The 287,700-nt window shown below is 45.1% G+C and overlaps 5 protein-coding genes across 15 annotated transcripts; 2 read left to right on the top strand and 3 right to left on the bottom strand.

Annotated features, from left to right (window-relative positions):
- Window positions 1-18,982: 18,982 nt before the first annotated feature.
- EXOC5 (exocyst complex component 5) lies at window positions 18,983-45,820 on the bottom strand. Of its 2 annotated transcripts, XM_038138316.1 has the most exons (19): window positions 45,658-45,820; window positions 41,009-41,100; window positions 38,557-38,704; window positions 38,006-38,200; window positions 33,783-33,847; window positions 33,310-33,338; window positions 33,054-33,163; window positions 32,523-32,567; window positions 32,275-32,415; window positions 31,067-31,149; window positions 30,410-30,619; window positions 30,123-30,158; window positions 29,082-29,229; window positions 26,828-26,936; window positions 26,029-26,149; window positions 25,551-25,637; window positions 23,215-23,323; window positions 22,065-22,280; window positions 18,983-21,344 (listed from the first exon to the last, which is right to left on the bottom strand). In XM_038138316.1, exons 1-19 carry the CDS (start codon window positions 45,682-45,684, stop codon window positions 21,156-21,158), a joined length of 2,160 nt encoding a protein of 719 aa, XP_037994244.1. In that variant the 5' UTR covers window positions 45,685-45,820; the 3' UTR covers window positions 18,983-21,155. The 2 variants fall into 2 exon arrangements, with proteins under 2 accessions (XP_037994244.1, XP_037994246.1); XM_038138318.1 differs by lacking the exon at window positions 30,123-30,158.
- Window positions 45,821-45,828: 8 nt separating this feature from the next.
- Window positions 45,829-56,941, top strand: AP5M1 (adaptor related protein complex 5 subunit mu 1). 2 transcript variants are annotated; one of them, XM_038138320.1, is made up of 8 exons: window positions 45,861-45,992; window positions 51,633-52,278; window positions 53,589-53,816; window positions 54,280-54,419; window positions 55,129-55,214; window positions 55,292-55,407; window positions 55,650-55,746; window positions 56,766-56,941. In XM_038138320.1, exons 1-8 carry the CDS (start codon window positions 45,925-45,927, stop codon window positions 56,846-56,848), a joined length of 1,464 nt encoding a protein of 487 aa, XP_037994248.1. In that variant the 5' UTR covers window positions 45,861-45,924; the 3' UTR covers window positions 56,849-56,941. The 2 variants fall into 2 exon arrangements, with proteins under 2 accessions (XP_037994247.1, XP_037994248.1); XM_038138319.1 differs by lacking the exon at window positions 56,766-56,941 and having other exon boundaries at window positions 45,829-45,992; window positions 55,297-55,407.
- Window positions 56,942-94,522: 37,581 nt separating this feature from the next.
- On the top strand, window positions 94,523-114,271 carry NAA30 (N-alpha-acetyltransferase 30, NatC catalytic subunit). Of its 5 annotated transcripts, XM_038138644.1 has the most exons (6): window positions 94,581-94,610; window positions 94,917-94,975; window positions 95,027-95,852; window positions 103,161-103,284; window positions 105,303-105,358; window positions 112,149-114,271. In XM_038138644.1, exons 2-6 carry the CDS (start codon window positions 94,920-94,922, stop codon window positions 112,284-112,286), a joined length of 1,200 nt encoding a protein of 399 aa, XP_037994572.1. In that variant the 5' UTR covers window positions 94,581-94,610; window positions 94,917-94,919; the 3' UTR covers window positions 112,287-114,271. The 5 variants fall into 5 exon arrangements, with proteins under 5 accessions (XP_037994569.1, XP_037994572.1, XP_037994570.1 ...); XM_038138641.1 differs by having other exon boundaries at window positions 94,523-94,610; window positions 94,917-95,852; XM_038138642.1 differs by lacking the exon at window positions 94,581-94,610 and having other exon boundaries at window positions 94,817-94,975; window positions 95,024-95,852.
- Window positions 114,272-132,242: 17,971 nt separating this feature from the next.
- Window positions 132,243-143,074, bottom strand: CCDC198 (coiled-coil domain containing 198). 2 transcript variants are annotated; one of them, XM_038138875.1, is made up of 6 exons: window positions 142,773-143,069; window positions 139,144-139,220; window positions 135,270-135,356; window positions 134,140-134,238; window positions 133,590-133,755; window positions 132,243-132,897 (listed from the first exon to the last, which is right to left on the bottom strand). In XM_038138875.1, the coding sequence occupies exons 1-6, from the start codon at window positions 142,954-142,956 to the stop codon at window positions 132,665-132,667; spliced, it is 846 nt and encodes a 281-aa protein (XP_037994803.1). In that variant the 5' UTR covers window positions 142,957-143,069; the 3' UTR covers window positions 132,243-132,664. The 2 variants fall into 2 exon arrangements, with proteins under 2 accessions (XP_037994803.1, XP_037994804.1); XM_038138876.1 differs by having other exon boundaries at window positions 132,755-133,338; window positions 142,773-143,074.
- Window positions 143,075-149,257: 6,183 nt separating this feature from the next.
- Window positions 149,258-264,065, bottom strand: SLC35F4 (solute carrier family 35 member F4). 4 transcript variants are annotated; one of them, XM_038138871.1, is made up of 8 exons: window positions 263,827-263,929; window positions 172,015-172,203; window positions 167,778-168,075; window positions 160,575-160,794; window positions 154,001-154,126; window positions 152,580-152,772; window positions 151,191-151,280; window positions 149,258-149,710 (listed from the first exon to the last, which is right to left on the bottom strand). In XM_038138871.1, the coding sequence occupies exons 1-8, from the start codon at window positions 263,927-263,929 to the stop codon at window positions 149,469-149,471; spliced, it is 1,461 nt and encodes a 486-aa protein (XP_037994799.1). In that variant the 3' UTR covers window positions 149,258-149,468. The 4 variants fall into 4 exon arrangements, with proteins under 4 accessions (XP_037994799.1, XP_037994802.1, XP_037994800.1 ...); XM_038138872.1 differs by lacking the exon at window positions 263,827-263,929 and adding an exon at window positions 183,521-183,605 and having other exon boundaries at window positions 149,469-149,710; XM_038138873.1 differs by lacking the exon at window positions 172,015-172,203 and having other exon boundaries at window positions 149,469-149,710; window positions 263,827-264,065.
- Window positions 264,066-287,700: the final 23,635 nt, after the last annotated feature.

The raw sequence follows: 287,700 nt of genomic DNA, 5'->3' as shown, positions 1-287,700 counted from the left end.
TCTTAACCCAGCTTCCTTCTTCAGAGACCTTAATATGATCTCTTTATGTAACTGTTTGCCAATTAATTCAAAATATAATGCAAGCTGCAATTTCGCTTAGAGACATGCATTCATTAGGGTTGGGGAAAGTATATAGTTTTCAGGCTTTGATTGATTTTTTAAATCTCATTGAGACGTACAGAACAAGACATCTTTTAAAGACATCAATTGTCCAAACAGCCACGGTTTATATCTACAAATTTACAAGAAACAGATGGTTTGCACATGGGTGGAAAACAGAGTTATCCTAGAAGAATGGCAGCAGTGTTTAATCTGAGAGCGATGACAAGTCCTGCTCAAGTTATGACCTACATTTGGAGAAAACAGCAGCTCACCATCACAGAGTTTGCCTTTCCCAACACAGAGATCAGATTCCTGAACGGGGAAGATCATAACCTGTAAAAGCTGCTCTGGACACTCACGTTATCACTTCCACCCCATGGAAGATGCCCTGGCACTGCACCTATGGCATGAGGATATGTGGCTTTTCAGGCAGACAAATCCCGAAAACCAGCCCAAATTCAATTAGGAAAGTTTGGGGTTTTTTTCCCCCCACCCACCAATTCAGCTTGAGAAATACACATCTTGAGGAGACAGTGGCTGCAGGGACAGAGGTTTCACAGCTTTCCTGATTTCACACCTAAACAGTGCTGCTACCCCAACACTGTCCATCTGATCCTTGCTGGCATTCTCTGGGATACAAGGAAAGACATAAAAAGCTACAAGCTGTGGAATATGTTCTTGAGGTTCACTGGCATGTGTTCCAGGTACCCAGAGCACTCATTAAACAAGAAAAGGTTTAACTGAGCTCTACAGATTTAATTGTCAAGGATTCCTGAGTGGAATCAGGAGTCCAAACCTCGATGCCTTTCAGATCTCTCCACTCCTGACTTACCGAGAGTGATTTGCAGTCCCTGCCCTGCTTTGCCTCCAACTGCAGCACTGATACAGAACAATGATGCTGCAGCATTCAGCTGCAGATGCAGCCCAAGATCTCATAAAAAAAATGAAGTCCCTGCCTAGAAAAAGAGTTGCAGATATCTAAGTCCTGGTATAAGCCAAAGTATTCCCTGCATTTTTCACATGTAAGTGAACTGAAACATCAAAACTCCTACCCAGACATTTTGGGCACATCAAGTAAGTCCATTAGTGTCAAGAAAACGGAAGGTAAAATAAATGCCTCTTTGAGCTTTATCACCCACAGGATTTGTTTGGAGACCACACCAGCTCAGCAGGCATAAGAACAACCTTCAGACCCTACCATGGTTCTGAAATATGTGACGAAATATGCTAGAAAGGTACAGTGATGCTTCTGGTGACAGAGCTCTCTGAGTGTGGCAGGATTCAAACTCCTTGTGCCACCAGACCTCAGGTGAAACAAGCCAGGTGGGAAAAGAAAATCTGAGCAGCAGATGGGTGAAAGAAGTGGATTGCCCACGAGAGAGGGATGCAAAGCAAACACAAAGAAGAGAAAGGAAAGCACATGGCTGTTGGGTGAAGGGGTGAACAGCTGGCTCATGAGGAGGGAGAGCAGCACGGGGCAGCAGCACAGCACTGCAAGAGTATCAGACACCAGATGATAATTTCAGGGTGCAGGAGCCTGCTCTGAGCTTCCCACTCAATGCAGAAAACTATCAGGGAGGTGATCTTAGCATAGCAATGATTGGATGCCAGAAAACAACCTGTTTCATCACAGAGTGCCCTGTGCTGGCCCAAATCTGACACCGTTAGAGGCTCTGTGAAAATAAAAGAAAGAATTGTAAAAATCAACTAAACTAGTAAAAAGATGACAATATAGATGGGTTCCTGAAGGGTCACAGACAATCAGGATCCCAGCCCTGTCCTCTTTGCTCAGACAAAACTACTGAAGGGAGGAATTTGCTCTGTGACAGGGCGTGCTGGAAGCATGCCCAGGCCCACCACGGCTCCATCCCAGTAGTTCAGCGTGGAGCCCCCGGTGCTATTCACAATCAAGAGAGTGAATTCTATAGCCCCCTGCTCCCCCTGCCCCTCTGGCAGCCAAATTCCTACACTGGCCTTATGCAAATCCAGCCCAGCCCCCCTGCTCCCCACTCCTGTGCCCTGTGCAATATTTTATTGAGCTATTGTTTCTCCAGGACAGTACAGAAAACATCACGTATTTTTCTCTGCTGACAGTCTCAAACCACAAAGGAAAATATCCCTGCCCTCACAGAGGAGGTCTGCAAGCACACAGCACGTGCAGCTCGAGCTGTGTCAAGGGAAATACAGGTTGGATATTAGGAAAAAGTTTTTTTCAGAAGGGTGATAAAGTTCTGGAATGGTCTGCCAGGGAGGTGGTGGAGTCACCATCCCTGGGTGTGTTTAACAAAAGACAGGACATGGCATTTAGTGCCAGGGTTGAGTTGAGGTGTTATGGGTTGGACTCAATGATCTTTAAGGTCTCTTCCAACCCAGTGATTCTGTGAATTCTGTGAATTCTTAGGGCCCATTCCTCGTGCCACAGTCCCACGAGGTCTGGCACACCAGTCACCGCCCAGGGCAGCCTGTTTGCCCAGCTGGTGCCACCCCAGGCATTGTCCCAACAGTGGGATCCCCTTCCCAGCTGGCTGTCAGCTTCCCCAGCACCCAAAGGACAAAACTTTGCACCCAACCCCATCCAGCCATGGGCCTGTCGTGTTTTCCAGGCAGCTGTGCTCCCTGCAGACCCGGCGTTCTGTCCCTGGGGTTCTGAAATTTCACGTGGGAAGGCTCTGCAGTGGGGCTCTGTCCCTGGGGTTCAGACGCTCCTCATGGGAAGGCTCTGCAGAGGGATCTGCACAGGCTGGATCCATGGGCTGAGCCCAGTGGTGTGAGGTTTAACAAGGCCCAGGGCTGGGTCCTGCCCATGGGTCACAACCACCCCTGCAGCTCCAGGCTGGGGGAAAAGTGGCTGAAAACTGCCCAGAGGGAAAGACCTTGAGGTGCTGGTGACTGCAGCTGAAGGTGAGCCCAGGCATGGCCAGATGGCCAAGAGGCCAATGGCACCTGGCCTGGACCAGGAACAGAGTGTCCAGCAGGACCAGGGCAGTGACCATTCCCTGGGCTGGACACTGGCATGGCCACACCTCCAATCCTGGGGTCAGCTTTTTGCTTCTCACAAAAGAAAGATGCTGAGGGGATGTAGTGTGTCCAGAGAAGGGGATGGAGCTGGGGGAGGGACTGGAGCTGTGGGGGCTCAGCCTGGAGAAAAGGAGGCTCAGGGGGGACCTTGTGGCTCTGCACAACTCCTGACAGGAAGAAACAGCCAGGGGTGGGCACTGGGCTCTGCTCCCAGGGAACAGGGACAGGACAAGGTGAAATAGCTTCAAGTTGCACCAGAGGAGGTTTAGATTCGACGGTAAGAAAAATTTCTTCACCAAAAGAGTTGTCCAGCCTTGGACAGGCTGCCCCGGGCAGTGATGGGGTCCCCATCCCTGGAGGGACTTTAAAACTTTGTAGATGTGGCACCTGGGGACACAGGTTAGTGGTGGCTTGGCAGTGCTGGGTTAACATTTGGATTCAATGACCTCAAAGGCCATTTCCAATCTAAATGAATAAATTATTCCCATGGCATCTGACTCTTCTGGGATCCTCTGCCAACTCCAGGAGCTGGCAAGTGTGGCCAAAGCCATCTCAGATCTGTGCCTGCCGAGGCAGTTCCCTGGTCTAGCAACATCTTTTCTCCCACATGACAAAATAAAAAGCAGGAGAGAATTATTCGTCAGCTCAATCCCTGTGTTAATCTAGTTGCAAGTATAATGTGATTTCCCTCCTGCCCCGGTAGTAGGTATTGCAACACCTTACATATGGATCATTTTAATCTAATATAATCTGGCTGGCTAGAAAGAAGGTTTCCCTCCATCACAGCTGCTTTTGATTAATGCTAAACATACATGCAAAGCTTCAATCAGCAAGAGTGTGCATCTTAGCTGCTCTGCATTTGGTAAATCAACAGTAAACCCTAGAAAATGCAGAAGATGCTGCAAAGCTTTACATGCTTAAGTTATATCCAGCTTTTTTTCCCCCCCAGATGTTTCCTCTCTTTGCCATTTCTAATGTATCATGATTTATTACTACTTTTCTTGAAGCAGAATTGATTTAAAAGCTGCTGATCACAGGATAAGAAGTGTCAGCTCACCTTTACAAAAAACAAGCCCTGGGCAAATACTCATTAACTGTTTTGTCCTCTTCATTTTACATTCACTTGCTGCAAACTTCAGCAAGAGGAGAAGCATTTCTGCTGGAGCTGAGATCAGGCACATATGTTATAATAAAAACACAAAGCCAATAAATGATAGCTTTTTTATCACTCTTAAATACAAACATGTATTCTTATTTTACTATAATTATCAAACTAGGATTAATATAATCTTGTATATTGCTTCCCTTCACGGTGAATTAAATTATGTAAAAAGTCTCCCACCAGTATTCTTACCCAGCAAGAAACATTTTAATTGTAAATTTGCCTTTTGGAGTCTTTAAATGACACACACACACATGCATTAAAAAAGGCCACGACTATGGAAGCTGTGTATCCACTAATCTGTAAATAGACTCCCAGTCCAGGACTCATCTCTGAAATGTGGCATCAATTGCACAGGCTCCCATTTAGTTTGAGTTGAATAAAGCCATACTAGATACGCAAATAACATCAAACTTGCCGGATTAGAAAGGGGCACCTCATACTCTAAATCATGATTGTCAATCATCGCCCAGGATTAAGGGATATAGTTTAAAAACCTAAAAGCAAGCACTTCCTTTTAACTTCTGCCTACTGTGCATTTTGGATTATCGCCCAGAAGCAGCATTACTTGAAACAAGGCTGCCTCCCTTCTGCCACCTCCGGGAAGTGCATCCCTGCCATCCCCTCACCTCTGCTTGGGGAAAAAAAACCTCTCAGCAAAGCGTGCAATTTAGATTTGAGATCTACTGCTGGCTGTGATTATATTTATAACTCGCTTTTCACAGAAGAATGGGGGGTTATTTTTGGCTTAATAAGTGCTTTCTGAACACAGTCCCCATTCTTACCACAAAGATGTAAGGCAGTTAAAAACCAGAGCAGCTGCTCTGTTCTTCCACAGAGCTGGCAGCCTCCCTGAACCACCGACTTCCTGGTGAAGGGTTTTGAGGGAATTACCTGGAATGCATTTCATTGTGCTCCTGAAAGCAGAGCAGCATCCCTTGGATAACTCACCTGCCCTGCTGGGCAGTCACACTCAGCCCCCAGGCCCTGTCCCCCACCTCTCCCTCCATCACTTTTCCCACCTTCCCCTGGTTGAGCTACAAGATGTGCAAAGTGAGAGTTGCAACTTGGAAAGTCTCTCCTTGGCTGTCAGAAAAGACCACGGGGTAGGGAGATTTGGTCAACAAACACTTACATTGATTGTGTGTGTGAGCTCAGTGAGCCAAGCTCAGGATTGGGACATAAACCAGGAATAATTTATGGGAATAGTTAAGAGAAGTGGCTGCTGTTTGGGCCTTGACTCATGATTGGTGACCTGATTTTCCAGGTTTGTGGTTTTCCTTATCTGATGCAAATTCAGGTCATTTTTGGGCTTTTGGTTGTTTCTGCCCAACTAGTGTGGTGCCAACTGGTGTACTGGACATGCAGGTTCTGTTGGAGAGCTGGACATGGATGAAGAAGAGCAAGCACACAAGGAATGGGGCAGAGAGGGAGAACCTGCACAAACATGGACCTGTTTGCTCTGTATGAAGGCAATTCCAGCCAGCATTCTGTGTTTGCTGCTACCAGAGACAACACACATCCCATCCTGTTCCATAAAAATAGGATTAAGTCATCTTGCACAGCTAATTGAAGCCTTTTTCAAAATCAGTATTTTTGGAACACCTTTATAATTGAGATGGTCACCAGAACCTGGGGACAAGGGTCACACTCTCATTGATGTGAATTCACAGCTGCACTGACTCCAACTTCACTTCCAAAATCAGGAGTCAAAGATGTTGCCCCTAAGGTGCATTTTATGGCTGCAAACTGATTAAAGAAAATATACACTGGTTCTTTAAGCAAGAAGGGGAAAAAACTCAGCTAAGGCTAATCTTATCAACATATAACCTTTTAATCAGATTATTGAAACAACATGTTAATTTATGAAAAGTTCAGCATTCTATTAAATTGCAAACAACCTAGTGAATTGCAACCCAACAGGCTGCTTCATTGAATTCATGCAGCCACTCCTGGCAAAGGCATTCCAAATTTGAACTTAATTAATATTCCTACTCCTGGTTTCCATAGTTTCTTTTTAAACATGAGTACCAGCAGAAACTGGCAGTAACTTTACCCATATTCTCAATAATAACCCCCCTCTGGCTGTCAATATGTATGAAAGGAAAAATTTTTTGCATACCCCAAACAGCCTGTCATTTTCCTGTCTTTTGTCAAAAATATGTTGGCAACTTTTTCCCCCCCTCTTTTTTTTTTTTGCTTACACAGCTTAAGATGCTTAACTGTTTCTCTGCTTGGGTTGTGAGTGAGGCACCTTCCCTCCTTGGAGCATTGACCTCAAATGACAGCCACATTGCAAAAAAACCCCAAATTTCACAGAGATATGGGGGTGAAGGGTAAAAGCTTTCCTTGGAGAATCAAGAATATAAGTGGCCAAAATGCTTGGAGAAGTATTTAACATTTTTCGTCCTTGCTTAGGAACTTAAAAAATTACTTGTCTCCCTCATGGAATGAGAACATATTACTCAAAATGTGATTTAAAGCTATTTTCTATTCCTATACAAGCTGAGTGTCAGAAAGACAGACCAAGAAAGCCTCACTCACCAAGTGGACAGAAAGCAGGAGAGAGGCACGGCACTGAATCCCACCTGGGCATGGAAAAGGAGGAAAGGGACATTCCTAGCAGTGCCCTGCTTCCACAGGGATCTTTCCAGAGGGCAAAGCCCCTCTGCAGCTCCACAACACTTCCCTTTCTGCATGATGTGGTCCCCAAGACCATCTTCCACTGTTCACCAAAGGAACCCCTCGTTCATGGTATCCTTTGACTTGTAGGGAGTATTCTTTGTGTTTTGTGTTGGTACAAGAGGAACATAAATGTCATTTGGGAGGGCTCCCATGAAGAATTTCAGGCAAATCCACCCTGAGCTCTGTGCTGCTGCAGGACACTGTAATAAAGATTAATCCCTCAAGCTTTGGGACCAGTGACTTCAGATTTATGCCTTTGGACTTCTGCACAGGAATAACCCTGGATTACTTTCCATGGGGAGCTCAGTGTCTCTGTTTCATCTGGCCAAGCAAACCCCGAGTATCTCAGACAGTGTCTGACTGAACCTCTCTTAGAAGCAGAGTTGAGCTTTAAACCAGGTGAGATGTCAGTGACAGCAGGTAGAAAGTGACCTCACAATTCCCTAAATGAGGGACTAAACCTAAAGCTTTTTCCTAAACTGAAGCCAGTAGGTGAGCTCAGGATCTTGCCATGGATATATTCAAACTGATTCTTCTCTCTGATTTATTGGGAGAGTGGTGAGGCCCTGGCACAGGTTGCTCAGGGAGCTTGTGGCTGCCCCATCCATGGCAGTGTTCCAGGCCAGGTTGGATGGGGCTTGGAGCAACCTGGGATAGTGGAAGGTGTCCCTGCCCATGGCAGGGGGTTGGAACAAGATGGTCTTCAAGGACCCTTCCAACCCAAACCATTCTAGGTTTCTATTAATTTCTCAGGTTTGGAACATTAGTTCCATTTTAACCAAAAGTGGCCAAGGCACAGATTAAAAAAAAAAAAAAAAAATTCTCCAATAAATTTCATGCAAAAAGTTCAATGCAAAGATCAGAAGTACAAATCAGTGCATCACCAAAGGCAGGCTGCAGAGTGAGCTCAGCAGCAGTTTGTTGTTTATCCCATCTGTTGACCAGCTGAAATGTGTGAACTGGTGTCCAGCTAGAGCATATGTTAATATACAGGAGATGTGCCAGATGCTGTGTATCTCACAAGGATCCACAGCACACAGCCACGCATCCACCTGTGGGACAGCACAGAGGGTGTCCAGAAGGATTTAAAGGAGAGGGATTTCAAAGGAGAAGGTCCAGAGGAGGGCAACGAGGCTGGTGAGGGGCTGGGAACACAAACCCTGTGAGGAATGACTGAGGGAGCTGGGGGTGCTCAGCCTGGAGAGAAGGAGACTCAGGGCTGCCCTCATCACTCTCACAGCTCCTGAAAGGTGCCTGTGCTCAGGGGGGGTTGGGCTCTCTCCAGGCAGCACTGACAGAAGCAGAGGACACAGTCTCAAGCTGCACCAAGGGAAATACAGGTTGGATATTAGGAAGAAGTCTTTTATAGGTGATGAATGGCTGCCCAGGGAGGTGGTGCAGTCACCATCCCTGGGTGTGTTTAACAAAGCCTGGATGTGGCACTGGGTGCCAGGGTTGAGTTGAGCTGTTGGGGCTGGGTTGCACTGGATGATCTTGAAGATCTCTCCCAACCCAGTGATTCTGTGAGTTCAGCATCACAGAGTCATTTAGGGTGGCAAAGACCTCTCAGATCACTGAGCAGAGGGAGGAACCTGTTGGGCATCATTCCCCAGGAAACCAGGCTTGGTTTACTCCAGTGTTAAATACAAAAAAATTAATTAACACCTTCCCTGACAAAACAAGGTTAGGATGCACAAAGTCAGTAAATCAGGTTCTGCACCTCTTTTGGAGCTGTTGAATGTAGTGTTCTTCATAACCTGAATTCACTGCTGATCCTGCTTTAAAAGTGGGGGTAGGAGGACCAGGTGAGGTGCCTTTCAATCTGATTTATCCCATGTCCATCCTCATCTGGGAGCACAAACAGCTCAGTACAGCCATAGGTGAATTTTCCACCTGCAAAGGCTACACTAAAAAAAAAATAAATCCATATGAGCAAAGATTAAACTCCCAGATTCTAAACCGACACAGTGAGTCTACATCACACCCTCAACAGGTACAGGAGCAGACAGTGATGCCAAAACCCAACTAATCAAACGCTGAACATAACAAGGCAACCTTGGGCTGGTCGTGGCACCTATTTCATTCCATCAAGGCTGATGTCAACCACAATTTCCAGGATTCTGCAGGATAAGAAGCCTGCCTTCAGGGTACCACAGTGCAAAAAGGTGATGTGTCATGCAGTCATTCCAAATTCTGCTGTTACATTGAGTTCAATCATCCAGGCTCTGCTAGCTGTCGCCTCCTGTGTTGCCAGACGGGGAAACTCAAAGCCACCTGCAAGTCAGGAGGGGACAAGATGACAAGCAACTGTTTGACTGGTGAAGATCCTATTCTTGGAATAGTTCCTGCCTGTCCTGCCAAAAATGCCTTGGCTGAGGAGTGTGTGGCGGCTTGGGAGGAGGGATGAAGAGAGGGGAGGGAGTGCTGAGGATCAGAACTGCCTCCAGGTAAGGTAGACCCGAGGCAGAGTTGAAAGAGAATGGCAGGTCAGATGGAAGCACCCTGGAAGAGATGGGCATTCAGGAGGATGTCCAGCCAAACCCAGGATTTTCTTCAGAAGGAGATAAATAATTTCTCCTTGATGTTGATGCTGGCCTTCAGCTTTAGAGACTCTCCAACTCAAGAACTGTTTTTAGAAAAAAAAATAAACAGATCAGGAAGCCCAAGTGATCCTTTGATGGGGCAAAAAGATGTTTTGAGGTTCACAACACAGAGAAGGGCAGATAGGATGGTTGGAAATAACCTTCCATGCTGCACAGGGGAAAAAAAAAATCTCTTAATACTTCAGCTGCACTGGGAAGGGCAACAGACATTATTTCTGTTATGGTCTGATAAGCCTTAGCTAGAAATGGATCCTGGAAAACAAAAGGGTGAAAGCAGTGAGGACATATGAGGGCAGGTCACAAACAGAGTCTTGCAAGAAAGCAGGCAGGCATGAGGTGCACCCCAACACTGCCTGAGCAGCTCTGAAATACCGAAAAGCCTGAGAAACCACTCAGACCCAGCATTGCAAAACTCCACCTAGGAAGGGAAGTTCACCATGGAAAAAGAACCAGGATAGAGTGTGGTATTTTCAGGGTCCCCGGATGGAGGAATGAATCTGACTCCATGTTCTTAGAATTCAAATTTATTATTATATTATATTATAATAGAATACTATACTAAAACTATACTAAAGAATAGAGAAAGGATACAGACAGAAGGCTAAAAGATAATAATGAAAAACTCGTGACTCTCGCCAGAGTCCCAACACAGCTGGACCATGATTGGTCATTAAGTTAAAACAATTCACATGAAACCAATAAAACAATGACCAGTTGGTAAACAATGTCCAAACCACATTCCAGAGCAGCAAACAGGGAGAAGCAATCAGAGAATTATTGTTTTCATTTTTCTCTGAGGCTTCTCAGCTTCCCAGGAGAAGAAATCCCGGAGAAGGGATTTTTCCGAAAATATGACTGTGACAATAGAGACTTGCAAGGAGAAGAGGAGACAGGCCATTGCTCCCAGAAGCCAGGGATGGAACAGATGGATGGCATCTGTAGATGGTCTGAGTTGCAGCACAGCTGAGGGAGCAAACGGTCAGACAGCAGCTGCCACTCAGGCAGGCAGAGCACAGGGACAGGGGCCTGTTCTGCTCTGCCAAGGACCAGCAGGTGTGCAGGGAGAGAGATGCCAAGCAGAAGGGAACCAAGCTAGAAGAAAACTCATTTTGTTTGAAGTTAGCCAGTGTCAGATTAAAGAAATCAAAGACTTGTTTAGGGTAAAGCAAGGAGAAATAAAGGAAGCGTTTTTCAGATTTCAGGCCAAGCCTTTTGTCCAGTTTAACCTCTTTCCTCTCACTCCTCCATTTGCTTGTTTTCTTCATCAGTCACAACTGAATGGCTCCTCCAGAAGAGGCTCATCCCTTGGCCTTGTGATCACCAGAGAGACCAAGATCAAAGCAATTCAGGAAGCAGTTTTCATGCCTGCATCCCCCTAATGTGCTCCTTCACACAGCACTGCCATGGGAGATAAACCCCAGAGCAGTGCCACGGCAGCCAGAGGGGCTGTGCAGTTTTCCTAAAGACAACTCCTGCACACAGAGAGGAATATTTGCCTGCTATCAAATTCTCAGCTCTCCAAGCTACCACCAGACTTAGCAGGGATGCAAAGTCACCTCGAGGTTCTTCCTCTTAACAGGGAAGATGAAATCCAGTGAGCCACACGAGCTGAATTCATTACAGATGGGTTTCAAGGGTCAAATTAACAAGTAGCCATGGCTTTCTTGGCCTCTGCAAGTAGGTGAGGTTATCTTAGGTACTCATTTTACTCATTTACTCATTAGGCATCTCATTTTCACTGGTTTAAACGAGTGGCTTGCATCCCTTCAGAACTGATGAAGCAACTGAGACTCTTCTAGGAAGCAAATCATCTGTCCTACTTTAGTTCCATGCCAGGATGAATCAGACTTTGAAACAGATCCCTTCTCTCTCAGTCCATGATACAGAGAGCCTGCACAATGAGCACAGTGCCTATTTAAACTCACAGAATGGGAATTTGGTGATCAGTCCCCCACCAAGTTACCATGCCTGGGGAACTGCTCCACTTTTGCTTCTTTTGGCTCCAGTTCTGTCTTGTGTGGCACTGCAGAGTAGCTGTGTTGTCTTCTGCAATCTTGTTCCATCACAGAACTGGCTCTCTTCCATTTCCCCTTGGAATCCACACAGTTCAACATCCAAAAAATAACTACCCACTGAATTAAAACAAAAACATTTAAAATGTTATGTCACTCTCCCATAGCTTTCTCAGCACATCTAGTTCTTTCTGGGTCTATTTTGTACGGGGAATGCTCAAGAAGGAGAACTATTCCTTGTCTTTTTTGGCATGAAGCAAGTTTTTGGCACTGACAATTAAAAGCAAGTACACTCCAACTCAAAGCTGGAGACAAGTGCAAGAGTGTGTGTGACAGCACAATTGACACTCGTGCCTTTTTTTTAAAAATCAAGTTGACAGACTGTTAGGAATTTCTAAGAGCAGACATTTCCTGAGCCTGATTAGGACCTTAGTGAGTCCTGGAAATAAAACCCCAGGATGAACTCTCTTCTTTAGCTGACATTCCTGTTGATTTCTGCCCTCGCCACGTGACTGAACACTCGGCGCTACCATTGAATCGTTACTTCCCGCCTTCTCTTTTTCTGCTTGGCCCCTCGTGTTGCTATATGTGCCATTTTTTTCATGAAACAAAGCAGAAAACTGCCCACCTTCCTGTTTCTCACCTCACATGGTGGGTCTGAATGGAAAACACCAACATGGAGAGAATCCCACGTTGTACAAAGAACGGCTCCGGCTTTCTCGATGGAAACAAACCCCGCTTTGGATCACACCACTGCTGCACGAGGAACTGTCCCTCCAGTGGCCTGATCTGAGGGGCCCTTCTGGAATAATGTCCTACAGGGAAGCTGACAGCTCTTCTTGCCCTCCCCCTCCTCCCTTCACGCAACCAGCAGCATTGTTTTTACAGGATTGTTGTTTGTAAAGACCAAATAAAGCCATTTCCTTTAAAGCAAAGCGTCTTCACAGTGCAAAGGCTTCAAAGAGACCTTTGCCCATCATTGCAGGGACTACGACCACCTTGAACCTCTGTGGTTTTGTTTCCTGAAAGTCACTTCAACCTATTTTTCAATTTGTAGAAAAGAGGAGTCTCTCCTTGCTAACAAAAGCACCACCTTAGCACCTCTCTCATCAAAAAATTAAGTGCTATTAGCTAAAGACACTCTACTGTCTGCTCTGAGTTATACACCAGTCATGGTAGGTTTTAATTTGATTAGTGATTGGGCTAAAAGCAGCTAAATAAAAATTATAATGCCCAAGAGCCACTTAGACTTGTTCAGACTCTTTAAATACCAAATCCCTTCAGCAACATAACATTATCTTTATAGACAAAACTGAGTTTAAAAGTACAAATCTAATTGATCTCAAGTGCATTGGAATTACTATATTTAGGCATTGGATTATGTACTACAGAAAGCCTCATGCTATGCAGGCAACAAAACTAATTGTGGGAAGACAAAGGTATGTGTCTAACGTGCTTATGGACTTTTAAAAATTCATATTTCCATTGAAGCTGGCAAAATTACAGCTGCTCACACCAGCAGTGGATTTGGCACTGTGCCCTATATGTTGAGCAAACACAAGCCAGCTATTTCTGGTCTCCTTCAGAAGACCTGGACTTCAAGCTCTGCCTCAAAATTACTATTTAAGGCTTTTGCTGTTGCAGGAAGGAAAAAAGTAAATAAAAAAGCAGCAAGTTGACTCTCAACAGCTAAGCAAGACTTTTCTTCTCTTTAGTCTCAACTGGGGGCTCAGTTCACACAGACGTTTATGGCAGATGCTCTGACACTGAAGAAAGATGTCTTTCCACATTTAAAGAAGCTTTTCAAATGTAAGGTGCTATTTCAGAATAAAGGAGTTGCCTAGACAAGAGGAAGGAGCAATCCATCCCCACAGCCACTTCGGAGATTGATATATATCAGCATATATACAAAAAACACCCCCACACACACAAAACAAAGGGTACACAAATGGAGAGATTCACTAGCCCAGCTGAACTTGTGTCTGGCTGGTCAGGAACATTCTTTTAAAGCCTTCAGATGGATGCAGGGATTCTGGCTGCTTTGAACTGCTGCTGCTTGCAATTTAGTTGCCTCCCTGCAGACAGATTTCCCCGTGAGGAAAAAAAGCAGCAAAAATCCATTTTTTTCCCCCCGCCAAATACAACCCCAGATCTGCATGTCAGAACAAAACAATTGTGAAGAAACACTGGCAGACAACATGATCCAAGATTACAGAATTATTTTAGTTGGAAGTGACTTAAAAAATCATCTCATTTCACCCTCTGCCATGGCAGGGACACCTTCCACTATCCCAGGTTGCTCCAAGCTCCATCCAACCTGGCCTGGAACACTTCCAGGTATCCTGGGGCATCCTCAGCTTCTCTGGGCACCCTGTGCCAGGGCCTCCCCACCTTCACAGGAGTGAATTTCTTGCTAATATTGAACCTAACTCTGCCCTCTGACAGTTTAAGATATTCCTCTAAGCTTAGTGGCTCATCGCTGTGCAGCATTTCCTGCTTATCCCAGAATGTCTCCTCTTGGTTCTTCTCTATGAAAGAAGATGCATTCACTGGTTAAACACACTAACTTTACCCACAGAGGCTTCCAAAAATGCAATAAGAAGGGAAAACAACAAGCAACAGAGCAGAAGACAAAATAGGTCTTAAAAATAGGAAAAAAACCAAAACACCTGAGCTTCATTTAATTCAGAAAAATCCACAGAAGGAATCCACCTACTACAAGGGGCTGGGCTGGGTCTTGGAGATCTTATTTCAAGCTTTTCCCTGACAGGCTGGAGGTAGAAGGAAAGGATTTGGAAAAGAAATTCCATGGAAGAGCAAGAATCTTTCTGGGTTGAAAGGAGTTTTGTTTTTTCTCATTTTTTTGTTAATGAGAAATTAAAACCACACATGCTGGGAAACAAAGTTAAGTTAAATCTAGCCCAGCTTTACACATTTTAACAATTCACTGTGCCGTCTGTAAAACACAGCAATATAAATATTGCTATCTCTGTTAAAATGAATTATTGACAATTTTAATACATGTTGCACAGTACATATTAATATAGAAAAATACATGTTATCAGCAGTGCAATGTTGACCATGTACTAATCCATTCCACCTGCTCAAATATTAGTGCAAATAATTATATATTTGTAATGCATCATTGCTGTCTAGTTTGAATCTCTGCCTCCAGAATAAATGTCTCTTCTCTGAAGTTGTTTGCTATTATGAGTAAAATGTTATATATTCATACTCAAATTGACTTTGGGTGGATAAGTAAAATGAGCAACCTTCAAAAATCTACTTGCCTAAGACTTAGCAAGTCATTTTAATGAATTGTTTACAGTAAAATGGATGTTATAAAAATGTTTCAAATGCAAGCTCGTGTCTACTGGCTTCTCCACCATGCTCAAACATCAGTTAAATATCAGTGGAGGGCTCACAATGACCATCTGCCACCCAGGTGAACCTGAACTGTTTATCCTAACACCTGGAGCTTGGAATTGGTTCTGGACACATCTTCTCTCCACAGTCTCTTTAGAAGCAAAGAGGGGCCCTTGATGAGGCTGAACCTCTGATGGAACAGTAGCTCTGTCCCCAGCAGATTGATGCTGTAGCATTCACATTTTCTCTGAAAAATCCCTTCGCCCAGGATTCTTCTCCTGGGAAGCTGAGAAGCCTCAGAGAAAAAGGAAAACAAAAATTATCTGATTTGCTTCTCCTGTGTTTTGCTGATGTGGAATGTGTTGGAGATTGTTTACCCACAGGTGATTGTTTCATTGGATTCTGCTGTGAATTTTTTTGATTCAATGGCCAATCAGGGCCAGCCAAGCTGTGTCAGGACTCTGGAAAGAGTCACGAGTTTTCATTATTATCTTTTTCCCCTTCTGTCTGTATCCTTTCTGTATTCTTTAGTATAGTACAGTTTAGTATTCTTTAATATAATATAGTATCATAAAATAATCAATTAGCCTTCTGAGAACATGGAGTCACATTCATCATTCCTCCCTGCCATGGGGCACCCCACAAATACAATATGATGCCACCATGGAAAAGCAGCTGCACATCCAAGAACTGCCAGGGCTCCTTTGTGCCAGGATAAACCCTTGGGATGGGGCTGGGAAGGGCCAGGGCAGCCCTGAGGACAGATCAGCTGGCGTTCAGGTGAATCATTTCAAGGGAAGTGTGTGGCACAAACAGCCTCCTTTGGGGAGGAGAAACAGCCCCAAAACTTACAGAGCCCCACTGTGCACACAAAAGGGACAAATGGAAAGGGCCAACAGCTCTCAGTCTGTTCTCTCCTCTGTCCTTGCTAAATCCAGTTCTGAGAACAACGAAGCACAGCACGAGGGGCTTTCAGCAGCACCACTGCTGCAATGCTGGGATCCTGAGCCAGCACTTCTTCCTTCACACTCTGGACTCAGCAGCCTTGCAGATAATTTTGGGGTTCAGTGAGAGAAAGGAGGTTTAACACTTCAAGAAGAAAAATTTTAAAATTTCAGCTTTGAAAGAATGTTGCACATTGGAAGATCAGCAGAACAAGGCAGCACCGACAGCTGTGGCTCTCTTGAGATGGTCACACAAGAACTAAAATTACATCAGTGGGGTGGAACAACTCTGACCCCACAGGGAGACTGGATACTAGGAAAAGGTTTCTCACTGAAGGGATGGCTGGTCAGGGCAGGCAGAGAATATGGGGGCTGGCCCCTCACAGCAGGGATGAGGACAGGCAAGGCAAGGCATGGCAAGGGTGGGAATTGCCACAGCCTGTGGCTCAGCCGTGTTCCAGCCTCAGCTCCAAGGTCTCCTCACTCCACAGAGGAAAAACAGCAGTGCAGATAAGCAGGATTTGGGACTGCTACAAGCAAGCCTCAGATTTAGTTTCATCCCATATCAGGATGAACTGAAGTTACAAATAAATAAATTACTAAGAAAACGACAATCAAGTATGAAAATAAGTAATTTTGATTTAAGTTGATACTCTTCAGAAATGGCTCAACTTTGCATTTCATGTTACTTTGCTGGCACATTAACTAAAGATTAAAGCTGAGATATCTGAGTTTTCCCCCCATGGCTGGCCCCTTACATGAAGTTTCAATATAATTTACAGGTCAGGGGGAAAGAGATGGAAACAGAGACCTGCAGAGATGAGAGAATTTGGGGAAGGTAGAGGGATGAAGGGGTAGAGAGCTACACTTCTCCCACCAGGCTCCACATGGATGAAGAAGCACCAGATAATAAGTAAAGGTCTCCAAGAAGCCACACTGCGAAGTTAAAGATTTTTCCCTCTCGGGCAAAGTGGAACAGAGGGGAAGGGATAGTGCAGTCCTGAGAGCTGAAAGGAAAACAGGGCACACGGACATAAAGCTAAGAGAATAAAAGTAGAAACCAAGGTTTCCATACACACTGAGGGCTGTATTGACACAGGGCTGTGCCCCACACAAGAGAAAAGACGACAGGCAAACACAGCTGCTTCCCCACTGCAAGATAAGCAGAAGATGTGGTAGAGAAACCTCCCACCACCACAAGAAATTGGAATTGAGGAGAAAAAAGACAAGCAAAGCACTGAATGTAACTGGGCAGGAGATCTGCCTCCCTCCCCTCCTTAAAACAGGTGTAGAAACACCAGGAAAGAAAAAAAAACGCCTACAACACACCAGCCTTGATGCAGAAGCAAAACAGAAATCTGTCTCCATTTACAGCTACAACAGAGAAGGTGGTGGGGTGGAAATAATGCCCAGAAGCCAAAATCCAGCAGAACATGAGGACAAGAAAGGTGCTCCTACCTTTCTGCTGTCCTCTAGAAAAAGAGCTGGTGGCTGGCTTGTTGTCCCTGCTGCTCCTCGGAGAGGAAGGGCAAAGGGTAAGGGGCAGCTACCTGCATTTAAAGTTAGACAAGCAATTGTTTAGATATCTGCTTCCTTTGCACAGAAAAAAAAATCATAGCCTCAAACTATGAGTGGCTCAACTCAAGTGCTAATCTGAATTAAGACAGTTATTGCCATGAAAACTTAATCCAAAGAGCCACCTCCTGCTCTGGAGTGTGTCATGACATCCAGAACTGAGAAGGTTTACTGCCAGACACACACTGGACTGAGAAACCTGGAACTTTGTGTTTTGAAGGACAGGACAAGGTGTACCCAGCCCAGGAAGGGACCCAAGGGGCCTCACCCTCACCAAGGCACTTTGCAAGGCACAAAATCTCCCCCAGAAACAGAGCAGTCAATTCAGGCAACACTCCATCACAACACCCATGAATTCAAATGACTTTGTGAAGAGGAAAATCAAACCAAACCCCAAACCTAACCCAAGTCCTCTCACCATAGCAAGGATAGCCTGAATTTCCCTCGGTCTACACTTGCCACCCTCAAATCCAGCAGTCACTCACCTTCCTCCAGCTCATTGTGGTCCTCAAAGAGAATCACGAGTGCAGCTCTGTGGTTCTGGGCACAAATGAAGGCAAATTCTCCTTCCTGATGCATTTCCACTCCTTGCAGACTCCCACATCACCACCTGTCCTTCACAGCAGACACACACTGCGTTTGGATTCTCCTCCTGTTGAATCCATCTCTCCAGATGAATTAACAGCTCCACAGCCAAGTATTTCAGCCAGCCCTCTTCTCTGGAGGCTGATTTCATTTCAGGGTGGGACACAGCTGTGGAAATTCAATGCCAATCCTGCTTTTTCTCCCAGGTTGATGTGTGTGTCAGGTTTCCATCATTCCTATTATTTTAACCTCCTCCTTTAATGTGCTTCTTCCTTTAAAACTGCTCCTTCTCCATATCCTTTTTTAGTTCATATCTTCTTCACTTCTTACCCTCTATTTCTCAATCTTGTATTTCCCAGCACTGCTGTTTTCCCTTTTTTTTTTTTTGCATTATTTCTGAAGGATTGTTACAGAATTCCTTCCTGCCCTCTGTGCACACACAAACAGAACAAAATAGCAAGTGACCTTGATAAATTACAGGACTTGAAAACAACCCACAGCTTCTTTTCCAGCCTACAACAGTTTACTGCAAAGCCATTTTCACCAATTGTAGACAACATAATTACACACACACACACTCTCCCCCTCCCAGGTTTGGCTGCCAGCCTGATAAATAAATGCCTATGTTGTAGGAGGGAACATTAGACAGGCAATACTTTAACTCATTATATGAACATTAAAAGGCATATTTGTATTTTAGATACTATTTTATTGCATTCATAACCCACTGGAAATATTTTTCTAAATTATATGCTGTAAGAGCTCTCTAAAGTTAAAAATGTGTGAAAATTATAGTTCCCCCCACCCCATCCCAATCCAACTTGTATTATAAAATAAACTTACTGACAATGCAGCCTTCTCCAGAAATAGAAACTTCCAGTGTTTGCATGGGGAGGTTTCTTAAAGGAAGGAGAAAGCTCACACCAGTGATAAATTTGGTCAGTAAAATTACTTTTATTCTTTTTTTTTTTTTTAAATAGAAGGGCTTATACAATTGAGTATAAATATTTTCGAGGAACGTGGAAATGAAATGAAAAAAGTATCTGGAAGGAATTTTTTTATTGAGGAAGAGTTTACATATCTAAGTGTTCACCTACTTTTTGCTGCCTCCTGTTAACAGGCAAAATGGAAATATTGCACTGAGCATATGCATGGAAAACACAGCTAATAAAGCAAGGAAAATGGTAAATACATTTCATACAACCTTAAAAAAAATTCAAACAGTCATACAACAAATTCTGAAGCACTTCTGTGATCTGCAATCTCAAGATGATGTTCACTGTTCTGAGGTGTTAGCAAATTGACACTTTTTTTTTTTTGTAGAAAGATTTTGTATTGGTTCATGAAACCACAGCCTTAAAATTGTTGGCTTTCAGTTACAGAGGTAACAGAGAGGTATCATCTGAATTCACATCAGAGCTTTTAAAACAAAAATGGCAGCAGTACAAGCAGGTGCCTCCTCCAGTGTCCAAACCCCTCTGTGGCTTTGCCATGGCCAAGGAACAGAGCAGGGCAGCCCAGCAGAGCAGCCAGACTCCCTGGATGCTGTGAGCCAGGCTGGCATCCGTCCCCTTGTTTACTGACAGAATGCTCCCCTAAATCCAAAATGAAGCAGGAGAACCCCAGCTAAGCAAAAGAAGTTCCAACAAGTCTTGTCAATATTGACCCCACCTGGGAATTCTTTAACAGAAGAGGAAAATCCAATTCTTTGACCAACCCATAAAGTGAATGGATAGAAATGCTGCTCTGGAGATGGGAGACAAAGAAGTTTCCATCATGTGCTGAGCCCACAGTAGAAGGAACGTGTTAGAAAGGATTTGTTCCACTGCAGTTCCAACCTGGTTTCCACAAGAGCCCACTCTGAAAAAAAAGGTCTATTTACAACAATTTCCAGCTGCTTGTGGACCCCAGAGGTTTCAAACATCACTGCTGCTTCAGTTCACTGTGTGCACACTGTGGGTTCACATCAGGAACTCCTGAATTAACCCTGGAGCACAACAGATGCAGAGTGGCCTCTGTCCAATATCAAAGTTATGATCAGTGGAGGAGCAGCTTTCACACACTTCAACATTTTATATTGCTCAGGCACTGAGGATCAATTCTCTTCAGCATGAGAATTTGCCACTCTAGGTTTTTGCTGGAGCCATTCCTGCCACATAGCAAAAACTGGGCTACATTTTATCCTTTCACTTCATTAGAATTTTAATTTATTTACATACAAAATAAGACAGGAGAAAAAGTTCTTTTACAGTAACCCAACAATGGGCACCTTCCCTTGCAATAAGGATGCCTTAGGCAAGGCAGCTGCATTTATTTCAGGAGCATATATAAAATTCAGTGTGCTGGTATCAAACAGAAATAATAATGTCAGATCATACAATGCCAGTACATTCCACTGGGCCCTTGACTATTAGGTAAAAAAAAACCAAAACAAAGCCAAAGAACCAAAAATAAAATTTAAAAAAAAATCCAAAACTTTTCACCACTTTAGTTCTGTTTAGAATGCTACACAATGAATAAATTACGTCTTTTTGGGATAGTGTTTTACTCCTACATCTCAAAGAAATTCCAAGCTAATTAATTAGAGCAAGAAATTACATTGAGCAGGATAACGTTTTAAATGAAAGAAATGACTTAGAAACACCAATCAAAGATAATTTGATTATGATTAGCTGTGCTGAAGTCTAAGTCATTAAAATTGATGAAGAATGTTTTTACACTGGTCTATTCTATGTAATCCATTACCTACGCTATGCTCTGTAGTTCAAGTCTAACAAATGGTATCTGATAATTCAATATTGAAGACTAAAACACTTTCAATGCACCATTTGCTCTCCTACACCAACATGTTTCCAATTAAAAAAAAAAAATCAGTAGCAAGTAGATTTGTGAAATTCTTCACTGGGAGAACTTGAGCTAACATGAAACATCATCCAGATTTTTACCCGCTCGCCTTCCACATGGCCAGGTTTAAATATGGCTGCTGCTTTATCCTGAACAGTCACTGTCCCACAAAAGTTACACCCATGGTTGGTAAGAAATAATTCCCTGTGCTTTCTAACAACTGAGGCTGCCCAGAGGTGCAAGGTTTCCTGCCATGCTCTCAGCTGAAGTGGCGAGCCAGACGAGCAGACCTGTAGTCGACACGCAGCTGGACAAAGGAGTGAAGGATGTTCTTGTCCAGGTTAGCAAGTTGTTCTCCTGAGCAAACCTGCTTCAAATTATCCGGGGCTACAACCAGAAGGTTGCAAAGTGCATGCAGGGTGTCAAAGAGCTGTAAGACCAGCGCAATCTGTGGGCAAGAGGAAACAAAGGGAAAACCAGAAATAATTAGAGTTGCTTGAAGTCTTGTAACAGAATATCCACCTACATCTATCGCTGGCCGGGGTCTGTGTACAAATCACAAACGGGATGGGACTGCTAGGAACGTGCCCCGAGCTGTTTTTATTTTCCAGCATCAGTCTCACTGCATGGTTTTGACAATGGGAAGATGCCATCAGCTCACATCCCAGGCAGCAGACCAAGAACTTAATGCTACAACTTCTGAAGTACGTTGTTTGACCAATCACACAAAGCAAAAGCACATTGACAGTAGTTCCATCCAAGCACTGTAAGCACACGTCCCTTTGGTTAAACAATGCTGGCTTATTTCAAATACAATACCTGCTTGTTGGCCTTAAAACACAGTGCACAGAGCTCCATTACTAAGCTTAGAACTTCCTAATATCTCACTAGATATACTTTTCTGCAGCTTAGGTAGTTATTCTAGACAAGCTTTATACCATTCAGAACCATTGTTCTCTTTGTCCTTACATTTCTACTTCTTACATAATTTTTCTGCTGATCAACCTCATGGCTACTGCTTAGCTCCAATCACAGTTCTGCTGTCTCTGACGCCTGCCTTTTGCAGCTCTCCCAAAACCCTCTGATTTTAAGGATTCCCACAATATCTTCAAAAGATGAGGAGAGAGAGGATTTACCAGCATCACTCCCTCCTGATAGACAGGCTCACCTTGAAGTCTTTGGCACACTTCCTGTACTCAGCCACGTCACAGATGGCCAGCATTCCCCCCATGCAGCTGTAGGAATATTGCTGTAGGTGTTCGTAGATGAGGCGATGGAAACGAACCCCGAGCTCCATCAGAACCGTGTCCACATTCTTGCCATCCATGGAGTTCCTGATCTTTTCCACCTGTTTCCTAACATACCCACACACTTTAACACAAGCCTAGATTAAAAAATAAGAAGAAGTAAGAATTAGGTAATCTACTTTCTTCCACATCATAAGTTGAACATCAGTTACTAACTTTGATTAATCTCAATGATGTGTTATAAGAGTTTATTCTTCAATTAATAATTTTCCACATTTCTTTTTATTTGCTACACAAAGATGCAAAAATGCAAGTAGAAAATTCAATTATTCAAATAAGTTATAGCTCATATTAGTTCAGAATAGAACATTTTAATCTGGATTTTTAATTTAGTGATCCACCAAAGGGGTGTGTGATTAAAAACCTCTTGTGAGTCACAAGCATAAATCCAAATTACCAGCCATACAGGGATTTTCACCCTTTCCACAGAGTACCACAGCCTATGTCCTACTGCTGCACTTCTCCCACTCCCACCTGGCTGCAGGCATTTAGGGAATGCTCTCACTTCTTCCCACTGAGTTTTTTCCCTACTCCTCCCTGCCTTTTTCCCTAATGTGAGCCACCCCAGCAGCCCCTAGGCTGGGATTCAGACACACTCACTGGAGAGAGAACACTGCAGCAAAATGTTCATACTGTACCTGTGATGCTTTGCCACGTTGCTGCCATTCTGAGAGGAAAAAGCACCCAGCAACTGGAGAGTACCTGATAATTGATTTTCTGAAACTGATAGCTAAAAGCTAATTATCAGCTAAAAGCCTCGTTCCAAATTTGGGCCTCTTGGGAGGGGAAAGAATGTGCCAGTTCCTCCAGCACCCACTGATTTGTGTCTGACACTAGATAAAAACTACTCATGCTCCTTTTCAGCTTGAGAAAACAGTCCACAACAGAGTTTGGAGGTGCTTGGTGCAAGATGGAAGTAAATTAAGTAAATACACATGTTGTCTAATGGGAGTTTGGTAAGGAGCATCTTGTGCCTGATAACACTCCTGAGCTGAGACTTTGGTTACTTACATTTGTATATTGAATCAAAACATTGTTTTCATCTTCTGGTTTGAAATCTGTCTTCTTTTGCTCTGCAGCCAAGATGTGCTTCATCTGTCCAATCATACAATTCAGTGTCCTTTAAAGTTACAAATACAGATTGGGTTTTGAAGGGAACTTTTTCATTTCCTTGACTTTCATATTTATATATACTGACACAATTCTGGACAAAACTAAGCAGCATGAAGCAATGAGAGAAAAAAAAAAATTTCTATAGAGAAGATCTGCTTGATTTTATGAAAGCAGTTAGGAAAAGGAGCACCAGCCAAAAAAAAAAACCCTAAAAACTCTTTCCTCCAAGTTCAGTGTCTTGGAGCAGAGCCTGCAGCCTGCTGCTTTTAAAGGGGACACATGAATTGTGAGGTAATCCATTCAAATCCAGCTCTTCAGAGAAATTGGATAGCATCCTTCAGAGAGAATCAGAAGGAAGCATTCCAAGGAGTTTAGCAGAATTAGATCACATTGCATATTAGTCAGAAGCAAGCCTCAGAAAACACTTGGAAAATGAAGGAAGGGTGAGGGGGAAGAAGAAACTTCTTCCTTTGCCAGAGCTTGGTATTTCTCTTGCTCCCAGAAATCTAATGGAGTTTTACAGCATCAATTATTTCTCCTTTATAGGATTTATCTGTTCAGAACATTATCTAAGGTCAAGGCTCTGCTTTCCTTCGAGTCCAAAGCAAAGGGCAAACAGCAAAGCAGGCTACAGAGGCTGCAAACCTCTCCCAGTAGCCACCTTGGCCAGGAACATCGCTCTGGCTCTCTTCTCTTCCTCTCCCCTGTCCTTCACCCCCCTCATCTCCCCAACCTTCCCAAACAAAACTGTCAGGGACATTCCAGGCCTTGAAGGACTCATGCTGGGGTGGGGTGGAGAAGAATACATACAACCAGAGAGGGGAAAAAACTCCTTTTTTTCCTATGCATGGAGCTCAGGCTTGTATTCCAGATTTACTTTGTTCCAAGTCCACATACTAACAGAAATTTAAAGAAATAGTATCTTGCATTCTCCTCAATTTCCATTTGGAATAAATACTCCCAGAAGGCTGTTTAGACAAAATACATACTGAGAGAAAACCAGTTGAACTATTTCTGTTTGGCTAATAAATCACTCTTACTGAGGTAGATAATTGCTGTGAATGATTTTCAAGAAGCTGCACTTGGACTTTTCCAGATTAGATAAAGCTGAAACCATCAACGTTTCAAAAATTTGCTTTATTTTTTAAACTCATTCCTTCAAGCAGGACAATCAATTCCCAACAGCATCAGTGGACACCACAAAGCAGCACAAAACAGCCCCACGAGCACATTCTACATGCAATGTTCATCTCAAAACTAATCTCTCTTTTTTATGTGCTGAAACACATTTTTTTAAATTCCTGATCAACAAACCTTTGATTATACTATCTTCTGACAAGAACTTGTTCTTCTAAATCTTTGAGAAATTAATTATTCAACACAAACAGATACAAACCACTGTAACACTGATGACTGACCTGTATCTATCTAGATCTAAGCTTGTGGCCTCAGTGCTTCAAGTGCTTCCAACTTCATGTTTAAACCTCTAAGGTCACCTGCAGCAGGAGCAGCTAAAATCTCAATTGCCACCTTACCTCTCCTATTTCCACCTTCTCCTTGCACTTGCAGAAAATAATACACCAAACCAGAAGTAGGGCATCACACAACAGCTCCATTTCCTAATGTTAAGCTCGTTAGTTTATTATTTTCCTCTGCTGCAAAACAGCTGTGATTTTAATTTGCAATTTTTATAGCTATCCCCTCATTTTTATTCTGAGAAATAGAAAAAAGATTAAATGAGTCACAACCTCAAAGCAAGTCAATGTCAGAATCAAAATTATTCCAGGTCTCCAGACTTGCACATCTCGGTCTAATCCATAGCACTGCACAGATCCCAGCAAATCATTTAACCTATTTTTGTCAAACCTTGCTCCTAATGGAAATCCTGCAAGTGCTTAACCTATTTCAATCATCATTTCCCCCTCTTTTCAAAGTAGAAAAACACCAGTTTGAGACAATAAAGTAACAGTGAATTACTGCACTCTTTCAACATAAGCAAAATCCTTTAACATCCTTCCAGAAGCATTTTTGGGTCAGAAATCTGCCATGGAAAACATGACCCTCTAACCACACAAAATCTAAATTTCTTATGCACAATAGTATAAGTTTATATGTTTAAAAAAATTAAAATATCAATTTTGAGTTGAGGAATAATTCATGCTTAAAAGGCCAGTTAACATATAAGACAAAGGTGTGGTTTAAAGGATTAAGAGAAAGTTTCAATCTCTACTTGCCTATCAATGCCCATATCCAGCTTCACTTCCATTTGTTCTATGATATCCTTTTTCTTCTGAAGGCATTCAGATAATTTAGGAGAAGAACTGCAACAGTAGAGAAGATATGTGACAGTATTAAAATATCAAAACTAATTTGTCTGCTGGATTTGCTGCTTCCAACACGATCTAGTGAAGATTTCCCACCCCAGCAGGAAAAGGGCACAGCCACAAACCCCCTTGAGTCCCACCTGGAATGCAGCAGCAAAATCTCCATGGAGCAACTTGTCTTTCCTTCCTATCAGTACTCCTGGAGCTCACCCTCTCCCATTTGTTTCCAAAGGAATCAGTTTGTTTAAACCTCCCTTCTTCCCCCTTCCACAATATCAAGTTGAATTACTCCAAGCATAAACTCTTCTTAATAGAGAAATGAAAAAAAATTGTTTTCTCCACCAAAAAAAAAAAAGACCAGAGGAAATGTTAATCAAAACTAAGGTACCTGATCAGTGGCATCAGATGATCATTGAACTGCTTGTCAAACAAATGGAAAATAGTATTGGCCTGGTGGACAACATCCAAGAAATAAAGATTTGCGTTCTTTGAATCAGAAGAGGGAATGCCTGAAGCAAAGGAGGTTTCATTAGAATTGTAACGATATGCAGTTCTTATAATTAGCATGATGACTTTTTAAATATGCAGATTTTTTTCCATGAATGCTTAAATCACAGGCTTAAAGTTTCAAAAATTTACCACGGTGCCATATATAGAATTCTTCTCGTAGCTATATTGGTAACAAGCATAAGAAATACCTAACTGGTAATAATTCTGAAAGCAAAACAGAGCAGTCAATGTAAGAACTCCTTCAGAATGTGAGTTTGATGCTGCCTCACAAGACAGGTTCTCACTGTCAAGATTTTAACTTCTTTAAACAAGCAGTTTTCTTATTTACTGTCACTCTAAGCACAGAAATATACAAACAAGAAAGGAATTCCTATAAACATTAAGATTTAATACAAAAATATTCTCCTGTCGTGACACAGAATACAGAGGTAGGGAATGCTGATGTCCCGATTTCTATGATAAAAATGTTTCTAAAGACAAAAGCATGTTTCCATCGGTGTATGAACTCCCCAAATGAAAGTTACACTTTAGAAGCCATTAAATGTCAACCCCCAAACACACAAAACAGATTTAATTTAACCAACACGTCCTGAACAAGGCCAATCAATAAGGCACAGCAAAGATCATCTGCACAGAAAGGCCAAGGAGATGAAATGCTCAGGAAATACTGTACTCACCAGCAAGGCCTGTTTCTAATGCATAATCGATGTGTTCAGTGCATAAGAACTCTACAAGCATAGAAAAAATTCTGAAAGCATTCTTGGGTAAGTCAGAGGGATCAGAGAGCTTTAAAGGAAAAGAAAAAAAATATCCTAAAGGTCAGTTCTACATAGGTTTGAAAGTTTATTGGATATTGCATAGGGGATTAGCTTAAAATGTAACAAGTATTCCAGAATAATTGGAATTTTACTCAAAATGAAAAGTATCCATACAGAGAATTATTCAGGAACAGCCTATAATATCAACAAACCCCTCAGTGTTTACAAGTAAACCGAAGCTGCCACAGGATGCTACAAATAAAAGCATTAACAGTTTCTAATAATCATTATGAGGGTAATAATAAAAGAAGATATTAATTAATAGTCCTCACAACATTTTTCCAGATGCAGTCTCAGGAACTGCCTAACCTGCACGCCTCTGGATGCTGGGAAAATGCATACAGAAGAGATTACTCTATACATGCCCAGTATTTTTATTCGTTTAACACTCTCCTGGCAGTGGGCACGGTGAGAAGCAGGACACTGGGTTAGCTGGAGCTCCAGGTCGTGTTCTTTTAGCACTGCAGCAAAAATAATGCAGCTGAACCTGGGCTACGTTTAGCACAGTTCAGCTGGAGTCAATGGAGCATGAACACTTTTATTAAGTGCAGCAATGGCCACATTTACACTCAGCATCTGGACTTTGATGAGCTGTAAGCAACAAGGGATTTCGGACAGCAACCTGTCAGTAAATCCCTTTTCTAAAGAAAAACGTGACAGGGCTTTTGTACCTAGGAAAAACAGCTTTGGTTCCTAAGGAATTAGGTGAAGACTTTTATAAAGCTTCAAGGAAGAAAGATTACTACTGCAACTGAAGGTAATTTACACAACACTCACGGATGTTTCTGTTGTATTTCCCCCCAAAAACCTCAAAAACCCAACAAGAGAGATCTCCAAACAATGAAATGTTTCAATATATGGCTACATCAAAATTACCAATTTATTTTTCCTAAAGCAGTCACAGCTGGCAGAACCCTGCACACATCTGCTATGTGACATAAATACCACAATTAGTTAGCCAGGGACTAACTCATCTTTTGCACAGTGAGTTGCTTTGACCACAAACCCCTAAATTCTAAAATCCTAACTCTAGAAATCTCTTTACGTGCTAAGATCCATTGGGGTTTCCACTCAAATACAATTCTTCTAAAATAATTTATATTAAACCTGATCCCAACAGAAAGGCAGAAACAAAAGGTTGTGCACATGTGGAAAAAAACCAGTTTATGTCATGAATTTAACAACTGCTTCTAGCAACTATGACATTGAGAAAAATAATGATCCACCTGCTTGCCCTACAGGCACTGATTCTCATCCTGAGGAAGGTGGTGATGCCAAGGGTGTGCAGGTAAAATTCTTGTGTCTGTACCTTGTTCTGTCTTTGGCCCCACTCAGTTTAGAAAATATTAAAATATCTAAATATCTAAAGTTTTTCTGCCATAAGCTCATTGAGAATGTTAAAGGAATTAAAATTTCCTAGAAATCAGCGTGTTTAGCTAATAAAAAAAAATCACATTTAAGTCTGCAATTAAATTTCAAGGGTTTTCATTTACACCAAGTGCCAGACAAATATGATTGACAGGCAGTAAAACCAGCAATTTAATCAGAAGTAAAATACCTTTTTCATGTTAGACTGAAGCATTTAAAGAATTGTAGAGGGTTGCCAAGGTAAATAATATTTAGGACTATTCCTCTCAGCATTTTATTGGTGATCATTCACTAATGTAAGAAGAAATTACACTTGAGGCAGGAAAACAACTGTTGAACAGTGTATTTTTAGAGCAGGGAAATAAAACCACACTAAAGGTTTCTCAGGTTTTGGGTCTAATTTAGTAAGAAAAGCAATGCAGCCAGCAGGTTTAACCATCCCCACTTCTTCCAAAAACAGCCAGCATTAATACTCACAAATTACAACTAGATCCACATGGAAAAACAAACCCTCAGCTTCCACTGTGGCTCCACTTCCATGAAAAACACAAAAGACAATTTGAAACGTCCTTTCCTTTCCACATTTACAACAACCAAAAAATTGCAAATTTTTACAAATTTACAAATCTTCCTTTCCAAATTCACAACAACCTTCCTATCACACCTCCACCGAAAACTTAAGCTCAAAACTTAATCTCACACACAAAATGATACCACTATGGGAGGGGACAGGAAGCAAACTTACCCTGTGACATCTTTCAAAAGCTTGCTTGGTTTCTTGCAAAAGGTTAACCACCACTTCTTGTGACAGGAAGGTTTCCCCATGTGTGTCAATGCTTGGCCCCAGGGGTAAGTTTGTTCGTTGCCTTAGTCTCTCTTTGAGGTCTTGAATACTGGAACAAAGACAGACCCCAAGAAGATTTCACCAGATGGAAATTTTGGCACTCAAACTCAACAACAATTCAGGATCTTTTAGTTGTTAACTCAAAAAACAGGACCCGAGACACAGTTTAGGATGTGCAAGCATTAAGACAAGTCTTGCAAGCTTTAAAAACAAAAATTGGCAGTAAATGCAAAACTACCACCTCTGATTCCATGGTCAACTGTGTTCTGGAATGGCACGTTCACACATGGGAGCAGCTATTCATTCCCCTTGTGGGATGAGTGATTTCACTGGAATCCTACAGCACTTCTGCTCTCTGGACAGATTTAGCCTCCATCCTCTCTCTCACACTGCACTTTCCAAACACTAATGAGAGCTTCCTATCTCATCCACACCCACAAATCCTCTCATCCTCATCCATTATCTCAGCAGTTCTTTATTTAGTCAAGCATGCTTCGACACATTTCCATGCATAAAACAGCCCATACAGTTACGCACTACAATAAATTTAATTTTCCCCAAGAAAATTAAATTTTCATCTTGGCTTTTTTTTTAGAATTACTTCACTTGCTGCTTTTTCCACATCATTCCTCATTCCTGACACACTGAACCCAGCAGCTCTTTGAAAGGTGCAGTAGCCTGAGCACCTCTGCTTCACACAAGTTTTAATACTTCCTATCCCACTTCTCACTACTCCTTCATTAGTTTTTCTACCCTGAGGATAATGAAGTCTTGTTTTACCTTTCTCTAAGTCCATTGCATCTTCTGGGCTCACTAAGAGCTTTCTCACTGACATTGCTATGGTCTTTTCCCCTTCCTAGGTCTTGGGAGGGGACCACAAGACCTGGGCAGGTGAAAAAAAATGTATGCTTTTAGATACACACATATACATGCTTTAGGTACCTTAGTTTTGCTTCAGTCCTTTTGTGGATCTGGATCCTAAGTTGAAACATAGGTTTAACTGGTATTTTTCATTTCCAGTATGTACAAATACCATGCACTGAGTACATTTCACATGTACTGAGAGCAACACACTTTTGAGCAGAACATAAAGTGAAAGCAAATTATAAAAAAAAGCTGTAGGTCTTTGGCAGTTCATCACTGTGCATCTGACATGGCAAACAGAGCCTTTCTCCCCTCACCACCTCCCTTCCACTTCAAAATTATCAAACTTCCCAAAAGGAACTTACCCTCCAGTGCCAATGGACCTCTTCTGGTGGTTTTTGGAATCATAATAGCGCTGCAGAATCATAGCACTCCTACTTTTCAAATAGCCAATTTCCACCTCAATGTAATTCTCCAAGTAGGAAATGAAAATGGCCTTGATAAGCTTAGACAAGAAAGTCTGCTTATCAGTACCCAAGTTAAATTCCATCAATTTGCTTGACAGATTAGTGGTTCTTTATGCAAAAGAAACAAAGAAGGGAAGGGGAGGAAAAGGTTGAATGTGGATGAATTACAGCATTACATGTTTGTAAAGTACACAGCACAACAGAACCCTGATGGTGATTAAGACTTGGAGCAGTTTCACATTTAAGTAAAGAATTTCACATAATTCATGTTTAATTACACACAGCACCACTGCAATCAAGTTGCCAGTGAGATGGGGAGGACTGGCTTTTGCACAGTTTTAAAATTACTCTTGAAGATCACAATAATACCCATTGAAAATAACAATGGCCATTTTAAATTTTCCTTAGGAAACCCATCATTGTAAAGGTTAATAGACATAAAAAATTCACAGCTTTTATGAGAAGTTTACATTTTTGGCTTCTTTTTCTTGACAATAAATCTGTTTATTTTCCCATAGCTTCGATCCAATAATTTCATCATTGATATGTACATACCTTGTATATAGATCATAGAGATTTTTAAGATACTGTTCTGCATCTGATTTCCTGTGTTCTTCCAGCTGGTCCTTCACATAACTCTGCAAAATTTGGTACATCTGTTAGAAGATCAACTGGCAACCACAGGTCATACTCACTACTTCCTAGATTATATGGAATTTCCTGCAAGTGTAGACCTTACTTAAAGGAAATTCATCTTTCCTTGGTTTTACATCTCTAATTTACACTTCCTGCATTATCCACAGAGGGGGTTAAGCACACTTGTAGAAGAAAGTGATTTAACAATACAAAACAGTAATATGTGAAGCAAAGACAAAAGACAGATGGCTTTGAAAATATGTCTGATCTGACCAACTAACACAAAATCCCCTCACTTTAACAATCAAAAGCACCAGAGGCCTCAGAGCATTTCTGCAGCTGACAAGGCAGAAGAGATGGTTACACATTTGCTTATCATAATACATACACAAAGTAGACACAAGCTTGGAGCCTTCTTATCATTGAATATTTGGACAAAAGTATTATTCATCATAAAATACTAATTCAAAACTGGCACACAAAATTGGGGGTGAAACACAAGCTCAATCTCTACACTAAGAGAACATCTAGAGGGAAATTGCTTTTTCCAAGGAAAGTCATGCTGTTGGCTTTAAGAACTTAAGTGGGTGTATTTGCAGGATGAAAAACTTAGTATGTTCAAATATTCTAGATTTTCATAAATATTGCATTAGCTGCAAGACAGTACTCACAACATAAATGATTTTCACTTATCAATGCCAACCTCACAAACGATACCCAAATCCAAGAATGAGCAAATTAAAGACATGAAATGTGGAAGTTCTTTTCCTGACATATTCTTGGTAGGGGGCATGGAGAAGAAATCAAACCCGTGTATGACATCTCATGAATTACCCAAAGAACACAGCAATTCCCCAACAATTTTACATATTGAGTTTGAGTATTTCCTCTGTATTCAGATTTATTTGATAAATCTGAATTCAGATTTATTTGATAAATACAAGGAGATTTATTTTATATGGACTTGATTATCTGTCCTAATTGTTACAGAGCAATGAGTTGATTCTACACCCTTATACAATGATTGCAAATACTGCAAATTCTCATTAATTGTTATTTCTAGATAAAGATATTTTTTTTATTAAGAGGTTTCTCAATGAACTTCAACATGGTAAAATTTAAAATACCTGAAGTTTAACTTCAAAGATATTTTGAATGAGTTTGGCTAGCACAGTCTCTGGATTGCTAAAGATTTCTCCAACTTGCTTATTTACTCTCTGGCAGAGAATGGCTGCATCTTCAAAGACATCATTCCTCAGGAATGCACCCTAGGGATTGAGAAGCACATTTAAAATATATTTCTAACAACCTATAGGACTAAATAAATCGATAATGTAATGTAAATAAAGAAATGATGTAAAACAAACTGCATTACCTCTTGACACTGTTTAATGTACACATCAACACAGTGGGAATAGCCCTGTGGAAGGAACAAAACAACTTAGTGTTAGAGCAGGGTGTTCATGTTTTCAGTACAAAAAAAATCAAGGAAATACAAAGGTTGTGAAAAATTTAATTAAAAAAAAAATCCAAACAGAATTCATTCAAAGCACAGACTTTTCCAAACCTATTTTTCTTACATATCTAACATAACTCCTCTTACCAGCACTCGACATGGATCTATACCTCAAGTTTCAACATTCTTTCTCAAGCATGAAAGTCAGGTCACACCCATGCAAGAAGAGATTATTTTAGGAAGTTCTCCACTGATGCTGCCCCCAATCCCCCTGATCTGCCTACTTTATTCCCCTGCACTTGATTTCAGATTGAACCCCTCAGTCCTGAAGTTACGCCCTATCTGACATGAGGGTTGTGCCCACACAAAAACCTTCACTCAAAACAGGCACTTATTGTGCTGTGCGTTGGTTTTATTCACATATTTAAATTAAGCCCCTCAGTTTTTTACCTTAAAGTGAAGCAAAACTGCTGCTACTTCTCTCATCCTGGAGATTTCTCCTCTGCGCTGAGCACTGGTAAACTCTTGAATTAACTGGCACTCTAAATCATGGTACTTACCTGGAGAGAAAAGGGGATAACAACAAAAACCCATCAGGATACGTAATTCAGACAAAAACTGTAATGCTGACAGTACTGCTTACTTCTTTAATCATCTTTAACAATTCAAATACAGCAACATGGATTGAACTGGATAGATAACTTACTTGCTATCTTTGATTTTACTTCAGAAAACCTGTTAACAACAAAAAAAAAAATAGCATGATTAAATTCAAATCCACATCACATGAGAAATCACAGGCATCCTGGATCATGAACAGCAGGCACTCTGCTTAAAAATGAAAACATGCAGCACAAAGACGACAGAAAAGTTCCCTGCTTTATATCCCTAAAAACCTACAAGCATCTAATTCAAATCTAGCATTAAGTCAGCAAAGCAAAATTATCCCATTAAAAGTCTGTTAAGCAGTTTAGGATGTGTATGTAAAGATGATCCTACAACATGAGCGCGTGAACACAAATTTGAGAATAGAGGAGAGAGAAATAAGCACACAATCCAGCTCAAAAGCTCCGCGAATCCCTAAGCACAGCACCAAAAGGGGAGACAAGGGAAGCAGCAGAAAAATCATAGCTGTGCAAAGATTTACTTTCTTAAAAAGATGTTCAGATAGGCTTTTACCTGTCAAAAGGCAGTTCCTGTGCAATCAAATGCAGTTTCTGAATAATATCAGCTGCCTCTTTAATCTGGTGAGAGGAAAACATGACAGTCATTAAAGAAGGTCTGATTTGGGGCTGTTCCTTTCCTCCCCCTGCACTGTCCAATTTTCATACACAAAGTTCCTATCTCTAAAGCTGGTTGAGTTGACATACCCGTGCAAGAGATCAACCCCTTCAAGTTCCCATATGTACTTTTAAGATGCTTAAGGTATTTTTCTTTAATATAAAGTAATATAGGTCAAAATATGATGAAAAGTCACACTACATGTTCCCACTCGGGATGTCTGTGGAGGGGTGTGAGCTATCTGGACAAACAGCTCATACCAAAAAAAAAGCCATGACTGTGTTTGGCAAGGAGAGGGGAGAAAGTGGAAAAAAGGGATCAAAGCAGAGCATTTTCCAGAAGAAGGCGAAATGTAAGATGGATTAGAAATTATAAACTCTGACGTCCAAAGCAAAAAATCAAGATGGAAGTCAGGTAATTACACAGCTACCAAATAAGAACAGCTGCATGAATGCAAAAGTTAATAAACAGGTAACACAGCATGCAAATCTGTGCTCTGCTCTGGGCAGCAGAACCTTTTATCAATTATTCTTCCACCATCAGTCAGCACAGGAAGTGCAATCTAAGTGGTGCTTAGGGACTGCTTCCTTAGGCTGAACAAAATGATGGAAAACACTAATTTCAAAGTGTAGGGAAGGCAGCTGGTGGCAACTGAACTTGAGTGGATTGAAGCAGTGCTGGCTGGGCCAAGCCTGACACAGCTGGAGCACATCTGGTGAGGAGCAGCTGAGGGAGCTGGGGGGCTCAGCCTGGAGAAAAGGAGGCTCAGGAGGGACCTTCTCACTCTCCACAACTCCCTGAGAGGAGGGAACAGCCACGGGAATTTGGCTCTGCTCCCACAGAACAAGGGACAGGACAAGAGGAAACAGCCTCAAGTTGTCCCATGGGAGGTTTAGATTCACATTAGGAAAAAATTCTTCATGGAAGGGGCTGTCACTGGCACAGCTGCCCAAGGCAGCAGTGGAGTGCCCATCCCTGGGGGATTTCAAAGCCATGTGGATGTGGCACTTGGGGACACGGGTTAGTGGTGGCCTTGGCAGTGCTGGGGGAAAGTTTGGGCTCGAGGGTCTCAGAGGTCTTTTGCAACCTGAATTATTTGATGACTAAAAGCTTTAGAAGCTGGCACAATGGAGAACATGCAGAATTTGCAGTTTATCTTGTTCTTCCAATTAGTGATGATCCAGGGAACTGAAGTGAGAGGGAAGGAAGTAATGAAATCCTATTCTGCCACCACTTAGAGCAGGCTGGATTAAAACTTTTCAAGAATAGAAGCAGACACACAGGTAAGAATAGAGAGCACAGGCATCACACCAGGCTGGTTGTTCAGCAAAAATAGGGGCACTCAAAGTGTATCCATTCTGATTATTAAGAGCAGCTTATGTTTTGAACTGTCAGCTTACAATAGCCTCTTAAGGCAGAAGCTGCTACACTCCTCAAATAAATCCAATGAAAGAGCAGTTATTTCTATTAGCTTGCAGCAACATTAATACCTAACAACTGGGATCTATGCAATTGTCCATATATTAGCAGTTATTCACCAAAGCTGCAAAATCAAAACAAACAAAAAAATAAACCAACCAAGAAATCCCACAAACACAACATTTTCTTTGTTTCCTCTTCACACAATAGCTGTTAACTAACTTAGATTTTATTGAATTCAGGACTTTTTCTATGCACAAGAGAAGCCATGACAAATCAATTCTCCACAGTTTCTGCTTAAACCCGGACATCTTTAATTTTTAATTGAATCAGGCTTCTGTAAACCTAAAAACCAAAACAAATATTGATTTTGTAAAATACAACTTAAGGGCTATAATGTATCTGGGAAAAAACTACTGAAAAATCATGGAGAAATAAAACACAAAACACAAGTGAAAAGGAAAAATGAAATAATATTAAGTACAGAACATAAACAGAGAGATGAACATAAGAATAATAGTAAATATATTAAGCAGGACAATGTTATTGCAGGATAAACAAGTGAGCTGCTGATCATTTTGATAGTTTAATTGTGTTGGAGTGATTTGCTCACTTCAAGAATCTTCAGTACAGGAGAAAGATTGGCTAGCTAGCAGCACAAGGGAAATTATAAAAATTCAGAGGGTGAAGACACAATGCACAGAAAGGGACAAGCCAGCAAGGAAAACCTTCACAGAGGTAAGTCAGAAATTGCTCAGCATGGCTGGGAGAAAGTGGGAAGCAACAAATGGAGCGTAGGGAAAGAAAGGAATCCAACAGATTTTAAGAACAGACACTATTGAGAAAAGAATCAATTAGAACATAACTGTACTATATTCTTCTTTGTGCCTCTCCTTTCACAGTGTCCCCTCAATGTCTCAAAGAAAAGCCCACACTTGTGAGGGCTGGCACAGCACAAAAAAATCATAACATCCTCTAAAACATTATCTAAAACCCCCATCAGTGTGAAGATCAGAAGACACTGACAAAGCATTAAGGCTTCACATTTAAGAATATTTGTTACCATCTCATACTTCAGAAGTATTTTTAGTACAAAGATGCATTAAGATGTAACAGCTCCTGTCTGGGCAGGCTCTTTTACAAATACTTCTTCAAGTTATTGTTTAAATCAGGAGGGAAAAAGTTCAAGAATCCACCTGGTTGAAATTAGCTTCTGTAAGATAACATGTATCCAGAAATTCTTGTTTGTGCTCCCACACCCTTCTCCTGCAGACTGGCACAATACTTAAGGCCTTTACATTTGTCTTCCTCCAGATTTGATTAGTATCTTATTATTCTTTGGGGTGTAGAGATGTTCACTTATTTACAAATTTCCAGGTTCACCCTATTTATCTACCAAATTTTTCTGGTTCTCCAACAGGATGTGTCATGAAACTTTAATTCACAAATAAAGTGAAAGTTGAATTCTTTGAGCCTCTTGAGCTGACAACACATCATTCTCTAACTTATATTTTGTTATTCACCATGCTGCCATTAAATATTTGAAAAATGCCTGTTTTATTACTCCTTAGGAAAAAATTAAAGAAAAAATGTATGCAGCTCTGGGAAAGGCTGTCCATAGAAGAACTTCCCTTATGCTGAAACCTGTTTTCCTTGGAAATCAAGGAAGTTTTTCTCTGCTCTCTCTTGAATTAGGGCAAGCTATCAAGCAGTAATTACCATATATCCACAGACCATGAATCAAAAGGCACTGTGCAAGTGACTCCTTGGGAATACAACTTTATAAAATGATTAGCTTTTCATTTCCCTGAGAGACACCTCCAGCTCAGTGAGGAGGGGTGACTATTAACCTGTTCTCAGGTCTTCCATGAGCTGCACATTTCAAGCACATTTTTTTTTTTTTGCTGAATGTGCAAATCAAGTGTTTGCTGTTTCCACATATTATAATTTTTTCCTGACTACAACCATACCACTGCACAGAATTTAAGGAGGGAAGGAAGATTCTTCAGGATACACCACATTAAAAAAACCCAACAAACCCAAACCAACACTTTTATTTAAACTGCATTGGGAAATCCAATGTGTCCTTTTGCTTAGAGCTGGATTCTTTTCCTTCAGTTTATTTCTGTTTGTCACACCACTCAGATTGTATTTGCTTCATGAACATACTCTTGAAGCACAAGAAAAACAAAATGCATGAACATTTCTTTGAAGTTTTCCTGCCTGGTTCCTCTAAATTCCAAGGGTGGAGACATAACCACAGGACTACACAAAGCCAAAAGCATGCTGTGACAAAAAGGTATCCAAGGCCAGTGGACTGACCCAACAGAGCAAAGTTGCACAAAGAAGTTGCATTCAGAAATGTTCTGCTTTACAGGATGGATCTGAGGCAAAGGGTTCAAAGGAAACAGGCAGATATTGTATTGCACTCCAAAGTTGCCCTCCCAGCGTTTCCCAAATCTCCGATAATTTCATAAAATGAAAAACGCCAACATTGCCACATTAAGCATCCCTGAATACAAATGCTTTATCAGCAATCTGCAGCCCAGTGCTGTTAATTTACATTTCAGAACAATGAAACTTTAACAAGTCAGTCACTCAGTGGTTTGAAGTCTGACCATGGTAAGTCATGGTAGCAGCTTGTAATTAGGGCAGTCCCGCTTATTGCTTTGAACTGCTTTCATCCCGCTGACAGCTCTTACCTTTTCAGAGTTTGTAAAAACATCAGACTTCAGCTCTCCATCCAGAAACTCATTAAAGTATTTCATCAGCTTCTGAGCCTCCACAGCCCGTTGCCGTGGCGTGTTTACCCCCTCCAGCTGGTCGCCAAGGTGACAGACCTTAGTTGCTACATAGCTGATGTGCTCGTCCAGTTCTTGGAAATGTTGGAAGGCAACCTGGAGAACACAGACACTAAACTCATGATTTCCATGTCATGTACTCCAGGAAACACAAGAAGAAGCCCAGTGAATGCAGGTGCTGCATCTCAGAACTGCTAATTAATTAATTACACACAACCCAAATAAAGCTTAGTGTCATCCTTTAAATTATTGTGAAGACTCCCCACTTTCAGCATTGCTAACACTCCTTAATGGAACATGCAGATAAGCCTCCTCTGACAGGAGAAATTGTCACCAAACCCTCTTTATTCTTATCTCAAACAGCAACACCCTGCACCAAGAAAAGTTAAAGGAGCACAGGATGCTTTGAAAACTTTGCACAGCTTCCAACTGACTCTACCCTTTGGATTTACCTGGTTGCTTTTCTGCAGCTCTTGTACTTTCTTGGCAAATTCCTTTGCTTCCTTCTGGCACTGTTGTTCTAGTTTCTCCACCTTCCTCTGAATCCTTTCATCCATTACCTGTAATTCTTGGATATGATTTACAAATTCTTCCAATAATCTGATTTAGAATACAATATAGGAAAACAGACTTTAGATTGAAAGACACTGTCTTCTGAAGAGTTTAAAACACCTCAAAAAAAAAAAAAGCAACTTGCATACAAGGCTGATCTAACCATGTTCAACTTAGAAATGTTTCTAAATTGAAGATTTAAATAAATAAGTAAATTTAAATTTTAAATGTAAATATTTTAGTAATTATTATTATTAATTAAATATTTTAGAAAAATTCTGTTTCTAAAATTTTGTTTTAAACTACATCACTCTGGTTGTGTACCACTCTATGACAACATAAAAACTGTGAGCATGGTGGGCCACAGGAGAGAGGAACACTAAAATATTAATCCCTCAAAACATGGCTCTGCCACAGATACAGAAATCCCTACATCCCCATCTTCCCAAAATAAATCTCATATGGAAAAAGAAAGCTTAGGCCACTACATCCCTTTAGTTAAGGGATACAACAGGAAAATATTCTCTACTCTACATGTTACTGTAAAGTTGGAAATCAGCATTACGAGTAATTATTAATACGTAACTGATACAGCAATAAGTTCATAATGTCATTCTGACTGACTTCACCTCTTCCTATACCCATTTCAGGGGGTTTTTCTGCCCTAGTCCATCATTAACTTTCCTTTCAGACTCACATTTTATTCCTCCCAATCACAGTACATCTGAATGCATTCTTGAATTCCCTCTGTTCTTTTCATTCTGTTCTCAACATCTCTCTCATTTCTGTTTTTGTTCATTCCGTCCCATTTCAGTCATATTTTCAGCTCTTTTCTAAGTATCCCAACCACTGGTCAAGGAATGGATTACTCCCAGATCCTCCACAGCCATAAAACTTATGCTGAGAACTGAAAACATCTGAAAGATTTCAGAACTCTGCTGTCCAGGTTTAATGTCAGAAGATGCTTTTAGCCCAGTCAGTTACTTGAAGGCACAACTTCTTAAAGAAAACTGGACTGAGGCAGATGTTGGTGACTCCCCTCCTTCACTCCCAGCCTGCCAGAAGCCCAAGAGCAAGCACACTGCAGCAGATTTCACAGAAAACCACAAGGAACACATCTAAGTTTACAGAAGTATATTAAAAATCAACTTTAAACAACACTGACACAAAGCATTCTTTGCAACAAAAGCCTAGAGAAAGCCTAGGCAGTCTCTATTAATTTTAACAAACTGATTCAGGCTGGAGTTTGTTTTTTCAAACAGGTCTTGTGTCAACTCTGCACTTATTCACTGTCCAATATATTGAGAAAGGAAAGAAGCAGAAGAGGCAGCTGCTGCTCAGGTTTACAGATGAGAAATACAGACTCCAACACTCTTTCTAGCAAACAAAAGCAGCATCTTCTAAAAACAGAAAAGAAAAAAATAGGCACAAAACAATCTGTTTCTTTTTTAATATTAATTAATATAATTTTGGCTCTCTGCCCAATACTAGAAGATGCCACAAGAAAAATATTTGCTGTTGCAGGTTTTGCCTGCTTGTCCTGAAAAATATGGAAGTGCCTCCCAGAAGTTCACAATGCAAACCAGCAGAAATGCAGAAATTCTGTTAAACTACGTAGGAATTTGTACAAATCATGAACTACCCTAATATATACACTGGGCACAAGCACAGAGAAAGAGCTCCAGGGAACAATGCTGTGTGTTTCCAGGCTTCTTCCTGCTTCAATCACACCTAAAGCTCTGCATAGGATGCAGGCCTCAGACTGAATGTCAAGAGTTCAGAATCTTGCCAGAAATTCAACAATATCCTTTCTCTTCTCAGATGCCTCCAAAGAGCCAGAGTGCTCCAGAAGAAATGTCCTCTGACTGTGCCAGGTTAATTGGCTGACATTTTAGTAAGTCAGATTAGTTTATCACGAGATCTCATCCCCAGAGCTGCCTCTCTTGCTGTTCTACCTTTTTGTGCCTTTTATTTGCAAACTACTGTGTCTTAAAACAAGGCAGCTCAGGAAAATAAAGTAAGAAACTCATTAAATTGGCTTAGCTATCATAGCAGTGAAGCCTCATATCATGCTTGAATCCAGCAACTGTCTGACAAACACAAACAATTCTCCTTCATTCAAAAGGTCTCAATCAGAAAGTGACTTTCCCTACTCTTGTTACTGAATCATTAGTTCTGAATAATTGGCTCATGGTCACAAATGTTAGCAATTCTCCCACATGAAAACCTCCTTGGACACACAGCACCACTACACACAGGCTTGTGTGGAATAAATATATTGAATATATGTGGAATAACACAGTACAATTAGAGATACATCCACTTAGACCATTGTGCAATTTGATTTTTTACCTTTTGGGATCGAAAGCTTCTCCACCTCTGGAACCTCCCCCAGGTGTTCTCCATGCCAGTCGTTCAATGTATTCATCTGCCACAAAAGGCTCCTGGCCACAGAAGAAAAACCCTTTACAATGTGCCTCAGCAGGCTGTTCCTTCAGCAGGTGCTCACACCTCATTTTGAAAGTGTTTAGAAGCTTTACTATAATCAAAAGTACAGTGCTGGCAATTATTCCATCACCTCTTGGGCTTACATATTTATTGCTGAGAACACTGCTTTTAATATGATGAGTTGAAACATCAAGTTTAGATATTATCAGACTGCTTGCAAAGAACGTGCTGCAGGTCTGCGAAGAGCTGGCTCTAAATGACATTATTTGCAGCTGGGTTTGTGCCTTGTCATTCCAAAGTGCCTGAGCTCTGCAGCTGATTTGAGAGGTTACACCACCCTAGCCAGCCATCAGCAAAACACATCAGAGAATTCATCTGCCCACAAAAATTATGTGGCAAAATAAGGGGGTTTTACAGTTGTTCAATTCTCTGTCACACCACAGCATCACACACAGAACTGACCAAAAAACCCAGCCCGAAAAACCCAGCATGAGATGCCACTGGATGAGACCCAAGTGCAACTGCAGAAACAGAGCAGATAAAAATGAGGAAAAAAGGCATGAAATCAGAGGATGAATTTGATTTCTACGAGTAGAAAAAACAGGGCATGAGTGATACTAAAACTCAAGGTTACACAAGCTTCTTCCATAATATTTGCTGGTTCTTCTACAAAAACACCACTCAAGGGTAAAGAGCTAAGATTATTTCTCAGCCCAACAACATTTTCTGAAGGCAGAGGCCTCATTTATAAACCCAAGACCTCCTATTTTAGCTGGCCACTACTTCCAGCTCAAACATTTCATCACATAGTTAATACTAAATTACTTTAAACACAGTTCAGTTTCTATCACTAATGAAGATAATGTTTATCACTTCAGCAGCAGGGATTAGGTGCTAACATCAGCACTTCTAAGACAAGTACGAAAAGTATTCTCACAACCACCAGGATTTTATAGAAAGCTTTTGAATTATAAGAAACAACAGTTCTAGAAGTGTGAAACAACCCAAAACAGAGCTGGGAGTGGCTCTGGCTAATAGGAGTATTTGATGAAACAACTGAATATGCCACCACTGCTTTTGATAAAACTTGCTGAAAAAAATGAAAATAGTAAAAAAATAAACAGATCTCAACAGGTATTACATTGGTTACTCTATCAATACGTCTGAAACTTTGTCACAAGGAATAAGGAAGGAAAAAACAGCATTAGTTTTGAAAGTAAAACCAAGCGTTGAAAAGCAAATATTGCCTGTTCAAGGTCTGTCTCCTCAGAAACAAAGTGTGCCCTATCCAGTCAGGCCCAGCCACTAACCAGGAAGATAAAAGGTTTTTAAATATACTTTGTTACACGCTGAATCCTGATAGACATGGCAGAAATTTAATCACTCAGTAACTCCTCATCCACAGACTGACTCAAGTAACCGTGTTGTGCTCAGTCTCCTTGGCTAAACTTCAAAAATAACTGGTTGATAGCACATAAAAACAATTTCCCTGCAAGTCACTCATCTCTTTAACCAAGTCCTTCCTGACACACAACGTGAAGTTTCCTTTGCGAGAATCCTTTTCGTCTAAAGCCACAATGCCACGTTTCCATGCCAAGTGCAAATGCCCTCCTTATGCCACCTTGGTATCTAAGAGTGTGGAACACTTTTGTAATTTAATTATAGGTGAAATGAGTCATTCAGAGCAGTAACATTCCCTTCAGGAGAGGCCTCCAGCTTCCCAGCTACCTCAGGGCTCTTTGCAGGACTCCTCCTTTACACGAAAATCCTCATTTTTTCCTCTGAAGATCCTGCAATTCAGCTGAGGCACCACTCTGGTTAGAAGGACACTAAAGCCAAGTGTGGAAGCACCCTGAATAAAGGGTTTACTGACACTCTGTGTGTGCAGGTAACATCTTCTACATTTCTCCCTTCTAATTCACCTACACACATAGAATGGCTTTGAATATTTTTTCCATTTTTTTTTAAACAACACTCACAAAGTTTTTCTGCAAGCCTCTTCTCTTAAGGAAATCTGATATAGATGCCTCAGAAGCCCAAAAAATATTATAATGCCAATCTTACTCCACCCATCATGCCCCTATATACCTCTAAATATTCCTTGGGTGCACATGTACACAGACCACAGGAAGCTCCCTTCCTGGAAAATACCTGTTCTTCCAAGAACACTTACACTGGAGACCTGTCCTTCAGTTTTTTAATCATATAAATACTGTTCTATATTATTTAAGAAATATTAACTGGAGTGGATATTATGTGCAGGATATTGATCAAGAGAGAAATAAAATGAGCTTTTTCTTCCAATTTTCCACAGAGGATGTGCTAAAAATAATCTACTTGATTTATAAGGAATAAATGAAGTTCAACAGTGTCTTTCTAAGACATGATTTTCCAGGTTCCACTGCAGATCCAAAAGTTTTTAGTTTAGTTTGTACCTTCCATACACATTTGCTTTTTTAAATGCTATCTTGATAACAGGGTTACTCATAGCTGACAGCCTAGCTCCTATTTTAAGTCCCCTATCCTGTTCTGCAGAAATTGCTGAAAATCAGCTATTACAAATGTCATTTGCAAGTCCTTTGCCTGTTATCAGATGAGCCCCAACAGTCAATTTCTTCAGCTTTGAACTTCCCTCTGGCTCCAGATGAATTAACGTGATCCCATCCATTCAGCCAATACTCCTGATTTAATAAGAGATATGCCTGAAGTGGGTCATAACCTGGTTTGATCTGGTGTTTACAAATGAAACTACACTGGACACAGCCAGATTAAAAACCAGTTCAGACGTATCCACTGTTAAATGATGCTTTGAGTTACGTGAGGGAGAATTCAGTCCACGTTGTGCACATTTTCAGCACAGATCCCGCTACACAATTTCCCGTATCTGTACTGAAATTTACTTAAAACACACACTCATGAAAATATGGTAATCAAATTTCAAATTCCACCCTCAGCAGACAGCTAAGGGATACTCCCATAACAAGCACATGTTTTTGTTCTTATATAAGACAGAAATTTCAAGCTAACCAAGCAGGCAACATTAAATTAGTGGACATCAACAAAAGCTCTCTTGCCTTTGGAGTGAAAGGGAAGTGAAAGCAGGAGAGACAGAAATACTGGATTCCATGCTGGAAAACCATAATTTCTAGCCCCAATCTCCAGGCAAAAGTCTCACCTAATCTGCAATTTCATCTTTATTGCTGTTGCAAAATGGAAAAAGTTGTTGCACGACCCAAAGCAGCCAAAGCACACAGTTTTCTTTCCATACTCAAATTACCTCACACTCAACACCCCACAAAGAACAGAATGGCACTGTCATCACGTTGAGAAATCAAGGGGCTCCTAGACTGGTGCAGGGAGGGTACAAAACCTGGCATCCAGCTACAGGAACACAGTATTTGAGTCCTGCCATTTTTTAAAGCTGTGCAAACCAAAAGATGTGAGTCATAACACTCGTGTGCGATCAAAATGATTCATAAATACAAATGCACACAATGCATTTACATAAACCCCAGCTGTAGGATCTTCCAGAGAAACAAGAAGACCCTTTCCTGAAGGCTGGGCAAAGTAAGTCCCAGTGACAACCCACCAGAAGAACAACCAGCTCTTGAGTGACTTGGAGAGTAAATACAGGACACCTGGGGATGACACCATGTCCCTGTGAAGAGAAAGTGGGGACACCACACATTTTCTGTTTGTCACAGGTCACATCATGAGAGCTCATGGTCCAGGCCAGAAGCTGAAGCCACAGAATCACTGAAAGATTTGGGTTGGAAGAGACCTCAAAGATCATCTTGTTCCAACCCCTTGCCATGGGCAGAGACACCTTCCTCTGTCCCAGGTTGCTCCAAGCCCCATCCAGCCTGGCCTGGGACACTTCCAGGGACAGGGCAGCCACAGCTTCTCTGTGCCAGGGCCTCCCCACCCTCACAGTCGAGAGGGTGATATCATTCTTCCTAATATCTAACCTAAACCTGCTCTCTTTCAGTTTGAAGCCATTCCCCATGTCCTGTCACTACACATTCCTGTAAAAAGTCTCCTCTCCATCCCTCCTGCAGGCTCCCTTCAGGATGGAGATGATCCTCGTGCGCCTCTTCCAACTTAGGGCATTCTGTAATTCCACGGGAAGAATCTGACAGACCCCTGCTATTCCTGCCCTGCTCCTGCGTGGCCTTGGCTGAGCTATTCTCCTTCCGTGCCTCGCTTCCACCGCGGGTTAAACGGAAGGCAAACTCATTCCTTTATTCCATTCAGCCCCACTGCCACCACCGCGCCGGGGTCAGACCAGGGGGTGCCTTCGGCAGAAGGAGCGCGGGGCCGGGCCTGGCGTGGCCCTGTCACCCGCCCGCTGCCGGCACCCGGCAGCCGGCCGGGAGGGAGGCCCCGCAGCGGGGCAAGGAGGGCACCGCACCCCGCGGGGCGGCACCGGGGCTGTCCCGCTTCCCCAGCCGCACACACCGCCCGCCCTTCCCCAGGGAGAGGCCGCCGCATCCCCTCAGCCAGCCGGCCCGGCCAGCGCCGCCCGCCCCCCGGCCCGCGGGGCCCGCACCCACCTCGAAGAGCTCGGCCGTGGTGGCCATGGCCGCAGGGAGGGAGGGAAGGAGGGCGGCGGCCCCTCAGCGCCCCTTCGCCGCCGCCGCCCCGCCGCTGCCGCCCATTGTGTCCCCCGCCCCGGCAGCAGCAGCGGCGGCCGCGGCGCCGCCTCCGCCCGCCGGAAATGGGGCTGCGCCGGGCGGTCACGGCGCGGCCGCGGCTCCTCCCCGGCCGCCATCGGCACCCGCGGCATCTCCGCCACCGTCGCCACCATCGCCGCCGTCGGCATGGCCCTGCGGGCGCTGTGGCTCCTCAGGCACGACCCCGCGGCCGGCGGCGCCGTGCTCTTCTCCAGGTAGCGACGGTCACGGGGAGGGGGCGCGGGCACGGCGGGCTGGGCAGGTCTGACGGTCGGGCTGGGTGCCCTGGGGAGTCCCGGTGATGGATCTAGAGGGGATCCAGGTGCTCTGAGGGATCCGAGTGCCCTGGAGGGACCGGGTGTTCTTGGGGGGAGCGGATGCTCTTGGGGGTCCGGGTGCTGTGGAGGGAACCGGGCGCCCTGCGGAGAGCGGATGCCCTCAGGGGGCGCGGATGATCCTGAGGGGAGTTCGGGTGCTCTGGGGGTCTGGGTGTGCTGGAGGAAATCCTGGTGCCCTGGGGAATTCGGGTGTTCTGGGGGTCTGGGTGTCCTGGAGGAAATCCTGGTGCCCTGGGGAATTCGGGTGTTCTGGGGGTCTGGGTGTGCTGGAGCAAATCCTGGTGCCCTGGGGAATTCGGGTGTTCTGGGGGTCTGGATGCTCTGAAGGAAATCCTGGGGGTCTGGGTGTCCTGGAGGAAATCCTGGTGCCCTGGGGAATTCGGGTGTTCTGGGGGTCTGGGTGTGCTGGAGGAAATCCTGGTGCCCTGGGGGGATCGGGTGCTCTGGGGAGTCTGAGTGTCCTGAAGGAAATCCAGGTGCTCTGGGGGTCTGGATGCCCTGAAGGAAATCCTGGGAGTCTGGGTGTCCTGAAGGAAATCCTTGTGCTCTGAGGGGTTCGGGTGCTCTGGGGGTCTGAGTGTCCTGAGGGACACTGCTGCCCTGTGGGGCAGATGCAAAAACACCAAAACCATCTGCTGCTGAAGAAATGCCTCCTCTCGTCCCAGCGCCGCTGGATGCTGTGCGTTTCTGACTCCGATTTTCCAAAATTCAGAATCAGGGTCACGTAATGTGATTTTTAACTAAATATGGGAGCTTTTTCTCAGCTTCTGCATTTTGCACGTGAGTTTCCTTGCTCTGTTCCTCTTTCTTGTTTGTCACTGTAAAACATTTTCCCGGCTCTTCTCCTTCTTAACATGGTGAAGGACAAGGCAGTGATTGTGAAATACTGTCAGATTAACAAAATGGGCAAAGTAGAAAGCATGTATTATTGCTTGTTTTTACTTATATTCTCTTCATGTTGTTCTGTAGCTGTACATAAAATACTTTCAGACAGAAATCCAGCTTTCCATTTGATGCTAATTTTTGCATACAAATACATTTTTTAAGTTATTGGAGGACTTTTAAGTTATTGAACACTTAAGAGTCCTCCAAAGGAACAGTTTTTATTCAGAATTCTTGCAGGTATAAAGGAAGACTTTGGGCTAGACAGGTTACTTTTATTAGGCTGGCAAGATTTGTTACCCTTTTTTTTTTCTTCTGTGACTTCAGAGAAATCCAGACAATGAGAAGAAAAATAACTGGGGCTAGGGAAAGTTTGTTGGGAAAAAAAACAAAGACCTGGATAAAGTGACAGTCCCTACTCTGAATTCAGTAAAACCAAAGAGAGAACCTAGGAGTAAAAGAAAAAAACCAAGAAAAGAGTAAGTAGACTATCTTCCATCTTCAGGTGCAGACAGATCTCTCCATTGGACACTCCTCTGATTGTTTTAGGATTAGTATTATGGTCCTTGTATTACCTACAGGACTAGAGATGAGGCCTCCCCTCTACAAACACAGATAAAGAGAAAGCCTTGTCCCCAAAACCTCGGAGAGTGTAATCACCACGGAGCAGGGGGGCTGGTGACAGGGGTGTCTGAAGTGACTTGTCACACAGTGAGCGCCAGAGACAAGGAGTAGCACTCCTTTGAAAAGGGCAAACTATCCTCGCTGCTTCAAGTGATTTCCAGACTTAGATCTTTCAAGTTCCCAGAGGAAATAATAGGGCTGTGGAAGCCCCAAGTTTATCCTCCTAACTGACCTTAAATTCGACAAAGCACGCAGACAATATAAAGAATGCCCGGATCACATGGAAACTGTTGGTTTCAGGACTTAGGCACTCAGCTGGAGATACGTGAGCCCTGATCTTTGACCTCACAGAAGACATGGGGGACATCAAAGCATTCCCCTCCCCCCCCCCCTTTTTTTTTTTTGAGCTGATCATAACTTAATTCAGGCAACAAGGATGGTCTCTCTCTTGAGTCACCGAAGCTCATTCATCCCTGGAAACTTTCATCTCTTTTTTTAAAGTTTGCATCACTTTCTAGAAGGGAATACTGAAAAACAAAACTGGGATCTGAAGGGCTAACAAATGATCTAATGACTCAGATGGTGAAATTCATTGGGAGGAGGCTGCTGTTGTATAGGGACAGCTTCAGCAAATGGAGCAGAGAGACTGGGACTTGACTAAGACAAAACCAGACTGAAATATCTCCTCTTCCCTTGTTTTGGAAATGTTGGCCAAAAATAAGAGCTGCTCACCAAGGCTACACATAGCCTCTTATCAACACCCTGGCTCTGCAAAGGCTCATAAATTTTAGAGCTGTAAACCCACTTTGTTTCTTTGCCCTTCAGAATAAAATGTGAGACCACAGGGAGGTGTTCTGCTCTCATCTGTATCCTGTTTACGAGTTTTGTAGCTCTGGCTTTGCTCTGTCTATATTTGCCTTTCCCTTACCAAAAAAAAAAATAATTAAACAACCCCAAAAGCCTTTGATGCCTGATTAGGAATCAAAGAAAAAAAAGCACAGTCACTGAAAATAAGCCTGAGGAAGTGTAGCTGCCTGCAGCTACTCAGTTAAGAGAAGATGATGTAGGTGGGACTTAGAGGCAACAGGATAAGATCCATGGAAGTGCTCAGGAGCAGGAGGGAAGTGCTGCAGATGGAGGTCATAGATATAACAAAGTCCCACGTTGCTGGGGTTGCAAGTTCCATGGCAGTTTAGGAAATAGACTGTCAACGTGTCCTTAAAAAGGTGGTAAAAAAAGGACAACAAATGAGGGCCTTTATATATCTGTGCAGTTTTTTTTCCTCCCAAGGTGGCATGCAATCATGGCTCTGAGTGCAAACAAACATCTGAGAGCATCTGCTTCAAGATGATCCATAAAGTGATTTAATTTTGTGTGTGTGACCTGTGAGGGGCACTTTGAGGGTCTGTGGATTACTGCTGAGGGAATCCACAAAACAGAATGTAGGAAAGCCAGACTGTCAGCAAACTTCATGTAAGAGACACTCAGGGGAGTCTGCAGTTCCAAACCAGGGCAAAACCAGTGCATTCATGGAACTAATATTTTTTTCTTTTCTCAGCTATTTATTAAAAGACAACTCCTCAGTTCCTCTCAATGAATTTAGGTTACCTTGAAAAGAAATTCATCCCACTCTCCTTTAAGAAACAGTACTGTTGCAGGACAAAAACAATCCCAGATATAGTTTTAAACAGTTAATATGATATTCCTCGAATATTATCTCTAGAAAATTTGAAATTAAATATATGTATCAGTACAGCGTAGGAGTTCTAAATTGTACAAAACCTCTGTCCATGACATTATCATTCCATCTTAAATTCTTGATAAAATGAAATTATGAAGAAGTCATAAAAGCTTTAAGTCATATATATTACAGGTGCAGTTTGGAATTATTATTATTAGTAGTAGTAGTGTTATTATTAGTGTTAGTGTCATTGTTATTATTGTTATAGCAACAAAGCTGTAGCACTACTATACTCTATCTAGGCAAAAGCTGTTGTAGTTGCATTTTATTACTTAGAACATCCATTTTCTTAAATATCTGAGACCTTGTCTTCAGTGTGATCTCACCTCTTAGAAATATTTTGAAGTTCTGCACTGGTGGGAGTCATTCCTTACTGTCATCCAAAAATCCTGTACCTTTGTGTGACAGCCAGCATAGATGGACAGATTCACATTTTAGTTTAAAAAATAGATATTTACTCATGAGAATGTACTTACTCAAAGTTTACACTTGCTAGAAAGAATGCTAACTACTCATGGAATGGTTTTATTGACAGTGATTTCTGTTCTGATCCCACCACTGCTTCTATCAAGTTGCTGCAGGCTTCCATGTACATGAGGTTATTTTTAGGCCCAGTGGGTTTTGGGGAGTTGTTTGAACAATGAAGAGAAACCCAATATCAGTAATCCCAAGATTTTCATAATCCTTTTGCAGCCAGAGCAGGGCTTGGATGGTTCTGCCCCTGGACGCTCTGGTTTGGGGTGATATTTTGGGTGGCACAAAGGCACGTTATGGGTTTTGCCCCTCTCGTTGCGGGTTGGGCCCACAGGGGGCTCCCCTGATGGGGGAAACCCTCCTGTAACAGTTCTGTGCCAGGACAGAGAGACACACGGGACATTTTCAGTCTTCAGCTTGTTTTTTGTTATCAAAATTTCTGGCACGCCGTCTACACCAGACTCAGCACACAGGAAAGCACTGCAAAATGGCTACAGATGTACAGTTTCAAGGTCTTCTAAAGTTATTTCATCCAATTAACTCTTAAAACATGCTTTATTCCCACCTATCTACCAATAACTCATCCCTTGTCTGTCCACGTAACCTCTGCACTGCGGCTTTCCTCACCCAGTCATCCTGTGCCACCAACACTGCAGAAAATGGAGTCGATGAAGAAGAAGCAGCCTGAGACAACGCCCGAAATCCTCCATCTTGCTTCCTATCTACTTCCAGACTAAAAAACCCCAAAACCTAAATTTCTCACCCTGTGACAAACTACACTATTCTCTATTATCTATTTCACACTTTGGTAGACTCTAGTCTATCCCAAAGTCTTGGAAGTCCTCTCCATGGGCAAAGGTTAAAGGCCGTGCTTCTATGGGAGTCAGGAGCCCTCAGAGCACACAGAGGAATGTTCCCTGTGCCCTGGTGTCACTACAGGACACAAAATGACAACACACACACTGCTGCTCTCAAGGTGAAGAAAAGAAAGAAAAGGAGGTTTATTCTCTGACTCCAACATTTATAGTTTTCCAAAAGTGACAGTGGATTGGAGGCTGACAATGCCACCTCCCAAATGACACTGGACAGATTAACAGTCTATCAGATCTCTCCTCTTCCATGAAAGAATGCAAAACAATAAGTTATTTACAGAATTGTGTGAGAAAGTTTGTTACAATAATGCAAACTTCAGAAGGTTTAGCTAAATCTTAAAAAATCAGGGCGACACCCTGGGTTCCAACAGCACATGGCACTGAGAGGCAGTGCTTCTCTGGGAGTCAGGAGCCCTCAGAGCACACAGAGGAATATTCCCTGTGCCCTGGGATCCAGCAGCTCATGGCACTGAGAGGCAGTGCTTCTCTGGCAGTCAGGACCCCTCAGAGCACACAGAGGAATATTCCCTGTGCCCTGGCTTCCAGCAGCTCATGGCACTGAGAAGCATTGCTTCTCTGGGAGTCAGGAGCCCTCAGAGCAGACAGAGGAATATTTCCTGTGCCCTGGGATCCAGCAGCTCATGGCACTGAGAGGCAGTGCTTCTCTGGCAGTCAGGACCCCTCAGAGCAGACAGGAATATTCCCTGTGCCCTGGCTTCCAGCAGCTCATGGCACTGAGGGGCAGTGCTTGTCTGGGAGTCAGGACCCCTCAGAGCAGACAGGAATATTCCCTGTGCCCTGGCTTCCAGCAGCTCATGGCACTGAGGGGCAGTGCTTGTCTGGGAGTCAGGAGCCCTCAGAGCACACAGAGGAATATTCCCTGTGCCCTGGCTTCCAGCAGCCGCTCCAATTCCCTCCCTGCAGGCGCTTCCCCACGGTCGAGCTGCGCGCCGAGACCTTCAACGGCTCCACGCACGTCCCCATCCCCTCGGACAGCGCCTTCCTCAAGGCCCTGCTCTTCGAGCTGAGGCTGGTGGACGAGCACGTTTTCGTGGAGCAGCGGGACACCTGCGCCAGGATCAACCACTCCTGCGTGCATGCCGTGTCCACCGCCGCGGGGGAGCTCTGGCCCGTGCTGGCCTTCCACAAGAGCGGCCTCATCTACGCCTGCGTGCCGCTGGTGGAGGGGAGCCTGGAGCCGCGGCCGCCCCTCCTCACCGTCGGCGGGCTCTCGCAGGGACTGGCTCTCCTGTTGGGCATCATGGACTACGTCTCTCCCAGCTGCAAAAACGAGGCTGAGCTGAGCGCCAAGGTCGGGCAGCTCCGGAATCTGCTGATCCAGGCCTGTCCCCTGGGCACCCCCCTGAACACCAACATCTGCAGCCTGAACAGCTCCTTCGAGGACATCCAGGAGATGCCTGCGGATAAGGAGCAGCCAGCCTGGAGATCCGGCACCTACAAGGGCAAGCCCCAGGTTCATGTGTGCATCACTGAGAAGGTCAAGTGCATGCAGTATGACCAGAGGGATGTGGTGGACACGTGGCAAGTTTATGGAGCTGTGAACTGCAAGGTGAGAGCGTTTGATGTGCAAAGTAAATACTCATTTGATGTAAAATGATGTATTGAGTTGAAAATCTTCCTGATTTTTGTTGTCCGAGTCACATTCAGGAGTTACTGGTACCTTTGACTGCTTGGCCATACTGCCCTTACTGTAAAAGAACCAGTGAAATGCCTGAATTAGACAAAATATATCCAGCCTGAGATGTCTAAGTGTCTTTGCATGATCATTTTAAATTATTTTTGCTGCCAAATGAAAGTTTAATCTTCTGCTCTTCCTTATTCTACTACAATAACATTTTGATCCCACAAATGCTGGTGTTTCATGACATAACAGTCGATAAAGAACCTGGAGAGAGAAACTGGTTGTATAATTATTCTGGATGGTTTGTATGTGACAGTGGTTTTCATTGTAGAATTCCAGAATGGTTTGGGTTGGAAGGGGCCTTAGAGATCATCTCATTCCAACCCCCTGCCATGGGCAGGGACACCTTCCACTAGACCAGGGTGCTCCAAACCCTGTCCAACCAGGCCTTGAACACTTCCAAGGATGGGCTTCCCTGGGCATTGTTTAATATTAAAATATCTCATTGTTTAATATTGCAAACTGGGGACTGTTGACTAAATACATCCATAATAATTATGAAAGATATTAAAATTTGTTACAATAATTTGTACTGTCATTCATTCTCTGTTCTAAATTGTGCTTGGGAAGCACACAATATTATCTTGGCACACTGTATTTGTAACTGCCAGTGCTTTCCAAGGAGAGAGACCTGTTAATAAAGTGGTAATTTAATTATTTGCATGCAGTGGGAATCTCCTCTCCAAAGGAGGCCAGCCTAAATGCTGTACTTCCAAAGCCTGGGTCATTTCCCACCTGCCATGCTGGTAGGGATTGTGTGGGTGAGCAGCTTCCTGCTCTCAGGGGCACAATTCCCAGGCCATTTTGCAGGGTGGGTGGATGGTCTTACACAAGAAGGTGTGATCCTGGCCTGCTGGGGATGGGACAAGGGACACTGTGCTGTGACAGAGCCGGCATGGGACCACAGAGGCCATCCAGAACATGCTGGAATCCATTAAGTGGGTGTTGTAAAAACAACCTAATTAATTAAATTGTCAGCAAGTGTGTGAGACCAATGTCTTAGTACTGGTGGTTAGTACTAATGATCGAAGCCAACTGAAAATTGGTAGGGATTTTATTTATTTTTAATGCTAAAAATGTGGTTTATTTGTCAATAATCAAGTGGTTTATTTGTGAATAATCAAGTTGTGACTCAATTCAGGTACTTTAGAATAATGTCTTGACTTCCTTTTGCCAAGTGTGACATCGAGGGATCTGCGCCACACGTCACCCTCAGCCTGACGCTCCCGACGAACGCGCCCCCGCTGCAGGACATCGTGGTCCATCACTGTGTGACATCCGTGGACCCTGCCATGCTCACGTCCACCAGTGCTGAGCCCCTGCATGATTCTGTGTACAATGGACCTTACAAATTCCCTTTCATTCCTCCTTCAGATTCCTTCAACCTGTGCTACTACACTTCCCAGGTAACAGCACACTCCCAACTATTTCTGTTCGTGTTCCAACAGAAATGACAGCACCTGTGTGGGCATCAGCCCCCATGGGCATGCTGCAGTGAGTTTGAGCCTAATATAGATAATAAAACATTATATAAAATGGTTTTTATGTAATATACTGCTTGGAAGGCACTTAAGGACTTGAGTTGCCTGAGTCACCTTCAGGAGTTACTGATCTCTTTGCTTGGCAATGCTGCTCTTACTTTAAATCAGCCACTTAAATGCTTAAATTAGGGAAATGATATCCAGGCTGAGATGTCAAGTGCATGCCCCTGGAGTCTCTGTTATCCAGCAGCCTGAAGAGTTTAGCACAGTCACTAATTAATATGTGTTTGGGGTCTTTTTTAAAGTTCTTTATCAATGAAAACAGTGTATAACTGATCTTGTGGTGATGGTGTTAATATATCTTGAGAATGAATGTAGTTTTTTCTAGGTTCCTGTTCCACCAATTTTGGGATGTTACCAACTCGTTGAAGAGGGATCACAGATAAAAATAACAGTGAATTTAAAGCTGCATGAAAGCATAAAGAATTCTTTTGAGTACTGTGAAGCTCGTATACCTTTCTTCAACAGGTAAGAGTAAAGAAAGCCTAAATAAATTTCTTCCATTTCTCTGTTATCTTCCCAAAATGAGCTTGTCAGGAGTCTGTATAACAGATTATGCTCCCTCAGGGTGCTACCAGTGAACGCCAACTTTGGTGAAATGAGGTGGAATACAGAATTATACCAGAATATTTGGTGACATTCCAAACACTTATGTTGCTCATCCTGTTTCCCTGTGGTATCTTCTCGTGTGAAACACTGCCACAATCCCCCAGGTGGATTAAGCTGGAGATCACTTCCAAGCCAGGGTTACCTGTTCCTTAAGACTGCTAATCCTAGCTGCAGATCAGCTTATTAAAAATATAGTTATTTCAAATTAAAACGATAGTTTTCATCTAAGCCTCTCTGACAGCTGCCACGACCGTGCTGCCACCTAATTATCATGAAAATTCAAAGATGGAATGATACAAAGTTGCTGATCATAGTGTAAGTAAAACCCTATCAGTGCACTAAAACATCAACAGCTCCTTTCTGATTACTGGGCTGAGAGCACAGTGATTTCCTCCTGCTCTGTAATTTCTTCTCATAAATTAGCACTGTGCTCAGATAGGTGTGATTGGTCTGTGTGCACACAAATCATGTCTGTCAGCATTTCCTGGCTTTCTGTAACAACACTGGCATTAACAAATGCTGAATGATTGTAATTGCAGTGGTTTTATTTCTCCTCTCTCCCATGCAGGGGCCCCATTGCTCAGTTAGAGTACAAAGTTAGTTATGGCCAGCTGGATTTGTCCCGGGAGAAGAGCCTCCTGGTTTGGGTCATTGGTAAGGACCTCCCCCCTGTGACTGCCCTTCCTGGGCACAGCTGTGTGACATCTAACGGGTGCTGTCTCTGCCTTTAGGACAGAAGTTCCCCAAATCTTTGGAGGTTTCTCTGACTGGAACTGTGTCCTTTGGCACCGCAGGCAAAGAGCACCCGACTGATTATGTGTGCACTGGGAACACTGCTTATGTCAAAGTAAGTCACAGGCTCTGGGAAAAGAGGCCTTAGTAGCCACTTTTTTATTCTCTTCAATTGAAGATACAGTGATTTAAAATCTCACATTCTCAGCATGGACGTTTGTTTTCCTGCCCAGAGGATTTGACATCCTGTCACTTTGGAGTACCCTTGCACACACAGAGCATGTGACACAGATTGCCAGGATTTCACAGCAAGGGTGACAATGTGCATCTGATTGTGTTTTCTCTCTCTTTTTGTAGCTGTATTTTAGGATCCCAGACTTTACGCTTACTGGATGTTACGTAGACCAGCATTCTGTTCAGATCTTTGTTCCAGGGAAGCCCAAAATTACTGCATGTGAGTTGCTAAAATTGAATTGAAGTTAGGAACTGGGTATCAGTGACTAAAATTCCATAACTAAAGTTGGACTTTTCTACTCTGCTTTTGAGTTGGGGTTTTTTTGGGATGTTTAAAGCATCCCTGGAGTAGGGACAGGCTCTCCCTTTGAGATGAGAGCTCTTACAAAGTCAGCCTCTCTGGGGCTCTCTCTCCTCTGCCCTGTGCTGGTTCCTATGCTCTCCATAATGGCAGAACTTTTTTGGAGGACACAGGGAATGATCCTCCCTAATCTGGCCTCTTGTTTAGGACACCTCTGTCAGAGGCATTTTGGGTGGGTTGGCGGTACCTAGGTACAGAACTCAGCTCCTGCATGCAAGGTGACACTGCTGGTGTCAGTGTCACCACACCAGCACCTCTTGGTGGATGTGCCTCTACACAGAATGTGTGAAGCAGACCTCAAATCTGCTTTTTGGTAACACATGAGCACTGCCAAGCTTGCACCAAAAAGTACCCTAAACGGCCCACAGAAAGCACTCATTAAACCTGAGCAGCTCTGCCTGATGGAAGCATTTTTATTTGTAGCTGTCTCTCTGTTGCAACTTCTGCCAGTCATGGTAGTAGAACTCTGTAAATGCCTTTTGAAAAGCATGGTCTACACTGTTAATTTTGTGACAGGTCACACTCAGCCCTGAATTGTAACACAGAAAAAGCAGCATTTTCATGTTTTATATTGAGTGTGCAATTTATATTCATTGAACAAAATCCAAGCCATCCACCTGCTTTTGACTTAACCTCTGTTTGAATTTTAAGCTCATGACTGATACATTAGTAAAGGTAATTGAAGCTGAGACTTTAAATGTCTCATTATCAGAAACGATTTTCAAATAATAGTAAGAGTCTTACAGTTTAAAGAGGCCATTATACCTTTTCTGTAAACTGGTAAGAATGGATTAGTAGTCACTTAACTTGGATGAAGGAATGTCTGATTGTGAGGCACCCTGTAATGCTTATTTTTCTTGCCTGTTTTTTCCCTTTAGCCCGGGAATTGATTTCTTCTGATTACTACATCTGGAATTCCAAAGCACCAGCACCTATGGTGTACAAACCCTTACTTGACTAATGCACTTGGGAATAATTTTTATATTTAAACAAAGCACAGTGTTAATGAGATTCATGTCATGATACAGTAAAATAAATATTCTTCAGCACTTTTGCTTTCTTTGTGTTCTTAAAAATTTCTCTTGATGGAAACCAAGAGGTCACTAGTCTTAAAAACATGAGTTGGGTTTAAATGGTTGAGTTCTGCCTGACAGCCTAGAGAGGCCAATTTGAAATGTACTTGCTGTGGCTGATCTTACTTTCCTTTCTAACTTTACTGGTACAAAATATGTCCCTGGTGTTGCAGTTACACTGAGATTCCCAGTTACTTCACTGGTTTCCCATTGCAGGATGGGAAAGGTTTCAGCATCCTATTCCTGTCCTGAAGTCACAAGAATCTCGGCAAACTCCAGATTCAGAGAACAGTTCAAAGCAGAAGTTCTGTTATTTTTACAAGATGTGTACAGAATACACACCAGTCAGTAATTCACAAGGATTGTCAAGAGGAGGAATATGGCATGAGCAGCACTTCTGAAAGTGGAGGCAGTTTTACTGAAGGAATCTTTACTGCCTCTGCCAGCAGAAGTGGGGAGTTCCCTTGCACACGTGCCTGTGAGCTGCTTGCTCTGAAAGCAGAGGTGTGAGCTGGGTTTTCCAGCTCACAAGACTGGTCCTGAGTAGGCAAAATCAGCTAAGTTTGCTGGAGGTTCCAGAAACCATCACTGAGCTGTTTTTCCCGGAAAAGTAGGTGGAAAAAAAAAATCTCAATTTACAGATGCAAACCTCTAATTTTGAGATCTGCAGGAACACAGGAAATGGACTTTAGGAGAGTTACCAGGAAATGCAGATTCTGAAGGGCTGGTGAGGAGGTGCCAGAACCTCGAGAGCAGCACAAAAGCAGAGGATGCTGATTCCTAACAGAGCTGCTCCTGCCCTGTCTCATGTCTCACTGTGCTCCGTGGGGTAACTCAGATCAGGGATTGTGCAAGGAGGGAAGTTTTAAGCTATAATCTGAAAAAATACTTAGATTGATAGAGTAATCTGATGGGTTGGTTAAATGTTCTAGAGGGTGGATTCCTTCTTGTAAAACGCTGTTGAGCTGAAACTGCTGTGCAAACTTAAACAAATCTGAAACAGAGCTGTGCCCTGTTTCACACAGGTGATGTGTCTGTTTTATTCAGCAGCAAGGTGAGTTTGTGACTTTGCCCAGGACTTTGCTGGATTGTCCATGTCCCTGGAGACCACAGAGTGAGTGGGAAGGGGAGCTCTCTCTGCTAGAAGGGTTTAGAGCCTGCTCTGGACACCAGGCCGTGGAGTTTGCCTTCCACCCACCCATGAGAAATGTGGAAGCTCTGCTCTGCCCAGCAGCACTCTGCAGGGAATGGCTTTTCTTACTCAAACACTCCCCAGTAAATTCTGGGAAACAATGGCACTGCCTAAATTAGTGGTATTTTAGGAGACCCTTTGCACTTAATAGAAAGGGATTCTTCTAAATCCCGATCCTTTGTTTCCCTCTTGCCCATGACTCTGACTCTCATGCTTAGGGGGAGTTGAGGTGCTCAGGAATGGAGGGCTCTGCTTTGGTAAGCTAAAAACGCCATTGATTTCACAGAAGCTGTGAATGGAGAAGATGAACTGCTTTGCACACACTCAGTAGGGCAGGTGATGTTTCCCTCCTAGCCCTGAGCAGTTTTTCACAACCTCACATCAGCCGTCACCTGTTTTGATGTGTTATCAAGGTTTGCAATTTGTTACCAAAATTGCTTACAATTTGCACTGTAATTGCTGCAGTGCTCTGCCCAGGGACAGCTCAGTAGTGAGAAAGGTGGGGGAAGGAGCTCTGTCTGCCTGTGTAAGAGTGCAGAGATTCTGTGCAGATGTGAGTGTGCAGCACAACCAGTTCTTTGGGAAGCACCCGGAAAGGGAAAGGCAGCAAAACACAGCAGGTTAAAGGCACACAGCTTCAGCCAGCATTGTGCAACCCCTGTGGGACTCCCACACTGGGGAGAAGCCAGTGGGGGAGCTTCTCCTGGCCTTTGGGAAGGGCCCAAATGGATCCTTCATGCTTATGGACCTTCCCTAAACATTAATAGGGTAGGAAAGGAGTAAACTCAGCTTGATAAACTCACTAAGTTGGGAGACACTGGGTAGATAACATGGGAAGAGTTCAAGGAGTTACAGATGACTAAACCTTTCTGTGTTTCTCTGTTCCCTCTGTAGTTGCCCAGATATTTTCACTGTTTCTTTATTTGTTCTGACCCCTTGTCCTGTTTTATGAAAGGAGAAAAGCCCCTCAAACCCTGAATCAGGAAGATCTGATGTAGAGCTCGCATGAGGACTCCCAGGGCAGAGCTGGTACCTAACAGAGGTTCTGCTGGGCTCTAAAGGTCACCAAGTTCAGTGGCATTCCTTTAGCTCTTCAACAAAATAACCAAGTTTTTAATACAACAGTTTCTTTAAAAATGTATTAAAGGAAAAAAAAAAACCCAAAATTTTCTTTTGGTACGGAGTGCTCTTTCTTCTACCAGAGTGTTTGCTGCTTGCAGTGCTTCTATTTATAATTTTGTCACAGGCATAGATTAAATGAGATCTTTGTGAAGGTAACTTGGCACAAAGGCTTTCCAAAAGAATTGGCCAAGGGGTTCTCCAGACTTTGTATTTTGTTTTAGAGGTCCAGAAGAAAACTAAGATGCAAAGAAATGAAAACAATAAAGGTAAGGACTTCAATGATGGGTTGCAAACCTGACAATTCCCTCCCCACAAAAAAAAACAAAAAAGTATAAATATTAAGGAGTTAATATGGAATTCACCTCATTAGTGAAATTAATTTGTTTCATTTCATTAAAATTTGGAAGTAATGTAAGAAACAGTGATTAAAATTAATTTAAAGCAAATACACCCTGTCAAAGCTTTTGAGGTGAGACTGAACATTAGTTGGCAATGAGAATTGATGGAACAGACCTCTAAGAAATTAACATAATGCAAAATCCATGTATAACCCACTAAATGCAGCAAAAATGGCTTAGGTTTCCAAATCCAGTGGTGTTGGGAAGCCCTCATCAAGCATGTTTTATTCAACACTTGTGGAAGGTGTAGAGGGAATGGGGAATTTGCACTGAGGTGCCCAGAGGTTGAGAAGCTGCAATTCCTGTTCCTCTCGCCACAGAAGGGAATGAGTCCCCCTAACTCAGTTCCATGTTGTCAAATCTGTCACTGATCACTACTCAGTAATTTGATGGTTTTCCAATTTTCTGGAAGCCCTTTCCTCCCCTAAGGTATTTGGTGACAGCTCCAAGATGGTTTATGCCAGTTCCTCAAGAACTTTGGGGTAAATCTTGTTCCTTGAGATAATTTGGAAGTTGTCACTTTTTTTCATGTAATTCAGCCTTTCCCACCTCTGCATTTTTTTACTGTTTTTACCATTATTAATCGCTGTGGCCATTTGTTACAGTAAACCTGAAAAAAAACGAGGCATTAAACATTCCATGGCTGTCCCAGGAATTGGCCACACTTTGTCCTATTTGTACAAGCCCTGCTGAGATTTAAGCCAGAAGAGAGTTTGTAAATCCATGTTTGTCCCTCACTACTTCTGCTGACTCCCTCACCACCACCTCCCTGTTCTCTCATCCCTAGGGGACAGACAAAATAAAAGGTTTTTTTTATTTTTAACACCTTTCCAACACCTTTTATTTCCCCACTTTTACAGTGGGGAAAACCAAGCCCACACAAAGCTGAATGCATCCTGAGAGCACCATGGTGGGAAATCCCTGCAGCCCTCGACCCCAAATGAGACACTGGATGAGAATTTTGTGGATCCCAGTTTGGGAAGTGCAAGTTTCCCTGGAAAAGTGCTGGAGCTCTGTATGGCTGTCATTGGGAATCCCACAGGGGCACCTTGGGATCGTTCCTAAATTTCAGTCCCATGCCTGAATTCCCCTCTTGCTACCAAAATCTTGCCACACAAACCCAATACAACACTTCAGGTTCAGGGAACAGAGATTTAACTCTGACTGTGACTCCACTGGACATCCTGGGGACCCCCAGCATGGAGATAGGTGCCACTCATTGACCACCTAAAATTCCTCTTCCTAATTTCCCCAAATCCCCTGTTGCCCTAAGATGCACCAATCTGCTGATTTTTGCAGGAATGGGGTGGGAACTCAATAAGGTGATAATTCAGTAAGGTGATAATTCAATAAGGTGGTAATTCAATAAGGTGATAATTCAATAAGGTGGTAATTCCCCCTGCAGATGAGCAGGACCTGAGGGAAAAAAAGGGGCTCTCTTCCCCTAAAAATGGGGATTCTCTCTCTTGTGAGCAGGCTGGCATTAAAGCAGTGTCTCTCTCCACCCACACCCAGATCCAAAGGACTGTGGGGATGTTACTGCAGCCCTGCAGCAGGCAGGACACCCAGCCAGTATTCCCAAGAGGCTTTCCCAGGAAAAGCAGCATCCCTGGAACTGCAGTGCTGCATGTGAGGAGCACAGCAGTGCCACCACTCCACCCCAAATCAAGGGAGCCAGGGAAGAGCTGGAAAGGAGAGGAGCTGTGCTTCTCCCAAGGATTGGGATGGCCCATTGCTCCCCCAGCCAAACCTCACTGTCCTCAAAGGGCTGTTCCAAAGGCTTCCCATTAAAGATGCACCTGTGCCCCTGGATGCCACACCCTCAACAAGCCAAGCCAAATACTACAGGGAGATCTCAACCCTCAGGGATGCTTTTCTCCTAAGGACTCCTGACCCACAGTGCAACTGAAAATCAGATATTTTAAGCCACAGGCCTGCCTCCTTTTCTCCTTCTTGCTTTTATGAGGCCTCCAAGAAGCCTGGTCGAGCTCTAGATAATTTTTTGAAAGCCTGATGCCATTCGTAGAGACACGTAACAGCAGAGAGCTAAACCCAACCCATTTTCTCCCCAGTGAGATCAGCTGGTCACTTTTGATTTTTCTCTAGAAACCTATCTCTTCAGGACCTTTCTTTTTCCTTTTTCTTTATTTTTTTGAAGTCAAAGTCTGTTTCCCATTTGGTAGGTGACCTGTTTAATGTTTTCCCTGTGTCTGGGAACTCCTTAGTGTAATTAGCGACCTTTGAACTCCACAACTAATCCTGAGCTATTTTGTATTCCTTACTCATCTTTAAGGCTGGACCTTTCTTTTCTTTTGAGTCTGCTGCCACAATTAAAGAAGAAACAGCTGCATTTCAAAGGGATTCCAATTCCAGAAGCTTAATCGTGATTGACATGTTCTTATTCTAAGCTATAAGAAACTCTAAGAGTCCTTTCTTGGGTTAAAACTTCAATCATTTTCTAAAAAATTATCTCAATATGGATTTTATTCATTTTCTTTGATAACCATTCTTTGTGATTTTTTTTAACTTGAAAGATGCTTTGAGTTTGTGATGAATATGAACTGTGCCCACCGAAAGAATGAATGGTGTCGGGCTCGGGCTGGGTGCAGAAGTGCCTAAATTCCATTTATTGTCAAAATCTGATTATGAAACCTGACGTCCTCCGTGTAGCTTGACATCATTCCACATGCCCCAAAGGAAGGAGAGGTGGAAGCTCTTGCAAATGAGCCCCAGGAAGGATGGGGAGGGAGACGGCATAAAGCATTCTCCTGAAATAGATATATTTTTTAACAGCTTTTCCCAATTTTTATAGCACAGATTAAGAAGCCTCCCAGTGTTGGAAGGGCCTCTCTTCACTCTTGGAGAAACGAATTCCCCAGGAAAAGTCACTGCCAAAAGCAGCTGCCTTAAAACAGGGATAATTCTTGAGGTTTAAAATTATTGCCACAACCCCGCAACAAACCCTGAGCGAGGCTGTGGCGCTTAAATCTCCTCCAAGGGCTGATCCTAGAAAATGATGGGAGCCTATTGGGTCCTGTTATTTAATTATCTCCCTCTCGCTTACATTCGAATTCAGCATGACCTCAGAAAGCTGGGCTTGGAAAGGAAAAAAAAAAAAGAAAAAAAAAGGCAAAAAGCCTGAAAATCTGTTTGTGTGTTTGCCCAGATCCACCTGATCTTCGGCACACGGATCTGTGGGCATCACTTTTGGTCTAGACCTGCCCAAAATCATCCCAAAGAGCCCCAGGAACGGCAGCAGGCGAGACCTGCTGTTCCTAAGACAAAGGTCAAATAAAAAAAGGGTGTTAATAAACAGCCCTCCATTTAAAGGGACTTTTCTTCTTCTTCTTCTTCTTCTTCTTTTTTTTTTTTTTTTTTTTTAAGGATTACATCTTAAATTCCAACAAATCAGATTTAGGAGTTACTGAAAGTGAAATTGATCCATCCCTCAGCCAAACTTTGCAATACTTTCCTGTTCTGACATCATTTAGATAGTTAGCTGCATTATCAGATTAAAAACCATTGTACAGGGCCGCTGAAAGGAAAAGGAGCCAAAAAGCTAAACACTGCCTGAATTCTGAACCTTTTAACCTGGCTGAAGTACGGTGGGGTCCCTGTTATGCAAATACCTTCAATCCTCTGCTAAGTTCAGTGGAAATAATTTTCTTGAATGACAGGTTTATTCAGCAAGGATTCAGTTGGCGATTAATCCCCCTTTGATCTAAGGTATTTCACTTAACTACCAGTTACCTCGTCCTGACAAAGTGCAACTGAGATTAGGGAGATCACCAGAACGCGCCCGGGCCGCCGTTTATTCTCCCCAGCCGTTCAAAGGGAAGGGCCAGGAATGCAATCTATTCCCACTATTTGAAGATGGAAAGTCCTGTCTCCCGAGTTAGAAAGTCAATTGAATACCAAGTGGGGCTTGGTCCTGACCGAGCTCCCGACCCCAGATATTCCCACTCCTTGGGATATTTTTGTTCTGACCCCGCTCTCAGCCAGGTTTTCACTCCTCCTGAGCCGCCTGGTTATTGCAGATCAGCGCGTGGCACTGTGGAAAAGACCTTTGCTTTTGGGAAAAGAGGATAGTTCCCAATTTGGAGCTATTTCCCTATTTTTGAGCTATTTTTTTGTCAATTTTTTGCTAAAAAAAAAAATCCCGTTTGCAGTATATATATTTATTCATGTATAATAGAGTAAATACATATATAGTATATATACATTATATATATTATACTATATATATACTATATATACATATACTATATAATATATATTATCAATATAAATATATATTTATATTAATATGGATAAATATACTATAGCATATATATTTATATTTATATTTATATTTATAGTAAATATTTATATTTATATTTATATTTATAGTAAATATGTATACTTATATATTTATATATTTATTACTATATTAATAATATATACATATATAAATATATATGTCTATATTTATATAAGTATATATATTTACTATATGCAATAGATATATAGTATAGATATTTATTGATATATAATAGATACATAAATGAATATTACATGTATTATAAATGCATATATTTTAAAAACTGATACTAGAGCTAACCACCCAAATCACATCAGAATAAGAAATTTTGCTGAGGCGTGGATCAATCTCACTTTCAGTAACTCCTAAATCTGATTTGCTGGAATTTAAGATGTAATTCTTAAAAAAAAAAACCCAAAAAAAACAAAAAAACCAAAACAAAACAAAAAAAACCAACAAAACAAAACAAAAAAAACCCCAAACAAACAAAAAAAAACCTCCTTTATAATTGGAGGGCTGTTTATTAGCATCCTTTTTTTTATTTGACCTTGTCTTAGAAGCACCAGGTCTTGCCTGCTGCCATTCCCAGGGCTCTTTGGGATCATTTTGGGACAGGTTTGTATGGCTGGATACATATTTATACCTCCAGCAGGTGTGGTATAAAATTCTTATGCCAAAACCTATTTATAAAGGAAAATACATCACTAGAGATGACAGAATCCTCCCCTAAAATAAAAAAAAAAAATCAGGTAACTGCTCCGTGGCTGCCTGACATCTGAAACAAAGCATTTTTTACTCTGCTTATCCATTCACCGTCGTGTTTTCCCTTTTTGCTGAATTATGACATCATTTTGGAGCAGCATCAACTCCAAAAATGCTGCAGCAACCACGGGAGCACGGTCCTGATCTGGGGCTTAGCTGGGCCAGCCCGCGAGAAGCTGATTACAGGATTGGGCACAAAGCTGCATTTCCCTATCCCAGGGGAAACAAAATCATTTGTGGGATTCTCCCCGTGGTGAAAGTGGCTGCCTGGATTTCCACTCAGAACTTGCTGATTTTAAGGGGTTGTTTGTATGTAATAGGGCTGAGAGAGGGGAGGGAAATTATTTTATTCCACTTTTAGGACTTTACCCATCCTGAGATATCAGGCAGCTGCTTAAACAAATTCCTTGTCTGTAGAATCTGTTGAAATCAACCTCCTAAAGCAGAACTGTGCTTGCAAGTCCTTGCAGAATTGGGGCTGTGTTTGGGGATTTCTCCACCCCACGGGCAAGCTGTAAACCATCCTTCATCTGTGCTGTCATTTTTTTACTCCCTTATGTGAAATAATTGGAATTATGAAGCAGCTGCTCTGCAGGGTGAGCTCTTCCACACGAAGGGGCTGGAACCTGCCCTGGGGTCCCCCCCATTTCCAGCTGCATCCCCTCCTCATTTATCCCCATTTTATAGAATCACAGAATCCTGGAGTGGTTTTGGGTTGAAAGAGACCTCAAAGATCACCCAGTTCCAACCCCCCGCCAGCCACGGGCAGGGAAATTTTAACTTCCAATGAGAATTTCCTGGTGGGATTCCACAGGCTGGAAATCCCCCCCGAAGGCTCATCGAAGGCTCCCATCACACTTGATCAGGTCAATAATACACAAACTAAGAAGGATTTGCACTCGAGACAGTAACAGCTTCTCAAGAGCCATTACAGTGTAGTGGCTTTAAGAAAGAAATCCCTTTTAAGAAATGCCAGACTCTGGAGTAACGTGATAGTCCGTGAGGCTTTAGGGTCTTCCTAGCAAATATAATGTTACACGTGCTTTCCAAGGGAAGTTTACCCACTAACAAGCCAGGGAAAAAATAAGATGGGAGGGTTTTAAAATATTTTCTGTGTTTGCTTTATTGACTGTACGAACTCTGCAATGAGCCAGTGAGGGAGAGAAATTTATGTGCCAAAATAAGCCCAAATTGTTGTCTGCATAATAAATACAGGGGGACTGCAAGCAGTCAAAGCAAAGAGCCACAAACCTCATGCTGGTCTCTGTAGTGCCTCATCAGTGACAGATAATTGATGACTTGGTTTATCTAAATCAAACTATTTGGAAAATGATTTTAGTAAATTTGATTTACATCAGATTATTTAGAAATTTGGGTTGTATCTGTACGAGATTCAGAAAATGTTCACTCCTGTTTTGAGCAAAAAGAAATGTGGGGAGGGGGCGTTGCTGCTTTGTGATATTTGTGTGAGTCTGTGCTCATGTCTATACAATAAATGCATATATAAGTACATAAATAATATGGGAAATAGGGTAAAACGGAATGGTATTTATCAGTTTTGTTGGCTGTTTTTCCCAAATTGAGCAATAAAAAATTTTTCATCAAATAAATAATATAAGATGATATTCTATGCTGATTACATTAAAAACTATTTGCCAATTATTTATAGTAATCTGATGGTTAATTGCTTAATAAACAGGGTTTTGCTCAAAACCAGAAGGCATCTTCCAACACCACTGAAACATGAATAATTTCTATTTTTCAGCCCTCAGCAGTATTTCTAGAGGAGAAACACCCCAAACCACCTCTCAGAGCTCTGCTTTAAATGCAGTGTGCAGTAGGTCAACCCCCCAATTTCGATGAAGGGCAGGGATATTTTAATAAAGGCAGAACTTCCCTCGCGGCCGCCGCTTTCCGGGGAAGGCTGATGCTCTCCAAAGGCCGTTCCTGCCCCCCTGTGGTGGCACCAAACCAGCCTGCATGGGATGGAGCCGGGGTGACATTTATTCCTGTGGGCTCTGGGCTGTCTGAGGGTCACAGGGACACTTGATTTTGGGGAAAAGGACATTTTACAGATGTCATTTTATATTTTGCAGAGTGACAGGATAGGAGGGGATGGATGCAAAATGACAGAGGGAAGCTTAGATGGGATATGGGGAAGGAATTCTTTCCTGTGAGGGTGGTAAGGCACAGGGTGCCCACAGAAGCTGTGGCTGCCCCATCCCTGGAAGTGTTCCAGGCCAGGCTGGACAGGGCTTGGAGCAAGCTGGGATAGTGGAAGGTGTCCCTGCCATGGCAGAGGTTGGAACTGGATGAGCTTTAATGTCCCTTCCTGTGATTCTCTGCTTCACTGGTTTGCTGCAGCCTTCCTGGTGTGAGCACTGCAAACATCTTCACGCTGCTCTTTGAGCCACCCTCATCCTCACCCATTTTTATTTTATTCTGACATGTATTTCTCACCCAGGGAGACATTGCCTCAGAGTCTGGCTTATTTTTGGGGGATGGAAGAAGGTTGGGAATGACTTTGCTATCACAGCTTGGCCTTTGCAAGCATTTAGGGTGATTCTCAGACTCCTGCCACAGCAGCTCCTGTCCCCTCCGAGCCTGGAGCAGATCCAGCCTCATCCCAGGCCATGGCAGCTCCCTGGGATGGCCCCAGGTGAGCAGAGGTGCCTCACTCTGGGAAAACCTCTGGTGGCCAAAACAATCTGAGCAAAGCTTAGAGACAGACTCAGGATTATATTCACAAATTTCTCTGGAATCGCTTTGCCACTGGCAGGACTTCTCCAAGGTTTTGTCCAGTTTTCAGAAGAATTTTCCCACTTTCAAGACTCAGGAGTGCAATATTGTGCACCCCTAAACCTCACTAAAAGTGCAGTAGCAATCATGAACTGATTTTTTTGCTTCCATTTTTCTACTTCCTGGCAGGAAAGGTGTGGCCACACCTATCCCTGAGCTTTACTGAGTGCCAGCAGAACCACGGTCAGGCTGGTTGCATTTATTGACACCAGAGGGTGAGCTGGGATTGCAGACTGGGCAATTAGGAGAAATAACACTTTGCATTGCTAAAACAGACACATCTGGCTTGGAGCCACAGAGACAGCAAGCAGAATGAAGGGAATATCAGCCCATTCCTACAAAACCACTGCTCTCCTGTGGGATTCCCATTCTCTGAACCTGAGAGAAGCAGTGAGAGAAGCAGAGAAAAGAATGATCAGAACAATTCTTATCTCATTCGTTGCTCCTGTGTTTGTCCAAAGCAGATGCAATATGGAGACTGTTCACCCAGAGTGATGGTGTTTTGTTTCCTTGGCCTGTCAGGGCCAAGCTCGTGTCAGGACTGTCAGTCAGCCACGAGATTTTGGGCAGTGGAGTTGAGTTGGGTGCTTGTGCAGATTCAGTTTAGATGTAATATAATATAGTATAGAATAATACAGTATAATAAAGGAATTAATTAGCCTTCTGACATCCATGGAGTCAGATGCATCACTTTCTCCCCATCATCAGGGACACCCTGCTTTTGCTATACTCTCCCAATCCCTGCTCCAACGCATCCACCCTGCTCCTCAGCCTCCTCGGTGCTTGCCCAGGGATCTGGCTGGAGAAGCAACGATGCCAGACGAAGGGAGCTGTATTGTCTGACCAGTCTGAGAGCAGAACTGGGGGCTATTGCCACGGGAATAAATCATCTCCAGACATTTCTTCACCTCCTCACCAGGTGCCCGTATCCGTTTCTGCGGCCGGCGGGAGCCGCTTTTCCGACATGAAACCGAAGATCCGCCGGCCAGCGCCTGGTGGCACTTCCAATTCAATTAACTTACTCACTGGAACTCCCAGAGAAACTGAATATGACGAGAACAAGAGGGGAAGCTGGGCCAAATTAATAGGATGAGATCCTTTTACAGCCCAGGCCAGCAATCCTGAGCAGCAGCCCTGAAAAGCAAATTGGAACAAGCAAATTGCTGTTGAAAAATTCTTTCAGCACTCAGCTGTTGCTACTCAGCCGGTCACTGCTGGGAGTCAAAGGTTGAAAAATCCTGGGATGGTGCTGACAATGGAGGCATTCTTATGACAAACATTTACATTTTATTTATTGGGGTGTTGGAGGTAGATTAGTCTCATCTTCGGCCGCTCGGGATGGGCTGCGCCGTTTGGAGAGGAGAGTAGTGGGAACAAGCATTTTATTGTGGGGGAAAAAACCAATAAAATCATATTTCCTGCTCCCAGCCTAAGGAAAGGGTAGGAAAGGGTAGTCAGATTTTGAAGATTACTCTCAAGAGAAAGCTTTTGTCGCCAAGGACTGCTTTTAAGGAAAAAAAAAAGCACATTATGTGGCATTTTTTCTGATTCCAAATTAAGTTCTCTTCAAAAATAATGTCACTTTAGGTGTATGTCTGACTTGCCATGTGCTTCATGCAAAAGTCCTGCTGCTTTCCTTCATGGAGACCAGGGCACACAGCAAACAATTCATTCAAAGTTTCCAATCAATGCTTTGTACAGACGCAAACTTGTGTGTGAGCATTGTTTAATTGCGTGTGGTTGTGTAGCCCCACATTCATGGGAAACTCCTTAGTTTGTAAAAAGAATAATTCCAAGCTCCCAGGTGCAATTTCACTGAAACTTTTTGACTTTCAATGAGCTGTGGAGAGGGAGTGGAATCTCTGCTGGGGGAATGGGCACAAGCAGGAAATCATAAGCACATCGTGAGACATCCTCCTTCTGAATTATGCCCTGGACTTTATTTATAGATAATAAAGCGCCAATGTACCTGTAGGATAAAATGCTGGGGGAAAAAAAGGGAAAATGCCCTGCTGGGACCCAAGGGAATGGTTTGGACTGGAAGAACAATCACAGTGACCAAGCTCCTCATGGGGCAGTGCTGGTCCCATGGAGGCTCCCATATCTGGGGATGTCCCAGTGGGGCTCACCATCTCCAGGACTCTGCTCCAAAAACCTTGGGACAGCTGCTGCAAGGGGACAATCCCCTTTGGCACCCTCCTGCTTGGCACACAGCAGAGAGCAGAGCTGCTCTTGACACTTTCTGCACCTCAAGTCCAGCTCTGTCCCTGTAAATTATTTGGGAAAGCTAAGCCCCAAATCCCTTCACTCTCTCCTGCTGCTCGTGCCTGCTGACCCACTGACAAGAGCTGAGGGAGTGCTTGTTCACAGACAGAATTTGTCTGCTGTTCTGTGGTTTCCTTCTCCCCTTGGTGTGGAAGGAAAGACCAGAGAGACCATCAGCAAGGGGGGTGCTGGTCCCAGGGGTAGGATTTGTGTGCTGGCTGCTCTTGGCCACCTCTCTCTAGAAAGGCAAGGTGATGATCTTTTGGGGGATGATCTTTTGGGGGTGATCTTTGCCCTGTAGATCCCAACCTGGAGCATTCCATGGGCCACAAAATCTCTCCTGCCCCACACTCCAGAAGCAGCAGGAGAGTGAATCCCAAGGCAATGCAGCAAGGTGAGCCCTGCAGCAAACGCTGGGTGCTCACTCTGGCTCTTCCAGGGAGCAAAGAATGAGCCATAACAACTCCAGCCCATTCTGGGGGGTTGCTGCCACACTCAGCCAGCCCTTGGATGATGACCAAGGTCCATTTGATCTCCAAAGCTGCCCCAGCTTGAGTTACAATGAGACCACTGTGGCCAGCAAAGCTTCTGCTGCAAGACTCACATGCCTACAAGGAGATTTTCCTTTGTTTTCCTCCTGAAAGCCCAGAACTTCCATAAAACATCCTTTGTGTCATTTTCCTGCACGTTACCTCTCCCCCATCTTTGCTTTGTGTCTGGCACAACGCTGCCACCAAATTCCACAAAAGCCTCACCTTAAACAATTTTCTCAAGCAAAAATCTCCTCCTGTCCCTGCCCAGCTGCATTGGATTCTGCAGGAAAACGTGGAGCATCATCATGCACTAAGAAAAGATGGAGAGGAAAGGTGTCCCCTGGTTTTCCTTTATTCATGACCACGTATGGAACTAAATGAGCTCACTGGAGAGGGACTCTAGCCAGGAACGGTAGTGGTAGGACAAGGAGAAGTGGGTTAAGACTGAAAGAGGGGAAATTTAAGTCAGATATACAGAATAAATTGTTCCCTGTGAGGGTGGGGAGGCCCTGGCACAGGTTACCCAGAGAAGCTGTGGCTGCCCCATCCCTGGAAGTGCCCAAGGCCAAGTTGGATGGGGATTGGAGCACCCTGGGATAGTGGGGAAGGGTCCCTGTCCAAACCATTCTGTTATTCTACACCTGTTCAATTCTAGGTGGGATTTGCAATAAATCTCCCTTTATCCCCAGAGAGGGGCTGTAGGATCCCCTTACACACCCTTGTAAACCTAAAGCAACCCAGCACTGTGACTAGCTGGACTACTGACACCTGATCCAAAGAGCAAGGCCACTGTATTAAATACTTTGCCCCTTTTTCATTCCAGTGGCCTTATTTCAAGCATTCAATATTTTCTCTCATTTTTGACTCAACTTATTTTTAGCTTTTTTTTTTTCCACTGTCAAATGTATTGAAGCTGACATAATTATCGCTCTGCCTCCCCCAAAGGCATGTATTTACCTACTTGTTAAAAGGCTTTTTCCATGCTGCCATGCTGTTGCTGTGACAAGATGACTTTGAAGGCACAGTAGGTAAAATAATATTGTATATTGCACAGCAACCCCAACAACGAAATGTTAATTTAACCAATAAAGTAACCACATGGTAATTATAATAATCACTGTTCCTTATCTCTTAACAGGGCTAAAAGTGGAATTCAGATTTGCCATGTAGTGCGTGTCAGCTTGGAAATTACTACACAAATCACTCAGAGCAGGGAAGTTTTTAGCCCCACCACCTCCAACTCAAGCAAAGGATTCTCTGGAGAGTTCAACGTGGTCTCAGAGCCATCGTCTTCCTCCCCCAGCTCCCTCCTGCCCCAGCATCACTCTGGCAACAAATCATCCAGGGGCTGTGCTGGGACACCCTCTCTGAGCAGGTAATTAGGATTTAGCCATCATCCCTTTGTGCTTCCAAACCTCTCTGCTGGCTTTGAGACTCCCACCCTGCTTCTCATTCCCAGTGTCACACAAATAAATGGATGCCAAGTTCTCTTTGAGACTCAGAGACAAGTTACCAAAAATAAAGTAAATCTGTGGCAGTGATGGGCACCTCAGAAGGCAGAGAGCTCACAGAGGGAAAGAAAGGCAACGAGAGGCATGGAGAGCCTTTTTGTGTTTGTAGGCACGGCAAAAAAAACTGCTTTTTGCCCTTTTGCTGAGCAGCAAGTTAGGAAAAGTGTGGTGCAGTGCAGCTTAAGGGAGCATGATCCAAAGCTGTACGAGGGAATTAGCAGGGCTTAGCCCATGGCTGCTCCCCAAAATGGCAAGGCAGGAGCATCTCAGGCTGGGTACCTCTGCCCTGGAGAGGAAGAGGCTGGAGCTGCACATCCCAGTGCCTGGGTGGCACTGAAGGGACCCCAGCCTGGTCCCAGGGTCCCCCAGGGATTCTTCAGAGATCCAGGACTGCTTGGGAACCATGCCCAGCTCAAGCCCAAAGGGCTCCTTTTTCTGCCTTTACGACCCTTCCCATGGCAGAGGTGGGATAATCCAGCTGGGATAACCCTCCCAGCTTAAAAACCTCTGCTGGAAATGTGCCACAAACCCTCCTGGAACGTGGGGCAAGTGCACAGAAGGAACTGGGGCAGCTGCAGACAGAAAACCCCATAACCCCATAACGACACCATGGGTTAATTCCTGCTCCTGCTCCTGCTCCAGGATGTGGCTTCCAGAGCAAAGCTGCCTGGCCAGGAGCCCCTTGGTAAAGCAAGGTTGTTGTTGCCCTGAGGGAAGGATCTGTAAGTGATCCCAAGAAGGTCCTGACATCCCCTACAGAGGAGCTTTTTGAGGATAATTCTGTTACAGCCCGAGCAGTGTTGAGGTTCTCCAACACCACGAGTCTGTGTGAGGTCCGAAAACAGATTTTCCCCTTCTCACATTTTATGGGGTGTGGAAATAAAGCCAATTCCCATCCCAGGCCAAATCCCCCAGCCAGATGCCAATCTGGCTCCTGACTGTGATCCTCAAGCTGATATTAACTTGACACAGAGGCAAGAGCAGAAAAGAGGAATTTGAAGAGCAGGCCTGGCTCCGTGCTAGTGTGGGTTTGGAATTTTAGTCCAGAACTTTTGATCTGAAAATTGATCTGTGGCTTTGCAACACACCTCAGGAGCCACCATTAAACATCAGAATACCTAATGCTTGCTCTGGGCAGATTTTCAAGATATCAGTCTTTCTCTTCCCTTAAAAAGTCCTGGAAACAGCAATATTTCAGGGGAGCTTGGTAAATACTGGGCTGCACTGACCAAAGCACCCCAGGAGAATTGAAGCAGCTCTTGGCGTGGCCACTGGGCATTGTCAGCCAGGGCTCAGCTTGTCCTTTTGCCAGTATCAGCCCAACAAGATATTTCTTATATTTCCCATTTCAACCTAAAAGTTGATCTTTTTCCTTTTTTCTGCTCTGGGGTTATGGCAGGGGCTGGACACCAGAGAATTCCCCACAGTGACTCCATCCTTTCCCCGGGCTACTGAGGAAATGCAGCAGTAACTCTTTCCTCTGTGTTAAATAGAGGGGGTTTAAGCCATCCCCACACGGCTTCTCCTCACCCCAGCCCTCCCAAGGGCATTTTAACACCAAATCCACAGTACCTGTGGCACTTCCCAGGCCTCAGCGGTGACAAACCTTCATTGTCACCTGCAAATGCCACTTTGTGCCTTCTGGGGACTAACGGTGAGAAAATGTACCCGTGCCTCTTTTTAATTTTCTCATCAGATTAGAGGCATGCACGTGGCAGGGGTTAATTGCCAGCAACTTTAATTGTTACCCTATGACTCCTGCTTCCCTCGTGTGTTAGTGGCACACAGTCAGGGCTAATAGTGAGAAAATTTGACTGTAGCTCCAGCACTCTCTCTTCATTAGGCTAATGGAACATTTTCCTCTCATTTTCTCCCCGGGGTAGCTGTAGGAGTGCTACCTTATAATTGTTGCTCTTACTGTAATTGGCAGTAGTAGGAGGATGTATAATCTCATTGTCTTTCCTGTGCAGTGGTGGATTTATTTGTGACCTATTGACAATTCCCAGCCAGCAGCAGCAGCACAGTGAGGGCTGCATTAGCCTTCCCCCCCCAGCAAAGGGGAGACTGCACAAAGGCCGTGATTAACCAGAAAGAACAGGAGCCCAAGATGTCCCACAGGACAAATGTTAACACCAGGAACGGCAAACAAAGGCACTGCTGACCCTGATGGGACGTTGGTATCCAATTCCCAGGATTCACAACTACATTTGTGGGTACTCATGGCGCGTTCTCATCTCACTGGCAAACCACAAAGGGTTAAATTCATCTTCAGAGCTGCTTCAGCACATTGACACCAAAAGTGGTCCAGGCTGTCTTCTACCATAGCTGGGTGAGAAAATGAGGCTCCTCAAAGCCTGCAGGTGAGGGGGGATATTGCAGCCCCACTCAGCAAAGCACTTAAACCTGGGCTTAATTTTCAAGTTCTTGCTTTGGGGTTTTGCTTCACAGGGCCCTATACTGGTTTGGCAGCTGGTTTGGATGACTTCACTTCTCCATCATTGTTTGTGCCATCATTGAACATAATCACAGAGTCCCGGGATGGTTTGGGTTGGAAGGGACCTTAAAGCTCACCCAGTTCCAGCCCCTGCCATGGGCAGGGCCACCTTCCATAGGCCAGGCTGCTCCAAGCCCTGTCCAACCTGGCTTTGAACAAACCTGATCCTTCCTCCCAAATATGACTCTTGGATCCAGAAGCAGCTTGTAGGTCATGGCTGCTGTTGCCAGGTGGCTGAAAAAGAACAGTTTTTCCATGGATGACACCCTGCAGGCAAGTATTTCAATCAGAGGCTGGCAGAGACCTTATTTATGTCTCCATGTGTCTTCTACCTAGAAATTGCTGCTCCTTTTGTCCCCTGCTTGAGAGGAAAGCTCTTTGCTTTTAGTCACAGACCAGTGTTTTCATAGCAGCAGCCTCAGACTTTTAGGAAGTTGGGGTCAGGACAAGCCATGAAGCTCTCCAGGCTGGAGGAACTGTGAACAGGCATTTTTCCAGTGTTCCTAACAGAGCCAGGATCAGGCCCTGAGACCCTGAAATTGAAAATACTGAGTTATCCTGCTGCTCCTCAGGTGGAGAAAATAAATAGAGGTAGGTCAGGATCAGAGCTGGGATGAAGCTCATGCAGAATGCTCCCATCATGTTTTTCCAGTGGCTGAAATGATGCTCTTTTTTCCACCTCTCATCCTCAAGGCTGAATCAATCAAAGCAATGCTTGGAAAATCCCTGTGTCCCCAAAACAGGGAGCACGTGAAAAGCAAATCTCTGTTCTCTCTCACACTGTTAGCTTTACTTATTTATTTTCCCATTGTCTCGCTGTTAAAAAAAAAAAAAAAGTAAAGAAGAGAACAAATAAACAAACAAATAAAGAGGGAGGCAAAGATAAAAATACTGACCCAAATCCACTAGCAAAAAAAAAAAAAAAAAAAAAAAAGACAAAAGAAAGAGGGAGGGCACCATAAGATGCATCCTGGTTCTGTGCTCATGCTCAAATAAGGCTCCTGCTCACCTCCCAGCTGCTCAGCCAGGTCTGTCTGTCCTCCCACCTCTTCCCAGCCCAGGAAAAGCAGGTTTAGGGCATTCCACAGCAGGCAGGATTTTCCCTCACAAAGGAATTTGCCAGCTAGGCCCCAGAATGTGACCCAGGTAATGAGCTTTGTCATTTGCCAGTCGCGTGCGGGAGCTATTTTGGGAGCCAAACCAGCTTTTGTGCTCTGCTGAAATGCTTTGAACTCGGAGGGGCTGTCTCAGGGCTGCCTCTGACAGTGAGAGCCAGAACACCCACCCTGACACGTCTAGCACAGTCGGTGGGGGAAGCTTTCCCGGGAAAGGCTGGGATTTTCCAAGGGAACATCGATCTTTGGGTAGGAGGGGAGATCCAGGCTCTCCAGGGAAGTGCTCCAGGCACCAAGTCAGCTAGAGCTCAAGGAGGATTTGGACAATGCTCTCAGGCATAGGGTGGGATTCCTGGGGCTGTGCAGGGCCAGGAGTTGGACTGGATGCTCCTTATGGGTCCCTCCCAATCCAGGCTATTCTGTGATCCTCTGATCCTGCCCATCCAGAGGCAGAGATATTGGAGATGGGGCTGCCCGTGCTCAGCCTGGTGGGAAACACAAGCATGAAGATGCTCCGCAGGAGCAAGAGCCTGGATTGTCCCATGGGAGCAGCAACACTGGGAGGCCCCATGGTGGCCCTGGGGGTTTGTACCAGGAAAACAAAATGTTCCAAGAGAAACATTCATGGTTTACCCAGAGGAGATGGACACAGACGCCCTCCTGAGCCCTGCATATCCCAACACGTGGAACAACCTGACGCAGTTTTGGAATCCCACCACTGATCCCACTCCTTGCTCTTTGTCCATGTCCAGGCCCTGAGGCTGACTGCCTGTCCTTCCCAGCCCTGTAACGGGGTCAGGTCACAGAATCCCAGAATGGTTTTGGTTGGAAGGAACCTTCAAGATCACCCAGTTCCAGCCCCCTGCCAAGGGCAGGGACACCTTCCACGATCCCAGGGTGCTCCAAACCCCATCCAACCTGGCCTGGAACACCTCCAGGGATGGGGCAGCCACAGCTTTCCTGGTGACCTTTTCCAGGGCCTCCCAGTCTGGGCTTCACTGGGCGCCAGTGGAAGTTTTACTTCCATGAGAGGGAAAACCAGCCCTTATCAGCCCAGGATCAGCCCCTGCCCAGAGCAGCACACACGTGTTGATAGACAGGATGGATTTTTGTGTCAGAAGAGTGGTTTTGCTTATCTTCCACTGCACACAGATGAGCTTCTTAAAGCAAAGTAGGTCAGGCACATGATATAACAGTGTGATCTGTGTGAAAGGCACTGGGAGGTGTTCATTGTGCCGACACACTCCACTCCTGATGGATTTATTCCACTTCACACAAAAAGACTCGGCCAGAGCCAAATCCCCCCAACAAAGCCAGGAGCAAGCTCCCCACTAACTTCAGTGAGACCAAGATTTCAGCATCACTCCCTGCTTTCTGCAGAGAATATTTAAAGGACGCCACAAAAGGAATTACTACCTCTGGATTCTATGGAAAATAAAAAGGAGGCTAATAAAATTAAAAATACATAAAGGAGTACAGTGCTGACTTCAGGAGGAGGATGACTTTACTTCTCCAGGCTGTAACAATTTGTGCCATCATTGAACATAATCACAGAGTCCCAGGATGGTTTGGGTTGGAAGGGACCTTGAAGCTCACCCAGTTCCAGCTCCTGCCATGGGCAGGGCCACCTTCCATAGGCCAGGCTGCTCCAAGCCCTGTCCAACCTGGCTTTGAACACTTCTACCACACTTGCAGCTCTGCAGGAACACGAACAACACATCTGTGCCTTCATCCAGCTGAAAATTAACCAGGTTTTGTCCTCCCTCATCCCCAGTTTCCTTCTCTCCCTGAGCTGGCTGGCCACAGCACGGATGCTGAGACTGGCCTGAAGGTTGGACTCAGCCCAGGACTACATTTCACCTCCTAGACAGAAGATTATTCTCATTTAGGCATTAGCAAGCCCTGACTCCTCACTGGTGAGCAGCTGGAAGTGGTACCCCCTCCAAGAGGTGTCAGATCCAGCAGAAGATGCCTGCCCTGGGCTGGCAGAGATAATCTCTCCCTCCCTGGTGACAGGCACCATCCAACGTTATCAAATCCAGCTCGTGGCTCGTGCTCAATCAGCAGCTTATTTAGAAAAGTCAGTTTGCTAATTGAGAAAAGTTTAATGAATTTTTGGTGTGCAGGAAAAAAAAAAAAAGATTACTTTATATTACCGATGTGTTCATTTGAAAAATTCATTACATTTATGTATTGTGTTTTCATGTAAATACCTCAGCCAAAATGTATTAGCAAAGAATACAATATTATGGTTCATGGTTCATGTGGTATCTGAAAGGAATAATTGTATAACTAATCAGTGAAAACAAAGTAAATGTTCCTCTTGAGCTTGTACAATAAAAAACTGAATTAAAACTATTCAGGCTCAAAAATGCAAATATGCCATGTTTCCCATCAGCAAGAAAATAAAAAAAAATAATATTTAGAAACCCACCTGCAGTACTGGGTTCAGGTGTGAGGGCCCCAGCTTTGGAAGGATGTGGAGATGCTGGAGTGAGTCCAGAGGAGGCCACAAACATTCTCCAAGGGCTGGAGCCCCTCTGCTCTGGAGCCAGGCTGGGAGAGCTGGGGGTGTTCAGCTGGAGAGGAGAAACCTCCAGGGAGAGCTCAGAGCCCCTTGCAGGGCCTAAAGGGGCTCCAGGAGAGCTGGAGAAGGACTGGGGACAAGGGCATGGAATGACAGGACAAGAGGAAATGGCTTCAAACTGACAAAGACAGGGTTAGATGGGATATTGGGAAGAAACTCCTCCCCGTGAGGCCCTGGCACAGGATGCCCACAGAAGCTGTGGCTGCTCCATCCCTGGAAGTGCCCAAGGCCAGGTTGGATGAGGCTTGGAGCACCCTGGGATAGTGGAAGGTGTCTCTGCCCTTGGCAGGGATTGGAACTTGATGGACTTTAAGGTCCCTTTGCAACCCAAACCATTCTGGGGTTCTGGAATTCGTGGGTCCAGGGTCTCTGGGATTTTCTGACAGTCTCATCACAAGGCACTGCCCCAGTGTTTGTTCAAAACCTTGTCATTTCCCTGTCCTACAGCCCCACCAAACAGCTCAGGCCTGGACTTGGGTAGCTCAGTTTTGGGGGTGGCTTTTAAATGCAACTTTCTCAAATGATCCCTCCAGTGTACGGGCAGAATGGGAACAAGGTGATTAATGCACAGGAGCAACCCCAGGGTCTCCCAGAGAACAACCTGCTGTGTTTGAGTGCATCCAAAGCAGACCAGTAATGCTGGCATTTGTAATTCCACTTCAATCTCAGTGATTTCCTGTCCATTTCTCTCTTTTCATGTACGTATGTAGCTCAGACTGGCAGCACGAGACAGCTTTTCTCAGGGGTGTCTCAGGGATCCCTGTCCTTGCACAGCCTGCTCTGAAACCCACAGACCAGAGCTATACCGAGATGATTTTTGGGAGGCAGAGGGTCTGGATGAGCAGCACAGCCTGTGGAGTTGGTACAGCAGGGCCACAGCCTCCGTGCTTTCCAGAGGGCAGGGATATGCTGCAAGCAGGTGAGAAGGAGGGGGAAAAACCAAGGGGAATCCTCCTGACTCCGTTCACTCCCAAAAGCAGGGAAAAGGAGATTTAGTTCAGACTATAAAACACTCAATGGGGTCACAGATGCTGTGTCTCTGTTGGACCCCAGGACCTCAGACAATGCACAGTGGAGCCTCCTGGATGAGATCTGCATGTCCTGACAGCAAAGGAAAAATTTTTAAAAAAAGGGTAGGGAAAGGGAAAAAATCCACTTTCAGCACCACTTGATGACATTTTGATTTTCACAGCCAATTGCCAACAGCTTTTTCCTCACTCAGTACAAGCAGGGCTGATGAGCTTTCACCCGGGCTGCCATCAAGGAAGGGTTTTGCTGCTCCTTCAGCAAAACCCCAAAGAGCAGAGGCAGGGGAGATCCAGCACCTGCAGCACAGGGTGGAGATGGAGGATGGAGAACATCCAAAGCTGCTCACCTGGGCAGGATGAGGAGGCATTCCCAGGATAAATAAAGTCACACAGGATGCCCTGTGTGAGGTAACACGAATCCTGTCACTCTAAATGGACTGGGGACCCCAAACCCCACCCCCAGCCCAGCAGCTGGGTGTCTCTTTTCCCAGAACCAGGCTCATTCCCGAGGCACAGCGTTAATATCCGCAGTGCTAAATTATTCACTGCCTCAGGGCACACACCCTGCTCTGAGGGGGATGAAAGCACTCAGGGAGGCTCTCACAGCATCCCTGGGGGCTGCCACTGTATCCTGGGCCACGGTGGCTGGAGTGAAGGAGCCGGTGCCCTCTCGGCAGGGCAGGAGGAGCCGCCAGGTGCCCCGGGCTCCTGCGGGTGCAGAGCCGGCCCCGAGCAGCGTGCACTGGCTCTGTGCAGCCACAAGAGTGTGCCTGCACCTCGGCTTTGGGAAAATCAGCCGAGATGATGCTGAAAACTCTCCCCTGCAAGAGAAGGGTTCCGGCTCTGCCCTCCCACCGCACGGGATCCCCCTCTCTTTAAGGACCAGCCACGACTCCTGGCTGGAGGGAAAGGTTAGGATTTTGGAGCAGGCAGTCTGCCGGTTCTCAGCTGCTTTTTTCTGCCTCTGTCAAGGTCGGGATTGAAGAGCTCAAGACGATGTTTTGTGCTCAGACTCAGGTGTTTATTATTTCTTATCTATGTTACAGTCTCACTAGCAGTGAGCTCTGCAGTATTTCACTAGCAAGGTACAAAATGGCTCACTACCTTTCTTTACAAGGTCTTTTAAGGCTAAACTATCCAATTAAGAAATGACACCTCAATTATTTTCACTTTTAACCCAATAACTAATCACTCCAAGTCCGCAATGCAGACTTTTCTGCCCAATTACAAAATACCATCCAAACCCATGGAGAAGGAAGAAGGTGAAGAAGAACAACCAGCCACTGCCCTAAAACCTCAATCTTGCTTTATATTCATTACTATATTCTAAAACCTTAAACTCTAAGTTTTCCACCCAGTGATATTACACACTTCTAATCAAACTACACACCCATAATCCCAGTGCTATCAATCAATTTTGGAAGCCTTCTCCACGGCCTCAGGTCAAATACAGTATTTTCTTGAGGGTCTGTGCCCTTCAGCAGAAAGTTTTAAATTCTCAGCATCCAGGATTCCAACAGCATGTCTGAGTAGGCATTTTCTGCCTCAAGGGTGTTTTTATTTTCAGGCTCCTTAAAGCTGAAAACTGTAGAGATGGGTCCCTGCATCTGCAGGGTGAGGTTCTTCTCCCAGATCTTTAAGAGGCGTCCTGACTTCGTCCTTGCCAATGCTGCATTAATTGTTGGACTTGATGACCTTAGAGGTCTTTTTCTTTAATGATTTAATGCTTTAATGATTCTACATTTCCATGATCTGAGGTGGTTACTCAGGTTCTTTATTATGAATATGCATCCCTGGGGCAAGACCATCTGAACTTCACCCTGTGACTGCAGGATGAACACAGACCTCAGGATTAAAAAGTGTCTTTCAGTGCATGTAAAGGGTGTTTATTCCAGCTCTAGAGGTTGGTGCCTGTAGATATTGTGTTTGGCCCGCCAAACTGATCTAAAAACTCACTCCTGTTATCTGAGACCTGCTTTCACAGAATCACGAAATCATTAAAGTTGGAAAAAACCTACAAGATCATTGAGTCCAGCCTTTGACTGATCACCGCTTTGTCAACCAGACCAGAGCCCTGAGTGCCACATCCTGTCATTTCTTGAACACCTCCAGGGCTGGGGACCCCATCACTTCCCTGAACAGCCCATTCCAATGCTTGACAACTCTTCTATGAAGAAATTCCTCCTGATGACCAACATGAAGCTCCTTTGATGCAGCTTGGGGCCATTTCCTCTTGTCCTGTCTCTTGTTACTGAGAGAAGAGCCCAACCCCCTGGCTGTCCCCTCCTGTCAGGAGTTGTGCAGAGCCAGAGGGTCCCCTTGGAACCTCCTTTTCTCCAGGCTGAGCCCCTTTCCAGCTCCCTCAGCTGCTCCTGGTGCTCCAGACCCTTCCCCAGCTCCATTCCCTTCTCAGGACACACTCCAGCCCCTCAATGTCCTTCTTGTCCTGAGAGGCCCAAAAGTGGGCACAGCACTTGAGGTGTGACCTCAGCAGTGCCCAGCACAGGGGGACAGTCACTGCCCTGGTCCTGTGGCCACCCTATTCCCAATTCAAGCCAGGTGCCATTGGCCTCTTGCCCACCTGGGCACATCTGGACTCACGTGCCAGCAGCCCTGGGTGCTTTCCTGCTGGGCAGCTTTCCAGCCACTCTGCCCCAGCCTGGAGCTCCAGGGGCTGTTGCGACCCAAATGCAGGACCCAGCCCTTGGCCTTGTTGAACCTCACACTGTTGGTCTTGGCCCGTGGATCCAGCCCCTGCAGATCCCTCTCAGAACCCTCCTGCCCTCCAGCAGATCAGCTCACTGAGGGTGCAGGGAGTCCATGCAGTGAGTCCCTGAGCCCACGCAGTGACTCCATGAGTCCACACAGGACCATGGGCACCACTAACCTCCCTGGGAATGACTGCTCTGAGCATGGTTTGATGTCACATCCCTTCAGCATTGTGAAAAATGCATATTTTATGATTGGCTTTTCGCAAAGATTAAAATGAATATTATATGTGTTATGTTAGAAAGTTATGCTGTATTAATTTTCTCAAGTAGTGTGTTAAATATAGTTTTAGGTTATAACATAATGTTAAAATAGAAACTATGTGTCTGGGATATTTTTTTAAAGAAAGGAATGAGGTACTTGCACTAGACAGCAGCCACAGGACACCTAAATCTTTCAGAGAAAAAGAATTTATTGCTCCATTATCAGAAGAAACTAACTTCTTCCTGCCTTGCTCAGCCTTGAAGACACTGTTAAGATTAAGAGGAAGAAGTTGACACTGACCAGACAGAATCCTTTCCTTGAATGGAATTTATGCATCATGGATGAGGTGTATGAATATGCAACAGGCTGTTGCATTTAAGGGTTAATCCTTTGTTCACGTGTGTCCTTTTTCGGGCTTATTTTGCCCAGAAAAGGTACCTAGACCATCCATAACTCTTTGTTCTTATTGTCTTGTATTGTCCTAATCTCAATTGTTCAAATTTTTATTACTCTAATTATATTACTGTTTTTATCACCATTTTATTACTATTAAACTTTTAAAATCTTAAAAACAAGTGATTGGCATATATCACAAGCATCAACCCCCACCCCTCACTGCAAGTGCTCTGCTCTGCCAGGGTCCTCTGAGTCTGCTTGTGCTGGTTTCTGCCAAAAGTAGGAGGTGGTGGAGCAGTGAGTCAGTGCTGATGGCTTCTCCCTCGGCACAGATGGGCAGCCTTCTGCAGCCAGCACCAGCTGCAAGGCCCAACACGGAGGGGTTTGTGTGCAGGGGCTTGGGAGCAAAGCTCTGAGCCTTTAAATTCACATCCAGACCAACATCAGTGACTGCTGACCTCCACAGGGCTGGGAATTCCCACAGCACCCAGCTCCATCTGGAGGGCTCCCAGCGAGGAGCTGTGTGGCTGCATTTCTCTTTGCAGAGAAAAGCAAGGCACAACTTCCCAAGGATGTTTTCTGGGAATCGCAGCGAGGAACCTCAGAGAAAGAAGAAACAATTCTTATCTCATGTGCTGCTCCTGTGTTTGTGCCAAAGCAGATGCAATATGGAGATTGTTCACCCAAAGTGATGGTGCTTTGTTTCCCTGGCCTGTCAGGACCAAGCTCGTGTGCAGACTGTCACGAGATTCTGTTCAGTGGAGTTGAGTGCTTGTGCAGATTCAGTTTAGATGTAGTGTAAAACAGTATAGAATAATATAGAATAATAAAGGAATTAATTAGCCTTCCGATATCAATGGAGTCACATGCATCATTCCTCCCTTTGTTGGGGGTTGGTTTGAATCCTGTAGAGCCGAGGTCTGCTTTGGAGCTGAGCACTCCCGCATCCCTGGGAATTTGGACGGAGCTGTTTGGGAGCCACTGAAGGAACCAAACCAAGCTGCCAAGTCTTGGGCTTGGTGTGAAGCTGATCTCCCTCCCAGCACAGGTGATGGGGAAGATGGATCAGGGCTGGCAGCAGCTCCCTGTCACCTTCCATTTGTGAATGAAGACCTAACTCTGCCGGCAGCTGCCATCTGCACCAGCTTGGACACGGCCACGGCATCCAGGAAAAACAGGACAGCCAAGACAAACACTTGGTTCCAAAAGGGCTCACAGCTGACATTCTGCTCATCTGAAGGCCAAGGAACCTCCTGGTCACTGCTGAGTGCTCCAAAACAGGACCAGTGACCAGCCCTATCTCTCCATTGCTCTTGGCATCACATTTTCATGCACAAATGTGTGGGAGGTTGGAACACGTGAATGCTCATGCTATGAGGAGAATATGACAGCAGAGAACATTTTGGAAGCTACCTGGCTACTTAAAGTCTATTAATAATTCTGATGGTATTTTTAAAAAATAAATAAATTATTACGACATAGATTTTCCCTTCTCTGCCCAGTGGTTTATTTATCTTCTTGTATTTTGCAGGGAATGAAATTCTTGTCTCCATGGAGTTATCAATACTCCCACCCAGATTTCCTTCCTGAGCAGGTAATACCCACCAGAGTCTATGATTACATATATATGGTTAATTACTCTTTTTGTTTATTATTTGGAACTCACCAAGACAGAATTTCCCTGGAGTTTACCCTGCAGTCACTAGGAGTGGGGATCCATTCTCTTCCCTTGACTCAAACCTTTAGGTTAAACCATCCCACGTAATTGTGTGATCCCAGCAAGCTGTGGCACCTCAGAAATCCCCTTCTTTTCTGGTCAGTTCCTGAAGAGCTTATCTAGACCTTTAGGGGATCCTGCTCAATAACCCCTCTGCAGTGAAAAAATACATTTTTTCTGTATTTTCTCTCCTTTCTTTAAATAATTAGAAATCCCTGACAGGGCTTTTGTCTTACACCATAATAAAGTAATTTCTTTTAAAAATTATTGCAATAAAACTGCTAAAAATCTTTCTGCAGTGACTGATCTTCCAGAGTCTCCAGTATATCCAAGTATCCCAGGGGATCCCTGCCAGTTTGCCTCTACAGAAAGAAGAGCTGCCAAGCTGAGGTTTCCAGGGCACCTCCTGCCTCTCCCAGCTCTACAGCCACACTGATCCAGACTCATCCAACCCACACTCTCTTTTTGTCGTGTCTCCAGCACCAGCCAAAGTGAACATCCAGGAAAAGTACAGAAGCAGGATGAGCATAAAGTGATGTTTTCGCTGATAGTCTCTCAGACTCCAATAATTTTCCTCTTGGGAACTTCCTGAGCCAAGTACTTGCAGATAGTTGGAAACCCTCAGCTTCTGCTTCCCTCTGGCTCTCTTGAACACACATAAATTGTTGTCATTCCTAATTCCACCTTATCTACAGCCTTTTGCCACCTCCCTGTATGTATATATGTACATACACCCCCTCCACATCCATAAAGGAACCAGAACTGGGGGTACCCAAGAAGGATTTATGAGTTCTGGATTTCCATCATAACACAACAGTGTTAAAATCTGGTGCCGCATTTACCACTTTCCATTCCTCTGCTAAGTATCACCACATCCAGGAGATTTCTTGGTTACACTTCTGATGCTTATTTTCTTCTCTTCAAAAGATTCAAATTCAAGCAGTTTGACATTTTCTACCCTGAATGTTTCAGAGGATGCTGGAAAGCATCCAGTACTCATTTTATCACTTTACTTTTTGGCCAGATTTCAGTGTAGCCTTTTTTCTTTTGCACAGAATTAAAAGATCACACAACAGGTTAGTTTTCCATATGTTTCATTGTTTTAAATGATTAGCTTGATTTAGGCTCCTTTGGTGTTCTCCTTTCACAGACTTTGCAATCAACGTGTTTACTAGCAAGTGAAGACATCATGAATGTATGTGTGTATTAGAGGGTAAATGCAAAAATTACATTCTGAATTCACTGACACGAGCAGTCACCCCTACAACACGGTTTTGAGAGTTTAATCAAGAAACAAAAACTTGTGAGCCCAAACAAAACATCTTGACTTTCTCATTTCAATTGCTAAACACTCACCCGGGCTGCATGTGAATGAATTACCGACCCCGAAATTATGTGCATAAATTATTTGGCAAACAAGTCTGAGTAATGAACAAATGTGGGTGAATTGCTGTGTTGGGGAAGAGAAAGTGAGGCATGATTCATTCAATCACCCACTCGTTATGGCTGAGTCCCCAGGCTCAAATTAGGCAATAATCAAGGATCCTTCAGTGCAGGGGCTGGAGTGAGCTCAGCTGGGCTGTGAGCCTGCAGACACAGGATTTGGGAGTTCTGTGTGCTGGGGCCAGTGTCTGCAGCATCCAACACTCATCCATAGTGCTGAAGTGCCCAGCCAGTCCTGATGCAGCCACTTGGACAGTCCTCATGCATCAGGAAATTGCAATTCTTGATCTCACTGCAAAATCACACATCTCTGGGCCAAATAATGGCCAACCCATGGCCTAAGCCAGACTGACTGTTCTCATGTAGTGTAAGCAGGGCTCAGAATGGCAGAGAGTAATATTAGACTGGATATTAGGAAAGGAATTCTTGGCTGTGAAGGTGAGGAAGCCCTGGCACAAGATGCCCAGAGAAGCTGTGGCTGCCCCATCCCTGGAATTGTTCCAGGCCCGGCTGGATGGGGCTTGGAGCACCCTGGGATAGTGGAAGGTGTCCTTGTCCTTGGCAGGGGATTGGAACTGGATGGGCTTTAGGGTCCCTTCCAACCCAGGCCACTCTGTGGTTCACAGGCACAAGAAAAGCTCACCTTGTACCATCCCTGGTTTTCAGTACTTACACTGGCTACCACCACCTGAAAATGTGGGAACGATGCACAGACCGAACTGGATCCAAACCTGCACTCCCACTTGTAATTGTAAGAGAAGTTTGACTTCTCTGCCTCTTGAATTAGGCTGCCTTGTGACCAATTCTTCTTTTCCACTCACACTTATTACTTCTTTGGGTTTTGAGGTTTGCATGGGATATCTGGAAACCCTGTTCTTGATGAAGGATCTGACAAACTTGTGCCCAGTGTGACCAACATCCAACAGCTGCTGTCCATCCAAGCATGCCCTCAGCCCCACCTCCTGCCCTCTGAGCCAACAAAACACAAAGTTCACCTTCCCAACCTCCCAGCTGCCCTTTGCCCTCACCAGGCTCGTGTTCAGACCTCTGATGTTTTGGGCAGAAGCACTGCACTGCCTCTGCTAGGTGGTCACTCTGTGCATGCACAGAGCAAAACCAACACCCAGAGATCATCCAGGAACCAAGGATCAACAAAACATCCTCTGTCCTGAAGCTTTGTGGCTAAAACCTCCCCAGACAGACTTTTTAAAGAACAGGGTAAAAGCACTCAGAGCAAAAACTGCCTCGTTATTTTTCTTTGGCTTTGCTGAGCATAAAAACAAGTGCAAAGGTGACATCCCCAGGGAACTTTTATTCCAACCATCCTCCGTCAGCCACTCCTGATTTCCAGAGTATCACTAGCAGGTGGTGCAGAAGACACTGCCAAGGCTCACTTGCAGGATATTTTTGAAAGCATTAAAAAAATCCCTTGAACTATTCTGAGCACTGCAGGCAGCTCTTTTCTGCCTCAGAAGGGAGTGTGGAAACTCGGGTTTCCTCCCCAAAAGCAAAATACCTCTGCCTATCCCCGGCCCTGCATGAGCCAGCTGAACCTCTGTGTAGAACAGGCACCACGAGCTGGATTCCTCCCCTGGGAAAACCAGAGCTGAGTTATTGTTCAGTGGCATCAGGAATTGATTCAGTGTGAATGGGAGAATAAAAAAAAACAGGCAAAACTATGAGATCCCAGCCAGCAACACACTTAAACCCACATGAACAGTCATGGTCATGAACAGTCCCAAGTAAAACACCAGGACAGGATGTACTGGCCTTAAGTGCATAAAAATGGGTTTATACATGCACAGTGATAAATTTTAGCAAGGATGGTGTTTTAATTTGCCTAATTCCCTGCAGCACTTTGGAGTCTCTGTTTCTAGTTATCTCCAATATCGATGCCACGGTGAAGGGAGAGTGACAGGCCCAGCATTGGTGCGGCGTGGTGTGGAGCAAGCAGGAGTTTCACTTCCCAGGCCAGTTATTTTCCCTCTGCTCCCTGGGGGAATCCTGTTGAAAGGGGAATTTGTCCATGTAGTGCCATATAAGAAAGCAGCAGTTTTGTACAACACTTTACACTGGAACACTGATTAATACTCAGGTAATGTAACTTTTACTAAATTAGACTGGCAGTCACAAAATGCTTTGCTAATTCTGTTTTCAGTGCTCTGCCAGTGACATTAATGTGACTGATATGGCCTGAGCTTCCTCTTGTGATTCTGTGGTGTAAAATCCACTTCAGACAATCAAAGACTATTATATGGCTGGAGTTTTACTAGAAGCAGAGTACAAAAAGACCTCAAGAACCTTTTCTACACTGTTCCTGTGTAACAGGGCAGAATCAGCTGAGTGATTTTTGTTCCAGAAAGCTTTCCATGATAACCTCTCTAGGAGTTTATTACAGGGCTTCACTGTTCAAACAGGTCACATTTTACAGAATTCTCCTAGTCAGTACACATCTCTTACGCCTTCCTGGTGAATCTCTGAAACACTTTGCACTCAGCTCTTTATAACTCCACATTTACAATATTTCCTTGTCTTGTTTATGTCTTTCCCAACAAAAGTCTAACTAATGTCAAGACTCACAACTTGAATGCTTTCCCCTCTGTCCCAAAGCCTGTTACTCTGCCATGGAAGGAAATGAGGTTGATTGAAATGATTTGTTCTTGACAAATCCATGTTGACTGTCTCTAATCTCGTTGTCCTCTCTTACACGCTTACAAATTGTTTGATTATTTGTTGCAGGATTTCTCAGGAAATTGAAGGTAAACTGATGTGCCTGTAATTCCCTAATTCCTTTCAACCCTCACTTTTTTTTTTTACTAGATTTTCATCCTCACCTTCAGTTTTTTAAGGTACTTACTCATCAAATATTTCATACCTTAGAGAATCTACCAGAAAATCAGGAACTAGCAGAGGACATTCTAAAAAGATGCTCATAGTTTAATGACCTAAATTACTACATGGTATTTTAATCAGCTTTAGGCAGATTATTATGAGGTTTTGGGTTTGGTTTGCTTTTTTTCCAAAACACTACAGTTTGGGTCTGGCTCTATTGTACAGCTTTCAGCAAGCTCACTTACAGCAACACATGATTTTTTAACATGCTGTAACTGTTCTCCTAGACAGCTATAAAGCAACCCAGCCAAAGTGGCCAGACTGAGCCTGACACTGCTGATGGCTGTTACTACAAGAAAGAAGGCCTGCCTTTCCTGCCACTGTGCTCCTTTCACACCATGGAGTGGGACGGGTCACAGTGTGTGGGCGAGCAGTTCATGCAAGGAGATCAACATATTGGCTTGCCCAAGTGCAAATCCCTCCTTGTGCAATGCTGGGAGCAGGGAACAATGATGGATGAGAAAGGCAGACATGCCCAATTCTCACAGCACCCTCCCTGCTGTGCCAGGGCTGCTCCCAGGGCAGCTGGGTCCAGCTGGGATCAGCTGCCAGCATCAGCTTCGCAGCCATACACTGAGCTTTCCTGGAAGTCACACTTACACTTCCCCTAAACTCTTCCTTCTTTCCCCTTCTCAATTAAGGTTTGGGAGGAGGAGAGGTGTCTCCAGCTATCCACAGTGCACTGCATCATTTGAAATTAATCATTCCCATCATCAGCATCCCAGGCCAAACGCCAGGCACAGTGGAGTCAATCCTCTTCCATGAAATCATCTCTGAAGCAGCATCTCTGCTCTTAAGTGCATTTTCACTGGGTTTCTAAGCACACATCAAACCTGGGTTCAACAGAAAGAGATTTTCTCTGCTCTTTGCATTGTTTTTTCCAGTACTACTGAAGGGCACTGTGGTCTCAGGAGACAGGGTGAAGTAAAAGGAGTCTTGGCAGGGTAGCAGACAGTAAGGAACTCTTCCTGAAAAGCTTAAGAGCACCTTCTCAGAAAGAGAACGAGGTTATGGACACACCTTTTCCTCTTGCTGAGTCATGATTTCTTCCTGCCACTGACAGTAGACAGGGAAAAAGCAGCCAGCTCCCAGTCAGTGATCAAAGACTCACAGGATTTCACTTATAGGATGAAAAAAGAGGTAAGACCAAGAAATGAAATAAATATTGTCATGATTGACTCATCCTTCACACATCTCTGGTTTGTATTCCTTTTTTTTAACCTGTCAAACCTCTCACTGTCGTTTCACACTTGGTTTCAACACAGCTACAGAGGTGGAGATGGCAATTCTCCTGCTTATTGATCTTGACATGACAAATCCTTGTCTCACACGGAGAAAAATGTTACTGCTGTCAAAAGAGATGCAGGCGGTGACTTTTGCATCTTCCTCTGGTAAAATAAACTTGGATTGTGGCACGGGGTCAGTGCTGTGGGAATTGCAGATGCTGGAGTGCTGTACAACACTCCCCTCTTGTGATTTCTCTTGTTACAACACTTCCCAAACCGCAGCCTTTCCCCATTAACCTCTTTTCCATGGCAGATTCCCTCCCTGAGCACCAGCCCTGCCCTCAAACAGCCGCTCTCCTCAGTGGGAACTGAACAACACTGTTTGAAGCAGACACATACATTTTGGTTTTCCTGATTTCTTCCTTCCCTGTGTCTGTAACCCTGTGCTGTTTTTCATATTCTAAATTCTTAGAATTTAGAATAAATTAAATGTTATAATTTTAAATTATATTTTTGACGTTTTAAATTCTTTATTTGCTGCTTCAGGAACTTGGACAGACCTGGTATTCCCACCTCTGCCAGCACACGTTGCATTTCCTCTCTAAATGCAGAGTTCAGTGCAGAAATTTCAGACCTGCAGGTACATGTTTGCTATTCTCTTGTATTTATTGGAGCTGCAGAGGACCACAGCCAGGCTGCTTCAGTGGAATGACAGCATCTTTGCCCACACAGTGCCTGCCTCTAAATTTTGGAAACATCACCAAAAAAAAGGAATCGGTGCAGGATTCCTGCTCACCATGGCGAGGTGTGGGCTTGCTCTCAGGAAATGGCAGAGTTGGACACTGCTCCAGAAGGGAAGGGAAGCTGGGGACAAGCGTGGCAGTGAGATGGCAGCAAGTCCATGGGAAGCACAGGATGAAGCAGGAATGGTCATGCTGGACCTTGTGATACTTCGGGTTTTAGCCTTTCTGTTTTTCAGGTTCTGTGCTGCTTTAGTGTGTGGGTCTGGGCTTCATATCAGGGGATGGTGAGCTCTGCACAGAGCAGGGAGACAAAACAATTCCTGCTCCAGCTGGGCACCAAGGACAAATGATCCAAATCTCAGCCCAGGAGCACAAACAGCGTGGGCTGGAGAGAGAAAAACAAGCAGGATGGGACTGCATGGGCTAAAGCTGTAATTGGACAATTAACTCCAATATGCAAATGGAGCAGAACTGATCAAAGTGAGAGACCCCGTGACCAGTCGAGCATTTTGAGACCATTTTGGGTTCACCTGGGGTGCAGCCCTGGCTGGGCTCTTGTGCTGCCCAAGGTGGATCCATGGAGGCCTCCTAATAAATCCCTCCTTTATTTTTTAACTCTGTCTGGTCCCTGTTCTAGGTCAGCCTTCTCAAGGCATCAGTTTCAAAGCTGACTTTGACTCCAAATGGGCAAACCCCATTGGAAGGGTTTTGGGGAACCCTGGAAGGGGAAGACCCTCAGGGCCATAGCGCTGACAAGTCTCACAAAAAAGTTTTACTTGCCCAAATGAAAAAGCAGATTACAAAATATATTTTATTTTTTATCTGGACAGGAGGAAAGGAAAAATATACTTAATTAGTGTTCTGCTGGTGTGCTCAGAGCTCAAATAATGCAGTCACCATTAGGAGTAACTTTTTAAAAGAATTTTTGTTAATAAGTGAAGAACAACAGAAAACTTTTCAGTTCTACTTCCATGTCAAACTACTTCCTCTTCTTTGAGGAAAAAACCCAACAACCTCTTTATTGAGCACTGACCTGCTCCTATATTGTATTGCCCAGATTAAGCACAGCTCAGTATTTTGTCCCCAGCATCCTTTTCTCTGGTGCAGCTGGGGTGTCACTTTGTTACCACAGGGAACAAAGGCAAGTTTAAATGTCCATTTTCTACTATAATACCTTGAGAGCAACTGTGAAACTAAATCAAAGTGTAGGCACTTGCCTTAAGCACTGAAGAGAAGAGGAAGGCCACCAGCAGCTCCCTTTCTTTTCACAGATACTGGAACTAAGTTTCCAAAGTTTGCTAAGTTGCTGTTTTCTTCACAAATTAACCATGGACACCTCCAAGGTCACAGAGTTACTGAACAAAGAATGACAAACAGCAAGGTCTTTGTCTGAGCCCCATCCCTGGGTCAGAACATCTGGTTTGTGATGGGCAGTGTGCTCACAGCTGAGGGATGTTCAGAAAGCAGTGAGAGGAAAACCAAGGAGCAAAAATGTACCTAAAATTCGGGGGAAGAATAAAAAGGTGTGGCTTCAGGCTGAGAACATTCATTTTCAAAGCAGCTGTTTTCATACCAGAGAGGAGAATTAAGACAACCCTAAGCATAGTAGGAACTTAGACTGAGCATATCTCAGCAGTAGCAATAAAATCATAGAGCTGTGGAATGGTTTGGGTTGGAAGGAGCCCTAAAGATCTTTTTGTTCCAACCCCCATGCCATGGACAGGAACACCTTCCACTAGACCAGGCTTTCATGATCATTTAGATCATTTTCATCCTCTCTAACAAATTTTTCCTGGCCTGGATTGTCTTCTTCACACAGACATCACCCTAACACTGGCTCTGACTCTCCCAGTCCCATAGCAGCAACATGGCAAGTGAGAGCAGAATTTGGGCCAGTCCTGCACTGACAGTTGTCTGCTCTTTCTGTTTAAACAGTGAACTTGTGCCCAGCAATTCCATGGGGCCCACAAGGGTCCTTTGGTGCCTGATAACACTCACACAAAAATAAAAATGAAACCTTTGAGCACAGTTTTGTATGTGAACATCTCTGTGGAGCAGAGAGAGAGAAGTGTTTAAAGACAGACCTGCAGAGCACAAAGCCAACAGGGACAGAGATAATATGAATTAACCTTTCTGAATCACAGAATAATCACTGAATGGTTTGGGTTGCAAGGAACCTTAAAAATCATTTTGTTCCAACCCCCTGCCATTGACAGGGACACCTTCCACTAGAGCAGGCTGCTCCAAACCCCATCCAACCCGGTCTTGGACACTTCCAGGGATGGGGCAAAGAAGACTTGGAAAAGAATAAATAAATGTAAAAGGATTCAGATATCCATCTTTCTCAAAATTTCAGTATTTCCATAAGTAGTTACTTTGAATAAAAGCCTTTAATTCCCTCAATTGCCAACAGATCTTTTACTCTTTTCCCACTTTACTTCAGCATTAAGCAGTTAATAAACAGGAGGCTGTAACCCCACGCTGTTTATTCTTCCTAATTAAGGCATCCTGTTAGGACATGTAGAGCAGTTCCTGGGTTTTACTTTTAAGCCCAGACCTGTCACTTCCTTGAAAAATAACTGTATCAAATGAAAATGAGCAAGTCTTATGAGGGCCCTGAAATTTTCACGTGAGGAAAGCAAAAACCCCCACAATTTCTCTGCATTTTGAGGGGCCTTGTGTGCACATTAATATAATATTCACATCTACAGGACTTGTATGTTGCTGTGGTATCCAGTATAATTGTTAAAAGAATTTATTTGAGGCAGAAGAGAAGCAGAGATGGCTTGAGAGTCTTTCAGCCTTGCTGAATTTCCACTGTTACCAGTCACACAACGCAGCCCAAGGTTTATCCAGGCAGGAATGATGTCCCTCATGCAGCTTTTGGGAGGAAAAGCAACAACTCTGCGCTCTGATCTGCAACAGAGTGTCACCAAAACACCTCTGGCGCCTGTCCCCAGACTAAACACAGCTGGGAACATCCTTGTGGGCAGCGCCTGTGCCTGCTCAGGCTTGGGGTGAGCAAACAAAACCCAGAGCAGACAGCGACTGTCCCTTGTGCTGGGCACTGCTGGGGCCACGCTGCCAGCCCTGGGTCCCTCCATCCAGGATGACATTTAGGGATTGGAACATGTCCAGAGAAGGGAATGGAGCTGGGGAAGGGTCTGGAGCTCAAGTTTGATGAGGAGCAGCTGAGGGGGCTCAGCCTGGAGAAAAGGAGGCTCAGCGGGGACCTTGTGGCTCTGCACAGCTCCCTGACAGGAGGGGACAGCCGGGGGGATCAGGCTGTGTTCCCAGGGAACAGGGCGACAATAGGACATACTCCTAAGATGTGCCAGGGGAGGGTCAGGTTGGATGTCAGGAAGAATTTCTTCGCTGGAAGGGTGATGGACACTGGAATGGACTGCCCAGGGGGTGGTGGAGTCACCATCCGCAGAGGTGTTGAAAGAAAAGACACGGAGCTATTCCAGAGGATCCAGAGGAAGGGTCTGGAGGGGCCTCATGAGGGGCAGCTGAGGACACTTGGTCTGCCCAGCAGAGCAGAGGTCAGAGCTCAGAGCAGCCGAAGCTCCCTGAGGAGAGCAGGGCAGGGGCAGGGGGGGATCTGGCCACTCCGGGTGACAGGAGCCCAGGGGACAGCGGGAAGCTGAGGCACGGCAGGTTTAGGCTGGGTATCAGAGAAGGCTCTTCCCCCAGAGGGTGCTGGGCACTGAACGGGCTGAACACGGAACGGCCTCAGCCCCAAGTTTGACAGAATTCAGAACGCTCTCAGGCACAGGGTGGCATTGTTGGCGTGTCCTGTGCAGGGCTGGGCGTGCGACTCCATGATCCCCACGGGTCCTGCCCGCTCAGGACACTCCGACTCTATGAAAGACTGGATGTGTTCAGTCACGGGCTGGGCTCAAGGACCTCAGAGGGCTTTTCCAGCCCCGCTGGTTCCGTGGTTCTGTCACTGACTCCACACCCCCGTCCGCGTCCGGGCCCGCGCTCCCCGCACCGGGTCCCGTCTGAGGGCACCGGCCCCGCCCCGCCGTCGCCAGGCAGCGCCGCCAAGGGAGGAAGTGTCGTAAGGGCCGACAGGAACTGGCCGCGGGTTTTGCGGCCGCGGCGGCCGCGCTTGGCGGCGGCGGAGCGGGAGCTGCCCAGACGCGGCGGTGAGTGGCGGCGGCGGGGGGACCCCGGGCCCCGAGCGCTCCGGGATCGGCCCCGCCCGCGCCCGCGGGGGGAGCGGGGCAGCCGCCACAGGGCGCGGCGGGGCGGCGAGGCGCGGCCCGGGCACCGTGCGTGCCTTTGTTCGCGCCCCCCCCCCTCCGCTCCCCGCAGAGCGCGGCCCGTGAGGCCGCCGCGTCTCACCCCCCCCCCCCCCCCCCCCCCCCCCACCCTCCACCTTCCCGTCGCCCCCGTTGGGTTTGGCGCCCTCCTCCTCCTCCCCGGTGAGTTTGTGTCGGTCTCTCCCGTAGGATATGGCCGAGGTACCGCCGGGGCCTAGCAGCGTCCTGTCCCCGCAGGGGGACACGCTCTCCCCCTTCCCCGGAGGAGGAGGAGGAGGAGGGGGGGCTGCTTCCTCCTCCTCCTCCTCCGCCGCCTCCTATGCCGCCGCCGCCGCCGCTTGCACCGGCGCCCAGGACGAGGAGGCCGAAGAGGAGGAGGAGGAGGAAGAGGAGGGACCGGCGGGCGGACGGGAGCAGCAGCAGCGAGGAGGAGGAGGAGGAGGAAGCGACGGCGGCAAGGGGGGCCCGCAGCACCGCCACCACCACCGCCACCACCACCACCCCCCGCACCACAACCACCAGCTCAACGGCCTCATCAGCCCCGAGCTGCGGCACCTGCGGGCCTCCCTCAAGGGCAAGATCCTCGGCTCGGAGGCAGGGGCGGCCCCCGAGGGGCTGGAGAACAAGCGAGCCAGCAAAACAATGGGCTCCGGACAGCAGCAGTCGTCGCCCCCCACCGCAGCGCCCTGCTCGTCCCCCCACGCCAACCACCTCCCTCCCCAGGGAAGGACTGCACCCTCTCCTCCTCCTTCTCCCCCGGCCAAAGGGGACAGGAGCCAGCCTGCTGCCACAGCCGCGACTGCTGCTGCTAAGACTGCAGCCCGCAATGGGCTGGCAGGAGAGACTGGCTTGGAGGAGGAAGAGCAGGAGGAGGGGGATGAAGGAGGGGAGGAGGAGGAGGAGCCCCTGCAGCTACTCTCCGGGTCCTTAGCAGCAGCGTGCAGTTTGAAAGGCTCGGGAACGGACTGTCAGCCCGAGGAGGACCTAACGATACGATACGTCCAGTATGAGTCAGAGCTGCAGATGCCCGATATCATGAGACTGATCACCAAAGATCTGTCTGAACCCTACTCCATTTACACTTATAGGTATTTTATCCACAACTGGCCACAACTTTGCTTTTTGGTAAGTGCCGGAGGGAGCAGGGAGGGCAGGAGTTGGGAGTGGTTTGGGGCAGGGGAGGAGAGGATGGAAGGGTTGGCGTTCGTGGAAATACTTTTAATCATCTTTTTGTGGGTAAGGCCAAGCTTTTTTGGAAGCACCTGTCCCCTTGTGACCCGTGCAGGTACAAGGAAAGCACGTGCCCGAAGTTCTGCATCTGTTAACACAGGTTTTAAATGGTGGGGAAAGGGTTTGAGCACAGGGCTAGGATCCAGGAATTCAGGGCTTCTAATCTTGGTTTTGACATTGACTTTTGTGACCTTTGGTAGCTCATTTTATGATTCTGTCTCAGTTCCTGGGCTTGGATTTAAAAAAGAAAGTACTTAGTCCACTAATGCCTTGTAACTGCTTGCTAATTCTTGCACAATGGTTTTAAAACTGACTAAAGCAGGGCTGGCACATAAATGTTAAGTGATAGATGGAGAGGCACCGTGAAAGGTTTAGCAGACTTTTTGATCTGTGAGCTTACTTTGACAAAGACAAGTCCAACTGTGTTGCTTTTACAGGTGTGAGAGTGCTCGCAGCATGCAGGAATTCTCACCTTGGCTCCCTGCACTGCCGACGAATTTAGTGTTGTATTCTTCCTAGTGCATTGTTGAAAGGCTGCTTTAGCTGCCCCCCTGCCTTCCTAAATGTTTAGCACTTCTTGTGTCTCAGTTGCATGCTTTTAGGATGACAATGCATCCACAGGTAAATGATAGCGAGTAGAAGCTGGCCTGAGGAGCGTGTGAGCATAGCAAGAGCTTGATTTACTCCTAGGAACACTCCCAGCTGAAAAACAGAACGTGCAGGGGAGTTTGTGGCACTTCCTTGCTAAAGAAAATGATTGATTCTTGTCTCTTGATGTTTTAATTAAGGCTGGACACCCCTCTGGAAGGTCTGATTTAGCCAGAGCCACCCTTCAGTTCAGGGATATCTCTGGAATTTCGATAGACTGTGAGGACAGCAGGTGTGGCTAATGGGGTCCATCTGGCCTTCAGTTTCAGAGTGTTCCTGGGTTAGGATCTGCTGGAATTCATAGCAGGATTGGTAGGGTTCAGAGCAGGATTTTCAGAACTCTGCCTCTTAAAACCCTGCAGAGGGAATACAGTAGGATTACAGGAAGTTGAGCAAAGCAAGATGTTGACCTTCTGGAACAAAACAGAATATGAAAATATTGGAGAGCATTGTTGGATGCACAGTCATGTTTGCCATTAAAGGATGCTGATCAGAGCCCAGTGATGCTCAAACACTGAGCTCTGCCTGTGACTGATTTACCTCATCCTGAGAGTGAAATGCTCAAGAACTGCAAAAGTCCATCCTTTGAGCATCAGGTGTGGCCCTGATAATGCCAAGGCAATGTTGGACACTCTTAGATCACAATGCATTTGTTTAAACTTTCACTCATGGTTTTTTGGGTTTTTTTTTGTCAGGGAATAACTGGACAGTTTTGTTGTGAGAAGAGCAGTGACAAGTTGTTTGACAGAGAACTAAAACAGATGATTTCTAATAAGTGCATTTAAAGAGTAAGATATCACTCAAGGGAAAGAAAGCTTATTTTGTAGTGACAGCTTCATTTTTTGATAGCCCTGAAGAATCAACAAAACTTTTCTTGAACTCAATGTATTTGCCATTTTTTTTAGAAAGGTGAAACAATGTAAAGTACATAAAAGTGTAGAGAATAATATATGGCTGTCAATGTCTAAAGCCAGCAAATTGTTATCTGCTTAATAATTTGAAGGTTTTGCAGCATGCTGAGTCGAATTCATGTGGGGAGGGGTTTGGTTTATTATTTGGTTGTAATATTTTTGAGGTTTGTTGCTTAGAGGTTGTCTTGAAAACTTTCTGATCTATAAAATATAATTTGTTCCTGCAGTTAATGGACTCCTGAACTACTTCTCTCCAATAAATAGCTTTGAAATATTTATCTTCAGTCAGGGACTGCATATTTCAATTAGCAAGAAGTGTCAGGATGGTGAGCACGAAGCTTAGTGCCTGATCTCACAGAATCATTTGATTTAATGCATTGTGGCCCCACACCCTTCTGGTTCCAGGTTTTGGCTGGGTTTTGAGTGTTTTGGGAAGAGGGGTTAGCCTGTGATCTGATTGTATTTGGAAAAAGATCTGTAAGGGTTCAGGCAATTTACTGAATTTCACCATCACCATGTGAAAACTCTTCCAGAGCACGTTGACCTGTCTTCCCTGTGCTGTCAGGGCACCTTTCCTCTCCCTGTGAGGGGAAAAGACTGACACCCCTGAAATTGAAGATGGGATGTGTATTTTCCCGAAACAAACAGCACTTGTCTCTTTCTGGTGGTTTATTTGGTGAACCACCTGAAACGAAATTTCCCTCTTCTGACAATGCAAAGCTAACTTCTGGGCACATTATGAACTTTGCTGCATGGATTTGAAACTTGCTGAATTTTGGTTTGGCCTTCCCAAGCTGCCCAGTTGCTCTAAGGGCTGGTACAGCCCAGGCTGGTGCTTGTTTTTCCTTTCTCTTCAACTCCCTCTTCCTGCCTTGTGCCAGCCCCTGTGTTCCTGTGCTTTTGGGAGCCAAGATACCCCTCTGACCAGCTTTTACCTGTAAATGTGTGTATATTTAGCTGTTTTAGGGTGATGCTCTGTTGGTTTAGAGCTCCAAATCTCTTCCTGTAGGATGTCCCGGGCACTGGTGCAAGAGGAGAGGTGGGAGGGCAGAGACCAACCCTGACTGGGCAGTAGTGACCAGAGTTTTTCAGGCTCAGACAACTTCCTAACTCTACACTCGAAGAAGTTAATACTCCACTTTGAGAGGACCTGGAGATACTGGAAGTCTTAAAACCCTGTTAAATTCAGTATCTAATTTATCCATATAACTGCTATCCTGACCTTAGGGGTAGCAGCTTGGGAGTACTGCTCAGTGCTGAGGTGTCCCACTGGAAAGTGGCACGGTAATAACATTTTCCTCCATAAACTTCCAGTGGAAGGTGTCCCTGTCCATGGCAGGGGGTTGGAACTAGATGCTCTTTAAGGTCTTTTCCAACCCAAACCATTCTGGGATTCTGTAAAACTCCAGCTGTATGGTTCAACTCATGTTTTGCCTGTCTTCAGAAGAGCAGGTTTGCACTGTGTGTTAGGTGTGGGTGCCCAGTAAATGCCTGGTTTTTATTTATTCTCAGAAGCTCTGTCAGCCCAGTTTCTCCTCAAATACCCACTCCTCTGTCAAAGAAATGACAGGGGCAAGGGGCATCTTGTGTTTTCATGTGAAGTATTTTTAAGCAATGTTACATCTTTGTCCCCAGATGGATTGTAAATGCATTTTCAACGTTGTAGCTTTCTTTTAAAGTGGTTTTGAAGCTTCTAGTTCTTAGCAGTGCTAAAGTTCTGAAGCTTGCATTTCAGACTGATAAATTAAATATTTCAGAAAATTGTTTTCAAAATCCTTTAGCGTGGGAGAGGTGAGCTTAGGAAACCTTGCTCTGTGCCAGAGTTTGGATAAGACAGAATGTAATAAAAGGCTGAGTGTTGTAACCACTCCTGTAATTCACTGTACCACTCAGCTGCCTTTTAAGAAAAATCTAGAAAATCTATGCTTTTATTGGGTTCTTAACTTTGCCACTAGCTATAGCAGCATTCATAATTTAAACTTTCACAAGTTTAAAAATAACCCATTAATTCCATGTAAGTGGTTTTAAATGTGTTGTAAATCCTTAATGACTGCAGTTAAGTCTTGTTTCTATACTAATGCTTTGCATTTTTTTAAATTGGATTTGATTCAAAGAGTCTTGGTGTGTTGAAATTAAGACTTGTAAGACATCATCCCTGTTCTACAGTTGTGGAAAACCTGGGGCTTAAAGGAAGAACCAGAAAAGTCAGAGGGTTGTCTGAGAAGTCTTCCTGGCCTCGTGGCAGACGTAGGAAGAAGAAGTTTTGTAGGAGAATTTGCAAACTTTGCATTCCGGTTTGTTTTTAGGAGCAATCACACTTTCAGACAGTCTCTCACTGTCGGTGGCTCTGTGAAAACTGAAGTCCCTGCGGCACCTGAGCAGGTGACAGCAGCCAGGGCAGTTGTTCCAGGGGGTGTTCCTCTCACAGGAGGGAATTGCTGCTGTCCAGCTTCATGGAGGGAAGCAGAGGGAGGTGGTGATTTGCCAGGTACTGGGAGGAGCTGTGGCTGAAGTGGCAGAGTGAGGTTAAAAGCATTACCCCGAGTGTATCCTCTAATGGCATTTGGTAACATGATCCCTAAATGTGAGCCAGCTCCCACCCAGCTGTGCCTGGGATAGTTGGGATGGACTTTGGTGCAGGTGTGAAAGGAAAAGTGCAGTGCAGAAGTGCAGGTTCTGCTGTGTTTGAATTGCAAAATATTTCTCTTTTGGGTCTAGTTGGCTGTTTTAATCTCCTTTAAACAGAATTCACAGGATCTGGATATTAAATGCATACTCAGACTGTGGCTGACAAGCATAATGCCATCTTTGATAATGAAATTAATACAAATTGATTAATTCTATGAAAAGTAATGTTCTTGCTGATTTACAGACGTTTCTCTACAAGCTCTTCCAGTATATTAAAATCTGGTTTGTTTTAAGCATTTAAACTTACTCATAGGAACAAAGATGATGCAAATATTGGATTTGGATTCATGTATGTTAATCCTGCTACTAATAACCTACTATTGGAGTAAATCTTATAGTACTCTGTGGAGTTTGTAGTATATAATAGTGACTTAGGCTGAATTCTGTTTGTAGAAAATTGCATGTTTAGAGGTGCTCTCGTATACCTGAAAGGAAAATTTGGTCCATGATTATCTTTTCCTAAATGATGTTGTGTGGGAGCTACTTTTCTTCCCTCCTCACAACTCTCCCTATTTCAGTCTGGGGTTTTTTTATTCACGCAGTTTAACTTTCTCCAGGAAATTAAATTGTAAAGTTTCACGTCGTGGTTTAGGTTCATTTCCAGCTTTAGATAGGAGAGGAAAGGCAACAAAACCCCCTCTAAATGAGGTGGAAATGCAGCACTCCCTTTGTGAGTGGAACAGCTGTAGATTAACTGCCAGACTTACCTGCCTAAAGACAGAGAAATAGATTTAAGGGTTTGGAGACCTGGTAACAGAACCATTCCTTATTCAGCTCTCTGGCAGCAGTGGTAAAACCAGTGGTCCAGTGGTTATTTGCTTCTTTGATCACTGAAACAAAATTGTTTGCTGTTCATTTTAAATGTATGATTCATGAATACAGCTTTTCTGAAAAGTGCCCTGGACAAGAAAGAGTTCAGATATGAAGAGTCTAGATTGTCACTACTCCTGAATCATGTAAAAAAATAAAATATATATATATATCTTAAAAATTCTGCACATAACTCTTAGGATCAACAGTTTGCACGTGTTCACTCCAGGGCAAAGCACAACTATAACATGCTAATTTGTGGTGTGCTTCTTTTTTTTTTTTTTTTTAAGTGAGGTATAAGATTACATCTAGGTACTCTGCATAATTATAGCAATGTTCTGAGCAGTTTGTCTGATGATACTCTTTATTTAACTCCCTGCTTTTCTCAGGTCTGAGCTGAGATACAGAACTTGCCTTGAGCTGAGACTTTGCATACACTGTTCCTCTTTTCTGTGGAATAACCTGTGTTTTGGAACAAATGAAAGATTGCTTAGAGGCTCTGTGTTTCAGTCCAGTTTAGATCATGCTACAGTTTTTGTTTGTTATTTTAAAAACCACTCGTTAGATTGTTCGGGGTTGTTCTTGGATACTGCTGAAATGTGTTTTCCTGCCAAATAAAAACTTAGCAATAGTTATATTTGCTTCAGCTACATTAGCAATGGGGTTATAATCATGCTGCATCATAGGGCTTTGGAAATGCAGCTTGTACTTTTTTGGCTGCTTCATTTCACCTTTGCTGCAGCTCCTGGTTGACAGCTGACTTGGTTAATAACCCACATCCAGGTGGAGATGCTCAAAGGCTTGATTCTTTTTGGGGTGAAGAGACTGTGCCTGCAGTAAGACCTGCAGGAAGGAATCTTCTGTCCATGGAGCTTTACCCTCTAAGCTGTGCACGAGGGTTCAGGTGGTTGAGTTTATACCACAGACTTTGGAGCAGGGAGCTCTGGCTTCACAGGTGGCTGCTCTGAGGCCTGGCAGTGCTGGCTCTAGCAAGTCCTTTTCATTTGACATGTCTTAGAGTTGTAAATTTGGATTATCCACAGCTCTTGTGCCAGCACATGCTTGTGCCAATCATGTGCTGTAGTCCTGGTTTAGCTGCTGCACTTGAGCCCAAGGCTGGTCCTCCGTGCAGGTCTGTCAAAGGCTGTGGATCCACTCACATGCCCATATGTAAAATTAGGAGTTTCTTTTTATCTCTGCCCATCTTTCCTCAGTGCACAGGAATTTGTTTTCCCCTTGGATGCTGTCCCACTCTGCAGCATTACTCAGTTCTGCTGCTGCAGGTTATAATGTCATTAATCCCTTGCGCTGCCTAATCCTTCAGTTAACATGACTTAGTTTTCCTTTCTCTCATGGTAAAATTTTGGTGAAGACAGTGGTTGTGCAAGTGGTTTGCTGAGTGTTTGGGGAGGAGTTGGGTCCTTTTCTTTTTGGGGTTTTTCTTGTTAATATTTCAGGATGCTTAGGTCTCCTTGACCACGGTTACTGTGACAATGCCACTGGGATTAACTGCCAGTGCATAGCTCTGAAAACGAAATCCCCCAATAGTTAAAATGTGTGAAATTAACTGTGCTTTTTTGTTAGTTCTCCGGGTGTCATATGACTGAAAACGACAGTGTCTAAAGATTAAATGCAGCGACACTTCTCTCTGATCCTTTGTGGCCTTGACATTAAAACCAGACAAAAATTAAGCATGTTATCTAGCACAGCCCTTATACAGGAAAATTCAGATCACTATAAAACAGGAATGGACTTTTTCCTCTGCAGAAGATATGAAAGGGTAATTTATACCTTAACCTGGTATTTTATTTTATTTATTTTCCCTTTTATTTATTTATTTTCCCTTTTTAATCACACGTGCTCTTGCCTGTAGACTTTGTGAAATGATGATGTCGTTCTCTCCAGGAATAATTCATTGGTTGTTAATTGTCCTGAAACTTTATTGGAATGTAATAAAGCAATTAATTCTTTTAATCTTAGCAATACTTTTGGAGATGCTTTTAAAATTTACGTCGTTACCTTTTCATGCCTTTATACAAACAAACTTTATGTGGCTCTTTCACTTGGAAAATGCACTGGTTGACTGCTTTTGGTAGCAGTGTGGATCCCAAACTGAGAATTCCATCCGTGTATGTTTGTCTTTAAGGCCATGGTAGGTGAGGAGTGTGTAGGTGCCATCGTCTGCAAGCTGGATATGCACAAAAAGATGTTCCGCAGAGGTTATATAGCCATGTTAGCAGTGGATTCCAAATACAGAAGAAAAGGAATTGGTAAGAATAGCCTTTTTTTCTTCTTTCTTCCTTAAATCCTCTCTAGCTGGGATAACTGTAGCTGTCATAAAGATTTAAGCTGAACTGAACTTCAGGATGTGGTGCTTTGTGTGTCATCCTCGCCTTACTCAACCACGCCAGCTCCCCAGTGGCTTTTCTGATTTTGCTAAAATAACCTGAAATGCCCTGTGAGGTTCACACCTGGGATCTGATAAGGCTAAAAAGAAAGGCAGGCAGCAGCCCCTTACCTCTGCCTCTGCCAAATAACAGTGGGAACTGCTTTGTGGTTTTATGTGTGCCCTCATCGCTGCATTTCCATGTTGTGTTCAGGCTCCTTTTTTACAGTGAACTTATTTCCTAACTTCCCCCTATAAATTATGCATATATTACCCATCAGGGAGAATGTATGGAGCTCATTATTGTATTAATCAGGGAAGAAAAATAGCTGTGTATTGTTACTTGAATGATTGAAATGGAGATCTGTTCTGTTGGGAAGGTATGTGGTAAAGAAATCACTCTTGGCAGGGAGTTTGCCCTTTCTCATAAATCAGTTTTGCCCTGGTGAAGGGATTTTCATTCTAACTCCAGTTAGCCAAGTTGGCTTAATTAAATATCTCTTCTTATGGAACTTGATTTTTACATGCTGGTTATTGTGAAATTACATTATGTAAGGTATTTTTAACTAAACGTAGACATCGGCTCCAAAGCTTAGAACTGTGCTTCACCACTCATCCACACTGAACAGCTCATGCTTCTGTGATTAAGGACAGAAAATTACTTGCAATCAAAAAATACAGTGATCCATTGCAGAATGTATCATTGTGTTTGCTTTCTTCCAGAAAAAAACCCTCCAAAAAAACACATTACCACAACTGTTCAAGCATGTGCAGATTTTTTTCTTTCCCCAGCGCAATTCAAAAGCCATTGTTGGTTTCTGTAGTGGAGCAGAGGAAGAGGATACTGAGAAATCACTGTCTCTCCTTTCCTTTTAGCTGAGTCATGAAGGAGTCTGCCATAATTTAATTGCAGGTGCTTGGATTCAGAATTAAATAAGAGCTAATGCTGTTATTATGAAGATCACTGCAAGACTTTTCCCTCACTTCAGTCAGTTGGTTAAATTAGAAATACGTACATAGAATTTATCTTTAAAGCCTTGCTTACTTTAGCATTATATATGTTGGCTTTTTCCTACATTTGCCACCTTGCTGTTTCTCAAAGTGTGCTGTTAATCTGAAGATATGCTTTAAATGTAGAACAGTTTTATCATCACATTCAGTGAAACTCCTAATTGATTAAAGTTTTGAGAATATTTAAAAACATTCTGTAGATTCCTTGGGGTTTTTTTTTTCCCTTTTCCATAGCCTTCTTATGGAAGTGAGATTTATGCAATTTCACTGAACATCATTTTTTTCCACTAATAACTTTGAAATCAACTTTCAGTTTTACCCCAATTGTACAGACAGGTAGGGATATTACATTTGTAGAACTGTTGTGAAAGAGATGAAAAATGATGATTAAAAAATTAAACTAATGCTTGACTGAGGGGAAGGGATGGGCTTTGAGAATATTATTAGATGCTAGCAAACCCAAATGGGAGCGAGCCATAAAAACAGTGGTTTCATAAGTTCTGTTACTAATACAAGTATTTGTTTTAGTAAGAGGAAATTCCCATGGAAGATGAATGTCCTTCAAGTACATGCCAGCAGATTTTGACTTTAAATGCAACAAAAAGGAATGATTCACATCTTGGAAGGCTATATTTAACACCCTGTTGAGCAGCCAGTTTCTAATATCCTTGTGTTACAAGAATCTTGCACTTGAGCTGAGTCTCTGGATAACTTCACAGATTATTTTAGTGTTCAAACTTGAGACTGCAGCTTGACTGCAACTCCTTGTTTTTCTTTCCTCCCTGCTTTCCCCAGGTGTCATGTCATGTAGGTAGCACACATTAGTCATATATAAACTGGCATTTTTGTTTTGCATTGCAACTCTGACACTTACTGAAATCTGTGTTTCAGGTACAAACTTGGTTAAGAAAGCTATTTATGCTATGGTTGAAGGAGATTGTGATGAGGTAAGATTTTATAATCAAAACTTTCATAATGTAAATGGTTTGCACTCTTCTTGTATGTGGATTCATTTCACAGGTTTTTCTTCTCCAGGACTTTTTTTTTTAGGAGGGAAATAAGTTGGTAAGAAGCTCCTTCATAATAAAAGGGAAAACAACCTCAAAAAAAAAAAAGTATGGCACAAATAGCAGCTGAACTTTCTAAATTTGTCCTAAGTGCTGAAATTCAGCAATTTACATTGTGAAGCTGCCTCAGCCTTCACTCAGGCCCATTTTCCTGCAAGGTCCCCATCCCATTTGAGGTGCAGCTGAGCAGTGGGGTGCGCATGTCCTGTGTGGCCCTGCCATCCCTTCAGAGTACACCCAGGCACAGAACAGGGTGTGCTGTGCTGCTGCAGAATGTGGATTTATCACAGCACTCATCAGGCTGCTCTGACACTGCACAGAGCAGGGCTGCAGTGGGTTAGCACAGCAACACAGACGTGCAGGGAGAGTCACTGAACCACTGGCAGGCTTCCCTGTCCTACAAGTTGTTACTCTTTCACCAGATTACAGTTCCTGCTTTTTTTTTAAAAAATATAAATATATACATAAAGCAACTCTTTTGTTGTGTGCCTTAACTTGTGAGGAACTCTCCCTGCATCCATCCATCCTTCCTCCTTAACCAGGTTATCTGTCCCTTTAACTTCCAGCTCCTTGGCACAGTGCAGTTGTTCCTGATATGTGAGCACTGTCATTTCAGTGTGTCATAGTTGATGAGCCTTTGATCTCTCTGTTATCTCACTTCAGCTGCTCCCTCCATTGTCCCACTGCCCCGTGGGGAAGTTTCTTATGCAAAGCTACAATTGGTGTCACAGCACTTCTGGCACACACTCCAGTTTATTTTCCACTTGTTGTTTCTCTTCCTGCAGTGTCCCTGCCTGTGCTCTGGCTTCATTCATTGGGAGATTTATTCTTCCCCTCAGATCCCTTCATGCCTCTGCTTGCTGCTGTCTTCTTCCCCCTCACCTTCTAATTTATGTTGTAGTTGGGCAGTACAGTGCAGTCTGTAATTCTTTTAAGTTCTTTATTTTGGCTTCTTGCTTCTATCCTGGTTTCTAAAATGCTTTCCTCTAATCTCTTTTACTACTTATCTACACTGAACTAATCAAGGATAGGTTGGTTGGTTTGTTCTCCCTGTTGCTTTCCACTTTGGTCTTGAGTTGATTTCCCATTTCTAGACTAATCAAGATTTTTAAAAAATTGCAAAAGGCTTGAGGATCAGGGTTACAGTGTCCACACCACAGCTGCAGAAGTGAGATGCAGAGAAGGGAAGTGAATTGCCCACTGCTATTAGAGAGTCAGGAGTAGAACTGGATGTTTCTACTCAAGCTCTGAGTTGCAGTAATTACTGTATAATTTCTGAATGTCTGTGTGCCACACATGTAAATTCATTTCTAGATTGGACTGTCTAACAGGTGACCTCTAACAGTAACCTTTTTCTGTGTCTTTTTCATCTACCACTGTCATATTAATCCAAGATCCCTTCTTGCTGGCTTTTTATCTCCATAAACATGAAATTAATGTGATAAGGATTGCAGGTCTGCAGTGAGGTCTCATTAAGTCTTAGTCACAGATTTTCCTCTCTGGTGCTGTATAAATGCTTTGGACCAGGGGCAGAGGGCATTTCTCTTAATTCAAATGCACTACAATTCAGACTTCTTGAATTGTGTGCTGGATGGAGGCAGTATAAACTGCTGTTTATAGAATGATGATTCCAAACTCATCCTCTGATTTTGGGGGGCTTTTGCACCAGCTGAGTCTTGTGCTGGCACTAAATTTTGAACTGGGAGCCCTTTAGGGAGCATGGAATACAAGCACAGTATTTTACTGATTATTTTTCTGCACCATCAACTGAGGCACACCCACACTTACTTTTATTTATGTTGTTCTTTAACACATGTAGGTTATCCACAACCAAACAGCCAGTGTTTTCATGTTTGTTATTTTTTTCTTTGCCACCAAGTAGGCTTCTTCCACGTACCCAAAATGGTGTAAAATAAAGATGTTATGTGGTGGAGTGCTGAGTTTTCAGTCAGAAAAATCTAACTAGGCACCCATGAAAAGCTCTGCCCAACTCTTGGGTCTCACCAGTTTTCACAACAGTTGTCAGGAGATCAGTTTCTGATTAATTGATGCTTAAAGCTCATCAGACACAAAGTAGTGCATCACAATAATTTGTCTGTGTGAGGCATAGAAATAGTTTCATCATCCCTGCAGCTTTTAAGGTATTTTTCTACATCTTTTAATAAAATCAGAATCCTGATGAAAATAAAAAGATACTGCTTTTTTGAGATAAGATGGAGTGCAATTAAAAACAAAATGCTATTTTCTGAAACTTGCTTGGAATAGGATTAAAAACATGAATATGCAGCTGTGGGTGTCGTGAAAAATTTCCAAAGGCTGCTTGGAAACTCTTCCCTTCAATCTAATTATGGAATAGATGCAGTAAATAGACTTAATTTTAATAATTTGTGGCATATAATCTGATAAATGCCTTAATCAGTGTGTTGCTTTTCCAAGTATCGAAGCTTTGGCTTTGGAGGTACCAGTGTTGAGTCCTAAAAAACAAAGGATTTATACAACACCACAGCTGAAAATCTTGACAAATCACAGCTGATAGGTGGCATTTCAAAGCCTGCTGCAATGTTCTGGTGTTTAAGGACATTTTTTCCCCCCTGCAGGCTGTTTTAGTGGGAATAAACCAAGGCAGGCCTGTGGAATGAGTGGTTCACAGCGGTCAGCACCCTGCCTGAGAGGCAGAGTCTTCCTCAGGGGTGTGGAAGATTTTCTCTGGGAAAGCTGTGGAGTGAGTGAGGAGGGGAATCGACTGGAATGGAATCTGTGTGCAGGGGAGGAGCTGGCCATGGAGCTGGCCATGGCCTTCATTAGAATAGAAACCAGGGAAGTGATCTGCTGTTGGGGGTGGGTGCTTGAACCAGAAATAACCTTCAGGCCTGGAGAAAGTACTCACACAGCAGCTTCCAGCTGGAGTGTCTGCATATAACATTACAAAACTTAGGCATCTCTGAGATGTATTTTCTTTTACCTTCGTGACTTTCTCAAGTGTTTGATGTTCATGAATTCTGATATTTGCGGTAGTGAACTGTACTGGGCTGAGTTTCCAGCGGATCACAGTGATTTAGGATAACTCTGGGCTGGTTGCATAGAAAAGGTGAACTATGGAAATAAATCAGGTGAAGGTGAATAGTTCCACTTTCAGCTCCAAAGTTTTGGAAATATTTTTCTTCTAGTTTAAAAAAGAAAAGCATGTGCTGACTGCAGCAAGGTGGGTGTCTGGCTGCTTTGTGCACTGTTTTTGCTGGCAAGCAGTTTCCCACAACTGCACGGCTGAAGACCATCCTGTGGAACTGTTACATCCCTTAATTACAATTAGAAAGGAGGAGTTGTTCATATGCAGGTTTTCCATCTGTAACAAATGTCTGAGGAATCTGCATACAATCCATTCACTTCATATGACTGAAATAATACAATATTTCAGTCATATGAAGTGAGTGGATTGGTAACTAATGAAAATAAGACTCCAGTAAGTGGGACTTCAAAGACCCTTTTTAAACAAAAATGTAGAATATGAAAGGGAGCTGCAGATTCTCATGGGACTTCCCATTGGAACTTCAGGGTGATTTAGAGTGGGGGTTTTGACCACACTAGTAGGTGTGTCATTTTAATTCAGCACCACACTAGTAAAAATGAAATGTGTATTTTTATGGAATCTATTTGAAATCATTACATTGCTGATATTTTTAGTTTCTCCCTAATCTACAAAACATAAAAAGTATGAACTTTAGATTTCGGGCAGTGCTGGTCTTTAAAAGTTAAGGCAGTTAAATGGATTAAGGACACTGGACAAGCCCTCATAACTTGAGTCTGATGATCTGTCAGACTTAAAAGTAAGAATAGCAACCTCCTCTTGTGAGTGCTGAGAGGACTTTCTTAATTTGGCTGTATACATTCTATGGCTTGGGTTTTAAACTTGAGTTCCTTCAGAGTTTGAGCTGAAGCAGCAAGAAAGCTTGACCACTCCAGTTGGCTTCAGTTCAGGAAAAAATTAAAGGTGTGAAAATACAGCAACAAGGAACATTGCACTCCACTCTTAATATAGAAATCTTCTTGCTTCTAAACCCAGTTAATATTAGAGTTGAACTAAAATGTTTGGTCTATGAAATTTAAGATAAAAGAGAATGTCACAACCTTCAAAAAGTTGCAACTTGAGCAGAAAATGCTGTTAAATCTAATGAGAGCTTTGCTGCCCTTCATGGGGTGTTGCTGTGTTATCAGAGGATTTAACAGGCATATGTGTACAACAAAATCGACCCACAAGAGCAGAAATAAATGTAACAATTGAAGGTTTGGAGCTTGATTGAAAAGCTCACACAAGAAGAGATGCATTCTTCACCAAAGGAAGCTAATGAAATCTGAATAAAATATGCCTGTGTTTCCTTTTCAGATAACAGAAACATGTCTTCAGCTGCAGTATGTTGAGATCAGGGAATTACTTTTCATTGTGCTGAGACTTCCTTAGAAATACCAGAGCAAATCTCTTGCATTTGCTTTCAAGATGAGCATTCACTCAGGTAGTGGGATTCCAACAAACCTGTATTTCAACATTGAACCACTCCCTTCAGCCCAATCACCTGCCGTGCTGGAAGTGTTTTAGCAGTGCCAGGTGTTGGTGCTTGCAGTTGAATAGAGAGTTGTTACATCACTGTGCCAGGTTACTGAACCTTTGAGAGAGTGAATGCCCTTGGTAGCTGAGAGTTCAAATAAATAATCCTCTGCACAGGTCAGATTCCTCCTCTGGCTTCAGTGTTTTGTTTAAACTGGAGTTAAGGAGTTGTACAATGTGTAGAAAATAGCCTTCTCCAGCAAAATGATGGTGCTTCCATAATTTCTTACAGATGGATAGTTTCCCATTTTAATGGATGAAGGATGTTAGGAGTACTCCATCAGCCCACAGGACTTGCTAGTAATGTTCTGAGATGTGCCAAACAGAGAAATTCAATCTCTCATTCTTGTCACAAAATTAAGAATTGAATTAGATTGTCTTAAATGTGCAGCTGCAATGCTGCCCTGCTGTAATTTAAGAACTCTGATGATTAATATTTCAATGTGTGACTCTTAGTTCCTTTTTCTAAAACTAACTGTTTCCAAGTCTTATATTGTTCATTGGGTTGTTATTCTCAGCTTTATTGTTCTTTCAGCATGCCTTCACTGAGAAGCACAGGTGGAATGGTCCATTGGAATGTGGCAGCCAGTGGTTAGACTGGTCACCTCCAATAAGATTTAAAAATCCTTTTAATGTATATATTTGACTCAAGTTTCAGGCCACTCTAACCACTGGCTGCCTCCCCCTTTCACACTGGCCTAGCCACTCCTCAGACTGCAGAAAACAAACCCTGTGGAGAGAAAAAGGAAAGGTTTTCTGCCAGGTGGCTTTGGAAGGAGCTCAGGAACCAGCCTTGAGAGCTGGCAGGAGAGGCCAGGGAAAAGGGAGTGGGAATGTGTGCCTGAGGAAGGAAGGCCACAGAAGCCATAGAGTAGACGGACTTTAACTGCTCTACAAATCCAGGCTGATTTTGGTCCTGTATTTTCATTCCTTTTACAGCGACCATCAGCTGCTGTTTAATGTGTGGATGTTCACTATCAGGGCTGTGTGGAGCCCAGGCCTTGTCAGTTCAGCCCCTGCTCTTGCTAATAGCAGAGCCTTAAATAATTGAATTGGACACCAGTCAAGAGGCAGAATTAGTTTTTGTTACATGAAGGCAATGCAGGGCTTGTCAGTTATGGCAGAGCTCTGTTCAGTGCATGTGGAGAAAAGAGAGGGAGAAACAATTCTGAAAAATTCTGAAATTTTATGATTATTGTCTTGTTAAGGCCAGTGTAGTTTTTTGCCTGTGCTTGAGAATTCTGAGACAATTTTAAGTCTTAATTTGGACTACTCTTGGACTTGGGTTTGGTCTGAGTTATTTCTGACAGGTCTTTCTGCAACTGGGATCTTACCAACAGAGGGGGAAAAGTATGGAAAACTCTGCTTATTCTTCTGGTGTGCGCTGTAATTTGAGGTTAGGGTATTTGCTGGTACCCAAGTTGGATCAGGATTGGAGCAGCCTGGGATAGTGGAAGATGTTGGAACTGGATGATCTTGAAGGTGCCTTCCAACCCAGAGCACTGTGAGATTCTTGTGCTGAGCGCAAATATTCACTGCAAATGTTGGATCTGGCAGCTGGTGTCAATTCAGAGCTTTTATCTGCATCTAACTCCAAGGAATCAGGGGTCAAAGATATTAAATCATTAAATCTTCATGTGCCAAGTTCTTGTGACATGCAGAAGTTCAGCTACTCACTCAAAAGATGTTTTGGACCCTAACCTGTTTGGTAACTTGGGTTTTGGGGGAGGATGTTTGGGATTTGTTTGTTGATGTATTTTTGACCCTTGTCACAAGGGTCTGTGAACTGAAATACTATTTACAGCCAAGAACCAAAATCTTGAATGTTGTTTAGAACTACAGTTGTGGATGAACTGCTATATTATATTTTTTTTAACGCGGAAATGGATGCTTAATGTGGAAATATTGCTTAATTAAGTAAAGATAAGAAGAAATGACTTTCATTCATTGCTAACAACCATACCTTTAAATAAAACTTTTGGAATTGGCTCAGCAATCGTGTACTTGCAACCGCCGACTAACATTACACTCTTTTTTTTTCTTTCTTTTTCTTTCTTTTCTCCCTTCAAGGTTGTATTGGAAACAGAAATCACAAATAAGTCTGCTTTGAAACTTTATGAAAACCTTGGTTTTGTGCGAGACAAGAGGCTGTTCAGATACTATTTAAATGGAGTGGATGCACTGCGTCTGAAACTGTGGCTGCGTTAGGAGACCCCATCCCAGCCAGCAAGCGACGTCCCAGCAGCGCAGAGTTGTCCTTTGCATGCAATGCAATTTGTCCAAAAATTGCTTTGCAAGGTGGACTTTAGTACTTTCCATGCAGCTCTTAAACCTGTCAGTGTCCCATTGAGTGTCGCACACATTCGTTGCACTTTGGCATGGCGCATTTGTTCCGAATTAAAGCCGATTGTCTCAGACTCCGAGTCCTTTTGGTACCAGCCAGATGTGCCAGGTGATAGCCAAGATAATGTTCATTCATTTGCAAGTCTGCTGACTCTTTAGGACATCCACACAGTGAACGTTTTAGCAGAGAAAACCTGGATGGGAACGCCGCTTTTGGTTCCCGAAAATTCAAAATAAAGCCAATGTAGATTGTAAAATTCTATAAGTATACTAACATTTCATACAAAAATTGCCATAGTTTTCTGGGGAAGAAGAAGAAAAAGAAAAAAAAGGCTTCAATTTTAGGTTTTATTTTTCAATAATGAATTTTTCCATTCTTAAATATTGGTACCTCAGTGATTAGTGAATGAAAAAATGTATCGTAGGGTGGGGTGTGTGTTACAACGAGTAACCATTAAATTGCGTCTGCCAGTGCCTGTATAGATAAGTATATTTGTCTTCACCTCTAAGTTTGGAGTGCATGCTTTTATTCTTTTACTTTCTTCAGTTGTCTTTGCAAGGAAAAAAAAAATCTGCTTTTATTTAAATTCTGGATTTGATAATAAATTATTTCAGATTTTTATAATTCGGATACTTCTCCCAAACAAAGGTTTGGAAGGCCCTTCTTATAGCAAGAAGTGTAAGCTATTTTGAAAACCTTGAGTAGCTGCTAAAAGAACCTAGTGGCACCAGTGAATCTCTGCTGGGTTTGGATGCACTTTTGTCATTAAAAGAGTGAGGGACTTCTTTTAAAAGAAGATATAGAAAATTAATGTAAATTGGTATGATTTTTATTTAATCAAAATTATTGCTAGAAGCGCTGAGAAACAGCTATTTTAAGATAGTTGGAACAATTTTTTTTCCAGATTCAGATTGCTTTGCTTCAGTGTTCTAAAATGCTTCAGTCTTTGGTTCTTGGTCTTGGAAGTGAATTTCAAGGTGTATCATATTCATTTTCAGCTGCTCTCATTTTCTCAACTTACAGGAGCTAAATTATTGGGGGATTTTTTTTCCCCTCTAAAATCAAAGCAGCGGGGAAGGAATTCTGCCTCTCTTTCTTGCATTCACTCTTGCTCTGTTTTTCTTTTTTTTTTTTTCCTTTCTTTATTTGGGCTTACATAGGTTTTACCAATACCCATCAATTTTTTCAGTAATGACAGCGTCGAGGCTTTCTTGTTCCGTGTGATTCCACAGCCCAGGTCTATGAATCAGTTGGGTTGGGTTTTTTTGTGGGTTTGTTTTGTTTTGTTTTGTGGGGGGGGGGGGTCTCTATTTTGTTTTGGTTTATTGGGGGTTTTTGGTTTGGTTTTTTTTTTTTTTTTTTTTAGTTTTGAAAGACAAAAATAAAGGTATTAGGTGACTTGTGGAAGCACCTCTGTAATCAGAGATCTCAGAATATTCAAAGTTGGAAGGGACCCACCAGGATCAAGTCCAGCTCTGAGGTGAATGGTCCTTACAGGGATCAAAAGGATGAACTCTCAGTGAATCCACGTTCATGGAACCGAGCGAATTCTCCACAGATTTGCCTTACTACACTTTTTTTTTTTCCTTTTTAGGGTTTGATTTGAGTCGTGGGGTTGGTTTTGGGGGGGTTTTTTTGTTTGTTTGTTTTCATTTTTGCTAATTACTGTACACTAAAAACAAAACCAACAAAACCCCTACCTCCAGTATCATTTGGAAAAGATCCCTGTGCAGGAAAACTGGATTTGAGCAAAGCCGCCTTTTGCACAGACCAATCGCACATGGTGATGGACGTTTCTTACCATGTACAAATCATGAGTTGTATTTGGAAATAAAGATTTTTAATGGAAGTTGGCCCTGCTGAGTTTTCTGCTTGTAGAGACGCCATCTGTGCTGTCGAGGGGGGTCTGTTCCCCTCAGTAAAGAAAACTCATCTTTAAAAGGGTGCCCAAGACAAAGTGGTGTAAGTGGGGTCTGTTACTCCCAGGACATGCTGGAGCTCAGCCTAAAGCCTGCGTGTAGCCACTGCTGCCTTGTGACACCATAAAACCTCTTGTTACCCTGCTCCCTCAGGGCTGCCAGTTTTTCTGGGTGGCTTTTCAGCAGTTTTGATCAGTGTTAACACTTCAGTGTTGGTAGCCAACCCCTTGAGTCAGGTTTCCCTCAGCTGTGGTCCAGGATGTAGGGACTGCCCTGGAGCTGGATCAGGGAGGTTTCAGACCTTGCAAGCAGCTGCTGGGCTTGATTCACGAATTGCAAACTGGGCTGCCTTGTGTGTCTTGCTGGGGTTTCAGTCTGCAAAGCCAGCCAGGCAAGTTTTCTATTGGTTAATATTTAAGCCGTGGGTGTCTTCAGATTCAAAAGCCGACTGGCAAGTGAGCTGAAATCCCTCCTCGCTGCCAAAAACATCCCTCTGGAGCAAACTTCAAATGCAATTCCGGTTGGTTATTGTGAGAAGTGGTTGCTGCTGTGCCTGTGTTGAAAACACTGAGCAAAAAGGTGTAGATCTCTCTCGCTTTTTGTTTTTCAAAGGGCATGTGACCTGAAAGGTTCTGCCATGGCTGCTGTGTGACAGAGTTCACTGCAGGAGACACTGAGCTGCATGTGCTGGGTCCTGTCAAACAGATTTGTTCTCTGTGCTGCTTGGGATTAGGAAATCAAGTGGGAAGCCTTGAATTTGCATAGGTTTTCAAAAGGAATCTAGCAAGGAAAAGTTGGTTATTTCTCCTGTCTGTTGCTAACACAGTTCTCTCCCCCTCGCCTTTTTGCATTGACAAATCTAACTAAGGAGTTGATTGCTTTTATATTTAAATAATTTGCCCAAATGTTGCTACTGGCTGACATGTCAGTCTGGATGTTTGCATTCATTATGTTGTTTTTAAAGAAATGATCAGGTTCATCACCTTCAAGGCATCATCAGATTGGTGTTGCAGAGTATGTCACAAACTCTTTTTCAGGGCACTGCAAGACATTGCTACAACTCAGTGCTGTGCTGAAAAAACTTCAGGTCTTGTATAAACATTACAACCTATGTTGGAGTTCAGGTATCAGGTGGGCATCTATGAAAATAACAAGTGTATCTCAAAATACTGGACTGCTGTTTTGAGTGGATTATATTCTTCTGTCCCTTTATCCTTTTTGATGAGAACAAAACCAGTGGGGTTACGAAATGTACAAGTTGTCTAAATACAATGCAGTCAAATAAATGGTTACGTTGTTTATCTATTTCCTTTTCAACCGGGAATGTTCTAATGCTTGTTTTGCTTTGTCTGCAAAATACAAACACACACTTGCTCAAGGCCAGGCTGCATGGGGCTTGGAACAACCTAGGCCAGTGGAAGGTGCCCCTGCCCATGGCAAAGGGGGGGTCTTGAAGGTCCCTTCCAACCCAAACCATTCTGGGATTCTGTGACAGAGAAATGGTGGGAAGATTTTTACAAGAGAAAACTCTGTCGTGGCTTGATTTAAAAACTGCCATGCCTGTGTCGGGAGCACCTTGAACATCATTTATCTGAACAGTGTCACAGCTGAACTGAAATGGGTCCTTTTTTAATGGCTGTTAAGTCATGACTAACACACTCTGGATTTTTCTGGGAGGTAAGGAAGAGGGTTTGTTATTTTTCTTGCAAGTAAGGAAGAATTGAGAACTGCTTGCAGCCCTTGCAATGCTGAGAACTCTTTAAAGCATACAGAGGAGTCCTGTATGTACTTAGAAAAAAATGTACTTTTAAAATCCTCTCAAAGTACTTTCCATGTACTTTGAGCTTTATTCCCTCCACCATTTTGTCCATGCTCCTAAAACCCTGGGAATTTGCCAGCAGTTGTGGCTGTGTGTGGTGTGCAGGTGACTGAGGGCTGTAACCAACCTGCCAGGGGCTGCTGCTCATCTGCCAGGAGCTCCAAGGCTTTTCTCCTTCCAGTTTCTTTTGATTCCTTGCAGCTCCCAGTACTAAAAGAGGAACTTTTTTACAAGGGCATGGAGTGACAGGACGAGGGGGAATGGCTTCAAACTGATGCAGGGTGGATTTAGGTTGGAGATGAAGAAGAAATTCCTGACTCTGAGGGTGGTGAGACCCTGGCACAGGGTGCCCACAGAAGCTGTGGCTGCCCCTGGATCCCTGGAAGTGTCCAAGGCCAGGTTGGATGGGGCTTGGAGCACCTTGGGATCATGGAAAGAGATGGTTCCTTCTAAACCCTTCCATAATTCTGTTATTCCAGGGAATGATTCTCCAGCTGTCCACATGAACACACTCCTTTCCATAATTTAGAGTCATTTAGAGCACACAGTGGATTGAATACTCTGGTGTTGCCGCTGCTCCCTCCCAAGGGATGGAAAAGGCTCTTAGTCTAAATCAAAATTAGTCCTTAATATCAGCAAGAACAAACAAAGGAGCCCTTGGAGTTGGATGCATTTGATGAAAGGAGTTGATGTGTCACTCTGAGCTGGGCTAAGTGTGCCCCAGCCCCATTGACTCCGAGCAGGAGGCTTTGCTGGAGGAGATAATTACATGAAGAAGAGAACCAGCTGCTCTTCAGACAAATTAAGGATGTCCTTGTCCCTCATCTCCCCTCTCCATGCTGATCTGGGAGTCCTGCAGCTCTCCAGGAATGAAAAGCAGTTTCAGGTTCAGCCCTAATGAAGGGCTTGCACCATCCCTGGCTCCTGCTGCTGGTCAGTGATAGAATTCACCACAAAATGGGAATTTTTTAATTTTCTTTTCCACCCATTTTTTTACTCAGGTGGCTTGATCCAAAAGCCTCTTGTTGTCCCCAGGTCTGAAGTCTCTCCTGTGGCTGGCACAGGGCTGTGTTTCTGGCAGCAATAAACTGAGCTTGTTAGGGATGGGTGAGCTGGGCTGCCTGCAAATGTAAACAGCCTCAGAAAGTAAATAAATTGGGAAGTGGTTCAAGCCACAAATGGCAGTCAGAGCCTTTTCCTGCAAATAGGAGAGATTTTTATCTCACTATCTGAAAGTGACATTCAAAGAATTGCTCTCTTGGGATTGGAAAAGAAGTTCTTCATTACAGGAAACAGGTCTGGATTTGATTAAAAAGCTAAAGTGTTCTCCTTGGAGGTTTTTTTTGTTTTGTTTTATTGAAGGGAAATTGAAAATCTGGCAATCTCCAGGCTGTCAATGAAGCAGAGATTACTCCAGTGGCTCCATTTATAAACTGACAAATGGAATATGGAGCAGACATTTGCAGAGGTGCTGCCTTGCACTGGGCTCTGTAATCTCAGTATTCTCAGTCCCTCCTACTGTGTCAAAACAGGCCAAAAAATACATTTATTGAAATGTCAAACTTCAATGTTCTTTGTGGATAGAAAATAACTTTTCTATCTCTCCAGCAGGAATTTTGTAGTTCTCTGTGAGATTGTTTTGCAGTTTACTGTGTGTTCTTGGAAAGTGCTTTGGAAGAAGTGCTCTCGGAAAACTCTGAGCCTCAAAATCCCAGGAACATTTTGAACCTACAGAAAGAGCCTTTTTTTTTTTTTCTCACAGATCCTGAGCGTGACTTCTCCTGGTTTTTCCTCACCAGCTGAAGAGCTTAATCCAAGCGTGGAAATAAATATCAAATTCCAGAAAAACATTTCTAAATATCTTCTTCATGATCTTTTCCCAGCTTCATCCCTCTTGCCCTCCTGCTTGAGCTCTGCAAACTTTTTAGTTTCAAGCTGTTCTAACACTCAAAGGGTGGATTACTGTGGGTAAGTTTTCCTTGGTAAACAGTTTCCAGGGAGATTTAGATTTCTTTAAGCTGCAAATTTCTGCTCCTTGAAATGCAAAGATAATTTTCTGGGGTTTCTTTTGGTTGTATCCAGCCCCAAAACTCCTTTCTGTCAGGCTGCATTGGATGCATTGTCAGTCAGCTCTGGGCAAACTGGCTCAGGACGGGCTGGGGAGGAAGAAGGGGAAACTGAGGCAGGAGAGGCTGCGTGTGCTGGAATCCTTTGGATTCATGAATTCTGGAAATCAGAGCTGCTGCTTCTCCAGAGGCAAGTGCTGTCATCACGCCTTAGAGAACATGGATTGTCCCAACCTTGTACAGATGGGAGGCTGGGGATGTGCTGGAGGGGTGTCCTTAGATCCTCCACCCTTTTCTTCTCTCTCTGTGCAAACAAGAATGGCCTGAGCAAGCATTATCCTGCTTAAAACACCAGATCACATGGCAGGGGAAAGGCACAGGAAAGGGCACAGCGAGGATTTGGTGTGGGAGTTACCATTTGTCAGCACTGGGTTGTTACAGGAGCCCGAAATCATGGACTTGAGCCAAAGCAGGTTTTGCTGGGGACTTTCTGCAGCCACGGGGGTTAATCCTTAAAGCTGCTCCTGACACAGGATGGGGGCTCTGACTCCTGTGACTCAGATGAGGCTCCAGGCTTAGACAGCCTCGCTTCACCAAACAGAAACGGAATTTTTCCTTAAAATTAGGACTTGAGGGGGGAATGGTGAGCCACAGTAGGTGACAGCTAACAAAGCAGCAATAAAGCAAACCACCTCCTGAAACTGCAGCTACACCAGAAGCTATCTCAGCTGGGGCAGCTCTCTGAAACCTCTCAGCAGCAGGTGACAGCTTTTAATTGGCACTCCAAATCCCTGCTGCCCATCACAGCCATCCTGCCTTGGGACACTGCTCCCCTTCAGCGAGAGCAGAACAACCCCCTGGCCATGGAACTACAGCCACAGTCATGTCCCCACGTATCCTGGACTTTTCCCACATTTCTGCTCGTGTAGCAGCAAGAATTTCCCCCGTTTTTCTGCAGGCAGTGAAGGCATTGATGGGGTTGGCATCACTTTGGCTGTGAACACGTGGCTGGGGCCTTCGACTCCTCCTGGTCTCATCTCCCAGGGCACAAGGGACAGGAAAAGAGGAAATGGCCCCAAGTTGTGCCAGGGGAGGTTGGGATTGGACAGAGGGGAAAAGTTCTTCACTGAAAAGATTGTCAAGCCCAGGGAAGTGATGGAGTCCCCATCCCTGGAGGGATTTCAAAGCCACTTGGGGACATGGGTTTGTGGTGGCTTTGGCAGTGCTGGGAGAATTGGATGATCTTAGAGGGCTTTTCCAACCTAAATGATTCCATAATTCTCCACGTTGTTGCTCTGAGTACATGGTATTCACTCAAAAATCCCAAGATACAGATTCTACACAAAGGATTGGTCTTTTCAAGAGAAACCTTTCACCCAGAGCAGCCACTTTTTGCTCCATGTGATCACCTGGGCACCTTTGGAAGTCAAAATTTTACAGCAAGACTTTTCTCCTTCTGAAAGGTTCTGTAAAGCTTCCGGCTGCTTTTCCCATCCTCTGGCTCCTACAGCTGTGCCCCCATAAACAGTGCTCTTTATGTGGCTCAACAAGTATCACCAGGCTGCTTCCTGAAGATCTGGAGCAGCTGCATCCCACCTGGATTCTGCTGGGAGCCTGCTCCACCACTGCCTGGGTGATCCCACTCCTCTGTGTTGGGTGAATGATCTGCAGCAGCAGCAGCAGCAGCTCGGGCTTGCTGATAAGAGCTTTGCATAGAAATGAGGCAAGGGCAGGTTGGGATGCACAGGTCTCATCTCTGCACTTGGTTTTTAATAGGAAACATGGGGGGGAAGCAGGGAGGCAAGGCTGTGCTGATGGATGAAACTGGGCAGAGGGCACAGAACTCCCATGGTTTTATATTTGTATATTTAATATTTTAATATAATAATAATATTTACTATAATAATATAATAATAAAATAATAAATTACATCATAATATAATACTATAATAAAATATTTATATTTTTATATTTTATATTATCTTTATAACATAGTATAATATATAATATATAATATATAATGTATCATATGTAATATATAATATATAATGTATCATATGTAATATATAATATATCATATGTAATATATATCATGTCATATATACTATATTATTATATATTATATATTTTATATATTCATATATTTATATTTGCTTTACACACTCAAGACAAACCAAGCCTGGTGAAACAGATTCTTCCTTGATGATAAGTGCCTCAAATAGGGTGGGGTAACACAGGTGAGGAGAAAAAGGGGTGAGGGATAGGAGGAGAGGAAAGTGCCAGGGCTGGGAAATGAGAGCTGTGAAGCTCGTGAGCTGTCCCCAGTGTCTCCTGCATGCACAGAGATGGGCACTCTGGGAGGCTGGGAGGGGAATTTCACTGATAATTTGGGGCTGCAAAGCATGACAACAGCGTGGTGCCTCTAGCAGAGGGGTCAGGAGGGTCTGCTCTGAAAGGGCAGCGCCTCATTCAGCTGAGCAGCTCTGTGGCCAGGAGGAGATGCCTGAACAGGTTGAGAGGTGGTGAAAAGAATGATTCCTGGCTAGCAGAGCCCACAAGACAGAAACAGGGTGGAGGAGCAGCCCTTCTGCAGCCAGTGTGTGCCCATTGTGTCCCTCAGCAGAAATACACACCTGGTGATGTGTTTCTGCAGAGGTGGTAAACTGAGGCAGCTCCCAGAAAGGCTCACTAGCAGAGGAAAAGCTGGGAACAGGGGCAGGGAGAGCAGGACCTTGGTATTTTGGCTGTGAGAGCAGCTCAGCCACCATAAGTGACCTCTTCCAGCTCCCAGCTGAACCCTGGCAGGGCTGGCTGGCTGCCCTCCCTGGGTGTTCCCCCATTAGCAGCTCCCAACTCAGTTATAAAACAGCCCAGACTGAACCCTGCTCTTGTGTCCATCTCCTCACACAGGAGGAACACAAGGCCCTTCAGCCTCTGCCTTTCCAGCCCCCTCTGATCAATTTTTCTTCCTCCAGGCTGGTGTGGCAGCAAGGGCTCTCCCAGAGGAGCAGGAAAGCAGAGGGACTTCTCCAGAAGCTGCTCCCAGCTCCTGTGTCCACCAAACCCCTGATGCTTTGAGCTTTCATATTTTCCAGGTTCTGTACTGCCTTAGTGTGTGACTCTGAACTGAAGTGTTAGCAAGTTCTCCTCACAGTTCAGTCAGACAAAACAATCCTTTTCCAACCCCAGAACCAAGGACACCATTGCAGCTTCAGCCCCAAAAAGTGCAAACAACAGCAAATTGAGGAGAGCAAACTGGGAGGGACTGCAAAACCTGGAGCTGTAACTGGACAATTAACCCAAATATGTTATAAGTTATAAAAGTGAGAAAACTCATGACTTGAGGTCCATCTTGGGTCCATCTTGGGCAGAGCCACAGCCAGGCTCTTGTACTGCCCAAGGTGAATCCTTTGAAGGCCTTTTAATAAATACCTACCTTTAATAAATACCTTTAATAAATCCCTGCTTTATTCCTTTAACTCTGCCCAGCCTCTGTTCCAGGGAGCCTCTCCAGGCATCACCCCTGCCATGCATGGGGCCAGGGAAGGATCTTCTCCTCCTCCAGGGCTGCTCAGCAGCATTTTCTGGTGCTCTCAGGGACCTGAGCCACCCTTGGGATGGTGTAAGCAGGCAGATGAATGTTCTCATGTTTAAGAGCAGGGAATTAATCACATCTCCCAAGTCCATCTTGGTAAACAAGCTTAAGCTGTACCTGGGAAACCTGAAATGCTAAATCCCGCTTTTCCATTTGGGAACTCCGTTGTTTTCTTTCAGTTAAGCTTTCTATGTCCTTAGAAAGCTTTTGGGGTTATTGTCTGTTTCTAGCCAGACACTGAGAGGGGAACAAACTGAAAATTTGTGCAAAAGCCTTTTCTTCTGGAGGCTGGAGGTGTGGGCTGCATCCCTCTGAGCCAGGGGTGTCCAGCCAGCCGTGTCCACTCTGAAGGACACCAGGGAAATGGATGCTCAGGGGATCCCTCAGAGCCTTCACCATGGCCACAGCTTTACCTCATCCTGGAATTGAACCCCAATCCATGAACTTCTCTGACAAAACACTGGGGGAGAGATGAAGTGAAGGACCATGGGGCTCCAATCCATAAACCTTTGGGGAAAAGTTTCACTGCAGCAGGAGGTGTGGCGAGTTAGGAACCTGCTCAGGGCTGGTAAGGTCACCTCAGGGGATGGGAAGAGACCCCACGCTGTTCTCTCAGACCAGGCTCTGCTCTCCTGATCTCCCAGAGCATTTAACCCCAGGTCTGTGTCTGGGATGAGAGGCTGGGTTTCACGTGAACAGCCTTTAATTGTGTGAGCAATGTGCTGCTTCTCCAGGTGTTGGGTTACTGCCTGTCCTCTGAAAGCAGGGACATTTCCTCAAGGTCAGGGGCTTCGTGAGCATTTATTTGGTCACCAAAGTAACACCTTCCTTCTCCTGGCAGTGGGAAGGTGGTGGTGAGAAAAACCACCAGCAGAAAGCCTGAGCTGATGTTGCTCACACGTTTGGGGGTGGTTGTTTGCTTTGTTTTTTTTTTTTTTTGTCTGAGGTCTTTCTTTGTATTTTTTTTTTAATCATCTTTCTTGGGCTCTTTGAAACGTGCCAAGAGGATGATTAATTGCAGGAAGCATCCAGGCTCCGGGCGTGATTTGCGTGTTAATCAGTGCAATCAGCACCGCTGAGTCCTGTTACACCTGGCCAGCAAAGCAGGCCGGCAGGGAAGGGATGGAAGATGATAGCCATGGGGCTGGAGCTGGGGGGAGTGCAGGCAGCCCCGAGGGGAAAGGCTGTTTTACACCTTTTCATCATTTTACATCGATTTTACACCTGACTCATCGCTCTGGTCCATCAGGGATTCTGCTTATAGCTGGCAAAATCTGACACTGAAGGGAGGTGACTTCAGGGAAAACGTTGCCCTAAAAGCATTTCATTATTTCTCTCCTGACAGAAGCTGTCTGATGGGAAGTGCTTTGGGACATTGAGCCAAATTTTATGATGCTCTCACAGATCTTGTGAAACCTTTATTGCAGAAGAGCCATGCTTTCAAAAGCAGCCCTCAGTGACCACCAGCCACCAAAGGATCACAGGATGGTTTGGATTGGAAGGGATATTAAAGATCATCTCATTCCACACCCCTGCCATGGCAGGGACACCTTCCACTATCCCAGGTTGCTCCAAGCCCTGTCCAACCTGGTCTGGAACATTTCCAGGGATCCAGGGGCAGCCACAGCTTCTCTGGGCACCCTGTGCCAGGGCCTGCCCACCCTCACAGCCAAGAATTCCTTCCCAATCTGCCATCCATCCCTGCCCTCTGGCAGTAGGAGCCATTCCCTGTGTCCTGTCCCTCCAGGCCTTGTCCCCAGTCCCTCTCCAGCTCTCCTGGAGCCCCTTCAGGCCCTGCAAGGGGCTCTGAGCTCTCCCTGGAGCCTTCTCCTCTCCAGGTGAGCACCCCCAGCTCTCCCAGCCTGGCCCTAGCACCTTCTCTCAGCACACCAGACAGGCAGGGTGGCCCCAGGCAGGTCATTTTCCTGAAGCTGGACACATCTGGGCTGAGGGCAGTGGTTTTCTGTGCAGGTTTTTCTTGTCACAGGTTCACTCCCTGCTCCAGATCTCAGTGCCCCTCTCCAGTTCCTGGTGTGAGCACAAAGCCTGGTCTCATTGTGCTTAACGAGAACATCAGGTACAGCATCTGAGTACTCAAGAGCTGGGAAATGAAGAGGTAAGAACTCACTCATTTTAACTATTTCCACAGCATAACCACTTACATGACTTTTCTTGCTGAGGGAAAAAAAAAAGCCTTTTGCCTCTCTGCAGCTGCCTAATTCCAACTCAGATATTTCTCTGTATTTTTGTTGGGGTTTTAAAAATCTTTTTAGTGTTTTGTAATTATTTTTTTCTCCTCTTACACAGATGAAGACTGGACTTCTGTCATTTAAACACCTGGATCAGGAAACTCTTCAGTGTGTTGCATCCCAAGAGGAAAAAATTAGGGTTAACCTTGTATGATTTGCAGCTTAATATCTGTGTTCCCATGGTGGGAGAAGATTCCAGGGATGGGGCAGCCACAGCTTCTCTGGGCACCCTGTGCCAGGGCCTCACCATCTTCCCAGGGAAGAATTTCTTCCCAATATCCCATCTAAACCTGCCCTATGTCAATTTAAAGCCATTTCCCCTTGCCAAAAGTTCCCCTCTAACTCTTCTGGGGGCCCCTTTGGCTTCTGGAATGTGGCATTCACCTTTTCTGGAAAAATCCCTTTGCCAAGGATTTTTCTCCTGGGAAGCTGAAAAGCCTCAGATTAAAAAGAAAACAATTCTTATCTCATTTGCTTCTCCTGTGTTTTGCTCATGTGGAACGTGTTGGAGATTGTTTACCCACAGGTGATTGTTTCATTGGTTTAATGTGAATTATTTTGACTCTTTGGCCAATCAAGGCCAAGCTGTGTCAGGACTCTGGAAAGAGTCACGAGTTTTCATTATTACCTTTTTCACCTTCTGTCTGTATCCTTTCTGTATTCTTTAGTATAGTATAATTTAGCATTTTTTAATATAGTATAGTATCATGTAATAATCAATTAGCCTTCTGAGAACATGGAGTCAGGTTCATCATTCCTCCCTGCCACGGGGCACCCCACAAATACGATACTGGAAGGTGCTTTAGCCCAGCTGTGGATTCACTCCTGGATCTTTCCTGTCAGTTAGCTGAGAGGGAGGAAAACCTCAAGTTTTAAACACCAAAGATTGAGATCTCAGACAGCGGCTCTTGCCGTGGGATGGAAGAAAGGAAGAGTATTGTATTTGCTGGGAAAGGTCCCAATGAAGGCAGGAATGATGAATGTGACTCCATGTTCTCAGAAGGCTAATTGATTATTTTAAGAAACTATGTTACGATAAAGAATACTAAACTATACTAAAGAATACAGAAAGGATACTTTTAAAATGATAAAAAGATAATAATGAAAACTCGTGACTCTTTCCAGAGCCCTGACACAGCTTGGCCCTGATTGGCCAAAGAGTGAAAACAACTCACAGCAGAATCCAAGGAAACAATCACCTGTGGGTAAACAATCTCCAAACACATTCCACATCAGCAAAACACAGGAGAAGCAAATCAGATAAGAATTGTTTTCCTTTTCCTCTGAGGCTTCTCAGCTTCCCAGGAGAAAAAGTCCTGGGTGAAGGGATTTTTCAGAGAATGTGAATGTGACAGAAGAGAACAGGGCAGAGCTGGGAAAATAAGTCAGAGCAGTGACCATTGGCTGCTGAGGCAAAGCTGGCACTGACTCCAGCCCCATAAACCCCAATTTTTATCCCATCTGGCTGTGCAGGACTCCAGCACCAGCAGGACCAGGGCTTTAACTCCCAACCACACTCTTTCTCTAGGAGATGGATGATTTTGTTTATGCCTGAAGCCACCTCTGGATATAAATGGGGCTTAGCCAGGAGGAAATCACCTCAAGTTGCACCAGGGGAGGTTTATTAGGAGAATATTAGGGCAAATTGAAATAAAAGTTGAAAGCAAAAGTTGCTCCAGAGAGAAGGCCTTCTCTCTCTCTTTTTTTTTTCTTTTTTTTTTTTCCTTTTTCTTTTTTTTTTTTTTTTTTTTTTCCTTTTGTCCTTTAGCTTTAGCATTTTTGGCCATGTTTTTGTGATTACTTTCAGCAATATCTTGCCAGGTCATTGTCACAAATCATCTTTACAAAAATAGCAGCGGTAACTTGTTGTGGCTGAAAAGTGGGGATTTCAATAAATGAAAACCAGGGAAAAATCCCAAACAAAACCCCTGCTCTTAACCTCACAGGCTCTCTGTTTATTTGTTTTTCAAGAGTGGGAGATTCTTAGGGAAAAGCAGAATTTCTAAAATACATTTTGCAAAGACCTACAGACACATTTTGCAGGAAATTAAGTGTCTTATTTTATCAGTCCCCACCCCAGGGCAGCAGCAATGGCCTCACAGTCCCTGTGCAGTGCAATGTAGCCAAATGAAGATGCAGAAGCTTTTTCCTAAGAAGAACATTGGGGGGAAAAAAAATAAAATCAGCTCCAGCAGCTCTCAAAGGCATCTTTGTGTGGCAAAAAGCTGTATTTTTAGGTCAACTCGGCTAAAGTGAAGGAGGTGGTTTGTGTGTTAAGTAGAAGTAATGCCTGGTTTTTAAGCTCAGCCTGAATTTGTGGAAGTCCAAAGCTGTGCTGGTTGGTTTGGGTGCTGCTCGGAACTGGGGACAAGTGGCCACCAGTGAGAGACACCTGCTTGGTCCTCAGTATTTGATTAGAAATGTGTATCTGCAAGGGGCGGCTGCAAAGCTGTTCCTTTTCGTCCCTTTTTTCTCATGGAACAGTGGTTATTTAATATTTTAGCGGAGTAAAATGGATCGTTTTGGGTGTTAAATCACAGCTGCACAGACCAGCAGTTAATGCCAGGGTGGGTCAGGAGGAACAGGGGAATTTGGGGCTGGATCAGGAACACAGCAGGGTTTGCTCTGCCCCATCCCCGAGGGGGAGCATCAGCATTGATGGGAGTGAACAAAAAATATGGAGCAAAACATGGGAGAAGCTGTGGGCAGATGGAGGATCCCCAGATTTACAGCTTCCCTGGACTGGCACTGAGATCTCCTGTGGGGACACTTTGTAAAGCCTCATGCCACAGAATCCCAGGATGGTTTGGGTTGGAAGGGACCTTAAAATCATTTTGAGTTCCAACTTCCCAGGCAGGGACACCTCTCACCAAACCAGGTTGCTCCAAGCCCCGTCCAACCTGGCTAGAAAGGGAATTTAGGGGGAGAGAAAGGGGGAAAAAAAAATAAATGAACTGAGGCAAGATAGAAGGGGAAGAAAGCAAGGTTTGGTTTTGCCAGCAGGAATAATGATTTCTCACATGTTCCTCTTCTCTGGAATGATGAAATGAGATGCTCAAAGGCTGAGACAAAGAGGGAATTACAGCTAGAACATATCAAATACTGGGCCTAAGGATCTGCAGCTGTGTCAGTGGGGATTGGGTTGGATATTAGGAAAAAGTTCTTCACTCAGAGGGTGCTGGGCACTGCCCAGGCTCCCCAGGGAATGGGCACAGCCCCGAGGCTGCCAGAGCTCCAGGAGTGTTTGGACAATGCTCCCAGGCACAGGAGGGGATTGCTGGGTGTCTGTGCAGGGCCAGGAGCTCGATTTGATGATGCTTGAGGGTCCCTTCCAGGCCAGGATGTTGTAGGATTCTGTGGGATAAGTGTTGCTCTCACCAAGTGCCCTGTTCACTCCTGGGTTTATTTCCATGTCCCTCCCAGCCAGGGCTGGTGTGGCTGCATTTCTCTTCACAGAGAAAAGCAAGGCACAACTTCCCAAGGATATTTCTGGGATTCACATTCTCTGGACCTCAGAGAAAGAAAAAACAATTCTTATCTCAGTTGCTGCTCCTCTTGTTGTTCACAAGTGGAATGCACTGTGGAAGATTGTTTTCCTGAAGGGAATTGCTAACTGGATTCTGGTGTGAGTGTTTTGATTCCCGGGCCGGTTGGATCCAGGTGTGTGTGTCAGGATTGTCAGCTGACAGTCACCAGATTCTGAGCAGTTGAGTGCTTGGCAGATTCAGTGTCACATAGTCTAGAATAATATTGTATAATAAAGGAATTAATCAGCCTTCTGATATCAGTGGAGTCAGATATCAGTCATTTTCTCCCCACGGTTGGGGCTGCCTTGCTTTTACAATAGGCTGGGTGCCAGAGCCAGGGCAGGGCTGAGCCTTCCCGCAGAATTCCCTGGGTGAGCTGTTCCCACAACGTGTCAGTAGGTGGCAAAAAGCTCCAACCCTTGTGCTAAGCAAGAAATAAATATGTTTTCCTACCTCTTTCAAGAGCAGGAGGGCTCTGTGGGCAGCCCTGTGGCGGCAGTGGATTGTGCTCCCACTGGGACAGAGATCCCTGCAGCAGCACTCTGCCAGGGAGAGCCATCCCAGAATCCAGGAACAGGGCAGGTAAAGAGGCTCAGAGAAAAACAGGAGCTGCCTCTTCATTCACCAGAGGACCCTTGTGCCATCTCTTGACCTTACTCAGGAATTATTCAAAGGGAGCTGGGAGCTGTGACTAAGGGAAAAGAGCAGCTTTGGGGCTGTGCTGTGGCAGAGCAGTCTGAGGGTACCTGGTGAGGCAAACAAAAACCTGCCAGGCTTGGTATTTTCTCAAGCTGGTGATAAGGCTTTCATCTTGGTGTACAGCCTGAAAAGGAGCTGCTCGAGTCGCTGCTCCTGGGGCTTTTCTGTGCAGCTTTGTGCCAGCAGACTGCAGCAATCCCAGCCTGTCACACACCTTCCAGGGAGGCAGGGCACATAAAGGCTTTCCCAGGGTTGCTGATGTGTCCCAGTGGCTCAGTTGGTGGAGTTTTCCCTACTCTGGAATGCCTGTGTCCGCTGGGGAAGGAGGATGTGATGTGGTGCTGGAGACTCACATTCCTGAGGAGGCCAAATGCTCTGAGCACCAGGTGGGACTGAGCCCAGGGAGGTTGGAAAATCCCATTAATCCAGACTAGTCAGTGAGATCCAGTTACAGTGTGGCTTTGTTCAGCTTTATTTACCTAACACCTCTCTTTGCTAAGTAGAATTAATTTTTTTTCCTCAAGAACAGAGGTGTTACAGCAACCCCAGCTCCCTTTTTAAATACAGAAGAGCAGTTTCTTGACATTTCCTCTTATAAATTGTACATTTAATTGCTAATGATTTTGCCAGGCTGGTGCTGACTTCAGGCTGAGCGTTACCACTTTGATTTCACATTTCAGCAAAACCAGTTCAGCTAACCCTGAGCTGGAAGAACTTGGCTTGCTCTGGCCATGTTTGACAAAAACATTCTATAACCATTTCCCTGGGGAGATCCAGTGTCCTTTGGGGCAGGGATCTATCTCACCTACATCTCCTGTAGGGGCTGCACCATTTGCTGCTATCCACACCCACATCATGAACTGTGTAAAATCTCCATTCTTTGCTGTTTTGGTGAAAAATGAGAATCTGAATTCTCTGAAGGTGCTAAATTTGGGCTGAGCAGGTGCCCCAGCACAGCTCCTGTGTGGAGACTCCTCTAACCTGCAGGAAGGGTCCAGCCCAGCCTTAAAGCTTTGGGTAGTGTGGGATATCCACAAAAGCACGTTTTTAGCTTGGGGAGGCACTGGGGGGTGAGGGGCTCTGCTGAACACAGACTCTGGTTCCTGTGGGTGTGACTGGGGTTGAAGCTGTGTGAGCTCAGGTGTGGTGAGTGGCAAGCTGTGTCCTCTCCAGAGCTGCCTGTACGGGCTCAGCCTTCAGGTGATTCCAGCATTTGGAACTGGGAGCTGAGAGCCTCTCCCCAAAGTCTCCAGTGCTGAGCTGCAGAAACATTCTGGGAGCTTGGTTGGGGTTTTTTTTCCCCCATCTTCTGCAGTTTGCAGGAAAGTCTGTGTTTCACCTTTAGTCACAATGAAAATGTTTTCATTCCCAGTGTCTGGAAGGACGTTAGAAAACACGATCAGAGGATGAGATGCAGCCTGCCTCTCTACAGGTTGTGACGAATGGATACAATCAAGAACAGCACAGTCAAACAGTTTTGAGCACCAGAAGTATTTCACAGACTCACAGAACATTGTGGGTTGGAAGGGACCCTAAAGCTCACCCAGTTCCACCCCCTGCCATGGGCAGGGACACCTTCCACTGTCCCAGGCTGCTCCAAGCCCTGTCCAGCCTGGCTTTGGGCACTTCCAGGGATCCACAGCTTCTCTGGTCACCCTGTGCCAGGGCCTCACCACCCTCACAGTCAGGAATTCTTCCTAAATCCCATCTCCCCCTGCCCTCAGCCAGTGGGAAGCCATTCCCCTTCGATGGGAGCATCTTTGCTGATTTTACCCCTTTCTAAGAGCAGATTTTGCACACTGCAGATTGATAAATTAATGCTCAGAGAGTCTCCCTGCACAGGCTCTGATATGGATCGAGTGGTCCACAGACACTTCTCCGTGGGCAGCGCTCTTCCCCAAGGCTGGCAACACCATTATTGGAAAACTAATCAGCTCTATCTGAGATAAATTGCATTTCCACCAATTACAGCTTAATTGTTGACAGATGGGAACACAGAAGGACGATGTGTCACATCATTAAGAGAACAGGTGTATAGACAAGTGCCAGATTAATTGTTCCAGCCCATTAAATCATTGACCTTTTCAGCACACCCTCAGCACTGAGTTCGAAGCTCTCATGGTATTTCCAGCTCACACAGACTGACAGTGTTTATCAGCAAAGTTCTTGGGGCATTTTAAAACACACAGACTCCAGACATGGACTCATTAGCCATGAGCAGCTCTCCTTCTCATTAAAATAATTCCTCTTCTTCTTCCTTCCCTGTGCTGGGGTTTGTTTTTGTGTTTTTCTGGTGAAATCCCACATGGTGTGTGGGCTCTCTCCGAAGTGCAGTTTCCCCCATGGAGCGTGCAGACATTCTGTAATGGGCCATACATTTAGGGATGTCAAAAGCAGGTGAAATCAGGACACAGCAGCTCAGTCCTGGGCAGCTCGGCTGCAGGCTCCAGCTTGATTTAGGGCTTTGTGATTTCCAGCTCCTGCTCTGCCTGGGATTTTCAATAAAGATAAATACTGGCGAAAGTGAGTCAGCCATGGGTGTCTAGTTCCCTTAAATAAGTGTAAAAATGTGTCTCCTGCTCTTTTCCTGGCTGTGAAAATCAGGACTTGGAGGGTGCAGTGCAGACACACCACAACAGGTTTGGGACAGGGGTGCAGGACAAGCTTCATCTGTCCCGAGCTGCCCGAGCCCTGCTTGTGCTGGGTAACCCAGAACTGGCTCTAGACCTTGTTCTTCTGGCTTGAAAAATGAAAGGATCAGCTTTCCAGCTGGAAGTGCTGTGGTGGTAATGATACTTGTTACACCTGGAGCCCCTGCCCTGCAGCAGGGAGCTGATCTGGAGATGCTTTGACCCCCTGGTAGTTGTAGAAAGACCAGGTGGGAAGGGAGGGAGACAGGCAGGAGGCACAAGGGTTAATGCCCTTTGTCAGCTCAGCAAACAGAGGCAAAACTGGCGCTGGGATCAGAGCTGTCTGTTCCCCAGGGCTGCTGGTGGAATCTCTCCCTCCCTTGTGTTTCACCAGTCCCAGTTAAAATAACTGTGATATTTTATCCAATTAAAATAACAGTGATATTTCACTGAAATCTCCTTTTATGTAAAGTGCTGTGAATCCACAAACTTGGTGGTCTTTATGGACCTCCAGGAGCAGCCAGATAGGATACAGGGGAGTTGGGTGAAGTTCCCTCTCAGGTAACAAATTATTTCGTAAGGAAAATGAGATAATTTAATAAAAAAATTCAATTTATGTGAGATGGAAACTGCAAGAGCGTTTTTGATAGATCAGACACCTTCATATAATCATATTTTTCAATATGGTTGGAAATGTCAGATTGCAACAGGGCAGCTTGTTAAAATCCCTGGGAGGTCCTGCAGCCTTGATCAGCATCCCTGGGAGAGGGTCTGCAGGAAAAGAAGGAGATTTCTCCATTTCCATCAGTCACTACCCAGCACTGAACCCTGGACAGGGAAAAAAAGTGAACCAAAGCCAGATTTTTCAGATTATATATAAATCTGGAGGTTGGTTCTGAAGCAAGTACATATATTTCTGTCTGCAGGACAGGGAGGAGAGGAAATAATTAAAAAAAACCAAAAAATGAAAACTAACAAACAAACAAACAAAAAAAGAACCCACAAAAAAAAAAAAACAAAAAACCCCAAAAAAAACCAACCAAACAAACAAAAAAAAACCAAAAACAAAACAAAAAAACACCAAAAGCCACAAAAGTGAAAGAGGAATTTTAGAAATGCAAAAAAAAAAAAAAAAAATTAAAGAATTTCTAAATGAATCATTTAACCTTGCATTTTGAGCTGGGGTTTGTGGTTTAGAAAAGGCTAACCTCAATTTAAACAGAAAGATTGAATAACTCAAAGGCAAGAGAAACATTTTATTTCAGTTGAAATTTGATATTTGGGGTTAACCCAGAACTTTCCCCAGCCCCTTCAGCCACACATCCCAGAGGGTTTTTGTTCACCCCACATCAGTGAGCTCCTCATTTCCAGCTGTCCTTTCCACACTCACAGACATTCCACTTCCAACACTTACAGAGTTGGAATTAGATGATATTTAAGGTCCCTTCCAATGCAAACCATTCTATGATTCTATAATAAAAATCTTTCAGAAGCCACAATTACATCCCTGGTTTAGAAGTCAGGGGACTGTGGTCTAGAACAAGGATGGCATCTGGGACAAGTACAGAACTTAGATGCAATGTCCCCTTTAGCTTAAAATTGTATTTTTAAATTAGAAATGCCTGCCTTTTCCTGTCTTCCCCTCACTCCTCCACACTCACTGTCTCCAACCCCAGCCCATCCATCTGGGGGGATCCAGCCCCTCCAGAGCTGGGGCTCGTTTCTTTGGCACATGCCACTAGAAATCCCTGTCAAAGAAGTCATCAAAGAGGGAAACTCTCTCTGTCTTGGTCCTCACAAGCGTGGGTTTGTGGTGAATCCTCTCTTCCCTCTCCCACTCCTCTGAGCTTGTGCTGGAGGAGTCCCAGAACAGGTCCCTGCTCCGTGGCTCCCTGCAGAACCACAGGTCAACCTTCCCCCTCCTGTCTGGAGAGAGTTCAGCCCTGGAGAGTCCTCCACCCCACGTGTTTCCTGGGGGAGAGAAAAAAATAAAATACCATGGTTTTGCAGAGCTGCTCAGTCACCTGGAGCCGAGCTGGGAATGGCTGTGCACAGCTGGAGGCACCCAAGGAAAATCCTGAGAGCTCCCTGTAAGACCAGACCCCATGTCTGGGGCAGGGGGAGGTGCTGCCCACTCAGGATTATGTTTGGTGGAATTATAGAGTCTGGCAATATGGATTTATCCCCAAGGGGAAGAGAGTTGAGGTGAAGAACCACAAGGGAATGGGAAGCCAGGTTTGTTCCCCTTCCTGCTGGTGAAAGTTCACTTTCAGGTGAGTTTCTCACTGATTTAAGCACTTTCAGCCTCGGTGGAACATTCCCAGCCTTGCCAAAGGTTGTCACGTGCAGGCGAAGCAGGACAGGGCTCATGCCTTGGACAGGCCAGGAGGAAGAGGTGGCTGAGATCCATTTCTGTAGGGACAGTGGGGAAAAAACCCTAAACCTGAAAAGTGATCAGCCCCAGTGGGTGTCACATTTACCCCGGAGAGATCTCTGAACATTCCAATGCTTTGTCCCACAAACCCAGCCTTTTCCCCCCTGAACCTGCTTCTCATCACTGCAGGAGGTGGAGCAGTGGAAGAACCTTCCACAGGGAAACTTCTCTGATGACATTTAGGAGGGCTGGTGAGTTTCACAGCGCCTTGGAAAATTATTCCACCTACCAGGGTTGTCTTCAGGAAAACGCTGATTGTGCCCAGCAGGGATGGGGTCCGGGCTTCTGGTGCTGTCACCTCTCTGGGGAGTGTCAAGGACATCCTTGGGGCTGAATTCCTTGATGTTTTGCTTATTGATTTTCGCCTCCCTGTGGAGATTCCTCTTCAGCTCCGCCTGGGTTTGCAAATGAGTTGTCAACACAAGCAGCAGAGGCGCGGACGTGTTTTAATAGCACAGCATTAGGGGGCTGGCCCTGGAAATAATTGCACAGCCGAGTAGTTTAACCCGAGCAAATGGAATCTGCCAGACTGGGAACATGACAGAACATGACTGGGACAGGGATTTTTGGTTTCTCAGAGAGTCATGGCCAAATGAGGGCAAAGCGTTGGAAAAATCACAGGTAATTGCTGATCACAGGGGCCCTGGGGATGCTCCCCACCAGCCCTCTGCCTAAGACTCAGGGAAAGCTTCCTTTCCTCTTCCCAGCAAGAGGTCTGAAGCCTCCTGGTCTGTGGGAAAGACACCTCCATCCCCTCCCCAAATCCACCTTGGCGTTACCTCTCGTCGCTTGCGGGTCAAGTCCAGCATCTGGAGCTTGTGCAAGTGCTGCCTCCTGCCAGGGAGGGGATTCAGGCTTTGCCCCCTCTTCTCCAGCACCTACGAGGTATTTAAAGATGCAAACAAATACACCTGCACTTTCTGAAAGAGAAAGGAAGAGCCACCAGCTCACAAACCCCTCGGGCACTCCCAGATAAAGGCAGGGAGCATCTCCGGGTGTAGCCAGCTTGCAGGAATTCAGCATAGATTTCCACTGTGCTTGCAGTTTATCCCACAGCTCAGGGGCAGGAGGGGAAAAACTTCATTAAAACAATGTATTCGTGCTTCTGCCCCCCGAGGTGTTGCTGCTTTGAGTCGGTTCTCCAAGATAATCTCATGATCCAAAAGAAAGAACAGCTTTTGCATGTTTGGGGCTGCAGGGGCTGTTTGTGGCACACAGTGTTTGCAGCCTTTAAATCAGATTTATGGAATTGTTAAAGTTGGGAAAGATATCTAAGATCATGCAGTCCAGCTGTCTCCCCAGACTGCCAAGACCACCACTGACCCACGTCCCCAAGTGCCACATCCTCATGGCTTTGAAATCCCTCCAGGGATGGTGGCACCACCACTGCCCTGGGCAGCCTGTTCTAATGCCTGACACTGCTTTCAGTGAAGGAATTTCTCCTAAAATCCAATCTAAACCTCTCCTGGCACAAGCTGAGGCCACTCCCTTTCCCCCTGTCCCTTGTTCCCTGGGAGCAGAGCCTGAGCCCCACCTGGCTCCAGATTCCTGTCGGGAGAGCGAGGAGGTCTCTCCCTTCTCCCCACCAACTGCAAGGGATGGGTGCTCAAATAAGTCATTTAAAAAGGTGCCTCTCATACTTTCAGCCTCTAAAATATTCAATATCCTGGCGCAGCAGGTCCATCTCATGCACGGAACTGTCATGCTGGAGATCAGGAAGCTTTCCCCTTGTTTTGGATCCTCTCACCCACACGCCAGCGTTTCAGCTCCGTGTCCTGGGCTCAGCCAGGGACAGGAGCACAGCCAGTGGTTAAACACCAACTTCTGCCCTTCAGGGCGCCCAGAGTGGGAGGGAAAGGAGCCTGCAGCCAGGAACGGCTTGGGGAAGGGCACAAACTCATGCACTTACCTTTGGTTTTGGGCTTGCAGCCGCTTCTGGCTGATTCCAGGGCTTCCTAGGAGTGATTGTTTGTGGAAGGATGGCAGGTTCAAGCCTCTGCAAGTCCAGTATTTACAATATTTAGCATTGCTCATTCCACAGGATCATAAAACAGGATATGAAACTACCTTGACATTTCTCCAGCTCCAATTCCGGCCCAGCTGCTTGGGATACTCCAAGGAAACTCCAGGAAGGAATTTGTCATCTCAGAGAGATGAGCATCATTTGGTCCTTCAGGAGGGGGCAAAACTGGGGAAATCTTTTGCATTTCAGCACAGGCAGCAAAGTCCCAGTTTGACAGCAACTCCCCCCCTGCAGGTATTTCTCTCTGAGCCACAACAGCACCCAAAGCTCCATCCAAGGCCTGAGTGAAGCCAAACCACAGCTCAGATTGCCTCATGGCAAAGCTGAGTGTGTATAATTTAATCTTAGAGTCCTATCAGGTCATCAAAGGGGAGGTCCCAATTAGAGGAGACCTGGAGCACCATTCCCTCAGCCCAGCCAGTCTTTGTAAGACCTCTCTGCAAAACTGTGCATGGTACAAAGTTCCTTTTCTGGTGGCTGGTGGAAATAGGCAGAGACTTGCTCTAGGCTGCCCTGAGCATGGATTTTTATCTCAAGGAGCCTCCTTAAATCATGCCAAGCTCTGAGGTGCTGCTGGGCCATTCCATGGTTTGGTATCCATGGAATCACCAGGTTGGAAAAGACGCCCCAGACCATCAAGCCCGACCATTATCCCAGCACTGCCAGGTCCATCACTCAACCGTGTCCCCAAGTGCCACATCTACGCAATTTTGGGACATTTCCAGGGGTGGTGATTCCACCTGGAGTTCCCTTCTAGGAGGGGAGCTCACTACGGCTTAATAAAAATTAAAGGGGGCATCATAAAGGACTTTGTAACACCTGACTTGTATTTTATTTGGGACACCATGAACTCCTTGATTAGGAACAAGTGCCCAATAAATGGGGACACGTTGGGAGCCTGGTTACTGAGAATTTTAGATTTTCTGTGCTGACAGGCACTGACCCCCAAAAGAACGCTGCATTTGAGCTGAGGCTGTGGAGAAGACATCCAAAATTAAATAAATAACTAAGATTATGAGTATATAATTTAAATAAAAGTGTATAATACCACACAGTAGAAAACTTAGAGTTTAAAGTTTTAAAATAGACATTAAAATATTTATTAAAATAATATTTCTATATTATTCGATAGTTTATATTAAATTTACTATTTGATTTTTATTAATACATTATATTTACTATTTAATATTTCTATATTAAAGTATATAATTTAAAATAGATATAAAACAAGATTATATTTTTATAAAAAGAACTAGTCCTCCTTCTTTACCTTCTTCTTCATAAGTTTAAGTAATATTATATAATGAAATAAAAAGTCGACATTACAAACCACAAATAGTTATTAGGTTAAAAATAAAAATAATTTAACTGTCATTTCTTAATTAAAAAATTATCCTTAAAAAACATTATAAAAAGAGATACAGCTCCATTTTTTCTAATTTATTAAAATAAAATACTATAAAACTCACAATTTATAAAACTGTAATATAAATAAAAACTAATAGAAATCTAAATCCAGACAAAAAATACCATCTCACACATTTAATCCCCACCCTAACCAAAAAAAGTCAAGACAACAGGGCCATGCCTGCACTGAATTGCTGCTGAACCCTGAGCTGTCATTTTGGATCCTTGTAAAAATGCAGGAGGAAAATCAGTGTCATGTAAAGGGAGAATCCCCCACTAGTCCCCAACGCCAAGTGCTCGTCTCTTAGCATCAAAAAAAACCCCACAAAGCCAAATATGAAACTGGAAAATGGCACTAGATGGCAGCATGTGCCACCACAAGCTGTGCTCCAGCATCCTGGTGTCGCCCCAGCAAGGCACCGAGGCCACCAGCATGGGGTGGGTGAAGGCAGAATTCCTCCCACCCTCCAGCTCATCCCCCTGCCCTGCTGGGCCAGCGGAGCTCCAGGCTTCTGGGTACAGCTCTGTCCCAGGATGGAAAATTGACTTTTCCCTTTTGTTTTTGTGAACTTCACAGGTTTTTGGCTGGAGAGATTCTCTGACCAAGATCCTTAAAGTCCTTAAGAAGACCATGTCATCCTGCTCCTCTGCCTTTGAGACTATTCCCACAGGGAAAACTCTCAAGTTTTTGGTTTTTTTTTAATTCCCTTTTTATTCCCTTTTTAATTCAATTCCCTTTTGCTGGGGCTGTGAACACTCCCTAAGAGCAGCAGCAGCAGAACAGGGTAGGATTCACAGAGTCTGGATGGAAATAAAATCAATAATTAAAAATTCTGTGCTGGTCAGAGGTTTCCAAAGGAACCTGTGATTCCATGTGACAGTTTTCAGGGTGTAGGTGGGCTCAATTCAGATGCCACAGCTGCAGCATCCCGCCAAACCCAGGCAGAAGTTATTCCACAGCTGGTGGCCACCTCTGAGCTCTGAAGCCACCAGTGTCACCCAGAGCCACAGCCCTGAGGGGAGCAGGTTTGAGTGACCCCGTTTGGTGGTTCTTCTGTTCTTTGTTACATTTAAAAGATCATAACCACAGCAGGGAGGTCTCAAGCAAAGAATCCTTGCTCCAGTGGGTTTACAGTTCACAGAATCATGGAAACCTGACATTTTTTGGGTTGGGGACACCTTTCACTAGACCAGGCTGCTCCAAGCAAATTCAGGTTGGATATTAGGAAGAAATGCCCATGAATGAACACGGGTTTAGAGCTGTGGCCTCACCAGTAAGTACAGGGGGGAGAAATAAAGATTTGAGGCTATTTCTGAGCTTTAGTTATGTCAGGGTAGCCTTTGTGTGGAGGCAAATCTTGGCTGTTAGGTCAGGTAGAGCCATGGGGTTTGGATTTTGGGGAGGAATGGATCTGAGAAGTGCAAGATGGGGAAACTGAGGGAGTTTGGGCAGGTACAGAGCATGAGCAGCAATTCCTGAAACCCAGAATGATTGCTGTGTCTTTCACCATGCCCTGGTGCACAGCACGTCTGCCTGCCTCACCATCTCTGCTCCCTGAGGAGCCAAAACCAGCCCCACACGATGCAAGCTGGATCCTTTCTGCAAAGGGCTCTCTCTTGGCCACACTGTCCCCATGGGAGCAGCAGGGTTTGGCTGCAGGTACCCAGCCACCCCCAGGCACAGTGGGACATCCCCGCAGAGGTGGCCCTGTGTCCCACTCTGGGACGCGTGTCCTTGCTGGGTGTCTCCAGAGCACGCAAGCTCGTGATCACCCAAAAGCAGGACTTGCCCCTCGTGTTGCTGTAGGGTATTTGCTTCCCCCCATGGTGCTGTGACATGTGCCCCTGTCCCCAAAAAGCCCATGGGGAGGGGTCCATCAGAGCAGCTCCCATCCACACTCGGTGTAGGAATGTGCTCCCCGCTGACGGAGTGACAAAACTGTCCTTTGTCTCCTCAAGAAAGATAAAAGCCCCAAAGTTTCTCTCCTCAGCAAAAAAGACACCTTATAGGACCTGGGGGACTTCACCTCAAACTTAAGGACAGCCAATTGGACAGAAGTCAAAAAGTCTCACCTGAGCAATTTACTAGAAAAAGAAGAGAACAAAGGAACTAATCACTTTTGTGAGGTGTTTTACCAGGAGCAAGAACCTCTTGCACCTGGCTCGGTTTTTCTCTGTAAAGAGTTTCATTATTTTGCCTTTTATTAAAACTTTTTTATTTCCAACACTCCCACAGAAGCCATCCTGCTGATTTCATGCCTTCTAAGGTAGCTGAGCTCTCTGGGGTGTGAAACGGATCTCCAAGAGCTCGTGAGACCTGGCTGGAGGAGACCCTTATTTCAACTCTCCTTACTTGAGGCCTTCGAGGTGGGTGCTGCTTGATGATGCTGATCCCATCCTGTCCTGGCACGGTGTTCCAAGAGAGGGGCCCTTGAAGGTTAAAGAAATGGATAAAATTACTTTTGGGTGATCAGGTGCACTCAGCAATAGCTTTGTGCCCTGTGTATTCCAGTAACACATGGAATATCCTATTGGTGCAGGAGTAAAGTGGGTGTGCCTGTGATTTCTAACAAACACCTCTCCAGCTTCCCCCTACAGCCACTCATGCTTTAAATATGACCATCACCATCCTTGTGTCTCCTCTGGCCTCTCCCAGGCCCTGGGATTTGGGCGGGCAAGGGATTCTCCTCATCCCATTCCCTGTAACCATCAGCTGGCCAAGAAATCCCTGATCTCCACTTCCTGCCCTGTTAGGAGTCAGGCTCAGGCAGCAGTTTGAGGCTTTTGCTGCTGCTCAGCCCCTGACACTTGATTATTGTTATTTTTTTTTTGGTGGGACTGAGCAATGCCTCTGCTGATTTACTGCCTGTGGCAGAGCTGGGCTGCAGCAGCAGCAGGAGTGAAAGGACTGGGTGCACTCCCAGACCCTGGAAATCAGCCCAAAGGAGTGTGTCACACACCAGTGATCCCCTGTCAGTTACTAGGGCAGAGCTTTCTCTGAGGCCTGGGCAGGATCTGGGCTCGGGTCTGTTCTGTGCTGGTGCCCTCAGCTGGACACCACTGCCCCTTTTGTTCTTTTCTTGCACAAATAAATCCTTGCATGTGCAGGAAGTATTTCTTTCACACAACAGTTTATCTGTTTATGCCACCTTTTCAGCCCAACAGCCTGTCCTGGTGCATTGAAATGACATTTTACACATGGGTGTCGTGGTTTGAAAGGAAATGAGTTTTTGGGAGGTGGTGAGGTGTGGCTGAGCAGCTCCTGAGGGGGTAACTGGGGATAAAGTGCAGGAAGAACATTAGCTGATGTCAAATTTAATCACATTTTAGTCATATTTAACAAGAAAATCAGTATTTTGGAGGTCAGTTTATGGGGGACTTCCTTGAACCTCCTGGAAGATCACCAGGCTGGGCTCTTGGGGAAGAGAGAGAAGACAATCACAGAATCATGGAATGGTTTGGTTTGGAAGAGACCCTAAAGATATTTTTTTTTTCCACCCCTGCCATGGGCAGAGTCACTTTCCACTATCCCAAGTTTCTCCAAGCCCTGTCCCTGGAACACTTGGGCACTTCCAGGGATGGGACAGCCTCAGCTTCTCTGGGCACCCTGTGCCATTGTCCCACCACCCTCAGAGGGAGGAATTTCTTCCTCCTGTGAGGGTGCTGGGCTATGGGAGATGGTGACTCCTCCATCAGGTGAATGTTTTGCAGAGCCCTGGAAATGTTTAACCACCGAGTGAAGCTCTGGCTGCTCCACACATGCAGGAATGGGAGCCTGAGGGGAAAATTCCCAGCACAGGAGGCTCCTCTGGAGACAAAGCTCATCTGCAGGGAGCACTTGGTGGTACAGCAGCTTGTTAGAGCAAAAGGGGGTTGTGGAGTATTGCCTCTATCTGCAGGAAGGTGGGTGCACAGGGAATTTCTGAGGGGAAAGGAAAAGGGAAGGAGGTGACCCACGGAGATGGGAACAGGGGCGTGACACAGGGAGGTGGCTGTGACTTAGGAGAGGCTTCTCCAGGTGAAGGGTAGGGCTTTGAGGAAGTTATTTCTCCCTTATGAGGTTTGATGGCTTGTGTTTGGGGTTGTTTTGAATTTTTGCCTCCCATCCCATCCACGGCCTGTAGGACATTTGTCCTTATCCTCTGCAGATCCAGAACTGGGGGTGAGGGCTGGCTGTCCCCAGGTCACCAAGCCCCAGCTCAAGGCATCCTCGTGGCTCCTGTTCTCCTGTTTTTCACCCTTGCACTTCAGCAGCAGCAGATCCTCCCCTCTGGGGGAATCTGGATTTAAAATAAGCCAAGCTGAACCCTCATAAACCAAATAAAACCTATTCTCTGGGAGGCTTTGCTTATTTAGACAGCAGCTCGAGCTAATGCTTCACTCAAGTCCTCCTGAGCATACTCATCTTGTTTCTGAAAATGGAAACTAATGGAAGATTGCATTTATTAATTTTTTTACAGAAGACACTTTTTTTTTTTAAACAAGCATTTGTTAAATGCCCAGTGATAATTTCCCAGAACAGGAACATTTGGTTGTTCTTGCTCTCATGGAGTACATAAAACCTGCTTTTCTACAGCAAGGTCTGATTTGTATTCTCCCCAAAACCTCAGTTCTGGGAATGTCACTGCTCTCACTCCAGAGGTTTATTTGCTTTCACTGCTTCCTGATGCCACCTGATGAATGATCCTGGAGGAAATATCCAGCCTCTGGTGAAGCAGCAGTGCTTAACACTGCTTGGTGTGGGTCAGAAATTGATTTTTGGGACTGGAAAAGCAGGGAGGGGGGTGCTGGGGGTGCAGATCCTCCTCCCTCTGCCTCGCCCTTCCTCACACCCCCCTGGTTCTCACGGATGTTTCTCCCCACACTCCCCTGGGAAGCATTTGTCAGCGTCCAGTTCGTTGTGGAGAGCTGCACCTCCTCTTCCAGATGGATGCAGAGCTCTGGTAAGGATTCGGGGATGGCTGGAGTTTAGAGGCTGCTTGCAGGGAAGCACACCCTGCCAGGCTGCCTGCCTTCCTCTGCTCCTGGAAATTTGTCATTGATTCCAGTGCTGAGTTTTACCTGGCCAGGATCTGGCTCTGATTGGGGCAGAGATGTGCCTGGCAGGGCCAGGTGAGCAGGACAGGGCTGTGGTGGGGTCACAGGGGGGTTCCCTGGACACAGGTGGGTGCCAGGGTGGTGCTGGGCTGTTCCCAGGGGGTGCCCATTGAAGGCAAGGAGCTGGGCTCTGGTGAGTGGGACACTCCAAAACAGTGGAAGGGGGAAAATGAGTTTCCCCAAGGCTGAAACATCCTGGAAATGGCAAAAATGGCACAAAACTGCTGAGGCAGGACAGCACACCCCTGCACCCACCCCACAGTGCAGCCAGCAAACCCAGAGCCCCGGTGAGCCCAGGGTGACAGTGTCCCATCCCTGGTGAGCCCAGGGTGACAATGTCCCAGCCCCAGTGAGCCCAGGGTGACAGTGTCCCAGCCCCGGTGAGCCCAGGGTGACAGTGTCCCAGCCCCGGTGACCCCAGGGTGACAATGTCCCAGCCCCAGTGAGCCCAGGGTGACAATGTCCCAGCCCCAGTGACCCCAGGCTGACAGTGTCCCAGCCCCAGTGAGCCCAGGGTGACAATGTCCCAGCCCCGGTGACCCCAGGGTGACAGTGTCCCAGCCCCAGTGACCCCAGGGGGACAGTGTCCCAGCCCTGGTGATCTCAGGCTGACAGTGTCCCAGCCCCGGTGACCCCAGGCTGACAGTGTCCCAGCCCCAGTGACCCCAGGGGGACAGTGTCCCAGCCCTGGTGATCTCAGGCTGACAGTGTCCCAGCCCCGGTGACCCCAGGCTGACAGTGTCCCAGCCCAGGTGAGCCCAGGGTGACAAGGTCCCAGCCCCAGTGACCCCAGGGTGACAGTGTACCAGCCCCAGTGACCCCAGGGTGACAATGTCCCAGCCCCAGTGACCCCAGGGTGACAGTGTCCCAGCAGTGCCCCCTCACCTGCAGAGGCTCTCCCGTACCAGGTCTCCCTCAGAGGAGGCAGCTCCAGGTGGAAGATGGGCTTTCCCCAGGCTGAGGGCTGGCCTGGCTCCCTGGACAGTCCCTGCAGGGTCACATCCCCCTGGGATGGCACCGGGGCCACCCTGGTCACCCTGGGCTGTGCCTTGGAGGAGCTCAGGCCCATCCTGCAGAGCCAAGGCTCTGAGAGGAGCCGGAAAACCCCTCATGCACCATCCTCCCTGGACATGGAGAGGGATCTCTGTGAGCCAGCCAGAGCCCAGGCAGCTCCCTGCCAGCTCCCACACATGTCCTTCCCAGCTTGGTTAAACATTGACCCATCCCCAGCCATGGCCCCGCAGCGAGGGCAGAGGGGGAAGCAGCTCAGGAGCCAGTGCCAAGCCCTGGGGAAACTTTGGTTTTTAGCTACGAGTGATTTTCAGCCAGGGCCACCACCTCAGCTGGCCTGCAGGTTTCTTCAAGCAGCTTTTTTGCTAAATCTTCAGGTTTTGGAAGGAAATTCAATCCCTGGGGCTCCAGAGGGGTTAAAGTGTGTCCCATCCTGCATGGGAGAAGCAGGATGAAATAAATGGGAATAAAGCCTGGCTTGGGAATAAAGCCTGGCCTGGGAATAAAGTCTGGCCCAGGAGCTTCCCCCACCTTTGTTGCTGCTGCCTGAGGGCACTGCTGGAAAAAAATGCAACTTTAGGACAAAACTAACTGAGAATATTGGTAAAAGTGAGTTATATTTGGTAGTTCATAGAAGCATAGGATTGTAGAGGGTTTAGGTTGGAAAGGACATTAAAGATCTAGTTCCAGCCCCCTGCTGTGAGCAGAGACACTTTCCACTAGACCTGGTTGCCCTCAGAAGAAAATATCCATCCCTGGAAAATCCCAATCAGTTCATGTTTTCAGCCACAAAGCACCAACATCTGTCATGACTTTGCTTTTCCCAGGTCACACAAGGCACTAGGGAGCAGAGCAGCCTGGCCTGTATTTTTTTTTTCCTTCTTCTTTTCAAACAAAAATGTAAAATGAACACTCTGTTTCCCTCCCGTTCTCAATGCTCACTGTCTCTTTTTCCTTTTTATTTTAATTACCTTCCCCCAGCTGAGAGCAGGTCATTCCTGTTAAGCAGCTTGGGAAAATCATGAATTAAATGCAGGGATGGATGTGTGGGAGCAGTGGAAACCCACGTGGATGCTCAAGCCCATGGTGCTTTATCTGGTGTTTTACCCAGGTGCTGCCAAAATCCTCACAGGCTCCCCACACTCCCCAATCCCCTCTCCTGGCCGTGTTCCCTTCTCAGAGAGTTTTACTCTGTAAAGCAAAGAGCCCAAGAGCAGCAGCTGAAGGTTTGGGGTGAGGGGGAGCTGCAGGAGGATGCCCTTGCTGCAGGTCACTGGGGCCAGCCGAGATCCTGGTCAGGGATGCTCATCCTGCTCTTGAGCTGGAGGTTATTCAATGCAAAATGTTATTTTATTGTGTCTGTATGTGAAGTTCACTGAAATTCCTGAGTATTGTGCTGTGGAATCATGGGGCTGGAGGAGCTTTGGCCCCATACAGTGCCTTTAGGGACAGCCCACAGTCCCTGCCAGAAGATCTGGAATAATTTTATCCCTTTCTCCCATTTCATTTATGGCTTTAAAGTCTCTCCCAAATTCAGCTGGCACTTGTAAGTGATGATGACCCCGCCAGAATTGGATTTTTCAGCAGATTTACTGCAGTCAAAATGAAATAATAGACTGCTAGGGGCTCTGATGCCCTTGCTTTTAGGAAGATACTGGAAAAGCTCAAGGGCAGGGCAGTGCCATCACTTGGGGCAGTTTGTTACTCACCTTCACACAGGGCAAAGGTGAACCAAGGGGAACTGCAGCATTCACATTCTCTGGAAAAACCCCTTCACCCTGGATTTTTCTGCTGGGAAGCTGAGAAGCCTCAGAGAAAAAGGAAAACAATTCTTGTCTCATTTGCTTCTCCTGTGTTTTGCTCATGTGGAATGTGTTTGGAGATTGTTTACCCACAGGTGATTGTTTACTTGGATTCTGCTGGGAGTTGTTTTCACTCTTTGGCCAATCAGGGCCAAGCTGTGTCGGGACTCTGGAGAGAGTCACGAGTTTTCATTATTATCTTTTAGCATTCTGTCTGTATCCTTTCTGTATTCTTTATATACTATTCTTTAATACAATATAGTATTATAAAGTAATCAATTAGCCTTCTGAGAACATGGAGTCAGGTTCATCATTCCTGCCATCCTCGGGACATCCCCAGCAAATTCAATAGGGAACCACTCAAACTGCAGCAGGGGATCACCCCTGCCTCAAAGCTTCTCCTCAAAGAGGAATTTTAAATCACAAAAAAAAAACAAACCGTGGGCAAAGGAGGAGATGGAAAGTGGGAGGGATGGATTTTTGCCAAAATAACGCCTGGGCTTTTCTGCCAATCCCCGGTGAGTAAAGCAGAGACAACCCCAGCAGTGCAGGCTGTTGTTTATCCTGCTTGCAGCACGTTCAGGCAGCCACAGCGTGAGCAAATGGATCAGCAAAGAGAGGAAAACATCTCCTGGCTAGGACACAAACTGCTGGGGCTGATAGAGCTTGGTGTTACACATCTGTGAGCTCAAGAAACACGTCTCGTTCCTCCCTCTGCTGCTTTTGACAGGGGACATTGATCTTAGCTCAGCCCAGTGCTGATAACTCTGCCCAGAGAGGGCAGGCACTGCTGGGGATGCTCCAGAATGGAAAAACAGAAGGATCAGCCTTAAAGGATGTTGATAATGATCGTTTGTATTGTTACCTCTCATGTTTGCATAAGATTTTACAGCAGAGAAACCACAAATATTTTGTTTCACATATTAGAGCATGTTCTTAGCTTCCAGGATTCTTAGAGGAAGGAAATGCAAGAGCAGATAAATGAACAATGACCATTGAGAGTGTTTTGCCAAGCACCTTTGAGCAAGCAAAACTGAGTCATGCATTTTTCATCAAAAGCACTCACAGATGCTTGCCCTGACTGTCAGCTTGTCAGGGAGGGATTCCAAAGTGTGATGTGTTCTCTCAATGGTTGCTGTGGAATGCCAGAGGTGTGACAAACACCCCAATCCATTAAAAATGTGGCTCCTTTTCCCCTGTGCATGCTGAAACATTGTTTTTATATCTGGAGGCCCACCTAGTGAAGCAAATTCTTGCAAAAAGTGATGGCAAACACGCTTGGCTGTTTCTCCTGTATGCAAAGAGGCAAAAGCTGCACCTGAAAAGGTGTCTAGGGATACATGGATATGTGAATTTATCAAAAGATGGATATTTCATGATATCTACTTGCCATAATTGCAGGCTCTGCAATCCTCATGGATTGGCAGCTCCTGTGGATACAGGACGCTGGACAAGCTGACACGTTCTGTTCTCCTCCAGTGATAAGGAGAATCTGATAAGGCGGCTGCTGGATCAAAAGTGGACTTTTCCTTGGGAGACAGTGCCACAGAAATGGAGCCTCACATTTCTGGGGAGGGCAGAAGGGGCTGCCAGAGACACCCACAGCAGTGGAGGTGGTGATGTCCAACCCTTGAGAGGGGTGATTATTGGTTTGCTGATCACCAACAGCATCAGGCCAAAGACCCTCTGTCACAGTCAGATTTTCTGGAAAAATCCCTTCTCACAAGATTTTGCTCCTGGGAAGCTGAGAAGCTTCAGAGAAAAAGGAAAACAATAATTATCTCATTTGCTTCTCCTGTGTTTGCTGCTTTGGAATGTGTTTGGAGATTGTTTACCCAACAGGTGATTGTTCCATTGCTTTCATGTGAATTATTTTGACTCAATGGCCAATCAGGGCCAAGCTGTGTCAGGGCTCTGGAAAGAGTCACCAGTTTTCATTATTATCTTTTTAGCCTTCTGTCTGTATCCTTTCTGTATTCTTTAGTATAGTACAGTTTAGCATTCTTTAATATAATATAGTATCATGTAATAATCAATTAGCCTTCTGAGAACATGGAGTCAGGTTCATCATTCCTTCCTGCCACGGGGCACCCCGTGAATACAATAATCCTCTGTTTGTTGTCTGATTTCTTGGGTTTGGTGGGTTTTTTCCCAGCTGAAAGGCTGAGCTGCCCTCCAGGGAAAATCCTTATGTCCATGCTTAATGAGGAATTTGAACTGGAGGCTGGGGCAGAGGGTGAAGGAAGGGGTTTAAGGCACTGCTGAGGTGGATGAGCACCCCTGGAAGGCATCTGGGAGCAGACTGCCCACAGAAGCTGTGGCTGTGCCATCCCTGGCAGTGTTCCAGGACAGGTTGGATGGGGCTTGGAGCAACCTGGAATAATGGAAGGTGTCCCTGCCCATGGCAGAGGAATGGGACTGGAGAATCTTTAAGAACCATTCTGTTGAAACCCTGGATGCTGAGAATTTCAGACTTTCTGTGCTGACAGGCACTGACTCCCAAGAGAACACTGCATTGACCTGAGGCCATGGAGAAGCTTCCAAAACTGAATGACAGAACTGGGATTGTGGTGTGGAGTTTGAATAGAAGTGTGTGATATCACAGGGTGGAAAACTTTATAGAGTTTTAGAATATAGACTATATATAAAGCAAGATGGAGGTTTTAGGGAGGAGGCTGGTCCTTCTTCTTCACCTTCTTCTTGTCCATGGGTTTGGGTGGTTTTGTGTAATTGGATAAAAAAGTCCACATTGCAGCCATGGGTGGTTGGTTATTGGGTTAAAAGTAAAAATAATTGAGGTGTCACTTCTTAATTGGACAGTTTGTCCTTAAAAAGCCTTGTAGAGAGAGAGAGATGGGGCTCCATTTTTGGTTTCTTAGAGTGAAGTGCTGGAGAACTCAGGGTTTGTGAGACTGTAACAGAGATAAGAACTAACAAACATCTGAGTCCCAACAGGAAATAAATACCATCTCGAGCATTTAATCTCAACCCTGGCAAAAAGAAGCAAAGGATCCACACTATTCCAACCTGAATCATTCTGAGAACATCAAGCCAAAGCAGGGGTGCTCTGCTCAAGCCTTCCTTGCTGGGATCACAGTGTTTTTGACACGCTGTGCCCCTGGCCATGGAATGTGTCAAGCAGGGGAAAGCTGACTCAGACAATGGGATTTCACACAATTTTTCCCTGCAGAATTCTCCATGAGGTTCTTGAAGGATCCAGTCCTAGGCCTGAAGATGCTGCCACGAGGCTGCTTGCCAAAAAGTACTCATCAACGCATGCTGAAAGTTTTGTTTTCCCCATGTGTTCAGTTTGGCAGGAGCTAAAATTTCAGTAAAACACATCCCCACAACTATCTGGCAATGTAAATGAATGTATCAGCTCCCAAACTGCGGGGAGAGGCCAAGCTGCCACGTGCTGGGTGCTTTCAGCCCATCAGTATCTTTATAATTAACATTTCTGGAATATTTTTTGTCTGTCTCCTCTCAAAAGCAGCAGACCTGGAGCTGTAAGAGGCTTGTGTGTGCATGCAAACCTTACACCTCTGGGTTTAGGGCACAGGGGACACTTGGTTGGGTTGGTTTTTGCAGCCCTAATTCTGCAGCCATTTGATGAAACAGCCCAAGTTTGAGGTTTTTTTTTTTTTTAAATACACACAAGTATTTTTTCTGCTCTGCTGGCTGCAAGGAACAGTTTAGACATGAACATTAAAAAATTTTAAAAATATCCAATAGAAGAGTCAAATAAATTATTATCTACATTTTTTTCCCTGGCAGAAATACCATCAAAAATACCCCTAAACACTTTCCAGTTGGTTTTATTCTTCCTTTAAAAAAAAAAAAAAGTTTTTCTGCCTATCAAGTGCTCTCAAATAAAGACAGTCTTGAGTGGTCAATCCCAGGAATACTGCAAACCACCCTAAATAACAGAGCAGCAGGCCTAGGGAAGATAGTGGGAGGTTGGTTGGTTTGATTTGGCTTTTGAAAGACTTTTCCACAGTAGAGGTTAAGAAAAATGTTCATTTGTCCCAATGCTCTAGAAAATAGGAAATGGCATTTCCCAGGGACAGTGGCAATCCAGGGGGTTCCATCTCTCCTGAAACTCTTGTAGCTCAGCTGGGAGTGCAGCTTTTCTGGGGGAAAAAACATGTAAATAAAGCTATTTTTTGCTTTACTAAAGGCACTCCAATTCCAGCACCACTTCTAGAAAGGTGGTTTTGGAAGGAGGCACAGCTCAGTGTGGTCTGGGAGGAGAGGCCTCATGTTCTGCACATCATGGACTATTTATTCTGATAACAATTGGGAATATCAATGCGAAAATCAGAAATGAATTCTCCAAAATGTCAGGAGGGGTTTGCAATGCTTTTCCAGAACTGCTACCTCGTTGAAAGGGCACTTCATTGAAAGTAAGTCAAGATGTTAAATCTTGAGATTTAGCTGGAAATATCCAAGATTTGTATCCTCCAAAATGGCTCTACCTCTGCCAGCAAAGAGAGATAAAGGACGTAAAATGGATCCACATTTTAAACTCACCAGCTCAGAAAGACACAAACGAAAACATTTGTTTATTACAAAAGATTTTATTGCAGTTATTTACACCCGTTCCTCGTTAAGTGTATAAATGTAAACATTTATCATAGATGTACTTCTCTTATCTTACAGTTCATCCCCTGCTCAGGTTAGATGACATTTTTTGAAGCATACAGGTGGTGAGGAAAGTTAAGCTATATTCACAGAATATACATCTGCCTGCAGGGAGACTCCTCCAGCCCTACGCCAGCGGGATGGACACTGTCCCGTTGGCTCTGCTCCTGCTCCTCGTGTGCACGCTGGATTCCGTGATGTCCTCGGAGTGATCCTCGCTCTTCTTCTCCTTCAGGCTGTTGATGAACCTCAGGGTGATCTCGTCCCACTCCTCGGGCAGCAGCATGAGCAGGAACCCCATGCAGATGATGATGGTGGCCCCCAGCCGCACCACGCTGAAGATCATTTTGTGCTTCAACAGGTCCACGGCTGGGAGGAGAGGAAACAACCAGAGAATCAGAACAGCAGCAGGAGATGGATGACGGCACCAAGAGCAGCCTGGCACGTCCCTGTGTGCCTTTGTCACACTCTGGGTGTGACAGTGGCCGTGGGGCTCTCAGATCTCCCTGAGCTTTGATCTGACAGTGCAGCACTGGAGGTGCCACAGCTCCTCTGTCCCTCACTGCCTTGAGCAGGGTCTGAGGAAGCCTGGAGGGGTTGGATTAAGCCTCAAGAGTTCCATGGTGAACAGTCCATGAGGGACCTGAAGGGGCTCAGCCTGGAGAAAAGGAGGCTCAGAGGGGACCTTCTTGCTCTCTGCAAGAAGAGGGTGCAGCCAGGTGGTGTGGCATTCACATTCTCTGAAAAAATCCCGTCACCCAGGATTTTTCTCCTGGGAAGCTGAGAAGCCTCAAAGGAAAAAGAAAACAGTAATTATCTCATTTGCTTCTCCTGTGTTTTGCTGATGTGGAATGTGTTTGGAGATTGTTTACTCACAGGTGATTGTTTCATTAGTTTCAAGTGTGAGTGTTTTCACTCTTTGGCCAATCAGGGCCAAGCTGTGTCAGGGCTCTGGAAAGAGTCACGAGTTTTCATTATTATCTTTTTAGCCTTCTGTCTGTATCCTTTCTGTATTCTTTAGTATAGTTTATTTTAGTATTCTTTATCATTATATAGTATCTTAAAATAATCAATTAGCCTTCTGAGAACATGGAGTCAGGTTCATCATTCCTTCCTTCATCTGGTGGGAACCCAAATACAATAAGGTGGGGCTCAGGCTCTGCTCCCAGGGAATAAGGGACAGGACAAAGGGAAAAGACCCCAAGATGGGACAGAATGGATATTCAGAAAAAATTATTCTCTGAAAGACTGGTAAGGCACAGGCACAGGCTGCTCAGGGCAGTGGTGGAGTCACCATCCCTCAAAGTGTCCAAAAACTGAGTGGACATGGCACTTCATGGTTTAGTGAGCGCAGGGATATTTGGTTGAAGGTTGGACTTGATCACCTTGGAGGTCTTTTCCAGCCTTCATGACCCTGTGATTCTGTGATTTCTGAGACAGAAGGCACTTTATAGTAACTCTTTCTCCACAACAGGCTGCATCAGCAGAGAGCTCCCTCCGGCTGCAGGAACCAGGGATGGGGAAAGAGCAGCATGCGGGCCAGAGAGCTCCAGGTGCCTCCGGGCCCAGCCCCCCAGCTCCACAGCAGCCCCCACAGCCCACCTGAGCCCTCAGGCAGCCTCCCACAGGCATGGCTTCACAGCTGCATTCCCCAAAAGCAGATCTTTTCTGTGCTCAAACCCCCAAGAGTGATGAGGCTGAGACTGAAGAGCAGAGAGCTGTTCAAGAGCAGAGGGTGTTCAAGACAGGACTCTGGAGTAAATTTCCACCCAACAAATTATTTAAGCAATAAACTGCTTTCTGAGTTCCCAGGGGCTCATTTTGGCAGCAGCAGCTGGGGCACTGGTACCTGCATTTCCAGGGACGCTGAGCACGGTGCCGATGGAGATCAGGATGGGGTAGGTCAGCACCACCCCAACGTTAACCAGGATGTTGAAAGCTATGGAAAAACAGAGAAAATAACCCATGAAAATGGGGGGAAACACCAGAGTGAGACATTTCTCCTCCACCTAGACCCTACAGGTACAATATGTGGTATTAAGTATCCACACCACAATGAGGGAGTTGCCAGAAAGTGATTGATTTTTGGTTTTTTCTATATGAGCGTGAAATTAAAGGAAATTATTCACAAGGGAAAGGGGAGGGCTCAATGGCCTTTCACAAATCATAACTCTGAGGTTATCATATTCCATGGCTTTGCACAGGCTTCAAACAGGTACAAAAAAACCTGGTCTGTTGTTGTTTTGGGATTTTTTTGTCACGTGACAGCACTCCCAGAAAGCTCCAATTTCCTTTAAATATTAAAGAAAAACCCTTAAAGTTTGCTTAAGTTTCTTTAACTTTTCCTTGAAAGATTAAAAACAAGTTTTTGATCACCCACCACCCAGTCCTGCTGCTGAATCCCCTGCATGAGGCTGGGTTTATACACTTGGGTGACAAATTATCCCTAATTTTGGCTCTCTAGGAGCTCACAGGGCAGCTGCAGCTGTGGTTGGAGCAGCTCAAGGTGTTCCCAGCAGCTCAGCTGCCAGCCTGGCCACATCTCAGGACGGGATGGGCAATGACATTCTCTTTGCTTCCATTTAATAAACACGTAGTGAGACAAAAACCTCTTCAATTATAAAAGAGAATAAAAGAGACTTTACCAAAGGAAAGGATGTCATATGTGGAAACTAAAATGCCCCTGGGCTGAATCCAACAGATAATTTGCTGGCAATCCTGGCTCAGAAAGAGGGAGCCTTATGTGAGCCCTGCCCAGAGCCTGCAGCACCCCCAAAAAGGTGCCCCAGCACTGGGGGTGCTCCTGTCAGGGAACAAACATCCCCCAGGAGCTGACTGGGAACATGCAGCACCTTGAAATTGGACTTACAGCAGTCAAGCTGTGCCAGAGACAGGGGCATTGGTGTGGAACTCTGGTAGGGATGAAAAAATGGGCAATTAGTAGTGCTGCTTCATGTTTACTCCCTGCTATTACTGTTAATTATTAATTATTATTAATTATAACTATGCTTACCTATCAATTATTAATTGTATCTCAATTAATAGTAATGTTTCATGAAGTGTAATGAAAAATATGAATCATTTCTAAGGAGCACCAGTTTGCACTGGGACCAGAATTAATCTGTGAGAGAGCTCTGCTGCTTAAGGGGGAAACTGTTTGTGCTCGAGGCCAATTTTATAAAGGGTTGGAGGGATGACGACCTAGAAAAAGAAATAAATAAATAGTTTTATCACTTACCTAACCAGAGGCCAGCTACTCCACACAGGTAACCCCACGGCACAGCAGAGAAGGGGTACCAGTACTCCACTTTTGTGAAGTAGAGGATGATGGGGGTGATGGAGATGAAGATGAAGTTGAAGAAGCCAAGGGTGGACACGAAATGAGCTGCTTCCCCGAAGTTTGCACTCCCGAGAAACATTTTGAACAAAACCTGGAGAGGAGAGGAGAGGAGAGGAGAGGAGAGGAGAGGAGAGGAGAGGAGAGGAGAGGAGAGGAGAGGTTTAGATTCCATGCCTGTCATGGGAGCACTCCATCCCCCTTGGGGAGAGTGGAGCAAAGGCCAACTTGCCACAGCCCAGCCCTTTTCCTTCACTGGAGTCTTGCAAGGGGATCTTTTTGGTGGGATTTCTGCCCTTTCCCAGGTTTTAGCTCCATGCCCAGCCCTTTTCCTCCACAAGTCTTGCAAGGGGGTCTTTGGTGGGATTTCTGCCCTTCCCTGGGTTTTAGCTCCATGTCTTTACCACGGGGATGGCTGAGTCTGTATAACACAGCTTTACACAAAATGCCACGAGGAGCAAGTGTAGAAGAACCGAGGAAAAACCAAGAATAAACCAAGAACTCAAGGACACCCCATTCATGCAGTAAGTGTAGAGGATTTGGGCTGAGTGTGGCAATGCTGGGATTTGGGAGGAGGCTCCAGTGACTTCCACAGCATGACCCTGCTGTGAGAGGAAAACCAGCCTGGTAGGGCTCACTCTGTGAGAACCTGTCCTCTATGAGCCTCAATTCATGGACTTTGAGTGACTTTTGAAAGGCCACAACAAATTTTTTGAGTGAGATGAGTGAAGTCTAAAGCTGCAAGTGCAGCTTCTGATCCTGCCATAACCCACTCCAAACGTGACACACGCAGCTGAAAACAAACCCAGCCACGCTCAGCCCAACCTGCTCCTGAGACAGAATCCCTGCCTTTCCCAACCCTCACCCTCCAGAGCAGCCACTTCTTCCAAGCAGAAGGGTCTCTAATGAACAGCCTGTGCCAGGCTCACCCCAGTGCTCTGAGCTCAGCCTGTGCCAGGGGGCTGCAGGGCAGACCTGGGATGAGTTGTCCACCCTGGCTCTCCTCCCTGCTGCACATGGAAAGCCCCTTTGAAAAGTGTTGATCAACTCTTGTTGCCATGATTTAAAAATGATCTTAAACTCCTCCTGACGTGGCAGTGGAGATTTCATGAAAGGCTCATCAAGAAAAGCCATTCTGGGTAATTGGCAGATGACAACTAATTACCCTCAGGGCAGATTTCCTGACATTGTCACAACATGAGTGACGCAGGAGTGAGAAACAGAACAAAACATTTATTTTACAGCCATTCTCTTTGTATTTGTGTCTTTTTAGCAGCCAGTGTGAATGAATTTAGGAGTGCCAACAAACAGTTGTGACCTACCTTGTACAGTGCAGACGTGGAGGCTGATCCCACGGCGTAGGCCACCCCGATAATTGAATCACCCTGGAAACCATCTGCATATGCCATCATTACAATTCCTGTGATTGCCATTATTGCTGCCACTATCTGCACAGACAAAGCAAAGCGGTGTAAAGCTGAGATCATCACTGGGAGGGGCTTCTCATCAGCGTCATTACCCACTTGCTCTGACCTGGAGCTTTCTTGTTTTCCCTTAAATAGGAAAGATTGTGGGTGAGATGTAAAGCACAATGAAAGTGTGCGCACTGACAGGGATGGGGATCTACAGCACTGCAAATTCTGCTGGGGCCTACTGACAGAACATCCACCATTATGGATTTATTCAGCTAAACATCCACTTTGGCGAGGCAACTGCAAGATTAAGAAATTTTAAGGCCTCATGCTCTTCTGTACAACATAAGAAATATTTATCAAAGCTACCACTTTGACTTGAAATGCAAATATTAGATGGCCAAACAGCCTGGAAATTAGTCCAGGGGAATGAGCCCTGTATTCTGGAATACAAGGATACCACAGGGAGGTCTTCCAGCTGTTTTGGCTGTGCCCTAACAGGTTTTTTTGGACAGACATGACCAAATTTCTTCATGATGTTTACATCTGTGCTTAGGTTTTTGGCCTCATTTGAAAATCCTAGAGAGAGCATTTAAGGAGCTTCAAAAAAAAAAGAACAGGAATCATTAACTACACCACAGCTGAAATCCTGGGTCTTGACTCCAAGAAACTTAAGGAAGTGGTAGGGAGCCCACAGTGTTTTATTCTTTAAAAAATTCCCCCTCTCCACCTAATTGCCCTCAGCAGGTAACGTGAATTTCAAAGACACTGAATGCCCAGCTTGCACTGAGTGTTTCCCAAGCCAGTGCACGTCTCCTGAGCCAACACCAACACGACATGGGCACTTTGCCTCGTGAAAACCTCCATGAACTTCATTTAAGAAATATTTAGTCCTGGATAAAACTAAGCTTCAGCCCAGAGACTTCAAAGACTTCATCTCGATCCAAACACTTCTGTAAAACAGCCTTTCAGAGCTCACAGTTTTTCCAAGAGTCCCAGAAAATCACTGACACTCATCCCAGGCAGACGTGAGCCAGACTGAGGCAACAAGCATAAAAAAAATCCCACAAAACAACTTCAGCAGAGCCAGTCTGCAGAGCAAAACCATGCTTCAAGGGACACACAGGACAGAGACACACAACTGACTCAGGTGAAGCTGTTCCCTCACAGGGCACAATGGGGAACCGAGAATCACCTCCCAGGGCAGGGCCAATCTCTGAGACTCCAGGTAAAAATGTCAGTGCTCCTAAACCCCATAGGCATCCAGGCCATCATCTTCCCAGGAAAACTCATCTCCTGGGTGCAGCTTTGAGTCCTTCCCCCTCACCATCAGCCCTATTTCACCAGCCCTTGAGGCACACAGGTGCCCCCTCACATGGCAGTGGCTGTGCCAAAGCCACAAACCCCCCTGCAAGTCTGTGTCCCACCTTACTTCCATGTAAAACACCCCAACTCCAGCATACAGGTCAGCAAAACCTGAAAGTATCACTGCTACTCCAAATTCACCATGAAATGGAGCTGAAATCCAGATCCCCCAGTGCCCTGGTGTCTTAAGTTGGAAATAGGAGTATTCCATTCCCATCTGTCAGAGGTGGGGCAGTTATCTTCTGCTCATTGGGCAGTTTTTTCTTTATCTCTCCCACAGCCAATCCTCCCTCCAGGAGATCTCTGCTGTCCATGGCCACTGAGTGTCCCTGCATGGCTGATCAAATTCCATCATCCCATGGGAGATGCTCTGCCCAGGGGAGGAGCCAAGCATTCCTACCTGGATCCAATCTGAGCCTGGGAACAGCACAGCAGCCTTTGCCCCCTGCATTCCCAGAGGAGCAGCTTTCTCCTGCCCTGCATTCCCAGAGGGAGAGCGGGCCCATCTCCAGCAGCCCTGGAGCTTCAGAGGAAAACTCCAGCCTTGTGCAGGATCCCTGCTCCAGCAGAACCACAGCTGGCACTGCAGGAGGGCTGAGCCACCATGGAATGGCACTGCTGCCACCACCCTGACCCACATGGGGTCAGCTCCTGCTCTGACTCTGGCAGTAGTTTTTTGGGATTTTTTTTGTTTGTTTGTACAATTATATTTGTATTTTTTTAGTTTTCCTAGTAAATAAGTGTTATTCCTACTCCCATATCTCTGCCTGAGAGCCTTTTAATTTCAAAATCATAATAATTCAGAGGGAGGAGGTTTACATTTTTCCACTTCAGGGGAGTCTCCTACCTTCCTTGAGCAGACACCTGGCTTTTCAAACCAAGACAGGAGTCCCCCCAGTCTCTCAGTGATGTGATGAGATCTGGGAGGGTTTTAGCAAGAGGGCACCAGGAGGTTTCCCCCTTTTCCTCCCCAGGATAACACATTCCAGCAGTGGGGCCATGCTGGGAGACACCACAGCAGTCCCAGCCTCGAAGCAATGCCCAGGGACAGCCAGGAGCCCTCAGACATCCACGGCCTCTCCTCTGGGTGTGCAGAACCCCCCTGCCCTGCCTGGCTGGACTCACCTCAGGCTGCCCTTCACATCCTGCCCTGCACAGAAATTCAGGATTTCAGCTGTCAGCTGGAGGGTTTCCAGCAATGTGTCAGTCTCAGAAGGCAGAACAGAGGAGTCCAGAAAGTAGTAATGCCCTCTTTCCAAGGGCAGGGATGGAGATTTAACTCTTGGTGCCCTCACTGCTCAGCCGTTTCCTTGTGTCAGTGAAAAGGAGTAGATCCATCATCCCCTTTCTTCCTATTGTGAAAAACTCACTCCCAGTCTGTCTAAACCAAATTTAGAGAGCCAGATCCCTAATTTAATCAATTATTTATAAAGCCAAGCATTTTTTTTCTCCCCTGAAATAACTAAAATGATGGGCACATGTGGAGCATCAACACCTCCTGAGACTGAAAACAGCAAAAACATTATTTAAATTTCATGCTCAAGGCTCCTCCTGCATGTCACATATCAGAGCATCAGCACAGCTGACCTGTGGCTGCCTCAGGTGTTGGCTTTAGAAACCTGAGCTCACATCTGCAGGCTGCTCTGCAAGGTCACAGGGAAGCAAAGGTGGCTGTCAGCTCATTAAATGAGGCTTTTAATTAATGGAAGAGTGTAGTAATTTTCTTTTGGAGCCTCCTAGGTAAGGAATGAAATTAGCTTGCCTCTTTTTTTTTTCTAGAAAAATGTCCCCAAACTACTGTGCACCTACCTAAAACACATTGAGTCAACTCCACGCATGATCAGGAGTTGACCAACCAAGGGCTTATATGTGCCAACATATAAGCATGTGTCTAAATCCAAGCAGCACAACCCAGCAGAACTACTCAAATACATAAAGACTTTGAAGTATTTGTGCTTGCTTGGAGCCAAAGCTGGCTGTACTTCCCAAAGTGTAACATGGATGTGTTATTAATTTGAGAGAGAGACGTTCAGAAGTGTGCAAATAAAGGTTAGTGTGCAGGCAGGGATGGTTTTGTGTGTCCTTGCCCAGGGCAGGAGGTACTTCAAGGAACTTGAGCTCTACCTGCGCTACTTTCATAGGTAAATAGAAGCAGAGAATTGTTGAAGTTGGAAAAGACCTCACTGAGTCCAACCTTTCACCTAACACTGCCAGATCCACACTAAACAATGTCCCCAAGCACCACATCTACACATTTCCTGAACACTTCCAGTAATGGTGAATCCACCACTGCCTTGGGCAGCCTGTCCACCATCTGACCACCCTTCCTGTGAAGAAACCTTTCCTAACACCCAACCTAAACCTCCCCTGGTGCTTTTCTCTCTCAGGTGGGTGCTACAGCTTCACCACTGATGGCACGAGGCTCTCCCTGCAGAGCACACACTCGGGTGCCTCAAACACAGCCACAGCAGCTGAAACTTTGTGTGCAGCCCTTGTGCAGTTATTCAGTGCTCCCACAGGTGGGACTGGGCCATTCCACAGGGTGGCCAGCAAGACAGGTTTGTCTTTAGATGTGGCATCCAAAAATCCAGCCCTGCAGCCTGGCTGGCAGCTGCTTTCAGGTGTGCAGGAAGGGTGCCAGGGGATCACAGGGAGGTCAGGCAGGTCCCACATGCCCTGGGCATCCATGGCCAGTTTGGGGATTGCTGCAGCCACACTGGGCAGACAGGGAGCTGGGAATGTGCTGCAGAGCCACTGCTGTCCCAAGCACTTGGGACACAAGCTCTGTGAGGAACAACTGAGGGAGCTGAGGGTGTTCAGCCTGGAGAAAAGGAGACTCAGGGGTGCCCTCATCACTCTCTACAGCTCCTGAAAGGTGGCTGTGGCCAGGTGGGGTTGGGCTCTTTCTCCAGGCAGCACTGACACAACCAGAGGACACAGCCTCAAGCTGCACCAAGGGAAATACAGGTTGGATATCAGGAAAAATTGTTTTACAGAAAGAGTGATAAAGTTCTGGAATGGCTGCCCAGGGAGGTGGTGGAGTCACCATCCCTGGGTGTGTTTAACAAAGCCTGGATGTGGCACTGGGGGCCAGGGTTGAGTTGAGCTGTTGGGGCTGGGTTGGCCTGGATGATCTTGAAGGTCTCTTCCAACCCAGTGATTCTGTGAATTCTCTGAATCCCCACCTCGATGTCACCCAGATGCGCCCGATGGCTCTGGAGCTCTGGAAGAGCTGCTGGGAGCTGAGCTGAGCTGAGGTCCTTGGAAAAGCTGGCTGAGCTCCTGGGTGCAGAGTTTTTCCACAAAAACACGGCTCAGGGTATGGGATTAGCCCTTCACTTCTTTTCATCTTCTCACTGCCCAAATAACCCAATTCCTGCTGCTCTACAAGGGGCTGCGGGTGAGAGCAGCTGAGGCATTCAGGCACAAAAAGCTGGGTCTGTGCTGCTCTGTTGTGTTTTAGCTCTCCAACACTCTCCTGCGTGGTTATTAACATAATTAAGTGTTATTCTGTCAGGAGAGCTGCTGGAAAACACTGTGAATTACCTCTCCAGCAATGGGCATCCAGGCTCTGCCAGTGAGCAGTGAAATCCAGTTTACGTGCAGGATTTGCTGCTCACTTTTCCCTCCAGGTTTTTCTTGTGTGAACCCCATGGTGTTTACAGAATTCATACCAATGCATATTCATGGCAACCTTTTTTTAGTCAGTGAAAAATAAATAATAACTGAAAACAGCTTTTATTTCTAGGTTTCTTAAACAGAGCAGGCTAGGAGAACACAAGAGCTCTGCTTGCTCTGCCAGAAAGATGCTGCTTTGAGATGAAAATTAGCTTAAAGAGTACAAAATGTTCAATTTTTTTCAGATGATCAAGGGGTGGAGGGGGGTAGTTATGGTTCCTGTTATTTCTGTAGAGAACTGAGGGTTTCACACCCTGTTTATTCTTTGAGTCAGTCAGTGGGCTGAGGGAGGGTCACATTCACCTGATCTTTTTGTATTTTCAGCTGTGTAGGAAACAGATGTCCATGTGTCTGGCTTTACCTTCAAGCACTGGCTCACCTCCTCAGCCTGGTAAGCACAGTGCTCTGCTCAGTGTCCTGGTGGCTGCTCCAAAAGCCAGATGAGATACCTGTACAAGAGGATGTCTTTTCCTTTCATTTCTGAACCCTTCTATCACACTATTAATCAAAAAAAAAAAAAAAAGAAAAAGCTCCTGTGCCCATTTTCAAAAAACACACTGACTAGGATGAGTGTCCTGATCCACCACGCTTTCCCTGGAACTTAAATCCTGCTGCTGCTGGTCCCTTCTGGTCACAGCCACCACACCTGGCCCCAACCAGTGCCTAATGAAGTTCAAGGTTTCCAATAATTCAATCAGGACTGTGCCCAACAATACCTTGAGCCATTTCAGAGGGGAATCTGCATCAATGAACTAGCAGAAATCCTCACTACTCCTCATCCAAGATGTGAAGCCAACAGTTTAAATTGCTGCATGCTGGGAGATGTGTACATGGAAAATTACACAACTAGTTTGCTTTCCCCAGATCCAGGGGCACAACATTTTGTTCGAGTTCTGTTTTAAATTTTTGCAGGTCCATTTTACTGCCAGTGAGTTTTTAAACACTTCAGTGCAAAATGCACCTCCACAGAAGAGAGCTGTGTTAATTTTAAAGCAATTTTGACACATTCATAAGTAAATATGTGTGTGGAAAGTGACAGGGCAGCACAAGAAATATACATCACACATTCCAAACATCTGTCTATCCAAACAAGGAATAAAACTGCTTTGGTTAGAACCTAAGCATTCATCACTAAGTTTAAAATAAAATTAACCAAACTTCAGCACAACAAGCCAAGCCAGAATAGGTTTCTATGAAACTGCAGGTTCTTCTATTGTAATTCATCAAGTTACACTTGGCTGTAATAGCTCCTTGAAATTCCCACACTGATTTCCCTCTGAAGTTCTGAGGTCTCTAACTGATCCTGAGGCTGCATCATAAAACTAAATGAGAAAGGTTTTCATGGCGTCCCAGTGCAGCAGTGCTGTGGCAGCACCATGGCTGATGGGTTGAAGTGCAATTATGAAAACATGAGAGAGTGGAAAAGGAGGCACATTCATACCCTTGCTCCCATGAACCTGTCTTTGAGCACAATCCAAGAAAGCAAGAAGACAAAAGCTTTGTTACAACAGAACAGGGCAGAGACGTCTGTGGCTGTGAGCTTCTTTAAAGCCAGTAAATACAGGTAGTTAGTCAAAGTCCACAGAATAGAAAAGGGAGCAGTCCTTTTAAGAAAGAGTTTCAGCGTCAGACCATCTTCACCAAAAATCCGACTGCATTCCCTACGGAAAGAAAAGAGTTTCAGTCTCAGCCAGGGTTTTCCTTAGCATTCACTCCAGCACAACAAACATTCATTAGGCTTTTATCCTGCTTTTCCTAACTACTCCACACGCCCAAGAGAATCCATTATTGAATTCACACAGGGAAAACAACGCACAATCTTCTTAAAGCAGCAATTTTGCGAGAAGAAAAGACGTAACTTACCTGGAATAATCACACTCTGTGCAACAATAATCCCAGGGACTCACACACAGAAATGAAGGTTATCTATAATGTTCTGACAGCTCCCAGACTCTGCCTTCAAGGCCATGAGCACAGGGATTAGAATCACCATTTTTTCTCTGCAGCTTGCCAATTTTCTTCTTTTTTTGCATTGCTCCCAGCCCTGTTTTCATTCTTGCTGAAATATATTTTTATGTATGGCCAAGGAAGCTTTAAGAATTGCCTAAAGATACTCAAAAAGACTGCCAGACACAGCGTGGTGGGGAAGGGAGCCACCAGGCAGTGGGAGTGAGCCAGGCAAACAGGAGTGTGAGAGAAGGAAGGGAAAGGGAGGGGAAGGTATTTAACAGCTTCATTTTATTGTACAGTGAAAAGCTGTGTTTTCTAGGAGACATTTCCTTGAGAATTAAATTGCAAACAAAACCCCCAGCTTCTCAAACACTGTGTCACACACAGCTCCAGTGAGCTGTTTGCTTCTTGGGATTTCAGGAATCCCAAAGTGGGAAGGAAATTTTTTAGCTACTCCACTGTGTGCACTCTTGGCTGAAGGCATTCCTGAAGATATTCCCAGTGTGCTTCACTTCTTGGCAAGGCAGGAACTCTGGCACTGCCTAAAACATGGGAGGTCCCACAAGTGACCCCAAAAAGCAGTGGGGTGAACCAAGGCACCCTCAACCTGCAGCACATCCTTCCAAGGAAAGGGACATGGAGGGAATAATCAAAATGCCCTGAGGTTCCAAAGTGCTCTGTGTCTGGAAGATTGCTAAAACACTCATTATGCAGAACTAATTAGCAACTTCAAAGATTGAGCTGCAATGTGATATCAAAAATGTTAGTTATTTGGGGGTGGTGGGGGTGGTCTGAAAATTATCCTGATTTGGAAGACAAAACTGTTTTCAGGGCCCCTTAACCATTTTTACTAATTCTTGGGAGTTTTGCTCCCAATTAGAATTAGTTTTGATGTTAAAGACATCACAGGCTTTAACTCTTAAGACTGGAAACCATCACTCTCGTTTTGAGGAATGTAGAATAATAACATCTATGTAATAACTGAGATCAGCTACATCTTAACTAAAATGGCTTTATGATTCAGCTTAATAACCACTTGTTTCTTGATGCCACTAAGGCAGCCTGGTGTACAAAGCAGTCATTTCTGGTAAAAATAAATTCCATTCTCAAACTCTGGGTACTCAGGCTGGTGGAACTGCTAATTATCTCCTTACTCTAGTTGACCTCAATGCTCTCACGAGTCGTGTTCACCAAAGATCAGGATAAAAATGTTTAAAATACAAAAAAAGAACAGCTACTGTTGTGCATCATTTATCTGAGATGCAATGCAAACACTCAGTGAAGGAAATAAATGAATGCCTAACTTGGCAGGCTTTTGTAACTCTGATTTCAACAGGAGTTAGAGGTCCCTGTGTGAGAAGGAACTCACTGGCAGCATTTCAGTGATCCTTGACATGCAGATATAGCAGTTTACCTTTATTATACATCTATATAATCAATATAATATTTATATAATCTATAAATATATTATATATTATAATATAAATTATATATTACTATATTATATTATGTATAATACATTATTATACTATATAATATTATAATGTATTCTAATTATTATATGGGCTGTTTAAGCAGGTGGAAGGGCCTCCATCACACACAGCAGTAACCAGACAAAACAGGGGCTGGAGGTTCCTCAACTCTCAGTGAAGAAAATACAGCAAAGTCTCTGGCAGGGTCGGGCTGAGTGAGGCAGAGACTTGATGAATTCACCCCTGTGCCTAGGAGAGCTCCATGAATAATGCTCAGTCAATGAGGAGTCTGGGAGAATACTTTATTTTCCCAGTCAGATTGCCTGAGGCTTTTTGAGGGCTGGCGGCTCAGTGGTTAACTCAGCCTCTGTGACACGCAACTAAAATTAAACTCGCAGGACTCTTCAGACATGACAGTGATTAAAACCTTGGGCTCAGGAGAGGGGGCTCCCTGGAACCCTCCCCACACAAATAATGCTGCAGGCTGCTGCCTTAGAGGCACAGACACATCTAGGGGCAGCTGACCCTGAAACTACCACACAAACTATTTCCAAACGCACAAGAAGTCTATTTTAAAACCTGCCCTCTAACACAAATAACTCTTTTTACTTGCAGGTAGTCCTCAGCTCTGGGCAGGGTGCCATGCTCTCAGGAATTACAGCACCTCAGGGCAGTCGTGCAGCTTTGCCTCTGGCACCCACTAAACAGCTCGTGTGCCCTCTCAGTTATTCTGATGCCAGGCCCTGCACAGGAATGGGCTTGTTCCCTCCTCTGGAGTGAAATCCAGCCGCTGGTTTTAAGCAGCTCACAGAAAAAAAAAAACAAAAACAAACAAACAAAAAACCAGCAAACAGGCAGAGACCTGGGGCACAGGAACACAGGGAATGCAGTGACATCACCTGGATTAGAACTTGGCATGGCCACAGTGACATGAGGGCAGCAAATAACACAGCAGCACCTTCTGGGAGCACAAATTCTGTGTTTCTGCCTAAATGATGGCATCAGCAGCAGTGAAATACCTCCCAGCTCCACTGCAGGGGTGTCCTGGACTGCCAAGCAAATTGTATTCTATTTGCCATCTGTATGGCAGTTATCTTCTGTTCATTGGGCAGTTTTCCTTATCTCTTCCACAGCCAGTCCTCCCTCTGGGGAGACATCTGCTGATAACAGGCCACTGAATGTCACTGCATGACTGATAAGAATTACAGCATCCCTCTGGGGGAGCATCTCCTCCCAGGAGAGGAGACAAGCATTCCTACCTGGATATAATCTTGAATTTCTGGAACACCAGAAGGGTTTCTCCACTGGATTTCGCAGAGGAACAACTGCCTCTTCCACTGGGTGTTCAGAGGAAGACTACGCCCTTCTACAGGATCCCTGCTCCAACAGAAGCACACCTGACACTCCAGGAGGGCTGCAGCCACAATTCCAATGGCACTGCTACCAACTCCCTGACCCACAGGGTGTCAGGTTGTGTTCTGACTCTGTCAGTGTTGTTTTAGTTTGCTGCATTGTTTATTTTATCAATTTTTTTTCTTCCCTAATAAAGAACTGGTATTCCTGATCCCATATTTTTTTGCCTGAGAGCCCCCCTTAATTTCAAATTTATAACAATTTGGAGGGAGGGGGTTTACATTTTCTATTTCAGGGGAGGCTCCTGCCTTCCTTGGCAGACACTGGCTTTCCAAACCAAGACAAGGGGGCAGACACCAAACTGAGTGAGGCTGAGCTCCCTGGTGAGTTGTGTCCCCAGCACTGGCTGAATCTGAGCTGGCAGAAAGGACCTGACCAGCTCTGTTTGTCTGCTGGAGACCTGCAGCAAAAGGAAAGAGGATTCTGCAGAGCCTGGCTCAGGAATGCTGTGTCCCACAGGAAGGGCCCATGGGAAGCCCAGCTCTGTGCTGATGGTGCTCCTGATGTTCCTCCTGAAAAGCCTCTGCAGAGCAGGTCTGGGTTTGCTGTTCCACAGGTGGCTGAGGGAGCTGGACTGAGGGGACAGGACTGTGGGTGAGAAACATGCAGTGACAGGTTTCATACACAAATACCAACTCATGGCTCAGTCTGCACTTCAGGTGCTGTTCACTTCTCCTTATCCAAGAAATCCAACTCTTCCCAGTGTGTTTTGTTCACATTACACCTGCACCTACCAATGCCTTCCCTGGCCAGTGCCCCAGGCTGGGAAGAGCTGCAGCTCCAATCTCAGCTCTCACACCGTGGGTGGATCCTGGCAAGAAGCTGCTCAGTGTCACAGTGCTTGTCCTTGAGAAGCCAAGGTGCCAGATGGGGAGGCAAAATGTACTGGCATTGAAAATTTCACCCACCTAATCCACAGCACAACTGCATCAGGCTCCAAAGTCGAGTCTGTGCAGTGTCTTCTGCTGTGGTAAATGCTGGCAGAGTTAGATTTCCTATTTCTGAGCTTCCTGAACTTCGGATCATCTTATCCAGCATTAATGCAAGGAGTTTCAAGCTCTCTATGAGGGACATAGCTTTTATTTACAATACTGAGGGGATACCAAGAGCTGTCTCCTGCCTCAAGACAATCAAGACACTTGCCCAAATGCAGCAGTGAGCTCATAACAATGAGTTATTTTCTCAGACCACAAGATTGAATCTCAAAGGTAAAGTGTGAAAGGTAAGAAACACACAATTTGTAATTTCAAATATTATAATAATAGAATGCTAGAGTGGTTTGGGTTGGAAGAGACCTTAAAGCCCATCCAGTTCCAACCCTCTGCCATGGGCAGGGATGCCATCCACTATCCCAGGCTGCTCCAAGCCCATCCAACCTGGCCTTGGACACTGCCAGGGATGGGGCAGCCACTGCTTCTGTGGGCAACCTATGCCAGGGCCTCAGCACCCTCACAGTCAAGAATTTATTTTCAATATTTAATCTAAACCTGCCCTCTCTCAGTCTGAAGCTGTTCCCCTTCCATGTCCTTGTCAAAAATCGATCTCTCTTGCAGCTCCTTTAGGTACTGAGCAGCCTAAGCTTTCCAGAAAGCCAATATCAAGTTGAGGATTGAGACTCCTGTCATTCCAAGTGGGATTTATTAAAGGAGCAGTGGCTCTTTGCAGCTTTGCCAGCCTGGGGCAGCACTCTGCAAGTCACTTCCAGGATCACTGATCTCTGCCAAGATGTCACAGATATTGTTTGTTCAGATCCACTGGGAATATCTGCTGGACAAAATGCCTGATTGTCTTTAAAGCTCCAAGAGAGTAACTACATCCTCCAGAAACACAAAGATAAATCACCTCTGGTCTCTGAGGAAAGCCTGGAACTGCTGCAAATGGGTGTATTGACAAGAATTAGCTAGTGCACAGGAATAAAACAGGCAAATGAAGCAGCAAGAAATCTTACAAAATGTAATAAAAAGCCTCGTAACAGGAACAATATCAAGAATGCAAATCAAGAAAATTCACAAACAATTAAAGCAGGTTTGAAAACACCCCTGTTCTGAGGAGGAGGCTGGTGAAATGACCTCCAGAGATCCTTTCCAAATTCAATCTGTCTACAAGTTAAACCTACAGATTTTCAATCCTTTAAATCACCAACAAATGGAGAGCTCATCCTGAGGAGATGCCCATCCCATATCCAATCTGTAAGAGTTTGGATAGTCAAGTTGTAACACAGCACAGACCAAGTAGTTGCTCTCCCTGATGAAATCACTATTTACCAGCAGTTACTTCCTCCTTGGGACGTGAGTTCCTGACATATCTGGAATAAGAAATACTCTGGGAAGATTCCCATCACCTCTAACACTATTCCTGAGTCCACACATTCACTGACCCACTGCAGAAATTCCTGTCTAATTTAAGACAGCGTCCTCAACTTTAAAAGCTCAATTCTTAACAGCTGAGGAAATTTATAAATTATTTAAACACAATAATTTTTTTATGCATTGCCCCAAAATGTTGCTGTGATAGAGACATAATCAATGAACCAACTGCAGGGGATTTATCTGCAGGGATATTTCTTTTCACCTTCTTTCTCATCTGCTGTGCAATTGTTATTACTTCACCCCACATGCAGAAGCCAAGCTGACACTGTTCATGCTCTCACAAACACTCCAGCAGAAATGTGAATGAAGCATCATTAACAGACAAAGCACCAGGGTTTGCAGAGAAGCACTTAATTAAGTGCAACTGTTCAATTTCAGTCACACTGATTTGACAGAAATGATAATTTAGGGCCAAATTACATCCCAGATCCTGGCAAAAAAGCAGCTGAGGGAAGAGTTGGGCCCTGCTGCACTCCAGCCAGACAGTCACAAATGGTATTCCCTGTGTGCTCAGGGACAGCAGGAGCCAGGGATGGGCCCCACACTGGGTAATTCCTGCTGGAACAGACAATTCTGCTGGAGTCAGGCAGGATCTCTTCCAAGCAAACCTGCACTGGAACAACAGAATTGGATCCCAGCCCAGAATGACCCTGTGAATCTCCTCCCTCCCTGGGCAAGGTGTGGTGTCTCTTGGAGAGCTGAGTTTTGTCCTGACCTTTAAAGCAGCTCCCATGTCACTGTCAGCTCAGTGGAATAACAAAAGTGGAGGAGGAGCTGTGAAATCAAATGCCACAGAATGGGAGGTACTTCAAGCCCTGCAGACAGATTAGATGTGGTTTTCCTCAGAACTGGCTAAGGTGAAGCTCAGCTGCAGCACTGGTGGTTGGACTGGATGATTTCTTTGAGTTCCCCCTTAACCTTGTTATTTCCCTGATTTCTCAGGGGCTACTGAAAAGGGATTTATACATTTGCAGCAGGAGGAAAGGGCAGTTTGCATCCTGCTGTACTTGCTCAGCAGAGAGAGCAAGCCATGGTCTTTCACATGGAAACCACCTCCTCAGCTCTGAGCATCTTTCTTCTCAGCTAGGAGCTGGTTTGGTTGTACCAACACTGCTATTCTATCATAAATGGACCAGGACAGATTCATCAGTGGCCTGATCCAGGCAAGAACACAAAATATAGAGATATTAGACAACATAACAGCAAGATTATAAACGGATTATTGACCTTTTCAACTCATTAAAAAAAACCCTTTAACAATCAAGTACCCGTTTATTCAGCACACATCACTCATCTGTCAGCCCCCTGTGAGCTATTTATGAATGAGGTTTTCTGCAGCATGACCTTTATTCTGGCACCAGGGGTGGAACTGAGCACAGCACTGATCTCAGCCCTCAGGAATTAGGTTTTTTAAAGGGATACTGCCAAGATAAAACCTACCTGAATTTTTTGATTGGAGACTGCTTTTCCTGTGCAGTTGCAAGGTGCCCGGAATAATAAATGGGGAAAATCATAATGTTCCAGTTTGTTGAGAACCAAGTCATGAAAAAGGGACAGTCAAAGGTCTCAAAAGTGATTTTGACAAACTGCGTGGTCCCAACCCAGGAGGAAGAGACGGACAAAATGATCAGGAATCTCCAGATTAGCTTGAGAAATGTGGATGTGCAAGACTGGCATCGTGTCTGTCCTTCAGCTTCTTGGCTGCTGCTCTCTGTGTGCGTTTGTGTTCCTTCTTCTCCTGAAAGAAAAAAAAAAGGAAGACTAGAAAAAGAGTTGTACATGAAACACACGCATTCAAAGTAATTCTTGGCAAAGCTCCCATTCTGGTCCAAGTCACAAATCATTCCTTGGCCTTCTCCCTAACTCCTCTATGTCCCATAAATACTGAAATCCTGCACGAAAGTATTTTAATAATGCCATCTCTGTCACTTCAAGGAGGCAGAACCAAACACAAACACAACAGTGAGGGCTGAGGTAACAGCATTACAAATAAGCTGTTGTCACTATTTGCTTTATCAGCCCTTCACTCCCTCTGCCAGCAAACCTCCAGAATAAAAATACATCCCTTGGAACCAACAATGCTACAGAGGCAATCGCTGTGCATGTGTGCAACAGAAGAGCTCTCCAAGCCTGCAGGTCTGGAGACAGCACCAAGTTCTTACTCCTCAACACTTTAATTCCGCACTTTTATTTGTAAGCTGGGATGGGGAGGAAAGAAATAGTTTGGTTTGATGTACCCAAGCAGAGAAAGGCTTTTTGCAGTCAGGCTGGTGTACTTACGTTTCTGAAGTTAACAAAGGAAACTGGGCAAAAGTGAAGCTTGGCATGCCTAGAAATAAAATCTCTGCACATCAACAAGGAGCAACAGGAGAGCTGGCATGTCCCATTTCAGCACAGTGTTGGTTTGGTTTTTTTTCAGTGATTTTCAGACCTAAGTGCACATTTCCTAACACAGGTGGGGAGAATTTAATCTCACTGACTGGTGAGCTGCTCTCCACTCAGATCTCCCAGAGATGCAACCCATGAGCCCTGCTTTGCTTTTCTAGATCCCATCTGAAGACAATGAGCACTAACACTGCTGTCCTGGGAGCTCACAGGGCAGCACTGAGCTCCCACCATTCACCCTCTCTGACCACATCACACCAGTCTGGGAGAAGAAACAGGGAAGATCTTCTAAGATCATGGCCTGAAGCTATTCTTAACTACTCCTATCAATTATCAGCCACATTAATACACGATGTGATGCACAGAAGAAACAATATGATTTTGGGAGAAGTTATAGATGCACTGAGTGAGAGCATACACTGTCCTTTAGCCAGCTTTTATGTCACAGAGGTATCCTTTCACACTCAGGTATAATTTCCTTTTATATTATTGGTTTTGCTGCATTAGCCATAAAGAAATGTCAAACTGGGGTTCCAAGCTATTACTGTAAACCAACATTACACATAAAAAAAGATTTATTATAGCAGGGAGTGCATTTGGAATCAAGAATTTTCCTAACTAGGACATGGAGCTTTTTGCAGTTGTAATTGCGTGATGTGGCTTTTTCCTAAAAATAATCTGTATTCAGTGGCTCCATTGTTTAGTGGTGAATCAAGAATTTAAATAAAATTACAGGTTTATTAAAAACATGCAAAGGATAATCAGCCACGGGTCTGAAAAGGCAAGCATCCTTTTAGCATTCTGCTTGGCTGCTGAGAGAAAGTAGATATTTTTATGGTGCTAATAATGACTGACATCTATTGAAAGGTAAATTACAGTTTATTTGCAAGTTAGAATGGCTTAAAAAGAATATATTATAGTAGCATCAACTTGCAGGTCTTCCTGCCAAGTAAATCTACCATGCAATTAGTCCTTTTTCTGCTACCACTTAAAATAATCACACAATGATAGAAGAATAAAGCACTTTTAGCCATGCTTTCTATTTTCCAATTACACAATAATGATGCAATTGGTGTCATTATGCATGACACCACCATCAGAATTTAATTTGGATGTTACAGTCCCAGGTCTGAATGTCAGGGAAAGGCATAGAAGCACACACTTGTTGCAAGACCTACCTTGGAATTAAAGACCTGTGTAAGTTTTAGCCTGAATAAATGCACAGTGGGGAGTTGTTGTAAGTTTTTAATCAGTGGGATTCATCCCATGTGATGTAGTTAGCACATAACAGTGTATTCAGGATGAACATGTTGTCTGGGGCCCCTTTATATTTAATGATAATGGAAAGGCATGGTGAGAGGGGAGCTGATTCCATCCTCATATATCTACATCTATCTACATCTAAGCTCACTGGAGGCACTTAACTCTAGACCAGATATTTGCAATTAACTTAAGTGAAATTGTGATTGATCCCTGTGACAGAGTAGTTTGACAGCTGCTTTCAAAATCCATGGGATGTGCTCACCTAATTCCTGGCCAAAGAATTAAAAGGACAAGATAAGAAATAGATTTCAAAATAATGACAGGGAGTGAGCCACAGGGTGAGGAGGCACACGGTTCCTATTAAAGAGGTTTAGGGATTTCCAAGTCATGGAGCAAGCACTTGTGTTTAGACACCAAATTATAATGAGGAGAAAACAAACTGATCAGCCAAAGTGGCTGGGAGACAGCATTTTACAACTGGCAAGGCAGCAGAAATCCTTGGGGTGTGCATTTGGATGGGGTCTGGAACAAACCAAGAGACATATCCTGGGAAGAGCACAGAAAGAAGGTTGAAAGCACAGGTAAGAATGCAGATCACACTGCAGGTGACACAGGGAGATGGCACTGGCCAATGGCAAACTGTGTGGAAGGCAGTGAGCAGAAACAGCCCTGCATGGTCCTTTGGTCCACAGTGCAGTTCTAACTGACAAGATGTCACAGAAGAGCCTTTTGCTTGCAGTGCTCAGAGGAGTAAGATGAGGAAAATCAAAAGCTACAGCTTTTCATCTGAACTCTTTTGGCTATTTGGCAACTAGACCCTAGAAAATTATATTCTTTGTGTTTGTTTACCTAGTAGGTCAGTCCCAGTTAGATGTCTCTGATGAGGATGGGAAGATCAGGATCAAAAGGGAAATTAATAAATGCAAAGTAAGTGTTTAGAAGAGTATGATGTTCAGACACTATTCAAGTGGCCTAGAGCCCTTTCTTGGAGAAGATGGATTCTGATTTTGGATGTACTTTAGTGTCACCATGCACAGTTATTTCAGCCTAATGACTGGAAAAATGAGATTTGGTTTTCTGATATCTTAGCTATGATCTTAACTGCAAGATGCTGCATCAGCTCCTGGCAGCAATGATCACCTCCAATACTCTTCTGAGGCTTTCCATCAAGAGAGTATTCCTCGAGCATGAGATCCCTCTGTTTTCCAACACAAGGAGGAAATGGGTGACTCTTGCTGCCATCAGAGGTCCAGTGAGAAGAGGAAGGTTCAGCTCCACCAGGTCCAGAGTGCAAGGGAGATCCAACCTCTTCTTCCTCTACTTTTTGCTCAGAGTATCTACACAGGCAGTCTTCCAAAGAACTTAGGCAATTAAATAATTTCCTTCCAAAAAGCTTGGACAGTTTAATTATTTCAGTCATTTAAAGTCTCTCCTCCTCAACAGTGTGGCTCAGCAGACCCACAAGCCGGTGGCTGCACATTGTAACTGCTCCCATCCCATCCCTGCAGCTGCTGGATGGACACCATGGTGAAGAGGTCAGTGCTCACCAGACCTACAGGTTCATTTGAGCTAAACTTCTGCAGTGAAGTTCTGCAGTGAAGCTGACCAATGATCTGAGCTGTGATAATCTTCCCTAGAAATCCTTCCACCTGCTGCTCTTTCTCTTCTTCATCAGACCATCCGTGGCATGAGCTGAGGTCATCACTGTCTTTGAGAAGGAACTCCTAAGGGCCCTGGCGTGTGGCCAGGCTGAAGCTGAGGAGACACAACCACCCTGTGAAACCTAACTGTGTGCTGGGGTTAACCAGCTCTGAGGATCTTCCGTGCCTCACGCTGCGCCGGGCTCCTCACGCATGTCGTGTACCTGCGAATCCCAGCCTTCTCCTCCCGTCCGTGCCACCTTCCCGCTCACCCCCGGGCTCGGGAAGAACCTGCACGTGGCAAACCAAACCTCAGCATGCTCGGGCCCTGCCCCATCTCTGTGGAGACAGAGGGGAGAGGCGCCGGGAGTGTGGCTGTGGGTTCCTACCTGATCTGCTCTGCCTCTCGACTCTGCTGTGCCGACAGATTCCCGAGGGACTTCGATTCTGCAGCTCAAGAATGGGAGCAGCAGAATCTTCAGCAACAGATAGAGGGGAGAGCTGCCTAGTCATGCCTCTGTGTCTGCTGGGGCAGTTGCCTCCTGGCTTGCATTGGATGACAGATGATCGTGAGGCACCTGAGAAGAAAGAGTTTGCATCAGTTTTGTCTGGAAAGTCCCCGGAGGAACGCGGGGCTTTCAAACAGGCTGGCAGTGAAATGCATACAAAAGGAAGCGCACGGCAGAAAATGCAGGTTTCAGCTCTGCTCAGGATAAAGCAAATAAGTGAGTAAATAAATACTTAACTCTCTCCCCCCTTACAGATAAAAAGGTGCTGCATGAAAACCAGTCTTCCCCCTGAAGAAATGAGAGCCCCATGCTGCAGTGTATTCTCAGCCCCACGGCTCCGTCCGCAGGGCCTGCACAGTCAAAGGAATTTGTACTCACGTGGGGCCCTTCCTGAGCACTGACACTGAATCAGGCCAGAGGAGAGCTCACCATTCCCCCTCAGCGTGGGAAGGAGGGCTGAGCAACCACTGCCTCCCTCAGCGCTGAGCCTCTCTAGAGGAGAGCTTCCTCTTTCCATGCTCCAGAATGATCCTTGAGATTCTTGTACAGAACGAAACCAGGTCTTTTGGATGAAGATTTCTGCTACAGGACTGAAGATACCAATTTTAAGTGTTCACAAACACCAAATCAGAATCTCCATATCTTCAGAGAAATTGCTTTTTCTTCCTCTGCTACATGCAGGCAACTCCAAGATGAGACATTTCACACGGAGACTGGACAGAGGCTTGAGGTGGCAGAGAAGCCCCACATCCGAGAAACACTAGTGGTACCAGGTGAGAAATTTTCCAGTGAGTAGGACACCATAGTTACTGAGTAAGAGCAGGAAGGGCTGGATTAAGGATCAGGAATCAACAGCAAGGAGTGCAGTGCTGGAATCCATCAGCTGGTGATTGATTGTGATAGGACTTCCAAATTTACTGACGGTATCTCTGTAAGAGGTAAACACTTGAGCAGCACAAGAGAGTCTTCTTCTCCAGCAGAAAGTCAGGATGACAGGCCATTCTGGCAGATATAAATATGTGTGTTCATGGCCAGCTGAGATCACCCACTGCTTGTTCTGCAGCTGCTACTCCAACTGGTGACCATCTCACCTAAACTTGTGGAAGATACCCATACCCAAAGCAACCACAGACCTTGCTGTGGCTTGGAAGGATTTAACGCGGTAATCCCAACTACTTCATATTGCAAAGAATACAAAAATAGACACAAACCACATGTGTAAGGTGCCACACGTGTAACAACTGTGGCAGAAATCCCAGAGGGGAACATTCTTTGTTGCAACACAAGCCTTCCAGTGTACTTTAAGCAAAACACATCAAATTCAACTACTACTTGAAAGTATATTCCAAAGCAAGGGCAGTATCCAAGAATCAAGAATTGAGACACGACTCTTGCCAGTGGGTTCATGCAGTCTTCCATGGACTTAAAGGTGGTTTGGTTTCACCAAGTCTAACAAAGACCAATGTATAAAATATGGAATTATACAGAAAAAAAAATATCTCAGCCTATTTAGAGCCTGCAAGGTTAATTTTTACCTACCACGTAGACAAGTGACTGAATCAGGAGCTGACCTCCTCCAGATGATCTTTCTCAAGATGCTTTTCCCTTTCTTCTCTATCCATTATGAGGGAACCCTGACTCAAGGGGGACACCCAAGTTTAGAATCCAACTGATGATAAAGTCCTACAAATTCAATCAATGCAATAAACAACCTACACTCTATGACAGCAGACCCACAAACCCACTTTGAAAAGCTAAGACCTACATGACAAGAAGCAAGCTAAGCAAAGCACTATGTTGCCTCTCCTCAATTTTTGATGAACATCACTTTCTAAAGAGTTTTCTAGAGCCTACTGGATGTTTTCAGACCTTTAAAAAGCCATTCACCTTCACAAATTTATTTTTTAATGGAGAAAATAATGATCTAGCAGCCACAGAACTCCCTGCATGACTTTGTTCCACTTATTTCTTATTCCAAAACTCCAAGAGCTACCTCTCCCACTGGTCAAACAATAACATCACCTACTTCGTAAGACTTAGTGAACATCTTGCAAGTTACTCTTGTGAGTTACATCTTCATTTGTCATCTGAAAATTAGTCCCAGCCTCCATGAGGTTAAGCCAATCACTACTTTTGGGGCGAAATGTTCAAAAAGGCATTTCTGATTTTTCAGGTCCACAACTTAGAGAGGTTTTATTTTCAGTATTTGCCAGCTGCCTGTCCTTGGAGAAGAAACCACTGAGGTGGCTGGCTCCACATCACTCCTCATTTTGATATTCATCATTTAAAGAGATTTCATTATGTTGAAAGACACGTTACGTCTCAATTCAGATTAATTTCAGAACAAGATTCACATTACATTCAGCAGAAGTCTAGCAGGTGACATGATACCCAAATTTGATGGAAGCCTATTCTTCCTCACGTGCAAAAGAGCTCTGAGTTATTTGTACCTGGTACAACAGAGAGGCATGAATCTTCTCCTGCGCATTGACAAACCCAGCAGGTGAGACTAAAACTGTAATTCAAGAGATTGCATTAAATTGAAAGTCACTGCTTGATTTACTGAATTCTTCTTCCCTTATACCTGAAGCAATCAGACAGCACAGCCATTTATCAATATTTCATTGTTACAGCTAGAAAGCCTGGGACACCTAATGCTGCTCGATCTGAACATATTTTAAGGATATCTGTTGATAGGAGAGGTGAAGAGATAAATGCTGGGCTCACTTTCCAAACCTGGAGCCAGCAGCAGGGACAACAAATCACCATTTGCACAGCTGAGCAGTGAAACCTCCCAGGTGGGCAGTGTTGTCCCGTGGGAGAGGAGGGAAAGGCAGAACTCGTGGAACTCTGGTTCTCTGTCTCACCCCACAACTCTCAGCTACTGAGCAGGGATCTGCTAAGTCCCTCCAAACTTGGAGGGATCAAGAGCAGCATTTCCCACTGAACTTCCATACAGGGAATAACAGAATCATAGAATGGTCTGGGTTGGAAAGGAACTTGAGAACGTCCAGTTCCAATCCCCTGCCATGGACAGGGACATCTTCCACCTGACCAGGGTGCTCAAAACTTCATCCAACCTGGCCCTGAACAACCACCCTGAGCAGAGATGTCAACATGGGGTGGCCCTTCTTACACAGTTCGTGGCTCTAGCAGGGATGAATCACAGGCTGAGAACAAAACTACATTTTGGGCATCATTTGCTACCTTAAGATCATGCTACTGGGAGAGATTGGGAAAAAACAAATAAGAAAAACCTTGTCAGACTGCCAGATCTTGCTGCTGGAAGTGTTCCTTGGAGGTTGTAACTGAGTGTCAAAGCAAGACTCTGCCAGTAGGATTGTAAAGAGGAAAGGGAGAAATGGAAAGTACCTCATACTATTGTATCCAGCACATCTTAAAGCACCAAGTCCATCTGGATTATTTTTCATTATTGGATTAAAAAAAAAATCCATGCTCTATCCCATTTTTTACAATTACTTTAGTAATTGTAAAATTTTTTTACAATTACTTTTTTTACAATTACTTAGTTTATTAATGTGTTTCAGCAGATCTATTTCCTCACCCTGCAAATGTAGATGCTTTATTGCTTAAGAAGTAAGGCCACTTCTCCGCATGTGGAGACCAAAGAGAAACCAGCTAAGGGGAACACGTGGCTTTCCACATGACTCTAACAAAGTCTGTCCCCATCTTGCATTAATTATTATACACATACCCCAGTGTACTTTGATTTAGCAAGGTAATTATGCTTGTGACTAACCTAAACCATGTGATTAATACCACTCAAGTCCAACCTTTCCATGTTCTTTAACATCATTCTGAGTCCCTGCTGAGGGAGGAGGTGGCCCCATCTGCTGCTGCCATCATGTCCACCCAAGCCAGGAAGAAGAAGCACATGCTGGTCCTCAGAAGGATTTTCACCATCACCTGTAAACAATGTATAGCTCCCTTGCCCCTCTGAAAGATGCAATACACAATTTGTGGCTTTCTTCTCATGTCCAGGTTTCCAGATGCAGCTCACACAGTGAGAAAATGTGTCCTCACCCTGGCTAGAAAAATCCCTTTGCTATTTTCCAGGGAGAGAAGGATTACACCCTGAGGTTCAAAGCCAGCTCTCTTCAGATCATCTTCAAGTATTTGACACTTTTAGCATGTGACAGCAGTGCTTGGAAAAATAAGAACCAACCCATGCAATTGCATTTGGACAATGGTCTCACAGCTGCTACTAACAGAGGATCATGGAATATCCTGAGCTGGAAGGGACCTGCAAGGATCATGGAGACCAAGTCCTGCCTTGCACAGGACAACCCCAGGAATCCCACCATGTGCCTGAGAGCATTCTCCCAGTGCTCCTTGAGCTCTGTCAGGCTTGGTGCTGTGACCAGTTCTCAACCCTGCTCTGTGTGAAGAACCTTTTACAATACCCAGCCTGAACCTCCCCTGACACAGCTTCACGCTGTTCCCTCTGGTCCTGCATCAAATGGATTGCCAGCTAAATAACCAATGCTGCACAAAAATGCAGTCTTGGAACTAAATTCTATGGCCAGATCATCTTAGGATTGATTGTGTCCTTTTCTTTTCTTTTTAATCCAAATGCCCTGATGGAAATTTAGAACTTCTCAAACAGGTAACTGAATTCCCTTCCAAAAGCCATCTGTGCATTCACGGCACTGCATTACTGACACGAAGTGCTGGCTCATTTAGAGACAGCAACATCTGGCTTGATGGGATGTGCCAAAACACATTCTCTTTATTTGATTACACAATGAAATCGATGGTTAAATAGGTGATGGAAATGAGCTGAACAATTTCTCTGTGTTATATTCCCAAAGCCCTGCAGAGCACTGGTCACCTCTGGCTACCACCACAGTCAGAAGAGAGAGCAGCTTTGCCAAAAAAGCCACTTAAGTCACCTACAATCTGCCTTTTATTCATTTAGTATTAAAATAGTCTTATTTTACTGTGTCCTCAAAATCTCAGCTCCTGATTTCTCATTGTCTCTGTGCTGACAAAAGGAAGCCTCCATTGCAGTGGCACGGAAACCTTCGCTGGGCTTTGACAGATGGATGGAGGCAGGAGTGAGTCTGTGTGGTGTACAAAACACATCAGTTGAACCTTCCTGCTAAATTGGGCCCTGGAGAAAGAGTTACCAACGTTCCTTTTACCCTGCAGTGGCACCTGCAGGAGCAGCACCCACCCCAGTGATGGACCTGCTCACACTCCTCCGTGTTCCCACAGCCTGTGCACAAGCTCCCCTCGAGCCGGGGAGGGCTGGAAGCTCTCCCAGTGAAATTCTGCTCTGACTGATGCACAGCAAGGAGAAGATGATGTAAGTTTTGTAGCCAGGGAAATATTGGATGCACATGGAAAGGGTGTTGAGCGGTGCTGCTGTTGGAAGAGGTGAAGAGAACCTGCTTCTGTCCATTTTACAGCAAAACCTCGTTAGGTGGGATCAGCCATAACTTTAATTGGATTGTTTGCTACTGTTAGCACACAGCTGGTAGCAGGGTATGCAACACCATCAATCCTCAGTGACTTAGGTCCATAGCTTCTTTTATTCCAGCCACTGCCTGTAAAATCAAACTGTGCCCTTCACTGCACTGGTGTAAACCCACAGCACACCAGTACTACCAGCCCAGTGGTCTGAGGATAAAATAAGCCTGAGGATAAAATAAAGGGTACACACACTGACTAACTCCCCAACTTTTAACATGTTCACAACCACCAATTTGACCAGGGATGTGAAATCATGATTACATTTTTACTAAAGCCAAGAAAAATCAAGAAAACAAGCACCACAACCAGCAATGTGACCAGGGATGTGAACTCATGATTACATTTTACCAAAGCCAAGCAAAATCAAGAAAACAAGCACACATGTTCTGCTGGCAGCATGCTACACAGGTTTGAGGAATAAGCATTTCTTGTTCAGTGAAGAAAATTCCTTTCAGCATGTCTCAGGCATTTGGAGATAATGTTCTCCATTTAAACACTGCAATGGTCTCTGTGTATTAGTAATGCACAGATGTCCGTTCAGAGTGATGCCTTGTTCATTTATTATCTGCTTGTTCTGGAAGTTTTCATGTTTGAAGGGGATGAGAAGGTTACAGGGGTTTTTTTGTTTTTTTTTTTTATCACAGGGAAAAAGATTTTCAGATTATAATGAAAAACAAATGACTCAGTGATGGCGTACAGCATTTCTCTTGTACTATGATTAACTATTGTCAAGAGCAGAAAGCAGAAAAAGTAGGTATTTTTGTTGTGGTTTACTAGTGACATCCACCAGAAATTTCTGCCAATTATCTCTTCAGTGTCTATACACAGCCCTCACTCCAGATCAGCAGGCATCAACTTTGCTTACAACCAGAAATCTCAACAACTTCCACGTGTCTTCCCATCCTTGCAATAAAATTAACAAAGAGAACTTAAATTTCACATTCTTTAATGCACTTAGTGCCTGATCAAGGGATGTGCCACCCTACATCCTTGCACCTCATAACCCTTCCAGAGGAGCAGTTCCAGCCTATTTGTAAGGGGAGGGAATCCGAGTTAGTAAAAAAAATCTCCGCTAAACCTGCATCTCCTTGGCTTTTATAAGTGAGAAATAGTTGATTTCCCACTTATAAGTAGGAGCTGTAAGTGGGAAATAGTTTATAAGTGGGAAATAAGTTGCACAAAGACATCTCCTCACACATCCCCAGACCCCCACGGTCTCTGAGATGCGGCTTCTCTCATTAATTGCTCCAAGTTTGATGCCTCTGTGTGAAACCCTGATAAATGCAAGCCTCTAAAAGCATCTTTCTGCACATCAGCCACATGCTCTTGTGCTGAAGAACCTGCTCTGAGGTGGAAGCTCTTGTGCCAACCAGCCAGTGTGCACGGTCTGCACCCAGTGCTGTGTCCTAAAGCCCCTGACCAAGGACAGCAGCACCGAGTAGACCCAGGCTGCAACAACCCTGGTGTGCAACACCTGCAGCTACTAAAAAACAACAATAAAAACAGAAAAAAGACTTTAGCAGGAAGGATGTGAACATGCTATAGAGTGTAGGCAAGCTGTGGACTGCCTTTTCCAGAGCTCTGGAGCCCAAAGGCCACTCTAGAGGATTTCTCAAATTCCTTTATTTTGAAGTAAGTGGCTCCTGTGTGTATTGCTCTGGATCAAGGCCTTTCCTCAAAACATTTAAAAACAATTACTAGGAAAACCACAAATTCCTGTTCAAATCTTTCTTCCATCTACATTTTATTGAAAATATAGTTAAAAACATAGAAATATTTTCTCTCATTTCAGCCTGACTTGAACAAATGTATCGCTGCCTTTTTTAAAGCATGGACAAGGAATTTTCATTGATTTGACACCAAAAATAGCACACCAGTACCAGTGTGGGAATGTCAGAGCAGATCCTGGAAAGAGGCTTTATTTGAGAACATCTGTGGTGGAACTGGCAGCTGGAATATGCATTTTAAAACACCGTGGTTACTCATATTTGAAAGTTACTGGGCATGACAGCATACTTAAGAGTTTGAAGGAATGTAGAAGGGAGTGCTGCAAATGAAGAATGGTTTTTATATGTTGAAATCAAAACTTCTACAACACACAATGACCGATCAAAAAAAAATATTTAGAACATCCATTTGCAGCAGAATGTTTTGGACTGAATTCTGCTGTCAGAAAACATTGATAAACAGTGAAAAACACTGAAATACAAATGCTGTGTTCAAATCTCATAATTAACCATGACAGCTCTGGAGGCAGAACACACTGACCTCCTGTGGGGAGGGGATGGACATCTCCTCCTTCAGCACAGAACTTTTCCCAGGCAAAGAGGGGAACAACATCAGAATTTAAGACCCTTTGTCTCCTTCCAGGACTTTAAGTTTTTGCTTACAGAAACGCTCCTCTGAGACCACCTCAGTGACAACTTTCGAGTGAGACCTTTGGGACTCACACATTCAAAGGGATATCCTTTGCTGCATCAGACTACAGAACTTTTTTTCCCCCCAGCTATACCTGATCCAACATTAATTCAAGCTAATCTCAGCATCAGACCATCTTCCCACCACTCCAGCATTGACTGAACAAGATAAGCACAAATAATTTGATTCAAAGCTGCACACCATCCCATAAAAACCCCCTCTGCTATACATTTTGTAATGAATTATATCAGATGTGCTTCCAATCGTTTTGCAATTTATACACTCTACTCCAAACCAAAAGGTTAGCAATCTATTAAAAAAAAATCCTCTGAAAATAAATCTTGTCATTGCTAGAATTTGGTGACATTTCCAAAAATAAACAGACACTCCCAGTTAAATTCTCACTTTTACTTTCATTGCCATAACTCCAGAGCAGCTTCAATGAAAGCCACGAGGCTGCTTTGACGTGAAGTTGTTTTGGAAGGAACTTACACCCACCACAGTCCAGATATCATTCATATGTACCTCATTAATAAATAATCACAACATAGCTTCTACTTTCAAGAAACACTGCAATAAATCCGGGCTGGTTCGTGGATGTCCCAAGATCCAAAACAGCAGCCATGACATGGATGGGTAGCTCAGCAACACTCTGGATTTGGGTTTGTATTTATTTCCTACACAAACTGTTGCCTCTGCTGGGTGCCTCCAGGGAGTGATTCATCCCAGCTCCCTCAGATACCAATCCTGGGAGGTGAATCACCTGCTGCAGGTGCCCAGCTCTCCCAGATTTCTTAGTACTTACCAAGGCTTAGATTTAGATGGATGTGGATGAGACCAAGGCTGGCTGCCTCAGACTCAGGCCATGGCAGCACTGCAGTGCACTGAGCACATGCTTCAATTTCCTTGCCTGACTTAGAGCCTTAGAGCCTGGAAAAGAACATTTTCCAGGTAAGCAGCTGGGGCAAAAGTAGGGATTTATCACAGTATTGCTGCATTCTGCAATCCCAGGAGATCCTTCCATCTGTTTTCTCCACTGCCCTTGAGGTAATAATCTGACAGATCTCATCCCTGCCTTTCCATGATGGCTCTTTTGGGATAGGTCTCCTCCATGCAGTGTCCATGCCACACACCTGATGATGGGGAGTGGGGGCTGGCCAGGCTGAGGTGAAGACATATTCTCAAAAAGATTTGGTGGCTGTGGTGCCAGCTTGGCACACACCTCACATCCTCCCACTCACCCCTGTCCCACCATCCTGAGCAGCTCTCTGCTCCATTTCCCTCCACACGAGCAGCACTTTTGACCACTTATCTCCAAGCACTGAGTGTACCTTCCCTACCAAAGGAGTCTTCTCACCTGGATTTCCCTCCACTCTTCGGGAGTCAGCACTTCCTATGGTTTTATCAGGAGGGATCCAGGAAGCCACAAAGCTGAACTGTGTGAAAACTGCCTGCCCAGAGCACACTGCTCCCCTGCTCTCCTCCCAGCACACAGCCCCACAGCCCAAGCTGCTCTGGAATCTCTTCCATGTGCCCTCCATGCTTGGGAAATCAAGGTGGGGACAGATGCAGTGTTTTTGGGATGCTGGCTGCCCTATCCCATTAGAATTCTTTGGGAATTCATGCTAAAATCCTTGCTGATCTGTAAAAACTGGCTGCACACACATTTAATGTATGGGCCCAGTATTAATTCAGCTTGGCCAGGTCCATCCTGAGCAAGAACCTTTCCATTTGCAGCCTGTTGGGTATGACAAGTGCTGTCATGTAGTCATTTCCAGTCTATTGCCCTTTCTTCCTATGAAGACTGGATTTTCCCTCCCTCAGGAACCAGGCAGGGCAGTTTTGGCACTGCTGCTGCAGCCCAGCATGGGCAGAGGGTTAAGACAGGTCTAACAGAGGCAGCTGGCAGCAGCTGGGCTGGTGAAGGTGAAGGCAGCCACAGCTTGTCTTGGAGCCCTGTGAGACAGGGACAACCTTTAATGTTCTGCATTGCCCAGCAGGCGTGACAGGAGCCTGGTCTGAGCCCTCAGGAAATAAAGAGCAGCAAATCACCCCATTTTACCAGCACAGCCAGCTCACCTGGCCGGAACACTGCTCCTAAAAAAGCAGGTGAGGGTATGAATCACAATAGCACACATCCTAAAGCCCGCTGCTGTGCACCAGCAATAAGCACTCAGCTCCTCCAACTTTCCTTAAGGCGTTTTCCCCTCAAGGAAGAAACGCTAGGTTAACTACCAAGCCTGCAGAATTCTAAATATCATGCACACAATTCTGAGAAAAACAACCCAAACTACTGCCTGGTCTATCAAACCCCAGCCCTGTTTGCAATTGAAGGCAGCCTGAGCCAGGTAGATCGAAGGACTGCAGGTCATGCTCTGCTGACCAGCACTGGACCGTGGCTCTTGCTTTGTTTTGCTCCTGGATGAATTCAACTCACAAAAAGGAATTACATTTTCATTGCTGGTTGGCTCAAGCCAGTGACAGTGCACACACCTTGCAGTTTTACAGCTCCAGCGTCCTCACCACACACACACCTGATGGGAAAACAGCTAATTTCTGGCACAACAAGCAACTTGGGGAAGTACCAGGCAGCTCTTCAGAACATCTGACGCTGAGGATTATAAACTCAAAGGGTGCAGTTAAAGCCTGAGATTTCTACAGACATTTAAGTCAAAAACTCAAACCTGAACATCAGGAGTGTTTTTAAGAAAGCTTTCCCTTTTGACCTCTGATTTATATGGCACGTACACTTATTCTAAATTTTCAGCACACTGACTTTTATTTGTTTCACTATCAGGGCAGTGAAATCTCCTGCTAAACAACATCACTACATTGCCACTGACTCTGAGGCGTGATGTGAAGTTGATGGGCACTCTTAAAGGAACAAGGTTCTCATGTCTGATAAAGAGCATACAAAAGAATTCCCAGTTTCTATCTTTCTGGTTTCTGTATTTCTGTGGTTTTTCTGTATTAAAGAATTGCTCAAGAGCTGACACTTCGGGGGGAAAAAAGCAGTTTAAGGGGACAACTGCTATGCTGAGCTGAGGGACAGCAAGCACAAAAAAAGTTGGTGCCTCTGTCTTCACAGCAAAACCAATAAAACTAGAGCACCACAGTAAAATACTCCAGAAAAGCCAATAACATTACATGGACCTAATTTCACATAATTTTAAAAGCCAGAATTGAAGTGCAACAACTTTATCCATTGTTCACATTTCAACATCAGTTTCTTCACCAGGAATCGTTCACACAGCAGTTGAGCACAGGCAACAGAAATTTAACTGCGACTTATCCCAGATGATATTAAAGTGCTAAAAATGCTATCTGAGCATTACTTTAAAATTACACACACACACACACACACACACACACACAACATTCCTGTTACTCTGCACGGAACGGAGCAGGAGGAGCATGAGGAGTGAACTCCTGCCTAGGATGAGATTTACAGGGGGAAAAAAAAAGCATTTACCGTCTGGCACAGGCGAATTTAATTCGGAAACATTGTAAGATGGTAGCGGTGCCACTCTTGCCGAATGTTTCTTCATCCTCTGGAATTGCTCTCCTGCTCAGGCGCTCACTCTGGCTCACTCTGCATCGCCCTTGGTCCCGAGTACTACAGCAAACACGGGGCTATGGCTGGTGGCTGGATGTTGTTCTGGAGATGCTGCAGGAGCCTACGAGTACTGATTTGCTGTTTCCCTGGGAAACCATTTGCAACACGTTCAAACAATGCTTGACCTCTGCCAACACTTCTCTTTCATTCAATTGTGGAGCGCGGCAGATAAAATATAAATATATCGGCGGCGGCGGCGCCTCGCAAACTCGAAACCGTGGCAGCCCCTTTGCAGGAAACGGGGATTTCACATCAAATCTCTGCGCTGCGCTGGCAACGCAGACAGAAGATTTCTCAGACAACTGCGAGGGAATTATGCAATGCAATTTTCTGGTTCCTTACACTGTGACAATATACGGGTGATTATAGTAATTATTTTAAGTAAACTTTGAATAATGGGACTCCTATAGAGCTGCTAAATCAGGAATGCCTTGGGCAAAAGAACAGGTGACATCCAGGTCTGTGTCTGATAATAAAGTAGTGGTATTGCAGGAGGCTCTTCTAACACCCTGCAAAAATTGTCACAACCCAGACAGATACAGAAATATATATATACATATATATATATATGCTATGGCTGGTCTACATTTCTTCCTCACTTCCCTTGAGACAGCCAGGACATGTTATGTCCCTCTTTCCCTGACACCTTTTCTCTCTTCCACTTCCTTATTATTCCTATTAATATTTTTGGAAGTTGTTCACTTGGAGCAATGGAAAAGTTTCACTGAGTGAACCGGTGTCAACCCACACAACTCCTGGAACTCTTAGAAGATCTCATCCCCTTGTGCAACCAGCACTGTGCTGGGAGCTTCCTTTGCCAGGAAATGGTTACTGACACCTCTAAAGAGCCCTGGCTCCAGAGCTCTTCACCAAGAGATCAACTATCAAGTCTTATCCATGAATTTGTAGGGAGAAACCTTTACCATTTATATTCAAGGTGATTGCTACAGGAACAATGGGAAATAAAAAGGGAATGATCAGAAAGCCAGCTTAGCTCTCCCAGAATCTGCTGGCAAAGTTGCTGAATTTTTAAGGGCACTAGCCCTTTTATCTATAGTCTTTGTGCTTTTGACAGCAGCTGAGAGTGGAGATTCTCAGCCCAGGGCTTAGTCCTCCTTTCCCCACTATCCCACCAAAGAGGGAGAAGTCACTGGCTGCAGGGAAGACCAAAGTGGTTTGAAAAGGATGAAGAATATTTGGGTTAAAATTCTCCAGTTTGGGCTTCCTCAAGCAGGGTGCTGGAATCTCATAGGATTTACACAATAACGTGTTGTGGTTGGGGTATGTGTGCAAGGACTGGTCCCTTCCCTAACCCTCAGGGAGGAGAGGGAAGGAAGCAGAGTCCCAGCTGGACCATCCTCAGGATGCAGCCACAGCAGAGGATGGCACATGGGGAGAACAGGTCTGTGGTATCCTCATGGAAGAGGCAGCCTGTGACTCCACTGTACCCAGAGGGGTAGGAGGGGATTCTTGGGTCCTTGGAGCAACCAAGCAGGACATGATCACTTGATCTTGCCCTGCACATTCCTGTAAAGCTGCTCTCTTGTTCCTCTTTGGGGACTGAGTGGCCTCACTTTTCTCTTGGGGCATAGTGACACAAGCAGGGAAGAGACAGTGATTAACCCGATGGAAAGAAGGGACAAAGTACCTCATCCCACTCCCACAGCCATCCCTCCCAGTGGGACACATCATGGAAGGAGTACAGGGAAGAGAAATGGTTACAGCTGCCTGTTTTTCCACCAAAGCTTGGAGATATCCTTCAGCACCTTCATTATATCCCTGGTGACTCACAAGGCTCTCCACCATGACAGTCTATTCCAAAGCATCAACTGCACTGCCTTGAGCTAACTGGCTTTTACTGCTTATCTGCATTCAGAGGATTTCCAGCACTGTGTAACAACCACTATTCCAAAGGAAATTATCTTCCCAATTTGCAGAAGGAATTTTATTCTCCTGTCCGAAGTGCTGAGAGTCAGCAGAGTTTGTGATAGAGTAATCACCAGTCAAGTAATTGCTGGCTCCACAATCACAAGGCTCCCTATTAATACATGTCTAGTCCTTGAGCATTTATATAATATAAACAACATAATAATATAACACAGAGATTGCTTTTAGAAAACCATTTCTGCAAATAGGGGTTTATAATGGAATCATTAATGAACCTTAACAATGGTGAGGATGAAACGCATGAGACAATGTCAGGCAATTCCAGACATTTCTTCCAGACAATTTCAGCACTAACAACAAAACGTGACTGAATCTAAGAGTTGCTGCCTTTTTTTTTTATTCAAAGGAGAATCAGCCATTGTTTCAACACTAAGTCAGAAGCCAAATTCAGCTCCTCAAAGCAATCTTTCAGATCCTCCCCCCAGCCATCTCTGCTTCCTAAAACAGTTACACAAGAAATGAAGAAGATACAAAACTCCTTAAAACTATGTGGAATTGGTGCTTAGAACTTCCATCAAGATTTCAGTTTGATAAGCATCAGCTTCTCTGGCTATACAAGAAAGAGCTTGGGCCATCTGTTTCTGCTCCTGCATTTCTGATCCCTCCTCTGTGCTCTCCATCTCTGCTCTCCATGTGCTGAAGAAAAGAGTAAAATAATATGGAGTGGAAGAGAGAGGAGGAAGCTCTGTCCCTCTCTCCAATCCATCCACAAGTGCAATGTGGTGACTGACTTACCAGGATGGCAAAACAGTTGCTCCAAGTAACTACTGCAAGACCACAAGTCAACAGAAAATGCGCAGGCCCGTGCCACCTTACTCACCTCGAGTTCAGGCAAGGCACCAAGTGGGAAAATATGGGGGTTTTCCTCCAGGACTCAAGACTAAAATAAGTTTCCAGGTACCTTTACAATAGTTCTTCATACGTTGTTGTTCTCTTCAAGTTTTGTGCTTTCAGCCTGGAACATGTTTTAAGTTTTCTTATTCTCAGGGCGATGCTCCTCATAATAAACAATAAATAACAACAGGCTCTGGAGCACAAGTCTGAGGAGAAGCAGCTGAGGGAGCTGGGGGGGCACAGTCTGGAGAAAAGGAGGTTCAGGGGGAACCTTCTGGCTCTGCACAATTCCCTGACAGAAGGGTGCAGCCAGGGGAGGTTGGGCTTTTTTCCCAAGGAACAAGAGACAGGACAAGAGGAGATGACCTCAAATTAAGCCAGGAGAAGATTAGATTGGATATTAGGGAAGATTTCTTCATGGAAAGACTTGTCAAGCCCTGGACCAAGCTGCCCAGGAGAATGACTGAGTCCCCATCCCTGGAGGGACTTAAAAGATGAGTGGATCTGACACCTGGAGACACAGGTTAGTGATGAGCTTGGCAGTACTGGGTGAATGGCTGGACTCAATGATCTCAGAAGTGCTTTCCAATCTAAATTATTCTATCATCAATCTACATATCCAATTATTCTCCCTCAGGAGCCCCTATTTGTCAAGGAAGCCTGCAGTGTGAATCACAATCACAGCAGTGTAACTACACTGTGTAAATGATAACCCAGGCTGCAGGCTTGCCCCCTCCACACCAGCTCCCAGTTAAGGTAAAAATTGATGGGGCACTCACCAAAGCTCAGGAGACAGACCAGCACAGCATTATCAGGAAAGGAAATCAGTGAGTAAGGCATGAATGGGCCAACACAGAACCCACCACAGCATGTTTCAGCTCAGATTCCTCATGCCAGTCTCCGTTTGCTTCTCCCCACCCTCCCTGCAGCATTCTGTGTCCCTGGGCTCAGTAAATATTCATCCAGTCGAGGGCAGGGTGAAGCTGCAAGCTTGCTGACTCACTTACCAGACAGCAAACCAGCCCTGGCAGCAGAGTCAGGACTGGGGAGTGCTGAATCACATCCACTAACAAGCCTTGCACGATCCCAGCACAGAGGGGCTGATGCTATCAAAACACACTCTGCTCCTTGGCTTACCCCAGCTCTGCTGGCACTAGTTACTCATACATATTTCAGGGACCTACTGCACAAGTAAAGGTTATTTACTCTTCTGACTGAAGCTGCAATGACAGCTGGAGTTGAACTCCAGGCAATCACAGGTTTTCTGATCCAGAGAGGATGACAGGTGTGGTATCACACACCCAAGGAGGGCAAGTCATCACAGCTAAAGGAAAAGAGATGCATAAGCACCTGGAACAATTCATTTCCATGTCGATAATGGGATCCATCTCATTGGACTTTGGATGCCAAAGTTTGAACCAGCCATACCAACATCTTTATAAAGTGAGTGGTGAGAAAGTGATAACGTTAGGAGACAACTCACAGCCTCCTCTCTTACAGGTGTATTATAACCTGGTATTAGCAACTCTGAAGGCACCCACTTCTTCCCCCTGGCTGTGATGGCAGTGATGTGACTTGCTCCCACCTGCTCATGTGGTTTTTAGATACCCTGGGTAGGGAAGATGCTCCCAACGGGAAGCACAGTGTGGGAATGCCTGATAAAGACATGGAAGTGTTTCTTTGACTTTAACTGATTTTAGAACAGTGCTCACACCCAAAACTGTGCTGTTTGCTAGTTTTGAACACCACTAGCTACAAGATCCATCTAAAATCCACTTTGCATATGTCCCTGCAGCCAGCAGGTCAGTCCATTCCCAATCACTAGACTGTTAAGACTCTCATAAACAAGACTTTTATTGGCTCTTCCAGGCTGAGCCTGTGTTTTAAGATGACAAGCTAAAAGGCCATTATCAAGTTCATTTTATCCCCCTGGAATACAAATTAGATGCAAGATGCAGAAGAGACAAACAGTCAAACTGAGATCAAAACAGACATATCCTACAAAGGAATTTTTATGTGCAGTGAAGTCAAGACTTCAGTTTGAACTTTTACTTGCTTCTAGCAAAATCAGAAACATACAGCAAATGCTACTTGAACAACTCAATCCAAAACAACTTCCAAGGCTTGCAGAGAAAAGAACCCTTCACCTCTCTGCTGTGCCCAGTCATGTTGTATGGATTTTAAAGAATCAAATTCTGAAGTCCTTACTCTGTCTGAACTCTCACTGGTTTAAAAACTGTTGGCTATCCCTGCTCAGCATTGAGAACATCAGCAAAGCATTTGATTGCCAGGCAGGGGAGGGTACTCCTGCCCCACCAGTGTGTGCCACAATCACATGGGGTGGGGCAGGGCTGCTCACACCTCGTCCCTCTGGGCTGCCCTCAATCCCACTGCCCATGTCACCAAAAATGCTAAACCAGATCCAAAAGTGACTCCCCCATAAGCAGGTGTGATTTAATTTTGAATCTTCACACTGAAGGCACTCTACAGTCTCATATGTTTTGTTCACTGAGGCAAAAACTGGACTTTAATCAGAATTTCCTGTATTTTGCGAATGCCAAGAAGTAGAGTAACTCTCTAAAATCTCACCTAATGACTGCAAGAAATACCTACTAAACCTGAAGCCATTTTAATACCCTTGGGGGTTGCATGTTTGTACACTGATCTCTGGTTGACATTAACATGAGTTGCTATTTTCAGTGAATCAGCCCAAGAACTCACTCTTTAATACCCTGATTTTGTAACAGAAAAACACAATGTGATCTATTTTTAGCCTTTCCTAGCAGGCAAGTCCTGGAAATAAGATAAACAGCACCAGCTAAACATCTGCTCCAAGATGACAATGTGAAGATGTGCTGGGGTGCTGCAGGACAGCAGCTCCCACACCACTGAAACCAGTCCAAAACACTCAGACCACCTATGGGGATTTTTGAAGGAATTTTGAATGAGTTAGAGACGTTGGGACCTCTGAGTTTCTAGATGATGAGATTTATTTTCTTATCTTCTACATAGGCAGGAAGGGTGAGCTCGGCTCACATCTTCACTGCATGGCTCAGAAGGTCACAAGGCCCTTAGTTACAAGACCTTTTAAGGATTTATTGACCAATGAAACACTGCCAACAAGGATATTTATGTTTTTGACCAATCCTTAAATATTTCATCTTATGGACTCATGCTACAGTGAAAGCTTTCTTAGCCAGTCATGACACACAAACCTACAGTGCTGCATTATAAACTCCTTTTTGACCTTTGTAGCTGCTTTTATTTTTTTCTATATCTGAAACTCTAAAACTCTAAACTTTCCTCCACTTAAGGTGTCTCTGCTTTAAACTATAAATCCACATTCTCACTTCTAGCACCTAAGTTTGGAAGCCTCTTCCAAGGGTCTCAGATGGAATCCTGTGTTCAATTCCAAGCTTTGGATTAACAGGCCCAAAGTTCTGAGAGTTTTCCTTGCATTTTGGATTCCAACAACCACCCACAGCCAGTGGTCTCTTGGCTACTGATGCCTTGGAGTAGCTACCTAGAAAGGAGGCTAGACAAGATTAAGAGAATAAGAGCAGGTATTTATTAAAGGCCTTCAATAGGTACACCTTGGGCAGTCAAAGCCTCTGAGGGGCTACACCCAAGCTGGTCAATGGTCATGAGTTTTTCAGACAATTTTAAGTTTGATCCATTTACATATCAGGGGTTAATCCTCCAATTACAGCTTCAGCTAATGAAACAGATGAAACCCCCAGTTTGCTTCTCCCCCAGCTCACTTTTTTTTTACACTTTTGCGGCCTGAGGCAGTAGGGTGTCCTTGGATTTCAGGCCTAGAGGGATTGTTTTGTCTGGCCAAAATGTGAAGACAGTCACTAACACCTCATATGGAGTTTAAAGTAATGCACTACAGAATTTGGAAAATAGAAAAGCTAAAATCCTGAGGCATCACTACCAGGGGCCAGGTCCTCTGTCACAGAATGGTTTGGCTTGGGAGGGACCTTTAAACCTCCTTTAATTCAGCCCTCTGCAACAAGCAGATCCATCTTCAACTGCATCAACCACATCACACGTTGGTGTCTCAGCCTAATGGAAGTCCCACCTTGACCCTGCTTTGTCCAGCTCCTTCCCCTCTGCCTCTGGGCCTAAGAAGATGCACCTGAAGCCCAAAAATATCTGATGATTCCCGAACCCTCTTCCTCCACAAGAACTCAACTGACTTGGAAGTAGCAACATCTTCTGCTAGAGTGCTTTTGGGAAGATTTTTATTTACTAAGTGATTTTATAGACCTGACAACCAGAGTGTCTCTGGGAAGCACAAGGATTAAATTTTCAATTAAAATAAACCTCAGGTTTTCCTTAATCACACAATTTTTGAAATATAAACTACCCACCCACAAGGATCAGGAAGTACATGATGATGTCTCCAGAGCTGGAAAAGCAGCTTCTTAGGCTTTTTGTTCTGCTGGAATATGGAAATATCATACAGCAAGAAATATTAAAGTTTTAATGCAATTAAAGACAGAAGGAAAAAATATTAATTGTGGGCATGGAGAGCAATTCTTCAATTTTAATAGAAGTCATGCAGTGTTTCATGGAAACAGCAAATGTATAAATGTTGATGCATCTTCAATATTTTGCATCAAAGAAGGAAAAAAAATGTAAGGAAAAAAATATGGATGGACCCCAAGCAACCTGTTATAGTGGAAGGTGTCCCTGCCCATGGCAGGAGGTTGGAATGAGGTGAGCTTTAAAGTCCCTTCCAACCCAAACCATTCAGTGATTCTATAATTTCAGGTTGACAAAAATATTAAAAAGTTACCTCCAGCATTAGAAACTCATTCATATTTACAGAAGAATCAGAAGGAAAGGGAAATTGCTCAATGAAAAACCAAAAAGCAAATTTTTCCTTCAAGAGGAGCTTTATTTCATGCACCCACTGTTACTGACATCAGAGTCTCTGCCAGGCTGCATGGATCCTAACCCTGAAACACCAAGACAAAATGTGTTTAGTACCCCATCATAAATTTCAGCTTAGGGGCTTTACCCACAGCCAGGCATGGTGAAGAGCAAGAAGCTCATGGGGAACACACAGAAATCTCACCTGGAGCATGCACAGACCTCATTTGAGAAGCAGAGCTCACCAGACTCCCTACAACCCACTCCTCCAGCTGCAAGTGGGAGGATTTAGGTGACCTTTAAGGTCCCTTCCAATCTAGCCCATTCTCTGGTTCTGGGATCTGATCATTTGAGAAGCAGTGCTGGCAACATGGCAAGGCCACGAGCTCCTGAAAAATTCAAAATCCGGGCATTCCCCAACCTGCATTTCAAACTCTTTCCACGTTTAAGAGTTTAGGAGAAAGGTTCCTACTTCATCCTGGCCACTCTGAAACTCCCTGGCAGTAAAACACAGCCCAAGTAGACAACCAGCACTCAGTCTGCTCAATAACAAAGCATAGAGTATCCATTCCAAATATCCAATACAGCCTTTCCAGACAGGATAATAAAATCAGACGCCCAACACTTCTATTGTGTTTTTTTTTTTTTTTTCCCAAGGAAAACAGCTGGGATGTAATTGCATGTCAGGTAATTATTTGCTTTCCCAATGTTTTATTAACAAAGCTGCCAGGAGTGAAATAAGCTGTCTCCATTTTCTGGTTCTGCAATTATGAAGTGCCTCTTCTTTACCACAAGAGAGCATTTGAGTTGAGAAAACTTCCATTTTGTGCTTGTCATCGTGACTGTAGAGCATGTCAGCGTGGCAGTAAATCACTCCTCATATTTGCTGTGTTTTGGGTAGCCAGCAGCTAATTAGATGGCTCAGGGCTTCTTTCGATACCATAAATCAGAATTGCATAGCAGGCTAGAAATCCAGGGCTGGCCAGTCCCAAAATTTAGCCACCAGCATGTTCCTGTCTAGGCAGGTTCTGTGGTAGGGGTAGGAACTTGCATCATCCAACACTGCCACCCCTACCACTCCAGATGGCATCAGAAAGTTCCTTGGATGATGAAATATAAATAATTTTTAGGGAAAATTACAACATAAGATGAAGTCTGTTGCCATGTTAGTGGTACTACATTACATTTCCCAGCCCTTCTGATTTTAAAGGCTGGGGGCAGAATTCCCAGAAGCTTCAGCAAAGATGTGAAAATGGATGAGAGCAATCAGAAGTCTTGGGAAAAAAAACATATCTGTGTGTGGGGTCAAACAACTTCAACAAGACAGAGAGGACACAGAAAATCAGAGAACAGCTTGGCCTGAAAGGAACCGTAAGGATCATCTGGTTGCAGCCATCCTCATGTGCATTTTCCTGCCCAAAAGGAAGGAGTCATTAGGCATGTCCAAGCAGACAAGGCCAGGACCAGGAGGCTTTAGTTGCATTAATGGGAAGTTCAGTGGGACAGCAGGTCAACTGTTCCACAAGGAGCACAGCGAAGCACTGAATGAGATTATGTCAGGCAGAAAATTCCCAGTGCTGGAAGATTTTCAGACCAGGATGCCCAGGATGGATGAAGTGGAGTTGAAGAACTCAGAGCATGGGGACAGAGCAGTTCCATTTTCCAAAGGGTGCCCGGCCATGGCAACAGGCTGCTCAGGGAACTGGTGGAGTCACCATCCCTGGAGGGATTTCAAAGCCACGTGGATGTGGCACTTGGGGACATGGGTTGGCAGTGGGTTGGCAGTGCTGGGGAAGCAGGTGGACTGGAGGATCTTGGAGGTATTTTCCAACCTAAATCACTCAGTGACTCTGTGACTCAACCTCTATTCACAGAGCTAATAACAGAGGTGCTAATAATAAACACCAGCTATTATTAGCTGGGCTGACAAGAAAAACTAGGGTGAAGGGAGCCTGCTGAGAGCTCAGAATGGGTGTCAGAAGTAGAATGTTCTGTAGAATTCCCAGAGAAGCATCCCACCACTGCATTCAAATCACTGCAGGTGGTGTTTTCCAATCTCTGCAGAACAGGGAATGCAAGACCACTATTAAGGAAATGTTAGAAAAGCTGTCAGCAAGCACCATTTCTTATTCATTATTTGTGTGTCTTCTTTGGAAGGAATGGATAACTGAAAGTCAAAACAGCCTCACACCCACCAGCACCAGACACTCCATTACAGAAGATTCCTGAGGGAAATGTGAAGTCTTGGGAAAGGCTCTTATGGCAGAGCACCAGGGATTCACAGGACAGGACACAAGCTCTGTGTCCCAGCCTGACACTGAACACACAGAGTTGTAGCTTTTGAAGGAAAAGTGACCAAACCCTGATTCAGTGGCTGGTTCTGCTTAAGACCCTACAGTAAGATTAATTTCCAGTAGCTCTTGAGAGTTAAACATAAAATCTACCTCCCCTTGGTTTCTGCTACTTAAAAGTGATTTGATTTTCCACTTTAATGCTGTCCTAACTTAAAGGTGCCTTTGCTCCTGCAAAATTCCAGCTACATCAATTTACTGATGGTGAAATACCAGCCCAAAATCTCAGCTGCAAGACATCAGCCCTCCTACTCCACAGCCAGGCCTTAGAGTTGGAGGTTAAATAATTGTGGTTATAAAGGCTCGGCACAAAACATTTTCCAGCACCCACAGAGCCCTCTGAAATCTGTGATCTGACTGTCAAAGTCCAGCTGCACTCATCAGCAGGGAGGATGCTCATGTGTACCTGGTCCAGCAGAGGGAAATCCCATGTGAGTTTAAATCCCCTTTTTTTTTTTTTTTTTTGCCCCTCCTAATTTGGGTCCACTTTTTGGAAAAAACAAATAAAACCAGATGACAAATACAGTAGCAGCCTGAACATAACCAGTGCTGCAGTTCAAGAGAATTGTTTTGAATGGTAGCAACATTTTTAATTTTCTAGGAGAAATTCTCTACGAATTATTGGAAAAAACAGTAAAATCCTTGTGCTACAGAAATTAAAAATTTGGGTACTCAGAAATCTCCAACCAATTGTGAATGTTTCTTGCCTAATCTTTACATAATCCTCCTTAATACCTTTCAGTGTAAATCTCTGCTACGTGCAACATCTTATTAGCAAGACAATAAAGATAACACAAGAAAAGTCACTGAGCAGCGTTAGGGGATTAAGGGAGGATTAAACAGTCGTGACACAAAGAAAATGTTGAAGCTGAGTATTCACCATAATTAGTCTGGTTCCTCAAACTCTCCCTGGGTCAATTACCCAAGTGTCTGGATGGACTGTGCTCAGCGTGATGAGAGCAGACAGGACTCAGATTTGGTCTCATGGATGGTTTCCAGTGTGAGAGAGGGACATGGACTCTGTTCTAAACACACACGATATGCTGAGTGAGGAGGGGACACTTAGACCGGATTTTGAGAAGAAATTCTTCTCTGTGAGGGTGGTAAGGCCCTGGCACAGGGTGCCCAGAGAAGCTGTGGCTGCCCCTGGATGCCTGAAAGTGCCCAAGGCCAGGTTGGACAGGGCTTAGAGGACCCTGGGATAGTGGAAGGTGTCCCTGCCCATGGCAGGGGTTTGGAATTGGATGGTCTCAAAAAGGTAATTCCAACCCATTCTGTGGTATATATCAGAAAATGGGTGGTAAAAGTGAAACTGGTTTTTCCTGGAGAGATCCTGCATTTCTTGAGGATGATCACATACCTCTTAGTAATGTGGTTTTATGGGCACCTGAAACATCTCTTTCCCAGAGAGGAACTGGCAGCCCCATGCACTACAAAACTCTTCTAGGAGCACTTGGACAGCTCACCTTCCCCACCCTGGGCTGGAGAATCAGGCACACCTCCACAGTGACAGTGGAGACCCAGTCAGACCAGATTTACCTGGTGGATATGGGATGCATTTGTATGAAAAGTCTCCCCAGGTCCTCAGGCCACTCACAGAACTGAGTGGGGCTTCCAAACAAGGTTGTTCCAAGTGAAACTGCTCCCAGTAAGGAGCTCCCTGCTGCCTCCCAATTCCCAGAGGAGATGCCTTGTGAAGGCTGACCTAGAACAGAGACTAGACAGGGTTAAAGAATAAAGTAGGGATTTATTAAAAAGCCTCAATGGATCCACCTTGGGCAGCACAAGAGCCCAGACAGGGCTACACCCAAGATGAACCAAAATGGTCACAAAATGGACGGTTCAGTCATGGGGTCTCTCACTTTTTCAAGTTCTGCTCCATTTGCATATTGGAGTTAATTGTCCAATTACAGCTTTAGGTTATGAAGTCCCATCCTTGTTTTTCTCTCTTCAGTCCATGTTGTTTATGCTGTTGGGCCTGAGATTTGGATCATTTGTCCTTGGTGCCCAGATGGAGCAGGGATTGTTTTGTCTCCCTGCTCTGCGCAGAGAGCTCACCATCCCCTAATATCAAGATCAGACCCACACACTAAAGCAGTAGAGAATCTGAAAAATATAAAAGCGAAAACCTGAGGCATCAGCGGGAGTGTTGTGCCCCTGCTTTCACGAGCTCCCCCTGCAAGGTTTTGCAGGAGCTGAGATCTGCACCAGCAAGATCCAGCAGCCATCCACAGCCTTGAAAGGCCAGTGCACTCCACCCTTTTAAAAATCCACCCTGAATCTGGAATAAATTCTTACTCAGTACTTAAAATCAAGCCTATTTACTGCCACAGAACACAGTATTGATCCGGCCCTGGTTGAACTTGTCAGAGGTAAATCAGAGTCTGTGGCAGGATTCTGTGGAGTTGTTGAAAAGCCCATCTCTCATTAGGGAACAAGCTGTGCCCTCAGGATTCAGTCCCCAACAATTAATGTGGCGCCCAGGTGTTCCCTTACATCCCCTGCTAGCTACTGGAGCCTTCAAGCCCCTCTGCTCACAGTACCTGATTGTCATGGATTATCAGAGATTATTTGGCCAGAGCAGGCCAAACACACACCCCCTGAGAGACTCAGCAGGGGAAACAGCTTTGCACGGGCTGTGGGACAGAGCTGCTCACTCGGCTCTTATTTCTGAACACCTAAGGAGGGGCTGCCCCTTTTTTCCAAAATCTTTCAGCACCTGAAATCCCTATCAGTAAAAAGACAGTGTTTTTAAAGACCTTTTTTCTTCCCCCGATGACTGCCTGGCAATGTTTTGCCCCAGCCTTGCAGTAAGTCAGAGCACAACAGCTGAAATCCAGCGTTTCTGAATAAACACCACATCCTGCTCTCTGCAGCAGTGCACAAAAAGGCTCTCTCCAGTAAGTGCTCTCTGGGGGACATGGAGACCATGATTAATCACAGAATAACAGAATCATAAAGTCATTAAGGTTGGAAAAGAACTCTCATGGAGTCCAACCATTAACCCAGAACCACTGTGCTCACCACTAAACCCTGTCCACAGGTTCTACATGTATTTTGGACATTTTCAGGGATGGTGATTCCACTGCTGCCCTGGGCAGCCTATTCCAAATCCTGACCACCCCTTCAGTGAAGAATTTTTTCCTAATACCCAATCTAAACATCTCTTGGGACAACTTGAGGCCATTTCCTCTGGTCCTGCCACTTGCTACGTGGGAGAAGGAACCAACCCCCATGTGGCTACACCCTGGTGTCAGGAAGCAGGACCCCAGGGATAATGGGAATGCAGGAATATGGTGCAGAGGCCCTGGAAGAGCACACAGACTCTCCTGCTTCCTACAGAAGTGTCTTGACAGCAAGAAAACCTTGCATCAGTTTTTTCATGCACGTAAAATGCCTCTAGGCCCCTCTCTGCAGGAACTTGGTACAAATGCAGATTCCTGGCAGGCTCAGTCAGACTGAACACACTTTTTATTCTCTCCATCAAAACTCCAGGAGCATGAAATAAGAAAAAAAAAAAAAGGGAAAAGGGAAAAACAGATCTCCATGTGTCACGCTCACCTGAGCCTCCCCAGCTTGAAGCTCACCCTGCAACTCAGGTCTGTACTCAGTGGGCACAAAAACTGCTCTAATGATTCAGAATACCCAGTGGATTTTCCCCGAGGACCTCCAAGTCATCCTGTTCTGCTCCAGCTCTGTTACAAGTGGAGCTGGCTGACCTCCATCACACCATGCTCTCATTTAAACAGCAGCTTTTTCCCTCAAGGATTGTCCCACCAGCAAAACCCTCATGGTTTTATTCCATGATACACCACCCAGGATGGTTTTCCCTGGTCCCAGGAATCCTGTTCCAGGAGAGCTTCTCCAGCTCCTCTCCTGGGGTTTGCAGCAACTCAGCATTAACTTATCAATTACTGCAAAAGGATGTTGCACAGGGTTTCATTTCACTTGTTCTTTCACCAATCCTTTCTCTGTTACATGTGTTCCCCCGTCCCCTGCCCTGTCCATTGTGGGATCTGGGGTGTTTAACATGACTCTCCTGGATGACAAAAGCAATATATAAAAGTCTGGAAGAATCTGGGCATTGCTCTGACGCAGGTGCTGCATCTTGCACCTGGTCTTGTTAAACTGTGTGAGATTTCCCTGCCTGGATCAGGTAACCCCAGAACTGAGGAGTGGTGCTGAGCTGGGCTGTGATACAGGGGGAAAAGGAAAGTTGTTTTGACATTGATCCCAAAGGACCTGGTGACGGTTTTGTTAGGATTAAGAGAGGAGCTGAAAAACAGGAGCAGAACAAATAGCTGAGCATGCTCAGCCCAGCCCTTTGGCATCATGGACTAAGCTTGGAAACTGATCATGAAACACAGCCCTCATTCCTTCCAGAGGAGCCCAAGCTCCTGGGTTCCAGGCTCAGGAACTCCTGGTCCTCACCAGACCAGATCCATCCTGAAGGATCCCAGAAGGAGCAGCAGGAGGGGGCTGGCAACAGAGGAAGCTTTCAGAAACCCCATAAGGCAAATTCAGCTTTAACCTCCTCTTTCTGTAATCCCTGCTTGCTTAAAGTAGCTGTGTAAACACTCTTCCCAAAGAGGGAAAAGCTGTGTTGGGAGAGGGCTTGGGAAATGCAGACTGAGGCAGCTGCTCTTCCTCCAGCAGAGCTCAGAGCAGTGGAACAGGATGCCAAGTACTTCTCTTGGCATAGGAGCACACAGGAGGCTTGGAAGAAAGTTGGAGGCTCTTGAGCTAACAAAGGAAACCTGTTTTGGATACTCTTTCTGCTTGATACTCTGTGTGTGTTCAGGTTTTGCAGAGCAGAGCCCTGGGTTACACAGCTGTAAACAGAGAAATGCAGCAACCACATCCTCTTGAGGCTTTTAATCATCCTCTACCTGTGCCTTCCTAACCAGGGGCACAATTTAATTACAAAAGCACAGCTGCCAAAAGCACAGTCAAAAGCCCAGAACTATTTTTCGTGGTGGCAGGTAAAGCAAGTATTTCTCTTTGCAGTGTCAACAAGCATCTGTCAAACTGGCCCCTCTTCTGTCATTCCTTCCCTTCCAGCTCCAGCTGCAGGTCCCTCTTATTCTGCTCCCAGGCAATCCACACATGTTTTGTTTTTTTTTCCCTAAAGCACAAAGCAAACTGATGTCAGCACTCTAGTGAGATTTGGCCACTCCTTCCACTTGCAGAGCCCTTTTTCCTAACTTATCCCAGAGCAAGATGAACCCATAAGGAGACTCCAGCAGAACAAATCCACCACATCCCTTGATGATGCTCTGTTGCATGAGCTGCCAGGGCATGGGTAAAGTTGCCACAAGGGTCACTCTTTGATGATCCTCCTTCTGTGTTTCTAGAAATTCCTGAACTAGAGAAGATTAATTGTTTCCTGGCCCATTTCCCAATGCCTGCCTGGCTCAGCGGCCTTGGAAGCATGAAGGTGAGGGCAGGCTGCAGAGCTGCTGAGCAATCCATCCTTTGGTGCTCAGCAGTGTGTGCTGAGGGCTCAAAACCAGGCTGGAAAGCACCAGGCAGGGTTCCCAGACCAAGCCAGCCTCTCTGAGCTTCAACACAAGGCACTGGCCACAGCAGAATCAGAGAATGGCACATGCTCCCTGTGTCCCCAGCCAGGCCAGCAGCAGTGGTTTAGGTGGCATTTGTGAATTTCTCCACCCCAGGAAGGAAAATAACAGAGCTGCTGCTTCCCCCAGCATTTCCAGCTGTATTTTGGTGGTTTTGCAGCATAGGAGCAGCTCCCTGGAACAGGAAGCAAACCACATGAAAATCTGCACCTCTAAAGTATTTCCCTTTGCACTGGTGCAGTGCTGGCTGGAAATTGTGATTTCAATTAGCTTAATCACTGGGGTAATGCCCAGGTGTTGCACACTCTTAAAACACAAACAGCAGCACCCCCCAGCTGAGTGCATTTTCAGGAGCACAACCAAGCTGTCCCTGCTGTGATTTGCATCAGTTCATTGCTTGTCAAAAATCAAAGGCCAGGAATTCTCTCTGTGGGCATTTCTAGTTGTACTCACTAGTGTGGTAACTCAGTGCTACACACTCAGCTGGACAATTTGATTTGAGCTGAAGAGTAACCCGGGAGCCACCACGACATACCCACAGCTGTATTTTTCCATTTGCCTAAATTCCAGATTCTTATTTTAAAAAATCTCACTTAATTAGGTTCTCACACAGGTTTCTGACTGAATTCTTGTTGTAGTCCCATGGACAGCAACACTTACAATGACTGTAGGGGAATGGAGCTGGCACCACTTCAGGAGCATTACAAGGAGACAAAGTTCTTGGTTACCTCCAGCCATAACTCACCAGGAACATTCCTGCAGCAGATCTGCAGATGATTCCCTTTCAGCAATGTTCAGATCAGGGTAACAATTCCAGCCTGTGGCCACATTTCAAAGTGAAATGATGGATTTTGTGATTTGTGAATTCAAGAACTTTCAATTTGTCACCACAGGGATGTAAGTGACTCCACAGTCACCCATTGAGAACCTCATATTACCCTTTACATAGAGGAACCCCCCACCTCACCCTGCTGCTTGGTAAGGCTCTGACCTGGAACAAACTTCCAACCTGTCCACGCCTTGATCTCTCCACTGATAACACACTTGTGGAGATCAGGCTCTTCCATCCATGCCCAGGACCCAAATATGAAAGTGACCTGATTTCCAGGAGTCCTGAGCATCACCAATCCCCACTGAAATCAAGGATAACAACAGGATCCAGCACCTCAGGAAACGAGGACAGGCACACTCTGAGGTGCCTGGGCACGGATTTAGAAGCGCGGTTGAAAATCTGGCCTGCTAATTTTACTTTCCAACAAACTGCTTCTTATTTATAGCTCAGACTGTATCAAGTATAGCACGTAGTATCCACCCAGGAACTGGGGTGAAAGGCAAGAATGAGGACAAAATTGCAAGAGGTGTTTGAAAAAGCTTTAAAGAAGAGAGAGGGAGGGAAAGCAGCAATTTTGTTCAAGTGAAAATACGCCGGATATTTGAGAAGAAGCACAGTCGAACACACCGAGCAAGGAATGGACCAATGGTTAAGGGATGCAGAGCTCCAGACCACCTGATAATGTCAGCAATGCTATTATCCAGAAAATGAGGCTGAGACAGGGAATATGGAAACTGGGTATCTGCAGAGTTCCAAGCACTGGTGAGAGCCCTGGACTCGCCCCACAGCTGATCTGAAGCCTCCAGGGGGCTCTGCTGATGGAGCTGATGCTGACAGAGCTTCACATCATGCAAAATTTAAAGGATTGCCTATTTATGACATGGAATTACAGCTAGGTGTAACTCAAAATAAACAGGAAGGAATAAGCAGTGAAGCTCAACACTAGAATAGCAGGTGCAATTCCTAATAATTCATCTCATATCTCCACAATGGCATCAAACTCAGGAACAACCACAGAATCATTTAGGTTGGAAAAAAACCTCTAAATCATTGACTCCAGGTGTTAACCATCTATTATTTTTAATCTGTATTCCCTGGGGAAGATGTTTTCCCTCCCAGCTTCCTCTCCGGATCACTGAGGGTTAACCAGTAGTAAAACCACCCTGGAAGTGCAAGCATAGCAGATCTGAGCAGGTCTGAGTTTCCAGAGTCTCTTGTGCTCCCAGATTCCTTCTCCTGCCCATCCACACGTGTTTCCATGCCTGGGGGAGCCCTGCAGCATCTCAGGAGAGTCCATAGCTCCCTATTGTGTCACTCAGGCTGGCACTTCTTTGAACCCGGACACCTGGACACCTGACCTCGGAGCTCAAACACCCCTCTTGCACCACAATTTCCCTGGAAACCTGCAGTGCCTCCAACTCAGGCTGCACTATCCTGTTTTTCTTCCCTCCTGCCTGCACAAGGTGCTCTTCAGGCTGCAAGTGACACCTTGTGAAGGCTGACCTAGAACAGAGACTGGACAGGGTTAAAGAATAAAGTAGGGATTTATTAAAAAGCCTCAATGGATCCACCTTGGGCAGCACAAGAGCCCAGACAGGGCTACACCCAAGATGAACCAAAATGGTCACAAAATGGACGGTCAGTCATGGGGTCTCTCACTTTTTCAAGTTCTGCTCCATTTGCATATTGGAGTTAATTGTCCAATTACAGCTTTAGGTTATGAAGTCCCATCCTTCTTGTTTTTCTCTCTTCAGTCCACGTTGTTTATGCTGTTGGGCCTGAGATCTGGATCATTTGTCCTTGGTCCCCAGCTGGAGCAGGAATTGTTTTGTCTCCCTGCTCTGTGCAGAGAGCTCAGCATCCCCTAATAGGAAGATGAGACCCACACACTAAAGCAGCACAGAATCTGAAAAATATAAAAGCGAAAACTTGAGGCATCACAAGGTCATGGATCAGCACCTCCAGGCAGTGCCAAACGGAGCTGGGATGAAGTCAGCTTCCCACAGTGTGCTCTGGGGCTGACACTGGATATATTTGTATCTGGGTATATTTGCAGGAAGACAGGAAGAGTCTGCAGTGACATATTGCTGTAATTCAGCACCTGATGAAGTGGTTGGGTTTGGGATTGCAAAGTACATTTGAAACCAGTCTGGGAGAATAGCATTTCTTGCATGTTATGAGCCTAAATTATTCATTATTCCAAAGAAAAGAGCAATTAAAAACAATATTTTAAGAGCTAGGAACAAATTCAGAGAGAGAGAGAAATCAAAGGTGCCCAAAACACCCTTATTTGAAGGAAAAAGTGCTAATTATCCTTTTTGCAGCACAGAGCTGTCAGATTGCCTGACCACAGCTACACAACAACAGTGTATTTTCACTGGCTCTCCTTCAGTGAGGCTTTTCTCACACACACACACAAACACACACACTGTCCCCTTCTAATATTCCTCTTCAGATCCAGCTGAATTGTTGCCAAGATGCATTTGTACCCATTTTTGCCCATCTCCTCTCAGTTTAGAGCACTAACCAAGTGTTAGCAGAATGTATTAAATGGAATTACGTTGTCGTTGAAAGGCAGCAACAGAAAGAAAAGAGATTTATAGGCTGAGCTGTTCTTCACTGAGCAGACTGACTCTGACGGATATTAATCAGATATCAACCACCATCAAATGAAGCTTTTTGAATCACTTTGGCCACACAGGTAAGGAACCCTGCAGCAGGAACTCCTTTGGAGCACCCTGGTCTAGAGGAAGGTGTCCCTGCCCATGGCAGGGGGCTGGAATGGGACGGTCTTTAAGGACCCTTTGAACACAAACTATTCTATGACTCCATGAAAAAACTGACTTCACTAACAAGGTCAGACTTTAAACTGGTATTAAGTGACTTTATTTTGCTCCATCCTTCAGAATCTCTTCTCAAACAGAGATTATCCTTGCCAACTCTTTATTACCACAAGCTGTTTGTTATAGCTCGGGAGCATTTGGAAATTTCATCCTATTTCCAGGGCTTTATCACCTTCCAAAACTGCTCCTTTTTAAGCCAATATTTCTCATGCTGGCATTCAGCCTGGAAGTGAATTTCTTTAGAGAGTTAAAGTAAATCTGTTCAGTATTTTCTTTATGATCATCAGCATGCACAGCAGTACAATCTCCTGGTGACGTATTTAATGCAGAACTGTGCTTTTTGTTTTGCTTTAAAAGGAACTCAAGCACAGAAGACAAGTAGGAGTTCTGGTGAGAGCAAAACCAAGACTTGAATCATACAAAATCAGGAGGCAAAGGTGGAAAGCTGCAGCCCCAGCTCAAACTCTCTCCCTTCCAGTGTATCTATGTCATCCCACTGGCACAACAGAAGCAAGTGATGGGTGCTCAGAAAAATACTAGAATGAGACAACACTCCTCCTCCAGGAAAGCTGGATATGACTTTCAGCTTTTAAATGAAATTTTTAAACTGTGATTTCACTTTTAAACCAGATTTTTTTAGGCACACATGCAACATGTTGGGCCACTGCCCTTAAAATGTATAAACATGAAAGGACATGAGGAGCACAAGCAGGAGGACACAGCCACAATTTGCTCTGGGAATTGTAACTGAATTTCATGATTTTGTGGCAATTAAAATATTAAATTATTGACAGAGTAATTTAAATGGAAGTTTCAGATTCTACCAGAGTCTCAGGAGGTTAAGTGACTATTTACCTTTCCTTTTCCCTTTAGGAAATTTTGAAGGGTGTTTTTATTTTACTTCCTTTGCATAGTGCTTAGCCTTGGCAAGAAAGCTGCTTTAAACTGCTAGTGTTAATTATTCATACATCATGTTGAAATTCCCTCGAGTATTCAGCTGACATTGAAAATTAAAGTAGAAGTTTAATTATTTCCAGATTTAGGGTTTTTCACTGGTCACTTAACCACTAAAAATACGGCATGGAAGTTGTCTGGCTCTGAGGCTGATCACAGGCACAGATTGTGTGAGCCAGAACTTGTAAGAAACATTGCATTTGCACCTAAAGAGTGGAACAACACAACCACAGCTCACCTACAGCAGCCTTGCTGAAGGCTGAGAGCCAGCCCTGGAGAAATATTTAGTGGGATGACCTGAGCAAAACTATGTGGCAGATAAATTCAGACCACTGAGTGTGGATGTGTGGCCAAAACCCCAAAGTAAATGAGTGTTTTAGGGATATTCAGTTTTTTCAGTGGTGATGGTACCAGTGTGACAGATTTTGCTTCAAGAGGAGACCTCAAATCCTACAAATCACCAGAAAAGTGAGGTGAAACACATTTCACCTTACCTCTGCTGCCTGCCAGCTCTCCAAGACATCCCTGGTGGTGGCCACCAATGCTGAGGGTATGGAGCTAAAAGGCTCAGCCACTAAACCCCCTTCATAATCCTCTCCTCTGACCCATCCTTGCTGCAGTCCACAACCAGAATAAGTCTTTAAGGGCCTTGAGGGCAATGCCTGCAATCTAATTTCACATAATTGGACCCCCCTTCCCCCCAAAAAAATTTATTCTTCAAAGCTACAGCTTTGAATGATGAAACAGGGCTAACAAGACACCTCCAGAGGTCACTCAATCCATTTCTCTGGCAGAGGATCCATTCAGCCTTGCAGAAGGATGACATGAGCTTGACCTGCAATATAAACCCTCCTGAAGTGAGTTCACAACATGCTTGAGAGATTCACTGCCCTGCAGAGACAACCTGACTCTGCCTTGACTGCAGCTCAAGCCTTTTGCTTCCTGTCCTGCTCCCAGTGGCCACCACAACCAGTGCAAAATCTGCCACCAAGCAGGATGTCCCGGCTTTGCTGACTGCTCCAGCATCCCTGAGTGCTCCAAGATACACTCCAGGTGTGCATGATGAGCTTAGAGCTAATTCTCTTGCACCCACAGGCAGGATGTAGCTGCTCCCAACAGCAGCAGGGCAGGGATTTCCAGCTGTGCTGCCAGGAGCACTGAAATGGATGTGTGCAGTGGGCACTGTGGATTCTGGGGGCAAAATCCAGGTGGGAAACTGGAGCCCTTACATGAACAAATAGGCCGGTAAAGTTTGACAAATGTAGCTCAGCTGATCCCAAAAGGTGTTTCTATGTGAATTAATTGGTGAGGGAGGGACACACACTGAGCTATATTTACACACCCTGAAGACAGACTTTCCTGCAGGTAAGACATCCCTGCGAGCAGGGCTCAGTCTGCTCTGGCAGCAAGACTCTCTTCCCAGTGGTTCTCTTGCCACCTGGCTATGCCCATCCAAACTCCTCTGGACAGAGAATGCCTGTGGAAAGGGTCACACAGGACAGCTCACACTGTCCTGCTGAGGCACCCTCAGCCTGTGGGCCATGGAGGGAGCTGGGCTCCTCCAGGCAGCCCCTCTGGCATCAGGTCTGGAAGGGAATCCTGCTCTCACTCATTTTTATGTGCCTGATTACCAGCACAGAGACTGCCCTTCCATGCACAGCCCAGAGACACCATATTTCCTGGCCACTGTGCTTTCCACAAAGCCATTAGTTTATCCTAACAGTCCCCAATAGAGAGAATCACAAAATATCCTGGGATGGAAGAGACCCCCAAGGATCACTGAACCCAAATACAGGTCCTGTACAGACACCCCAACAATCCCCTCCTGTGCCTGGGAGCATTGTCCAAACACTCCTGGAGCTCTGGCAGCCTCGGGGCTGTGCCCATTCCCTGGGGAGCCTGGGCAGTGCCCAGCACCCTCTGGGGGAAGAACCTTTCCCTGATATCTAACCTAAACCTCCCCCTCTCCCCAAACCCACGATGTATGTGTGCTTATATCAGAGCCAACCCAACTTCCCATTTCATTTCTTCACAGGAAACATCAAAGTGCACAGCTCTGCTCGTTACCAGAGGCTGGAGCTTCACTCTGCCTTTCATCATCAAGGTTTGAAGGGACCTTGTGGTGCTGCAGCACTGACAGGGATATCTCACTACGGAAAGACTCCCCTCTGTCCTCACAGGAAACCAGATCCTGGGTAGGACATGGTTTAAACCACTCGGTGTCTTATGCACAGAACCTGTGACAGCCACACTACTGGGACAGTTCATGTGGCAGAGGGACATGTGGCTTTTATCTGCCTCACAGGGGCCTAAAAAAAATCAGATAACTGATTCCTGAGAACTGCTCTGAGATCCACCAGTGCACAAAGCCAAAACCAGTCCAGCACCATCACAGCTCAATCCCTTGGGAAGGAACTGAACATCAGCAGACTCCTGGAGATCAAGGTACCAGTGAAGTTATAACATCACAGAGATGCTGCTTTTTGAAAATACAGCTCCTGAACGATGTTAACCACCTACACCAATCCACTGAAGTGCACACTCACCCTCTATTTATCACTGCTCTAAGCAATCTAAACTGAAGTCAGAGTGAACAGTTTCTTGCTCACTTTTCTGGCATTTTAGAAACCAAAGTTTATTGTTTTCCTTCCAGTTCTCCAGAGTAAGCAGCTCTGGTGCTTACAAGCCCCCTAAAAGCCACCATCTCTGGCAGTCCTGACCTGCTCTGCTCCAGGGCCCTGGCTCAAAAGCCTTTCAGCTTCTGGATTCGTTTGCTTCACTGATCTCTAAGCCAGGCAAGCATCATCAGGAGTGCCTGAAACAGTGCCAGGTTAGAAAACTGTGATGCTTCACATGTTTTTTAAACAGGCATCAGAAATAGCAGCTAACAGAGAATGGAAAACGAGACCACAAACTGAGATACTTTAAATTATTTAGGTTTTCTCCCCATGGAAAAAGAAAAAATCAATAAAACGTTTCCCCGCTGAAAACAATGGCTGTTCTAATATTCACCTTGCTGGTTTTAGAACTTGGCCCCGAATGTCTGGGTTTAATGCCACAGTGTACCACAGCAGGCAACCAGAACTGAACTGAGGCCTCAGCTGCTGCCCAGTGACTTCATCACAAGCCTGTCCTCTATTCCTCCTCCTGCCCTGATGTCTCAAATGGAAAAAAACCCAAACAAACCACACCAAAAACACCCCCAAAACTACTTTAGTCAGTCCCAAAAAGATACTTAGAGTTTAAAGATCAGTGTGAAACTTAAAACTGCCAGAAGAACAAGACAATTGCAGCAACACCCAAGTGAACCCTGTAAAGCCTTAAAAAAATTCCATCCTGAACCTCAGCATTGCTCTCCAGTGTGTCTCTCAGGCAAGAGAGATAAACTGCCTCTCCCTTGGCCAGACACCCTTTATGAAAGCAAGAGGGAGTACACTCCGCTAGAAGACTCCAGAAACTCTACTCACAACTTCCAATTCCAAAGAAAATCCAAATACAAACGCCCTGTATGTGAAAAGATAAGATAAAATCCTCTGTACTGGAGGCATCATTGAAATAATGTGATTGCAATAATTAGGAGCACATCAGTAGGTAGCTTTGCAAGCAAGAATCTTTCACAGATGTCTCAAGGGACATTTCCTAAGCTAGGCTTTGTTAAAAAAAATAAAAGAACAGCTGATTTGGAAGCTGTGCATTGTGAAAGCTGAAATGGGGCTGATAGTCAGAAGATAATGGAACATTAACTCTGAAAAAGGAACAGTCTTGAAAGTGCAACACCCCAAAATCACCAGGCACTTTGAATACTTGTCCATGTCCAGTCCTGTGCTCCCTGTAAAGCCATAATGAGGATGTTCCACTCCCGTGGCCATGGGAAAATAAACCCATCTGTGCCCCAGCCCCACATTCCAAGAGCAGAGCACTCAGGCCACCACTCATCCATCCCTTCCAGAGACTCACAGCTCTGGGCACCACAGCCAGGGCAGGGGGAGGCAGCACAGAGCTCTGAGCTATTCCCTGTTCCACCCCAGGCCAGATGCCTGCAGCCAGACCTGGATGCATTTTTAAATCAACTTACACAGTGCTTGACTCAAAACTTCATGGATCAATGCTCCCACAAGAAAAAAAAATCACTGCAGCTGGGGAGTGTCTATTCAAAGCCTCCTGTTTATTAATTTCAGTGCTTCACTACCTTCAGTGTAGACTGAAGGATGAGAGCAGCTCCCCACACACCATTCCCACGGTTTTTGGCTCCTCGTGCCAGGGTGCATGGGAACCAGAAGGGAGGAGCTCCACGTCTGGCTTTTTGCAGATATTTTGAGTTGACATGAACAACAACCGACAGGGAAGTGCAGGAGGATCTCAGGTTTCAAGTGCTTGGAGGGAGGAGGGGCAGGGAGAGGAGGATCACCCAGCTGGAAGGGTTTGGGAAGGAAGGGATGGAGCAGGCAGGTCAGAGAGAGGTGACTGCCAGGAGCAGACCCAGGATAGGCATGCTGCAGAGTCACAGCTCATTTCCCATCCTCCTCCTCTCTTTTCCCCCTCTCCTTCATTTCATAAAGTTTCCTCCTTGGCAGGATGTGATGCCGATATTTTCTAAGTCTGCACAGCTTTGAGCCCTGTTCTTCCAGCTATCCAAGGGCACGGGCCAGGAAAACACCAGGAAAACACACAGGAAAACAGCAGGAAAACACCAACAGACTCTGAGTGCTTCAGCACCTATTTACCAGTCCCAGAGACTCAAATGAGATATCTGGGCTGAACAAACATGAAATATTTCCAGTTGTTTTGATACTTTTCTCCCTGCTTTTCTATCTGGGGAAGCACAGCTAAGCATATGCAGAGCAGGCTGACAGACACATGTGGTAGAATGATCTACCACAACATTCACTCTAGCAGGCAAAAGAAGGAAGATTTTAGGGTGATGATCCTGGAAACAAGGGCCAGCCTGCTCAGGTTATCCAGCTGAGAGACGTGTGAGTTTGCTTTTAGGAAGGCTCAGACCTGTCTTAGCTCCATGTGGGTGTCCCTGTGCTGTACAGGCCTTGTTCTTGTGCATCCTGGCCAAAAATGCAGCTTCAGTTTGAAAAAGAGAAAAGAAAAAGACTTTCTAGTGTGTTTTTTTTCTTTTTTTTTTTTTCATCATGGCCATGAGTTCCATTAGGATCTGTATCTAATACTACAACTGACCAAAGCCACCAGGTCTCTGCTTCAACACCTTTCATGTACAGCACAGTCAAGAGCATCCCAGGACAGGACTTTCGTGCTGCTCCAGATGAACTCCAGGCTCCAAAGCAGACAGACTGTATGATCACATATCACATGTCTGACAAGCCAGCACCCCACGGTGATAGCCATGGTCAAAAAAAAAACCCCAACTGGAAACACTTTTTCTTTCTGATTCAAAGTGTTTTGCATCAAAGAAGAGGGAATAGTTCATAGCAAGGCTTCCCCAGGGTGCCTGATGAAAAGCAGGAGTTTCAGGTCACTTCTGATGAAATAGAGTGAAAATAGAGAGTGAAAACATTCAGAAAAACTCAATTTTTTTTAAACATTCCTGCGTGCTGTGGAAGTCACCCAGCCTAGCACTTCTGCTCCCACAGACAGTAAGAACAGAGGCACAAAGCAGAGCATCAGCTCAGCCCTGAGAAACAATCTCAAGAGTTTGTCTTTGGGTATTAAGACTTGCTGTGGAGGTCTGGAGGCTCAACAGGAGATGAGGTTTTTGAGCAGAGATCTGAGAAATGAGCAGAAAGGATGTGGCTGCTCAGAGCAGTGGAGGTGACAGTGTGAGGGGACTTTGTGACAAGCTGTCTTAAGCAGGCAATGAAGAGCAGAGAGAGCCAGGGTCACATGGAGAGGTCAGCAGAGCCCTTAAAAAGGCAAGCATGCTGAGGCAGAGGGAAAAAAAGGAGCTAAAAAGAACAAAAATACAGCACCTGCACCATGCCAGGGCACTGAGCCTTGCTGCTGCAACTGGATTTTCTTACTCATACTGAGTAAGAAAGTTACTTACTTAGAGGGAGGAAAGTTACCTTACTCAGTTAGGTTCCCTCTCTCTCTGTCCTCTTGCAGAGCTGTAACAGTGATGGATTTCAGCTTTAGGCACATCATTGCTGACCAAGGTTAGCCATGTTCTCTACTACAATTTTTTCCTTCCCCTGTGCTGCTCACATTGGCAGAACATGACCTTTCTGCACCACGGTCCCACACCCCTCCCTGGGTATCCCCCAGCTCCTTGCAGCCTATTTGCTCATGATGGACAAAACACTATCTATTTGGCAGGCCATGATGAGCTTCCAAACATTTTTCCCTGACAAATCTGAAGCTGAAGCCAGATCTCAGGACTGACACAGTGTGCCTCTCGTCTGTGCACAGGTTAAAGCTTGTTCTGCTCTCTGGCTGTGACTCTGAGGAGGAAATAGTGACAACTCTGGCACTGCTGAGCAGAGCCCCTGTGCAGGCTCTGGCTGCTTGGTGCATCTCTGCTGTCACACAGCAGCCACAGAGTGGCAGACAAGGTACCTGGAGAGCACAGCACATCACAACACCCTGAGACAGCTGAGAGCCTCCTGCAGCACAAACCTCCCTGCCCTCAGCACAGGCAGGCAGCGTCCCAGCCTTGCTCTGCTGCCCCGGGATAAAAGGGGCAGTGAAGTTGTCTTAAAAGGGATCATCAGCAGGCCTGGGACAGCTCTGGGTTTTGCAAAAAAGCACCCATTTGATGGGCCAGCTTTGTACAAGCCAGCCCTAGAGATGATGGCATTCCTCCAGCCTGCACACAGCTTTGTAAAGCCAAGGCAGAACAGCTCCACTGTAATTAAACAGCAGTGAATTACCACAGGGAGGCCAGAGTTGTTGGCAGCAAACCCCAAACCTCCATTTAGCTGAGATCCAGTGACTGTGTTCTTCAGAGAGCAAAAGACAAGGTGACCTCCATATCATACAATCATAAAATATGGAATGGCTTGGTTGGAAGGGACTTTAAAGACCATCTAGTTCCAAGCTCCCAGCCAAGGGCAGGGACATCTTCACCTAAACCAGCTTACTGCAAGCTCCATGTAACCTGGAACACTTCCAGAGATGGGGCAGCCAGAGCTTCTGTGGGCACCCTGTGTCACAGCCTCACTACCCTCACAGTCAGGAATTTCTTCCTTATATCTAATCTAAACCTCTCCTCTTATAGTTTAAATCCATTCCCTGATCACAGGATTCAGCCTTGCACAAAGCTCAGGGAAAGGTTCTTCCCCCAGAGGGTGCTGGGCACTGCCCAGGCTCCCCAGGGAATGGGCACAGCCCCAAGGCTGCCAGAGCTCCAGGAGTGTTTGGACAATGCTCCCAGGCACAGAGTGGGATTGTTGGGGTGTCTGTGCAGGGCCAGGAGTTAAATTTGATCCTTGTGGGTCCCTTTCAGTTCAGGATTCTCTGTGGCTCTGTGGACTGAGCCCCCTTTCCCTATCACACTGAACAAGATGTGCACATATAGGCCATAACCCAAATACCCTGCCTTTCCACCTGGAGTCAGCAGAAAGAGCTGCCTTCAAATAAAAGCCACATCATCTTCTGGGAAATATCTGTGCCATAATATGCATGAGCCAGAAATAGACACTTCAGTACTGTCAGTCCCCTGCTCCATCTCCTCTGCACTTCTCTGCTCACCCACCAGTGCTTCCCTCCTTGGCTGTCCCATGGCAATAGGAATGGGCTGGAATGTGTTTCTCACCCAACAAACTTGATTATATGCTTGAAATCGCTGAACTATAAATATTAGGAAAGATGCAGGAAACCTTAGGCAGCTCACACTTCAGCACTCGTCTCTCAATGGGAATTTAATAGATGCCTGAACTTCTCTTTTCCAGTCACGTAAGGAGAAGGAGGGAATGCAGGCTGCTCGTTCCCACACCAGCACCATGAAAACACCAGGGAAGAGCCAGATTGTGAGTGTCAAAACAAGAGATTGGTTTTGAAATATGGGGAGAAGTTTGTTCTAATGATCCTAGCAGCTTACGTACTTATGTAATGTGAAAAAGAAAATATAGGAAAGCAACAAAAGCCTTCTCCAACTTTCCCTTCCTTTGGTGGGGCGATGGCAGACGTGGTTTGCCTACAAAACACATCCCTGTCAGGCCAGTCTGAGGAGCTGGCAGCCTGCTCACAGCACAAACCAGGGCTGCAGCCAAAGGGAGCTCGTCAGGCTTTTGTTTAGTGTCTGCCTCTGCCCTCATGACTTATTCCTAACTATATTCACCCCCCTACAACCTCCTTGTCTGCTGGAATGGAATGCTCTTGGGGCAAGAGCTGTGTCTAAAATTCAAGCAGAAGGAACGGTGCTCCAGCACAACACACCTCACATTTCAGAGATGGCCTCCCAGGTGCTACCACAACAGAAAGGAGAGGAAATATTTGCTGTAATTCTTTGGCACCCTAGGATTTGAGCCTGTCAGATACTGATGCAAAAGCAAGTAAAAAAAAAAACAACAAAACAAACTGGAAGCCCCACAGGCTGTTCAGCTGATGGGCTCCCAGATTTGATCTCCTGTCCCTGTGGGAAGCCACTGAGCTGGCACTTCCAAAAGGCACTCAAAGCTAGGGGGGGCCCAGGCAGCTGGAAACAGCTCTGGCAGCAGAGATGGGCCAAGCAGGAGCAGCCAGGGCTGAGTTTGGCTCAGGAGCTGAGTGTGAGCTCTGGAGAGCTAAACTGGGAGCTGAGCAGTGCTTCCAGTGAGGAGGATCTGGCACCTGCTGAAGGGTCACAGCATGCTGCTGCCACAGGACTGGTGGGGAAAATCACCCCTGAAAAGCAGCCTGTCCCTGCTCAGTCACCTGCCCAGGAAGAAAAAAAATATCCTGAGAGCCAGGGAGAGCAGAGGGACTCTGGAATAACACAGATGCAGGGGTTTGAGAAGGAGTGACTCAGTGACTGCTGACAAGGTCACTCATATACCCGGGACCAGATAATGTCCAGAGGGCCAAGGGCACTCCTTGCACAGCTCATTTGGGAGTCAGGTCTCACCCAAGAGAGGTTGTGGACTTAAGGGCCTTGAAATCAAAGCCAAGAAGGTCAAGAAGCTTTTTGAGCCCAAGCTAAGAATGGGGAAATCTGAAAAAATGATGCCTTGACTACACTGGGGCAGGAAAGAGGGTCCTCAGTCACAAACCACAGCAGAGCCACGGGACAGGAGGAAGGGGAGAGATCACAGGCTGTGAGCAGGACCTGCCTTACTGGGTAAAATTACAGCCCATTGTCATTGTTTCTTGTAAGCCCAGTCAGGAACTGACCTGGGTTCAAAGGACTCTGCAGAAAGAATTATTTTCCAAAATTATTTAAACTGTGAAGAGTTATTTATTTTTCTGTTTAAATAATTTTATGCAATTCTTTCACTTTCCACCTAAGCAGTACCTTCCTTTTGAAAACAGAACTTCAGAATATATTTAATTCATTGATTAATAACGGAGTTAATTAGTCTTTACTTAGTTTTTGCTTAATGACCTAGCAAAGGCCTCGGAATTTGGCTTAATAACAGTGCTGCAAGATCCTTCAGCTGATGAATTATAGCATAATAATTAACATCCTTGCAGTTGTCAGGCACAAAGCCTAGTGATGTACAAAGCCTCTGCACACACAGCATACCAATGATGCCAGTAGCCCACAGTCTGATGTGCTTATTGCTGTCATATCATAGCTGATATTCAGCATATCTGTAAAGAACCCAGAAACTATTCCCTTTTTTCACTTATAGAAACATATTTAAGCTCCAGAACATCAACAACAGATTTAATACAAACTGTTAGGCAATGAACCCTCACATAGACGGTTCTGTCTCAGAAATTCATTAAAAGTATACATTCAAATTTTGCTTCCAGAAGAATGTTCTTACCATAAATCAGAGAGCTGTTCTCAGCTCCACAATCCTCTAGCCATAGTTGATCTCAGCCTGACCTAAGCCAGAGCAATGAACAGCAGTTAAATGGCTGCTCTAACTTACGTGACCTGGTGTGGTTTTTCAGGGAGCACCCACCAGCCCAACAGGGACATCCAGTCCCTGCAGGTCCTGCCCAAGCAGCCCTGAGTGTTTCGACTCCTCCAGCTTTTAACCAAACAGCCTGTGATAGTGTGGAAAGCTCAATTTTCATAAAGAAAGAATAGCTCCATCTGGAAAGTGAGAAATGCAACACACTTGGACAAATCCACCTGAAAACCTGGAATCTAATTCCCTACACATGGCACAAGCAAACTGTGGAAGCAGAGGGGAAGCTGCTGGCCTCCCTGAGCATCAGTAAATAACAGGAGATTCCAGTGACTCCCAGCGCTCCAGCACTTTCTGGGAGCTGTGGGCAGCTGATGATGCCCAGAGCTGTAATTTACCTGGCAAAGGAAAGGACTTGCCTGACCAGCCTCTCCATTCCAGTTGTGAGAAGGATTGCAGGAAAATCCACTGGGACCAGAAGCTCCTCAGCTGCCACAGCAAAGCTGCACCTGGGTGGTTTCATCCCTTCACTGAACAGGACAAGTAAAGCCAAATGTGGCCCAAGTTCCACCTAAATTGCTGTAAGATCACAAGACCTATTCAGTCAGTAAGAAAACCTATAACACCAGTGCAGCCTAAACTGTCTGGATATCTGGATACAGCCATAAATATTAGAGCAGGAACCTCTCCAAAGCCCTTCGGTTTCAAACACACAACCTTCACTCAGATGCCAACACATCAATCAGGTCTGTTTGAAAATCTGCCCTTAAACAATAGATGAATGTGCCCATCTTCAATGAAATAGCAGCACATAAAGCCCATCTGAGCTGGAAAATGGCTGGCTATGTGCCCTGGCTGGGTGGCCTCATCAGAGGCACCTCTGAGACCCCTGAACACTGCTCTGAGGAGGAGGCAAGGACCAAGAGGCTTTTGCAGGGCCTCTGACAGCGCTCTGAGGTCTTCTGATCACTCATCTACCTCCTCTGAGACAAAGAACCCGTGAAAGTGTCTGTGGGAAGAGGGAATTTAGAGCAAACGCTTTACCACAGAGACATTGAAATCCATCTGTTTTACTGAAAGCAGCAAAAAAATGAGGAAGGCAATACCACACTTCCTAGAAACCAGTTCTGCTGGAGTGTTAAGATACCAGTCAAAGCTTCAAGACAAGGCTAAAAGAAGCGAAGGCTTGTGCTGTGACTACAAAACATATTTTTCTGGCCAGGTTTTCAATCACCAGGTTAATGGAGTTCTCCATGGCGCTGGTGTAAGTGCCTACCTTGGCTCAATAGAGCAGAACCCATTCCCAGGAGCAGCAGTGCCTGCAGCCACCTTCTCCTGAAGAGAGGTTTCAATTCCAGAGTACAATTTCTGGAAAAACAATTAAACAGGAGCTCTGCAGCAGCTCAAGCTGCTGGGGAAGCTGTCAGCCCCCATGACACCCAAGCAAAAGCAATCTCTCCAGCAGCCAGCGTGGAAACAGCTGCCCAATTCTTGCTTTGCCTACAACTAGTGTCCTTGGTGTCAGCAGGAATCACAAACCTTCAAGGGCAGGATAAACTGGCTGCACAGGCTCCACCAGGTACCTGATGGCTCTTTGGTTTAGTTACTACTAAATTTAAAAAAAAATAAAAATCTGATGGTTTTGAATGCTCAAGACTGAGCTAAAGTATGATATCACAAAATCACAGAATCACAGAATGGCTTGGGTTGAAAGAGACTTCAAAGATCATCCAGTTCCACCCCCTGCCATGGGCAAGGACACCTTCCACTATCCCAGGTTTCTCAGAGCTCTGTCCAACCTGGTCTGGGACACTTCCAGGGACCCAGGGGCAGCCACAGCCTCTCTGAGCAATCTGTGCCAGGGACTCATCATCCTCAGAGGAAAGAATTTCATCCTAATATCTAATCTAAAACTACTCTCAGTTTGAAGCCATTCCCCCTTGTGCTATCACTCCAGGCCCCTGTAAAAAGTCTTTCTCCATCCTTCTTGTCAGCTCCCTTCAGGTACTGCAAGGCCACAGTTAGATCACCCCAAACCCTTCTCTCCTCCACAGGCTCTCTGATTTCTTAACAAAAGCCTCAGGCATGAAAAAGATGCTCCAGCAGAGAAGGTGATCCAGTTTGGGTAGCCATTGCTTCACTTTAGCAGAACACTTCATCAATCCATTAACGCCAAGTGATGGTTTGCCCGCACATGCAGAATTGAAAGGACTTTGGTTTTAGGCTGGAGTGGTAGAACTTCAACCTGACAATGAGAAACATCTCAGTGATTTAATGACCACATCATTTTGGCCAACGCAGCAGTCTGCCTACAGTCTGTCTGTAAAAACAGAGCAGATGGTCCTAAGCTTTCTTGCAATGATTTTTAAAAGTATTAAGTGTACGACATCGCAGACTTCAGGCCCAGGAATGGCTTTCAGGCTTTACAAAGCCTGCCTCAATGACTGTGGATGTAGTCAGGGAGTGATTGCAAAAGCCAGCACAAAGGATTCATAGTATTTGGTGAGTTTAAAAGGAGGAAAAAGCAGAGATATCACAAAAACTCACTCAAAGGCAGGTGAGAAACAGTGGAAATTGGCGTGGAAGAAGAATACACAATAAAAGAGGGAAATTGGAAAGGAGCAAAAATGCCAGAAGGGTGATCAGGCACTGGAATAGGCTGCCCAGAGAAGTGGTGGGGCCACCATGCCTGGAAGTGCTCAAAAGCCATATGGATGTGGCACTTGGGGACAAGGTGGCCTTGGCAGTGTTGGACTCCATTTTAGAAGTCTTTTCCAACCTAAACAATTCTGTGATTCTATTACTCCAAGAGAAGGGCAGGAGAGAAAGATGAATGACAGTGAACAGGGACCCCCCTTGCTGCCAGGACGGAGGGCCAAGATGTAAATCCACAGAGGAAAATCTCTGCATTCTCTAATGAGGCCTCAGAGGAGATGACTTGTGACTGTCTTTTGGGAAATGCATGAGATTATTCTTCAGGTACAGAAATGCCACAGTTTGAAGGCTTTTAGGAGCTTGAAGCCCTCAAGAGGCTTTCAATTAAAGGCCTCAGTGTCTTTGAAGGGCATTATTTTGGCAGGATGCTTTGTAAGAAGGGACAAATTGAGGACCCAAAAAGAATGTCCTTAAAAACTGAGAGGTGATCAGAGACCTCACAGCTCTATCAGGTGCACTGCAAGAATTCCATGGAGAATTCTGTGGCCATAAAGTTCCTGAAAACCTCTTAGCAACAGCTCTGCCTCAGGTGCATGTTGGGTTCAAAGAGGAAACAATCACCAAGCAGCAGACACGGCACAGTTAAAACTCCTGAGAGAGAAAAATGCAAAATGTTTTCATGCTGCAGCACAACAAATGACAGGAGTCGTTTTTCAAGAAGAAAATGCTACTCTGCAGACAACAGGCTTATCATGTGCTATTAAGTGTAAAAATTAGTGTAAGATAGGCTGCTAACATCATCACTCAAATCCTTCCTTGGAGATATGCTGCAGCATAATAGAATTTCTCCAACCCCAGATAGGCAGAGCAGGCAGCCTCCTCTGCATGAAGATTAGCTAAAACCATGGCTTAATCTTTCATTTTGGACTGCTTAAATCTATGCTTGTCTTCAAGAATCCAGAAGGCAAAGTTAAATGTAGATAAGGTCACTGTCAGCACAGGCAGGACCTGGAAAGAAAAGCCACAAACCCTTGAAAGTATTCCTGTTTATCATAAATCACTGAAAAGTGTTCAGCCAGTTAAGGTGGCACAGACTACAGCTGGCACAGAGAAACAGCAGAGCCCTTCCCTGGCTGCCAGCAGAGTTGAGTTCATATGGAAAAGTTATAGAAAGGGACAAGCATGGATGCTATCAATTCTTTTGCTTCTATTCTCTGCCAAGGCTGGGATTAAATGGCGAGATGGTATTTCTTGTTGGGACTTAGATGTTTGTTAGTTCTTATCTCTGTCACAGTCTCACAAACCCTGAGTTCTACAGCACTTCACTCTAACAAACCAAAAATGGAGCCCCATCTCTCTTGCTGCAAGGCTTTTAAGGATAAACTGTCCAATTAAGAAATGACACCTAAATTATTTTTAGTTTTAACCCAATAACCAACCACGCATGGCTGCAATGTGGAATTTTTTATCCAATTACACAAAACCACCCAAATCCATGGAGAAGAAGGTGAGGAAGAAGGACCAGCCCCAACCCTAAAACTTCCATCTTGCTTTCTACATATTGCTATATTCTAAACCCTTAAACGCTACGTTTTCCCACCCTGTGATATCACACACTTCTATTCAAACTCCACACCCACAATTCCAGTTCTATCATTCAGTTTTGGACTCCTTCTCCACGGCCTCAGGTCAATGCAGTGTTCTCTTGCGGGTCAGACTCTGTCAGCACAGAAAGTCTGAAATTCTCAGCAACCTGAGTTCCAACAGGACACCTTGGCCATGAGCAGACAGAGCTCATCACAGCTCCACATTTCACAGCTTAAGCTGTGGGAATAAACAGTGGCAAGCTCACAGAGGAGCTCCAGTCAGTGAAGGAGGAGACAGCATCCTCCAAGCAGAACTGAGAAAGATTCCAGCCCACCAGGAACCAAAGGAGACACACTCAGCTGAACGTGGTCACCAACAGAGCTGCCAGCACACAGCCACTCCCCATCTAAAGGAAGGAGGAGAAATGTTGCCGAATATTTGCAGAGAGCTTAAGAATATTCCCAGGGTCACATGGAGGAGTTTGTGGAACAGCAGAGAACTGAAATCAAACCTGGGACTCCTTTTCAGCCTTAACCACCAAATCACCCCTTGTCTCCCCTGCAAAGGCTTGGCTGGATGGACCCGAGATCATTCTCAAGCTCTAAATAGAGCACAGAGAATGGAAAATAACTTCCAGCACTGACAATATTGTCCCTATTTAGCTAACAAGTATTGATTTCTTCCCCAGCCACTCCAATGCAGATGAAAGCAACACAGATTTGGTTCTTTTGTTTAATTCCCCGAATCCAATCAGTTTTACTGATGCTGTCACCAGACTCTGAGGAATGATTACCCATGAGCTATTTAAAGTCAGAGAGGTGCTTATATCTCATTTTATTTGGGACCAGTGGGAATTATAGGTTATGCAGGAAGTTTTAACTTTTCTTCCCTTTTTTTTTTTTTTTGTTCATTGTTGACAAAGCTCTCCCACGTGAAGGGACAGATCTCTGTCAAAACAAGCTGTTCTCACAGCAAGAGAACAGATGATGCCTTGTTCTTCTACAGATTTATCCCTTTTCTACACAAGTGCAGAAACACTGCTTCCACTTCTGCCACAGTTCCATCTCCAGGAAAGAGAGACCTGGAGGGTTGGACACTGCCCAGGCTCCCCAAGGAATGGTCACAGCTCCAAGGCTGCCAGAGCTCCAGGAGTGTTTGAACAATGCTCTCAGGCACAGGGTGGGATTGTTTGGGTGTCTGTGCAGGGCCAGGAGTTGGACTCAGTAATCCCTGTGGGTCCCTTGCAACTAAGGATATTCTGGGATTCTGTGGTTCTATGACTCCTCTTGCAAAGCTCTTTCCCTGTCATTTCAAGCTGAAGGAGTTCAAATGGTCATATGTGAGCTGCAGCTGAAGTTTTCCACCTGTGGCTGAGAATAACAGAAAGCAGTGGGATAACAATTAATCCGTGTATCATTTATTCCTTCTCCATAGGTAGATCTTCTCTCTCTCAATTCAGATGCAATGAGCATGGAGCACCTGCCTGCAGTTACACCAGTTGTCCACACCTGTTGTGAAGATGAGCTGTCCCAATTGAGATGACAAGAAAACATGACAATTTATGAACTGCCAATATTTCTGCCAGGTTTCTATTAAGCAAAAAGCCCCAGAGCCTGCAGGCAGGAGGGTCACAAGGCACCACTCCAAGCCTCACAGCTGAAGGGCAGAAATAAACTTGTGAGATTTTTTACAGTGTTTACAATCCTCTCCATTTAAAGCCATTCCAAAGGAAAATCCACTCCACAGAGTGGATTTTCACACAAAGCAGAATCTCATTCAGGACCTTCTGCTTTAGTCCAGCTTTGGTTTTGTTCATGATTGCGAGTGATAGAGAACTGCAAACCAGGCAGCAATGTCTGTGTGGCTGCAACATCCAGATCCACCTGGTATTCCCATATCCTATACAGCCTCATCTACCAGCCATGTTCCTTGCTCCTCTACAAAAACCCTCCCCAAAAATCTCTTCAAATGACTGCTAGCCCATTCCTCACTTCCAGGTCACCCAGCCAGGGGCACCCTGGAAGTAAAGGCATGGAGCTGCCAGACACAGCTCTCACTGCAGTTGCAGCATCTCTGCAATTTCCACAGCATCCTTAAGGAGCAGGGATCTGGACCACAGCACAGCAGAGGCAGAGCCATCAGAATTCCATGCCCATCACCACACTTCTTTCCAGCAATTGTAAATCCATTATCAAACACACTCTCAGACACAATCTGGGACACGTGTCTGGCACACATGGCGCCAGGCTATAAATAGGCAGATATAGACAATCATACTAGATATAACAAAGATTATTTGATTAAGCTGAGGCTCTGCCCTGCTGAACAGCCTGTGATCAGTACAGAAACCTTGTAGGAGCTGGCTCAGAGCAGCACAGCCATGTCTCAGGAGCAGGAGAATGCTGGAGGGCTGTAGTTATACCCCATACCTTTGTAGTCTCATGTTTTTTAGCCCACAGGACCAGGGTATTTCCAGGGTTCCAGTAAAGCCTATATGAATTTTCAGTGCTGTTTCTCACTGGTCCCTACCAGTTTTATTTGGGAAGTCAGGAGTAAGTCACTGCTCACTGCTACACTCAAAAAATACTTGGCTGGCAAGCACCAGTAGGGAGCACTTGAGCACTTGCAGCTGGACTTCCTAGAAGGAAGGCAGTGTAAGGTCAAACCACTCTAAATACACAACATTTTCACTTTATCCAGCCTCTCTGCACAAACCACAGACGTTTAGCATCAGGGGAGCTGCATTACTCTTTTAGAGCTGCCACAGCTCATACACGGGGCATGAAACTGGAGCACATTGCCACAGCAGGAAGGCAGCATGTCCTGCACTGCCGAGGTGACATGCAAAGCACTTCAGAGCACAGCAGCGCCAGCCTCAGCAGGGCAGCAGAGCACCAGGCAGCAGACACTGTTTAAATGCAGATAAATCTAAGCACATGTGCTGAACCCACTCCTTATATCACACCTGTGTGCTCAGCTTCTCACAAACACTGACAGACAGCAAGCTCAGGGCTCTGGATTTGCCATGGTCACCCACAGCCTCACAAACCCACACTGCACTTTTCTTCCAAGTTACATTCTCCACCCTTGAGCCCTGCTTTGGTCAGGTGTGGCAAGTTTTGTGAACCACATGTAGCAATCACACCCAAAGGCTCAATAAACTAGTTTGGGGTCCGTGCAGAAGAGGAGCATTTGGAGCCTCTGGACCCTGTGTGGGGAGTCCAGAGCAGAGCTTCCACCACAGATCTGTTCCCTGCTGCAGCTGACAGGGCAGCAAGCTCCCTGCCTGAGAACAAAATAAATTTTACAGAAACCAAAGTTCCTGCTGGGAACATCTGAGAACTGTGGTGCTGCTGTTTCCTCTGAGTCACCAAAATCCACTTCTGAGGCACTGAGTGATGTTCACACAGATACAGATACTGTCTACTATCCAGTCATGACAGAACTTCCACCTCTTGGTTCCCAGCTGGGAGGAGACCTATTTTGAGTGCCTGGACCCTCAGCCATCCCAGTGGCTCTGCAGTACAAAACTCCTGAGGTCCAGCCCTCAGCAGCCTCAGGCTGAGCTGTTCTACAGCTCACAAACAGCTCTTGCAAAGCTACTTGATCCAGATGACCACGTGCAACCTTGAAAGTATAAAACATAGCTGAGGAGGTCAAAAAAAAATTAAAAGAATGTTTAGTCTACATATGCATTTTATGGATTTACAGGGGAGGAGGAAAGCAGGATATGACCCATCTGCTTTTCCATATTTCCTCAGTACACATGCATACAGCCCACAACAAGCTGAAGCACAGGACTGACAGGGAAATAACTGTGACAGAATAAAACAAACAATTTGGGAAAACCAGAAATCCTGGTTTCCTCAGTGCTGCCTCCTGCAATGACTTAGCTTTGGTATCCAAGATGATGCAAACTCAGACTTTAGAATTTCAGCAGTCTTCCTTGTCTCCATCTTCTTCGTCTAATTCTTTTTCTTCTACTGCTGCTGCTTCTTCTTCTTTTTCTTCTGCTTCTTCTTCTTCTTCTAGTTATTCTTCTTCTGATGTCTAGGAAGGGTTGAGCTCATGCTATGCTTTCCCAGAGTTTCTGAGGAAATAATTCCTCAGAATTATTACCTGAGAATAATTCCTCAGATATTAATAATATAATAATAAAAATTCCTCAGAATTATTACCTTACCCTGCCTGCTGCATGCCCAGAACTAGCAAAAAGACTACCCTTCAATTTTAACTCAAATGAGAATGCAGGAGTTTGGATCTCTTTAACTTTCTGGATGGTCCACAAGGTTCAAAACTCAAAAGAAGATGAGATGAACATCACACACACAAAATGACAGCAACCCTCCCTGACTGCCAGGTACCCTGAGAAAATGAGTTCTAAAGGAGGATTATAGGAACTTGTGTCTGAAATCTGTGAATGAACAGCCAGCAATGCACAGAAAAAGATGGAAGGGTGAAAGGCCAAACCAGTACTTACTAACAACAAAATGCACTTGTTTTGAACTTGTCAGAAATGAACAAGAAAATGAATCAACACCAAGTAGATTCCACCACCTGCAATCCCTGCAGGAATGTGTCAGAACTGACCTCCACCTTCTTATCCAGCAGCAGTGAAATCAGAGCAGGGAAAGGGACTGACACAACTGATGCCACATCACACATCACTGATCCTGTAGTAAAAACATCCATTATTCTCAGGAGAGAAGCTGAAGCTGGCAAGTGAAACGGGATTTTCTGTCCTCTGGAGAATCCCGAAGCAGCCAACAACATCAGACTCATTCCACAGCATTCCTCACTGGAGATAAATTCATTTTGTAAGAAGCTGCAAATCTTCTGCAGACAAAGCTTGCTTTTAGGGAGAGCTACTGGCTTTCATTAGCCAAACTGATATATCATCATTAAATCTGACACTTAAGCAATTCCAGCTATGAAGGGCCAGGGTTATTTTTAAAAAATTAATCCAGAAGTAGAAGTTTATCCAGCAAACCACAAATGTCTTCAGTTAAAGTGGCTCAACTGCAAAGACCAAATTCAGCTGGAGAAGTTACTGTGTTTCAGAGTAGGAGTCTTCCTTAGTGATTAATTAGTTTATTGAAGCTTTAGTGAATTTTTTTTTCAATTGTATGCAAAGAATTATCTGGCTTTATTGTGTTCATAATATGTTTTTGCAGCTTAACAAAATCTATGTCCTGTTCCCTAAAATAATAGGTTGTATGCTTTCTTTCTAAGGACAACAAATTGAATTAAACTGTCTGGGGAGCTGAATTCTCTTGAGAATTTTTATTGGGGATTTAAGTTGAAATATTGACTTTTTGCAAGTAGCTCTCAATGGTTTTGTTAGAAACTGAGGAGAGAAGCAACATTCTGGAGATGGAAATTCATCTGTAGACAGCCACTGGCTAATTTGAGTACAACTCTAAAAACCAAGCTTTTAAAGAATATTTTGGAAAAAAGCTCTGGTGATAGTATTTGGTAGGGGAGCCCCCTGGGCTGAGCTGTGAGGTCTGGGTGACGTTGGTCACTGGAGGTGATGCCTACTCCAGTTTAAAATCTTCAGGACGGATCATGAGGAGCAGCTGAGGGAGCTGTGGGGGCTCAGTCTGGAGCAAAGGAGGCTCAGAGGGGACCTTGTGGCTCTGCACAACTCCCTGACAGGAGGGGACAGCCACGGGGGTCAGGCTCTGCTCCCAGGGAACAGGGACAGGACCTCAAATTTCACCAGGAGTGGGTTAGACTGGACATCAGGGAAAATTTCTTCACTGAAAGGGCACTGAAACAGGCTGCCCAGGGCAGTGGTGGCATCACCATCCCTGGAGGGATTTCAAAGCCATGTGGATGTGGCACTTGGGGACAGGGGTCAGTGGTGGCCTTGGCAATGCTGGGGGAAAGGTTGGATTTGATCATCTTGGAGGGATTTTCCAACCTAAGTAATTCCATGATCATTATTAGTGCTAGTTCTGGTATAAAACCTATTAATAAGCAAGTATCTGTTTTAAGAATGTGGGAGTTCCTCCACCGTGAAGATGACAACAAGTGCAATTCTTGGAATATTAACACAGACTCGGAGTACTAAGAGAGCATCAGCCAAACAAAGTCTGCCCTTTATTAGTACAGCAAAGCACACAGGTCCCACCTCACCGTGGGGTTTGCTTCCTCCACCAAACAATTAGTAAAGTTTTACACCAAAACCAGGCTGATTCACACTACATATTAGCAAGAATTTTTTTTGTACAATGAGGCCAGTGAGGCAGTGGCACGGGTTGCCTGGAAGAGCTGTGGCTGCCACATCCCTGGAATGTTCAAGGACAGGTTGGACAGGACTTGAAGCAACCTGGGATAGTGGAAGGTGTCCCTGCCCCCCATGGGAGGGGGTTGGACTGGATGGCCTTTAAGGTCCCTTGCAGCCCAAACGAGTTTGGGATTCTGTGATTCTGTGACTGACAGCACAAAGACCATTTCTTCCACCAGACACTTGAGGCCCTGTGCCAGCCCCTGCCCTTGTGAACTGAGCACAACTGGAAACCAAGTTAACGATTAAAATCCCATTAAAGTCTGAAACAAGGCAGAAGATAAACCCCAACCTCCAGCCCTACACAGTAACCACCCTTACACAAATCCAGTCTTGTGCAACCACCACAGACATTCCTCTGCAATGGATTCACTGTGTTCTCCTAATCCAGAACTGGCCTCTTTAGCAGCTGGCAGTAAAAAGAAAGTGCCAAGTCATCTATTTCCACATTTGGGGATGATGAAAAGCACTTGAAAATGCTCAGCACTTCTGCAATAATTATAACAAGCACAGTGCTTGTTTTGGGAAAGTATAATGTATTCTGGGGAGCAGAATCACATCAAAGAGGAAGCTTTCAGACACTTCAAGGAGCAGAATATGAAGACATATATAGAGAGATATAATTATCACCACGGTCACAAGTCCCTCTTAGGCAAGGATCACAGGAAGGAGAAGCAGATAAGTGAAGCATTGTGGACACAGAGCTAAGGCTGTAAGCTGATGTAACATCAGTTCTCTCTACCTGGATATGGCACAAGCTGGGCTGCAGCACTGCATTTGCAAGATTTTCCAAGATCTTCCTACCTGAGGATGAGCTATGACTATTGAAAACCCCACTCATTCCCTAGGAACAGTGCCCCACAGCCATCTGAGTACCCCACAGGGCCCAGAGTTGGTCAGCAGCTCCAACACGACTAATCACAGCCTTTTCAAAGGTGAAAATCCCTGTTCCCTACTGCCCAGCCTTCTTGCTACACCTGTTTGGGTGTCTGTCTATGTCTGTGTGTCTGACAGATGCCTCCACCCCAGCACCTGATGGGTGTCAGGACATGTGAGATAAAAATTCCAGTCTGCAGTTTTGTCTGCAGCCCCAGGGTGGGCCCTTGCAAAGGAAAATTTGGCCAAGTCTTCACTGTTTAGTTGTCAACCAAACGAGGGACTTGCTTTGATCAGCATCAGCAACTGCTCAGAAATCTCATGTGGGACACGCAGCAAGAGGCACACATAGAATTGCATGAAAAATTACTTTTCTTTCAGTTCTGGCAGAATCTAAGAAAAAGGTGAATATGGCCTCATTTGAATGTAAGAGTAAGAAAAATTCTGGTGCACCCAAAAAAAAAAAAAAGGTGACACAAAACCACAATCCACTTGAAAACCTTTCTTGATCTTTTTTTATTTTTTTGTCTTTTGATTTCCAGTCACTGCTGAACATGCTGGAGTCTCCTTGGCTGTCTTACATGGAAATAAGCAAATCCAGAACAGCAGAGCCAGCAAAGCCTGGCTCTTCAGGATTTCCCACTCCACACTGGCCTCTTGCATCAGTTCTCTGAATTTCAGTAGTAAATAACAGAATTAGTTAGTATTGACATGGAAATCAGTCAGTATTGTGATGGAATTTATAGGATCTTAATACAAATAATTAACTGTTACTCCAGTTTGAATATTTGTGAATTTAAATAATCCCAAGATCTGTATAATTTGCTTCAAATAGAACAATGGGGCTCAAAAGTTACTAAGAAAAACCAGACCCTCACCAACACAATATCAACTGCCTCCCAAGAAATCATGCTAATATACAGCAAGGGGAGAAATTCTTACATTTTTCATGCACCTGAGGCCAAGATCTATTGAGAACATGGTACAGTTTCTCAGATGCATTTTCTCTGTAACATTTCCTACAGCAACCTGGTATTTTCAGGAAAGAAGATTAAGAACTGAGGTCATTTGCTGAACACCAAGGCTGGCAGCTTTGTCTTGTTAGTCAGCCACAGAAATCCATTGCCTGGCAGGGTGCAAGCACAGGAGTGCCAAAAATGTACAGCAAAGATGGGGCAGTGTGAGCTTACCTGAACAAGAGGAAGGGGAAAGTGAGCACAGAACAGCTACTGGCTGTTCCATAAACAAAGAGCTCAACCCACCCCATCCCCTTCCCTCAGATGCTCAAGGGGTTTGTTTAGCATTTTAACTCTTTTTTTTTTTTTTGCCATCAAACTTTGGCTGTAGAGAGGCTGAGATGATGATGGCACCATCCCAGGCTGAGTGCAGCAAAGAGACACATCCCTCCCTCCCGCCTGCCCAGCAGCCCTGCTGTTCCCAAAGAATTTATGGTGACCAGCTCCAGGATGAATCACACCTCCCACCCTCCCCTAATGGCTCTCCCTAAGGGCAAGAAGGTAAATCCTGCTCCCCACACTGCTGCCAGCACTCCTATTAAAACTTTATAACTTTCATTTTTCTAGAAGGCTGAAATTCTCCTCCAAGGTGCTTGTGAGAGCCCCTTGACTTGCACAGTTAGAGGTGAATTTTGCACTGTGCCTATTACTGGGAAAGCTCTCTCCATGCCCCTGCTCCTGCTCTTACTTCCACAGCAATGCTGGGTTTGCCTCCAGTCACCCAAACTCAACTCGTGCACAGCTTACGGTGTTGCAAATTGCAAGTTTGGAAAACTGAAAGAAATGAAGAGAGTATTTGTGGTGCCTTTCCCCCACCCCCTCTTTCTGTGTTTGTTTTCTGCCTTTTGAGGGAGTTAAATCAGCACAAGGCACCCAGAGCCTGTGCGGGGTGAAGTGGGAGCACAAAGCTCAGTTCCTGCAGCCTGACTCACAGTGTTTCAGTGCCACGGACTGATAATGCAGCAAAAGTCATCTCAGGAGTTTTAATTTTGGGTTCTGTCGCAATAGGACATTAAATACAACGACGCGGGCACTGGAACTCCAAGGTAAGAAGAAGGGGAGTTTATTTCCTGACTCCAATGTTTATAGACTTTCAAAAGTGACAGTGGATTGGAGGATGACATTGCCACCTCTCCATGACACTGGACAAACTAACAGTCCATCAAATTTCTCCTCCTCCAGAGAGGAATGTAAAAAACAATAATTATTTACATAAAAGTGCATGAGAAACTTCATTACAAGAATGTAAACATCAGAAGGCTTAGAGGAACTTGGAAGAACAGGGCAACAGGGTTCTTTTCCACAAGAACCTGCTTACAATGAGAACTATCCCTTTAAGCCCAGGTGTTGAGTTCAGGGTCTCTCCGCGTACCCTGTGTGCCAAATCCATTAAAATTTACCTGGGGACAGCACTGCCCATTCCATCCTCTGCCATCCCAGAGCCCCTCAAAGCTTCATCATCCAACATGGGCACTGCAGAGCCTGGCCTGGCTGCTACCACATGCACCACGATATTCCCTTCCCTCTCTGCCTTCCCATAAATCAGGATCCATCCTGTTCACACAGCCACCAGCACTGGGTACCCCACAGTCTCCTCCTCAGTCAGTCCCACTGCTTCACATGTTTTTCCCTACCAAGTCATGGGAAAATATCTCTAGATAAAAAGACAAACTCCCTTTTATCAGCTTGAGGCAAAATACCTCTTGCCCTATCCACAAGGGTCCCAGAGAACAATTTGTCCTGTCTTTCCTTCACACGTTTGAAAGCTCAGGTGTTCCTCAGTGCTGACTCACCAGGACTTAAAAACCCTGAACTCTTGAACCCCTTGATACTCCTGGACGCTGATGCCAAAAGAAATGAGCCTGATGCTTCCCTCCACAGCATTTCCACGACATGGCTGATGTGGGGTACTCAGAAAATTTTTTGCTGCACAGATTCGCCCAGTTAACCTAATGGGAATGTCTGCAAGGGGGAGACATGGAAAAGGAAGAGAAGTTTATGCAGTTCCTCATCTGTAACGTCAGAAAGAGAGAATTTGCTCCACGGCACATCCTCAGAACATTCCAGAAGGAAAACGAGTGACTGAAGGAGCAGAGGCCAGTTTTGATAGATGGTATGTCCACAGCAGTGAAAGAACCACAATGATCAGCAGTGTCATGGCATTCCTGAGATAAACAAGGACCTCATCGGAGAAGAGAAATGACCACTGTGACAGCAAGCCAGCTCTTCCAGGAGGAAAAATACATCAAGAATTTTCACTTCCTCACCTCAGTCATCCATCAATAAGTAAGTCTTCTAATTGGGAAGCAGCAGAAGCAACTGCCTTTGACCTGATGCCATAAATGGGCTTTCAAATCAACCAAGCAACAATATTCCCTTCCAAAGCAGAAAATTCCTCAGCATTTCTCTGCCACATACTTTGTAATGGCTTAGTCATCAAATCAGACAGACCCTGGGTGAAGCCAGGTGCGTCACAAGCATCTCAGCTGCAGCTGGGCACTGACAGAAGGAGCTGCTCACTGGCAGTGCCACTTTTGGGCCTGTCACTAGCAGAGACATTGTCCCTCTGTGGAGCCATCAGCATCCCCCCAACCTTTCCCTCACCCTTCCCCGCCAGTGCCAGTGAGATCCAAGGAGCACATTTCTCATCAAGACACAGATCTGGAACCAGTCCAGCCCAGCTGGAGCATCTGCTCTGTATTTGCATCACTTCACAGGATCTTTCCACTGGTTTCTTTGCTGCAGAGATGAGAGCAATTAAAAAAACCTCAAGCTCATGTCTGCTGTTCTCCCTGTCTTATCTCGGCTCTCTGATTGTCATTGAAATAACCACAACAAAAACTGGAACAGAGACCCAAAATCTGCTCTCCGTGAAATCATCTGCAGGCTCAGAATAAACCATGGGCTTAAGAGCTTTGCTGTACCAAGCCCTAAATAATAGAGGTGGGAAGGGAACAGAGCCCACAGCTCCTACAGCACTGGGAGAAGCTAAGGGAGACTTTGCATGAACAGAGAAAAGACAGAGAATCCAAATGTAACCACCCTGACACATTCTTAATCAAATCACAAAAACCACTGCAGGGCAGGACAATGCTGGAGCAAAATAGGCAAGAACATGGGATCAGGAGTGCTGGGAGCACAGCACACCAGCCCTGCCAGGGGGATTCACCTCAGCATCAGCACCATAAAAGCAGCCTGCAAGAGAACCTCCCTCTGCCTACTGAGAAGCAAGGACAGAACAAGTGAAAGAAGCCAGATGTTTTCTAGTCTCAGATCACAGTCCTTGCAAATATGTTCATCTATGGTGGAGGGGAAAAAAGAGAACAAGATGCTCTTTTTAGTCTCTCTTTTTGGCCATATCCTGGATGACAAAGTCACAAGCTTAAAAAAATGAGGACACCTACATTCTAGCTCTCAAAGAAAGGCAGAACTGCAGCACTGCTTTTCCTGCCTTCATCTTTCAAGAGCTTCCAAAGTATTTTCACCCCACACAAGTCCTGCTTCCTATCCACCACTGACCAGCAGCTGCTTCACTCCTCTGACAGAATGCACATCATCCTTGAGAGTCCCGGGGCACTTCAGATTTGAGGATTGCTCATCCACATCCCACATTCCTGAGGTGAAGCCAGTCAGCCACATGGGACTGGCCCCAGAAAGGTGACTCCAAGATCCAAAGCAGAGGAGGTTTTCCATGGATTAAATTACAAGAGGGCCTTCAGGCAGGCAGGTTGCAATTATCTAGCAAGGAATTTTATAAGGAGCAAGGACTTCAGAGGTGTCTTCAAGGTCTTCAAAGCTTCAAGGACTTTAGCATCCATTAGGATGAAACCACACAGGGAAGTCATGGGATGGGAAAGCAAATCCTCCTGGAAGCATTAACATCTCTGAGGGACATCTCTACCAGACCCTATGGAATTACTTTGCTCTGGAACCAGAAGTCAGGTGGTTGTTTCAAGCTACAGCTCTTCCAAACATGAACACTTGCTGCAGGGTTTTCAAGGTAGCACTGGGCCAGAATTTCAACAGGGACTCAAAGCCAGCCATTCCTAGCAGGAATTTGCCGGGTTCCAACATCAAAAGAACAGCGAAGACAGATGGCTCCTATCTCTGAGGACACCTCACTGAGTCACCTCTGACATCACCTGGGCCAAGGCTGCCATGGACAAATTATCCCAGCATTTCTAACACAAACACCCCAGGGAACAGGCACAGGGCTCGGTTCATCCAAACACATGAGAATAAGGAAAAATGGAAACAAATTTCAAAGGAGAACACGCCATACCCTTAAAAAAAACCCCAATCCTCTGAAATTTCCTCCCAGTCTGTCCAAAATACTTCAACAACAGTACCTCAGAGAGGCCCTTGCAGCCATAAATCCAACAGACACAAACCCCTGAGCAGAGAGGCTGCAGGAACGAGGATGCACAACAGATGCAATGCAACCCCAGCTGCATTGAAGGGAAGCAAACAGAGCTCAGCTTTATTTCAGGTACAGAGAGGGTTATAGTATTATTTTTCTTTTCCTTAGCAATGTGGAGTGAGTGTAAAAAGGGCTCCTGTTCTGGTGTGAGCCGTGCACATCGCAGGGGACACCAGTACAAAGGCAAGAGGCCAAGTGACAGCTTTGGAGCCAAGAGATGAGAGAGATGACTTCAGCCTTTCCTGCGAATACAAGCTGGAGCTAATTAACTGAGGAAAGAGTGTGGGCCAGGGTACAAAATTGGCCAAGCTGCCCTTGGGCTCTCTTGCTGGCTGGCCCGTGCAGGGGAAGCAAATCCTTTTCTTTGTCCTTGTGCCTCCCTGTCCCTTCCCACGCGGGACAGAGGCTGAGGAGCTCCCTTGCTTTTCCACAGGAAGCCCTGAAGTCATGTCCCTAGCCTCTGTAAGAGCAAAGAAATAATTAAGTAAGATAATAAAGCATCAAGCCCTAAATATAGAGAAAACCTCACCAGGAAAGCACCTTCTCCAGCCCCATCATTTAAACATCCACAGCAGCAGAGAGTGGTTATGAAGCACTTAAAAGACCAAACACCCTGGTGGGCTGAGATCAGGATGAGAAACCTCATCTCTACAGGTAATTTTTCACTAAGTTATAAAGCAGGCAGAACAGCGACTTTGAATGAAAGAGCCAGCTCAGCTTCCACTGGAGCTCCAGTGCTGCTGTGCCAGCATAAATTTTAATAAAATACCAATATAAATTTAGTCTTTTTACCCCTTGAAATGTTGCTCTGTATAGAATGAGACTCACGGGCCTTTAAATAACAGTCTATTCAAGCATCACAATGAGCTATTTTGCCCACGTAAGTAGATACTTTATTCCAGCAACTTGACAATGATTCAGAGAGCTGCCTTGCCCTGCTCTGAGCCATAAAGCCACTCCACATCTCCACAAACTGATTTGTAAGGTATGCTACTGCTACAATTTCTTCTTTGGCCTGTTGGTCTGTGCCCTTTCCGCCAAACTACTCACAAAATCAAAGAGCACGTTTTTATTCTACAGGAACCTCTCTGACACAGCACAGATTTCAACTGAGATCAGTCTGAGAGATGTGTATAATATTCCTTCATGTTCAACGTGTGTGCCCAGTGAATTCAGCTCCAGAGCAGAGCCAAAGGCTCCACAATGATCCTTCATTGCTTGCTGCAGTTGCAAGCAAGGACTGTGCTACAGAGATGCATCTTTATAAGCCTGTTTAATTTTAATACCTTTAAATTATGGCACTGGTTTTACAGCTGAGGTAGGAACTGCCATTACCATTTGTAAGACATTTATTTCTAACCTGCTCCAGAAGGCTGCTTTCCCCATGAATTTCCACTGCATGCCTTTATAACCCATGTAGAGCTTGGCTTGCAAAGTCAACCATAAATCAGTCACAGCAAACCAGAGGTGAGATACCCTTTTACATGAACACATCACCCTCTGAGTGCTGTACCTCAAAGAGGCAGAGCCTAGAAAACCCAGAGCTGCCTTATTTACAGCTCCTAGGAGAGGGACAGTATTTCAGAATTCAAATTCTGGGTGGTTAAAGGAAAGAAATAGCCGTTTCCAAACAAAAGCATCAGCTGGTTTTGCTTCCTGCTGACATAAATTCATCTGTGGGGCTTGCATGTTATATGAGGCAGTAAAATGATGCTGAACGACACAAGACAAGCTGGCATCACCCCCATGGGGAATGTGCTGAAAATACAGAGTAAAGGAAAAGGGGAGAGAGCATCACTGAGCAGAACATGGATAACCTCTCCCCCTCAGATCAGGCACACCAGTGATCTCCTCTCAGAATGGGAAAGAGGGGTATGTTACATAAAGGTGCAGGATTTTTATATCATGTCTTGTTTTTCTCAGCATCCCCTGGGCTCCTCACAGTACCAGCACTGACTGTAAGGGAAGCAGGGAAGAAGCTTCTCCTGACTTCACCCCAAACGTGGCAGGGAGGGGAAATGATGTAAAGGCAAACAACACTATAGAGGAAAGTCCTCAGACAGAAAACCAAAACTATTCAATGCTACAAGCAGGGCCCACCAGCAGGAAAAGGGACAGGGCCTCCTGGTCAGAAAGGCCACCTGGATCAACCACTGCTCAGGGCAGGCAAGGAACAGCTGTCCTGAACACCCCTGTGGCAGAAGGCAGCCCTGGCACCTCCCCTTGCTGAGAAGCAGCAGATTGTTTCCAGGACAGAGCTGGCTTTTGTGCCGACATCACAAACTTCAGAGACCTGAAGTGGAACAGCTTGTTCTCCTGTCCATGGATTTTCACAACCCTGCAGCCTCAGGAGCTGCCAGGCTGTGCTGTGATGGATGGCCTGGTGTCCAACACAGCCTCTCTGGAGGACAGCCACACTGTTTTCACCAGGACAGCTGCAAACCTGGAGAAGGGACGATGCAAGGAGGAGTGGCTGTGCCTACTGCCCACTTCCACCTTGTGCCTGGGGCCATAAAGGCAGGAGCACTCAGACATTCCTTCTGAGCCTTTATGGCGCTGAAATGAAGAGTCCTCCAAGCAGGTGAATCAGCTCCACGGATTTTTGGGAACACAACTGATGTGTGGAAGCAGTAATCACTGCTGTCAATGTATTCTGCTCCCACATATGTGAAATAACCAAAACATGCGCAGAAATGTGGCTGGTGTCAGTTTATCCTCTCTTGGTGTAAGACATATCCCATACTTGGCTTCGCCACAAAGAACATCTTCAATTTCCTCTCAGCCAAAGGCATTGGAGTGACCTTGACAGAACACAGAAATTGATACTGACTGGCCCAAAGTGTTTAAATTTTACTCTGCGGCAGCTGGGATGTGATTCTCACGTGCTGAACCAGAAACAGACTGCAGCATTTGCTGAAGACAAGCCTTGCCAAAGGCTGCCAGGCTGGGAGGGACACTCCATCCCCTCCAGGTCATTGTGCTTTCCCACAACAAAACAGTGCTTGGAAAGATTTCCCACAAGTTCAAGCCCAGTGTGAGCATCAAACTTATTCCTTTTAACTCAGAGAATGTCTCAGAGCATCACAATTTTATGACGAAGCTTCTGCCTTCCCCTCTGGGCTCTCCAAGCTGTCCAGGTGATGGAGTGTGGCAATGACAGGGTAACTGAGGCTGGAGATCACCTCCACATGCTTGTCCAACCTGCTCAGGCCAGGGCCCCACATCACAGGTAGGTCAGGTAGCCCAGGACCTCACCCAGCTGAGTTTTTAATGACTCCAAAGATTGAATCTCCTCAACTCCAGTGATCCCCATTTCAGCACTTAGTTGCTCTTGTGGTGGATTCCACCCACCCTGATATCCTAAATTCCTAAAAATGACAAGTCCTGAGCTCCAGCAGCACAGCCCTAGCACCATGGTACTGGTTATTCCCTTTGGTCAGAATTTCTTCTTTGATCTGTGAGATGTCCCTCATTTGTCAGTTCAGATGGAGCATTCCCACAGGAATGCCATCCCTCCTATAAACTGCCACCATCTCTTGGCATCTGTCAGCTGGAAAATTCCCAGCTGTGTTTATGTGATAAATCCACTGCTCCCATCAGAGATCTGCCCTGCCTCAGCTGGCTGCCCTTCACACTGCACTGCTTGCTGCCCAGGACATATTGATAAAAATGCATGTCTGATAGAGGCTGGGAAAGGGGGGAAAGTTGTAGCACTCAGTCAACAACATGGACACCTTCCAGCAGCAAAGCAGAGCCTTCAAACAGTGATGGATCACAAGCAAGTAGAGCCAGCTTCTGATTGCTCTTGCACTAAGGAAACATTACCAATAAAAATACAAAGAAAAATAAAGGTAATAATAATTTGAGCTTGGCTTAGGCCGTGGACATGCAGGCAAAAAAAAAAAAAAAAAAAAAAAAAAAAAAGGAAAGCACATCCAGGTAATTTGAGATTGCACATCCATAAGTTAAGGCTGAAAGAAGAGGTCAAGTTTTAACATTTTTGCCACCTAAAAGCAGGGTCTGACCGCTATAAGCAGCTCACCTAAAACATGTTCCTGAGTTTCACAGCAAAGTTCACTGTACCCTCACATTCACTATGGGACCAGGCACAGAGAAAACAGAGGGACTTTGAGTTAAGATTGCCAATCCAAACAACAGGAGCTGTAATCCTGTGTCTGATGAGTTTTCTAAACACAACCATATACCCAAAACCTGAAACTGAAGTATTTCATTCTCAAGATGAGCTCAAGAACTCAGAAGCATTGAGGTGGTGTAGGAAGAAGCAGCCTACCAAGAGCACAACCATTTCTAAATCCCCTTGGGCTGACTCCAAGTATTTAGATAAATAAGAAGCATGGACAGATGGCAAACCCCTCCCAGAGGCAGAACTCTGCTATTTGGGCAAAACTATCCCACAACATCCAGAACTGTCACAGGTGAAGGATGCACTGGTTTGCTGGCAGGGAACTTTCAGAGACAATCATTAAGCTCCATCTCATTCATTCCTGGCAGTGGATGTCCCATCCCTGGAAGTGTCCAAGGCCCGGCTGGAAGGGGTTTGGAGCAATCTGGGATCAAGGGAGGTGTCCCTGCCTATGACAGGGGGGTGGAATCAGATGGGCTTTAAGGTCCCTTCCAGACCAAATCATCCCATGCTGATTCTCTGATTTCACTCTGCAGAGCTGGACACTGCCCTACTCAAAGGGGGTAAATGTAGATATGATATTTTATGAAAATCCCTTTGCTAGGATTTTCTTCTCCTGAGAAGCTGAGAGGGCCTCAGCTTCAAGTGTAAACAATTTGTTATCTGCTGCTGTGGAATGCAGCAGGTGCTTCCTTGATTGGTCAGTGTGGGATGTTTCTACTTGGTGGCCAATCCAGGAGGCAGCAGCTCTCGGACTCTCTGGGAATCACAGAACTTTGTTACTGATTCCTTTCTATTCCTGTCTCACCTTCTGATGAATCTTTCTCTCTGTTCTTTGTGGTACAGTTATAATGTGGTCTTTTTTATATAATATATATCATAATATAATAAACCACCCTTCTGAAATGGAGTCAAGATCTCCCCTTCACCAAGTCCTAACTGCCCAGAAGACCACAGCAATAGGTAAATGTGACTCAACAAGTGCCAAGCTGGGGTGCAAGAGCATTCATCAGTCCGCACTTTTAGCTACCCCTCCTGCCTGGAAGGCAGACACATCTGGAATCTCTATCTGACACTTCTTTCTCCTTGAATTATGCAAGGTGCTGGCCCTTGTGCTCCTTCCTCCTCAATGCAGGGGTTGGAAAGGGCTAAAAAGTTGGTGCTGGCCTCAAGTTGAGATGCTCTGATTTGCTCTAGAAAAAAAACCCAAGAGCAGACCTGGACTTGAGCAGGAAATTTTATCAGAAACTGAGCTGGTTCAGAAGAGCATCAGGTCTGCAGGACACAAGAATGATTCCTGAGCATGGAATGGTCCTAAAGTCACCTCAGACATTTTGGAGTGCACCAGAACCCTTCAGTCCATTAAAACCAGCACATCTCACTCCCCACAGGCAGCAGCATTGGGCCCTTGATCATACAACAAAAAGGATCCCAAGCAAAATGGCACATGCATCTGGTTCATTATCCATTAAAAGCAGGAAGCTACAAATCACATTTTAGAGCAGCAGGAGCAGAGCAAAGCCTGCTGAATGCATCCCTGGGAAACACTGGTACCCTCTGCAAAATTAGCCATGCTTCAGCAATACATTTAGTGGAATTATCTGTGGATCAAAATTACTAAATGTTCCATGAAGACGACCCTGGATTATTGTGTTGTGGTGTTGTGTCAACAAGACAGAGAAATGAAGTACGAGAAAAAAAACCCTTCTTAGAGTAAAAGGAGGATTGTGCTCTCACTTGCCCCATTACTACAACTCCAAGTAATCAAACATGGATATAATTTTGCTGTTCCTTAAAATAAAACATTTCAGCACAAAATAATGGCTTCTGCTCCAACCCAATGTGACAAATCCAGCAATGCACACACCAGCCAATCTACTTTGTTACTGTTTCAATAAAAATTATTTCATGGGTTCTTTTTCCCTTCCTCCCCTGAGACACCAGCATATTGGTGATTACTTAGGATTACAGCAGTGCTTATTCCATTAAGCAACCCAATTCACCAGGCATTGTGTTTTAGACGTGCGGTTCCACAAAAGCCTTGGTACTGCTCTGTGTTTCCTAGGAAATGTGAGGCCCAAAGAACTGGATGCAGAGGCTGGGAAGGTCCCATCAACTGGAATGCCTACACAGCCTGAGGACTGAGATCCTGGGAGCAATTCTCTGCTGGCATTGATAGGGAAAATCTGCCAAAGTCCATGGAATGGAGCAAGGGGAAATAGTTTTCAACCTGTGCTACTGCCATCCAACAGGACAGCACAGCAGGTCTGAGGAAGGGAGTGAGAAAGTGGTCTCTGAAATAAAAGCCAGGACATGAAGGTGTGCTTGTCACCACTGCTCACTGCTGCTCAGATCCTCTTCCCATTTTTCAAGTGTTCAACACCAAACTCAATGGAAAGAGTCTTCTTGGACCAACGTATGTTACTGCACATCCAAATCATCTCCTTCTGGAGAGAACCACAAAGTTCCCACTAAAAGGTAAAGCAAAGCAATGCTTTTATACCATCTTTTATTTCATTTAATCACAAGACAAGAACAGCTTCTCCAACTGTGCTTTTCCTAGAAAATGTGCCTGTTTTTTACCAGCCAGGGCAAATCACAGCGCTTTGTGCTGACCTCAGTATCTCTTCTACAGCCTACAGGAGATTATCTGCTCCAGCAGTTAAAGAATCTTCCTAAAGACAGAAAAAACTCGTCTTTGATAAACAAACACTCTGTTAGCATTCCAGCCAAAGCATAAGAAGTTCACTGCAGAAGCTGGATTGATTATGTAAGGCATTGATTCCTGCCTCACATTTTTTTTGCTCTATAATAAAGATGTTTGAGAGCCAGAAATTCAGCAGCTGCAGTAATAGATGGAAGAGAACTTACTATAACTAGCAGACAATATAATCCCAAATTTGAATTTTCTTTCTTTCAAAAGCATAATTAAATACTAGGAGCTGAAATAAATCTATTTAATACACCCTTGAATCATTTCACGCCAGTATAAAGCAAAATTCAAGGGACTGAGGAGAGATCAAAACAGAACCTTTGCCTGCATCAACCAAAATTGACAGCAGCACTATTAAGAAAAGAACCACAGTAAAGCAAAGTAATAGTCTTAATTTACTGCTGAATCTTTCAGTTCTGTTTCCTTCCCTTGCCTTCCTTGGAAAGCAAATGTTTTATTTATGATTAGAGGAACTTATCCCTGAAGGGCACGTCTCACCAAGCTGATCTTTTAGGGGACAAAGTAAATTTAAGATGAACTTGGTCTGCTTCAAATTGCCAGAATGTTATTTGAGCCCATGAATTTCTATCAGGTTCTCCGAGTCAGGTGCTGTGTCTGGGTTATCGAGGAAGGAGCAGGCTCTGCTGCTGGGATTAGCAATGGTTTACTTTCACTCAATACTTCCTTTCAGCATCAAAGACTCCTTGCAAACCTAATAACAGACTCCAGAGAGACAGGAAAAGCTCCCTTTACTGATAAACTAAGCCAAAGCTCTGCAAAGAAAAAAAGCTGAGCAAAAGGAGTTAAAAATCCATCCACTTGTCTTTGTCCTATTTCATCCTACACAGGATTCCAAGGGGCAGATCATTATCAATGGCACCAAACACACTTCAGAACAACAAACAAAAAATAACGCAGCACCACACACGCCTCTAACCCCAGCACTCCTCGTTCCTTATTCAGCTGACCTAAAACCCTTTCTAGGTTATCCTAGACTCCTTGGAACTGGACAGCTTAGGAATGTCAGCCTTGAATTATCCACCCACACACAGCACATTCCTGCCCCACCCCTGGAGATCAGACAGGATCCTTCTCCTCACCCCAGCTTGCACTTTTCCAACGGGAGCAGCGGACACGGTCTCTCGAGCAAGCTCAGGCTTATATTTAGCTCCAAAGTACAGATTTGACAAGTGTTTATATTTAGATGGAGAGTCAATAAGCTCCACTGGAGTCTGAAATTTCATTTAATTGGCACCCTTTGCACCTACTGTAGCAGGATTCTTCATCAGCACGGGCCAGACCTGAACGACTGTTACGAGGTTTTAACTTTTGTTCCACAGCAAAGAGATGGACATGGAAGGAAGGATGACAGTGTATTATTGCTCAGGACATCAGTTTGTTTGTCCCCTGCCTCCAGCAGATGAAAGGAATGTTACCCTTGCTTGATGAGTAAGTAGTTCAAGGGAGGAAAAAAAAACAAAAAAGAAAAGCCAAGGATTAGTCCTATGAAACTGCCCTTCCTGGAGCTAATCAAATCTTATTTGCACTAATTTGATCCTTATTAGACTTTTCAAGGAAGCTTTTCCCCGGGCCATCTAAAAAAATTCTTTGTTCATTCCCATGCTGTTTGGAGGATGAGAACACATTTACATACAAAAAGCAAATGATCTCCAGATTTTGCAGCAGCCCTGAGAAGCTGTTTGCACAGAAAATCCTCTGAAAGCAACGAGACCAGGACTGAGAACCTGCTGTTGCCCTAACTGCAAATTTTTGTTTAGCTCTCCCTTTGAGTGTTTGTTCATCCTATTAGAAAACTCTTTTACCACTTGCAAATAATTGAAGTCCCTGCCAGGACAATGCTGAGTCAAATGCTTCACTATACAAGGCAATTCTCTAAGTACTCTTCCAGGTATTTGCATCAGACTTTACCTCCAGCTTTCTCAGCTTTGTCACACTAGCTTTAAGTTCTGCCAGCTCTGTCAGAGGTAAGTTAACACTCGAGTGTCACAGAACAGCCCAGAATGACAAAATGGAAATGCCCATCAAAATCTAGAAGAAGTTTGTTAGGGTTTGTTATGAGAGCCCAAATTTTTCCACCTTACACAGCCCTGAGAGGTCTGATCTGTGAAGCTGAAAGATGACAGTTCATCCAAGCTCCAACTTCTCATCTCAGGACAGGGCACAGATACTTGTGGAATAAGGAATAACACGAGTAAAGAAAATATTCCAAGCATGAAGAATCAACTGAAGCTCAGCTCTCTGTATTTGAAGGATGAACAGAGGAAAAAGTGCTTCAGATCCTGGAATATATTCTGGATAAAGTAACATCTCTCCTGCCCTGTGCCCAACTCCCTGTGTGGAGAGAAGCAGGTGAAAATTAGAAAAGAAAAAAGCATCACAACACAATAACACTGTTTCTCAACAGCAGAGATATTGCTGGAAACCCACAGAGTGCTGGGCATTAATTAAACACTGCTCATTAATCAGGCATGGATAAAAAGCAGCTGTTCTGCAGTAAGGACCTAGAAATGTTGGAGACATTTCCTCCCTTCCCACCAAGTTCTTCCTCAAAGTGGTACCAAGGCCAGCACCAGATCAGACCAGGTCAGCCATGGCTTTATCCAGCTGAACCCTGAAAACCAGGGATGGAGTTTCTGCCACTCCCAGGGACTGCCTGCTTCAAAACTTCCCCAAACAAACCTCCCAAGCAGGAACTTGAAGGACAAGGGCGTTGCCTTTTTCACTCTTTTAAATCAGCTGTAGGGGTGCACTGTTATTTTCACCTCCAGCAAGAACTTCAGAGGTTCTCAGGAGATGTCATTGCAGTTTGCAGCTGCTGGAAAGGTTAATGCCAATGCAACAAACAGAGCAAGCCCACAGAGCACCGAGTTTCTTCAGGTTCCTCAGCACTGAGTGACTGCTAGGAGACAGAGGAGAGGTTTGAAAGCTCTCAGCAGCATTTTTGTATCACGCACAGGAGGACAATTCTGAGATTTACAGGCAATTTACAGAGATTTCTACAGACGGAATTCAAGCATCCCACTGGTATTGGCTTGCACACACACACAGTGAATGGTGGAGGCAGATCAGCCCTAAACAGGCCGAAGCAAACACCTGGATGGACCCACAGAGACCCTAAACCACCCTCTCTAAAATGAAAAAGTCACAGTTCAGGGCAGACTCAGTGCAATTCTTGTAGCTCTCTTAGCCATCACACCTGGGGCAGGGAAACATCATTTAGTTAATGAAGATGTGAGGTTTGGCAGCATGGACTGAGGAAAACAGACTCTAGAGCTGCTCCTGTTCCTATCCCTGCTGAAGGCAGCTTTGGGAATGTGCCCCATCCTCCTTGCTAATCTCACCCCCCAATAGAGGGGATGTTTTCTCTATTCAGACATGTGTCTCCCACTCTCCAGCTGGACTCTCCAGGCATTTCCTTAAAACAACTCACAGCTCACTACTGCAACAACAAAACATCCCCACAATTCCATGAAAAAAGCACCATTCCATGAAAAGCACTGGATATTTTTCCTTCAAGAAGTTACTGGTACTGCACAAAGTGCAAACTTCTTTTTTTTTTTTTTTTTTTTCCCTCTCCTAAAACGAACATTTCTTAGGCTTTGAAGCATGAAATAAGCAAGCCCCATAGAGAATGGTATTTTTAGCCTCCAGGATCACGTGATGTGCCAATGGATTCTGTCAGGATCATCAGTCTTGCAAATTTAAATTGATTGAAGTAATAAGAGTGCTTGGCAAACATACCAAGCTGAAATATATGAAAGGCCAAAACTTCTAATCAGACAGCATGAAGTAAATGCAGCTCTCTTTATAACACTTCTAAACAATTCATATTTGCTGGGGAAAAAAGCTTGCTGTGTTGCAAAATTACAAAGAATTTTTTGTCTTGTTTTTTCAATTCTTTCATAACCAGTTAATTTTTTTTGTCACCACTCTGTCCTTTCTTTCCAAGTGTTTATATAAATCAGTCTGATCCGCATTAGGAACTAATTAATTCAATATCAAAGAATAATTTCTACTACAAACAAACAGCTGGATCCTTGCAGTTATCCTTGCATTATTCTTATCCTGGATGGATGTGCAATGCAGTATGCAAAACAGACAAAAATATATGATGAAATACTCTTACAAGGTTGGATTTAGACTGATCAAAGGTAGAACAGCCAAAGAAAAACTTCACAACTTCTCATCTTTGGTGTGGTTTTATTGTTGGGGTTTTTTTTTTGGTGTTTTTTTTTTTTTTTTAATTCACTGTGATCAGACTTTAGTATAAACCCCAATGGACAGAGATTTTCCATTCCCATGGCCAGACATCCATCATCATTCCAACTTTAGCTGAAGGCCCACACCTCATGAGTATCCCTCCTACAAACACTGGAGAGGATTAAGGGCAAGAAAAGCTGAAGTGGATAACACAAAAACTCGTATTGGTCAAGGTCAATGGAGCTAAAAATGAAAATTAGCCAACCTGCATTGTCTTGTAGGATTTTAGGTTTCTGATTTAATGATTTTGTTCTCTGGGATGAGATGCACTGACTGAAACACAAGATGTGTTCAGGAAAAAAACAGGCAACACATGGGCCAAGTTCTCTCAATTGCACAAGGACAAATCCCCAACAATTCCATTAAAATCTATGGGTTTTCACTGGGTAAAACCAAAGGAGAGAACTCCAATACTTGCCACTGTTATTCACGAATTACAGTGCAAAGATAACCAGAATTTCTCATGAAGGCTGGTACCTTTTTATATTTAGAGTATGAAATCAAAACTTCATTCAGAGATAGAGTCTCAACTAAATCACATAACTAAACTAAACTAACTCAACTAACTCAACTAAATCACATAACTATGGTCAAAAGTAAGTGCTAGAAGAAGGTGAGTTATGGGCAAGCTCTGCTTGACTTCAGGAACACACCAAGGATAAGGTGCTAGAACAAGCCTGGACACTAGGAAACACTTTGCATTTAATCACACGACTAAAAATAATTGTCCTCCCTTTCCCATTGATTACTATCTGTAAATATTCACTTTGAGCTTGCAATGACTTTCCCCAGAGCAGGAACTGACCAATTTCTGTCCCAGCATGGGAGGCTGGGAGCTGAGCATGGTGTCCAAGTTCACAGCAAGCTTCAGACATAAAATTTCATGTTCTCTCACTAAGATCCAGAGACTGAGTCCAACCACACCCAGAGATTCTCCAGGGATTTCTCACAGCTTCAAGAAAAACTGTCTGCTGTACCACGGCTTTAATACGTTTGCATTAAAATGATATTACAATGTGTGTCTTGGTTTATCTAGCAAATGTTAGACTTTATAATAATGCATATTTAATACAAAAATAAAAGGAGATGAGATTAATCTTAATTGTCCCTTCTGGCCTTAAAACCATCTATCAGTCACAAGGCTTTAGGAACACTTACACAGACCCAGCTGATCCAGCTGCCAGACAAACCCAGACAAGGAATCCTGACCAGGTGAGAGCTCCCTGGATCAAACACCACTGGAATCTAAGTATGGCACTGGGGGCAGCAGAACCCAGCAGCTCTGGAGGTTCTTCACAGCTTGCTAGGAAAATTCCAGTCCAGGTAGGATAAGAATCCTTTTTCATGGTGCAGGTGAGCACCAAAAGTGGTAAAGGTTGAGCAGAGCTTACACCAAAGGCATTTTTAACTTTTACTTTCCTCATCTTGGCACATCACAGAGCTCAGATGTGAAGGAGACATCTGGAGCCAAACTACCAGAGAAGATAATTACTTGAGAGGCGGTTCCAAGGTAGAGCTGTCCTCATGAAAATTCAGAAAGACCTCAGAGCTTCAGTGATAGCTAGGAGGCTCATTTCAAGAGTTACCAGAACTTCTTTTCCCACATGCTTACCAACCAGACACACTTAGAAATTTGGATGCATTAGACCTGCATGAATTAGATCAGATAGACAAGCAGGGAAATCTCATCGAGGAGAAAATGTAGAGCTTGCTTTTATTTAGATATTTATCATGTTTTCTTTAATGTGTGTCAGATTAATGAGGAGTAAAACCATTAACAGAAGATTCCAGAGAGCTGGAAGAATACAGAATACATTTCATTTCCACTATTAGCCACCCCAGGAGATTCATCTGCAAGTCCTCAAGAATTCAAGAATTCACAGAATGGTTTGGGTTGGAAGGGACTTTAAAGATGATCTTGCTCCAGTCCCCCTGCCATGGGCAGGGACAGCTTGCTCCAAGAGCCATCCAACCTGGCCTGGAACACTGCCAGGGACGGGGAAGCCACAGCTTCTCTGGGCAACCTGTGCCAGGGCCTCAGCACTCTCTGAGTAAAGAATTTCTTCCTAAAATCTAATCCCAATCTTTCCTGTCTTAGTTTAAAACCATTCCCCCTTGTCCTGCACAGACAGCAGATGATATTTTTGTCCAAAGCCAACTTAAACTCCAAGTTACCACAAAGCACTCTAAAAGTGATCTCTGTTTCTGAAGTGTTTGTGTATCCCAAGGGTCTGATCCCAGTTACATCAGTGTGAACCTGAAAAAAATTCCCGTGCTGTAAAGGAGTTATTCATAAGCAGCTACTTCAGACTGATCCCAAGCTCACAAATGGCCACATTTCCCAGCCTGGAGGAGAAGGTGACAGCTTAACAAGGCAATATTAAAAAAAGCATTTTCAACTTGGGCAAACTCTGTGTATCCTGCATCTAAAAACTAACCTGACTGTCCACAGGAGCTTATGTGTCAGATGCTCAAAATCTGTGCTATAAATAGACTCCAGCAGCCTTCTGAAAAGCACCGAGACATGAGAATTGTCAAACACAGAGCACCTAAATATTCAGTGATCTAATTTTGATCTCTCAGAAGATATACACTGGTGTAACGCTGTATTTTTTTTAATGGAGAGAGGATTCATCTACACACAAGATTACTAACCTATATTTATTTCTATTTTTAATCCTTGTGGTTAATTATTTATGTTACATGGCATGTTTAGGATAAGAACATATTCTGCTCTAGAAAAAAACTAATAGAATAGGCTTTCCTGCTTTCTCAGATAAAAGAAAATAACAAAGATACAATCCTTTCTAATTTCACACAACAGTCCTGTCTTCCTGTGATCACTAAATTAACAGTGCTGCAATCACTCTGAAATAGTATATAACATTTAAAGTTATTAGTCAGATGTTTGCTTTTCTACAAAGAACTCAACACACTCCACAAAGCAGCAGACAAACCTGAGCACACCCAAGTGATCTGCTCTCCCAGCTTGAGTCTTTCTAGTCTGCAAGTTGGATCTGCAGAAAGGGCCATTGAACAGGGCGAAAGAAACAAACACAGGCCATAAATAAATACAGGCCAAGATCAAAATCAACTCACTTTCTGCACCAGCAAGTGCAATCAATTTGCAAGCAGATTCAAACAAGACAAAATGCAGCAGAGGGGGAAAAAATAGACCAAGGGCTACTTCTGCAGCCCAGACACCAGGCAACATTCCCATTCCTTTCAGTGCTTTCGCCTGAGTCAGAAATCCAGCTCTAGAACCTGACTAACACCTGAATATCCAGCCCATAGACAACTCTGCCAGAATCAGAGCCTCTCTCTAAACCATGCAGCAGACAGCAGGACTCTGCTTTCCATCAGCTTCTTCTCCACCTCCCAAGACACCAGACTCACAAAGGGTTTGTCACCAATGTGCAAAACTCAACCTTTGGGACTCAATGACAAAAAAAAATAGATGGTTCTAGGGAAGACAGAAGTCAGCAGGAAGCTTATTTGAGGTAGCTTTTCCATCCCATGCAAAATGAGAGTGGGGCACAGAGGAGTCCTGATCCCCCTTTGATTTGTGCAAGGATTTGGAAGCTTAAACCAAAGTTAGGCCACCAACAATGCAGCACTGCAGTTACAAAGAACTGAAGGGGGAAAAAATCCTTAAAATATTAGTGAGTCACACTAACAAGAGACACACTGGTGATTGTGAGCTTAAAAAATAATCCTCATGAATTTCAGAAAGGAATGTGATGATGGCCTGTCCAGCTGGGGCTTGGAATGTGGCAAAGGATGAAGAGTTCAGCTCGTTGGGTCCTTTCCCGGGGTGGCCACAAGGAGACACTTCCTCCTAGATACCATTTCTAGGTAGGTCTGCCATCAGCCTGATCTAGCCTAACCCCAGGAGTCAGTGCTCCCTCTTCTTGTCCTTTACAGCCTAATCACAGATCATTCAGAATTTTCAGCCACGGGCTGGGTGTTAGTTTTGAATTCCAGGCCCTTCACTGTTCAGCCCTCCCACAGACACAGCTGCAGCTCTTGGTCCAACTCAGCAGCATTTTCCTGCAGTGATGACATGGGAAATGTTGGGCTGGTTGGCCAATCTGCTGTTTAAGGGATATTCTTGAATCCCCAAGGCTACAGGCCAAAAGGGAGTGGGCAAGATAGCCTGGATTAGACAATCTCAAACAATCTCCTGAACACTCACAGTCCTACACAGTACTTCTTTATCAGGACCATTAAATGCATTTCTTCTGGTATTTAAACAGCTTCTCCTTCCTGATTCCTTTTGTCTCCTGTCATTTGTTGTGTAGGTGAATTTCTCAACCTGTGCCAAGATCGGGGTAGTGTTTACAGCTCATTTAAATCTAACTCCAAAAGTACCTGAGCCTTTGCTTGCTGTACACCACATCTAACAATGTCACCATCTGTGAGCAATATGCTGACATGACTTCACTTCCCAAGTGCTGGCAAAATACTGGGAAGAAAGATAACGAAGTTGCAAAGATCATTTCAAAGTCACTGATAACTTGGCCAAAAATCTTGTCTCATCATCTGCCCAGCTCTTGCCTTGATCTCCTCATAAATGAAAGAGGAAAGCACAACTTTATCTTAACATATATGTTTTTAATTCTTAATGGAGCAATGAAATATTGGAACTTTAATGTGCCTGAGCAGCCACTGTTCTGTGGAGCAGTAAATCCTGAAGAGTAATGAGGTGGCACCAAACCAAGGCCTGTCTGGAGCTCCAGCATGCATTTCACATCAACAATTTGGTCTGGTACAAAAGCACCCATCTCAGTTTTGGGAAATCAGTGGAATTTTTAAACTTAGTTTTAAAATGTTACAGGGAGCTTCACAGAAACAAAGTGGTTTGGAAGGGACCTGAGAGACCATATTGTTCCAGCCCCTCACCATGGGCAGGGACATCTTCCACTAGAGCAGGTTGCCAAAATATCTTTGACAATGCTAGGTTGGAGAAAGAAATTGGAAAAGAGTGGAAAAATACAAACTTGAACAGAAAATAAATAGGAGCAGGCAGATGTAACCAGCAGCCCATGTCCTCTGTTCCCATCAAAATACCACACCAAATAATCAAGCAGGATGCATGAAAAGGAAACCAGGAAAATGCCAGTCAGAGCTTCCTTGAGACTAAATCCCATCAGAGTAATGCCATCTCTTTCCATGACAGAATAACAGATTAGTGAATAGTGAAGGACAGGAGACATTACAGATCTTGATGCCAGGACAGTCCCTGACACTGCCCAGCATGACAGGACAGGGAAACAATTTAACCAGGAGGAAAAGTGCTCAAGAGCCAACCCTGGGCTTGCTATCAGGGGTCTCTGTCAGCCGAAAGGATTTTAACTGAGGGTACTTTTAGATTGGTTATTTCCATAACAGGGAGCTCAATCGTTATCCTTAAAGTTATATTAAACAAGAAGGCTCCAAGTACACTGAAGAAAGAACTGGAATGATTTTAACAACATGGAGAAATCACCCTGATAAAGAATTATTTACAAGAGTGAAAGGTTATTCCCACCTAAGTGGAGAATCAGCTGTACAGACACAGTTCAGGGAACAACTGCAGTTTTCTAGAAGAGGACTGGGAGTTTAGAGGAAACCCCAAACTGAAGCTCCATCACCTTTTACACAGTTGCCAAAAATTCATACATGGAAATGAGATGAACATTCCATTGTATATCAAGGACATGAAGTAATTCTCCTCTGCAAGGCTGCACAGGTGAGATCTCAACTCAAGGAAGACCTGGGTCCAATCTGAGGAATGAAATTTTAAGTAAGGTGATGGCTACTGCAGAGACTTCAGAAGATAAAGACAAGAAGCAAGTTTCCAGAAAGAATGACTACACAGAATGAGTGGGAAAAAATGGTTTGTTTAGTAAAGATTACGGAAAATAAGGAAATAAAGGTTCTGATATCTATAAGATACTGCTGCAGAGGAGCAGACCAGTCACAAGGTACTAGGAGAAGAACTGGGTCTGAACTAGATCAAGATTTAGTCATGAGAAAACCACAATGAATGAAGCACTGGAACAAAATGCCTGGAAGGTGGGCAATCCCCACCACAGATGTTTTCAGGATGGATGAGACATGCATCCACTGAGAATGATCCAGGTGACCCTGCCCACTAAGACAGAAGTTATTCCTCCACACCTCTGCCAGCTCTGCAATCTGCTTACCAGATGATCACTGCTCAAACCACAGAGCTCACCAATGATAATTTTTGTACAAATGGCCAAATCCCAAATATGGTAGACAGTCAAAACTCCTGACTCTGGAACCTGCATTGATGGCAAAAATATCAAAGAACCAAGTCAGGTTCTGCCACTTTTCACCATGTAACTTCATTGGAGGGACAAATAATTATGCAGCCTGGGTAACATCCCACTTGAGAAGGAAAATCAGGGCAGACTGACTCACAATTTGGATGCCTGTCCATGATTTTGCCAAGATTCAGGACAGCTTTTGTGGCTTCACACTCGCATCTGATCTCCCCAATTACTTTAAAATGTTCTGCTGTGATAGAATAATCCATAATAATTATGGAAGGTCAGGGAACAAGCAGGCATAAATATTCTGTTAGCTCCTCCTGATACTTCATGATGGGGAGCTTTATTAATGTGTCTGGGACACATCCCCCAGCCCACTTCAGAAATGCCAAGGCTCCCTGGGGCATGGCACTGAAGGGATTCACAGCTTTCCAATGTCTCTTCAAAAGATAAAGATGATGACTGTCCAAGAAGTCAGAGGGAATTAGAAAACTTTCCTCCAAAATCAAATGGGGGCACACATAGCATTAAAAATAGGTGCTGAGGCAGTAGGATTAAGGCATCCTTTCACCAGCCTTGAGGCAAAGGTTAAACTTGGTCTGGATTTGGACCAAAGGCTGCATTCCAAATTATTCCAGCTCTGAGCAGCTCCTTGCTCACACAGCTCCAAGCTTCTGCATATAATATTACCTCCATATACTGCTTTTGATGGAGTGAAGATTATGGGCTCTGCTCTGCTTTAACTTCACTCATCCAGTGGGGATAAAGTTTAAAGGATTTTGGGCCCCATGACCAAAATCCCCACAATTGAAGAGGAAAATTTCAGAACTTTCTCTGGTCATCTCACAAGTCCACGCCAGGCAAGTGGAAGTTCAAATTCATGGGCTGGTTTCCCTTTTTCTCTGATCCACTCCAGACACATGACATTTTACTTCCTCTGTTGCTCCCACTTCTATGTTCTGATGGAGCAGCTGCCTCCACATCTCCAACCCCTGAAGCTCTTTCAGAGGGCAAAGGGATAAACTTCGGGTACTTTATCTGGTACTTCCCATTATCAGCACATTTATAAAGAATATACAGAGTGTGAATAAGTTGCCAGTTATACCTGTAACCATCAAACTCAGAAGAACATAAACTAATTTATTAAAATCTATAAAGCCATCTAGTGATATGCTCCCCATCAACTGTTTATATTTCTGTGTTTATAATAAGATTAATCAACTAATTAATTTTACATTTAATTATTTAATTATTAAAGACTAATTTTACATTTAATCATTGCTTTGCTCAGAAATGGAGGGATGAAATATTTCCCTCTTGGACAATTAATTCCCCTGGTTTTGACACCCTTCTCTGCCACATTACAAATGATAAGTCACATATGATCCAAATTAACATCCAACCTTCCAGCACTTCAACATCATCTCAGTATCAGCCACTTCTTGCCCTTATGTTTATGAAAGCCAAACTGAATTTTGGATTTCATCTCCAGAGCAGAGCTGTCCCATCCAGCAGCATTACATAAACGAGATTTACACCAGTGGGAAGAGCCTAATAGATTTTGTAGGTCAGTGCTTCTGGCAGACGTTTCTCTAAAGACTCCTTGGAGTTCAAGAGAAAACGGCTTTCAGCTAGATTTTCGAAGGCACAGTCCAGTAAAATTAATAAGAGTGGGGAAAACACAGGAGAGGGAAAGACCTCGATTGATTTGAAAACGTTTCGGAAATTCAGGGCACGCGAGGACAAAATAAAAAATATTCCACAGAGAACAACTCAAAAATAAAAATAGCAGCAGTGGCTAAGAACAGCTCTTCAAAGGGATGTCAGACTTCACAATACTTTGTGCAGCAGCGGTGACTAAAAAGGCTTCGCATTGTCGCCACATGGTGATATCAGAAACTTGCATTCATTTTGGGGAAAATAAATGAATAACAAAACCAGATACAGCAGAATAATAAAATGCAGTCATGGGATGGGTGCTTTAAATCCTATTTTTAAACCCCTGGGGCATATTTCCTTGCTCAGTGCAGTCGCCACAATGTCAAACTCTAATTTGCAACGCAGGTCACAAATGTCACAACTGGCAACACGATGGATGGCATGAGTAGTAAAAACAATTCTTAAGGACTTACCCTTTCAAATAAACAGAACTGGTGGCATTTCTTTATTGCCTGTTTTAAATCTCATAATTACACTGAACATTAAAGTAATCAACAAACTTTTACACCTTTTATGAGCCCTCTTGAGCACAATGTTTTCTTTCCCTGGTCTCTGAAATGTCTGCAGAAGCCTGTCCCTAACCTACAGGACAAAGAGGGAGAAGCTTACTTTTCCTTCTCTGGGCACCATGACATACTTGTGAGCCTAATAACATCCTTGCAAAGTAGATAAAATATTAAATATTATCATTACATTACACCAGCGAAAAAATAAGGGACCAATAGTCAGCCACTAGTTTTCTACAAGTACAAAACTGACCTTGGATTTATTATTTCAAATAAGAGGAGATGATCGTCATGAATATTTGATAACATTTTCTGTAGCCATAATAAAACAACTCCATTCTCTCAATTTTTTAAAACTGCCAAGTGTTCACAACCATCGCCTGCATTGCTCTACAGATCTTTACCAATAGCTGTGGTTCTGCAAAGTAATCTTTCATTCTTTGAATTTCAGACCAAAACCTAAAACTGTCCTGTGGCATCATTTCATGGTTTTTCACTGCAGCACCTCAAAGTCCCAAACAAAGGCAGGTGTACCCTCTGAGGCTCCTGGCATCCCACTGCAGCCTGCTTCTCTCCTCCCAGGATAGTATCTTATCTCAGTGCTGGAAGGAATTATGAAATAAAACATGTGTTAGCTCCACAGGATGTTTATTCACAGTTAACATTTTGTTCTCTTTCTCCTCCCCTCTTTCCAGAAAACCAGGGGGTGGGAAGGACCTGCCTCCAAGATTTCATGGGAATCACCCTCATTCCTCAGCAGAAGGGCCACACCCAAAGAGCCAGTAGCAACAGAGAAAAGAAATCCTAGAACAGCAAAATGGACAAAGTCACATCCCTACAAACTCACGGAAGAAACAGCCATCAAAAGCTACTGAAATAGACAAACACCAAGAACTTCCCAAAGCACAGCTCAGTGGAGGATGGAAACACACCAGGAACCTCCATTATTCTCTTCCCTGCACCTCTTCTGTTGATCACTGCCTGAAGCTGGATGTTAACTAGATGCGTCTTTGATAAGATCCCCAAAAATTGTATGCAGCACATCTCATCTCCAGGGATGAAGTAATCCTACAGCTTTCCCACTGTGGGAAAACCAAGAGCCCCGTATTTCTAGCTGTGTTTTTATAAGGACCATCAGAGCTTCATGCCTTTTGTGCTCTCTAATTCCTGGTAATTTTACTTGGATTTGGCCATCAGATTTAAAAGTTACACGGGGAAGGGGTAGGAGGGGAGAGATGGTGTTAACATAAGCCTTGTTTCCTTCAGAAACCAGGTTAAAAAAACCAACAGCTGAGGAGTTACAAGACATTCTGTAATCTGCTTTTAAACCACCCCGGAACGAGGCGCAAAGTCCTAACGAGGCATACGAGGATGTGTTTGACAAGGAGCAAGTGCTTACATTAAGGAAAAACAACATCATCCTTAAAAAAAATTATTCTGGGATAAAAAAGAGACCCAGTAGCAACTCCAAAGAGAAGGAAGAATTATTCCATGATAAAAGAGACCCAGTAACAACTCCAAAGAGCAGGAACCTGCTCGGTCACAGACCTACCAGAAGGCACAGGACAATTCTTGCCTTTCTAAATCATCCCTTTCACTCTCCTGCAGACCTTAACAGACTGCTAGAAAAATACCATGAATTATAGAGTATGAATGATGTCAAAGCCTGTTCTCAGAGGAAGGCTGGAACAGCAGTCATGTATTCTTCAGTTTGGGAATACACAGACACAATTTTTGTTCATAGCCTATAAAGGAAAAAAAAAAAAAAGGCTCTGCACATCAAAGGCACCAAATACATTTCCTTTCAGATCATCCCATCCACCAGTCCAGTGTAACATCACAGACAGGGAGAGAAGGGAGGCTGATAGGAGGAAAAGGAAATTCAGGACCATGGAGAGTGGCTTAAGTCACCAAAATACACGTAAATACAGCAGGAGACCCAGTGACCACACAGCCAGTTCAAACTGTACTGTGCAATTCCAGCTGGCTTTCAGAGACACCTGAACTTGACAGAGGATGGCTGTGACCCTCAAATGAAGTCCTATGAATCTTTCCTTTGTGTGCAAGGAGGATATTTGGCAACTCAGGCTGCTCTAAACTACAGATTCTGTCCACATTACCAAGTAGGGAAACAAAAACTTGGGGATCATGAACAGAATGAGATTTCTTGCTTTAGGTATCCCCACACCATCCATCATCCACAGGGAGGACGTGAAGGGCAACAGTCAGTAAAGCACCAGAGGATTCTTCTGCCCTAAGGTGATAATTTTCCAGGTGTCACACTGCTTCACCATGGAGAGGAAGAAAAAAGACATTGAAAATTATCAAAATCTTAACATTGTTCTCCAAAGCCAGAAAATCATGTTTAAAAGGGCTCAAGTTTTGTCTGCAACTAAACCAAAAACACCCTCAGCTGTGAACATCCCACATCTGGGAGCAGCCTTGGAACTAAAGTAAATCTGAACCCAGCCAACTGAGTTCCTGTTCCTAAAGCAAACCTGAGATTCCAGCTAAAATAAGAGACCAAAGCCAACATCTGTTAATTATGTGCAAACAACAGTGACAAGGTTTCTTCTACCCTCCATTCCCCTACCCAGGGCAAATCTGGGAGCTGCACCACTCACTTTTCCTTCTTAAAGCAATAAACTATGATGAACCTTTATCTCCACAGAGTGCTACAAAACATCACTAAACTGCACAAGTATTTCATACCAATAATAATTAAGGTGCACATTTTCAAGGCAGTCTCTAAAAGTCAGGCACACAAAATCTGATAGCACTGCAGCTTCACACTCACTCCCCAGTGGTATTTCCAGGTCTGCCCAAGAGCCTTTGGCTCTCAGAGGAGCCACTGTTGCGCCTGTGCACAGTGTGAACATCTGAGTTTAAGGAAGTTCTCTTGACTCTGCCCAAATGCAGACACCTTTTCTTCTGGCTGCCTTCTCTGAACCCACAGCTGGGGTCGCCTGTCTCCACCAGGATGCTCAGAACAGTCTCTCTGAATTCACTTCAAAGCAGAAGTGCAAAAAAACACTGCACAGACCCCAGCTAGAAATAGAGTTGCCCTAATTTGATCTAATTAACCTCCTTTCCAGCACTGAAACAAACAGGATGCCTTGGAAAACCCAGTTAAGCAGCTCCTCACCACTTTCCCCTGCTGCAGAGCATTTATGGATGAAGGATAACTCCTGACTCTTTGAACACCCAGTCAGGGCTGCATCCCAGAGCAGATGGACATGGGAATTTGTATTCCTGGACACACAGCTCCATGAGGAGGTTGGAGGACAGCTGTGCACTCCCCTGCACACTGAGATCAGCCCAGTGCTCCCTGCTTTGTGGAGCACAAGCACAGCCAAACCCGTGCCCGCTGCCACAGGGCCCCCCAAGAAGAGGGACAGAAGGCAGGGCTTGTAGGGATGAATCACCTCGACAGGACACATATGGCTTGGCACACCAACAACAGCTCAGGTCAGTCTTTCAGCTGAAAAATGCCTTTTGTTCCTTCCTCCAAGGCTTGTTTTCCAATGCATGTGAAATGTGGCACTTCTTTAGTTACATTTCAAACCTCAATTCTTTTTCCTCAGCAGAAATGTTCTTGAAATATTTCATCTTCTTTTTATCTAATTCCTCACTTTTTTTTTTTTTTTTTCCCATTCCATTCTACCCTGGAAAGAAGAAAAAACTGATAGGAAATTGGGAAACTTCATCAAATACGTCCCTGGTAAATGCTAAGTTCAATCATTTTCCACCTGGTCTTTGTATTAGCAGCCCCACTGAGTTCTGAGCATCGGGCAAAAGCTTTCTCACACATGGAAACAACACTCCTCGGGTAGAAGTCCAAACCATGGTACAGAAACACCATGAAAAGTTCACCTTCCTTCTATCCATGCTGTCAGCACTGAAGAATTTCCTCTGGTGAAGCACTTTGAAGCATCCCACTTGCACACAAGCTGCTACAAATCCTAGCCCCTCTAACGTATCACACAACAGGTTATTTCTGGCACTGCAGAGAAAAGCCCCAATCTGCACCCACACAATTCCAGGGCTGCACACTCCACATGCCAAGATTCATCTAAGAAAAGATTTTGAAGTTCCAGGATTCAGATATGTAAAAGAAAAGAGTTGCATTGACTGCACTTGTCCACTGCTTTGTAACAACTCTGCCATCTCACTTCAAGATGCGGAATATAAATCACACCATGAGGACTAATTTTCTCTCCCCTGACAGAGAACATGTGCTCCAGCCCTGTTTCATGCTTATCTTACACAGGCACAGGTAATTCCAGTGCTGCCCTCAGAACATTCAGGTGTATGATGCCCATTAGCTGGAAAGGGTCTGTAGAGTTGTGTTCCCAGGAACTGTAGGAAAAATCAGCTCCCGACAGGAAAGTACATTTTTTTCATTAAGTTGCCAATTACCCCATTAATAATAGAGGTGTGTTAGCCCTAGAAGTGCCCCAGAAGACTCAGCCTCCACAGGAAGAGAGAGAGCTGTGCTGGATATTGCTTCAGCAGGAAATTGCTCAAGTAGTTCAGTGCCATAAGCAGCAAAAAGGAATAAAACTGGAAGAGTCACCAGACTGGCCTCAAGCTACAATGTCTTTCTGACTCTGGATGGAGAGTTCACTGCCAGGACTAAAACTGGTCTGAAAGTGGATTTGGGAGACCTGCTTTAGTGGAGTTTTACTGATCATGAGCTGCCATGCTGGTGCTTGCCTCTCCCTTCCTCGCTCCCCAAAATGTAGTTGGAGACTTCAACAAGAATCAAAACAGGCACGGGAGCTCTTCTTGTATCAGACAAAAGAGACTGGACAGCTTTGAGACAAGGAACAGATTTCAGATTGCCAGAAACAGCAGGAAACATCATATTCCACCCTGGAGCCAAAACCTCCTCCTTTGCCCCAGAACAGGAGCAAATCATCTTCTTCCTTGCCTCTCTAAAGAGGACAGCAGAGGCACCTTTCTCACTCTCTCACTCTGCTACCCCTGATCCAGCCCAGCTGAATGCAGGAAAGGGCAAGTCCATTTTACCAAAAGTATTTGCAAGGGAGGTCTAGGAAGAATCAATATGTTTTTAAAGGACTAACAGGAATGTCTTTGTGTGGCAGACACACCAAATCCTGTCACTTGAGCACATCCTGCATGCTGTGGAATGAATTCCCTGCTGGCTCTGGAAGGGCCAGGCTGCTCTCACTTACAGCTCTGTGAAAGCCATATCCTGGGCATTAGCTCAGCATAACCTTACAGCTCCTACCTCCCTGCAGTGAAATCTGCCACTCTGCACAGGGCCAGCCCAAACCTTTGGCCACCAGGGAGTCTCACTTCACCTCACCACAAGAAAAAACAATTTTCAGTCTCACTAAGTAAGAGCTGGTCCACTTGGTAAATAATTTAACCATGCAGTTAAGCTCTTTGCTTTTTGTTCCCCCCACCCTATTCTCACACTTGCCACAAAGAGAAGCTTAACTTTTTTTTGCAGGCATTTTCATTATTCATCGCTGTGATCATTCAGCAGCAGGTTTATGTGAAAAAATTCCTGCCACCAATCCTTCCACAAACAGTAAGTTCACTTTCATGGGTGAATTCCCATGCAGGCAGTTGAGCAAAAGCCCATCAATTTCCAAATGTACAGAAGAAATAATTGCAAACCTTTAGAGCCACTATTAAAAAAACAGGAATGGAAGCACTGGGGGGATAAAAGTCTGCCAGAGCCATCTGCCACTTGGCAATATCATTTTACCACATTCAACCAGGACCAAACATGCTGCTGCCTGCCTGAGTAGATGGGGAAGGCAATGTCAAGGAGACAGTGCTGGAAGGACAATCAAAATGAGGGATATCCCTTCTGTGCACTCCAGAAGAGCGCAGAGGAGCTCATGGAAGGTCCAGGTCATGTCCCCGTGGGCTATGTGCTGCAGCCACACTTTTAGGCAAACAAGAAAAGGAAGTGCAGCTCCATGCAGCCACGATGCAGGTGAGGCAGGAGGGGTCCGGGGGCTGTGCCACAATCCCAGCCAACACCCAGAGAGCCAGGCAGCCAGGAAGACTTTCTGTGACAATCACAGAATCACTGAGGTTGCAAAAGACATCTGATACCAAGTCCAACCTGTGAGCAATCACCATCTTGTCAACCAGACCAGAGCACTAAGTGCCATGTCCAGCTGTTCCTTGAACACACGACTTTACCACCTCCATGGGCAGCCCATGCCTTTGCTTAGCAACCCTTTCCATGAAGAAATTCCTCCTGATGTCCAACCTGAACCTCCCTTGGTGCAGCTTCAAGCCATTTCCTCTCATCCTGTCCCTTGTTCCCTGGGAGCAGAGTCTGACCCCCCTCAGCTACATCCTCCTTTCAGGGAGTTCTGAGAATGAGAAGTTTCCTCCAAGCCTCCTTTTACCCAGGCCAAGTTCCCCAAGCTTTCTCAGCCACTCTTTGTATGACTTATTCTTTATACCCTTCCCCCGGTCTGTTCCTTTCTCTGGACACGCTCCAGCCCCTCCATGTCCTTCTTGTCATGAGAGGCCCAGAACTGGACACACCACTGTGGCCTCAGCAGGGCCCAGCACAGGCAATGGTCACTGCCCTGGTCCTGCTGGACACTCTACTGCTGACCCAGGCCAAGTGCCATTGGCCTCTTGTCCACCTGGGCACACCTGGGTTCACGTCCACCCTCTGTTATCAGCACCAGTTCCTCTTCCAGCATTCCAAACACTCTGCCCCAGCCCGTAGCTCTGCACGGGGTTGTTGTGGCCAAAGTGCATGACCTGGCAATTGGTCTTGCTGAAACTCACACAACTGTCCTCAGCCCAGGGATCCAGCCTGTCCAGATCCCCCTGCAGAGCCCTCCTGCCCTCCAGCAGACCCACGCTCCCACACAACTTGGTGTCATCCACAAACTTACTGAAGGGGCACTCGACCCCTCATCCACATCATCAGTAAAGTTATTAAACTGAAGGGAAACTCAACCCCTCAACCAGAACATCAATAAAGTTATTAAACAGGAGTGGGCCCAACACTGAGCCCTGGGATCACCACTGGTGACCCAGAATGAGCAGAGAAGGGCAGAGGAACTCAAAGGCAGGCAAAGAGCACATGTAGAAAGGTACCAAGTTATAGAGAGCATGTCCTCCACCTTCAGCATCAGGCCAGCTACAGCACCAGAATTGCTGTGCAGTCACCAGTGGAGGCAGAGATCACTCCATCAAACTTATAGCTTGTTCTGAACAACCTCTGGCAAATTAGCATCACCCCCCCCATCTCACTGTCTCAATTTTCCCTGCCAAATAGGGGTAATTTTTCTCAAAATCTTGGCAGACGTCTTTATGAGGCATCTTTAGAGCTTGGGAAATAATTCTTATTTAAATACATAAGACTGTGCAAGATTTTTGGCCATTACTCTCAACCTTCTTCTAATTTCCAGTCTTAATTTATTCATGGCCTGCTCCTACCCATTTGCCTGTGTGCCAACATGCAATTTCAGTTTAAATAACTCTTCTTTCCTACATTCCCTTGTTCATCCTCCCAAGAAGTGTTTGGAGCAGCAGCCCTGTTCCCATCCTGGTGTGGGAAGGCCCACCTCTATCAGCTCCCCTTGCAAGGATATGCTCTTCACTGCCCTGCTCATCACGGTGTCCTTCCCAATGTGGCTTCATCCCTCCTGCCCCACAGATGTCCAGAACTGTGTCCATGCCCAATTTCACAGCTGAGGTCCTCAAGGATCTGCCCCCAAGGGGATGAATCAGTCCCTGAGGAAAGGCTAAGGGCTGAAGCAGTTTCCTCTCCTCCACGTGATGAGGTCCCTCAACTTCCACAACAGCTGATGTCCCAGGGTGAGAGGAAGGTCCCATATTCCAGCTACCTGTGCCAGGCTGCCAGGCCATCCCCTTCCAGCACAAACAGAAACCCACACAAAGCCTGGCCCTATTCCACTGAAGAAAACAAACCTGGTCTTGCCAATATTAGTCAGCAAAGGAGTATTTATAAAATCTGTTTTGCTGAAAGAAATTACTTCATAAGTTCCTGCTACCAGTGCTGATATACATACTTTTTTTTCACCCAAACAGAGAGAAAAGTCTGTGAGAAAAAGCAACTATGACAGGATGGTATCCTGTTCCATGACACCCACTTGTGTCCCAGAGTTGGGGAGGGGAAATTGTTAAATTGGAAACTTGCAATCCAGCCCTCACTGCTGCACACCCCACCACCCCGGGCACAGCTCTCCTATGGAAAACCCCTGTCCAGTGGGGAAAGGGAAGGCTTTGAAATAAAGCTCATTCCAGGCTAGCCTTTTATTCAGAGTCCCTGCAACCCAAATGGTACCAGGTGGCACAGAGACACTGCCACAAAGTGGTACAAGCCAACACAGCCCTGAGGCTTCAACTCACACAGAGATTCAGACACTGCCTCCTCTCTCCCAGACCCCTCAAACTCAGCTCAACAAAACCAGCCTCATCCAGCACAAATTTCAAAGCACCTTTCCTGGAGTTCCCCTTTCCCAGCCTCCCACTGTGCCTGATCAAGGGCTTTGGGACTGCTGGAGGAGCAGCTGGGTGTCTCCAGTGAACAGAAGGAGACTTTGTTCCTCTGGCTGGAAGTGACAAGCCACCAGGAGAGCAGGGTGCTCAGTAAGCACAGAGATGATCTGGGTTTGCCATGTGATTTGTACTGCAGCAGAGCTGCTGGCACAGCTGCTGTGATAACCAGGAGAAAATTCTCTCCAGTGTTTCAGGGGTAGCTTTTCCCTCCACAGCCTTTTCCTCCACACAGGGAGCAAAAGCTGAATTGTCAAGCCACTGATGCTGGCTCAGCGTGCCTTAATCCCAGCCTTATTAAGGCAAAGCAATTAAGTACGGACTTAACTTTGAACGCATTCTCAAAGCCCAGTGGCTTAGAGCAAGCTCAGACTTAAGTAGGTGCTTAAGCTCAGATTGCTGACTTGAGGCTGAACTTGCCAAATTAAGCCACAGACCTTTGCTAGAGCTGTTCTGCAGGGCAGCAGGGAAACACACAGCTTGCTCCTGACAGCCACTGTGCTCGTGGCAAGGACAGGTTCAGCATCTCCCCGAGCACTGCTAAGGTCACACACTGCTGGAAGGGCTCTCCAGCTCCCTGGCAGACACCAGCAGAGGCATGGTCACCCAGTGTCCCACTGTGAGCCCAATGTCACAGCCCTGCCGCTGCACAGCCACGTGACAGCACCTTCTGCTCCCAGCATCTTACACAACTCCATGGCTCCAGGTCAGGCCCGAAGGAGAGGAAAAGGGGAGATCCAGTCAGCAGGGGATAATGTCCAAAAGAACTCGTTTAAAAGTCCAGCAAGTGCCTGAAGGAGATGAGTGCTCATAACCTGCAGGGGTGAGAATCAAAGCCTCCAACCAGAAGTGCATGTTAAGAGAAGCTCCCCAAGCAGGATGGAAAGGAGAAGGTGATGGCCCATGTGAGGAACCACACATGGAGTAAAGTTTTGTTGTGCTTGTCCAGGCCTGAGAAAGCAGAATTACAGAAATGGAGAGCATCCTGCAAGACGTAAGGCTTTGTGGATAGTGGGAAGGGCTCCATCAGAAAGACAACACAGGCAGAGACTTGATTTGGTGAAGCTGATGAAGATCAGAGATGAGAAACTTTGACTGGAGCAGTTTTAATTCAGCGGAAGGCACAGAAGAGGTGTCAGGACAGACTTGAAGGAGAGGAACTTTGTAGTGTGAAAGTAAAAAAGGTTTCAGTACTGAGATGTGAAAGGTAGATGGGGTGGCAGTTGGAAAGAATGGGGGGAAAAAGGAAAGAAAAACAAAAAAACCCAAAATCAAAACCCACGAAAAAACAAACCCCATACACACTCCTGACCCTGGAGACTCTAAACATGATTGTATTGCCAGCAGAAAAGTCAGAGAAGAATGAGTAGTCACAGCAAAGGTCAGGAGAGGGAACAAAGTCTCCCACTGTTTGTGTACATGATAAAGTTGCATCAGAACAAATGAAATTGCCCACGTGGAAACGTGGAGACAAGGGGAGTTTACATGGGAGCACCATCTGCAGCCCCAGGTCAGAGCATCTGATCTACAACAGCACCATGCCCTGGAAATTCTGAATTCCAAAGAAATTGGCTGGAAAAGAGACACAGCCCTTCTCCCGTCCCACAAAAGCCCGGTATCTTATACAGAGTCTGCACACTTAAAATGCAAGAAGTGAGGGATCAAGCCATGAATTCCAAGGCACAAGTTGACTGGGATCAGGGAGAGCCCTTTCCGTCTCAACACAAAGTGGAGGGGGGAAAAAATCACATCTTTTTCTTATGAGGCACGATGTAGGATTTTTGCAATAGGCATAGATGTAAATACCAGACCAAAATACATTTTTCCGCTCATTCAGATGATTTACAGAGAAATAAAACAGGTATTTTCCTTCTCTAGCAACTTTTTAAAGGATAAATAAAATTATAAATGTGCCTGACTTAAAAGTAATAAAAGAATCATCACATGCACACCCCAAGTCTGAAGTAGGTTAATGCACCCAAATATAGATGATGAGGCACAAGTCACTAGAAAATGCTGCAGTTCTTTGTGCTAACAGCTCTTGAACACCACAGTGCTTTAACTTTAAATTTCCTGGCTATCTGTGAGCAGTCCCCAGCCTTCCCACACAGAAAGCATGGCATGATCTCCTGTTAGACCATGGAACACAAGCCAGCGCACTGAAGGAGGGATGCAAATCACCAGCACATTTCACAGAGCCTTGGGCTTTCCCTGTCATCTTCTAGGTACCCCCCAAGAGTGAGCAGAACAGCAGCCACTCACTGCTGCTTTCAGCTCTCCTCAATGCATCTTTTTGTCCCTTGCTGGGGACAAAGAGGAGCCTAAAGGAAGATGGTGACCATCAGCAGGCTGTCACCACCCAAATCATATCCCCCTGTCCATCTGGCGCCTGGCCAGCTCTCTGCTCAGAAGCAGAGAGCACAAAGCCATCCTGGGGATGACAGCTCATCCTCCAGAAGCAGGAGGATGGCATGCTCCAGGGCCAGGCAAGAGCAAGGTGGCAGCACAAGCAGGTGACTGCACATGCAGTGACGGGAAAAGGGACCCCCTGGCACTGGGGAGGGTATGGACACAAGCTGCCTGGAATTCTGAGCATGCTGAGTGCCACCAGCACTGTCCACCTCAACTGAAACTGAGTTTGGAGAGTGGTGACAAAAATCATGCCCTCACCGAAATAAACCGAGATATCAAATCCATTCATAATTAGGGGCACAGACTCCCCACCTTGCGTGTTTACAGGGCTGCATCTGTGTGAACAATTAGCCACCACAAGAACTGTCAGTCAACAGAATTTTCGAGCATCTCTTAAAGGCAATAAACTGGCCAAGACACAGGAACAGAGTAAGAACTCCAAGCCAGGACCTCCAAGAGTGACTCTTGCTGAGTGCCAGGGGGATGTATGTTCATGATGCCTGAAGGATGCCTGGTTTTACCTCGGGTAAAGCCAGAACATCTTTGTAGACGCATTCATGAACTCAAACCACACAGCCATGAGGATAAAGCAGTCATCTGCCAACTGCAAGCACTTCCGAAATTATGATGATGGTTCCAAAACTTAGGAGATTGCTTTAAAAAAACATTCACAACTTAGAAGGGATTAATGTATTTCATTTACCCAAAGGCATTGAAGTACTGGAATACCTGTGATTTACACACTTGCAGTTTTTTTCTTTAAACACAACAACCACAAATTTTGCTTGCTTTCTTCAAACAGCAAAACATGAACTACTGATCATTTTGTTTTGCCTCAGCACCCAGCCAGAAAGGCACAGAAGGCCAAGAGACCTGCAGTGAAATCCCAAGAGTCAGCACTTCTGAAAGCCTTGGCCTCTCCTGGAATGCTTTTTCTAGTTTTTAAGCAGATGCAGTTTGTAGCATCTGCAGAACCTGGTCTAAGAGAGCTTTTCTCTGTCCAGGCAGCACTCTCCTGCCATTCCCACTGCACCACAGAGCACTTGGATTGACAACACTGGATTCAGATCTATAACTTGATACAGAGTGGGTGTGTTGCTGCAGACTGAAAAATTGCATTCAGCTAGCCAAGCAAACTTGCAAAAAACTATTAAGCCAGAATCCTCACTCTTCTCTGGTAAATCACACTGTAGTGATACTCTGGAGCCACTACAGAATTTGGGACACAGGTCCCACCTGGCTCAGATTTAACTAGTCCCTGGACTGACATTTAGCCATTCCTCCAGATTGTTCAGAGCTTCTTCCCCACTCCTCTGACTGCAGATAAAACAAGTGACCTCACCAAATAAATGCCCATAACACCTGTCATGCTGTTAGCATGCCACAAATAACAGATGGATAAAACCACTGGGCTTGGATTTTTCAGCTGACTATTGCACAGAGAATTTTTTATTTATTAAATGGCTCCAATGCATGGCTTTCCTCCACCATGAAAAGCCCACAGATGTGTTTTTCTGATGTTAGCAGTTTATTAATAGTGTTTTGGTTTATTATTGCATTGGAGCTGGAGAATACTGCACTGGATGTTCTGGAAAGCTGAGTATTCCAAGGGGAATATGCAGAAGAAAGTCTGCTCCTTAGTCTTCACCTCACCCAAGTGGGCTCCTTGCCTTTATTTTGCCCCTCCCTTTGCTTCAATTCCTCTTCTGTTCATTAAGCTATGGCATGTTATAGTTTTGCCAACTGCAAAGCAACTACTAATACAATAAAACCTTATTGCACACATTTCCTTGGTGGTAAAAATGAATCATTTCTTTCATTAGCCAAACTTTCCCCATCAAACAGCGTGCTGGGACTGCCAGAATTCCAGAGAAACCCACTCAGGCTCTCCCAGCTGCTAGAAACCCGCTGCTCCCAATTAAAAACTTCAAAAGAAAAAAAAATTAGGGAATTTCTGCAAGGACCACCTGCTTTATTTTCTGCTTCTTCGTTGAAGGGAAATAAATAAACAGAACGCACTCCAAAGAAAGGAAATACCCCGAAACAACACCAAGCCCCAAAACCACAAGTGTCTGGCATTCAAGCGGCACGAAGGAACACCCCATAGTCGATAACTCCCCACTTTTCTGGAAAAATCTCACTCGTTTCAAGAGGAAGATGAATAATTCAGGAGCTGAAGCGCCTGCCCGGGGGGACCCACCGGGACCGAAACTTTCCCGGTGCGGCGGGCGCGGGGCAGGCGGGGAGCGAACCCCCCCTACCCCGGCGGGGATGAGGGTGGGAGGGGTGGAAATGAAAAACAAACCCTAAAACGCCAGCCCTCAGAGGCTAGGAGCCGCGAAGTTCCGCGGCCAAGCGCCGCCGCCCCCGTCTCCAGCCGCAGAGCCGCCGCGTCCCCTCGGGGGACAGCGGGCATCCCGCGCCCTGTGCCCCACACTCACCCCGAGGGATGGGGCAGCACTTGAGGGGGGCACGGCGCCCGCAGGGCTCTGCCGACACATACACACCCCCCTGAAGGGCCGGGAGAGGCTGGAGGGAGCCTTACTTTTCTGGCTGGAGTATCCCGGGTAATATCCATAGTAGCCGGTGATGCGCAGGATCCTGTCCTCGATGGTGGCCACGCCGTTGGGTGCTGCCTTCCCATCCATAGAGGGAAGGAGCCGCGCGGGGCGGCCGGGCGGGACGGCGAGCGCAGCCGGGAGGGCAGGAGCAGCAGCAGGAGCAGGAGGAGGGGGAGGAAGGAGAGGAGGAGAGCAGGAGCCGGAGGAGGAGGAGGAGGAGGAGGAGGAGGAAGGGGAGGAGGAGCGCGGCCGCCGCAGCTCGCGGTGCCGGCGGGGCGCTCGCTCTGCCTCCGCCGCCTGGTGCAGGACGGGCTCCGCAGCGCGGCCCCCGCCCTCCGCTGAGGGCAAGGAAGGCAGCGGGCGGCTCCGCCGGGCCTCGGGCGGGGCGGGATGCGGGCCGGAGGGTCGGATGGTGCCCCCGGCACGCCCAGGGGTCTCTCGTCCCCCCGATGGGTCGCTGCCGTGGCTGTGTGAGCGCCGCTGTCAGCCCGTCACTCCCCAGAGCCTCCGGGGCTGAGCGGCGCCACCCCGGCACGGGCAGCGCTGCCCCGCGCTCCGGAGCTGCGGCTTGCGGGGGACAGGAGGCTGTCCTGAAGTGCTCCTGCAGGATCAGGCCCTCAGACCTGATCCCCTCAAGGGCTGTACGTAGGTGTCAGAGGAAGGAGAGAGTCCTTTCATTCGGACCCTGAGGGGACAAGGTTTCACCACTCCATGCTGTGCCTGTCATAGAATGGTTTGGGTTGGGAAGGACCTCAAAGCTCATCCAGTTCCACCCGCTGCCATGGCAGGGTCACCTTCCACTACCCCAGGTTGCTCCAAGACCTATCCCAGCAAGTCTGGAACACTTCCAGGGATCCAGGGGCAGCCACAGCTTCTGTGGGCATCCTGTGCCAGGGCCTCACCACCCTCACAGGGAGGAATTCCTTCCCAATATCCCATCTAGCCCAGCCCTCTGGCAGTTTGAAGCCATTTCCCCTTGTCCCGCCTTTCCATGCCCTTGTCCAAAGTCCCTGCCAAGCACTCTCGGGGTCCCTTTAGCCCTGGAAGGGACTGTAAGGTCTTTCCAGAGGCTCCTCTCCTCCCAGCTGGACAGCTCCAGCTCTCCCAGCCTATCCCCTTGTCAAAGCAGCTCCAGCCCTCTGATCTGACACCTTTGTCACATCCCTCCAGAGGAGCCCATCTCTCTCTGTGTCACTTGGAAACCTCAGTGGTGGCAGCTCTGCTATCCCACACTGTGGGAGAGCTCAGGAAGAAAAGGGACATCTGCCCTCAGCTACCCAGACAGGCTGTACATCTGTTTTAACATACAATGTCCGCAAAATCCTTGCATGCATTTGAAAAAAAAGAGGTGAAAAATTTGCCATTTGGATTTGGTACTCATTCCAGAAGCTAATTCTGTCTCTGGCAACAATTAGGCTTTGAATTACTTGACTTTTCATGCTGCTGGTCCTTGCCATGCTTCTCTCTGCTAGACTGAAAGGACCATTAGCAACCAGCCTTTTTTCCTTTAAAATGTATTTTTATCCAGAAATCAAGTCACTTTTTTTTCTTTTTGTTTTATTTTTTTTTTGGTGGCATACTTACCTTTACTTACTCCTTTTCCATCCAGTCATTTTCATTAACTGGTGCAGAGGGAACCCCAGTCAAGACATTCCATATCCTTTGCTTCCTCCTCTGCTCACATTCGTTTTTCTCTGTTCTGTGCTTGGCTAAATAAGCTGATGGCACAAAACTGCCTTTTATGAGCACAAACAAATAATAGATGTATTAAAAATAGCCCTTGCTGTGGCTTTGCTCAGGGAGTCATTAGCTGGTTAGTGTTTGTACAGTGCTTTGAAGATCAAGGTTTTCTGGTGTATGGATGCAGATATGAAAATGCACTTGCAATATTAAATACCCTTTTGATCTTGATTTCTTGTCTCTTGCCCTGGTGCTGGCTAATACTAAGGGCAGTTACAAATCAGCCATAAATCAAACAACCAAAATAACTCAGGAATTCAAGGCACAGCTCATTTCACAGTTTCCACGCCCCCTTTTAAGCTAGCTATGAAACAAGATCAGTGACTTTTCATGCTTTTCAATGTATAGATTTTTTTTGTATTTGTCCAACAGAAGCACAGACCCCTGCATGGCAAATTTACACCAATTGATATTTGCTTTTACTTCTAATCTGTGGAGTGCCAGAAGCAGCCCTCACCCCTCCACGATTTCCCAGACTGTGGGACAGAGCAGCTGAGACCCAGACCAGATATTAGTTGGCTTTGAGAGGTGCCGGGTCAGTAGGAGCTGGTGAGGCTCTAAGCTCTTCTGCAGGATTAAAATTCCCTGTCCTACTTAAGGAAGCACAGTTGATGCAAAAATCACTTGCCTGGTGTGTTGTGTGGAATCTCTGAACAAACCACAAGTCCCCCCCTTCCCAATTTCACCTCCAGTGGGAGTTGGTGTTATGAGAACATTACCAGCATTGATCTCAGCTTCAAAGTCAAATTTTGGGACTTAAAAGTGTTACTTTGAAGAGAAGGAGAGAAATGGCTGGTTCATTTGAAGGTTAAACTGATGCACCCAGAAACAACTCTAAGCTCCAAGCTTTCCAAACACCTTAGTTCAGGCTTAATTTTTCATCTCCTCTCCTCCTCTTATCCCTAGGCTTTCAAGGACATGCTGTGCATGTTTAAACATCACTAGATGATAATACAAGCAAAGCCATTCTTGAAATTGCTGCTGCCTTCCAACATCACTCTGTGCAATGGAGGCACAGTGATACCTTCTGTCTGCTTGAAAGCTTATAATGAATTGCAGCTCTGTATTGTTTCTGGATTCATACTATGCTGACTATTTTTCTTTTCAGAAAGATCAAGCAAATTACTTTCTCTGCAATTGGGCTTTCTGCAAGTTACAGTTAAAGGTGTGCAGAGGAAACCTTGCTGAGCAAGATGTATTAAGTACATTTATTACCAAGAACAAGACACATGGTGAGAGGCACATGGGGATTTGTTTCCTCTCCTCAAGTCAACAGGGCCATCAAAGTCACTATTTGCATAAATATGCTGAAGTGATTTTGCAGAGAGATTTGTGTATTTACCATTTCGTGACTTAAATGTGAGGGTTGATCCAGAAAAGAGCTTCAAAAGCATCAATTTAACCTGTAGCTTATTGTACAGGGTGAATTTCCCCCAGATTTCACAAATAGGTGTCTTTCCCTAAAAGAAAAAAAAGCCTTACACCATTACTGGCCACAGAATTTGGCCACAGTGTTTAAAAAAAAACAAAAAAACGCACTTAACTCCAGGCCATATGTTTGCAAAAATAACTTCTCAAGTGAGAGAACAATGTAAATGTCTCCTGATCATCTTGCTGATTCTGCAGACAGTCCCAGTGTCTTTTTTGCTGCTCACAGCTTTCCCAGACAGCCTCAAATAGAAAGGAACAAGAGTCTGGGTGTACTTCACAGCTGCTTTTCAAATCCCACTGGCTGGGGCTGTCATGAGGCCGTGAGTGTCCTCATGTGAGCAGAGCCTGAAGGGCAGACCTTTCCTCATCTGCCCATTTTCTGACCACACCACCTCTGGTTTGTTCTCTGAGGCAAGAGGCATCATTTCCTCCTTCAGCTCCTTATTTGTGTGGCAAGATCCTCTAAAGACCCAAAGGTGATAGCTCAGAGCTCCCCATGTTGGACAAACAGCCCAGAGGGTCATGGACAGCAGGGAATCGGACAATGGTTTGGGTTGAAAAGGACTTAAAAATCATCTTGTTCCACATCCTGCCATGGCAGGGACACCTTCCACTATCCCAGAGTGCTCCAAAACCCCCTCCATCCTGGCCTGGAACACTGCCAGGGATCCAGGGGCAGCCACAGCTTCTCTGGGCACTCTGTGCCAGGGCCTCCCCACCCTCACAGGGAAGAGTTTCTCTCTAAAATCTAACCTAACCCTGCCCTCTGGCAGTGTGAAGCTATTCCCCCTGTCCTGCCACTCCATGCCCTTATTCAAATTCTCTCTCCAGCTCTCTTGGAGCCCCTTTAGGTACTGAAAGCCTCAATAAGGTCAACCCAGAGCCTGAGCACTTTAGGATTTAGGCAAAGATGCAGGGGAGCAAGAAATGCTTAGAGTTGAAGTGGTTGCCTGAGATCCCTTAGCAGATCAACCACAGGCATTGAGGAACACAACCCAGTTCTCCTCTTTCCCATGCCAATTCCATCTCCTTCTCCATCATCCTCCACCTACCTCCCCAGTCCACCTGAGGTGAAAGGGGGAGATTTTCCACCATGAGCTGAGGTTGCTGCCAGTCCTGTCATCTCATCTCTTTGAGGAGATTCTTCCCTGTGTTGTTATGAGGATTGAGAGATAAAAGAAAAAACAACAGGCAGCTGTGGTCTGTCATGCAGCTCACCTGTGAGCCTGTGAATGTGTGAAAAAGGGAAAAAAGCACTCACACAGAGAGGAGTGTTTAATGCCAAGTGAGAGTTTTAAGTGAAAACTTAATTACAAGTTGATCATTCTAAATTAGCTGTTTTCATCCTTCCAATACACTGTTTTTTTAAACAAGAATGTGTCATTTTGGCTTGGATTATACCTTAGCAAGAACCTTTAAAAAGTCATGGCCAAGAGGACTTCTCTCCTGTCATCTGGAGGAAATTACTTTGTGTGTTATGGACTTCCAGTTCTCCTTTCAGACAAGTCACACTGGTGTAAAACCAGCAGAAACATGAAGAAGCTGGACCCATAGATAGGGAAAAGAAAATCTGTCGTGTTTGAAGTTCCCTTAATTGTCCTCTGAAGTGGCACCATGAAAGTCACTGGAGCAAAGCCAGTTCTTGCTTAATCTGCCTCGTGCACACCAGGGATGAAGGATGGGCTCAAGGTCGAAAGGACTCCTTGACAATATGGAATTATTTAGTGTAAAGATGCCTCAAGTTGGCAGCTCAGTTTTAAGAGCTCTTCCTCCCCCCTCTGTTTGAACACTGGGGAGATTCCAGCTTGGACCAAAAGTTGAAACCCAGTTCCAACATACTTCAGGGCATTACCAGATATTAAAAGGATCTGATTTGGCAATGAGCAAGGCAGCTTTTTTAATGCCAGTTGATTTCATTGATGGGAGGCAGAACAAGAAACAATCGATTCTTTCCAAAAACCATGACACAAAGAAGGCATTAAGGATGGAGGAGAAAGCTGCCAGAGCAGTCTGCATGTTCCAAAGCAGTTTGTATGGATATATCCATGATATCCATGCTCTGATCCACCTGGGACACCAGGAATCAGGGGGCGGGGGGGCAATTAACAATTTTTAAACAATGCTGTATAAAAATGAAAGCCCCCAGCTCAGTGCATTCATTCTAACTAAAGGCAGCAAGAAAGAAGCTTTCAGGGCACTCATCATTTTTTGTTTGCAAATAGCAAAGGGACGTAGTTATTCCTCTGAGCCCACACTCAAACATTTCCTGGAAACATTTATTTAGCAGTAGCACTGTCAATGTATTGATGTTTCAAAGGGAGGGAAGCAGAGAAGAGACTCAGTTGAAATTGAAGCAGGTTGCTGCAGGTATTTGCTCCCTAAGGATCATCCAAGACTGCTCAGCCTCCATGACAAAATCAGACTAACAGTTACAGAACTCCACATAAGTGTAAATACCACATGGCCACTGTGTTCTGCATCACTTGAGATGGGCTGAGACCTGTTTTTACAAAGTACTGACCATGTTTTTTGCCTTTCCCTTTAGCAGCTAGAGATACACAGCAATATCCATCGCTGTAGTTTTCCAACTCCCCCTTCTTCAGCTGGGTCTGAGAATGATAAACCATCACAACTAAATTCTTCTGCTCTTTTCAGTAGAGCTGTGGCCATGTGCACCAGCAGATCTTTCTTGGGAGTAGTGAGGATACTTCAGACTGACAAAACCTACTGGACTTCAGATTCCAGTGTGACTGCAGTGGAAGGTATAGGAAAATGAAATCATGATTTGTACAGGACAGAGGGTACTTTTTGGAATAAATCTGTGTTGGTATTTCTAAGGAGCTGCTTTCCTGCCCTTCCCATTCAAACCAGGACTTGATCCCTGAGCAGTCTTTGGAACTGGAGTTCTACACTGTGGCTCAGGACTCAGCTGGGATGAGACCCACACCCCTTTTTTGAGCACCTGGTAAAGATTTTTGTGTATTTATCCCTACCCCTGGGTCTAGAGGAAGCGAGCAGGCAGATGCACTGACATGGAAGTGTCTGGATGGCTGGTGGTCAGCACAGTACTGAGCTCAGGATGTGGTGTCAGAAATCTCTTCTGAAATTATCTGTGATGGTTTCCCAATGGCTTTTGACATCAGCAGGACTCACAATGGAGCACACACAAGAAATCTGCACTGTCGGGCACTTCTAACAGCAGCTTTCTTGCAAGTGATAAACTCCTGGCTCTTTTGATACATCTGCACCTATGGAGTTTCCCAGAGGGTGTTTTGAGGAGATGAAGAGTTCATGAAAAGTCGCATGAAAAACTCAAAAATCTCTACCACCTCCTGGTGGCAGAGATTTCCTGTCTGTGTACACAGGAGAGAAGCTGATGGGCTGAGGCCTGATCATCTCGCATCACTGCAAAGGCTTTGGTGTCTTCAGATCTGTTCTGCAGCTCCTCAAAGTTCCCAGAGACACATAAGGTATTATCCTCAGCCTTTCCTTCCCACACTTCTCCCTGCCTACATCAGATCCATTCCCTCAGGCTGCTCCACACTCTGGACAGCAAAGCCAAGGTGAAAGATCTCCCCTTCTGCCTCCTTCTTTTTGCAGTGTCTTGAGCTGTTGGAGAAAGTGATCTCTCCACACCCACTCTCAAAACATGGAGATTGAAACAAGTGATGTGACCTGGCCTCAGCAATAAAATGAGTCCTGTCCCCTGTCCTTCACAGGTCTTTCAGATCATCCTGTGGAAGGATGGAGGTTCAGCTCCTTCTGATGTCTGAGACTGAACCAAAGCACATCCAAAATTGCTCTGAAGTGTGAATGAAGCCCTCAGTGCCACCACTAAATACCTGAACAGCTTGGGGAAAAAACATCATCCTGGTGCTTCTGAGGGCTGGAATGTCTCATCCTGAGTCACTTCCAGGAGGCACAAGAGCAAACTCTTGCTGTATCCCAAGGCTGGATTTGCTGATTGCCTGTTCTGAATTATCCAAATTGTACCCGGAATGGGACAGGGCAGCACAACTCAACAGAGGCTCAGGGCAAGCACTCAGATTAGTCTGTGTGTGTGTGTGTGTGTGTGTGTATCTCCTTACAAAACATTCTGGTCAGTCAGAAAGAGAAATACGTGGAGAAAGAAAAACTCCCAGGCTAGGGATGAGGACTTTAGGATTTTAGCTGTGCTCTGCTTTCCCTGTCAGCCTCAGGAGGATGGTGCATCACCCTTTGGAGCAGTATAGCTGCAAGCTGAGCCTTTTTGCTCTTGGGAATGAGGTTTTTATGGCGTGAACTGTCAGTGGAGGTGAGGTTGATTTTTATCCTTTGCTTTCCATCTGTTTGCCGTGCTGGGCTAAGTCAAGCAGATCACAATCAGCCCTCAGTGCCTGGCCCCAGCCTGCTGGCTCTGTCACATTGCCAGGCAGCTCTGACATCCCTGACCCCTCTGCAGAAGGACCTCATGAATTCAGATGGCCTGGATGTGCTCCGGTGGGGTTTGTCACGTTTTTGCACCTTTGCCATGTGACAGATTTGGCTGGAGCCCTGCACACCTCACGCCAGGTTTGCAGCTCAGAGCTGTCACCTCTCTTCTGCCTCACGAATGGACATGTAGGACTTGTGACCTGCTGTGATGCTCCGTATGTGGCCCCAGCAGCAGCACTGCATCACTCCCAAAGCCCCTGCCAAAGGAGCCCAGTTCCCTTCCCCCAGAGAAGCCCAGGAACTTGACCCAGTGTCCTTATCCAGGTCTCATCACTGCAGCCCCCCTGCCCAGAGTATTCACTCCTGAACCTCATCTGCCTCCAGTCTGAGATGTTTCATGACAGGACCTTAAAAACAACACTGGAAGAGTCTGACCAGTACCCTAAAATAAGATATATCATGAGCTTTTTCCTCATTTCCTTTGCAAATATGCAAAGCCTTTTTGGAGATTTTATTCTTCTGCCTCTGCAGCTTCTTCCCAGCCATGGGAGAAAACCTACATCAACTGACCCTTGCTGTAAAGGATCAGTGGGTAAAGCCTGCGTTTCAGAATCTGGTTTCTCTCTGGAAACCCCTTGGATCAGACACTTGTGTAGGAAAAGAAATCTGGTGTCCCGCTCCCTCTGCTGGTACAACTTTTCAGCCAGTGCCGTGCACCAGAGGCAAAGCTGTTCCGTGCTGTTCTCCAGCACCTCGCCTGGCCCTGCTCCTTGGAGATCTGTCCCTGTGTCCAAGGAGAAAGCTTGGGAGGGGCAGCAGATCTCTTTTGCAAACAGTTTTCTAATGAAATCCTGTTTTTTTTCCCAGCATATCTTATGGCTGCCTCTGAAATTTCTGCGTGAGCTCTTCTATTTGGAGATTTATTTCTGTGTCCACAGAGATTCCTGCTGCTACCCAGACTTTTCTGATGGTATTTGTTCCTGCTTCCATAAGCATTTAAAGACTTCTTCCTTCATGATCTCCTGGTCTGCTGCTTAGTTCCTTTCTGTGCTTCAGCCCTCAGAGGTAGGATACAGTGTAGATATCTCATTTTCTCCTTCTTACTGATATTTTATTTAGAGAGCTTTCCAGACTGCCAACAAGCCCTGGGCAACCTTTCCATCTGATATTCTTATTTATAACAAAGCCCTCTATCCCGTGTTTGCCAGATACCACACATGCTTTAAAAAAAAATTAAAATTGCCAGGGGGAAAATGGCAATATGGTTCTTCCTTTAGTGATCACACACATTACAGTGAAGTCATTTAAATGGGGACTTTTGTAAATGTCTTCACAGTGATCAGAGTTTGGCTTGTGTTTCAAACACCAGCCCAGACCAACCTGTTCTGCAGCCAGAATGAGCTGTCGTGTTGAAATATCCAGGAAACGTCCAAACTGATTGCTGTTCATCACATAAATTATGAAACCTTTCATCAAGAACAGAGCCAGCTGTTACTGTTTTTAGCTGAATATATTACTTTTAAATTGTAACACTTCTTGCTGTTTTCCAGAGTAATATAAACATACCACGAACAATGTTTTCAGTGTCTGGAGGTGATTAATTTTCTGCTGCTCCCTCTTGCCATATGTGAATCTTTATCTTTAGAAAAAAACACCAGAATTTTTCTTTACCCAGGAAGAAAAAATATTCAGTTCATAACCAACACTGCTGGCAGCATCATTTTTCAATGACAAAAATGGTACTTGGGGTGGCCCTGAGAGCTACGTGAAAAGGTACCACAAAGCACTGGTTCTGTAGAAGAGTATTTTATGTTATTATTTTATTTTATTTTGTTTTATTATTTTGTTTTATTTTATTTTATTTTATTTTTTTAATATGATACTTGTCAGAAGTCACACTCTAGGGCAGGAAACTTTCTCCTGTGACAGCCAGGGCAGTGCTGGGTTTTTATTTCAAGTGTAACATGGAGGTGACACATTTTCTTGTATAATCTCCAGGAGAAATCAATTTACTAAACTCAGGGCTGTGACTGTGATACTATTGAAATCTGGAGAAGTAACAACCATTTTCTATCATTTGGTGTGAAGAAGAACTGGTTTCCAGGCATTTCCCTTTGTTTCTAATAAATGACCTCCCTGTGAGCTATTCAATTGTAGTATAAATCAAATATTTCTGTTTCAAGGAGATGTCATGAGTATCTGAAACTTCTGTTGATACTCTCCCTTTATTACATCAAGAACAGGGACAAGGTTAAGGTTGTAAGGCCAAGCCCTAAAAGGTTCAGAAGCACCAGACTTTAGGTTGTTCGTGCCATCAGGACTGTGCTGGGTGGGATTTTACCATGGAAATCATTCCTGGTGCCCACCCTGCTGTTATGAAGCAGCCCTGACAAGCCCCCCCCTGCCCTGTGCAGATGCCCCACTTCCAAAATCTGTGTTTAAATCATGTTATGGTAGTTACTTATGCCCAGTTTGAAGGATGGCTCTTCCTCTTCATTCCCTTCTATCCCCTTGTCTTGGACACAGAGTCATCCCCATCCTTCCTTCCACACACATCCCCTCTCAAATCTCCAAGGCTTAAAAAGTAGCACAGCCTCAAAACTGGCTTTTAGTTATCCTCCCAAATCCAAGCCCACATTCCATGAAATTACTGTACACTATTTTTCCTGCAAGTCTCTTACCTGCTGGCACCGTGAGGGACAAGACACCAAGTCATCATTTTTCCATGCTCTGTGTGAGAGCTGAGTCCCTGTTTCCCTCACAGCACCAAACCTCTGCACTGAACTGAACATCAGTTATTCCCTCTGGGATGCTCATCACAGGAGAAACTGGAGTTTTGCAAACAAAACCACTTTTTAGGCATCACAACATACCACTAGCATGGAAAATCCTCATTTTACACACAGGGATGTAGGTGCAGAGACAAAAGTACCCATTTTCCAGATATTTAACTGTGGTTTAGCACACAGTGTTCAAGGCACAGCTCTCAGTGTCTTCAGGGGTGGCTTGGAGAGCTCGAGCCATTGCCAAATCAAACCCACTGCGTGTCTGAGTGGACCTCAGAAAACAAATCACTGATAATCCCTGACCACAGGGGATGAGAAACTTGCTTATCATCCCTCCTCCTGCTTTGGTTGCCTTGCCTGGCAATGAAACACTAACAAAGGCTTTGCTTTCTTGGAACAAAAATCAATCTCCTTAACATGAGCCTGAGAGACCAAAACCTCTGGGACAGCATCACTCAGAGAGATACAGGAGGGAAACCAGACCAAAATTATGTGGTGCAGGCAAAGACACATCCTGTCTGTGTTAAAAAAAAATTAAAACATCCCAAAACCAAACAGAAATACAAGCAACCACTTAGAAAAGTAGCCTCAAAATGCTACTTAAGAGATTACAAGAACATCAAACCAAACCCAGAGGGAACTGTAATACATAGAATTATTATGGAAGCTGAGGGAACACTCCTGGCTTTCAAGCACTTGTAATTCCTTTTCAAGGAAATGATGGAATGCCAGGAATGTTTCCTGGCAAGGATCACTGCCAGTTGTGTACCAAAGGGCTGGGCTGTCCCTCCTGCTGTGCCACCTCCACTCTGAACCGCTCCACCTGCCTCTGCTCCCTTCTGGATCTGCTTCTTATCTTTCCAGGACACCAGCTGCTGTTCCTGTGCTTTTCCAACACCGAGCCACAGAATCCAGCTTTTTGCTGACTTGATCACAAGCTGGGCTCATCAGCTTGTACCTGGGAGGATTTATCTTCCTACAAGCCTTGTGCAAGTCAGTTCCAAGGAGAACTTGTCAGAAAGGGTGAGAAGAATTATCACACCTTCCTTTAGCTGTTCCAAACATCCTTGTCAAGTCTGAACTGAACCTTTGCATTCCTGCTGCAATTAATGGAGAAAGATAACCAGTTCCATAGGGTGCTTCATCCCATCCTAATTCAAATGCCTCACACAGGTGGCAAGATGTTTTTCTGTGATTGCTAAGCTGCATCTAAAAGGACTTTTCTTCCCTGATTTTTTCTGAATGTCTCTAGGTATTTCTATAAACTCAGTCTTACAACAAGAAGTTCCTCACTTTAAAATGCAGATTGTGAAAGTTAATTTATTTTGCTGCCCTAAAACCTCCCACTTGACCACTTTATAGTGCCCCCTTTGTCTCTTCATTCTGAGAAACAGTGTTGAACTGCTCCCTTAAATCTTCTCCAGCTCCTGCTGCTTTCACATGACTCCATCCTATTCTCTCCCTGTTAATCTCTGTTCCAGGCTGAAGGGTCTTATTTACTTCCCTCTTCCTTGTACAGAAGTTGTTCCATATCTCTGGCCATCTCTGATGTCCTTCACTGTGCCTTTCTCTGGTTGTTTTATCTGAGATGTCCTTTCTGAGCCAGGGGAGCAGCACTGCACACAGCCTCCTGCAGACACTGTGGATGTGCAGGAAAAGCCAAGTGATGGTTTCTGATTTGTTATCTGCCCTTACTAATAACCCTCCCATGCTGTTTTCATTTTTGAGCACCTCTGGAAGTATTGCCACAGCTTTTAAGATTTCTTTTCTGGATTGTAGCAGCCAGCTCACAGCTTCTCTTTATAAATGCTTTGTAAAATTATATTCCTCTCTATATACTATCTTTGAATGTCATCTTGCATTTTACCATTTCATTAGCATCTCAAGATCCTTTCCTTGCCATTTCCTCTGCATTTTTAACCACCCTGAGGGAAGGATCCTTGGTGACACCCTGAATGGATGCTTGTCACTCAGCATCATGTCCTAACTGGTACTTCAAGCAAGATTAAACAAAAAAAAATTTCAAAAGTCATAGAAAGCATCACAATAATACCCATGACTTGTGACTCATGGGAAATGTCTGGCTGCCAGTGTGAGCTTAGGCCAAATTTCAACTCCTCTTGCCTCAGGCTTCCTCAGCTGTGAAACAAAAGATGCATTTATAGTGCATGGCAGAGGCCAGGGAGCTTTGTCCAGCTGTTTCCAGGTTCAGCCTCCCAGGCTGCCAGAGCTCGTGCATGTCCTCAGTGTGATCTCCTGTCTCCCTGAGATTTCTCCTGATGGAGACCAGCAAAGTGACTCTCCCAAAGGGACAGTTACTGTCACCATGGAAAAATAAAAAACTCAACCTTATATTCTCCTACTGCATCCAAAGCTGAGCCAGGGACTAAGAAGAAATTATCCCAGCCAAAGCCAGGACATAAACCTCAGTTTATAGACCCCCTTAAAAGTTTATTCTCCTTTGTAAGTGCCTTGTAAGTCTGCAGAGTATGATTTATATCCATTATAGGTTTTCATTTCAGATCTAATTACCCACTCCAGCAGCCTTGGCAGCAAAGGGTGAGATTACATGAACGGGGGATGCGAAGGAAGGATAAACCACCCGATCTCCAGGCCAGATCCAGCGAGGATCCTTGTCAAAAGTCCCTCTCCAGCTCTCTTGTTGCCATTTTAGGTACTGGAGGGCTGTTTTTCCTTGCTTCCCCGCTATTCCCCTGATATTTCCAAGCTACACTGCACAGTTTGACAAAACCAGTCTTTCTAAGCCTTTGTTTCAAGATTCACTTGCACTAAGGGAGATTTGGGAGCAATTAGAGTGGCTTTTACAAAGCAGTCATTTTTCTATTTGCAGTTCAGATCCTGATAGTAAATATGACAAAGGGGCACTAAACCTTTAAGTAGCTCAAAGTATTGCTGTGCTCAGAGCAAGGCAAACTGAAAGAGAAGCCAGCAGAATACTTATGCAGACCACATTACCAGAAACATTTAAGGGGACTGCAGTTATAAAGAAAAATTCTTACAGTCAGTTATTAGCCAATAAGTGGAGCAGTTCATTGGCAAAGACACAGAAATACACAGCAGGCTACTGGAGCTCTTAGGGAAAATACAATTAACTTGGTAACAAAATTAAATATAGTAGATCTATAATAAGTGTGAGCAGCTTATAGTAAACCCAAAGGGAGTATTAAGAATTCAACCCATCAATCATCACAGCATGTAACCACCCCTAGACAACATTTTGAAGAACCTGTTTGCAATTTTATGCCTGTTCCAGTTACTATATGAATAAAGCTGATCCTTGATTGATTTTTACTGCTATGACTCCTTGAATTTCAGCTCCTCACACTAGTGATTTAATTTCATATTTGGATATTCTTGGGCTTTGCATACACAGGAGCTGCTGCTGTGTGGTTGCAAACCCATTGGGCTATTTCCACCTCTGCCAAATAAACTTTGACAAGGTTTTCACCAAAATGTGACTCGCTTCCTCCATCTGAAGAATCTGGATAATGGTTTCACTTCTAATTATGAACAACTGGAGACCTAAGGCTGCCTAATGGAAATGTGCTGGTAGTGCTGCAGCCACCTCTCCTTCTGCCTCTCCTAAAGGAATCATGAGTAATGCCACAAACTTGGTGAAGTTTTTATGGTAAAATCCCAGCAGGAGAGAAGATGCATCTCCACTCATTCTAAAGAAAAAATATATCCATAAGATTGCTGCTAGCAGAAATCAATCCCATGAAAAACAAATTGCTGCCTGCTCTGTTTCACCATGATAATCCAGTTTGGGCTCCACAGTGGTGATTTGAAATTGCAGCACGTTCACTCTGCAGCTTTTCATTCTCCACAGATTCCCTTTGCCATGCCAGGACAGAGAAACTCACCCACACCTTCAGCCACGAGAAGTGACCTCAAAATGCAGCTCCTTGCTTCATCTGCCCTCACAACCACAGATCAGTTTGTTTCCCTCACCGTGGGTGCAGCTCAGCACTGACAGAGTTCTGACCTGAGTCCTCTGCTGCTCCTGCCAGTCAACCCTCACAATCCCAGCTGAAATGAATTTTTCTGTATGTTCCCCTGGAAAAGGTAATGCTCTATTCCTTCTGTTCAAGACCACTTCATCCCAGGGAGTCAGCAGTGTCTGTAAGTGGAAATCTCAAGTTCCAAAAGACCCTGTGACCATTCCTAAGTTCACCTTGTACTTCCAGAGCCCTCCAGGGATGTGCAGCCCCAACCTGTGCTGGTTCCTTTGCCCCAAAGAAACGTGGAGAAACTGCAATTCCTAGGAATTCATACAAGGGGGAGGAGATTTGGTACAACCCAGGGGCTGGGGAAAACTGCAGAAGCACTGGAGAGGTCAAGTAATTGGCCAAGGCCAACTCTGCTTTCTTTCTCCCTGGCAGCTTCCCAGTTCCTCATCTTCCCAGCTCCTCACTCTGGCCAGGGGCTGGAAAGGGCCTGATGCTGCCCAGGGTCTGATGAAAATGGTCTTGGAGAGGAGGTTTGGATTTCTTTTCATATCCATCTCCATTCATAAATCAGGGAAAGTGCTACAGTGAAATTCCCACAGCTGGGAGCATTTTAAACTCCGTTCTCCAGCCAAGGCAATGCCCAAGAGGAGCTGGAATTGTCACCCAGCAGGCAGGGGAGCCTGGGGGAGCTGTGGGAGGAGGATCTGAGCAGCAGGAGTGACAGTTTTTGTTTCCTTTGGAAATAACAATCCAAGGCTCACCTCCTGCACTTTCCTCTCAAGGTCTGCTCAGCAATCACCCAGAAATCAAAGGAAAAAGAAAAAAAAAGAAAGAAAAAAAAATTGCCACAGCCCTCTAACCCTTGGTTTTCCAAAGCATTATTCAGGGGGAAAACCTGCACCAATTGCTCTCTAGGGTGAAAAAAAAAATTGGTTTCCATTCCTTTGGCATTTGGAAAACACATATATTGAGATTTCAGAGAGCAGGGGCTGCTGCTTGTGCCCCAAACCAGGACCCACAGGGACCCTCCAAAAAGCCCTCCTAGCACCAGGAGTGTGGCACAGACCAGTGGTGGGAGCAGTAGAATAAAAAATACATTTGACAATCCACAGGACATGGCACCAGCTCAGGTAATGGAGAGCATCCTGCAGGACAGCCCAGAGTAGCCTTTATTAGTCTGACTTGTCCTGCTGGATCACTCCAAGGACTTGAGCAGACTTTTCTCTCCCCGTTTACACTGCTCAGGGTGACATGAGCTGCTTCCTGCAGCAGAACCAAACCTTATCTTGCTTTTTTTTTTACCACTTTTCCCCCTGCCTTCCCCACCAACACTCAGTCCAAGGATTGGCAGTAGATCAAGGGAGGAATCTGCAAGCTATCAGGTTTATTTCTTACCCAGGTAATTCCCTAATCCAAATGCAGTGCAGGGTCCATGGGGGTGCTCCAGCAGACACTCACTAGCTTCCACTGCTGGAGAGACTCCTCCATTCTTGGGAGAAACCAGACCCTGAGAGCTGTGCAGGTGAAATGAGGGTGGCAAAGGTGCTCCCAGGGTGGATTGTTCTCTGCAAAGATCTTCATAAATACAGCTAAAAAAAGTCATGAAACATTGCTGCTTGATCTCTTCGGAGAAAGGCTGTGCTGCTCCTCAGAGCTAGTGATGACTCCCCTGGCACTTGGCAGGTTTTTAAGAGCAGCAAAAAAAAAAAAGATCCTGTTGCCTGTGAGCAGGCACAGCCATATCTATTTTAAAAAATGTAATGTGCATGCTCTCAGGGAAAAGCTCAGCTGTCACAGCAGAGCAGGTCACAGCAGCATTTCATCTATGGACTCTAGGGCTGCTGGTGGACATCATGTGCTTTATGGGCAGTTAGGTGCCTCTTCTGGTCTGTATCCAGCAAATTATTTCATTTGTGGCCATTACTATTTTTGAAAGGACTCTGTGCTTTTAAATAGACCATTGAAACAGTGGTTCAGTGTCCAGCCTCACCAGGAGCCACCACAAACTGGGACTGCAAGGACAGTGTGAGCAATATGGCCGTGACAGCATTTGGTGGCATCCTGCTGCAGCATCCCCATCCCAAATGAGAGCTTCTCCAGGAGAGCAGCACAGCCTCTCTGATTGAGACAAGCTGCTCCTCAGCAGCATCTTCTGACCCATGTTCAGACCCAGGGTGTTCTCTGTGCCCTGAAACACAAACAGCACTCACAGCCTCAGTGACACCAAAGCTCTCCAGGCCCTTGGCTGAAGCTCTCCTGTGGTAGCACCACAAACCCATGTTGCACCAACATCCTTATTTTTTTCCTGAGATCTCTCCCCTCTCTTACATCTGGTACTACAGATCATCTCAAGGATCTCTAAAGCAGAATTTTTAAAGTCATTGTTTTCTTGCCCAGAAAAGCTGTGGCTGACCCACCCCTGGAAGTGTTCCAGGCCAGCTTGGATGGGCCTTGAAACAACATGATGCCCATGGCAGGGGGTGGAACTGGATGGTTTTTAAGGTCCCTTCCAACCCAAACCCTTCTGTGATTTGTGAATTTAGGACACCATGTCACTACCCAAAGCTGTTTCAGGAAGGGAACCGTCCAGGCTACCACCTCCTCTCTGCCTTGACACCACCTGGATCCCAAATTGGTTGAATCTGCAGTGGAGTTGAGAGGAATGACAGATTTGTCTTTACAAACAAGCTGGGGGTCTGCTGATAGATAAAACTAGCACTGAGAGATAAAAGAAACAATGGGAAGGATTCCACTGATTGATGAATGAAAAAACATATTTGCCTTTCCAAAGAAACTGTAGGTTGGCTGATAAATGAAATTGGACATTGAAAGATGAAAGAAACAAGGGGGAAAACCCTAAATTCCATAAGAATTAAAAATTTAAAAGGAGGGTTATACATTAGAGGGGAATCTTTGGTATCAGGCATTCTGGGAAGTCTGTACCCCTCAAGTACCTTAGCCAATGGGGGAAAAGAGAAAGGAAATACAGCCAGGAAATTGGGATAAAAAGGGAGGCTGCATCCTCCAAAAACATGAGAGACCCCAGGGGAGTGCCCCATGGCCTCTCCCTTTATTTGAATAAAGTAAAAGGGCTCCTCTGTCTCCTTTTTGGACATAAACCTCTGATGTTTGTGGATTAATTTTCCTGACAGAGTGAAGGATGCTGGATGAGCCAGGAGGAGAAGCAAGAGGCAGATCAGCTCCCCCTGCTCTGTGTGTGAGACTTGGCAAGTCTGTGACTTGCACTTCCAAAGGCTGCTGAAAGAAAAGGGCCTGATTTGCCTTGAAGCAGTGGGAGTTCAGGTTATGTGCAGCCTCTCTCTTTGCCTTGAAAAGCTTCTGTTAATAGAGAGGAGTTGGAGGGGAGCAGCAGACAAAGAGACATCACAGGCACCATCCTCCCCATCAGTGGCACTGCCGCTTGCCAGGAGGGTTTCTCATGCAGCCCACGCCTGTGATGTGCCATTATATTCCATGAAAAGAAGGGAAAATGTCAACTTTAGAACATCTTGGCTATTTCCAGAGGTGTAATGCTATTACAGAGCTGAGATGACATGCAGTAGAGGCTGCTGCCTGTTCCCAAGCAGCAGTTCAGGACCCAGCTCTTGAGGAGTCACCTGAGTAAAAATAAAGCCAATCCCAGAATAAGGCAGAAGCTCCCCATTTAGTTCCCTTTATCCATCAGAGCCCCCCAGATCTCATCCTGAAGTGCCACTTGTTGACCAGAGCATGGTGAAGGGCTCTGACCCCGTGTGCCATTTCCCACACTCTGGCATTTGTTGTCCTGCCTGTAACTCATTTTCCTGTTGCATCTCTGGCAACAGAATAAACTCAGGCCTCATTTCCTGCATCCCAGGTCACTCTGCAACAAATGAATCCTCATTCCCCCTCCAAAGGAGCTTTAAAAAGATCCACTAAACCATTTGCTCTGTGATCCTTCATGAGATGCTCCAGGTATCCACTTCAGCATCCAATTTCTCAGGACACCAGCACGGCAACAAGTCCCCTCTGTCAGGGGATGTTATTTTAAAGGACAGAATAATTGAACGTCACACACAGGTTTTCCTTCAGTGCTGGCAAAGCAAACCCCTTTAATCTGAAATATGACACATCCTGATCAGGTACAGGGGGGAAAAAAAAAAAGAACCAGATCAGAGGAATTTTGCTTTCATGTGGTTACAAGATAAATCATCATCCAGGGCAAGAAATGGGGAGTAATTTTAACTTCTCTCTGAGTTTGCAGCTCATCCTGGGAGGGCTGAGATGGCTCCGTAGCTAGTGAGCCTCCCAGGCTCCAATTACCCCTCTCCCTGCTCTCAGTATCAAAGGCAAAAAATTGCTTTCTTCATGCTAAATGATCTGCAGGGTGGAGGCAAACGGGCAAAGGGACTTGGAGAAACGAGTGTGGGCTCTGCTGTGCCCAGGTCCCAGCTGTGCCTTCAGCTCCTTCTTCAGAGGAAGCACAGTAGGAAGGTGTGGGGCTGCAGGTGCTGAGTTTTGCACCTCACCCACCCTGTGATGAGCTGGCTATTTGCTTTAGTAAACAAAGAAATTAATCTGTGCTCAATTTGGTCTTTCTCCAATATACCAGAGAGGAAGAAACAAACTGCAGAGAAAAACGTTTTTGTCTTCTGACACTTCCATTTAGGAAGAGCACCCTGCAGCACTGACTGTCGTGGGCAGATGGACATGAGCATGTCAGGGGACTTTTCCTCTCAGAAAAGGAAAAACCAAGGCTGATGAAATTAATTCGGTAGTGGATCACCTACCAATCTTGTGGCAGGGACCTTCAGTCTCTGCATCCCAGCCAGGGCTTGGCTTCTCATGGCCTGCTGCTCTCCTAAAAGCAGAGACATCCTTTTGTCTCCTGAAACAAGTTTCCCTCCTCCCAGGTAGCACAAGAGCTGCCAGGATGCTCAGCCATGACCAAATCTCTGTCAGGTACTTTCATCTATCCAGGGCATGCCCTCCCCATCTCTTAAATGAACTTAAAATGAATTTGTGGAAGGTGTCCCTGCCCAGACACTTCACACTCGCAGTGCCTCTTGTAGTTACATGGCCGTGCAAATGTTTCCACTGCTGCCTGAAGTGTGGCAGGTCCAGCCAGCTCCATGGCAATGCCCCTGGCTTTGCTGGATGCAGATTTTAATTAATCTGCAGCATTTCCAGTGCTCAGGCTCACTTGCTAAATCCAGGCTGATCACTGCGCCACTTCCCTTCTCCACTGCATCAATTTTTGATGTCTTATACACTCATTTGATGCTGACTAGACCCAAAATTACACATATTGCTTCAATTTTGTCTTACAAGCAGCGGCCATTGGTTTGTAACCTCAAGAACAGCCAGGTAAGCAGGAGCCTTTCCTTCACTTCACCATTCTTCAGATTCAGTGTTCAGCCCACAGAACCACACTAACATTTTATTTCCGTGGTTGAGATCCCTCTTCCCCAGAAAATTCCCAAACTGTGGTTTTCTCATGAGCACCAGTGCCAGGGCCTCACAGTCTGCACTCTGCTATCCAAAAAAAAAAAAAAAATCCCCCCCATGTATCTCCTGCCTCAGTATTTCCACAGCCTCATCTCCTTTCCACACTCAGATGTTTCAGGGTGACAGTTGTATATTTTTAAGCCCAGCCTGCTGACAGCAAAACAAATATCCAATTAAATACTTATTTTTAATAGCTGCTGTACAGCTTGCATGCAGCCAAATCCCTTGATTAGCCTTTTTGTTTTCATGCTGTTAAGCACATTCTTCACTTTCAATTCTAGAAGAATGTCTTCCCTGCACTGTGCATCCCCCTCCTGCAGCCCCTGGCAGTGACCTCCTGCCCAGCAGGCAGATCCCGTGAGCCATGGTGGCTTTGGAAGCTTCTCCTGTCACTTCCAGCAAGGACAAAACACCCAACAAAGCTCTGCCACCATTTCTCATCAATCCATGGCCCAGAGGAGCTGCAGACCTGGCACCCTCCTGGCCATAGGTAAATTCCACGTGCCCAGCACTGAGGCACAGCTCAGCTTTCCCTCATCCCAGCCTGGATTCAGTGATGCATTTTATTTCCTCCCTCCTTTCCATTTTAAACCCAAGACCAGAGTATTTTTATGCAGGTCTCCTTGGCCCTGGCTGTGTCCTGAATACAATATAAATTTTTTTCCTAGTTAACTCTTCACTCCTGCTCCTGCTGAAGTGGGGGCAGCTCCAAACTCCCCTGGGATGCAGGATTGACATTGCTGGTGTGTTATTTAATCTCACAAACAGCTCCTTGTGCCCACATTACTTTGTTAGTCTCCACAAAACCATCCTGGACATTCATGCCAGAGTGCAGCTCCCATTCTGCAGCCCTGCTGCTGCTCTTGTAACAAAAATCCAATTTCTGGGTATTTCAGTGGAATTTCAGGCTGTATCCAAGTGAGATTTAACCAGACAGGAATGTAATGCAGTAAGTCAGGGGAACGGAAGACTGTTATTTGCTATTTTTTTAATATTAAAAATGCAGAGTATAAATAATCTGGGGGGAAAAAATTAAATCAGAATTCCTGATATTGCTTCCATTATTGCAGATTAAGTTATGGAAAGAATAAAGCACAACTGCATGAGCAGATGATTTCCAGAGGCAAATCAATAACTTTTAAAGGGCATATTGACCAGCAAGAATGAGCCTTGGGAAAAGAGCTAAAATTGAAAAAAAGAGCTAAAATTGAAAAAAATATCTACTCGACAAATTATTTAAAATAAGGATTTTTCAGCTTCTTGATCTAAAGTACAGTTAAATCCAGTGATCTAAACCTTTTGACTGCAAATCCCAGGTCGGGTTACAGCCTGATCCTGGCAAATGTTTTCATTATTGAGACACTGCTTTATAAGAGAAGATGTTTTAAATTTACATCAGACATTCTTGATTTAATTCTGAATTTCCTTTTATATCAGGACGGTCACTTTTTTTTTCTTTTTTTTTTCTTTTTTTTTTTTGGGGGGGATTTAATTTTTTTAACACACTACAAATTTTCCCTCCATTAAAGAAAAATAAAATCTGTTACCATCATCCTCCTTTGTTGCCCAGTTCCATTTCCTCTGCCTCAGATGAAATCCTTAGTGAAGAGCCTCGTTGACTGCAGTTTGCCCTTCCAGTCACTTTGTATTAAAGATTTGGAAAATTAGTAAAACTCTGGCTCTGCTCCCAAATGCTGGCCCAACACAGAGGTTATCACTCCTCTTCATGCACCGTGTGCAAGACCCAGGAACTTTCTGGGGATATTTTTGGGAAAGAACAGCCAAAAGCTGCCATTAATCTCCATTTATGTCCCTGCACAGCCCAGCTGCAGCCCAGCACTGCCAGGAGCTGCTCAGGTCTTTGGCAACCAGCGCCAAAGCACTGCTTCTCTGGCACTAAAAAGAATCTTTTACGTTGGAAAAGACCTCTGAGATCAAGTCCAACTATTTCCCCAGCGCTGCCAAGGCCACCACTGACCCTTGTCCCCAAGTGCCACATCCACATGGCTTTAAAATCCCTCCAGGGATGGGCACTCCACTGCTGCCTTGGGCAGCTGTGCCAGTGCTTAACAAATCCTTTTGTGAAGGAATTTTTCCTAATATCCAACCTAAACCTCCCCTCATACAACATGAAGTCATTTCCCCTTGTCCTTATTACCTGGGAGAACTCCCCTCACCCAAGAATATTCCTGCCTGGACATCAAGGCTCTGCTGAACGAGGTCTTTCAGCCCATGCTTAGAAGTTTTTTCTGGACAGAAGCAGAGCATGGCACATTTCCATCACTCTGGGAAGAGATTTTTACCAGGAAATCAGACTAAGACCTAAGCAAAAAGACTTAAATCAGAAAAACCCATAGTGCCTGGGAGGTGGAAAGCTTGGGTTGCAAACACCATGTGGATTTGCACTGGATGCTCAGCTCTTATCATTAAGAAAGGAAACATTTCTGCTGGGAACATCTCTGTTGACTCCCTGCTGCTGGCTGAGACCCAAACCCTTCCCTTGGGATGGGGGGGGAAAAGGGGAAACCTCTGTGAGCCTTAAAGAAGCTGAGAGTGAACTGAAATTCCCTGTGCGCTGAAATTCTGTCCTTGAGGTCCTTGTGACCCCCACATGGGCCAGGGCTTTCACAGGAGGATGAGATTTGCCTCAAATACAGGAGGGTTTTTGTGCCTGGCTCTGAGCACATATCCTGGTGTGTGCCTTTGCCACCAGAGCATGCAGGGAATGCCTTTGGTTTGTCCTTCCCAAACACATTGATGAAAACAACCCCAAGCTGGGCTGTCAGTGCTGCTCTGCAGAGTCAGGGTCCAGCTGGTGACTGAAAGAGGCTGAGCCCTGTGCCAGGCTCATCCTTGGGCTTTGCTCAGCCCCAAGGAACCCTCACAGGGCAGGAACCCCAACGATTTCCAGGACATGCAGCACATCCTCTCCATCAAACCACATATAAATGCTGAAAGTGCAGGAATTCTGCAGCCTCAGAACAGCTCCACACACACTTTTCTTGGTTTTTTGGGGTTTTTATTTTTTGGTTTTTTTGGGGGGTAGGGGGTTTGGGTTTGGTTTTTTTTTTTGGGGGGGGGGGGGGGTTGGTTTTGTTTTTGGTTTTTTGGGTGGTTTTTTGGTTTGTTTTGGTTTTGTTTTATTTTGATTTTTTTTTTAATGATGGATTCTTCTCTCCCCCATTTTCACAACCCCCTGGCTTGGTTGGCAGAGTCAGGGACATTAGAAGGAGACCAGCTGATGGACAGAGGCTCAGAGTGAGGCAGCAAGATCACAGAGAGTAATTTCCTGAGGAAATAGACCTGGGGCGGGGGGAACATTGTCATTGTTTATCTTCTTTCAGCAGGTCTTGTTTTTTTTTCATTGGAAAAAGCCAGCAGTGCAGCAAACAGCTTCATGAATATACAGATTGTTTTTGGCAACTACCAATTAGCAAAGATTGTGTTCATGCAATCCCCAAGCAGCTATTTCCCTGGGAATTTCTTGTTTTGAACAAGCCATTTTCCATTAGAGAAAACACACACAGTGACAAATAGCTCTTGCTGGCCCTTGTTAGTGGGGGGAGATGGGAGAAGGGCAGGCGGACACCCTGGTACTGGGGGGTTGGAAAGTCTGGGAACAGAGAAATCAGAAACTGGACAAAACAGAAAGAAAAAAATCTCCTGGTGTGCACAGAGATGTCACTGTTGGGGCTCATTCCTGCCACTGCCAACCAAGTGTCTGAGGTGGGAAATGGGGCTGTGTGTTCTATTCCCATCTGTCAGAGCTGGGGCAGTTCTCTTCTGCTCATTGGGCAGTTTTTTCTTTGTCTCTTCCACAGCCAATCCTCCCTCCAGGAGATCTCTGCTGTCCATGGCCACTGAGTGTCCCTGCAGGGCTGATCAAATTCCATCATCCCATGGGAGATGCTCTGCCCAGGGCAGGAGCCAAGCATTCCTACCTGGATACAATCTGAGCCTGGGAACAGCACAGCAGCCTCTGCCCCCTGCATTCCCAGAGGAGCAGCTTTCTCCTGCCCTGCATTCCCAG

The sequence above is a fragment of the Motacilla alba genome, chromosome 5 (assembly GCF_015832195.1).
Source record: "Motacilla alba alba isolate MOTALB_02 chromosome 5, Motacilla_alba_V1.0_pri, whole genome shotgun sequence".
Lineage (NCBI taxonomy): Eukaryota > Metazoa > Chordata > Aves > Passeriformes > Motacillidae > Motacilla > Motacilla alba.
The sequence above is the reverse complement of the archived record's forward strand: the minus strand, read 5'-3'. Positions and strand labels throughout refer to the sequence as shown.

Bases quoted from the DNA above. Each gene is read 5' to 3' on its own strand.
- EXOC5 (XM_038138316.1), bottom strand. From the start codon at position 45,684: ATGGCCACCACGGCCGAGCTCTTCGAG. The intron at 41,101-45,657 runs GTGGGTGCGGGC...TTCTGTGGCCAG, and splicing joins CCACGGCCGAGCTCTTCGAG to GAGCCTTTTGTGGCAGATGA. The intron at 22,281-23,214 runs GTAAGTAACCAA...TTTTTAATCTAG, and splicing joins TTTTGATTCAATATACAAAT to GCTTGTGTTAAAGTGTGTGG.
- AP5M1 (XM_038138320.1), top strand. From the start codon at position 45,925: ATGGCCCTGCGGGCGCTGTGGCTCCTCAGGCACGACCCCGCGGCCGGC. The intron at 52,279-53,588 runs GTGAGAGCGTTT...CCTTTTGCCAAG, and splicing joins ATGGAGCTGTGAACTGCAAG to TGTGACATCGAGGGATCTGC. The intron at 55,215-55,291 runs GTAAGGACCTCC...CTCTGCCTTTAG, and splicing joins CCTCCTGGTTTGGGTCATTG to GACAGAAGTTCCCCAAATCT.
- NAA30 (XM_038138641.1), top strand. From the start codon at position 94,920: ATGGCCGAGGTACCGCCGGGGCCTAGCAGCGTCCTGTCCCCGCAGGGG. The intron at 95,853-103,160 runs GTAAGTGCCGGA...TTTGTCTTTAAG, and splicing joins GGCCACAACTTTGCTTTTTG to GCCATGGTAGGTGAGGAGTG. The intron at 103,285-105,302 runs GTAAGAATAGCC...TCTGTGTTTCAG, and splicing joins ATACAGAAGAAAAGGAATTG to GTACAAACTTGGTTAAGAAA.
- CCDC198 (XM_038138875.1), bottom strand. From the start codon at position 142,956: ATGGGCCTGAGCTCCTCCAAGGCACAGCCCAGGGTGACCAGGGTGGCC. The intron at 135,357-139,143 runs GTAAGGAGAGTT...CTGGACTTGCAG, and splicing joins ACCCACCTCGAAGGCCTCAA to AGGCTTGAACCTGCCATCCT. The intron at 132,898-133,589 runs GTAGGTGGAATA...TCTCTCCCCCAG, and splicing joins TTTTCCTGAAGACAACCCTG to GAAACACGTGGGGTGGAGGA.
- SLC35F4 (XM_038138871.1), bottom strand. From the start codon at position 263,929: ATGGATGGGAAGGCAGCACCCAACGGCGTGGCCACCATCGAGGACAGG. The intron at 168,076-172,014 runs GTAGGAACCCAC...TTTTTCTTTCAG, and splicing joins CGAGAGGCAGAGCAGATCAG to GAGAAGAAGGAACACAAACG. The intron at 152,773-154,000 runs GTAGGTCACAAC...TCTCCTCTCCAG, and splicing joins CCACGTCTGCACTGTACAAG to GTTTTGTTCAAAATGTTTCT.